Source organism: Mobula hypostoma (assembly GCF_963921235.1).
Source record: "Mobula hypostoma chromosome 5 unlocalized genomic scaffold, sMobHyp1.1 SUPER_5_unloc_2, whole genome shotgun sequence".
Classification (NCBI taxonomy): domain Eukaryota; kingdom Metazoa; phylum Chordata; class Chondrichthyes; order Myliobatiformes; family Myliobatidae; genus Mobula; species Mobula hypostoma.
In genome coordinates this window covers 116,512-404,869 of record NW_026948114.1, presented here as the reverse complement: position 1 = coordinate 404,869, position 288,358 = coordinate 116,512, and the positions used below count along the sequence as shown (strand labels likewise).

The window sequence follows — 288,358 nt, the reverse complement described above, 5'->3', positions numbered from 1 at the left end:
AGTGGCTCTTTACCCTGCTGTAGCTCCTGAGGTTGTTGTTCCCTGTTGTAACTACAGCGGCTGTTTTCCCTGCTGTAGCTACGGAGGCTGTTGTTCCCTGTTGTAACTACAGCGGCTGTTTTCCCTGCTGTAGCTACAGAGGTTGTTGTTCCCTGTTGTAACTACAGTGGCTCTTTACCCTGCTGTAACTACGGAGGCTGTTGTTCCCTGTTGTAACTACAGCGGCTCTTTACCCTGCTGTAGCTACAGAGGTTGTTGTTCCCTGTTGTAACTACAGCAGCTCTTTACCCTGCTGTAGCTACAGAGGTTGTTGTTCCCTGTTGTAACTACAGCGGCTGTTTTCCCTGCTGTAGCTACAGAGGTTGTTGTTCCCTGTTGTAACTACAGTGGCTCTTTACCCTGCTGTAGCTACGGAGGTTGTTGTTCCCTGTTGTAACTACAGTGGCTCTTTACCCTGCTGTAGCTACGGAGGTTGTTGTTCCCTGTTGTAACTACAGTGGCTCTTTACCCTGCTGTAGCTACAGAGGTTGTTGTTCCCTGTTGTAACTACAGCGGCTGTTTTCCCTGCTGTAGCTACGGAGGCTGTTGTTCCCTGTTGTAACTACAGCGGCTGTTTTCCCTGCTGTAGCTACGGAGGTTGTTGTTCCCTGTTGTAAATACAGTGGCTCTTTACCCTGCTGTAACTACGGAGGCTGTTGTTCCCTGTTGTAACTACAGTGGCTCTTTACCCTGCTGTAGCTCCTGAGGTTGTTGTTCCCTGTTGTAACTACAGCGGCTGTTTTCCCTGCTGTAGCTACGGAGGCTGTTGTTCCCTGTTGTAACTACAGCGGCTGTTTTCCCTGCTGTAGCTACAGAGGTTGTTGTTCCCTGTTGTAACTACAGCGGCTGTTTTCCCTGCTGTAGCTACAGAGGTTGTTGTTCCCTGTTGTAACTACAGCGGCTGTTTCCCCTGCTGTAGCTACAGAGGTTGTTGTTCCCTGTTGTAACTACAGTGGCTCTTTCCCCTGCTGTAGCTACAGAGGTTGTTGTTCCCTGTTGTAACTACAGCGGCTCTTTACCCTGCTGTAGCTACAGAGGTTGTTTTTCCCTGTTGTAACTACAGCGGCTGTTTTCGCTGCTGTAACTACAGACATTGTTGTTCCCTGTTGTAACTACAGTGGCTCTTTACCCTGCTGTAACTACAGAGGTTGTTGTTCCCTGTTGTAACTGCAGCGGCTGTTTTCCCTGCTGTAACTACAGACATTGTTGTTCCCTGTTGTAACTACAGCGGCTGTTTTCCCTGCTGTAGCTACGGAGTTTGTTGTTCCCTGTTGTAACTACAGCGGCTGTTTTCCCTGCTGTAGCTACGGCGGTTGTTGTTCTCTGTTGTAACTACAGCGGCTGTTTTCCCTGCTGTAGCTACAGAGGTTGTTGTTCCCTGTTGTAACTACAGCGGCTGTTTTCCCTGCTGTAGCTACAGAGGTTGTTGTTCCCTGTTGTAACTACAGTGGCTCTTTACCCTGCTGTAGCTACAGAGGTTGTTGTTCCCTGTTGTAACTACAGCGGCTGTTTCCCCTGCTGTAGCTACAGAGGTTGTTGTTCCCTGTTGTAACTGCAGCGGCTCTTTATCCTGCTGTAGCTGCAGAGGTTGTTGTTCCCTGTTGTAACTACAGCGGCTGTTTTCCCTGCTGTAACTACGGAGGCTGTTGTTCCCTGTTGTAACTACAGCGGCTGTTTCCCCTGCTGTAGCTACAGAGCTTGTTGTTCCCTGTTGTAACTGCAGCGGCTCTTTATCCTGCTGTAGCTGCAGAGGTTGTTGTTCCCTGTTGTAACTACAGCGGCTGTTTTCCCTGCTGTAACTACGGAGGCTGTTGTTCCCTATTGTAACTACAGCGGCTGTTTCCCCTGCTGTAGCTACAGAGGTTCTTGTTCCCTGTTGTAACTACAGCGGCTGTTTTCCCTGCTGTAGCTACGGAGGTTGTTGTTCCCTGTTGTAACTACAGCGGCTGTTTCCCCTGCTGTAACTACGGAGGTTGTTGTTCCCTGTTGTAACTACAGCGGCTGTTTCCCCTGCTGTAACTACGGAGGTTGTTGTTCCCTGTTGTAACTACAGCGGCTGCTTTCCCTGCTGTAGCTACAGAGGTTCTTGTTCCCTGTTGTAACTACAGTGGCTGTTTTCCCTGTTGTAGCTACGGAGGTTGTTGTTCCCTGTTGTAACTACAGCGGTTGTTTCCCCTGCTGTAGCGACAGAGGTTGTTGTTACCTGTTGTAACTACAGCGGCTGTTTTCCCTGCTGTAGCTACAGAGGTTGTTGTTCCCTGTTGTAACTACAGCGGCTCTTTACCCTGCTGTAACAATGGAGGCTGTTGTTCCCTGTTGTAACTACACCGGCTGTTTCCCCTGCTGTAGCTACAGAGGTTGTTGTTCCCTGTTGTAACTACAGCAGTTCTTTACCCTGCTGTAGCTACAGAGGTTGTTGTTCCCTGTTGTAACTACAGTGGCTGTTTCCCTGCTGTAGCTACAGAGGTTGTTGTTCCCTGTTGTAACTACAGCAGCTGTTTTCCCTGCTGTAGCTACAGAGGTTGTTGTTCCCTGTTGTAACTACAGCGGCTGTTTCCCCTGCTGTAGCTACGGAGGTTGTTGTTCCCTGTTGTAACTACAGCGGCTGTTTTCCCTGCTGTAGCTACGGAGGTTGTTGTTCCCTGTTGTAACTACAGCGGCTGTTTCCCCTGCTGTAACTACGGAGGTTGTTGTTCCCTGTTGTAACTACAGCGGCTGTTTCCCCTGCTGTAACTACGGAGGTTGTTGTTCCCTGTTGTAACTACAGCGGCTGTTTTCCCTGCTGTAGCTACAGAGGTTGTTGTTCCCTGTTGTAACTACAGCGGCTCTTTACCCTGCTGTAGCTACAGAGGTTGTTGTTCCCTGTTGTAACTACAGCAGCTGTTTTCCCTGCTGTAGCTACAGAGGTTGTTGTTCCCTGTTGTAACTACAGCAGCTGTTTTCCCTGCTGTAGCTACAGAGGTTGTTGTTCCCTGTTGTAACTGCAGCGTCTGTTTTCCCTGCTGTAGCTACAGAGGTTGTTGTTCCCTGTGTAACTACAGCGGCTGTTTCCCCTGCTATAACTACGGAGGTTGTTGTTCCCTGTTGTAACTACAGCGGCTGTTTCCCCTGCTGTAACTAAGGAGGTTGTTGTTCCCTGTTGTAACTACAGCGGCTTTTTTCCCTGCTGTTGCTACAGAGTTTGTTGTTCCCTGTTGTAACTACAGCGGCTGTTTTCCCTGCTGTAGCTACAGAGGTTGTTGTTCCCTGTTGTAACTACAGCGGCTCTTTACCCTGCTGTAGCTACAGAGGTTGTTGTTCCCTGTTGTAACTACAGCGGCTCTTTACCCTGCTGTAGCTACAGAGGTTGTTGTTCCCTGTTGTAACAACAGCAGCTCTTTACCCTGCTGTAGCTACAGAGGTTGTTGTTCCCTGTTGTAACTACAGCGGCTGTTTTCCCTGCTGTAGCTACAGAGGTTGTTGTTCCCTGTTGTAACTACAGTGGCTCTTTACCCTGCTGTAGCTACGGAGGTTGTTGTTCCCTGTTGTAACTACAGTGGCTCTTTACCCTGCTGTAGCTACGGAGGTTGTTGTTCCCTGTTGTAACTACAGCGGCTGCTTTCCCTGCTGTAGCTACAGAGGTTGTTGTTCCCTGTTGTAACTACAGTGGCTGTTTTCCCTGTTGTAGCTACAGAGGTTGTTGTTCCCTGTTGTAACTACAGCGGTTGTTTCCCCTGCTGTAGCGACAGAGGTTGTTGTTACCTGTTGTAACTACAGCGGCTGTTTTCCCTGCTGTAGCTACAGAGGTTGTTGTTCCCTGTTGTAACTACAGCGGCTCTTTACCCTGCTGTAACAATGGAGGCTGTTGTTCCCTGTTGTAACTACACCGGCTGTTTCCCCTGCTGTAGCTACAGAGGTTGTTGTTCCCTGTTGTAACTACAGCAGCTCTTTACCCTGCTGTAGCTACAGAGGTTGTTGTTCCCCGTTGTAACTACAGCGGCTGTTTCCCTGCTGTAGCTACGGAGGTTGTTGTTCCCTGTTGTAACTACAGCAGCTGTTTTCCCTGCTGTAGCTACAGAGGTTGTTGTTCCCTGTTGTAACTACAGCGGCTGTTTCCCCTGCTGTAGCTACGGAGGTTGTTGTTCCCTGTTGTAACTACAGCGGCTGTTTTCCCTGCTGTAGCTACGGAGGTTGTTGTTCCCTGTTGTAACTACAGCGGCTGTTTCCCCTGCTGTAACTACGGAGGTTGTTGTTCCCTGTTGTAACTACAGCGGCTGTTTCCCCTGCTGTAACTCCGGAGGTTATTGTTCCCTGTTGTAACTACAGCGGCTCTTTACCCTGCTGTAGCTACAGAGGTTGTTGTTCCCTGTTGTAACTACAGCAGCTGTTTTCCCTGCTGTAGCTACAGAGGTTGTTGTTCCCTGTTGTAACTACAGCAGCTGTTTTCCCTGCTGTAGCTACAGAGGTTGTTGTTCCCTGTTGTAACTGCAGCGGCTGTTTTCCCTGCTGTAGCTACAGAGGTTGTTGTTCCCTGTGTAACTACAGCGGCTGTTTCCCCTGCTATAACTACGGAGGTTGTTGTTCCCTGTTGTAACTACAGCGGCTGTTTCCCCTGCTGTAACTAAGGAGGTTGTTGTTCCCTGTTGTAACTACAGCGGCTTTTTTCCCTGCTGTTGCTACAGAGGTTGTTGTTCCCTGTTGTAACTACAGCGGCTGTTTTCCCTGCTGTAGCTACAGAGGTTGTTGTTCCCTGTTGTAACTACAGCGGCTGTTTTCCCTGCTGTAGCTACAGAGGTTGTTGTTCCCTGTTGTAACTACAGCGGCTCTTTACCCTGCTGTAGCTACAGAGGTTGTTGTTCCCTGTTTTAACTACAGCGGCTCTTTACCCTGCTGTAGCTACAGAGGTTGTTGTTCCCTGTTGTAACAACAGCAGCTCTTTACCCTGCTGTAGCTACAGAGGTTGTTGTTCCCTGTTGTAACTACAGCGGCTGTTTTCCCTGCTGTAGCTGCGGAGGCTGTTGCTCCCTGTTGTAACTACAGCGGCTGTTTTCCCTGCTGTAGCTACGGAGGTTGTTGTTCCCTGTTGTAAATACAGTGGCTCTTTACCCTGCTGTAACTACGGAGGCTGTTGTTCCCTGTTGTAACTACAGTGGCTCTTTACCCTGCTGTAACTACAGAGGTTGTTGTTCCCTGTTGTAACTACAGCGGCTCTTTACCCTGCTGTAGCTACGGAGGTTGTTGTTCCCTGTTGTAACTACAGCGGCTCTTTACCCTGCTGTAACTACGGAGGTTGTTGTTCCCTGTTGTAACTACAGTGGCTCTTTACCCTGCTATAGCTACGGAGGTTGTTGTTCCCTGTTGTAACTACAGCGGCTGTTTTCCCTGCTGTAGCTACAGAGGTTGTTGTTCCCTGTTGTAACTACAGCGGCTCTTTACCCTGCTGTAGCTACAGAGGTTGTTTTTCCCTGTTGTAACTACAGCGGCTGTTTTCGCTGCTGTAACTACAGACATTGTTGTTCCCTGTTGTAACTACAGTGGCTCTTTACCCTGCTGTAACTACAGAGGTTGTTGTTCCCTGTTGTAACTGCAGCGGCTGTTTTCCCTGCTGTAACTACAGACATTGTTGTTCCCTGTTGTAACTACAGCGGCTGTTTTCCCTGCTGTAGCTACGGAGTTTGTTGTTCCCTGTTGTAACTACAGCGGCTGTTTTCCCTGCTGTAGCTACGGCGGTTGTTGTTCTCTGTTGTAACTACAGCGGCTGTTTTCCCTGCTGTAGCTACAGAGGTTGTTGTTCCCTGTTGTAACTACAGCGGCTGTTTTCCCTGCTGTAGCTACAGAGGTTGTTGTTCCCTGTTGTAACTACAGTGGCTCTTTCCCCTGCTGTAGCTACAGAGGTTGTTGTTCCCTGTTGTAACTACAGCGGCTGTTTCCCCTGCTGTAGCTACAGAGGTTGTTGTTCCCTGTTGTAACTGCAGCGGCTCTTTATCCTGCTGTAGCTGCAGAGGTTGTTGTTCCCTGTTGTAACTACAGCGGCTGTTTTCCCTGCTGTAACTACGGAGGCTGTTGTTCCCTGTTGTAACTACAGCGGCTGTTTCCCCTGCTGTAGCTACAGAGCTTGTTGTTCCCTGTTGTAACTGCAGCGGCTCTTTATCCTGCTGTAGCTGCAGAGGTTGTTGTTCCCTGTTGTAACTACAGCGGCTGTTTTCCCTGCTGTAACTACGGAGGCTGTTGTTCCCTATTGTAACTACAGCGGCTGTTTCCCCTGCTGTAGCTACAGAGGTTCTTGTTCCCTGTTGTAACTACAGCGGCTGTTTTCCCTGCTGTAGCTACGGAGGTTGTTGTTCCCTGTTGTAACTACAGCGGCTGTTTCCCCTGCTGTAACTACGGAGGTTGTTGTTCCCTGTTGTAACTACAGCGGCTGTTTCCCCTGCTGTAACTACGGAGGTTGTTGTTCCCTGTTGTAACTACAGCGGCTGCTTTCCCTGCTGTAGCTACAGAGGTTCTTGTTCCCTGTTGTAACTACAGTGGCTGTTTTCCCTGTTGTAGCTACGGAGGTTGTTGTTCCCTGTTGTAACTACAGCGGTTGTTTCCCCTGCTGTAGCGACAGAGGTTGTTGTTACCTGTTGTAACTACAGCGGCTGTTTTCCCTGCTGTAGCTACAGAGGTTGTTGTTCCCTGTTGTAACTACAGCGGCTCTTTACCCTGCTGTAACAATGGAGGCTGTTGTTCCCTGTTGTAACTACACCGGCTGTTTCCCCTGCTGTAGCTACAGAGGTTGTTGTTCCCTGTTGTAACTACAGCAGTTCTTTACCCTGCTGTAGCTACAGAGGTTGTTGTTCCCTGTTGTAACTACAGTGGCTGTTTCCCTGCTGTAGCTACAGAGGTTGTTGTTCCCTGTTGTAACTACAGCAGCTGTTTTCCCTGCTGTAGCTACAGAGGTTGTTGTTCCCTGTTGTAACTACAGCGGCTGTTTCCCCTGCTGTAGCTACGGAGGTTGTTGTTCCCTGTTGTAACTACAGCGGCTGTTTTCCCTGCTGTAGCTACGGAGGTTGTTGTTCCCTGTTGTAACTACAGCGGCTGTTTCCCCTGCTGTAACTACGGAGGTTGTTGTTCCCTGTTGTAACTACAGCGGCTGTTTCCCCTGCTGTAACTACGGAGGTTGTTGTTCCCTGTTGTAACTACAGCGGCTGTTTTCCCTGCTGTAGCTACAGAGGTTGTTGTTCCCTGTTGTAACTACAGCGGCTCTTTACCCTGCTGTAGCTACAGAGGTTGTTGTTCCCTGTTGTAACTACAGCAGCTGTTTTCCCTGCTGTAGCTACAGAGGTTGTTGTTCCCTGTTGTAACTACAGCAGCTGTTTTCCCTGCTGTAGCTACAGAGGTTGTTGTTCCCTGTTGTAACTGCAGCGTCTGTTTTCCCTGCTGTAGCTACAGAGGTTGTTGTTCCCTGTGTAACTACAGCGGCTGTTTCCCCTGCTATAACTACGGAGGTTGTTGTTCCCTGTTGTAACTACAGCGGCTGTTTCCCCTGCTGTAACTAAGGAGGTTGTTGTTCCCTGTTGTAACTACAGCGGCTTTTTTCCCTGCTGTTGCTACAGAGTTTGTTGTTCCCTGTTGTAACTACAGCGGCTGTTTTCCCTGCTGTAGCTACAGAGGTTGTTGTTCCCTGTTGTAACTACAGCGGCTCTTTACCCTGCTGTAGCTACAGAGGTTGTTGTTCCCTGTTGTAACTACAGCGGCTCTTTACCCTGCTGTAGCTACAGAGGTTGTTGTTCCCTGTTGTAACTACAGCAGCTCTTTACCCTGCTGTAGCTACAGAGGTTGTTGTTCCCTGTTGTAACTACAGCGGCTGTTTTCCCTGCTGTAGCTACAGAGGTTGTTGTTCCCTGTTGTAACTACAGTGGCTCTTTACCCTGCTGTAGCTACGGAGGTTGTTGTTCCCTGTTGTAACTACAGTGGCTCTTTACCCTGCTGTAGCTACGGAGGTTGTTGTTCCCTGTTGTAACTACAGCGGCTCTTTACCCTGCTGTAGCTACAGAGGTTGTTGTTCCCTGTTGTAACTACAGTGGCTGTTTTCCCTGTTGTAGCTACAGAGGTTGTTGTTCCCTGTTGTAACTACAGCGGTTGTTTCCCCTGCTGTAGCGACAGAGGTTGTTGTTACCTGTTGTAACTACAGCGGCTGTTTTCCCTGCTGTAGCTACAGAGGTTGTTGTTCCCTGTTGTAACTACAGCGGCTCTTTACCCTGCTGTAACAATGGAGGCTGTTGTTCCCTGTTGTAACTACACCGGCTGTTTCCCCTGCTGTAGCTACAGAGGTTGTTGTTCCCTGTTGTAACTACAGCAGCTCTTTACCCTGCTGTAGCTACAGAGGTTGTTGTTCCCCGTTGTAACTACAGCGGCTGTTTCCCTGCTGTAGCTACGGAGGTTGTTGTTCCCTGTTGTAACTACAGCAGCTGTTTTCCCTGCTGTAGCTACAGAGGTTGTTGTTCCCTGTTGTAACTACAGCGGCTGTTTCCCCTGCTGTAGCTACTGAGGTTGTTGTTCCCTGTTGTAACTACAGCGGCTGTTTTCCCTGCTGTAGCTACGGAGGTTGTTGTTCCCTGTTGTAACTACAGCGGCTGTTTCCCCTGCTGTAACTACGGAGGTTGTTGTTCCCTGTTGTAACTACAGCGGCTGTTTCCCCTGCTGTAACTCCGGAGGTTATTGTTCCCTGTTGTAACTACAGCGGCTCTTTACCCTGCTGTAGCTACAGAGGTTGTTGTTCCCTGTTGTAACTACAGCAGCTGTTTTCCCTGCTGTAGCTACAGAGGTTGTTGTTCCCTGTTGTAACTACAGCAGCTGTTTTCCCTGCTGTAGCTACAGAGGTTGTTGTTCCCTGTTGTAACTGCAGCGGCTGTTTTCCCTGCTGTAGCTACAGAGGTTGTTGTTCCCTGTGTAACTACAGCGGCTGTTTCCCCTGCTATAACTACGGAGGTTGTTGTTCCCTGTTGTAACTACAGCGGCTGTTTCCCCTGCTGTAACTAAGGAGGTTGTTGTTCCCTGTTGTAACTACAGCGGCTTTTTTCCCTGCTGTTGCTACAGAGGTTGTTGTTCCCTGTTGTAACTACAGCGGCTGTTTTCCCTGCTGTAGCTACAGAGGTTGTTGTTCCCTGTTGTAACTACAGCGGCTGTTTTCCCTGCTGTAGCTACAGAGGTTGTTGTTCCCTGTTGTAACTACAGCGGCTCTTTACCCTGCTGTAGCTACAGAGGTTGTTGTTCCCTGTTTTAACTACAGCGGCTCTTTACCCTGCTGTAGCTACAGAGGTTGTTGTTCCCTGTTGTAACAACAGCAGCTCTTTACCCTGCTGTAGCTACAGAGGTTGTTGTTCCCTGTTGTAACTACAGCGGCTGTTTTCCCTGCTGTAGCTGCGGAGGCTGTTGCTCCCTGTTGTAACTACAGCGGCTGTTTTCCCTGCTGTAGCTACGGAGGTTGTTGTTCCCTGTTGTAAATACAGTGGCTCTTTACCCTGCTGTAACTACGGAGGCTGTTGTTCCCTGTTGTAACTACAGTGGCTCTTTACCCTGCTGTAACTACAGAGGTTGTTGTTCCCTGTTGTAACTACAGCGGCTCTTTACCCTGCTGTAGCTACGGAGGTTGTTGTTCCCTGTTGTAACTACAGCGGCTCTTTACCCTGCTGTAACTACGGAGGTTGTTGTTCCCTGTTGTAACTACAGTGGCTCTTTACCCTGCTATAGCTACGGAGGTTGTTGTTCCCTGTTGTAACTACAGCGGCTGTTTTCCCTGCTGTAGCTACAGAGGTTGTTGTTCCCTGTTGTAACTACAGCGGCTCTTTACCCTGCGGTAACAATGGAGGCTGTTGTTCCCTGTTGTAACTACAGCGGCTGTTTCCCCTGCTGTAGCTACAGAGGTTGTTGTTCCCTGTTGTAACTACAGCGGCTGTTTTCCCTGCTGTAGCTACAGAGGTTGTTGTTCCCTGTTGTAACTACAGTGGCTCTTTACCCTGCTGTAGCTACGGAGGTTGTTGTTCCCTGTTGTAACTACAGTGGCTCTTTACCCTGCTGTATCTACGGAGGTTGTTGTTCCCTGTTGTAACTACAGTGGCTCTTTACCCTGCTGTAGCTCCTGAGGTTGTTGTTCCCTGTTGTAACTACAGCGGCTGTTTTCCCTGCTGTAGCTACGGAGGCTGTTGTTCCCTGTTGTAACTACAGCGGCTGTTTTCCCTGCTGTAGCTACAGAGGTTGTTGTTCCCTGTTGTAACTACAGTGGCTCTTTACCCTGCTGTAACTACGGAGGCTGTTGTTCCCTGTTGTAACTACAGTGGCTCTTTACCCTGCTGTAACTACAGAGGTTGTTGTTCCCTGTTGTAACTACAGTGGCTCTTTACCCTGCTGTAGCTACGGAGGTTGTTGTTCCCTGTTGTAACTACAGCGGCTGTTTCCCCTGCTGTAACTACGGAGGTTGTTGTTCCCTGTTGTAACTACAGCGGCTGTTTCCCCTGCTGTAACTACGGAGGTTGTTGTTCCCTGTTGTAACTACAGCGGCTGTTTTCCCTGCTGTAGCTACAGAGGTTGTTGTTCCCTGTTGTAACTACAGCGGCTGTTTTCCTTGCTGTAACTACAGACATTGTTGTTCCCTGTTGTAACTACAGTGGCTCTTTACCCTGCTGTAACTACAGAGGTTGTTGTTCCCTGTTGTAACTGCAGCGGCTGTTTTCCCTGCTGTAACTACAGACATTGTTGTTCCCTGTTGTAACTACAGCGGCTGTTTTCCCTGCTGTAGCTACGGAGGTTGTTGTTCTCTGTTGTAACTACAGCGGCTGTTTTCCCTGCTGTAACTACGGAGGCTTTTGTTCCCTGTTCTAACTACAGTGGCTGTTTCCCCTGCTGTAGCTACAGAGGTTGTTGTTCCCTGTTGTAACTACAGCGGCTCTTTATCCTGCTGCAGCTGCAGAGGTTGTTGTTCCCTGTTGTAACTACAGCGGCTGTTTTCCCTGCTGTAACTACGGAGGCTGTTGTTCCCTGTTGTAACTACAGCGGCTGTTTTCCCTGCTGTAGCTACAGAGGTTGTTGTTCCCTGTTGTAACTACAGCGGCTGTTTTCCCTGCTGTAGCTACAGAGGTTGTTGTTCCCTGTTGTAACTACAGCGGCTGTTTCCCCTGCTGTAGCTACAGAGGTTCTTGTTCCCTGTTGTAACTACAGCGGCTGTTTTCCCTGCTGTAGCTACGGAGGTTGTTGTTCCCTGTTGTAACTGCAGCGGCTGTTTCCCCTGCTGTAACTACGGGGGTTGTTGTTCCCTGTTGTAACTACAGCGGCTGTTTCCCCTGCTGTAACTACGGAGGTTGTTGTTCCCTGTTGTAACTACAGCGGCTGTTTTCCCTGCTGTAGCTACAGAGGTTGTTGTTCCCTGTTGTAACTACAGTGGCTGTTTTCCCTGTTGTAGCTACAGAGGTTGTTGTTCCCTGTTGTAACTACAGCGGTTGTTTCCCCTGCTGTAGCGACAGAGGTTGTTGTTACCTCTTGTAACTACAGCGGCTGTTTTCCCTGCTGTAGCTACAGAGGTTGTTGTTCCCTGTTGTAACTACAGCGGCTCTTTACCCTGCTGTAACAATGGAGGCTGTTGTTCCCTGTTGTAACTACACCGGCTGTTTCCCCTGCTGTAGCTACAGAGGTTGTTGTTCCCTGTTGTAACTACAGCAGCTCTTTACCCTGCTGTAGCTACAGAGGTTGTTGTTCCCTGTTGTAACTACAGCGGCTGTTTTCCCTGCTGTAGCTACAGAGGTTGTTGTTCCCTGTTGTAACTGCAGCGGCTGTTTCCCCTGCTGTAGCTACAGAGGTTGTTGTTCCCTGTTGTAACTACAGCGGCTCTTTATCCTGCTGCAGCTGCAGAGGTTGTTGTTCCCTGTTGTAACTACAGCGGCTGTTTTCCCTGCTGTAACTACGGAGGCTGTTGTTCCCTGTTGTAACTACAGCGGCTGTTTTCCCTGCTGTAGCTACAGAGGTTGTTGTTCCCTGTTGTAACTACAGCGGCTGTTTTCCCTGCTGTAGCTACAGAGGTTGTTGTTCCCTGTTGTAACTACAGCGGCTGTTTCCCCTGCTGTAGCTACAGAGGTTCTTGTTCCCTGTTGTAACTACAGCGGCTGTTTTCCCTGCTGTAGCTACGGAGGTTGTTGTTCCCTGTTGTAACTGCAGCGGCTGTTTCCCCTGCTGTAACTACGGGGGTTGTTGTTCCCTGTTGTAACTACAGCGGCTGTTTTCCCTGCTGTAGCTACAGAGGTTGTTGTTCCCTGTTGTAACTACAGTGGCTGTTTTCCCTGTTGTAGCTACAGAGGTTGTTGTTCCCTGTTGTAACTACAGCGGTTGTTTCCCCTGCTGTAGCGACAGAGGTTGTTGTTACCTCTTGTAACTACAGCGGCTGTTTTCCCTGCTGTAGCTACAGAGGTTGTTGTTCCCTGTTGTAACTACAGCGGCTCTTTACCCTGCTGTAACAATGGAGGCTGTTGTTCCCTGTTGTAACTACACCGGCTGTTTCCCCTGCTGTAGCTACAGAGGTTGTTGTTCCCTGTTGTAACTACAGCAGCTCTTTACCCTGCTGTAGCTACAGAGGTTGTTGTTCCCTGTTGTAACTACAGCGGCTGTTTTCCCTGCTGTAGCTACAGAGGTTGTTGTTCCCTGTTGTAACTGCAGCGGCTGTTTTCCCTGCTGTAGCTACAGAGGTTGTTGTTCCCTGTTGTAACTACAGCGGCTGTTTTCCCTGCTGTAGCTACAGAGGATGTTGTTCCCTGTTGTAACTACAGCGGCTGTTTTCCCTGCTGTAGCTACAGAGGTTGTTGTTCCCTGTTGTAACTACAGCGGCTCTTTACCCTGCTGTAACAATGGAGGCTGTTGTTCCCTGTTGTAACTACACCGGCTGTTTCCCCTGCTGTAGCTACAGAGGTTGTTGTTCCCTGTTGTAACTACAGCAGCTCTTTACCCTGCTGTAGCTACAGAGGTTGTTGTTCCCTGTTGTAACTACAGCGGCTGTTTTCCCTGCTGTAGCTACAGAGGTTGTTGTTCCCTGTTGTAACTACAGCGGCTGTTTTCCCTGCTGTAGCTACAGAGGTTGTTGTTCCCTGTTGTAACTGCAGCGGCTCTTTACCCTGCTGTAGCTACAGAGGTTGTTGTTCCCTGTTGTAACTACAGCGGCTGTTTTCCCTGCTGTAGCGACAGAGGTTGTTGTTCCCTGTTGTAACTACAGCGGCTGTTTCCCCTGCTGTAGCTACAGAGGTTGTTGTTCCCTGTTGTAACTGCAGCGGCTGTTTTCCCTGCTGTAGCTACAGAGGTTGTTGTTCCCTGTTGTAACTACAGCGGCTGTTTCCCCTGCTGTAACTACGGAGGTTGTTGTTCCCTGTTGTAACTACAGCGGCTGCTTTCCCTGCTGTAGCTACAGAGGTTCTTGTTCCCTGTTGTAACTACAGTGGCTGTTTTCCCTGTTGTAGCTACGGAGGTTGTTGTTCCCTGTTGTAACTACAGCGGTTGTTTCCCCTGCTGTAGCGACAGAGGTTGTTGTTACCTGTTGTAACTACAGCGGCTGTTTTCCCTGCTGTAGCTACAGAGGTTGTTGTTCCCTGTTGTAACTACAGCGGCTCTTTACCCTGCTGTAACAATGGAGGCTGTTGTTCCCTGTTGTAACTACACCGGCTGTTTCCCCTGCTGTAGCTACAGAGGTTGTTGTTCCCTGTTGTAACTACAGCAGTTCTTTACCCTGCTGTAGCTACAGAGGTTGTTGTTCCCTGTTGTAACTACAGTGGCTGTTTCCCTGCTGTAGCTACAGAGGTTGTTGTTCCCTGTTGTAACTACAGCAGCTGTTTTCCCTGCTGTAGCTACAGAGGTTGTTGTTCCCTGTTGTAACTACAGCGGCTGTTTCCCCTGCTGTAGCTACGGAGGTTGTTGTTCCCTGTTGTAACTACAGCGGCTGTTTTCCCTGCTGTAGCTACGGAGGTTGTTGTTCCCTGTTGTAACTACAGCGGCTGTTTCCCCTGCTGTAACTACGGAGGTTGTTGTTCCCTGTTGTAACTACAGCGGCTGTTTCCCCTGCTGTAACTACGGAGGTTGTTGTTCCCTGTTGTAACTACAGCGGCTGTTTTCCCTGCTGTAGCTACAGAGGTTGTTGTTCCCTGTTGTAACTACAGCGGCTCTTTACCCTGCTGTAGCTACAGAGGTTGTTGTTCCCTGTTGTAACTACAGCAGCTGTTTTCCCTGCTGTAGCTACAGAGGTTGTTGTTCCCTGTTGTAACTACAGCAGCTGTTTTCCCTGCTGTAGCTACAGAGGTTGTTGTTCCCTGTTGTAACTGCAGCGTCTGTTTTCCCTGCTGTAGCTACAGAGGTTGTTGTTCCCTGTGTAACTACAGCGGCTGTTTCCCCTGCTATAACTACGGAGGTTGTTGTTCCCTGTTGTAACTACAGCGGCTGTTTCCCCTGCTGTAACTAAGGAGGTTGTTGTTCCCTGTTGTAACTACAGCGGCTTTTTTCCCTGCTGTTGCTACAGAGTTTGTTGTTCCCTGTTGTAACTACAGCGGCTGTTTTCCCTGCTGTAGCTACAGAGGTTGTTGTTCCCTGTTGTAACTACAGCGGCTCTTTACCCTGCTGTAGCTACAGAGGTTGTTGTTCCCTGTTGTAACTACAGCGGCTCTTTACCCTGCTGTAGCTACAGAGGTTGTTGTTCCCTGTTGTAACAACAGCAGCTCTTTACCCTGCTGTAGCTACAGAGGTTGTTGTTCCCTGTTGTAACTACAGCGGCTGTTTTCCCTGCTGTAGCTACAGAGGTTGTTGTTCCCTGTTGTAACTACAGTGGCTCTTTACCCTGCTGTAGCTACGGAGGTTGTTGTTCCCTGTTGTAACTACAGTGGCTCTTTACCCTGCTGTAGCTACGGAGGTTGTTGTTCCCTGTTGTAACTACAGCGGCTGCTTTCCCTGCTGTAGCTACAGAGGTTGTTGTTCCCTGTTGTAACTACAGTGGCTGTTTTCCCTGTTGTAGCTACAGAGGTTGTTGTTCCCTGTTGTAACTACAGCGGTTGTTTCCCCTGCTGTAGCGACAGAGGTTGTTGTTACCTGTTGTAACTACAGCGGCTGTTTTCCCTGCTGTAGCTACAGAGGTTGTTGTTCCCTGTTGTAACTACAGCGGCTCTTTACCCTGCTGTAACAATGGAGGCTGTTGTTCCCTGTTGTAACTACACCGGCTGTTTCCCCTGCTGTAGCTACAGAGGTTGTTGTTCCCTGTTGTAACTACAGCAGCTCTTTACCCTGCTGTAGCTACAGAGGTTGTTGTTCCCCGTTGTAACTACAGCGGCTGTTTCCCTGCTGTAGCTACGGAGGTTGTTGTTCCCTGTTGTAACTACAGCAGCTGTTTTCCCTGCTGTAGCTACAGAGGTTGTTGTTCCCTGTTGTAACTACAGCGGCTGTTTCCCCTGCTGTAGCTACTGAGGTTGTTGTTCCCTGTTGTAACTACAGCGGCTGTTTTCCCTGCTGTAGCTACGGAGGTTGTTGTTCCCTGTTGTAACTACAGCGGCTGTTTCCCCTGCTGTAACTACGGAGGTTGTTGTTCCCTGTTGTAACTACAGCGGCTGTTTCCCCTGCTGTAACTCCGGAGGTTATTGTTCCCTGTTGTAACTACAGCGGCTCTTTACCCTGCTGTAGCTACAGAGGTTGTTGTTCCCTGTTGTAACTACAGCAGCTGTTTTCCCTGCTGTAGCTACAGAGGTTGTTGTTCCCTGTTGTAACTACAGCAGCTGTTTTCCCTGCTGTAGCTACAGAGGTTGTTGTTCCCTGTTGTAACTGCAGCGGCTGTTTTCCCTGCTGTAGCTACAGAGGTTGTTGTTCCCTGTTGTAACTACAGCGGCTGTTTCCCCTGCTATAACTACGGAGGTTGTTGTTCCCTGTTGTAACTACAGCGGCTGTTTCCCCTGCTGTAACTAAGGAGGTTGTTGTTCCCTGTTGTAACTACAGCGGCTTTTTTCCCTGCTGTTGCTACAGAGGTTGTTGTTCCCTGTTGTAACTACAGCGGCTGTTTCCCCTGCTGTAGCTACAGAGGTTGTTGTTCCCTGTTGTAACTACAGCGGCTGTTTTCCCTGCTGTAGCTACAGAGGTTGTTGTTCCCTGTTGTAACTACAGTGGCTCTTTACCCTGCTGTAGCTACGGAGGTTGTTGTTCCCTGTTGTAACTACAGTGGCTCTTTACCCTGCTGTAGCTACGGAGGTTGTTGTTCCCTGTTGTAACTACAGTGGCTCTTTACCCTGCTGTAGCTCCTGAGGTTGTTGTTCCCTGTTGTAACTACAGCGGCTGTTTTCCCTGCTGTAGCTACGGAGGCTGTTGTTCCCTGTTGTAACTACAGCGGCTGTTTTCCCTGCTGTAGCTACGGAGGTTGTTGTTCCCTGTTGTAACTACAGTGGCTCTTTACCCTGCTGTAACTACGGAGGCTGTTGTTCCCTGTTGTAACTACAGTGGCTCTTTACCCTGCTGTAACTACAGAGGTTGTTGTTCCCTGTTGTAACTACAGTGGCTCTTTACCCTGCTGTAGCTACGGAGGTTGTTGTTCCCTGTTGTAACTACAGCGGCTGTTTCCCCTGCTGTAACTACGGAGGTTGTTGTTCCCTGTTGTAACTACAGCGGCTGTTTCCCCTGCTGTAACTACGGAGGTTGTTGTTCCCTGTTGTAACTACAGCGGCTGTTTTCCCTGCTGTAGCTACAGAGGTTGTTGTTCCCTGTTGTAACTACAGCGGCTGTTTTCCTTGCTGTAACTACAGACATTGTTGTTCCCTGTTGTAACTACAGTGGCTCTTTACCCTGCTGTAACTACAGAGGTTGTTGTTCCCTGTTGTAACTGCAGCGGCTGTTTTCCCTGCTGTAACTACAGACATTGTTGTTCCCTGTTGTAACTACAGCGGCTGTTTTCCCTGCTGTAGCTACGGAGGTTGTTGTTCTCTGTTGTAACTACAGCGGCTGTTTTCCCTGCTGTAACTACGGAGGCTTTTGTTCCCTGTTCTAACTACAGTGGCTGTTTCCCCTGCTGTAGCTACAGAGGTTGTTGTTCCCTGTTGTAACTACAGCGGCTCTTTATCCTGCTGCAGCTGCAGAGGTTGTTGTTCCCTGTTGTAACTACAGCGGCTGTTTTCCCTGCTGTAACTACGGAGGCTGTTGTTCCCTGTTGTAACTACAGCGGCTGTTTTCCCTGCTGTAGCTACAGAGGTTGTTGTTCCCTGTTGTAACTACAGCGGCTGTTTTCCCTGCTGTAGCTACAGAGGTTGTTGTTCCCTGTTGTAACTACAGCGGCTGTTTCCCCTGCTGTAGCTACAGAGGTTCTTGTTCCCTGTTGTAACTACAGCGGCTGTTTTCCCTGCTGTAGCTACGGAGGTTGTTGTTCCCTGTTGTAACTGCAGCGGCTGTTTCCCCTGCTGTAACTACGGGGGTTGTTGTTCCCTGTTGTAACTACAGCGGCTGTTTCCCCTGCTGTAACTACGGAGGTTGTTGTTCCCTGTTGTAACTACAGCGGCTGTTTTCCCTGCTGTAGCTACAGAGGTTGTTGTTCCCTGTTGTAACTACAGTGGCTGTTTTCCCTGTTGTAGCTACAGAGGTTGTTGTTCCCTGTTGTAACTACAGCGGTTGTTTCCCCTGCTGTAGCGACAGAGGTTGTTGTTACCTCTTGTAACTACAGCGGCTGTTTTCCCTGCTGTAGCTACAGAGGTTGTTGTTCCCTGTTGTAACTACAGCGGCTCTTTACCCTGCTGTAACAATGGAGGCTGTTGTTCCCTGTTGTAACTACACCGGCTGTTTCCCCTGCTGTAGCTACAGAGGTTGTTGTTCCCTGTTGTAACTACAGCAGCTCTTTACCCTGCTGTAGCTACAGAGGTTGTTGTTCCCTGTTGTAACTACAGCGGCTGTTTTCCCTGCTGTAGCTACAGAGGTTGTTGTTCCCTGTTGTAACTGCAGCGGCTGTTTCCCCTGCTGTAGCTACAGAGGTTGTTGTTCCCTGTTGTAACTACAGCGGCTCTTTATCCTGCTGCAGCTGCAGAGGTTGTTGTTCCCTGTTGTAACTACAGCGGCTGTTTTCCCTGCTGTAACTACGGAGGCTGTTGTTCCCTGTTGTAACTACAGCGGCTGTTTTCCCTGCTGTAGCTACAGAGGTTGTTGTTCCCTGTTGTAACTACAGCGGCTGTTTTCCCTGCTGTAGCTACAGAGGTTGTTGTTCCCTGTTGTAACTACAGCGGCTGTTTCCCCTGCTGTAGCTACAGAGGTTGTTGTTCCCTGTTGTAACTACAGCGGCTGTTTTCCCTGCTGTAGCTACGGAGGTTGTTGTTCCCTGTTGTAACTGCAGCGGCTGTTTCCCCTGCTGTAACTACGGGGGTTGTTGTTCCCTGTTGTAACTACAGCGGCTGTTTTCCCTGCTGTAGCTACAGAGGTTGTTGTTCCCTGTTGTAACTACAGTGGCTGTTTTCCCTGTTGTAGCTACAGAGGTTGTTGTTACCTCTTGTAACTACAGCGGCTGTTTTCCCTGCTGTAGCTACAGAGGTTGTTGTTCCCTGTTGTAACTACAGCGGCTCTTTACCCTGCTGTAACAATGGAGGCTGTTGTTCCCTGTTGTAACTACACCGGCTGTTTCCCCTGCTGTAGCTACAGAGGTTGTTGTTCCCTGTTGTAACTACAGCAGCTCTTTACCCTGCTGTAGCTACAGAGGTTGTTGTTCCCTGTTGTAACTACAGCAGCTGTTTTCCCTGCTGTAGCTACAGAGGTTGTTGTTCCCTGTTGTAATTACAGCGGCTGTTTTCCCTGCTGTAGCTACAGAGGTTGTTGTTCCCTGTTGTAACTACAGCGGCTCTTTACCCTGCTGTAACAATGGAGGCTGTTGTTCCCTGTTGTAACTACACCGGCTGTTTCCCCTGCTGTAGCTACAGAGGTTGTTGTTCCCTGTTGTAACTACAGCAGCTCTTTACCCTGCTGTAGCTACAGAGGTTGTTGTTCCCTGTTGTAACTACAGCGGCTGTTTTCCCTGCTGTAGCTACAGAGGTTGTTGTTCCCTGTTGTAACTACAGCGGCTGTTTTCCCTGCTGTAGCTACAGAGGTTGTTGTTCCCTGTTGTAACTGCAGCGGCTCTTTACCCTGCTGTAGCTACAGAGGTTGTTGTTCCCTGTTGTAACTACAGCGGCTGTTTTCCCTGCTGTAGCTACAGAGGTTGTTGTTCCCTGTTGTAACTACAGCGGCTGTTTCCCCTGCTGTAGCTACAGAGGTTGTTGTTCCCTGTTGTAACTGCAGCGGCTGTTTCCCCTGCTGTAGCTACAGAGGTTGTTGTTCCCTGTTGTAACTACAGCGGCTGTTTCCCCTGCTGTAACTACGGAGGTTGTTGTTCCCTGTTGTAACTACAGCGGCTGCTTTCCCTGCTGTAGCTACAGAGGTTCTTGTTCCCTGTTGTAACTACAGTGGCTGTTTTCCCTGTTGTAGCTACGGAGGTTGTTGTTCCCTGTTGTAACTACAGCGGTTGTTTCCCCTGCTGTAGCGACAGAGGTTGTTGTTACCTGTTGTAACTACAGCGGCTGTTTTCCCTGCTGTAGCTACAGAGGTTGTTGTTCCCTGTTGTAACTACAGCGGCTCTTTACCCTGCTGTAACAATGGAGGCTGTTGTTCCCTGTTGTAACTACACCGGCTGTTTCCCCTGCTGTAGCTACAGAGGTTGTTGTTCCCTGTTGTAACTACAGCAGTTCTTTACCCTGCTGTAGCTACAGAGGTTGTTGTTCCCTGTTGTAACTACAGTGGCTGTTTCCCTGCTGTAGCTACAGAGGTTGTTGTTCCCTGTTGTAACTACAGCAGCTGTTTTCCCTGCTGTAGCTACAGAGGTTGTTGTTCCCTGTTGTAACTACAGCGGCTGTTTCCCCTGCTGTAGCTACGGAGGTTGTTGTTCCCTGTTGTAACTACAGCGGCTGTTTTCCCTGCTGTAGCTACGGAGGTTGTTGTTCCCTGTTGTAACTACAGCGGCTGTTTCCCCTGCTGTAACTACGGAGGTTGTTGTTCCCTGTTGTAACTACAGCGGCTGTTTCCCCTGCTGTAACTACGGAGGTTGTTGTTCCCTGTTGTAACTACAGCGGCTGTTTTCCCTGCTGTAGCTACAGAGGTTGTTGTTCCCTGTTGTAACTACAGCGGCTCTTTACCCTGCTGTAGCTACAGAGGTTGTTGTTCCCTGTTGTAACTACAGCAGCTGTTTTCCCTGCTGTAGCTACAGAGGTTGTTGTTCCCTGTTGTAACTACAGCAGCTGTTTTCCCTGCTGTAGCTACAGAGGTTGTTGTTCCCTGTTGTAACTGCAGCGTCTGTTTTCCCTGCTGTAGCTACAGAGGTTGTTGTTCCCTGTGTAACTACAGCGGCTGTTTCCCCTGCTATAACTACGGAGGTTGTTGTTCCCTGTTGTAACTACAGCGGCTGTTTCCCCTGCTGTAACTAAGGAGGTTGTTGTTCCCTGTTGTAACTACAGCGGCTTTTTTCCCTGCTGTTGCTACAGAGTTTGTTGTTCCCTGTTGTAACTACAGCGGCTGTTTTCCCTGCTGTAGCTACAGAGGTTGTTGTTCCCTGTTGTAACTACAGCGGCTCTTTACCCTGCTGTAGCTACAGAGGTTGTTGTTCCCTGTTGTAACTACAGCGGCTCTTTACCCTGCTGTAGCTACAGAGGTTGTTGTTCCCTGTTGTAACAACAGCAGCTCTTTACCCTGCTGTAGCTACAGAGGTTGTTGTTCCCTGTTGTAACTACAGCGGCTGTTTTCCCTGCTGTAGCTACAGAGGTTGTTGTTCCCTGTTGTAACTACAGTGGCTCTTTACCCTGCTGTAGCTACGGAGGTTGTTGTTCCCTGTTGTAACTACAGTGGCTCTTTACCCTGCTGTAGCTACGGAGGTTGTTGTTCCCTGTTGTAACTACAGCGGCTGCTTTCCCTGCTGTAGCTACAGAGGTTGTTGTTCCCTGTTGTAACTACAGTGGCTGTTTTCCCTGTTGTAGCTACAGAGGTTGTTGTTCCCTGTTGTAACTACAGCGGTTGTTTCCCCTGCTGTAGCGACAGAGGTTGTTGTTACCTGTTGTAACTACAGCGGCTGTTTTCCCTGCTGTAGCTACAGAGGTTGTTGTTCCCTGTTGTAACTACAGCGGCTCTTTACCCTGCTGTAACAATGGAGGCTGTTGTTCCCTGTTGTAACTACACCGGCTGTTTCCCCTGCTGTAGCTACAGAGGTTGTTGTTCCCTGTTGTAACTACAGCAGCTCTTTACCCTGCTGTAGCTACAGAGGTTGTTGTTCCCCGTTGTAACTACAGCGGCTGTTTCCCTGCTGTAGCTACGGAGGTTGTTGTTCCCTGTTGTAACTACAGCAGCTGTTTTCCCTGCTGTAGCTACAGAGGTTGTTGTTCCCTGTTGTAACTACAGCGGCTGTTTCCCCTGCTGTAGCTACTGAGGTTGTTGTTCCCTGTTGTAACTACAGCGGCTGTTTTCCCTGCTGTAGCTACGGAGGTTGTTGTTCCCTGTTGTAACTACAGCGGCTGTTTCCCCTGCTGTAACTACGGAGGTTGTTGTTCCCTGTTGTAACTACAGCGGCTGTTTCCCCTGCTGTAACTCCGGAGGTTATTGTTCCCTGTTGTAACTACAGCGGCTCTTTACCCTGCTGTAGCTACAGAGGTTGTTGTTCCCTGTTGTAACTACAGCAGCTGTTTTCCCTGCTGTAGCTACAGAGGTTGTTGTTCCCTGTTGTAACTACAGCAGCTGTTTTCCCTGCTGTAGCTACAGAGGTTGTTGTTCCCTGTTGTAACTGCAGCGGCTGTTTTCCCTGCTGTAGCTACAGAGGTTGTTGTTCCCTGTGTAACTACAGCGGCTGTTTCCCCTGCTATAACTACGGAGGTTGTTGTTCCCTGTTGTAACTACAGCGGCTGTTTCCCCTGCTGTAACTAAGGAGGTTGTTGTTCCCTGTTGTAACTACAGCGGCTTTTTTCCCTGCTGTTGCTACAGAGGTTGTTGTTCCCTGTTGTAACTACAGCGGCTGTTTTCCCTGCTGTAGCTACAGAGGTTGTTGTTCCCTGTTGTAACTACAGCGGCTGTTTTCCCTGCTGTAGCTACAGAGGTTGTTGTTCCCTGTTGTAACTACAGCGGCTCTTTACCCTGCTGTAGCTACAGAGGTTGTTGTTCCCTGTTTTAACTACAGCGGCTCTTTACCCTGCTGTAGCTACAGAGGTTGTTGTTCCCTGTTGTAACAACAGCAGCTCTTTACCCTGCTGTAGCTACAGAGGTTGTTGTTCCCTGTTGTAACTACAGCGGCTGTTTTCCCTGCTGTAGCTGCGGAGGCTGTTGCTCCCTGTTGTAACTACAGCGGCTGTTTTCCCTGCTGTAGCTACGGAGGTTGTTGTTCCCTGTTGTAAATACAGTGGCTCTTTACCCTGCTGTAACTACGGAGGCTGTTGTTCCCTGTTGTAACTACAGTGGCTCTTTACCCTGCTGTAACTACAGAGGTTGTTGTTCCCTGTTGTAACTACAGCGGCTCTTTACCCTGCTGTAGCTACGGAGGTTGTTGTTCCCTGTTGTAACTACAGCGGCTCTTTACCCTGCTGTAACTACGGAGGTTGTTGTTCCCTGTTGTAACTACAGTGGCTCTTTACCCTGCTATAGCTACGGAGGTTGTTGTTCCCTGTTGTAACTACAGCGGCTGTTTTCCCTGCTGTAGCTACAGAGGTTGTTGTTCCCTGTTGTAACTACAGCGGCTCTTTACCCTGCGGTAACAATGGAGGCTGTTGTTCCCTGTTGTAACTACAGCGGCTGTTTCCCCTGCTGTAGCTACAGAGGTTGTTGTTCCCTGTTGTAACTACAGCGGCTGTTTTCCCTGCTGTAGCTACAGAGGTTGTTGTTCCCTGTTGTAACTACAGTGGCTCTTTACCCTGCTGTAGCTACGGAGGTTGTTGTTCCCTGTTGTAACTACAGTGGCTCTTTACCCTGCTGTATCTACGGAGGTTGTTGTTCCCTGTTGTAACTACAGTGGCTCTTTACCCTGCTGTAGCTCCTGAGGTTGTTGTTCCCTGTTGTAACTACAGCGGCTGTTTTCCCTGCTGTAGCTACGGAGGCTGTTGTTCCCTGTTGTAACTACAGCGGCTGTTTTCCCTGCTGTAGCTACAGAGGTTGTTGTTCCCTGTTGTAACTACAGTGGCTCTTTACCCTGCTGTAACTACGGAGGCTGTTGTTCCCTGTTGTAACTACAGTGGCTCTTTACCCTGCTGTAACTACAGAGGTTGTTGTTCCCTGTTGTAACTACAGTGGCTCTTTACCCTGCTGTAGCTACGGAGGTTGTTGTTCCCTGTTGTAACTACAGCGGCTGTTTCCCCTGCTGTAACTACGGAGGTTGTTGTTCCCTGTTGTAACTACAGCGGCTGTTTCCCCTGCTGTAACTACGGAGGTTGTTGTTCCCTGTTGTAACTACAGCGGCTGTTTTCCCTGCTGTAGCTACAGAGGTTGTTGTTCCCTGTTGTAACTACAGCGGCTGTTTTCCTTGCTGTAACTACAGACATTGTTGTTCCCTGTTGTAACTACAGTGGCTCTTTACCCTGCTGTAACTACAGAGGTTGTTGTTCCCTGTTGTAACTGCAGCGGCTGTTTTCCCTGCTGTAACTACAGACATTGTTGTTCCCTGTTGTAACTACAGCGGCTGTTTTCCCTGCTGTAGCTACGGAGGTTGTTGTTCTCTGTTGTAACTACAGCGGCTGTTTTCCCTGCTGTAACTACGGAGGCTTTTGTTCCCTGTTCTAACTACAGTGGCTGTTTCCCCTGCTGTAGCTACAGAGGTTGTTGTTCCCTGTTGTAACTACAGCGGCTCTTTATCCTGCTGCAGCTGCAGAGGTTGTTGTTCCCTGTTGTAACTACAGCGGCTGTTTTCCCTGCTGTAACTACGGAGGCTGTTGTTCCCTGTTGTAACTACAGCGGCTGTTTTCCCTGCTGTAGCTACAGAGGTTGTTGTTCCCTGTTGTAACTACAGCGGCTGTTTTCCCTGCTGTAGCTACAGAGGTTGTTGTTCCCTGTTGTAACTACAGCGGCTGTTTCCCCTGCTGTAGCTACAGAGGTTCTTGTTCCCTGTTGTAACTACAGCGGCTGTTTTCCCTGCTGTAGCTACGGAGGTTGTTGTTCCCTGTTGTAACTGCAGCGGCTGTTTCCCCTGCTGTAACTACGGGGGTTGTTGTTCCCTGTTGTAACTACAGCGGCTGTTTCCCCTGCTGTAACTACGGAGGTTGTTGTTCCCTGTTGTAACTACAGCGGCTGTTTTCCCTGCTGTAGCTACAGAGGTTGTTGTTCCCTGTTGTAACTACAGTGGCTGTTTTCCCTGTTGTAGCTACAGAGGTTGTTGTTCCCTGTTGTAACTACAGCGGTTGTTTCCCCTGCTGTAGCGACAGAGGTTGTTGTTACCTCTTGTAACTACAGCGGCTGTTTTCCCTGCTGTAGCTACAGAGGTTGTTGTTCCCTGTTGTAACTACAGCGGCTCTTTACCCTGCTGTAACAATGGAGGCTGTTGTTCCCTGTTGTAACTACACCGGCTGTTTCCCCTGCTGTAGCTACAGAGGTTGTTGTTCCCTGTTGTAACTACAGCAGCTCTTTACCCTGCTGTAGCTACAGAGGTTGTTGTTCCCTGTTGTAACTACAGCGGCTGTTTTCCCTGCTGTAGCTACAGAGGTTGTTGTTCCCTGTTGTAACTGCAGCGGCTGTTTCCCCTGCTGTAGCTACAGAGGTTGTTGTTCCCTGTTGTAACTACAGCGGCTCTTTATCCTGCTGCAGCTGCAGAGGTTGTTGTTCCCTGTTGTAACTACAGCGGCTGTTTTCCCTGCTGTAACTACGGAGGCTGTTGTTCCCTGTTGTAACTACAGCGGCTGTTTTCCCTGCTGTAGCTACAGAGGTTGTTGTTCCCTGTTGTAACTACAGCGGCTGTTTTCCCTGCTGTAGCTACAGAGGTTGTTGTTCCCTGTTGTAACTACAGCGGCTGTTTCCCCTGCTGTAGCTACAGAGGTTCTTGTTCCCTGTTGTAACTACAGCGGCTGTTTTCCCTGCTGTAGCTACGGAGGTTGTTGTTCCCTGTTGTAACTGCAGCGGCTGTTTCCCCTGCTGTAACTACGGGGGTTGTTGTTCCCTGTTGTAACTACAGCGGCTGTTTTCCCTGCTGTAGCTACAGAGGTTGTTGTTCCCTGTTGTAACTACAGTGGCTGTTTTCCCTGTTGTAGCTACAGAGGTTGTTGTTCCCTGTTGTAACTACAGCGGTTGTTTCCCCTGCTGTAGCGACAGAGGTTGTTGTTACCTCTTGTAACTACAGCGGCTGTTTTCCCTGCTGTAGCTACAGAGGTTGTTGTTCCCTGTTGTAACTACAGCGGCTCTTTACCCTGCTGTAACAATGGAGGCTGTTGTTCCCTGTTGTAACTACACCGGCTGTTTCCCCTGCTGTAGCTACAGAGGTTGTTGTTCCCTGTTGTAACTACAGCAGCTCTTTACCCTGCTGTAGCTACAGAGGTTGTTGTTCCCTGTTGTAACTACAGCGGCTGTTTTCCCTGCTGTAGCTACAGAGGTTGTTGTTCCCTGTTGTAACTGCAGCGGCTGTTTCCCCTGCTGTAGCTACAGAGGTTGTTGTTCCCTGTTGTAACTACAGCGGCTGTTTTCCCTGCTGTAGCTACAGAGGTTGTTGTTCCCTGTTGTAACTACAGCGGCTGTTTTCCCTGCTGTAGCTACAGAGGTTGTTGTTCCCTGTTGTAACTACAGCGGCTCTTTACCCTGCTGTAACAATGGAGGCTGTTGTTCCCTGTTGTAACTACACCGGCTGTTTCCCCTGCTGTAGCTACAGAGGTTGTTGTTCCCTGTTGTAACTACAGCAGCTCTTTACCCTGCTGTAGCTACAGAGGTTGTTGTTCCCTGTTGTAACTACAGCAGCTGTTTTCCCTGCTGTAGCTACAGAGGTTGTTGTTCCCTGTTGTAACTACAGCGGCTGTTTTCCCTGCTGTAGCTACAGAGGTTGTTGTTCCCTGTTGTAACTGCAGCGGCTCTTTACCCTGCTGTAGCTACAGAGGTTGTTGTTCCCTGTTGTAACTACAGCGGCTGTTTTCCCTGCTGTAGCTACAGAGGTTGTTGTTCCCTGTTGTAACTACAGCGGCTGTTTTCCCTGCTGTAGCTACAGAGGTTGTTGTTCCCTGTTGTAACTACAGCGGCTGTTTTCCCTGCTGTAGCTACAGAGGTTGTTGTTCCCTGTTGTAACTGCAGCGGCTGTTTTCCCTGCTGTAACTACGGAGGCTGTTGTTCCCTGTTGTAACTACAGCGGCTGTTTTCCCTGCTGTAGCTACAGAGGTTGTTGTTCCCTGTTGTAACTGCAGCGGCTGTTTTCCCTGCTGTAGCTACAGAAGTTGAGCAGTGCTATAGCTACAGAGGCAGTTGGAGAGATGGATGGGGAGAGAGTGATGCGGATATGGAGTTGGGGAGTGTGGCAGATCAGGATGGAGGCAGATGGGTGGAGGGAGATGCAGAGATGGGAAGAGTGAAAGAGATGGGGAGAGAGAGGAAGATAGAGAGAGTGGGAGATGAGGAGAGGGCAAAATGGGGAGAGAGGCAAATAAGGAGTAGAGAGACAGGGAGAGGAAAATGTGAGGGGTGGGAGGGAGAGAGAGGGAGGCGAAAGGCAGAAAGGAAGAGAAAGAAGGGAAGTGATACAGGGAAGTGATAGAAGGGGAGAAATAGATGAGGTGAGATAGAGCAGGAAAGAGAGAGGTTGATATAGGCAACAATAGGCTGAGTTAGAGAGTGAAGGATAGAAAGAGATGGCGAGGTAGAGAAAGGAAGAGAGATATAGAGAGAGAGAGAGAGAAAGAAAGCAAGATCGCTAGCTTGCTGGCGGTCACCTGTGTTTTGCTCCACCAGTGGATTATTCATAATTATTATTTTGTTTCTATTATTACTGCATTAACCATTTTTCTATCTTTCTGTATTTTATTCTTTATTTAAAAATTAGGCTGATCTTAGAGGTTTAAGGATCAGCACAACATTGTGCGCCAAAATGGGCGGTGAGCACCTGAGCCCAAGGGTTACCAATAACCTTGTGGGCAGATTTTCTAGATCTGTGAGGGAGTATTAGATTAATTTGTCAGGAAAATGGGAACTGGAGTAATAGGGCTGTGGATGGCTGGTTGGTTTACAAACAGGCAGTGTGCAGTTAGACTGCAAGCAAGCAGAAGCTGATGATAGGGTAAAATTACAGTTAATGGGATCAGTTGCAATATAATAGGGTATGAAAATCGAAAGCTGTGATGAATGCAGGACTGAAGGTGCTATGTCTGAAAGCACGCAGTATACAGAATAAGGTAAATGAACTTGGCGCACAGCTACAAATTGGCATGAATGACGTTGTGGGCTTTATTGATTGTGGCTGAAAGAAGATTATACCTGGGAGCTTAATGTACAAGGATACACATTGTGTCAAAAGGACAGGCAGGTATGCAGATGGGATGGGTGGCTCTGATGGTAAAAAAAAATGGGTTGATTTGGAATTGAAAGCTGCGAAACAATTTTATTTAACTTTGTTATTAGGAGCTTCTTTACCTGTACAACTAGCCAAAATTTCTAATCTAAATTTATATCCTATGATTAAGCAGTCATTATGAATTTGGTACCAGTTTCGTAATTTTTTTAATCTCAAAAAATTTAACCTTTTTAGTTTAATTTATCAAAATTATTTATTTAAACCTTCACTAAGTGATACTACCTTTTTTCTTTGGAGGAGTAAAGGAGTCTATTCCTTCATGGATCTATTCCAAGAAGGCCGATTGATGTCTTTTGAGAAATTAGTAACTAAGTACCCTCTCTCGTACTCACATTTCTGGCAATATCTTCAGGTCAGACATTTCTTACAAGAATATTTAAGTAATTTTCCATATATACCAGATTCTGACCTGTTAGACATTATTTTTAAAATGAATCTTTTAGTGAAAGGTTTTATTGGGAAAATTTATAATTTACTATTACAACAGTATGATTATCCTTTACTTAAGATTAAGCAAGATTGGGAAAGAGTGCTTAACATGACCTTGATAACAGAGGATTGGTTGCAAATTTTGAAGTTGGTTAACTCTTCTTCAATTTGTGCCAGTCACTCTTTAATTCAATTTTAAATTGTACATCGTTACTATTTGACAAAGTAGAGACTGTCTAAAATATTTCCTAATGTTGATAGTCAGTGTGATAGAGATAAAACTGAGACAACTATATTGACACATATGTTTTGGTCGTATTCTGTATTGAAACAGTTTTGGAAATCTATTTTTCTCTACAATTTCTAAAGCTTTAAAAATTAATTTACAACCTAATAAATTGACAGTTTTGTTTTGTATAATCCTTCAATATATTCATGGTATTTCTATCAGACCAACGTGTAATTGCATTTGTCACATTATTGGCCAGAAGGGCTATTTTATTGAAATGGAAAGATGCTCCTGCTCCCACTTTGGTACAATAGTTCTCTCAGGTGATGCTATGTCTTAGTTTGGAGAAAATCAGAAGTCGAACTTTTGATCCTTGATTTGACTTTGAGAAAAGGTGAGGTTCTTTTGCCTGCTACTATCATTTAATTTGAGTTAATTAAGGTGGTTCCCTTCTGATTCTTGTTTAAATGGATTTGAGTTGGCGGATTGATGTTTTTCTTTTATGGAAGCTTGTATGGCGTATAGCTCCGGGGTTGTGCTCCCAATGGTTTTCTCTTTTCTTTTTGTTGGTAGGTTTTTTTTGTTTTAGTTTGTAGGGGTTCTTTTTTCTTTCTTTCTTTTTTCCAAAAAGAATAGTTTTAACATTTTATTTTTTCTTATTATTATTGATATATTGTTTAGCTTTGTTAATCAGTTATTTGATAATTTAATTTCTCATTGTACATATTGACATGTTGACTTGATTATTTCAATGTATTTTTGTTGATCTTCAATTATAATTAATAAAAAAGATTTAAAAATGAAAATGAAAAAATTGAAATCAAATCATTAGAAAGAGGTGACATAGAATCAGAAAGTGAAGCATCATTGTTGATGGAGCTAAGAAACTCCAAGGTAAAAAGATCCTGATGAGAGTTATATACAAACCTCCAAACAGCAGTAAAGATTTGGTCTATAAATTGCAATGGGAGATAGAAAATGCATTTCAAAATAGCAATGTTGCAATAGTCATGGGGGGTTTCAATATGCAGGCAGATTGGAAAAGTCAGTTTGGTGCTGGATTTCAAGAGAGGAAAATTCTGAAATGCCTACAGATGGCCTTCTAGAGCAGTTTGTGGTTGAGCCTACTCAAGGATCTGCTATTTTGGATTTGATCCTGTGCAATGAACGGGAATTGATTAGAGAAAAGGAACCCTTAGAGACCAGTGATCATAATATGAAAGAATTCATCCTGCAATTTGAGAAGGAAAAGCTAAAGTCAGATGCATTAATATTATTGTGGGAAAAGTGGATTAGAGGCATGAGAGAGGAGCTGGCCAAAATGGATTGGTAGGGAACACCAGCAGAGATGATGGCAGAATTTCTGAGAGCAATTCGGAGGGTGCAGGATAGATCCATCCCAAAGAAGAAGCATTCTAAAGGCAGGATGACACAACCATGCTGACAGGAGTAGTCAATCCAACATAAAAGCCAAACAGAAGGCTTATAACAGAGCAAAAATTAGTGGGAAGTTAGACCATAAGACTTAGGAGCAGAATTAGGCCATTCAGCCCATCGAGTCTGCCCCGCCATTCCATCATGGCTGATCCCAGATCCCACTTCACCCCATACACCTGCCTTATCGCCTAATCCATTGATGCCCTGACTGATCAGGAAGTGTTCAACTTCCACCTTAAATATACGCACAGACTTGGCTTCTACCACAGTCTGTGGCAGAGCATTCCACAGACTTACTACTCTCTGGCTAAAAAAAATTCCTCCTTACCTCTGTTCTAAAGGGTCGTTCCTCAATTTTGAGGCTGTGCCCTCTATTTCTGGATACCCCACCATAGGAAACATCCTCTCCACATCCGCCCTATCTAGTCCTTTCAACGTTTGTAGATTTCAATGAGATCCGCCAGCATTCTTCTAAATTCCAGTGAGTACAGGCCCAAAGCTGACAAACACTCCTCATATGTTAACCTCTTCATTCCCAGAATTATCCTTGTGAACCTCCTCTGGACTCTCTCCAATGACAGCACATCCTTTCTGAGATATGGGGCCAAAAACTGTTGACAATACTCCAGGTGCGGCCTGACTAGTGTCTTATAGAGGCTCAGCATTATTTCCCTTTTATATTGTATTCCCCTTGAAATAAATGCCAACATTGCATTTGCCTTCTTTATCACAGACTTGTCCTGTAAATTAATCTTCGGGGAGTCTTGCACGAAGACTCCTAAGTTCCTCAGCATCTCTGATGTTTGAATCTTCTCCCCATTTAGATAACAGTCTGCACTATTGGTCCTTTTAGCAAAATGTATTGTCATACTTTTCATAACAAGGTGGATGAATTGAAAGTGCAGATTGTTATTAATGATTATGATATAGTTGGGATCACAGAGACATGGCTCCAGGGTGACCAAGGATGGGAGATCAACGTTCAGGGATATTCAATATTCAGGAGGGATAGACATGAAGGAAGGGGAGGTGGGGTGGCGTTGCTGGTTAAAGAGGAGATTAACGCAATAGAAAGGAAGGACATAAGCCGGGAAGATGTGGAATTGATATGGGTAGAGCTGCATAACACTAAGAGGCAGAAAACGCTGGTGGGAGTTGTGTACAGGCCACCTAACAGTAGTAGTGAGGTCAGAGATGGTATTAAACAGGAAATTAGAAATGTGTGCAATAAAGGAACAGCAGTTATAATGGGTGACTTCAATCTACATGTAGATTGGGTGAACCAAATTGGTAAAGGTGCTGAGGAAGAGGATTTCTTGGAATGTATGCGGGATGGTTTTTTGAACCAACATGTCGAGGAACCAACTAGAGAGCAGGCTATTCTGGACTGGGTTTTGACAAAAGAGGAAGGGTTAATTAGCAATCTTGTTGTGAGAGGCCCCTTGGGTAAGAGTGACCATAATATGGTGGAATTCTTCATTAAGATGGAGAGTGACATAGTTAATTCAGAAACAAAGGTTCTGAACTTAAAGAGGGGTAACTTTGAAGGTATGAGACGTGAAATAGCTAAGATAGACTGGCAAATGACACTTAAAGGATTGACGGTGGATATGCAATGGCAAGCATTTAAAGATCGCATGGATGAACGACAACAATTGTTCATCCCAGTTTGGCAAAAGAATAAATCCAGGAAGGTAGTGCACCCGTGGCTGACAAGAGAAATTAGGGATAGTATCAATTCCAAAGAAGAAGCATACAAATTAGCCAGAAAAAGTGGCTCACCTGAGGACTGGGAGAAATTCAGAGTTCAGCAGAAGAGGACAAAGGGCTTAATTAGGAAGGGGAAAAAAGATTATGAGAGAAAACTGGCAAGGAACATAAAAACTGACTGTAAAAGCTTTTATAGATATGTAAAAAGGAAAAGACTGGTAAAGACAAATGTAGGTCCCCTGCAGACAGAAACAGGTAAATTGATTATGGGGAGCAAGGACATGGCAGACCAATTGAATAATTACTTTGGTTCTGTCTTCACTAAGGAGGACATAAATAATCTTCCAGAAAGAGTAGGGAACAGAGGGTCCAGTGAGATGGAGGAACTGAGCGAAATACATGTTAGTAGGGAAGTGGTGTTAGGTAAATTGAAAGGATTAAAGGCAGATAAATCCCCAGGGCCTGATGGTCTGCATCCCAGAGTGCTTAAGGAAGTAGCCCAAGAAATAGTGGATGCATTAGTGATAACTTTTCAAAACTCGTTAGATTCTGGACTAGTTCCTGAGGATTGGAGGGTGGCTAATGTAACCCCACTTTTTAAAAAAGGAGGGAGAGAAAAATCAGGGAATTATAGACCGGTTAGCCTAACGTCGGTGGTGGGGAAACTGCTGGAGTCAGTTATCAAAGATGTGATAACAGCACATTTGGAAAGCAGTGAAATCATCGGACAAAGTCAGCATGGATTTGTGAAAGGAAAATCATGTCTGACGAATCTCATAGAATTTTTTGAGGATGTAACTAGTAGAGTGGATAGGGGAGAACCAGTGGATGTGGTATATTTGGATTTTCAAAAGGCTTTTGACAAGGTCCCACGCAGGAGATTAGTGTGCAAACTTAAAGCACACGGTATTGGGGGTAAGGTATTGACGTGGATAGAGAATTGGTTAGCAGACAGGAAGCAAAGAGTGGGAATAAACGGGACCTTTTCAGAATGGCAGGCAGTGACTAGTGGGGTACCGCAAGGCTCAGTGCTGAGACCCCAGTTGTTTACAATATATATTAATGACTTGGATGAGGGAATTAAATGCAGCATCTCCAAGTTTGCGGATGACACGAAGCTGGGCGGCAGTGTTAGCTGTGAGGAGGATGCTAAGAGGATGCAGGGTGACTTGGATAGGTTGGGTGAGTGGGCAAATTCATGGCAGATGCAATTTAATGTGGATAAATGTGAAGTTATCCACTTTGGTGGCAAAAATAGGAAAACAGATTATTATCTGAATGGTGGCCGATTAGGAAAAGGGGAGGTGCAACGAAACCTGGGTGTCATTATACACCAGTCATTGAAAGTGGGCATGCAGGTACAGCAGGCGGTGAAAAAGGCGAATGGTATGCTGGCATTTATAGCAAGAGGATTCGAGTACAGGAGCAGGGAGGTACTACTGCAGTTGTACAAGGCCTTGGTGAGACCACACCTGGAGTATTGTGTGCAGTTTTGGTCCCCTAATCTGAGGAAAGACATCCTTGCCATAGAGGGAGTACAAAGAAGGTTCACCAGATTGATTCCTGGGATGGCAGGACTTTCATATGAAGAAAGACTGGATGAACTAGGCTTGTACTCGTTGGAATTTAGAAGATTCAGGGGGGATCTGATTGAAACATATAAAATCCTAAAGGGATTGGACAGGCTAGATGCAGGAAGATTGTTCCCGATGTTGAGGAAGTCCAGAACGAGGGGTCACGGTTTGAGGATAAAGGGGAAGCCTTTTAGGACTGAGATTAGGAAAAACTTCTTCACACAGAGAGTGGTGAATCTGTGGAATTCTCTGCCACAGGAAACAGTTGAGGCCAGTTCATTGGCTATAATTAAGAGGGAGTTAGATATGGCCCTTGTGGCTAGGGGGATCAGAGGGTATGGAGGGAAGGCTGGTGCAGGATTCTGAGTTGGATGATCAGCCATGATCATACTGAATGGCGGTGCAGGCTCGAAGGGCCGAATGGCCTACTCCTGCACCTATTTTCTATGTTTTCTATGTTTTCCCAACACTGTATTCCATCTACAATCGCATTGCTTCCTCAGCACTACCTACCCTTCCACCTATCTTCATATCGTCTGCACACTTTGCCATAAGGTCATCAATTCCATTATCTAAATCATTGACAAACAATGTCAAAAGTACCATTCCCAATACTGACCCCTGAGAAACAGCACTAGTCACTGGCATCCAACCAGAAAAGCCCCCTTTTATTCCCACTCACTGCCTCCTGCCTGTCAGCCATTCCTCTCTCCATGTCAGTATATTTCCTGTAACACCATAAAATGTTATCTTGTTAAATGGCCTCATCAGAATCAGTATCAGAATCAGGTTTATTATCATCGACATGTGACGTGAAATTTATTAACTTAGCAGCAGCAGTTCAATGCAGTACATAATCTAGCAGAGAAAAAAATAATAAATAAAACATAATAATAAATAAACAAGTAAATCAATTACATATATTGGATAGATTATTAAAAAATGTGCAAAAACAGAAATACTGTATATTAAAAAAATGAGGTAGTGTCCAAAGCTTCAATGTCCATTTAGGAATCGGATGGCAGAGGGGAAGAAGCAGTTCCTGAATCACTGAGTGTGTGCCTTCAGGCTTCTGTATCTCCTACCTGATGGTAACAGTGAGAAGAGGGCATGCCCTGGGTGCTGGAGGTCTTTAATAATGGACGCTGCCTTTCTGAGACACCGCTCCCTAAATATGTCCTGGGGGTACCTTGTAGGCTAGTACCCAAGATGGAGCTGACTAGATTTACAACCTTCTGCAGCTTCTTTCAGTCCTGTGTAGTAGCCCCTCCGTACCAGACAGTGATACAGCCTGTCAGAATGCTCTCCACGGTACAACTATAGAAGTTTTTGAGTGTATTTGTTGACATGCAAATTGCTTCAAATTCCTAATAAAGTATAGCTGCTGTCTTGCCTTCTTTATGACTACATCAATATGTTGGGACCAGGTTAGATCCTCAGAGATCTTGACACCCAGGAACTTGAAGCTGCTTACTCTCTCCACTTCTGATCCCTCTATGAGGATTGGTATGTGCTCCTTCGTCTTACTCTTCCTGAAGTCCACAATCAGCTCTTTTGTCTTACTGACATTGAATGCCAGGTTGTTGCTATGGCACCATTCCACTAGTTGGCATATCTCACTCCTGTACACCCCCTCGTCACCACCTGAGAGTCTACCAACAACGGTTGTATCGTCAGCAAATTTGTAGATGGTATCTGAGCTATGCCTAGCCACACAGTCATGTGTATACAGAGAGTAGAGCACTGGGCTAAGCACACACCCCTGAGGTGCGCCAGTGTTGATCGTCAGCGAAGAGGATATGTTATCACCAATCTGCACAGATTGTGGTCTTCCGGTTAGGAAGTCGAGGATCCAATTGCAGAGGGAGGTACAGAGGCCCAGGTTCTGCAGTTTCTCAATCAGGATTGTGGGAATGATGGTATTAAATGCTGAGCTATAGTCGATGATCAGCATCCTGACGTAGGCATTTGTGTTGTCTAGGTGGTCTAAAGCCATGTGAAGAGCCGTGGAGATTGCGTCTGCCGTTGACTTATTGTGACGATAGGCAAATTGCAATGGGTCCAGGTCCTTGCTGAGGCAGGAGTTCAGTCTAGTCATAACCAACCTCTCAAAACATTTCATCACTGTCGATGTGAGCGCTACCGGGCGATAGTCATTAAGGCAGCCCACATTATTCCTCTTTGGCACTGGTATAATTGTTGCCTTTTTGAAGCAGGTGGGAACTTCTGCCCATAGCAGTGAGAGGTTGAAAATGTCCTTGAATACTCCCGCTAGTTGGTTGGCACAGGTTCTCAGAGCCTTACCAGGTACCCCATCGGGACCTTCTGCCTTGCGAGGGTTCACTCTCTTTAAAGACAGTCTAACATCGGCCTCTGAGACAGAGATCACAGGGTCGTCAGGTGCAGCAGGGATCTTCACAGCTGTAGTTGTGTTCTCCCTTTCAAAGCATGCATAGAAGGTGTTGAGTTCATCTGGTAGTGAAGCATCACTGCCATTCATACTACTGGGTTTCACTTTGTAGGAAGTAGTCCTACAGTTCCTGCCAGAGTTGCCGTGCATCTGCTATCGCCTCCAACCTCGGTCGAAATTGTTCCTTCACCCTTGAAATAGCCCTCTGTAAATCATACCTGGTTTTCTGTTACAGGTCTGGGTCGCCAGACTTGAATACCACAGATCTAGCCTTCAGCAGACGACATACCTCCTGGTTCATCCACGGCTTTTAGTTTGGAAATGTACAGTAAGTCTTTGTGAGCACACACTCATCCACACAGGTTTTAATGTTGTCGGTAATAACTGCAGCATACTCATCCAGATTCAAAGATGAATCCCTGAATGCAGTCCAGTCCACCGATTCAAAGCAGTGCTGTAGGCGCTCCTGTGCTTCCTCATGTGTGGCACCTTGTCAAAGGCCTTCTGAAAATCCTAGTAAATGACACCCCCTGCCTCTTCTTTGTCCACCCTGCTTGTTATTTCCTCGAAGAACTCTAACAGATTTGTCAGGCAAGATTTCTCTTTACAGAAACCATGCTGACTTTGAATTATTTTATCATTAGTCTCCAAGTACCCCAAAACCTCATCCTTAATAATAGATTCCCAACACTTTCCCAACCACTGAGGTTAGGTTAACTGGCATATAATTTCCTTCCTCTTGCCTTCCTCCCTTCTTAAAGGGTAGAGTGACATTTGCAACATTCCAGTCCTCCAGGACCATGCCAGAATCAAATGATTCTTGAAAGATCATGACCAATGCATTTGTTATCTCTTCAGCAACCTCTCTCAGGACTCTGGGATGTAGTCCATCTGGTCCAAGTGATTTATCCACCTTAAGACCTTTGAGTTTGCCTAGCACTTTTTCCTTTGTAATAGCAATGGCATCACTCCTGCTCCCCAACACTCATGGACCTCTGGCACACTGCTAGTGTCTGCCACAGTGAAGACTGATGCAAAGTACCCATTAAGTTCATTTGCCATTTCTTTGTCTCCCATTACTACCTCGCAAGCATCATTTTCCAGTGGTTTAGTATCAACTCTCAGCTCCCTTTTAATCTTTATATAACTGAAAAAATGTTTGGTATCCTGCCTTATATTATTGGCTAGTTTGTCCTCATATTTCATCTTTTCTCCTCTTAGCTCTTTTAATTGCCTTTTGTTGGATTTTAAAAGCTTCCCAGTCATCCAGCTTCCCACGCACTTTTGCTACCTTATATGCCCTTTCCTTGGCTTTTATGCAGTCCTTAACTTCCATTGCCAGCCACAGTTGTCTACCCCTACCATTTGAGAACAACGTCTTCTGTGGGACATAGCTATCCTGCGCATTGTGAACTATTCCTAGAAACTTCAGCCACATTTGCACTCCCATCATCCCCACCAGTATCCTCCTCCAATCCACCTGGGCAAGCTCCTCTCTCATGCCTCTGTAATTCCCCTTATTCCATTGTGATACTGATACATGTGACTTATGCTTCTCCCTCTCAAATTGCAGTATGAATTTAATCATATTATGATCACTGCCTCCTGAACGTTCATTTACGTTAAGCTCTCTAATAAGATTTGGGATATTACACGACACCCAATCGAAAATAGCATTTCCCCAAGCAGGTTCAAGCACAAGCCGCTCTAAAAAGCCATCTTGTACGCATTCAACAAATTCCCTCTCTTGCAATCTGACACTAACCTAATTTTCCCATTCTGCTTGCACATGGAAGTCCCCCATTACAATTGTGTCATTACCTCTATTTGATGCCTTTTCCAGCTCCCTTTTCAATCTCAACCCCACATCTTAGATACTATTTTGAGGCCTAAGCTAGAGGACTGGGATGCTTTTAAAACCAACAGAAGGCAACTAAAAAGTTATTAAGAAGGAAACGATGGAATACAATGGTAAGGTAGCCAACAATATTAAAAAGGAAACCAAAAGTTTCTTCATATATATATAAAGTGTAAAAGAGAGGTGAGGGTAGCTATTGGAATGCTGGAAAATGATGCTGCAGAAGTAGTAATGGACAACAAGGAAATGGCAGATGAACTGAAAAAGTATTCAGCATCAGTCTTCACTGTGGAAGACACTAGCAGTATGCCAGAAGTTCAAGAGTGTCAGTGACCAGAAGCGAATGAAGTTGCCATTACTAAGGAAAAGGTGCTCAGGAATCTGAAAGGTCTGAAGGTAGATAAGTCACCTGGACCAGATGGTGTACACCTCAGGATTATGAAAGAGCTGGCTAAAGTGATTCGTAATGATCTTTCAAGAATCAATGGATTATGGCATGGTTCTGGAGGACTTGAAAATTGCAACTGTCTCTCCACTCTTCAAGAACGGAGAGGGACAGAAGAAATAAAGTTAGTCTGACCTCAGTGATTGGGAAGATGTTGGAGCCAATTGTAAAAGAGGTGGTATAAGGGCACTCGGAGGCAAAGTTTCCTTAAGGGAAAATCTTTGAAGAAGTAAGAAGCATGGTAGACAAGGAAGAATTGGTGGATGTTGTGTACTTGGATTTTCAGAAAGTCTTTGATAAAGTGCTACACATGAAGAGACAATGGAATTACAGGAGAGATTCTAGCATGGATAAAGTAGTGGCTGATTAGCAGGAAGCGGAGTGGGAATAAAGGGAGCCTTTTCTGGTTGGCTGCCGGTGACTAGGGGTGTTCCACAGGGGTGTGTGTTGGGAATGCTTCTTTTTACATTATATGTCAATGCTTTGGGTGATGGCATTGAAGGTTTAGTGGCCAGGTTTGTGGATGATACAAAGGTATGTGGAGGGGCAGGTAGTTTTGTGGAAGCAGGGATTCTGCAGAAGGACTTCAACAGATTAGGAGAATGGGCAAAGAAATGGGAAATGGAATACTGTGTCAATAAGTGTATGGTCATGCACTTTGATAGAAGAAATAAAAGTATAGACTATTTTCTAAATGGAGAGAAAATTTAAAAATCTGAGGAGCAAAGGGATTTGGTGTGCAGGATGCCCTAAAGGTTTACTTGCAGGTTGAGTCAATGGTAAGGAAAGTAAATGTGATGTTAGCATTCATTTCAAGAGGACTAGAGCATAAGAGCAAGGATGTAACGTTGAGGCTTCATAAGACACTGGTGAGGCCTCACTTGGAGTACTAGAAGCAGTTTGGGGCCCTTATCTAAGAAAGGATGAACTGACATTGAAGACAGTTCAGAGGAGATTCACAAAAATTATTCCAGGATTGAAAGGCTTATCGTATGAGGAAAGTTTATGGCCTTGACTCACTGGAATTCAGAAGAATGAAGGGAATCTCACTGAAACTTATCAAATGTTGAAAGGCCTCAATAGAGTGGACATGGAGAGGATGTCAGGGGAGTCTAAGACTAGAGGACACATCCTAAGAATAGAGGGACATCCATTTAGAACGGAGATGAGGAGGAATTTCTTTAAGCAGAGGGCTGTGAATCTGTGGAATTGGTTGCCACGGTGATTCTGGAGGCCAAGTCATTGGGTATATTTAAGGCAGAGGCTGGAGGATCCTTGATTAGTCAGGGTATGAAAGAACACGGGCAGAAGGCAGGACATTGCATTAGAGAGGGAAATGGATCAGCCATGATGAAATGGTGGAGCAGACTCAATGGACCAAGTTGTCCAATTCTGCTCCTGTATTATGGTGGTGTTACATTAACTCTAATAATGTTATTTCTTATAAACTTTAACAGTATACAGTGCCTCATTTTTTGTGGATACCTCTTGCCACTGAATCAGTAAGAATCAAGGATAAGGCGTGAGAGAATAGGACCAATCAAGTGTGACAGCGGGAAAGTGTGTATGGATCAGAGGAGATAGCAGAGGTACTTAATGAATACTTTGCTTCAGTATTCACTACGGAAAAGGACCTTGGCGATTGTAGGGATGACTTACAGTGACTGAAAAGCTTGAGCATATAGACATTAGGAAAGAGGATGTGCTGGAGCTTTTGGAAAGAAACAAGTTGGATAAGTCACTGAGACCAGATGAGATATATCCCAGGCAACTGTGGGAGGCAAGGGAAGAGATTGCTGAGCCTCTGGCAATGATTTTTTGCATCATCAATGGGAACAGGAGAGGTTCTGGAGGATTGGAGGGTTGAAGATGTTGTTCGCTTATTCAACAAAGGGAGTAGAGATAGCCCAGGAAATTATAGATCAGTGAATCTTACTTCAGTTGGAAAGTTGATGGAGAAGATCCTGAAAGACAGGATTTATGAACATTTGGAGAGGAATAATATGGTTAGGAATAGCCAGCATGGCTTTGTCAAAGGCAGATCTTGCCTTATGAACCAGATTGAATTTTTTGAGGATGTGACTAAACACATTGATGAAGGTAGAGTAGTAGATGTAGTGTATATAGATTTCAGCCAGGCGTTTGATAAGGTACCCAATACAAGGCTAATTGAGAAAGTAAGGAGGCATGGGATCCAAGGGGACCTTGCTTTGTGGATCCAGAATTGACTTGCCCACAGAAGGCAAAGAGTGGTTGTAGACAGGCCATATTCTGCATGGAGGTTGGTGACCAGTGGTGTGCCTCAGGGATCTGTTCTGAGACCCCTTCTCTTCGTGATTTTTATAAATGACCTGAATGAGGAAGTGGAGGGATGGGTTAGTAAATTTGCTGATGACACAAAGATTGGGGGTGTTGTGGATAGTGTGGAGGGCTGTCAGAGGTTACAGCGGGATATCGATAGGCTGCAAAACTGGGCTGAGAAGTGGCAGATGGAGTTCAATCCAGATCAGTGTGAGGTGGTTCATTTTGGTGGGTCAAATATGATGGCAGAATATAGTATTAATGGTAAGACTTGGCAGTGTGGAGGATCAGATATATCTTGGGGTCTGAATCCATAGGACACTCAAAGCTGCTTCACAGGTTGACTCTGTGGTTAAGAGGGCATACGTGCATTAGCCTTCATCAATCGTGGGATTGAGTTTAAGAGCTGAGAGGTAATGTTACAGCTATATAGGACCCTGGTCAGATCCCACTTGGAGTACTGTGTTCAATTCTGGTCACCTCACTACAGGAAGGATGTGGATACTTTAGAGAGAGTGCAGAGGAGATTTACAAGGATGTTGCCTGGATTGGGGAGCATACCTTATGAAAACAGGTTGAGTGAACTGGGCCTTTTCTCCTTGGAGCGACGGAGGATGACAGGTCACCTGATAGAGGTGTATAAGATGATGTGAGGCATTCATCGTGTGGATAGACAGAGGCTGAACTGGCTAACATGAGGGGGCACAGTTTTAGGGTGCTTTGAAGTAGGTACAGAGGAGATGTCAGGGGTAAGTTTTTTCACACAGAGAGTGATGAGTGCATGGAATGGGCTGCTGGTGACGGTGGTGAAGGTGGATACAATAGGATCTTTTAAGAGACTCTTGGATAGGTACATGGAGCTTAGGAGCTATGGGTAACCTTAGATAATTTCTAAAGTAAGTACATGTTCAGCACAGCATTGTGGGCTGAAGGGCCTGTATTGTACTGTAGATCTTCTATATTTTTCTAATCAAGGAACAAACCTTAAAATATTTTCATTTCAGATACCCACCACTCTCCATGAAATGAACTTGCCTTGCAAATGTCCCCTCCCCCTTTTAAAACTATGCCCTAGAGTATTTGAAATTCCCACCCTGGGGAGAAGCTTCTTATTGCCCACACTTCTCATAATATTATACACAGTAGTGACTAGCAGGCTTCCAAAGTGTCACATCAACCCCTGCAGTAACAGGAGGAAAGGAACAGGATCATTTCATAGTTTCATCGAAGTAAGAGTCAGAGAATGAAAGTCCTCACAAGCTGCCCATAGTTTTCAGCGCCCAATTCATTGAATTCCTGAGAAAGTGATAGAAATGACCTATTCAGAGTGTTGGGTTTGAACAAACCTTTTGACAAGGCTCGAAGCAGCAGACTGGGGAACAGAGCAGGTGCCTGGGATCCTAGGGAGATATGCAGTTTGGATCCACAATTGGCTCATTGGGTCTGTTGTTCCCAATGACTTCCTTGGGCTTCAGTTCACAGGACTTCAACTTCAATTGTCAATCAACCATACACACATATACAGTTAAACAAAAGATTGTTCATCTGGGGCCAAGGTGCAAAACAGCAAATATAGTCACAAAATAATACTAGCACAAATCCCTGTGTGGCATAGCCTGGAGATTAACAGGTTGACATAAAGCTGTGAGGTGCATGCTAATGTAAGAGAGTGTAATGTTACCAACGCTGTTTTAATAAAACAAGCAAGCGTATAAATATGTGAAACAGCACCAATAAAAGATGAAGAGTGGCAGCCCAGGATGAGTGTCTGTGAATTGGGAAGGGGTGAATGGCAACAGGGCATTCAGACCAGCTGTACACACGTGCTGGGAGGCAGCAGAGAGTTAAGAGGTCTAACAGCCTGGAGAAGAACAGTTACCCAGCCTGGCAATATTGCTTCTTGTGCTGCAGTACCTTCTGGTTGATGGCAGGTGGTCAAAGAGATTGTGGGAAGAATGGGAGGGGTCTTTGACCATGCTGGAGATGCTGTGAGATGTTCCGAGGGAGAGACCCCGATGATGTAAATATGAGTGAATAACTGATGGGGTATTGAAAGCAAGACAGAGAGTGGGACACGGGTAGTCAGTGAGCTGAGCAACAAAATGGGAAATATAATCTAGTCATACAAGACACCAGAGATATGTGATGAGGTGAGGAGCAGACAGTAAGGAAGGTATTCAAAGTTCAGAGTAACCTTATTATCAAAGTACGTATAGATCCCATATACTGCCCTGAGATTTAAAGTATGTATAGATCCCATATACTGCCCTGAGATTTAAAGTATGTATAGATCCCATATACTGCCCTGAGATTCAGCGTACATATAGATCTCATATACTGCCCTGAGATTTAAAGTACGTATAGATCCCATATACCAGCAGTCCCCAACCACCGGGCCGCAAAGCATGTGCTACCGGGCCGCAAGGAAACGAGATGATTTGGCGATATGAGTCAGCTGCACCTTTCCTCATTCCCTGTCACGGCCACTGTTGAGCCTTTACGCATGCAAGGTCATTACCCGCGCGTCATCCATTTCAGCGCAGGAAGGAGATCAACTCCTCGAGCTTGCAAATGACGGCGGGCTGGAAAGTATGTTTGACATAATATCTCTGCCGGCATTCTGGATCAAAGTCAAGGCTAAAAATCCTGAGATAGCCATGAAAGCACTGAAAACGTTGCTTCCATTTCCAACATATCTCTGCAATGAATGCAACGAAAACTAAATTGTGGAATAGACTGGACATAAGGAACCCCCTTCGACTATCGCTGTCTCCCATCACCCTTCGATAGGACCATCTTGTTGCAGGAAAACAAGCCCAGGGCTCACACTGATTCAGTGATATTGGTGTGTTGCAATGATTTTATATGTTCATAGGGGGAAAATATGTGCTGCGTGTTTAATATCCAAACGTTACTTGAAATGTTATGATGCTATTGACTTATATAACCATATAGCAATTACAGCACGGAAACAGGCGATCTCGCCCCTTCTAGTCCGTGCCGAACGCTACTCTCACCTTGTCCCACCGACCCACACTCAGTCCACAACACTCCATTTCTTTCCTGTCCATATACCTATCCAATTTTTCTTTAAATGATAATATCGAACCTGCCTCTACCACTTCTACTGGAAGTTCATTCAACACTTACTTCAAGCTCCCCCGTCCTCCCCTGATAATTGACTTATCACTATATTCAATAGTCAATAGACAACAGACAATAGGTGCAGGAGTAGGCCATTCGGCCCTTCGAGCCAGCACTGCCATTCACTGTGATCATGGCTGATCATCCACAATCAGTATCCAGTTCCTGCCTTATCCCCATAACCATAGAAACCATAGAAACTACAGCACAGAAACAGGCCTTTTGGCCCTTCTTGGCTGTGCCGAACCATTTTCTGCCTAGTCCCACTGACCTGCACACGGACCATATCCCTCCATACACTCCCATCCATGTATCGGTCCAGTTTATTCTTAAATGTTAAAAAATAACCCACATTTACCACCTCGTCTGGCAGCTCATTCCATACTCCCACCACTCTCTGTGGAAAGAAGCCCCCCACTAATGTTCCCTTTAAACTTTTCCCCCCTCACCCTTAACCCATGTCCTCTGGTTTTTTTCTCCCCTTTGCCTCAGTGGAAAAAGCCTGCTTGCATTCACTCTATCTATACCCATCATAATTTTATATACCTCTATCAAATCTCCCCTCATTCTTCTATGCTCCAGGGAATAAAGTCCTAACCTATTCAACCTTTCTCTGTAACTGAGTTTCTCAAGTCCCGGCAACATCCTTGTAAACCCTCTCTGCACTCTTTCAATCTTATTTATATCCTTCCTGTAATTTGGTGACCAAAAAATGAACACAATACTCCAGATTCGGCCTCACCAATGCCTTATACAACCTCATCATAACATTCCAGCTCTTATACTCAATACTTTGATTAATAAAGGCCAATGTACCAAAAGCTCTCTTTACGACCCTATCTACCTGTGACGCTACTTTTAGGGAATTTTGTATCTGTATTCCCAGATCCCTCTGTTCCACTGCACTCCTCAGTGCCTTACCATTAACCCTGTATGTTCTACCTTGGTTTGTCCTTCTAACGTGCAATACCTCATACTTGTCTGTATTAAACTCCATCTGCCATTTTTCAGCCCATTTTTCCAGCTGGTCCAAGTCCCTCTGCAGGCTCTGAAAACCTTCCTCACTGTCCACTACACCTCCAATCTTTGTATCATCAGCAAATTTGCTGATCCAATTTACCACATTATCATCCAGATCATTGATATAGATGACAAATAACAATGGACCCAGCACTGATCCCTGTGGCACACCACTAGTCACAGGCCTCCACTCGGAGAAGCAATTCTCTACTACCACTCTTTGGCTTCTTCCATTGAGCCAATGTCTAATCCAATTTACCACCTCTCCATGTATACCTAGCGACTGAATTTTCTTAACTAAGCTCCCATGCGGGACCTTGTCAAAGGCCTTAATGAAGTCCATGTAGACAATATCCACTGCCTTCCCTTCATCCACTTTCCTGGTAACCTCCTCAAAAAACTCCAATAGATTGGTCAAACATGACCTACCACACACAAAGCCATGTTGACTCTCCCTAATAAGTCCCTGTCTATCCAAATGCTTGTAGATTCTGTCTCTTAGTACTCCCTCCAATAACTTACCTACTACTGACGTTAAACTTACTGACCTATAATTTCCCAGATTACTTTTCGATCCTTTTTTAAACAACGGAACAACATGAGCCACTCTCCAGTCCTCAGCGACATTTTAAATATTTCTGCCAGGGCCCCTGCAATTTCAACACTAGTCTCCTTCAAGGTCCGAGGGAACACCCTGTCAGGTCCGGAGGATTTATCCACTTAAATTTTCCTCAAGACAGCAAGGACCTCCTCCTTTTCAATCTGTACAGCTTCCATAATCTCACTACTTGTTTCCCTTAATTCCATAGACTTCATGCCAGTTTCCTTAGTAAGTACAGACGCAAAAAAACCTATTTAAGATCTCCCCCATTTCCTTTGGTTCCACACATAGCCGACCACTCTGATCTTCAAGAGGACCAATTTTATCCCTTACAATCCTTTTGCTCTTAATATACCTGTAAAAGCTCTTTGGATTATCCTTCACTTTGACTGCCAAGGCAACCTCATGTCTTCTTTTAGCCCTCCTGATTTCTTCCTTAAGTATTTTCTTGCACTTCTTATACTCCTCAAGCACCTTATTTACTCCCTGTTTCCTATACATGCCATACAACTCCCTCTTCTTCTTTATCAGAGTTGCAATATCCCTTGAGAACCAAGGTTCCTTATTCCTATTCACTTTGCCTTTAATCCTGACAGGAACATACAAACTCTGCACTCTCAAAATTTCTCCTTTGAAGGCTCCCACCTACCGATCACATCCTTGCCAGAGAACAACCTGTCCCAATCCACGCTTTTTAGATCCTTTCTCATTTCTTCAAAATTGGCCTTCTTCCAGTTAAGAACCTCAACCCTAGGACCAGATCTATCCTTGTCCATGATCAAGTTGAAACTAATGGTGTTATGATCACTGGAACAAAAGTGCTCCCCTACACAGACTTCTGTCACTTGTCCTAACTCGTTTCCTAACAGGAGATCCAATATTGCATCCCCTCTAGTTGGTCCCTCTATATATTGATTTAGAAAACTTTCCTGAACACATTTTACAAAGTCTAAACCATCTAGACCCCTAACAATATGGGAGTCCCAATCAATATATGGAAAATTAAAATCTCCTACCACCACAACTTTATGTTTCCTGCAATCTCTCTGCAGAGTTGCTCTTCCAATTCTCATTGACTATTGGGTGGTCTGTAATACAATCCCACTAATGTGGACATACCTTTGATTCCGCTTTCTTTAAGAGCTCTATGCATCTCTTTTTTGAAAGCATCCAGAGACTTGGCCTCCACAGCCTTCTGGGGCAGAGCATTCCATATATCCACCACTCTCTGGGTGAAAAAGTTTTTCCTCAACTCCGTTCTAAATGGCCTACCCCTAATTCTTAAATTGTGGCATCTGGTTCTGGACTCACCCATCAGCGGGAACATGCTCCCTGTCGCCAGCGTGTCCAATCCCTTAATACTCTTATATGTTTCAATAAGATCCCCTCTCAGCCTTCTAAATTCCAGAGTATACAAGCCCAGTCGCTCTAATCTTTCAATATATGACAGTCCTGCCATCCCGGGAATTAACCTTGTGAATCTACGCTCAATAGCAAGAATGTCCTTCCTCAAATTTGGAGACCAAAACTGCACACAGTACTCCAGGTGTGGTCTCACCAGGGCCCTGTACAGCTGCAGAAGGACCTCTTTGCTCTTATACTCAAATCCCCTTGTTATGAAGGCCAGCATGCCATTAGCTTTCTTCACTGCCTGTTGTACTTGCATGCTTGCTTTCAGTGACTGATAAACAAGGACACCTAGATCTCGTTGTACTTCCCCTTTTCCTAACTTGACTCCATTTAGATAATAATCTGCCTTCCCGTTCTTACCACCAAAGTGGATAACCTCACATTTATCCACATTAAACTGCATCTGCCATGCACCTGCCCACTCACCCAGCCTATCCAAGTCACCCTGCATTCTCATAACATCCTCCTCACATTTCACACTGCCACCCAGCTTTGTGTCATCGGCAAATTTGCTAATATTACTTTTAATTCCCTCATCTAAATCATTAATATATATTGTAAACAGCTGCAGTCCCAGCACTGAACCCTGCGGTACCCCACTGGTCACCGCCTGCCATTCCGAAAGGGACCCGTTAATCGCTACTCTTTGTTTTCTGTCAGCCAGCCAATTTTCAATCCATGTCAGTACTCTGCCCCCAATACCATGTGCCCTAATTTTGCCCCCTAATCTCCTATGTGGGACTTTATCAAAGGCTTTCTGAAAGTCCAGGTACACTACATCCACTGGCCCTCCCTTGTCCATTTTCATAGTTACATCCCCAAAAAATTCCAGAAGATTAGTCAAGCACGATTTCCCCGTCGTAAATCCATGCTGACTGGGACCAATCCTGTTACTACTATCCAGGTGTGTCATAATTTCATCTTTTATAATTGACTCCAGCATCTTTCCCACCACCGACGTCAGGCTAACCGGTCTATAATTCCCTGTTTTCTCTCTTCCTCCCTTCTTGAAGAGAGGGACAACATTAGCCACCCTCCAATCCACAGGAACTGATCCTGAATCTATAGAACATCAGAAAATGATTACCAATGTGTCCACGATTTTTAAAGCCACCTCCTTAAGTACCCTGGGATGCCTAATATAAATTTCCTTCAATTCATCCATTACCCTAGGTCCTTTGGCCACTATTACATCTGGGAGATTGTTTGTGTCTTCCCTCGTGAACACAAATCCAAACTCGTCTGCCATTTCCTTGTTCCCCATAATAAATTCACCTGCTTCTGTCTTCAAGGGCCCAATTCATGCGAGGAAAATATGCGCTGTGTGTTTAATATTAAATTCGTTAGATAAACGCTTTTAGAAAGGAAATTGAGTGTATTAGCCACTTATCACCTATAGTTCAGTTGTGATTAACACCCCCTCCCGAACAGAATCGCCAAAAACGATTTGTAGAGAAAAACCGTACACGCCTGCGCACTGGTGCCCGCGCAAGGCTTCATGGTCATTGTAGTCTTTCAAAGGGTAAATCCAGCATATTTGACTGCTACTCTTGTCCGTTGGCAACCCTACCTCCACCACCCACCACCCCCCCCCCACCCCCGGTCGGCCGGTCCGCAAGAATATTGTCAATATGAACCCGGTCCGCAGTGCGAAAAAGGTTGGGGACCCCTACCGAGATTCAACGTACGTATAGATCCTATATACTACCCTGAGATTCAGTTTTTTGTGGGCATTCACATTAAATACAAAGAAGCACAATAAAATACATGAAAACCACACACAATATGGACAAACAACCAATGTGCAAAAAACAAGCCGTACAAATAAAAAAAATAATAAATAATTAAAACAAAATATTGAGAATATGAGATGAAGAGAGTGCTTGAAAGTGAGTCTATAGGTTGTGAGAACAGGTCAGTGAAGTTCTGGTTCAGGAGTTTGACGGTAGAAGGGTAATAACTGTTCTTACACCTGGTGGTGTGGGACCTGAGGATCCTGCACCTCTTCCCGGGTGGCAGTAGTGAGAAGAGAGCATAGTTTGGATGATGGGGTTGCTCGATGATAGATGCTGCTTGCCTGCACAACTCCCCTTGTAGATGTGCTCAGTTATGCAGAGGGCTTTACCAGTGATGGGCTGGGCTCTATCCACTATTTTTTGTAGGTTTGCAGAAACTGTGGAACCACGGAAGGTGAACACAAATCCTTACAGGCGTAAGACCAATCAGTAAGGTGGTGTGACAGGCAGACACAAAGCTCTTGCTTATTAGCTATGGCACGGAATACAAGAGCAGGGAGATTGTGCAGGAATTAAGAAGGTCACATCTCATGCATCAGAGACATAATCAAACTGGAGAGTGTCCAGAGATTTACAAAGATATTGTCACAACTGGAAAAGTGTAACTGTGGGGACAAATATGAGAAAATCTGCAGATACTGGAAATCCAAACGTACACACAAAATGCTGAAGGAACTCAGTGAGTCATGTTAGGGATTAGGGAGGCTGAGGTTACTTTCCAGGAGGAGATAAAGCAGAGATCTGTAAAAAGGGGTATCTGAAAAAGCAGGCACCATTGCAGGTAGCAGCCAACCATTTAGTGTGGCTATCAAGTGGAGTTTATTGTCACGTGCATCGGGTATTTTAGGTATCCAGCATTTGAAGTTGCTTTTTAATTTTCATTTACTGTAATGTTATGATGATTACAGTACACCTTCCAATCATTCAGGTATAATGAAAAACTTGCCGCTGAATCACAGGCATGCAGCTAGAGACATAAATTATACAAGCCAGTATACAGGAGAGAATGGGGAAACCCTTCAAAACAAGATCTTAGGTAGGGTTCACAGACCTTTTTATCCCATAAAGCAAGAGGGTCCATGCACACTTCTGAGTAATCAGAGACAGGCCCGTGGTGTTCTATGGCTGAGGTAGGGTTAGAGATGGGCCTGTCGGTTTGGTAAGGTGCATTCTAGAGATAGGGTAGATAGCAAATATTAATATCACCAGCAAACAATGAACATGGATTGTAGATTGAATTTAAAATGCAGCCCTGAACAATGGTTTTCCTGGAGCTGAGGACTGGAGTTGATTGCAAACCAGACAATGCTGATTAACATTCATTTTGGGTGTCTGAAGTGAGGGTGAATATGTGATTCAAAGGAAGCATGGTAAGTATATTGTAACTATAGAATTGTCCTGCTGTTATCGTTGATCGTTAACATATACCATGCAATATTGGGTCAGGAGGCCTATTCCCCCAAGGTCTCAATATGATGCCTAATGCTCGTTTTTGTTGAATAAAACACTTCTGTATCCACTAGCTTCAAAGTCTCTCCATTGACTTTCCTCAAGTTACAACAGGTTGAAAAACTGAACAGTCCTGAACATGACTGTGTGAGACTTGAAGAGGGCATGGCCTGGAACGTCATGATGGATGCTGTCAGTGGTGGAGAGAGCAGCAGCCATGATGGACTAGGGTGTGTCCATTATCCTCAGTAGCCAGCTGTGGTCCTGTGTGTTTGGGCATTCACTGCCTCAGAATCAGACACCCAAACCCATCTGAGCCCCACCCACCCTTCGCTGCATTCTCCTCATCCCCCCCACCTTCAAGCCTCTCCCTCCTCCCCAACCCACCCAAGCCTCTCCCTCCTCACTCCCCCACCAGCCTAGAGCCCCTCCTTCCACACTCCCCCACCCTAACCACATCCCCACCCACCCAAGCCCCTTCCTCCTCACTCCCCCACCCTAACCACATCCCCACCCACCCGAACCTTTCCCTCTTCATTCCCCCACCCAACCACTCCCTCCTCCACCCTCAGTATCAGATTCACAACATCTCCATTCCCTCGATGCCCTCCGCACTCCCCTGACGGATCCCCACGGTCCATTTTGCGCCCCCCCCACCCCGCCACTACACCGGCTGAATGAGCCGCAGTGATGGACCCATGGGCAGTAAAAGTTCGCAGTCGGTGGGCATAAGGACACGGCGGCAGCACCACCCGGACTGAAGTCCGATGACCTTGGAGTCTCCTTGGGTGCCTCGGCGCGCGGAACATCAGGAAGGGGTGTGGGCACGGGGAAGCATGGGCAGAGGGGCCGAGTGGGGAAGTATGGGCAGAGGGGCCGAGTGGGGGGTGTCTGGGGACAAACCAGGATGTTGCGGCAGCATTTGCAGCGAGTGCCGCACGCTGCAGATTTACGTGCCTGGCTGCATGTCTGCACCGGTCGCTCGTGAACCCTGACCTTTGCACAACTGCAGCTGGTGAATGCGGTAAGGAACCGTCCACATTTTCCACGGTATTCGCTAGACCTGTTCCCGGTCACCCCGGCAGCTGCCAACTGCATAGGTCAAACTCCGGCGGTTCCCGTATGCTATTGAAACATACGTACTGTATATTGCAAGAAGCTGCTGGAATCCTACACTGGCAAAGGGGCTTTGTAAGATGACCAAGAGCTGGAGACGTCGGGGTCTGGAGCCGGACCTCGATCTGTATCTTAGCTGTTTTATCTGGCGAGGCTAAGCCAACACATTTAGAATAATGAGAGATAATTTTATTGCAAAACAGACATAATGGGGGTAGACTGAGAGGGAGCCTCCCCATCCCCCGAAATATAACCCATTTCAAATGACGTGCAATCTGCAATAAACCCTCATCTGGAGAGAGAGGATCCACAGACGCTGCTCGACCCGCTGAATTTCTGCAGCCGACTGTATGCTGCTCCGGAATGGGCCGCTGCCTCTTCCCGTGTCTCAGTGGTCCGTCTCATACAGATTGGAGGAAGAGTTTCTTCTCAGGGTTGTGGGCCTTCGTAATTTCTTACCCGGTTTTATGGGGGTTCTGTCCCAAAGATTCTGAGCGTGGGTTAGGCAAGGTTGCAGTGAACAGGCTGGGAGAAGGAACGTGTGGGACGGAGCCCATGGCGGATTGCTCCTTACGTTCTCGAGTAGGTCGGGAAAGGGTGATGGAGGAGGAGGGGATTGAGGTTACTTAAGGCATGATTATGGAGGGAGGCTGGGTAAAGAAGGGGGAAGGGGAGAAGTGGAAGACAGGAGGGTGGGGGTAAAGAAGGGGGAAGGGGAGAAGTGGAAGACAGGAGGGTGGGGGTAAAGAAGGGAAGGGAGAAGTGGATGAGAGGAGGGTGGGGGTAAAGAAGGGGTAAGGGGAGAAGTGGATGAGAGGAGAGTGGGGGTAAAGAAGAAGTGGATGAGAGGAGGGTGAGGGTAAAGAAGGGGGAAGGGAGAAGTGGATGAGAGGAGGGTGAGGGTAAAGAAGGGGGAAGGGGAGAAGTGGATGAGAGAGGAGGGTGGGGGTAAAGAAGGGGAAGGGAGAAGTGGATGAGAGGAGGGTGGGGGTAAAGAAGGGGTAAGGGGAGAAGTGGATGACAGGGGAGGGTGGAGGAAGATTACAGGAGAAAGGAAGAGTTGGAGGGAAGGAGATTACAGAGTGCAGGTAGAAGAGAAGGAGGTTATAGAGAAGACGAGGATGGAATGGTGAAGGGGAGACAGTGCTGAGGCCAAGAGTCAGCGTAAGTCCGATCTGGAGGAACGAAGCTTGGCCAAGTTAGGTCAGTGCAGCCGAGTTAGGGAGTGACGGCGAGCTGGGGGGTGGGAATCGGTGGGGTGGAGGGGATTGGGTTTCAGCGGCGCCGGCAAGCAGAGACAGGCGGGCCGCGATTTGGAACACGTGTGTGGAGGAGACAGCGCCCGAAAGAGCGGTTGGAAAATGTGGATGGTCCCTGACGCGGCGGTGGGCGTGGTGGACGGGAGGCTTTAAAATGCAGAGCAGGAAGTGGCTGCGTCAGCGAGCGGCAGAGCGGCGGTGAGGCAGGTTAGTTCCTGCAGGGTGTGGACGGGCTCTCCCCGGGGATACTTGAGGGTGGGTTCCGGAGGTCTCCAGGTATCTGAGAATGTACAGGATGAGGGGCCGTAAGGGTTTTTTGAGACCGCACTAGGGGGAGGCGGATGAGATGCTGCTCTCGGCCTCGTTACCTTCCCCACCAACTCCAATATTTCCTGCCACTTCCAACATTGCTCGTCCGGCTTCCCCTTTCTCTCATGCTGTGTGTTATTCAATCATACCGCCCGGCTTGTATCCATGTGTTTGTAGTTTCCAATCAGGCTATTCGGCCCATTGGTACGCGGCTAGCCCTAGGTGGCGCCCCGCCGGTATCGGGCAGGCTGCTCCTGAGGGTTTGGGCCATTGGTGTGGCGGGACTCCACGGGTTCCTCACCCTACACTCCAGATTCTGGGGTGGGGTGTACCCTGCTCTCACTTTCTCTTCTCCCCCCCCCCCCCCCCCCCCCCGCCGTCCGTACTTCCCTTCCCCGGTAACGGATCGATGTGTTGCAGGAACGGAAGATGTCCATCCAGAAGATCCACGCCCGGGAGATCCTGGACTCCAGGGGAAACCCCACGGTCGAAGTCGATCTGTACACGGCCAAAGGTGAGCTGCCCACCGGGACACGGGGACCGGAGAAGATGCGGGTGGATGAAGGGTTCCAGAGCAGGAGGGGATGGTGGTGGGGTGGGGGCGGTGTGTAAGGGTGGCTGGGACTAGGGTGGTGAGGGGGAACGGTTGCATGGGGGGTGGTGCCACTGACTGGAGCTGGCCATAGTTAAATCTGTTTGGCTGTTCTGACCTCTTTCTCTACTCTTCTTCCCCGGCCCACAGGCCACTTCCGTGCTGCGGTACCTAGTGGAGCATCCACAGGCATCTATGAGGCTCTGGAGCTAAGAGATGGTGACAAGTCCCGGTACCTGGGCAAAGGTAAGGAATTTCCATTAGGCTCAGAGTTGGGAACAGGAGGGTAATGGCCAACATTATTCCCCTCTATTCTCCCCACCCCCATCCTCCCCCCATGAAACGAGTGTGAAACTGAGTAGCTGGGGCTGATCCAGTGGTTGGTGGGGGGGAATGTTGGATCACTGCCACGGCCAGAGTAACAATGCCCCCCTCCCCCTGGGGTCAATTCCCCTGAAACTGGGTCAGCTGAGCCCCAGGGTAGCTGACGGACAGTGGTCTTTCCACTGTGAACAGCAGGTTACTGGCTTGACCTCTCCCCACCCCCTCCTGCAGCCCTGTCTCATTCATTCTGTCTGGAGCTGTGGATTAAGTTGCAATCACTCACTGAGCAGAGAGGCCATCTGTCTGAGCCCCTCTGCTCCGGTTGCTAGGAGATCACTGCACTGTGTGTCAGGCTGAAAGCAGTGCTGGCTGTCGTCTTCCGGACAGCCATCATTCACCTGTCTTTTTGTTCCCACAGGGGTCCTGAAAGCCATACAGCACATCAATGACACTTTAGGCCCAGAGCTCATCAAACAGGTAATGTCCCTACACCCTCACTGCCGTCTGTGTCCTCTGTCCCTGTACATGCCCTCAGATCCTTGACACTCACACTATTAGAAACACCCACTCTATGTAGGCTTTTCAGTATTCTGTAAGTTTCAATGAGATCCTGCTTCAGACTGCAGAGCTGTCTCTCTCACAAACTCCATTCATTCCCGGGATCATCCTTGTGAATGTCCCCTCTGCACTTTGCTTGGCCCCATGCCTGCAGAAGCATAGGGCAAAGATTGCAGGCGTGCCAGCACCCTGGCCTGTGCCCTGTATTGGGCTGCTGCTGAAGGCCTGTGAGGCTGGAGAGGGACTGGAACGACTGAGCAGTCTCCAGCTATGAAGAGGCCACTCTTGGGTTGGAGGAGCAAGAGCTTGTGTTCCTTCGTGGCAGCCTCCAGCCTCAACATTGATTGCTGAGGCTTTTCCCTCCCCTCCTCTTTTTTCCATTTCCAATTCTGACTCCCCTCTCATTTTTTTTTGCCTCCTCACCTCCTTCCTTCCCTTTCTTCCATGGTCCAGTCTCCTCTATTGTCTCATTTCTTTCAGCCTTGTCCACCTTTCACCTCCCAGCATTTTATTTCGCCCGTCCCCCATGCCTGGTCGCACTTGCCACCAGCCATCTTAACCTACTTCCACTCCCCCAACCTTCCTATTCTTATCCCTCATTTCCAGTCTTGGTCGAAAACGTTGACTGTTTATTCCCCTCTCCTATACTGGCCGACCTGCTGAGTTCCTCCAGCATGTGTGTGCAGGCTGCCTTGGGAATTAATGGGCATTCCCTGGCCCGTTGTGTCCTTGACTTAATAAGTTTTTGAAGTGCGCTCCGTCCAGGAGATGGGCCTGTGCTCTTGCTGCATTGTGAAATCCCTCTGGAACGTGGTGGGTCAGATCTAACCATCCACTTTGTCTACAGAATTTGCCGGTGGTGGAACAGGAGAAAATTGATAAGTTCATGCTGAAGCTCGACGGGACCGAGAACAAATGTAAGTGTGGCTCCACCCGCTCTTCCCTATTTTACTTGCTGTGTTAACCCTGCAGACTCAATGGTAATTGTCGCTGTCTTCCCTAGCTAAGTTTGGTGCCAACGCCATTCTGGGAATCTCCTTGGCTGTTTGCAAGGCTGCAGCAAAGGAGAAAGGTGTGCCTCTGTACCGCCACATTGCCGACCTCGCTGGTAACACCGAAGTGATTCTCCCAGTCCCGGTGAGTGCTCTTCACTGTCACCTCCCCACCCTGTACATGTCCAGATCCAGTTGGAGGGGGCTCAATCACAACTCGGGGTGAGGCAGGCTGATGAGAGCAGGATGGGAGGCAGGTTCTCATTGGCCTTGTGTCAGCAGCAAGCTAATGCTGGGCTTCTTACTGGCGTTGGGTTGGCAGACAAGCTGGACTCACTTCACCCTCTTGTCTTGCAGGCTTTCAATGTGATCAATGGTGGCTCCCACGCAGGCAACAAGCTGGCCATGCAGGAGTTCATGATCCTGCCAGTGGGAGCTGCAAACTTCAAGGAGGCCATGCGCATCGGGGCTGAGGTCTACCACAACCTTAAGAACGTCATCAAGGCCAAGTACGGCAAGGATGCCACCAACGTGGGTGACGAGGGGGGCTTTGCTCCTAACATCTTGGAGAATAACGAAGGTAAGAGGTGTTTTGTTGAGAGGTGGGGGTATTCATTGTTCAAAGTCTCTGCTTCAGGTCCATTAGACATGTAAGGTGTGGCCAAAAGATGAGGGGTCCTCACCATCTTTCCCCAAACCACTGAGAAATCCGTCCACCACCACCACCAAGGGGCCCAGAATGAAGTTGTCCAGGGTTGTTTCCCCTGACCTGCTACTTGCACCTTCCCCAGGGGCCTACAGCACCATCAGATGAACCTGGGCTGCTGAAAGGGGTAGAGAGCAGAAATCAGCTACAGACAGACAGGGTTGGACAGTTCCTAGCCATCACTGGCTGATGGATCACAGTTCTCAGGACCACAGATCATTACGCATGGGTGCAGGATTCTGCCATCTGCCCCATTGAGTCTGCACACCCATTCTTCCACCTTCTCCCCATTAACCCTAACCCCTTCCAATCAAGAACCTATCAATTTCTGCCTTAAATGTACCCCCCTCCGCACCTCTGTGAAATGAATTCCACAGGTTCACTGCCCTCTGCCCTTATTTCAGATCTAAAGGGATGTCCCTCAATTCTGAGGCTGTGCCCTCTGGCACTAGATTTCCCCCACTATGGGAAACATCCTTTACCCAGACTTTTCAATATCCAGTAAGTGCAATGGTGTCCCACCAACCATCTTCCTTAACTCCATCGAGTATGGGCCCAAATTCATCAAACGCTCCTGTTAACACTTTCATTCCCGGCTTCATTCTCATGAACCACCTCAGGACTAGCACATCCTCCCTTGGGTGCAGGACCCAGAATTACTCTCAGTATCTCAATGTGGTCTGGCCACCACCCCATAAAACCTCAGCTTTTAAAAAAGATTTTAGTCCTTTGGAAATGAATGCGTCTGGTAGCTGGTGACCCAACATCAGCGCTACAGCGCTCGCTGATTATCGGCTTCTCTTTTGAGATGGAGCAGGTTGATGGCCAGTCGTTGCTGAGCAGGGGCACCAGCTGTTGGTGGGCAGTGTGCCAAGCCTCCGGGGCAGCTGCTGCGAGTCTGTGGGAAGGGTGTGTGAGCTGACCTTTGTTATCAGCACCTCTAGTATGGCCTTTGACCTTCACTTTCAAATGTCAGGGCCCAATTTAGCACTGGAGAGGTAACAAGATCAGGGACAACTTTGTGTCGCTTGGAGAATTTGCCGGCCGGGTCTCCGGGAACAGTCTGGGCATTGCACTGAACTTTGGTCTCTGAATGGTGCCAGGGATTTGCTCTGACTGCCCCCTTCAGATTAGGGTTGGGATTGTGGCTGTGGTGAGGGTTATCAGTGATCTTGTGTTTGGGGTGGGGAGAAGTGTTTGACAGGATGCTGGGGCTAAGGGGGGTTTCTTTGGAGGTGGCAGTGAGGGGATCCACTGGATGCTCGTGTTAAAAGCCACCTGGATCTCCCCAGCTCTGGAGCTGCTGAAGTCAGCCATCGGGAAGGCCGGCTATTCCGACAAGGTGGTCATCGGGATGGACGTGGCAGCATCAGAGTTCTTCCGCAAGGGGCAGTACGACCTGGACTTCAAGTCTCCGGATGACCCCAGCCGTTACATCTCAGGCGACAAGCTGGCAGATCTGTACAAGAGCTTTGTCAGTAACTACCCGGGTAAGTGGGAGGGGGTATGTGACTGTGGGAAAGGGGGTTGGGGAGGCCATGGCTGGGTGGGGGGGGTGATTGGGGCAGAAAGAGTTGTGACTGGGGTGGGGGTTATGGGGTCAATGGCAGGGTCTTTGCCCCGGGGCAGGGTGATGGAGAGGTGAGGGTTTTGTGACTGGGGGAGGGTCTTTGGGTTCTGATCCCTGACTCTTCCAAACCCCACTCCCACTCGCAGTGATGTCCTTCGAGGGCTCTTTTGACCGGGAGGGGTGATGGGGCTGGGACAGAGAAATAGGGCTCTGCTTGCTGACTCTCTCCCTCTCCTTCACTCAGTGGTGTCCATCGAGGATCCCTTTGACCAGGATGACTGGGAGAACTGGAGCAAGTTCACTAAGGGAACAACCATTCAGATCGTTGGGGATGATCTCACTGTCACAAACCCCAAGCGTATCCAGACGGCTGTGGATAAGGGGGCTTGTAACTGCCTCCTGCTGAAAGTGAACCAGATTGGCACGGTTACAGAGTCCATCCAGGCGTGAGTGGTGCGGGGAAGGGCATCGGGGGTCAAGGTTTTGGGTGGCAGCTTCAAAAGTTGTGGTGCGGGGGCTGGGAAGAATGAGTGTGGTGGGATGTGGAGGGGGTCTTGGGATCAGTGTTGGGGAGATGGACAAGAAGGGTAGGGTGGAGTTGAAGAGGTGTTGTGGGGGCATCTGCATGTGTGGATGTGGGGTATCGGAGAGTGTCTGGGGGTTGTGGAGGTGGGGAATCCAAGCACACATTCTGCTTTGAGCTTTTGTGTGGGCTTCCATGAGGAGTGTATTTTTGGAGGAAATGAGCCCTGGGCATGAGTAAGCTAGCAATATTCGATGGGCTGAATTGCCTGCTCCCTCCTGTTATCAATGAAGCCATCACAAGAGTACAGAAACCAACAGCGATGGAAAGGGTAATTTGGGTTATGAGATGCAACTTGAAATGCCACGACCATTTGGAGTAGTGACCTGGAGACATCTGACCTTTCCTTACAGCTGACTGCCGCTGCCTGAGAGATCACGGGTTAAATATAGAAACACATGTCCCTGCTACCAACTCCATCCCTCCATTCTCCTTGGCACAGATGGAGATGTGGCACGGTCCACACTTGGGCACTGCTCCCAGGATATCACCTATCTTTCAATACTTCCTGTAACTGCATTCCCCTGCATCTGACCGTCCCACAACTGAACAAGCCACGCCCCATTTACCCAACCTTCTATTGGTGATCCAACCTCACTCACCTGCCTCCACGTTGATCTTTTACAGCGTACACAGATGTTGCTGGAACTTGGGCTATTAGGGAAAGGATGAGTATAGGACTTGCTGGAGTGTGAGAGAATATTGGGAGATTTGATAGATGTATACAAAACTGAGGGGTATGGATGAGGTAACTGCAAGTAGGCTTTTTCCTCTGAGGTTGGGTGCAACTAACACTGCAGATCATAGGTTAAGGGGGAAAAGTGTAGATTTTAAGGGGAACTTGAGTGGAAACTTCACTCAGGGTGGAGGGAGTGTGGAACAAGCTGCTAGCACAAGTGGTGGATGCGGGTTCGATTAAAGATTTAAGAGAAAATTGGATAGGTACACAAATGGGTATTGAGGACTATTGTCCAGATGCAGGTTGATTGGACCAGGCACAGACTAGATGGGCTGAAGGGCTGGTTTCTGTAGCTGAGTGGTTGGGGTTTGTGCTAATGATGCTCTGCAGTGTCCCAGGGAGCTATGGAATGTGAGAACATGCCTTTCACCTCATCAAGTCTGTCCTGACCACAATCGCCCATTTCACTAATCCATTCTGCCCACTCCTGCAGACTCTACCCCACACGGTGGGCAGTTTACAGCAGTCTTTGGGAGGGACCCAGAGCTCCCCGGGGAGTGGGTAGAATGCTGTCTAACTGGAGTCTGCACATCGGTGGTGGGTTTGAACCAGCGCTCTGGGGTGGCAGCTCTACCCGGTTGGAGTGCCATACCAGTGGGGTAGGTAGGGCAGGGCTCGCTCTCTCGCATTCTAACCAACTGCCTCTGTTCACAGCTGCAAACTGGCTCAGACCAGTGGCTGGGGTGTGATGGTGAGTCACCGCTCTGGCGAGACAGAGGATCCTTTCATCGCTGACCTGGTTGTGGGCTTGTGCACCGGCCAGGTGAGTCAGATCCTGGAGTGGTGGGGGGTGGCTCCGTTTGTCATTCATGCTGACTGATCAGAGGGGGGAGGGCTGTCTGAAGAGTGTCTCTGATAGGTCACTGAAACTTGTTCTCTCCTGCAGATCAAGACTGGGGCCCCCTGTCGGTCTGAGCGTCTGTCCAAGTACAACCAGCTGATGAGGTGAGACTCAGAGGGTGATTTTTGGGTATGGTGGGGGGGGGTGGGGGGTTTAGAGAACAGGCTGGTTCTGTGTTCTGTCATTGTCCCACCCTCACCCTGCCTCCAACCTCTTTGTATACAACCTCGGGAACTATACATGGTAGGTGTTGAGGGGTAGTTTCCTCTATGCCTGTGCAGTTGGCTCACCATTGTGGGTCAACATACCCTTCGGCCTATTATCCATGCTCGCCATGATTCACCCACTCGTCCCAGTGGCCTGTCTTTGGCCATATACCTGTAAACCTTTGATATTGGTGTACCCGAGTCAATGTCCCTGCTTGCCTGGGGTTGGGGAATGCAGCCTTGAGAGTTGAGGCTGCAGAAGAGGTTCACCAGGATGCTGCCTTGATAAGAGGGCATGTGCTATCATGAGGGGCTGAATCAACTCGGATTGTTCTCCTGCAGTGGCGGAGGCTGGGGGTCGATCTGAAGAGGCAATAGAGGCTTTTAAGAGATGTTTGGATAGGTACACGAATGTAAGGATGGAGGGATTAGTAGTTTGCTCTTTAGCTGGTTCAGCACAACTGTGGGCCGAAGGGCCTGTTCTATGTTTACTAACTCTTCCCGTGCTTCCTGCAGGATTGAAGAAGAACTGGGAGCCAAAGCAAAGTTTGCAGGGCGTGACTTCCGACGGCCCTTGAAGAAGTAGTATGACAGATATCAAGGGAGACAGGAGCAACAAGGCAGCTAACGCTCACTGAGACCCGACATGTCGGCCACTGTCAGAATTATGAATTACTGTATTTCCCTTTCCTCTTCACTTCCAACCCATCAGTCGATATGCAATGGTGACCTCTGCACAGGTGTGTGCTGTACACCGTGAAAAATAGTGATGCTTCCTCTGTCTAGTGTTGTACACTGAATAAACAATGATCCTTGCACTGTCGTGCGTTGTACACCATAAATAAACAGTAACGCTTGCTCTGGCCTTGTGTTGTAAATTGTGTAAACAGTCACCCTCCTACACTGACCCTCACATGCCTGCATTGTAAACTGAATAGTGACTCTCACACAGCCATATACTGTAAATAGTGACCCTTGGGTCGTCCACTCAGATTTGGGGCAGTACCTGTTCTGGGGGGGGGGGGGGGGAGATTGGGTGGCTGACCTTGGGCCAGCACTGGCTCAGCTGCTGGATGCTCTCTGGCTAAGACCAGAAGTTGAGAAGAGCAGGGGGCCAGCCAGGGCTCCCAGCCAAGTGCCAACTAGGCCAGCCAAGGCCAGTGATCAAACACAAAGCAGAGCCTGTTTTGCTGCTGTGAAGATGGAATCGTTGTACAAACTGCTGGATACAGGGCTGCTTGTGGAGAAGTAGGAATGGTTCAGGTCACTGAACATTTCTCAGCCCAGCCTCAAGCTTCCAACAATCTGTTTTCACTGAGTTTGAGCGGCTGTGCAACCTGGAAATACAGGGGCAAGTGTGTTGGTGGTGATTTATGGTCTCACCAAAGCAGCAGTCAACAGCAGGTGGCTGAGGAGCCAGTAGGAATTTGCAGTTGCAAGCTGATCTGGAGGGTGACATGGTTGTTGCTGCACACCCCTCACTTAAAGGACAGTGGTCAGTCAGCCCCACCACATTGCTGAGGTGACAAGAATTCTCACTGCCAGAAATATGCAGTGCAATGCAAAAATTTGGGCACCTTGGTCAAAATTTATGTAACTGAATAGTTAACTGAGTAGAAGATGAACTGATCTCCAAAGGTCATAAAGAAAAGATCAAACATTCTTCAATATTTTAAGCAAGATTAGTGTATTATTTTTGTTTTGTACAATTTTAGAGTGGGGGGAGAGAAAAAGGAAAGGAGTACCATGCAAAAGTTTGGGCATCCCAAGAGATTTGAGTTTTCAGATAACTTTTACAAAGGTCTCAGACCTTAAATTTACTTGTTAGAGCTATGGCTTGTTCACAGTCATCATTAGGAAAGGCCAGGTGACAAAAATTTCAAAGCTTTATAAATACCCTGACTCCTCAAACCTTGTCCCAACAATCAGCAGCCATGGGCTCCTCTAGGCAGCTGCCTAGCACTCTGAAAATTAAAAATAAATGATGCCCACAAGGCAGAAGGCTATAAGAAGATAGCAAAGCCTTTTCAGGTAGCTGTGTCCTCAGTTCGTAATGTAATTAAGAAATAGCAGTTAACAGGAATAGTGGAGGTCAAGTTGAGGTCTGGAAGACCAAGAAAACTTTCTAAGAGAACTGCTCGTAGGATTGCTAGAAAGGCAAATCAAAACCCCCATTTGACTGCAGAAGACATTCAGGAAGATTTAGCAGACTCTGGAGTGGTGGTGCACTGTTCTACTGTGCAGCGACACCTGCACAAATATGACCTTCATGGAACAGTCATCAGAAGAAAACCTTTCCTGCATCCTCACCACAAAATTCAGTGTCATAAGTTTGCAAAGGAACACCTAAACAAGCCTGATGTATTTTGGAAACAAATCCTATGGACTGATGAAGTTAAAATAGAACTTTTTGGCCACAATGAGCAAAGGTATGTTTGGAGATAAAAGGGTGCAGAATTTCATGAAAAGAACACTTCAACAACTGTTAAGCACAGGGGTGGATCGATCATGCTTTGGGCTTGTGTTGCAGCCAGTGGCACGGGGAACATTTCACTGATAGAGGGAAGAACGAATTTAATTAAATACCAACAAATTCTGGAAGCAAACATCATACCGTCTATAATAAAAGCTGAAGCTGAAAAGAGGATGGCTTATACAACGGGATAATGATCCTAAACACCCCTCAAAATCCACAATGGACTACCTCAACAGGCTCAAGCTGAAGGTTTTGCCATGGCCCTCACAGTCCCCTGACCTAAACATCATCAAATATCTGGATTGACCTCAAAACAGCAGTGCATGCAAAAGGCCCAAGAATCTCACAGAACTAGAAGCCTTTTGCAAGGAAGAATGGGCAGAAATCCCCCAAACAAGAATTGGAAGACCCTTAGCTGGCCACAGAAAGCATTTACAAGCTGTGATACTTGCCAAAGGGGGTGTTACTAAGTACTGACCATGTAGGGTGCCCAAACTTTTGCTTAGGGCCCTTTCCCTTTTTTGTTATTTTGAAACTGCAAAAGATGGAAATAAAAAAGTAATCTTGCTTAAAATATTAAAGAAATGTGTCATCTTATGCCTTTTGGAAATCAGGTCATCTTTTACTCACTTAGCTATTCACAGTAACAGAAATTTTGATCACGGCTGCCCAAACTTGCATGCCACTGTAAGCAGAACAGCCATGAAAATGGTATCTAGACAGTGACGGAGTCACCAGCAGGGTTGGTAAGGATGTATCTGGTCATGGATTGCTAAGCGTTGGGTCGCTGACAGGAAACTGCTGCACTGGAATCGTAAATCAGTTGGCCACTGCATGAATTCCTCCAGACAGGGCACCAAGCTACTCAGGGCTAAGGATGGCCTGCTGATGAATGGTGGAACAAGCCTCTAGGCTGAATGGTCTTGTTCTTTCTGCTAGAATCAATGTGTACAGAGCCAGAAACAGGCCCTTTGGCTCACCTCACCCATGCTAACCTTGAGGTCTGCCCATGCTAACCCCACCTGCCTCTATTAGGTTCATATCCCTACATCTTCCCTATCCCTGTCAGGACTTCTGTACCATATCCAAAGCTTCCTTATCTTTCTATGGTCTGGCAACCAGAATGCAGACAAAGTGAGGCGAATCAAAGTTTTGTTCTGCTGCAATCTAATCACACTGCCACTGCCAGTGTTATCCACTCATGAAACAGCCTCCACTTACATCACCAAGCTCCACTTAACAAATGCCTAGCACCACCAAGGACAAATCAGTCCTGAGGAGGAATTTCTTTAGCCAGAGTGGTGAATCTGGAATTTGTTGCCATAGGTGGTGGTAGAGGCTGAGTCATTGGATGTATTTAAGACAGAGGTTCATAGGTTCTTGATCAGTCAGGGCATGAAGGTATAAGGGGAGGAAGCAGGAGACTGGGGCTGAGAGGGAAATGGATCAGCCAAGATGAAATGGCAGAGCAGACTTGATGGGCCAAATGGCCTAATTTTGCTCCTATATTTTATGGTTCCTGAAATGAGCTGCACAACCCCACCCCTACCTCAGTTACAGAACACTAAAGCACCTCTTACACCACCGAAGAGACACAGCAAGGTTTGCTTTATTCGTAATGTACATCAAAACACACGGTGAGGCAACGACAAATGCAGTCCAAGGACAGAGCGATTGTGTGAACCACGGTGCTACCATACCACCCATGGACTAACCATCCAGGCACTGTCTTTTCTGTGCTAGGGTCTTGCGGTTGTGGTCTATCCCCGCCCCCAGTGTATGGTATAATATTTATGTAACTTCATGCACTGTCTGTAACTTTGTACCTACAAAGGCACTGCAAGTATGATTTCATCCTACCTGTACCTCGCCGTACTTGTGCATGAGGCAATTATCTCAACTAGGCTTGAGGTCTTCTCCCACAGAGCAGCCTGGGGCCACGTGAAAACCACCAACCCACCTTGGCTGAATGAGAGATGAGCAGTGAGTATTAGCCACAGTCGGTTTCCATAGGGTTCCAGCGGTAATAGATCACATGTAAGCTGACAGAAAGGTACAACTGCATGTTTATTTGCCATGGGATAACAATTTCAGCATTAACTTTATCCAGCATCTCACCAGAATATAATTTACATTCAGACACTGCAGATAAAACAATTTAAAAGGTGAGAGTTACAGCCCAGTGGAGAGAACATTACCTGAGCAACAGGAGGGGTAGAAAGGGTAGAGTAATGGACAGGGTGTGGGGGCAGGCAGAGGGGATAAGGGAGAATGGGGGTGAAGGATTGATGAGGTGGGGCAGGTAGATTGGATGATGGAAAGTTGGGGCAGTTATAGGGATGAGGGAGAGTGGCAGCGGTTGAGGGTAAGGCGAAGGAATGAGCAACCCTCGCGGTGCAGGGGATAGTAAGAGGATGAGGGAGCGTGGGGGGAGGGGGAGATTGGGGTACGAAGGAGTGACGGGGAGGGGAAGGGAATGAGGGAGCACGGTGTGGGGGGGAGAGGAAGGGGAATGAGGCCTGCCCAGGAAACCTTTGCTAGAAAATCACCCATGATTGCAGCCATCACCATGGACAGGAGCTCTTCTGACTGGAGTTGGTATGGCCTGCAGCCTTGGTGCTGGAGTCACGCTGACACTGTTCACAGGGCCAGGACAGGTGCAACCAGTAGCTCTGGGCGCAGGGAGCCAGAGGCCTGGAGGGTTAGCAGTCGGCACATTCAGAGCAGCTATGTCTGCCGGAAAAGAAACATCACCCACAGCCCTGCACAGACTCAGAGAGGCAGTCCATTTCCCCTCACCATGATGGGGCAAAGCAGGACTCGCCCGCATAGGTTCCTGCCAACCACACACATTCATTGAACTGTGCCAGAGACCTGTTCCCCCAACCATATCTACTCCCCCGCCCCACCCAATCAATCTATTTTCTCACCGTCCCCCACTGAACCACCACCTTAAATCTTCCATTCCCACCCCCTCAATTCGAGTTCATCCACCCACCCACTCCCTGTAGGAAGCCCACATCCCCACAAACCAACCACACCTCCTTCCCCCCCCCACCCCCCACCCCCCAGTTGAAAGCATGCTTCTAACAGCAGGGGCAGGGCCTGGCCTGCACGAGGCCTCAGACCTTGCCAGGAAGGTCACTCAGCACGGAAGGGGGAGGAGGGTGCAAGGCGTCAAGGGCCCCCTGATACGCCTGTTCCTTCATCCAACACCTTCATCTTCTTCTTTGCCCTGATTTCGTTCATCGCCTCTTCAATGGATCGCGTGTCTCGCTTGTTGGCTGTGGGCACTGAGAAAGGAGGGCAGCAAAGGTGAGGCAGTACCAACAGCTTTTACCATAAGATATAACAGCAGAATTAGGCCATTTAACCCATCATGGCTGCTCCACCATTCCATCGTGTTTGATTGATTTTCTCAACCCCATTCTCCGTCATCTCCCTGTAACCTTTGACGCCCTTATTAACCAAGAACCTATCATCCTCCTCTTTAAATATACCCAATGACTTGGCCTCTACAGCCTTCTGTAGCAATGAATTCCACAGATTCGCCATCCTTAGGCTAAAAAGATTCCTCCTCATTCTAAAAGGATGTCCTTGTATTCGGAGGATGTGCCCTCTGGTCCTAGACTCCCCAACTATAGGAAACATCCTCTCCAAGTCCACTCTATCTAGGCCTTTTAATTTTCAAATGGTTTAAGTGAGATTCCCCCCATTCTTATAAATTCCAGCGTGTACAGGCCAAGAGCCGACAAATGCTCCTCATATGTTAACCTTTTCATTCCTGGAATCATTCTCATGAACCTCCTTTGGACCCTCTCCAATGCCAGCACATCCTCTGTTGAATGCGAGGTCCAAAACTGCTCAAGATACTTCAAACGTGGTATGACCAATGCCTTATAAAGCCCCAGCATTACAGTCCTCTTGAATTGCCTTCATTACTGCCATCTCAACCTGCAAATTTACCTTTAGCGAATCCTGCACCAGGACACCCAAGTCCCTTAGCACCTCTGATTTCTGAAATGTCTCCCCAAACAGAAAACAGTCTATGATTTTATTCCATCTACCAAAGTGCATGATTGTACACTTTCCTATACTGTATTCCATCTGCCACTTCTTTTCCTGCTTCCCCATCACTACCTGCCCCTCCACCTATGCTCATATTGTCTACTAACTTGCCCACAAAGCGATTCAATTCTGTCATATAATGTTAACATATAATGTGAAAAGTGGTGGGCCCAAAGCTGACCCCTGCGACTTATGCCCACGTGGGTAGGTTCTCTGGAAGCTTTGTGGAGCAGATTGATTGGGAAGTTGCCACAGTAACAGGAAAGAGGTTCACTGCAGGGGGAGCAGGAAGCCAGGCACCAGTGGAAAGTGGGTGGGTAACCTGTACTGTATTAACCTACACCATTCACAGTTGCAGCTAGAAGACTGAAACGACCTTGTTGGATGTCTGTAATGGGGAAGAGGGCTGTGCCAGCGGGGTGGAAAGGTAATCTAGCAGAGCAGTGGGCCGGACTAGCAGGGTGGAGAGGTAAGGAGATTAAGAAGGACTGGCACTGCCTGAGCTCATCTCCCCTTCTCATCACGTCCCAAGGTCATTCGGGAGCGAGCACCCTCTACTGCAGCACAGGGTGAATGCAGTATCAGCATGGTGAATCCAATCAGGTAACCTGCTTCAGTGGCATGGTGAAACAATAAACAAACACAAGAAATTCTGCTAATGCAACACACACAAAAGGCTGGAGGGACTCTGCAGTCAGGCAGCATCAACGGAGATCCTTCATCAGGTCTGATGAAGCAACTTATTCTGCAAACCGGGCGCGAGGGAGAGATTGGACCCACTGAGGTCACTCAGGCGAATGAACTGAGACAGGAGCAGGTTCTGGGCTAAACAGAGCATATCACCTTCTTCAGAGAGATCATTGTCTCCCCCTGTTTCTATTCTGGGGAAATCAAGCCCAGTAACTCTGCTCAGAGGAGGTGAGGCTTGGGGGAGAGAACTGCAGAGAAGTCACCAAACTGTGTGCATAGAGAGGCCGGAGCTGATGGCATGGTGATCTTGGAGGCAGGAAGATGCCGTAGAACAGGCTCTGGGAGTGGAACACGGCCTGAATATCATCATGGTTGTTATACAGAAGACACACAGCATGGAAACAAGCCCTTCGTCCAATCTATTTACAGTGGCATGCAAAAGTTTGGGCACCCCCATCAAAATTTCTGTAAACTGTGAATAGTTAAGTGAGTAGAAGATGAACTGATCTCCAAGAGGCATAAAGTTAAAGATGAAATATTCTTTTCAACATTTTAAGCAAGATTAGTGCATTATTTTTGTTTTGTACAATTTTAGAGTGGGGGGAGAGAAAAAGGTAAGGAGTACCATGCAAAAGTTTGGGCACCCCAAGAGATTTGAGCTCTCAGATAACTTTTATCAAGGTCTCAGACCTTGATTAGCTTGTTAGAGCTATGGCTCGTTCACAATCATCGTTAGGAAAGGTCAGGTGACAAAAATTTCAAAGCTTTATAAATACTCCAACTCTTCAAACCTTGTCCCAATAATCAGCAGCCACGGGCTCCTCTAAGCAGCTGCCTAGCACTCTGAAAATTAAAATAAATGATGCCCACAAATCAGGAGAAGGCTATGAGAAGATAGCACAGCGTTTTCAGATAGTCGTTTCTTCAGTTTGTAATGTAATTAAGAAATGGCAGTTAACAGGAACGGTGGAGGTCAAGTTGAGGTCTGGAAGGCCAAGAAAACTTTCTGAGAGAACTGCTCGTAGGATTACTAGAAAGGCAAATCAAAACCCCCATTTGACTGCAGAAGACCTTTAGGAAGATTTAGCAGAATCTGCAGTGGTGGTGCACTGTTCCACTGTGCAGCAAAAGCTGCACAAATATGACCTTCATGGAAGGGTCATCAGAAGAAAACCCTTCCTGCGTCCTCACCACAAAATTCAGCGTCAGAAGTTTGCAAAGGAACACCTAAAGGGAGGCAGACAAGTGGGTCACAGTTAGGAGGGGGAAGGGGAAGAGTCAGGTAATAGGGAGTACCCCGGTGGCTGTGCCCCTTAACAACAGGTACTCCTGTTTGAGTACTGTTGGGGGGGACAGCTTACCCGGGGGAAGCAACAGTGGCCGTGCCTCCGGCACAGAGTCTGGCCCTGTAGCTCAGAAGGGTAGGGCAAGGAAGAGGAGGGCAGTTGTGATAGGGGACTCAATAGTAAGGGGGTCAGATAGGCGATTCTGTGGACGCAGTCCAGAGACCCGGATGGTAGTTTGCCTCCCTGGTGCCAGGGTCCGGGATATTTCTGATCGTGTCCAAGATATCCTGAAGTGGGAGGGTGAGGAGCCAGAGGTCGTGGTACATATAGGTACCAATGACATAGGTAGGAAAAGGGATGAGGTCCTGAAAGGAGAATATAGGGAGCTAGGAAGGGAGTTGAGAAAAAGGACCGCAAAGGTAGTAATCTCAGGATTACTGCCTGTGCCACGCGACAGTGAGAGTAGGAATGCGATGAGGTGGAGGATAAATGCGTGGCTGAGAGATTGGAGCAGGGGGCAGGGATTCAAGTTTTTGGATCATTGGGACCTCTTTTGGCGCAGGCGTGACCTGTACAAAAAGGACGGGTTACACTTGAATCCTAGGGGGACCAATATCCTGGCAGGGAGATTAGCGGGGGCTACTGCGGTGACTTTAAATTAGAATGGTTGGGGGGTGGGAATCAAATTAAAGAGGCTAGGCGTGAGGAAGTTAGTTCACAACAGGGGGATGGGAACCAGTGCAGAGAGACAGAGGGGTGTAAAGTGAGGGTAGAAGCAAAAAGTACTAAGGAGAAAAGTAAAAGTGGCAGGCCGACAAATCCAGGGCAAGCATTAAAAACGGCAACTTTTCAACATAATTGTATGAGGGCTAAGAGAGTTGTAAAAGAGTGCCTGAAGGCTTTGTGTGTCAATGCGAGGAGCATTCGTAATAAGGTGGATGAATTGAAAGTGCAGATTGTTATTAATGATTATGATATAATTGGAATCACAGAGACATGGCTCCAGGGTGACCAAGGATGGGAGCTCAACGTTCAGGGATATTCAATATTCAGGAGGGATAGACATGAAGGAAGGGGAGGTGGGATGGCGTTGCTGGTTAAAGATGAGATTAACGCAATAGAAAGGAAGGACATAAGCCGGGAAGATGTGGAATCGATATGGGTAGAGCTGCGTAACACTAAGGGGCAGAAGACGCTGGTGGGAGTTGTGTACAGGCCACCTAACAGTAGTAGTGAGGTCGGAGATGGTATTAAACAGGAAATTAGAAATGTGTGCAATAAAGGAACAGCAGTTATAAAGGGTGACTTCAATCTACATGCAGATTGGATGAACCAAATTGGTAAAGGTGCTGAGGAAGAGGATTTCTTGGAATGTATGCGGGATGGTTTTTTGAACCAACATGTCGAGGAACCAACTGGAGAGCAGGCTATTCTGGACTGGGTTTTGAGCAATGAGGAAGGGTTAATTAGCAATCTTGTCGTGAGAGGCCCCTTGTGTAAGAGTGACCATAATATGGTGGAATTCTTCATTAAGATGGAGAGTGACTAGTTAATTCAGAAACAAAGGTTCTGAACTTAAAGAGGGGTAACTTTGAAGGTATGAGACGTGAATTAGCTAAGATAGACTGGCAAATGACACTTAAAGGATTGACGGTGGATATGCAATGGCAAGCATTTAAAGGTTGCATGGATGAACTACAACAATTGTTCATCCCAGTTTGGCAAAAGAATAAATCAAGGAAGGTAGTGCACCCGTGGCTGACAAGAGAAATTAGGGATAGTATCAATTCCAAAGAAGAAGCATACAAATTAGCCAGAGAAAGTGGCTCACCTGAGGACTGGGAGAAATTCAGAGTTCAGCAGAGGAGGACAAAGGGCTTAATTAGGAAGGGGAAAAAAGATTATGAGAGAAAACTGGCGAGGAACATAAAAACTGACTGTAAAAGCTTTTATAGATATGTAAAAAGGAAAAGACTGGTAAAGACAAATGTAGGTCCCCTACAGACAGAAACAGGTGAATTGATTATGGGGAGCTAGGACATGGCAGACCAATTGAATAATTACTTTGGTTCTGTCTTCACTAAGGAGGACATAAATAATCTTCCAGAAATAGTAGGGGACAGAGGGTCCAGTGAGATGGAGGAACTGAGCGAAATACATGTTAGTAGGGAAGTGGTGTTAGGTAAATTGAAGGGATTAAAGGCAGATAAATCCCCAGGGCCAGATGGTTTGCATCCTAGAGTGCTTAAGGAAGTAGCCCAAGAAATAGTGGATGCATTAGTGATAATTTTTCAAAACTCGTTAGATTCTGGACTAGTTCCTGAGGATTGGAGGGTGGCTAATGTAACCTCACTTTTTAAAAAAGGAGGGAGAGAGAAACCGGGGAATTATAGACCGGTTAGCCTAACGTCAGTGGTGGGAAAACTGCTGGAGTCAGTTATCAAAGATGTGATAACAGCACATTTGAAAAGCGGTGAAATGATCGGACAAAGTCAGCATGGATTTGTGAAAGGAAAATCATGTCTGACGAATCTCATAGAATTTTTTGAGGATGTAACTAGTAGAGTGGATAGGGGAGAACCAGTGGATGTGGTATATTTGGATTTTCAGAAGGCTTTTGACAAGGTCCCACACAGGAGATTAGTGTGCAAACTTAAAGCACACGGTATTGGGGGTAAGGTATTGATGTGGATAGAGAATTGGTTAGCAGACAGGAAGCAAAGAGTGGGAATAAACGGGACCTTTTCAGAATGGCAGGCAGTGACTAGTGGGGTACCGCAAGGCTCAGTGCTGGGACCCCAGTTGTTTACAATATATATTAATGACTTGGATGAGGGAATTAAATGCAGCATCTCCAAGTTTGCAGATGACATGAAGCTGGGTGGCAGTGTTAGCTGTGAGGAGGATGCTAAGAGGATGCAGAGTGACTTGGATAGGTTGGGTGAGTGGGCAAATTCATGGCAGATGCAATTTAATGTGGATAAATGTGAAGTTATCCACTTTGGTGGCAAAAATAGGAAAACAGATTATTATCTGAATGGTGGCCGATTAGGAAAAGGGGAGGTGCAACGAGACCTGGGTGTCATTATACACCAGTCATTGAAAGTGGGCATGCAGGTACAGCAGGCGGTGAGAAAGGCTAATGGTACGCTGGCATTTATAGCGAGAGGATTCGAGTACAGGAGCAGGGAGGTACTACTGCAGTTGTACAAGGCCTTGGTGAGACCACACCTGGAGTATTGTGTGCAGTTTTGGTCCCCTAATCTGAGGAAAGACATCCTTGCCATAGAGGGAGTACAAAGAAGGTTCACCAGATTGATTCCTGGGATGGCAGGACTTTCATATGAAGAAAGACTGGATGAACTGGGCTTGTACTCATTGGAATTTAGAAGATTGAGGGGGGATCTGATTGAAACATATGAAATCCTAAAGGGATTGGACAGGCTAGATGCAGGAAGATTGTTCCCGATGTTGGGGAAGTCCAGAACAAGGGGTCACAGTTTGAGGATAAAGGGGAAGCCTTTTAGGACCGAGATTAGGAAAAACTTCTTCACACAGAGAGTGGTGAATCTGTGGAATTCTCTGCCACAGGAAACAGTTGAGGCCAGTTCATTGGCTATATTTAAGAGGGAGTTAGATATGGCCCTTGTGGCTAGGGGGATCAGGGGGTATGGAGGGAAGGCTGGGGCGGGGTTCTGAGTTGGATGATCAGCCATGATCATAATAAATGGCGGTGCAGGCTCGAAGGGCCGAATGGCCTACTCCTGCACCTATTTTCTATGTTTCTATGTTTCTAAACAAGCCTGATGTGTTTTGGAAACAAGTCCTGTGGACTGATGAAGTTAAATTAGAACTTTTTGGCCGCAATGAGCAAAGCTATGTTTGGAGATAAAAGGGTGCAGAATTTCATGAAAAGAACATTTCAACAACTGTTAAGCACGGGGGTGGATCGATCATGCTTTGGGCTTGTGTTGTAACCAGTGGCACGGAGAACATTTCACTGGTAGAGGGAAGAATGAATTCAATGAAATACCAGCAAATTCTGGAACAAACATCACACCATCTATAAAAAAGCCAAGGATGAAAAGAGGACGGCTTCTACAACAGGATAATGATCCTAAACACACCTCAAAATCCACAATGGACTACCTCAAGAGGCGCAAGCTGAAGGTTTTGCCATGGCCCTCACAGTCCCCCGATCTAAACATCATCAAAAATCTGTGGATAGACCTCAAAAGAGCAGTGCATGCTCTGAAGCTGCCTGGAACAAGTGTTTGTCTATGATACAGGCTTGCTCTGTTAACAGCAGGCACCAACTGATCCAGTTTAAAGTTGTCCGCCATCTCCACTACTCTAAACTTAGAATGCACAGGATTTACCCTTCTGTCTCGCCAATGTGTGATAGATGCCAAGGGACGGAAGCCACGTTGTCACACACCTTTTGGTTTTGCCCATTACTGACTGGATTTTGGTCCAAAATATTTGACTGGTACTCAAAGGCCTATAAAGATCCTTCCCCTTGGAAGCTGGTCTCGCTATATCTGGCTGCTCGCAATCTACTATTTGTTTCCCTGCAGCCATACAACAGTCTCTGTTGCTGGGGATGATTGTTGCCAAAAGACTTATCTCGAGGGAATGGAAATCACCTTCTCCTCCTTCCTTTCGGAGATGGATGGCTGATATGATCTCAGTCATACAGATGGAGAAACTTAGGTTCTTGAGAACCAATTCAAATAAAAAATTTTCGGCTATCTGGGATCCATTTCTTGCCTACCTGGACGAGGCCGGTGGCAGATGCACAATTTACCCCCAGCTGATTTCTCACGGCCCTCATTTGAGATTTAATGTTTAGTATTTTTGAGCACTTTGTACAATAGGCACCCCTCTAATGTTATGTCCCTTTTTTTTTTGCTTATTTCATTTTTATACATGTCTGAGCTGGTATGTTTTCGTTGATTTTTTTTTGAAAATTTTGAAAATGAAGTATTAAAAAAAACAGAACTGGAACCCTTTTGCAAGGAAGGATGGGTGAAAATCCCACAAACAAGAATTGAAAGACCCTTAGCTGGCTACAGAAAGTATTTACAAGCTATGATAATTGCCAAAGGGGGTGTTACTAAGTAACGACCATGCAAGGTGCCCAAACTTTTGCTTCGGGCCCTTTTCCTTTTTTGTTATTTTGAAAGTGTAAAAGATGGAAATAAAAAATGATCCTTGCTTAAAATATTAAAGAAATGTGTCATCTTTAATTTATGCCTTTTGGAAATCAGGTCATCTTTTACTGGCTTAGCTATTCACAGTAACAGAAATTTTGACCGGGGTGCCCAAACTTTTGCATGCCACTGTATGCCAGCCCTACACTCATCTTTTACACTCTCCCCTCACTCGCAGCAAGTGCCCCGGATTCTGCCCCTCACCCACACCCTAAGAGGTCATTTTCAGCAGCCAATGAACCACCACTTTGGGACATGGGAGGAAACAGTGGCACCCTGAGGAAAACCCAAAAAGAAGGTAGTGCAAACGGCAGACAGACATCACCAAAGTCAAGACTGACCCAGCTCTCTGAAGTTGTGAGACAGAGGCTCCACCCACTGACTGGACACTGGAAGGCAGCCTCCAATGTGTATGTCACTACCGGGTTCCCTGCACCAATGTCAATCCCGCGTCAGTCTGTGCACCCGCTCACATACCGCAACCATAGGCCTTGTTTGCCTGCAAGGTGTGTGCTCCCTCTTTGGCAGCCACGGTGCCAATCAAATGGCTGTATTTCTGTTTGTAGTTGGAGTGGGGGGAGGATTCCTGCGAGGGTCCATGCTCTGCAGACTGCTCCGCCTCCTTCTGTGCCAATTCCTGCAGCAGGGAAAACTGTGTCATCACAGGCTGGGAAAAAGCTCCAGAGCCCACACTTCACTCACAACCTCTCATCAGGGGCTGGGAACAAGTCCCCAACATCTCCCCTCACTCACACCCTCTCATCACAGGCTGGGAACAAGTCCCCAACACCTACTCTCACTCACAACCTCTCACCACAGGCTGGGAAAAAGTCCCCAACATCTCCCCTCACTAACACCCTCTCATCACAGGCTGGGAACAAGTCCCCAACATCTCCCCTCACTCACACCCTCTCATCACAGGCTGGGAACAAGTCCCCAACATCTCCCCTCACTCACACCCTCTCATCACAGGCTAGGAACAAGTCCCCAGTCCTGACGAAGGGTTCTGGCCTGAAACGTCGACCGATCTTTTCCACAGATGCTGCCTGACCTGCTGAGTTCCTCCAGTGTGTTGTGAGTGTTGCCCCAACATCTCCCCTCACTCACACCCTCTCACCACAGGCTGGGAGCAAGTAAACAACAACCTCCCCTCACTCACACACTCACAGGCTAGGAACAAGTCCCCAACATCTCCTCTCACTCACACCCTCTCATCACAGGCTGGGAGCAAGTCCCCAACATCTCCCCTCACTCTACCCTCTCAGCACAGGCTGGGAACAAGTCCCCAACATCTCCCCTCACTCACACCCTCTCACCACAGGCTGGGAACAAGTCCCCAACATCTCCTCTCACTCACACCTTCTCATCACAGGCTGGGAACAAGTCCCCATCACCTCCCCTCACTCACCCCCTCTCATCACAGGCTGGGAACAAGTCCCCATCACCTCCCTTCACTCACACCTTCTCATCACAGGCTGGGAACAAGTCCCCAACATCTCCCCTCACTCACACCTTCTCATCACAGGCTGGGAACAAGTCCCCAACATCTCCTCTCACTCACACCCTCTCATCACAGGCTGGGAGCAAGTCCCCATCACCTCCCCTCACTCACACCTTCTCATCACAGGCTGGGAACAAGTCCCCAACATCTCCTCTCACTCACACCTTCTCATCACAGGCTGGGAACAAGTCCCCATCACCTCCCCTCACTCACCCCCTCTCATCACAGGCTGGGAACAAGTCCCCATCACCTCCCCTCACTCACACCTTCTCATCACAGGCTGGGAACAAGTCCCCAACATCTCCCCTCACTCACACCCTCTCATCACAGGCTGGGAACAAGTCCCCAACATCTCCCCTCACTCACACCTTCTCATCACAGGCTGGGAACAAGTCCCCATCACCTCCCCTCACTCACCCCCTCTCATCACAGGCTGGGAACAAGTCCCCATCACCTCCCCTCACTCACCCCCTCTCATCACAGGCTGGGAACAAGTCCCCATCACCTCCCCTCACTCACACCTTCTCATCACAGGCTGGGAACAAGTCCCCAACATCTCCCCTCACTCACACCCTCTCATCACAGGCTGGGAACAAGTCCCCAACATCTCCCCTCACTCACACCTTCTCATCACAGGCTGGGAACAAGTCCCCATCACCTCCCCTCACTCACCCCCTCTCATCACAGGCTGGGAACAAGTCCCCATCACCTCCCCTCACTCACCCCCTCTCATCACAGGCTGGGAACAAGTCCCCAACATCTCCTCTCACTCACACCCTCTCATCACAGGCTGGGAACAAGTCCCCAACATCTCCTCTCACTCACACCCTCTCATCACAGGCTGGGAACAAGTCCCCAACATCTCCTCTCACTCACACCCTCTCATCACAGGCTGGGAACAAGTTCCCAACACTAAGCCTCACTCACGCACTCTCATCACGGGTAGGGAACAAACCTCCAACATCTCCCCTCACTCACGACATCTCATCACAGGCTGGGAACAAGTCCCCAACATCTCCCCTCACTCACATCCTCTCATCACAGGCTGCGAACAAATCCCCAACATTATCCCTCTCATTACAGGCTGGGAACAAGTCCACAACACTATGCCTCACTCACACACTCTCATCACGGGTAGGGAACAAATCTCCAACATCTCCCCTCACTCACGACCTCTCATCACTGGCGGTGAACAATTCCCCAACACCTCCCCAAATTCACACCCTCTTATCAGAGACTAGGAATAAGTCCCCAACACCTCCTCTCACTCACACCCTCTCATCACTGGCAGTGAACAATTCCCCAACACCTCCCCTCACTCACACCCTCTCATCATATGCTGGGAACAAGTCCCCAACACCTCCCCTCACTCACACCCTCTCATCATATGCTGGGAACAAGTCCCCATCACCACCCCTCACTCACACCCTCTCATCACCGGCGGTGAACAATTCCCCAACACCTCCTCAAACTCACACCCTCTCATCACAGGCTGGGAACAAGTCCCCAACATCTCCTCTCACTCACACCCTCTCATCACTGGCTGGGAACAAGTCCCCAACATCTCCTCTCACTCACACCCTCTCATCACTGGTGGTGAACAATTCCCCATCACCACCCCTCACTCAAACCCTCTCATCAGAGACTAGGGTCAAGTCCCCAACATCTCCTCTCACCCACACCCTCTCACCACAGGCTAGGAACAAGTCCCCAACATCTCCCGTCGAAAGCAGGTCTGTGTCAGGATGTGGTCGAAGAGTCGGAGAGAGGCGGAGATCACAGAGGGGAAGCAGTGAGAGAGGGTCTCACTGAACTCCTGTCGAAGTCCTGGCAGTCCTGACGAAGGGTTCTGGCCTGAAACGTCGACCGATCTTTTCCACAGATGCTGCCTGACCTGCTGAGTTCCTCCAGTGTGTTGTGAGTGTTGCCCCAACATCTCCCCTCACTCACACCCTCTCACCACAGGCTGGGAACAAGTAAACAACAACCTCCCCTCACTCACACACTCACAGGCTAGGAACAAGTCCCCAACATCTCCTCTCACTCACACCCTCTCATCACAGGCTGGGAGCAAGTCCCCAACATCTCCCCTCACTCATACCCTCTCAGCACAGGCTGGGAACAAGTCCCCAACATCTCCCCTCACTCACACCCTCTCACCACAGGCTGGGAACAAGTCCCCATCACCTCCCCTCACTCACACCTTCTCATCACAGGCTGGGAACAAGTCCCCATCACCTCCCCTCACTCACCCCCTCTCATCACAGGCTGGGAACAAGTCCCCATCACCTCCCCTCACTCACACCTTCTCATCACAGGCTGGGAACAAGTCCCCAACATCTCCTCTCACTCACACCCTCTCATCACAGGCTGGGAGCAAGTCCCCATCACCTCCCCTCACTCACACCTTCTCATCACAGGCTGGGAACAAGTCCCCAACATCTCCTCTCACTCACACCTTCTCATCACAGGCTGGGAACAAGTCCCCAACATCTCCTCTCACTCACACCCTCTCATCACAGGCTGGGAGCAAGTCCCCATCACCTCCCCTCACTCACACCTTCTCATCACAGGCTGGGAACAAGTCCCCAACATCTCCTCTCACTCACACCTTCTCATCACAGGCTGGGAACAAGTCCCCAACATCTCCTCTCACTCACACCTTCTCATCACAGGCTGGGAACAAGTCCCCAACATCTCCCCTCACTCACACCCTCTCATCACAGGCTGGGAACAAGTCCCCAACATCTCCTCTCACTCACACCTTCTCATGAGTGGGAGGAAGTCGGTCACTCACAGCAATAGAAATAGTTCCTACCTCTCTGGTACAGGGGAGGCAGAAGACGGGACCAGCTGCCTGCAGGCCGGGGTTGGGGGACAGTACACTTTAATAGGATGGGGAGGGGTTTTCAGGAAGGCAAGACCCTTGGGTAGCAGAGAGGGGTGAGAGGGGACAATAAGACCATGGATAGGAAAGGTTTAAGACAGGGGTAGGCTAGGGACAGCAAGCCCTTTTGGTAGGAGGGGGTTTAGGACAGGGACAGGAGGGAAAGTAAGAGGAGACCACAAGAAAGGGCATTGGAAGTTGCCTGCATAGTTGATTTCAGCTAAACCACTCAGCTAATAAGGGCAGCAGGTCGCAGGGATGGCATTAACTGTCCTGTAGAGTTGCTCCATCTGAGAGCTATGTGGAGTGTGGGGGCGAGGGCAGTGGGAGTAGGGAGGGTATTGGAGGAGCAGTGTGGGGGTGTGTGGGCAGAGTGGGAGAACTGAGGATGTAAGAGGCAGCGAGGGACAGAGTTGTAGTATGGAGGTGGGTGGGGGGCAGTAATAAACAGAATGGGAAAAGCGAGGGAGTCAGTGGGAGGTGTGAGGGGGGTTGGGGACAGTGATGTGCAGAGTGGAGGTAGGGTTTGGGACGGGTGGAGTAACAGGGCTAGTGGGCAATGATGGCTAGAGTGGGGTGAGAAAGTGGGATGGGAGGCAGTGGGGTCAGATTGGGGGGAAGGAGTGCTCCTGACATTCATTACCTTGCTGCGCTTTCTCTCCTCAGCTCTCTGAGGGTCCCACTCCTCTCCACTCCGGTATGCCTCCAGCTCCTCATCTGAGGGAGCAAATTCCTAGAAAGAGGAAAAGAATCAGATTTGTAAAGCACGGAGGCAGCCTCTTCAGCCCACTCTCCACATGGACAATCTTTCAGCATGGGTATAGTCCCAGTTGTCTGCATTAGGACCACATCCTTTTGCACTTCACCTGTTGAAGTGTCTGTCTAAATTTCTCTTAGTAACTGTATCCGATTCCACCAGCTCCTAATATCAATCACTGTGTAAAAACACACATCACATTCCTTATAAAACTATTGCCCCCCCGCCACCATCTTGTTGTTTCATACCCCTACCTACCCTGGGAGAAAGATTCTGACTCTCTACGCTATCTACGACATTATATATCTGTCTCACGTCACCCTTCACCCTCCTTTGTTCTGGGGATAACAAGCCCAGCCTCTCCAATCTCTCTACAGAACCTCAGTCGTCCAGGGTAACATCATGGTGAATCTCCTCTGCACCCTCTCCTGCTCAGACCCATCCTCCCTGAACAGAACTGTACACAGCACTGAGTGCGAGCTAGAAGTTGCAACATCACACCCCCATCTCTTACACTGAGTACCCTAGACCAGTGAAGACAAAGTGTCACCTCTCCTCTTCACACCGCCCTAATCTGACCTTTCTGAGTTCTCCCAAGGTCTCTCTGTTCATCAACACTCCTCAACATTTGTTAGGCTGTGGAATTGTTACCTTTCATGTATTTTTCTTGGAGTTTATCTTTCCTATGCTTGCTTGTATGTTTATATTAAAACCTATAAATGTATAATTGTTCAGTGATTCTTGCAGTATTTGAAGCATGGCTAAACTTCTAGAAGCTTCTCAGTTTTTCTGTAGCAGGTATGCCCTCACTTGAATCTGGCTATTTCATTGGTTATTGTTACCAGTCACTGGAATTTTTTTATCTTTTTAGTTGGAGTTAGTTAACGTACAAAATGCCAATGACCATGGCACTTTTGTTCTTCTCTCTCTGCTTTGTTGGTGTGAGTGTGGGGAAGGGGAGGGGGAGGGTTGATACTTTTGCTGCCTCTTGTGTGAGGGAGTGGGGGGGGCTTTGGGGTTCTAATGCTTCTGTCACTCATTCTTAGGGTTTTTTCCTGTTTTGGATGTCTGTGAAGAGTAAGAGTTTCAGGGTTATTGATTGAGAAACAGTGCAGACTAGGCGCTTCTGGCCCTTCGAGCTATGCTATCCAGCAATCTCAAGATTTAACCCTGGCCTAATTACAGGAGAATTCACAATGACCAATTAACCTACCAATCGGTATGTCTTTGGAATGTGGGAGGAAACCCATCCCACATAGTCACAGAGGTGAAAGCTTAATAAAACGGTTGTAAGCAACACATTTTAACCCTCATTCTTGACTTTCAAATATCTATATCACAAAAATATCAGGATCCAACACAACCTACCACTATGTCATAGCACTATCTGACTTCCCAGAATGCATCACCTCACAGGTGTCAGGATTAATGAATAAATAAATGAGGGTAGGACAGTCGATCACCCACAGCCATCAGACCAATTGTACCCTCTGCATCCGAACTGTCCCAGACCTCCCCCACCCCCATTCTCCCCCAGCCACCCCAGGCTCTCACCTTCTTGAAGATCATCACATATCTATTGTCATCATCCTCTCCGAATGAGAACGAGGTCAGCCCAGCCACCTCGACCACATCATGCCTGGGCACAGGGGAGCAGAGACACGGTGAGTGACGGGCAGCTCAGCCCTGAAATCGGCAGGGTGGGGGGGGGGCAGAGGTACGAGGTAAAACGGGGGTACTGAGATACACAGGGAGAAAAGGGCACAGGAGAAAGGGGGAGGGCCTGAGGGAGAGGGATGGCAAGGGAGACCCAGGGTGCAAGGGAGACACAGAGAGCAAGAGAGAAGAGGGAGGGTGGAGCTGAGGGAGGTGGAGAGGGAAAGGTGGAGGTGAGGGAAGGAGAAGAAGGTGGGGGTTGATGGAAGGGAATGTGAAGGAGAGGGCAAAGGTGAAGGTGAAGGAGACACGGAGGGAGGGGGAGGGAAAGTTTAGGGGTGAGGGAGGGAAGGTGGAGAGGAGTTGGGCAAATTAGACAGGCAGAACAAGCAAGGGGAGAGAAAGGGGGCTGAGGGAGGGAAGAGAGAGGGAGGAAGGTGGAAGTTGAAGGATGGGGGGAGGTGGAGCTGAGGGAGAGGGCAAAGGAGAGGGAGTTGAGGGGAACAATGGAGGAAGAGAGGGGAATCCGGGAGTGCTAAGGGTGCACTGTCAAATAATTTACAATGTTTAATTGCATCCTCTGTATAGAAAGGCAGCTCACTAAAGCTGGTGAAACATGATCTAATGTGAGAGGAGATTAAATCTGGATTGGGGTGAATTTAGCATGAGTGGAGGTGTAGAGGGTGAGGCAGTGGATTAGCAGTTACCCTGACAGAGGAGGTGTAGGGAACCCACCCCTGACCCAGGCATCCCTGTGCCTCAGGGCCATACTTACAAGATGCTTCTCTCCAGCTTGTTCATTGGGTCAAACTTCTTACTCCTCTGTGCACTGCTTTGGATAAAATCTGAGATCAACTTCTCCATCTGTTGGGGTAGAGCAGACAGATTATCATAATCTGCATCATCCGTATGCTGCTGGCCCAAGCCAGGGAGTTGTGTTGAAGTAAAAGCAAAGGCAAATAATTTCTGTGGCCAGGCTGCACGTATGTCTCTGTCTGGGAGGCTGGAACAAACCAGAGGACACCACATGCTCCCTGTCCAGAGTATGGATGGCACACAGCCATGGTCCACACTGGAGAAGGGGGGCTTCAACCGGAGCAGCCCCTCTGTATTGGAGCCCACAGACCAGGTGAGAGGAGTTGGGTGTAACCTGAACCAACCTCAAATTATGCTCCTCTATTCCACGTCCACACTTAAAGAGTGTGGTTATCCATATCTCTTGCCCTGGCCATGGTGGTGTGGTTCTAGATCAACTGCCCAGCCAGTGTGGTCTGGTTCTAGATCTCCTGGCCAGTATGGAATGGTGGCAGACTGCAGTGGTGTGGTTCCAGATTTTTTAGCCATCCTGGGGAGGTGTTGCTCCTTCGCTCCTGGCCAGTCTGCGTGGTGTCGTCTTGATCACTTGGCCAGCCCGGAATGATGTAGTTCTAGATCTCCTGGCCAAGTCAGACCAAAATGTAACTTCTCATCCATTTCCGAGGCTAGGAAAGCAGCATGGTCACGACCGTTACACTGGCCTTGATGGTCTTGGGACTAACAGACTTCCTTTAGCTGTTCCTTATGTAGTTAGTTTGGATGATAACAGAAAACAGCAACCACTCCAGATGCAGCTGGCACCAGGATGCAAGAGGGCTCCAACACAGAGATAACGGGCTCACCAGGGGATCTAGAAACACCACCCATGAAAAGCAGGTGTTTAAGGACCACACAATCCCAGGCTGGCCAGGGGATCTAGAAGTACACAACCACAAGCTAGCCAGATCTAGCATCAAGCCACCCTGGGCTGCTAAGGTAATTTGGAACCACACCACTTCTATCTGGCCAGGGGATGTAGAACCACATAACCACAGGTTAGCCAGGAGATCTAGATACATGCCAGTCTGGACAGGGTAGCATGCCTAGAACTCCATCAACCCATGCAGGCCAGGTGATCTAGAGCCATACAACAACATGCTACCCAGGAGTTCTAGCGCCACACCACCCCAAGCTAGCTGGGGATCTGGTGCCATACAACCCTGTGCTGGCCAGGAGATCTAGATCCATGGCAGTCCAAGCTGGACAGGAGAATTAGAATCACACCACCCCAGTCTGGCCAGGGGACCTAGAACCACATTACTCCAGACTGGCCAGGAGATCTAGAACCCCAACCAACCCAAGACGGGCAGGTAATCTAGAACCATACAACCACAGGGTAGTCAGGAGGTCTAGAACCACACCATCCCAGCTGACCTGGTAATCTAGAAATGCACCACCCCCAGATGACACGGTAATATAGAACCACACCACTCCAGGGATGAACACATAACAGTAGAGTAATGCTTGTGGCCTTGCTGAGTCTATATTCCCTGAACAAGAGGTCGTTGCTCCTTTTTTGAGGATGCACATCCCCCATGGCAAGTGTTCTGAGCCAGCTGGAGATCTCCAGGAGAGAGGACTGGGATGTGAGAAGTGAAGGGGCATCAGGGACAAAGGCTCCAGCTCTGATATTAACTCACCTGTAGCGGATCATTGTCTGGGTGAGGCATTGCCGCAGGTCAGCTGTAGCACACCTAGGTAGGACATGACAAAGGAGCTATTTCTAGGGAATGTTGTAGAACAGACTGCCCTAAGGGATTCAGATCCATAGTTGTCAGAAACTGGTAACACAGGTCGATAGAATAGAGAAGGTGTCTGGCATGCCTGTCTTCATAGTTTGGGGCAATCAGTGTAAAAGTTATGCTGTGAAAACTTTACGAAGTTTGGTTTAGGCCACACTTGGAGCACTGTGTCCAGTTGTGGTCACTGGTCTTATATGAAAGACATGGCAACACTACAGAGAGAGTGCAAAATGCAGAAGGCTGTTGCCTGGATTTAGCTGATTTCAGTTACACAGAATGGTTAGATAGACTGTTTTTTGCCCCCTTGAGCAGCGGAGGCTGAGGAGAAATGAAACAAAGATATACCAGATGATGAGAGGCATAGAGTAGCAAGCAGGCTCTTTACCCCATAGAAAGGATATCAGAAACAAGGGGACATAGTTTAAGGTGAAAGAAGTGGGATGTAAATGGAATTTGAAGTTATTTTATCTACACACAGAGTGTTGATGACCAGAGGTGTTGGTGGAACCAGATGCATTCTCCACATTTGGGACACTGAGACATTAGGGTACAATCCGAATGCAGCAAGTGGGATTGGTGTGGACGGGCAGATGGTCAGCATGGAGATGGTGGCCTGAAGGGACTGTTTCTGGGCTGTACAACTCGATGAGACAGGAATGAGACCCTTCCCCACCCAAAATGCACCAGGTGACCTGGGCGAGGAATTGGGGTGTATTGGTATTATAATGACAAAACACTGTTCCAGCAGCCATGTGATATAACAGTATAGCGGGAGCCTCCTTTGGTGTCTGACCCCGGGAATGTGTGATGGATGATGTGGAGGGAGCTTCTCTCTGTGTCTGACCCCAGGAGTGTGTGATGGATGGTGTGAAGGGAGCTTCTCTCTGTGTCTGACCCCAGGAGTGTGTGATGGATGATGTGGAGGGAGCTTTGCTCTGTGTCTGACCCTGGGAGTGTGTGATGGGATGGTGTGGAGGGAGCTTCATTCTGTGTCTGACCCCGGGAGTGTGTGATGGGACGGTGTGGAGGGAGCTTCGCTCTGTGTCTGACCCTGGGAGTGTGTGACGGGATGGTGTGGAGGGAGCTTCGCTCTGTGTCCGACCCCGGGAGTGTGTGATGAGACAATGCAGAGGGAGCTTCAGTCTGTGTCTGACCCTAAGAGTGTCTGATGGGACAGAGTAGAGGGAGCTTTACTCTGTTACTGACCCCAGGAGTAAGTGAAGAGACGATGCAGAGGGAGTGTCTCTCCATGCCTGACCCCGGGAGTGTGTAATGGGATGAAAAGAGGGAACTTTTCACAGGGCCACCAAGTCCCTGTAAATCTCACCCGCTTCCTGAATTCTGCTTTCTGTTTCTTGTCCTCCTCTTGCATCTTTTTTAATCTGGCAGCTTGCTCTGGGTAGAAAACAAATGAACAAGGTCATGTTCAACAGCTTGACAGTGATGACAGTAAAGACTGCTTCCACCAGTCACAGCCACAGCGCTGAGATTGTGCAGAGGCTCCCAGCCACCCAGCACCCTGCTGCAGCAGCGATATGTCAGCAATAGCAGAGATTCTGCACAAGGGTTACAACATCTGCACTCACTCTGTGACTGAGCTATACCCACCTGGGACACCCAGACATTCACAGTCCTCACATGGACATAAAACATTATCGGAGAGAAACAGGCCTATCGGCCCACAACGTCTCTGCCATCCGTATTGCCAACTTAAACTGTGCATCTGGCTGCATATGATCTATTGTATGTCCGTCACTCTCTTCCTGCTTATGTGCCTAACAACATCTTAAACATTGCTATCATCTCTGCTTCCCCTGGCAGCCTGCTCCAGGCACCCATAACCCTCTGTGTAAAATTATCTTGCTCCGCACATCTCTTTCAAACTTGCTCCCTCTCAGCTAGTCCCAATTTCCTGCATTCAGCCCATCTCTCTCCAAGCCCCACCCCTCCATGTGTTTCTTCAATCATGCTGTTGTTCCTGTTGAAACCACTTCCTCTGGCAGCTCGTTCCATATATTCACCGCCCCCTGTGTGAAAAAGTTGCCCCCATCAGGTTTCTTTCAAATCCTTCCCTCTCACCCTAATTCTATCCCCTCCCCTGAGGAAAAGGCAGTTACCATCCACTCTCATTACTTTAACCACTTTTATAACATCACCCTTCAATTTTCCTATATTCCAAGCAGTAAAGACCTAGCCTGTGCAACCTCTCCCTACAACTCTGGCAACATCCTCATAAAACTTCTCTGGACCCTTTCTAACTTAACCACATCCTTCCTTTAACAGGGTGACCAAGACAGTACTCAGCACTCCAAGTACAACCTCGCCAACGACTTATACAACTGCAACTCCTACACTCAGTGCCCTGACTGATGAAGACCAGTGTGCTAAACACCTTTTTCACCACCCTGTCTACCGTGGCACCACTTTCAATGAACTATGTGTTCGTGTTCCTAGGTCCCTCTGTTCCATTACACTCCCTAGTACTCTACCATTCATAGTATTTGTGTCACTGCAAACTTACTAATCACCCTGGCTACATTTTTGTACATTTTTATAATACATACAACAAACAGCAGATCCCTGTGTAACACCACCTGGCAAAGAACTCCAGTCAGAGTAATGCTCCTCTGCCAGAACAGATCCCTGAGGCACACCACTGGTCACCAACCTCCACGTAGAATATGACCTGTCTACAACCACTCTTTGCCTTCTGTGGGCAAGCCAGTTCTGGATCCACAAAGCAAGGTCCCCTTGGATCGCATGCCTCCTTACTTTCTCAATAAGCCTTGCATGGGGTACCTTATCGAATGCATTGCTGAAATCCATACACATATCTACTGCTCTATCTTCAGCAACGCATTTAGTCACATCCTCAAAAAATTCAATCAGGCTCATAAGGCACGACCTGCCTTTGACAAAGCCATGCTGACTATTCCTAATCATATTGTGCCTCTCCAAATGTTCATAAATCCTGCCTCTCAATATCTTCTCCATCAACTTACCAACCACTGAAGTAAGACTCACTGGTCTATAATTTCCTGGGCTATCTCTACTCTCTTTCTTGAATAAGGGAACAACACCTGCAATCCTCCAATCCTCCACAACTTCTCCTATCCCCATTGATGATGCAAAGATCATTGCCAGAGGCTCAGTAACCTCCTCCCGCACCTCCCACAGTAGCCTGGGGTATATCTCGTACAGTCTTGGAGACTTATCCAACTTGATGCTTTCCAAAAGCTCCAGATCATACTCTTTCTTAATGCCTATATGCTCAAGCTTTTCAATCTACTGCAGGACATCCCTACAATCTCCAAGATTCTTTTCCAAGCAAAGTACTCATTAAGTACCTCTGCTGTCTCCTCCAGTTCCATACACACTTTTCCACTGTCACACTTGATAGGTCCTATTCTCCCATGTCTTATCCCCTTGCTCTTCACACACTTGTAGAATGCCTTGGGGTTTTCTTTAATCCTGCTCGCCAAGGCCTTCTCAGGGCCCCTTGCGGTTCTCCTAATTTCATTCTTAAACTCCTTCCTGCTAGCCTTATAATCTTCTAGATCTCTATCATTACCTAGATTTTAGAACCTTTCGTAAGCTTTTCTTTTCTTCTTGACTAGATTTCCAACAGCCTTTGTACACCATGGTTCCTGTACCCTACCATCCTTTCCCTGTCTCATTGGAACGTACCTATGCAGAACACCACTCAAATTTCCTTGTGGAATTGCACAGCACTGAAACAGGGTCCTTAATCCACACTGGGTCACGGTACTGGGATTTCCTTGTGGAATCACACAGCATTTAAACAAGCTCTTTAATCCACACCAGGTCACGGTACTGGGATTTCCTTGTGGAATTGCACAGCACTGAAACAGGGTCTTTAATCCACACTGGGTCACAGTACTGGGATTTCCTTGTGGAATTGCACAGCACTGAAACAAGCTCTTTAATCCACATTGGATTATGGTACTGGGATTTCCTTGTGGAATCGCACAGCACTGAAACAAGCTCTTTAATCCAGACTGTTCATGGCAGCCATCCCAGCAATTGGTTCAAAGCCTTCTCTGCCTTGTTCATTCAAGTGCTTGTGGTCTCGTTGATAAGGGTAGTGGTGGAGGGGTGTCACTCTGACTAGAGGTCTGTGACCAGAGGTGCACCACAAAGTTCCCTGCTGGAATCTCTCTAGTTTGTGGTATATATGAAAAGTTTTGTCCTTCATGACCGTCTAATCCAGAAGATTAAAAGACAAGGAATCGAGGGAGATTCACCACTGGATTCACCATTGATTTGGCCACGGGAGACAAAGGGCAGTAGTGGAGAAGTGTTATTCTGACTAGTGTCTGTGACAGGTGGTGTTCCATAGGGACTTGTTGTTTATAGCATATTTTATAAGTGTTGTACAAAAACACAGCCAAGCTGTTAAATTTGTAGATGACACAAATACTATGAATGGCTGGGCACGAGGGAGTGTAATGGAATAGGGGTATAGTGTCACAGAGTCAGTCATGGAGTTGTACGATATACAAACCCCATTTCCAGAAAAGTTGGGATATTTTCCAAAATGCAATAAAAACAAAAATCTGTGATATGTTAATTCACGTGATCCTTTACTTAACTGACAAAAGTACAAAGAAAAGATTTTCAATAGTTTTATTGACCAACTTAATTGTATTTTGTAAACATACACAAATTTAGAATTTGATGGCTGCAACACACTCAACAAAAGTTGGGACAGAGGCATGTTTACCATTGTGTTACATCACCTTTCCTTTTAATAACACTTTTTAATCATCTTGGAACTGAGGATACTAATTGTAGTAGATTTGCAATCGGAAATTTTGTCCATTCTTGCTTGATATAAGACTCAACAGTCAGCAGTCCGTGGTCTCCGTTGTCTGATTCTCCTCTTCATGATGCGCCATACATTTTCAATAGGAGATAGATCTGGACTGGCAGCAGGCCAGTCAAGCCACGCTGTTGTAGCCCGTGCAGAATGTGGTCTGGCATCGTCCTGCTGAAATAAGCATGGACGTCCCGGGAAGAGACGTTGCCTTGATGGCAACATATGTCTCTCTAAAATCCTAATATACGCCTCAGAGTCAATGGTACCTTCACATACATGCAACTCACCCATGCCGTGGGCACTGATGCACCCCCATACCATCACAGATGCTGGCTTTTGCACCTTTCGCTCATAACAATCTGGTCGTTTTCAGCTTTGGCACGGAGAACTCGTGGCCCATTTTTTCCGAAAACTAGCTGAAATGAGGACTCATCTGACCACAGCACACGGTTCCACAATCTTTCGGTCCATCTGAGATGAGCTCGGGCCCAGAGAACTCGCCGGCGTTTCCGCATAGAGTTGATGTATGGCTTCCTCCTTGCGTAATACAGTTTCAGAGTCACAATGGTTTTCCAAAGTACTCCCGAGCCCAGGTGGCTATAATTGTCACAGTAGCATGACGGTTTCTGTGCACTTTTCAATCTTATTTTAACTCTGTCCTAACTTTTGTTGAGCGTGTTGCAGCCATCAAATTCTAAATTTGTGTATATTTACAAAATACAATTAAGTTGGTCAGTAAAACTATTGAAAATCTTTTCTTTGTACTTTCGTCAGTTAAATAAAGGTTCACGTGAATTAACATATCGCAGATTTTTGTTTTTATTGCATTTTGGAAAATATCCCAACTTTTCTGGAAATGGGGTTTGTAGTAACAGGCCCTTCAGCCCACCACATCCCTGCTGACCTAGCCTATCTACACTTATCTCATATGCTTCAATGCCCTGTTTATTCAGTACCTGTCCGGGTGCCTCTTAAATGTTGTCGCTTAAGAACAGTTCCTGCCTTCATCACCTCCTCTGGCAGCTTATTCCAGATAAGAACCACATTTATTCCTAAGATTGTCTTTAAACCTCTCTCCCCTCACCTTCAACCTGTACCCTTTAGGTTTACACACCCCTACCGTGGGGGAACTGACACTGTAACTAGCCACTCTATGCCTCTCATAACCTTACCTCTCAGCCTCCTTCACTCTAGGGAAATCAACCCCAGCCTGTCCAATCCCTCCTGGTAGCTGAATTCCAAGCAAACTGAATCTTTTGTGCACCCTCTCTAACTTACTCACACCCTTCCTATAGTATGGTGCCCAGAAGTGCATGCTCTAGCCCCTGTCTAGCCAAATTCAAGAGGACACCCAAACTTTTGCACACAATGCCTCTGCCACGAAGGCAAGTATACCGTGTACCTCCTCACTACCCAGACTACCTGCACTGTCACTTTGAGGGAACTATGAGCATTGTACCCAAAGACCTCTCTTTGTTCAACAGGTCTGCGGTTCATGTTCTGTGTGTTTTTTGTTTAATTCTTGTTGCATGTTTGCACAAATTGTTTTATTTCCCCCCCCCCTCACACTGGCTGTGTGATGACCTTTGTTATGTGTGTTTTTTCTAAATGAGTTCTATTCTGTTTCTTTGTTTTGTGGCTCCCTGCAACAAGACCAATCTCAAGGTTGCGTACTACAGCAGTACAATATCCACCAGCTGGTTTTACGTATGCCCCCAGCTGGTTATACAAACGTTTGTACATACGCCCCCAGCTGGATATACATATGCCCCCAACTGGTTATACATACGCCCCCAGCTGGATATACATACGCCCCCAACTGGTTATACAAACGTTTGTACATACGCCCCCAGCTGACTGCGGCTGTCCAGTCTGCTATCAGGCAACCGGTGTCACTGCCCGGACAAAGGAAAGCATGTGGGAGAATTACTGCAACTCACCTACATGACTCTGTGCTCACAGGGCTGGGAGGGTGTCTCTGAGCAGCAGCTGCTTCATTGGTAGAATCCCAGTGACAGGCCTTTCTGCCCATTATTCTGTTCTAGCATTTATGTAGAACCAAGCCCCTCTCACCCAGTTTGCTTCACCTGCTCCTCACCGATTTCTGTGTTCCTGGTGGAACACTTAGCATACCTCTATTACAGAGCCTGCGATCCGGGTTTAAATCCCACCGCTGTCTGTAAGGATTTTCTACATTTCCCCTGTGACCACGTGGGTTTCCTCCGAGTGCTCCGGTTTCCTCCCACATTCCAAAGGCATACAGGTTAGTAGGTTAATTGGTCACATGCGTGTAACCAGGTGACATGGGCTCGTTGGGCCAGACAGGTCCGTTACCGTGCTGTATCTCCAAATTAAAAATGAATTCTTCCAAAAAATTAGCAGCTTCCCAAGCAAGCAACCAAGTTGCACACTGCTCACAAAACAACTAGATACTCTTCTTCTAGATATACTTCTTCCGAATTGCAATCGATTGCAGTCTGTAACTTCCCTTTTAAGAACATATTTTTTAGTTAATTAATTGATCAGACATTTTTGTGATCCCCTGGGGGCTTTGGCGAGGATGAGAGTGGAGAGTACAGGTATGGCTGGGGTGGCCATCGCTGGGGCCAGCTGCATCGATTCCTGATGGCGGAACACGAACCCGTGGTTGATGCCATTACTCTGTGCCGATTAAAGCGTTGAGCAAGATTAAAATCATCAAGGACAAGAGTGGAAAATGAACGGGCGTTCAGCACCATCTGCCTGCAGTTGACCAGTCTCCCTCTCTTCTTGCTGCTGCCATCAGGCAGGAGGTACAGGAGTCTTGGGTCTCAGGCCACCAAGTTCAGGAGCAGTTGTTGCCCACAGCTGCTAGGGCTGCGGGCCGGCTTTCACTCACCTCAGCACCGCAGCTGTGGGCTCATTTTTGGGGACTCTACACTTCATGTTCCAGATGTTTGCATTCACTTTTTAAAAACTTGTTTTATTTGCATAATTTGATTGAGGGCAAATGACGAACCATTGTTCAACTCACTACTCCACTGCAGTTACTTGCTTTAGTGCTGAACTGATCCTGAAGCTTTGGCCTATAACCAGCGGCACAGTGATGAACCAGCTCTGTGGCTGCAGCTGGCAGCCACGGGTCTCCTACACAGATTTCACTTGTCTCAGCATTGAACTGGCTCCATGGCTGTGGACTCATTTTCAGAGACTCTGCCGTTCATGTTCTGTGTGCTTTTTGTTTAATTTTTGTTACATGTTTGCACAAATTGTTTTATTCCCCCCCCCCCCAATACTGGCTGTTTGATGACCTTTGTGTGTTTTTTTTAAAATGAGTTCTATTGTGTTTCTTTGTTTTGTGGCTCCCTGCAATAAGACCAATCTCAAGGTTGTGTACAGTACACATATGTTCCTTAAACTTAAAAATTAAAATGATCTAACTTCCCTTGAATTTTTCTCTTATGTTAGGTGCCTCAGGAGATTCCCCAGATGGGAACAGTGGGCAAGAGGATTGGGGTGTGGGGTGTGGGGTTGGGGGGAGGTGGTGGTCATAGAGTCACACAACATATACACGGGCCTTTTGACCAAACGAGTGTATGTAGACCAAGAAGGGACATCAGCAGAGTGTAGCCCAGCAGTGAAGTTTGTTTGCCGTGGAGCAAAGGAGGATAAGGAAGCACCTGGTGAGGGAATAGATCCCCCTATGGCAGAGACGTGGGTTTAGGCCAGGGCTTCCCAATCTTTTTTATCCCATTAAGCAAGGGATCCGTGGAGCCCTGGTTTGGGCCGAGGGTATGCAATCAGTACCACACTGCCTGAGAAGGTGGTGGGAGCAGAGTCCCTCACAAGGCTGAAGGATTATCTGGATTTACACCTGAATCACCAAGGGACAGGCCGAGACTAGAGAGTGCGATCAATATTGAGGGGTAGCATGGATGGATGGCCCGAAGGGCCTTACTGACGGTTCAGGGTAGGCGATGCGGAAGCACCAGCTCAGGACTCAACCAGATCTGATTGGCGCGGTGACACCCAGATTGACCAATTCAGCAATATCCCCGCCCCCTCGGCAAAGTGTTGACATGCAGCTGAAGCAATGGTGAAGCAGGGAGGACCAGACCAGCAGCCTATCCCAACCAATCACAGAGGGCGTAGAGCACGGGGTTCACGCCCAATAGTTCTTCGGATTTCGCGTCAGCGCGCGGGCGCAAAGGCGACGGGGAAACGGTGCGGGTAACGCCCAGGGGAAGCGCGGGGACTCGGTGCCCGTTCGGTACCTCGCGCCTTGCGGCGGGTCTCTTGGTCGCCGACGGTCGGCGGCTTCTCCATCGAGCTCAGTATTGAACCGAGGAGGTCCGCCATCTTGAAGCCGCAGCCGCAGCGGAAATTGCGTCTTTTAAAGGCAGGTCGCCTTAAAGGAGATACCATCTCGAGAGTGTCTGCCGACTTTAATTATAACTTCCCCCCCCCCCCACCCACCCCAGCTGCATGCCCCCAATTGTAGGGGTGGCTGGAACCGGACCCCAGGAGGATGAGGTCCATTGAGTGGGGAGGTCTAGTGAGAGGGTGTCTGTGATGAGCACAAGGATAGAGAGGTTTGCACCGAGGGAGGGAAGGATCTGGGGTGAGGGTTTATGACCGGAGGGTGCTCCAGCTGTGGAAGAAGTCATGGGGCTTGGATGAGGTTAAGAAATGGGAATATGTTAGCGAGCATATTTGGGACCTCACACTTGTTTTCAATCAGAAAGTATGAGCAAGAGTTGGCCACTCAGCCCCTCAGATCTATCCCACCATTCAATATGATCATGGCTGATGGCATAGAGCACTACAGTACAGAAACATACCCCTTGGGCCCATATAGTCTACACCAAACTAGATTAAACCTTATTGATGTATGCTGGCCTTGAAGATTTCCCGTGCCAGTTCCCTGTGTTTCTCAATTCCCTAATTTTATTTTCAAATAAAGATTCACCATCATATGAAAAATATTTTTCTTCTCGGTCTAGAATCCTCTTTATGCGACATGCAGACCTGATCCGAGATATCTCAGTCTCGTGGCCCAGAAACCAGTCTGTCAGTCCAATACGTCTCAGTAGGGGACGCATCAAGTACAGGCGAAATTACATCTCATTCCAGAAAACTTTATGGCGTAGGCCCAGAAAGGCCCTTCTCCTTTCATACAGCAAAGCTGTCACTACAGAAACCACCCTGGATGTTGCCCGGACTTGGGGGCCTCAGATACAAGGAGAGATTGTGAAGTCTGGGACTTAATTCCCTGAAACATGGGAGATTGAGGGGTGACCTGACAGAGGGATACAAGATCCTGACAGACATACTCAGGATGAAAACATATGGTTTTTTTCTAAAGATGCTAAAAACAAGAGGGCACTAGTTTAAGAAATTTAAAAGGACAGCAGACACAGCTTCCTCACACAGAGTGGTGCACATTTGGAACGAGCTGCCAGAAATAGTGGTTTAGGCAACATTTAAAAGCCATCTCGATAAGTGTGGTTCAGAGGGTCAGGGACAAACGCGGGCAGATGGGACTAGTTCACCGGGCAAAACTGTCTGTGTGAATGGTTTGGGCTGAAAGGCCTCCTTCCCTCTTGTGAGTTCACCACGTGATGGCCACCTACTAGTGTGAGTTCGCCGACACTCTTTGGGGAAAGTGCTTCTGTTCACTGCAGCCTTCCTGATCACTGTGCTGTTGGGAATACGAGTCCATTTACCTTCCCTCGTCCGCAACCCCTGCCCTCTCCCAGCCTCTGCAGCTCCCAGGGGCTTCTTTACATCAGGGGTAGACGGTGCTGCAGAGCAGTGGTGTGCACTTTGTAGGCTTGCAGACCTATTATTCTGTTATTCAGGGAGGAAGATTGAAATAATCGACGCAGGTGCAGAGAGTGAGCGAGTGTTCAGCGTCTGTGTCTGTGTGTGGGAGTCTAGCTCACTACTCCCAAGGGAAAGTCCTTGTGTTTCAGTGATCTCTCTCTCCCTCAATCCTGTCAGCAGATGGCGCTGGAGCAAGGTTATAATTATTAGACAGTAGGCCAAAAGATATAGGAGCCAAATTAGGCCATTCAGCCCATCGAGTCTGCTCCGTCATTCCACCATGGCTGATCCTTGATCTCACACAACCAGGGGCGGCGCTAAGGTGGTGCTAGCTGCTGCTATAGCCCCAGTAGAAATTACAATAGCACCACCAAGAAATTAACTGAAATTTCACATGCAAATTGCAGTTGCTTTGCTTTCTCTGTATAGTTTTGAATACAGCTTGTTTCTCCAGTTGATCTAGTGAAACAGCACCCCCAATTACCATAGCACCCACGCAGGAATAAAGTTATAAACTCTGTCAGATCTACTCTACACTTCTGCTTATTCGTTCGTTGTCAATGTCTTGCCGGTGCTGTCCTCAGATCAGTTAAGCTGATCTAAGAATACTTAAGGTGGTAATGTCACTCACGCGAGAGATTGATAATATATATCCAGGCACAGATGCATGGTCTCACGAGACTAACAGATGCCCCCCCCCCCACACACACACACACACACACATTGTGCTTTTACAAGCTAACATGGGCCTGGCACGTGCATTATTTTGGCCGGCGTGAAAAATGGATCGATTTTTAGTGAGAAAACGACCTCATCCAGAGGAATCAGTGGTGTCTCAGCCTGAGCCTGTCGTAATTGAAAGTGACATGCAGAAAGAAGTAACTGGGGATGAGGACGACAGCAGTTCATCGAAGGAATGTGAGGATGAAGTAGAGGAACAAGAAATGGAGTGGGATTCTGGAGTGGATGAAGCTGCTCTCAGTGCGAGTGGGAATACTGTTAGCAATGTCAGCCAGCATTGAAAAAGTACCCTTCACTGCTCGCAACAGTTTGCCAATCAGTTTGACTGGCTGGAATAATCAATCACAAAAGATGTTACGTTCCGCTCGCATGCAGGCATTTCGTGTGTGGAGGACATGGGTTCCATTCTGGGTCTACCTTCACTGCCACAGGTTACCGCAACTGGCGGAAAGCTACAACAGCTTTCGAAACCCACCATGTAAGTGCAGCTCATAAGTTTGCTATGGAGGCATGGGCCGAATTCAGATTGAGAAAACAAGACGATTCAAGATTGGGAAATATGCTTAACAAAGGACATGCAAAGATTGTCCAAGAAAATTGTGAGTATATGAGAGCAGTGGTTGAGTCTCTATGCTATACTGCGTGCCAAGGCATTGCCCAGCGAGGACACCGGGAGAATGATGGATCTGGTAACAGGGGAAACTTTGTTGAATGTCTCAGTGTAATTGGACAGTTTGATAAGACTGTAGATAAAAAAAGAGGACAACCCTGGAAATGCAAAAAACACCCATCACGATATCCAAAATGAAATTATGGGTATTATGGCAGATATGGTCAGACGTCAAATAAGTGCAGAAATCAAGGAGGCTGGATATTTTGCCATCATGGTGGATGAAAGTAAAGATTTGAGTAAAAAGGAGCAAAAATCAGTGGTGGTGCGGTATTTGAATAACAAAACAGTGCTTGAAGAATTCTTGCACTTCACTACAGCAGAAGGGTTGGACGCAGAGTCGCTTCTTAAAAGCATTGAACAGACACTCGCCCAGTGTGTTATTGATAAGAACGTGTGTATAGGTCAGTGTTATGACGGGGCAGCAGTGATGTCCGGGTGCAATAACGGGGTACAAGAGAGGTTCAGGAAAGAGGTCCCGCAGGCATGGTATATACACTGCCATGCTCACAGACTTAACCTTGTTTTAGTGGATGTTGTGAGCAATGTATAAAAAGCGGGCGGGTGAGTTTTTTGAAACTGTGCAGCTGCGTTACAACTTCTTTTCAAACTCTGTTGCCCACTATCTTTTCATGAAGAAACAGAGAGAACTGGAATCAACTGCACAGCCTGTGGAGTTGAAGAAATTGTCAGATACATGCTGGGCATGGCAGTATACAGCTTTGTGGGCTATAAGGAAATCACTCCCTGCCATTCTAGCTACACTACAGGCTATTATGGGTCAACCAAATGCACAGAGGAAAACGGAGGCCAGAGCTGTAAATGGACTGATTGACGAGCAGTTTGCTTTACTTCTCACTCTATTTGAGGATTTATTCTGAGTCATCAAGTTCATGTGGGACCAGCTACAATCTCCCAGTTTGGACCTTTCATCCGCTGTGGACTTGGCTCAGTCTGTTATCCATACACTCTCAGCAAAACGGGGAGAGGAATCACGGGGTGAAATTCAGACAAGAGCTAGGGACCTGTGCGACAAGGCCGGTATACAGAGCAGAACACATGAAAGGAGACAGGCCCAGCCACCCCGCCGTCTACATGATTTTGTTGTTGAGGCCCAAACTGAACACACACCTGTCACATCCTCTGATGACCTTCGCAACCACTATTTCTATCCTGTTATAGACAGACTTCTGACTGAAATGAAAAGACGGTTCTCATTTGAGACTGGGGGTGTTCTGACTGGAGTCTCAGCATTGAGCCCCAAACACAAGTTCTTCCTAGACAAGAATTGTCTTTGGCCAATAGCCCAATACTATGGAGTGACTGAAGTGAACCTGACTGCAGAGCTACATCAGGTTCAGCGTCTGCTGGAAACAAAAGCAAGGACAGACAGTGAATGACACAATGGAATTTCTAGCTCTAATGAGACCCTACTGCGATGCATTTATAGATTTATACAAACTAATCTGCATATCACTGACTCTACCTGTGACATCTACCTCGTGCAAACGGAGTTTCTCTTGCCTCACACACCTCAAAAACTACTTAAGGAATAGAAGCGGCGATGCTCGGAACAGCAATTTGGCCCTGTTGGCCATAAACAGCCGGAGGACCAAAGCACTTGACATCCATAAAATCATTGATACTTTCACCACCAATCACAACAGACGGATTGTGCTTCTCTGAAAACAGCAATGGTGAGTGCAGTTGATTTTTTTTAAAATTTGGACCAAGACTAATGCTAATTATTATTATTATTTTGTGGTGGATACCCCATGGTCCTTATGTTTCCTGCAAATCCTAAAATATTACATTTACTGCTATTAAACCTACTGGTTTTGCTTAGACTTCCAAGCGGTGATTCTGTTGATTTTTGTTTTAAATTCAGTAGCCGAATTATTTGAGGTATTGCATGGTCAGAGTACGATTTGTCCAACTCCTGGTAAAGCCTTGCATCTGTTGTTTGCCTTATTTGACTTTAATAACGGTGTATCTTTTGGCATTGTCTGTCTATGTAATGCGAATAGCAGTGGACATTGTGGGTTAGTGTGTTTTTCAGTTGAAAAGCACGCATTTGATGCTGATAGCGGGATTGGTGCGTGGTTCATGTTGTGCGCTGTGGGTCGGATGCTCTGTTGGTTTATTTGTTTATGCTATGTGTAGCCCGGGTTGTTTCCGATGCTGTTGACACTGTAACAGTTCACTTCTATATTATATCTATCAATTGCTGTTGTTTGTGAATCAACAGAGGCATTTATGGTAGGCACATAATGCTTGAAACTGACTTTTGAATGCCATGCGTCTGACCTTACAAATACATATTACCATACAGTACATCCCTCAGCACCATCACTGAATAATTCAGCCCCACTGTAGCACCAGCAAGAAAAAATCTCTGGCGTCGCCACTGCACGCAACTCCATACACCTGCCTTCTCATCATATCCTTTGATGCGCTGACCGATAGGAACTAATCAACATGGATTGTAGATTATCTGGAGATAATGAGCACTGAGCTGAACTGTACCGATATGTCTTTTGATTTTGTTTTATATTCTGTGTTTTTGCTCGTTTTTTTGTTGCTGTTTGTGTGATTTTATATTTTGCGTGTGGGGGGGGGGGTGATATTTGATGTTTTTTCTTTGAAAGGGTTCCACGGTTTTCTTTCTTTCGTGACTGTCTGTGGGAAAGCGAATCTCAGGGCTGTATACTGCATACATATTTTGATAATAAATGTATTTTCACTCCTTCTCTGGGTAGCCAGCCATTTCAATTCTACTTCCCATAGCCTCCTCTACTGCCTCAACCTGATGGCATGAACATCGATTTCTAGGTAATTGCCCTCCATTCCTGTTTCCCTCCCTCACTTTACCTGCCTATCACCTCTCTCTAATACTACTCCTTCCCTTTGTTCCATGGCCTTCTATCCTCTCCTATCAGACCCCCCCCCTCCAGTCCTTTATCCGATCATGCACTACCTCCCAGCCCTTTACTTCCCCCTCTCCCAGTTTCAACTATCACCTACCACCTTGTAATTCTTCCTCCCCTCCACCCACCTTCTTACTCTGACTTGTCATCTTTCTTTCAGTCCTGATGAAGGGTCTCGGTCCAAATGAATCTCAGGGCTATATATGGTGCCACGTACACACTTTGATACCAAATTTACTTTGAGCTTTGGGGAGGGAGGAGGAAGCCCACGTTACTACAGGGAGTGATGGGCTTGTACTGCCCTCAATTCAGCACCATGGTCCAGATGTCTGGACACTCAGTGGGGGGGGGGGGGAGGTTCGCGATCTCGTTGGCTGCTGCGAGGTGTGGGTGAAGTGGTCATTCACGGAACGGGATGGTTGGGCACTCGAGGCGGCTCCCCCTTGTCCGACATACATCCATGCCCGGCTTTGTCTGGACAAATTGCACATGGTGTCCGGTGGCTCACCAGAGTTTCCCGACAGCGAGCTAAGTCCTTTGGCTTCACTTGCCTCAGCACTGAACCGGCTCCATGTCTGTGGGTTCAAGCTGCAGTTCATGGTCTATGTATTACTGGTTCACCTTTATGCTGGTTGTGCGAATGTTCTTTTTCGCATATTCCATGTTTGTCAGTCTTTGATGTGGATGGTTTTTCGTAGTTCCTTTTGTGTTTCTTTATTTTGAAACTATCTGCAAGAAGGTGAATCTCAAGACTGCATATGGTATACTTTGGACAGGGAGGATTCACTTTAACTGCTTGATTACGTTTTCCAGATTGTAAATTGATCTAACTTTTAAAAGATGAGATGTGGAGTACAGCTCCATCTGCAGGCTATCGCAGGTACTGCTGTTGCCTCACAGTTTTAGATACATCCAACACACTGTCTGGGTGGAGTTTTCACGAGTGTGACTGCGTGGGGATTACCCTGGGTGCTCCGATCTGAAGTTCGCCTAAAATATTGGTGTGAGTTACCCATTGTGACAAAGGCTGCAGGGAAAGGATGGGCATAATCTTGACCCCTCCAACCACTGTTTCAGTGACAGTCGTGATGTCCTCAATAAGTGAAGCAAACACAAGTTCTCTACTGAAGTTTAATTTAGGAAATATTTCAACAATTACATCAGTACAGTCATGGGCAGAGTCAGTGACACACCCAGTTATGGTCCTGTACATGAACAATCTGAAAGCCCATGACTAGTTACAGACAGGATGGGGGAATTCCCACAGCAAGCGTGCACCCAACATAGGCAGAGGGGGATTCCAACTGCTGGGTCTGCAGGAGGAACTGGCCACACCTCCCAATCCCACCATCCCACATGTCCGTGCATCAATGCATCCGCGACGCGAGTCTCCACCCCTTTCAGCCCAACACCCAAGTGCAGGGTGGCTCACCGCTACATGTCAGTGCAATCAAACAATATTTACATCTGCAGGCTTTACCACATACCCTGGCCCAGAGAAGCATTTCCCCACTCCTGTCCTCGGAACCCCTCGTGTTCCAAGACGGGATCATACCAGCCGCCCAGGCCCCAGACAGAGCTCCTGCACAGGATCCCCAGTCTCCGTCCCAAATCCCAGCCTTACACCCCAGTCTCTTTTCCCAGATCCACATTCACTCTTTTCTTGCTTCTGCTCCCCCCTTTCTCTTTCTCTCCTGCCCGCGTCCCCTATCTCTTTCTCTCAGACCACTCCCTCTCTCATTCACTCCTGCCCCTTTTCCTCTCTCTTTCTCTCTGACTCCCCCGTCTCTCTCCCAGCCCCATGATTGAGTAAGGGTTAAATCGAGGGGGTTGCTGGGTGGAACGGCTCAAGGGACTGATTCAGGCACTACAACCCAATAAATAAATAAATAAATAAATAGATACAACCATCACCCACTGGGGATCAGAATATGTGTGAATGGGGTGGGGAGAGACACTGCCCCACCGTCCCATCCACAAACCAATCCAGGCAGGAGTGGAGTCAGTCTGATTAGCCATCATTAGTTGGGGAGAGGAGAACTCCAGGAATATCCCGGACCCCACCGCCACCCTCCAGCCAAGCGAGAGACCCCAATCCTGATCACATCCTGGGGTTTGGGATTTAGGGGATCAGGCACTAGGGTCCAGTCTGGACGCCCCCAACTCACCTCCCTCATCCTCCACCCTGGAACCAGCTCACCGCCCCCAACCTTAGCCAAGCACAGAACATGGACAAATTCCAAGGGACCGGGAGCGGCGAGGAAGCTCCCGTTGTGCTGCCATGAGGGAGCCTCCCCCAGACTGCCGTGAGTGATTCCCCATGAGCCACCATGAGGGAGCTCCTCCTGGGCTGCCGTAAGGAAGCCTCTCCCCAGACTGCCATGAGGGAGCTTCCCAAGACTGCCATGAGGGAGCTTCCCACCTGCAGCAGCACTGGAGACCCTAGAGAAAGGTGATTGACAATGTGAAGGGGGGAATACGGGGGGGGGTGAATTATTGATGGAAGGCATAGATATCGCGGTGACCGCTCCCTCAGACACACAGAGTAGCTCTCTCGGTCTGAGCACCACCACACCAGTTATGTCGTCAACCCAGGGATGGGCACAGCCTCGAGCTCCTGCGACTGCCTCAGCTCCCTCATCCTGCAAACCAACAGACCAAACTGTGAGGATCAGATTGAGAATGTGTGTTGAAATAAAATTCCCTTCTTTTGTCCCATCACAACAATGCCGGGGTCAGACACAGAGTGAAGCTCTCTCTACTGTCCCATCACACACTCCCGGGGTCAGTCAGAGTGAATCTCCCTCCACGCCGTCCCATCACACACTCCCGGGGTCAGACACAGAGTGAAGCTCCCTCCACACCGTCTGATCACACATTCCCAGGGTCAGATACTGTGCGAAGCTCCCTCCTCACCGTCCCATCACACACTCCCGGGGTCAGAAACAGAGTGAAGCTCCCTCCACACCATCCCATCACACACTCCCGGGGTCAGACACAGAGTGAAGCTCCCTCCACACCGTCCCATCGCATACTTCCGGGGTCAGACACTGTGCGAAGTTCCCTCCACACCATCCCGTCACACACTCCCGGGGTCAGAAACAGAGTGAAACTCCCTCCACACTGTCCCATCACACACTCCTGGGGTCAGACACTGTGCGAAGTTCCCTCCACACGGTCCCATCACACACTCCCGGGGTCAGAAACAGAGTGAAACTCCCTCCACACCATCCCATCACACACTCCCGGGGTCAGAAACAGAGTGAAGCTCCCTCCACACTGTCCCATCACACACTCCCGGGGTCAGATACTGTGCGAAGCTCCCTCCTCACCGTCCCATCACACACTCCCGGGGTCAGAAACAGAGTGAAGCTCCCTCCACACCATCCCATCACACACTCCCGGGGTCAGACACAGAGTGAAGCTCCCTCCACACCGTCCCATCGCATACTTCCGGGGTCAGACACTGTGCGAAGTTCCCTCCACACCGTCCCGTCACACATTCCCGGGGTCAGAAACAGAGTGAAACTCCCTCCACACTGTCCCATCACACACTCCCGGGGTCAGACACCGTGCGAAGTTCCCTCCACACGGTCCCATCACACACTCCCGGGGTCAGAAACAGAGTGAAACTCCCTCCACACCATCCCATCACACACTCCCGGGGTCAGAAACAGAGTGAAGCTCCCTCCACACTGTCCCATCACACACTCCCGGGGTCAGATACTGTGCGAAGCTCCCTCCTCACTGTCCCATCACACACTCCCGGGGTCAGAAACAGAGTGAAGCTCCCTCCACACCATCCCATCACACACTCCCAGGGTCAGACACAGAGTGAAGCTCCCTCCACACCGTCCCATCGCACACTTCCGGGGTCAGACACTGTGCGAAGCTCCCTCCACACCATCCCATCACACACACCCGGGGTCAGAAACAGAGTGAAGCTCCCTCCACACCGTCCCATCACACACTCCCGGGGTCAGACACTGTGCGAAGCTCCCTCCACACGGTCCCATCACACACTCCTGGCGACAGACACAGAGTGAAACTCCCTCCACACCGTCCCATCACACACTCCCGGGGTCAGACACAGAGTGAAGCTCCCTCCACACCGTCCCATCACACACTCCCGGGGTCAGACAGAGTGAAGCTCCCTCCACACCGTCCTATCACTCACTCCGGGTTGGACATAGAGCAAAGCTCCCTCCACACTATCCCATCACACACTCCCAGGGTCAGACACAGAGAGAGGCTCCCTCTACACTGTTACATCACTCTGACACTGGAACAGTGCTTTGTCATTTTAATACCAATACACCCCAATTCCTCGCCCGGGTCACCTGGAGCAGTTTGGGTGCAGAAGGCTTTCATTCCTATCTCAAATTATACAGGTTAGTGTGCGTGGGGCCATCTGCCAGTGAGGGTCAGAGTGTGTGTGTGTGTGTGAGAGAGAGAGAGAGACTGTCCCCCAGTGAGGATCAGTGTATGTGGGACTGTCCCCCAGTGAGGGTCGATGTGTGTGTGGGACTGTTCCCCAGGGAGGGTCAGAGTGTATGACCCATCTCCCCTCATTACCTGTGCCGGCATCGTCTCAGGAACCTCATGATCTTGCGGGCAGCCTGGTCCTGCTTCTTGGTGAGAAAGGAAGCCCTAGAATGATAAAAGATTCCTCAGTACCGCCTCTCCCAGCTCTCCCAGAGTACCACCCCTCCCACAGCGAGTTGAGGTCGAGGGGGAGGGAATGCGGACCAAAGGGTGGGGAGTTGTAATCCTAGGAGTGGAGGGCTGTGACGAAGTGGGATTGTGCTGCCTGCAGCCTCCCCCTGACCCCCGGCACCCTAACTCACTTCATCTTCTGCTGTAGGGGTCCAGCACCGCGGTGCGCCTGTTTCAGCCGCTCGTACTCCTTGTAGCTGCGGTACGACTGCTGGATGAGCACGGCTGCCCGTCGGCTCTGCTGAAAGCGCTTCTGCTCATAGTAGCTGCGGAACTTGCTCTGGATCAGGATGGCTGCCTGCGTCATCTTTTTGTAGAGCGCATACTGCGGAGGCAGGGGAGAAGCACCATTAGAGCTCAGTTTCGTCCCTCCCCCATTTTGCAGTGAGAGTCGGTAATACTCATGGGGTGCATGGGTTGTGGTCATCGCCTAATGCATGGACCTGAGATCCTGAGATCTCACAGCACAGGAGGACTGCATGCATCTTCACCCCAGGGCTGCTTCCCAGTGTCTCCAGCACTAATAAAGGTCACCCCTCCCCCCCCACCATCCAGCACAAGTCACCCCTCAACCTCTCACAAGGGACACGTCTCTCCAACAGCCAGACACCTGGGCTTGGGGAATATTGGAGCTGGAGGTGGGTGGGAACTGCTCTTCCCAGTACGGTGTCACAGGAAATAATTGACATATGAGGAGTGCTTGATGGCTCTGAGCCTGGAGTTTAAAAGAATGAGAGGGAGATCTTATTGAAACCTATTGAACATCGAAAGGCCTCGATAGAGTGGACATGGAGAGGTTGTTTCCCATAGTGGGGGATCCCAGGACTAGAGGGCACAACCTCAGAAAAAGGGATAGCCATTCAGAATGGAGATGAGGAGTTTCTTTAGCCAGAGGGAGGTGAATCTGTGGATTTCATTGCCACAGACTGCTGTCAGGGCCAAGTCATTGGGTATATTGGAAGTGATGGTTCTTGATTAGTGAGCGCTTACTGGGAGAAAGCAAGAGAATGGAGTTGAGAGGGATATTAAATCAGCCATGATGGAACGGTGGAGCAGGCTCGATGAGTCAAATGGCCTGAATCTTCTTTGTCTTATGAACTAAGTGTTCTCGACTGCTGGGCTGGGGTTCACTGCAGGTTCCTTGAACCATTCACACAGGGGCTGTGACTTTCAGTGCCAACCAGTAAAGGTGAGCCTCACAGGAGATGGCTCTGTATCAGCAAGGTGGGAGGGAACGTGCTTGCCCAACAAGCAGGATCTAAGGATGTAAGCAGAATCTGACCCACACGAGATGTATGACATCCTGATGGGCTGTGGGAACAAGGGACAAATGGAGTCAGAGGATACACAGCAAGGCAGAAGCAGGCATGCGATGTAAATAGCAACTAGACAAAGATAACCTGCCACACAATGGAAACAGGGACTAGACCGAGTTGGTCTGTCACACGGCAAAAACAGTGACTAGACCAAGTTAACCTGTAACTAGTTTTACCTTCAGAGCTATCCATGTTAGCTAGTGAAATGAAGAGAGCAGAGTTAGTGACACCACAGTCCGAAGCAGGTCTACGTACCCACCCCCACCGCCCACCCCCACGACATGGGTCCACCTCCTGACACCAACAGTGGGCTGAAAGTCCAAGGAAAAGATAGGGAGGCGGGCCAGTCACAGGGAAATATCCAAGGAGAGAGTGATACTGTGGAGGGTTACACTTGTGGGAGGGGTGTAACTGATGGAAGATCACACCATGGGAGGGAGGGGCAGTACTGAGGGATGGTCACACTATGAGAGTGTCACACTCGGAGGGGGGGGCTCTAAGGATGTGTTACACTTAGAGCAGCAGTGGTATGTGAGCTTTCTGGAAAAAGTCAAATTATTTTGGGAATAAACCCAAGAACAATGATGAAGGGGTAGGAGAGAGGTGATTCATCTTTGGCAGTGGACTGCAGCAGTTTTCTTCTCGAAGAAAAGCTGTTTTCCCGAGTTTGTTGAGTCCGTGTTCGGGCCGCGGCAGGAACGGTGGCTGGCAGCTTCCCACAGTTTGGTCCTGCAACTTTTGCTGGGAGCTGGGATGGATTTCTCTTACTCCCCCACCTGAAGTACTCTGCCAGGGATGACGGTGTGAAGTGTTTTGCGGTGAACGCCTGGACTTCCGTGCAGTAAGTCCAATGTGAGGAACATCGGAGCGGCCTGGTGGACAATGCTTTACTGTGCAACAAGGTGGTGAGTGCTGACGTTTCACCACACAACTTCCCTGCCTGTCTGGAGGAGACACCTGTCCTGTCTCTCGTTTCTAAACTGCTCTTCGAAAGACTGAGGAAGTGGTGTAACTGAGTTTATATCAGTGAGGTTTTGATTTCAGACTGTGTGGGGCTTTAACATGCTGGGCTGCAGCTCCAAAATGGCGGGACCTAGTTCTTATGCAGGAGGTGTATCTTGGAGCAAACAAACTCCTGTAGAGCCACCACCTTTTAGACTCATTCATTCATTATGAGTCATGTCGAATGACATGGGTGATCATGGAATCATGACCATGATTGTTTTTGGCAAATTTTTCTGCAAAAGGGGTTTGCCATTGCCTGCTTCTGGGCAGTGTTGTTACAAGGTGGGTGACCCCAGCCATTGCCAATGCTCTTCAGAGATTGTCTGCCTGGCATCAGTGGTCACATAACCAGGTCTTGTGATATGCACCAACTGATCACATGACCAGCCATCACCTGCTCCCATGGCTTCACAGGACCCTATCGGGGAGGGGAGGGCTAAGCAGGTGTTGCACCTTACCCAACGATGACCTGAAGGCTAGTAGAGTGAAGGAGTGTCTTACACCTCCTTTGGTAGCAACATATCTCCACCCCGCTATATACTTTATCTATATACTACTAAAACTCTCATGCTCTGTCTGTCTGTTTGTGACCTCCAAATAGCGCAAATGATGCATTACAGCAGCACTTTTTTTTGGCTAAATCGAATTAAAATGCACTAACTTACAGAATGCAGGCAAAGTTCAAAGTTATATACTGGTATAAAATTGCACATTTGCCATTTGCCAAAAATCAACAGGCTGGCTTTGACCCGAGAGCCCATCGGCCTTCATGGAAACCGGGACGTGACAGTCCGACACATGCGCACGGCCAGCCTCAGCAGCGACACCTACCAGAGCAAAAGGGCAGGGCAGCTCTATTTCCTGGGGTGTCATTCTGCTCATCACCATCAACATGTGCAGAATTGGGACAGATCTAACTGCCACCCATCAATAAGAGATAATTAAATCTTATTGTAATGACGTAGTTCGAGACACCCATAAAACCGTTTGCTGCAGTCAAAGGACAGCGGTAGCTATATCACGTCCATTTAGGACAGCGCCAACCACATCATCAAGAATAATCAGCATCATTTGGTGTTACTGCTTCGTATCTTCTATCCAGCATTAGGGTTAAAAAAAATGGTTAGCCTAATTATGCCGCGTGGAAAGGGAAGGGGGACATTATGGTCAAGAGATGACGCCAAATGTCGTCAGGAAGCAGCAAGGAGAGGGAGAGAATGAGAATCAGATGAAGCCAGGGCCGCACAACTCCAGGATCAAAGAGTCAGGACAAAAAAAATGAGAGAAGAAGAGGCAGAGGAGGAGAGAAATGCACGTCTCCAGGATCAGAGACAAACAATAAACAGCAGACGAGATGAAGAGACGGGGGATTCAGGAAAATTTAACGTTCATTCTGGTCACATTAGACTGCACTACCCTTCTTTCAAAAGGTGCCCCAACGGGTCACCCCGTTGTCTAGTCGACCAATAAATCTAAAATATAGAGTGCAATGTGACATCACTTCAACCTTGAGTACTGAGGAGAAGGTAGCTATTATGGCTGCGTCTGTGGATGGAGATGAAGGTGTTCTTGGGATTGGCAAGCTGCACCATTAGTCCGTTCTGTATCGACAGTCCACCAGAGAGCTGAGTAGGGGGTAGAAGTGGATGGAGTCTTTGTGCCGGTAGAGCCAGCGACAGGCCCCATACAGGAAGTGACCCTCTATATTATGGACCTGCACCTCTGCCCCCACTTGCGTTTTTTGGGTGAGGTGAGATTGCCAATCACCTGTATACTGCTCAAGCCACACGGAGGTTGTTTAGGTCATGATTACCCCCCCACTGTAGAGGTGACATGTCTGGGGGGTGCTGAGGGGCATGGAACGGAACACTACCGAATCCACTGGGCTATGGGCCAGTCGCGCTGCCACATCCTCAGGGACATGTACCCCTGCCGAACAGGAGAGGCCTGATTTGTCATCCAGTGGAGTGCTGTGCTTGGAGCGCTTATCCGCCGGGGAGGGAATTGACGCTGGTGAAAGGAGGTTACTTGTGGTGGGGGGGAAGGGGCTCAACTGAGGGGTGGTCTCTCAGAATGTAGCCTTCCGCAGGTTGTAGGCTCTGGGGCCTGATGGGAACAGGAGTACTCCTGGGTCACTGTCCTCTCTGATTAATAGGGATATCGTGACTCCTCCATATGTTACCCCAGGGGTGAGTAACCATGGCGACTCAGCTGAGGAGACGGGCAAGGCCAAAGTGGCATGAGCCACTCTTTCAGACTGAGGAGGCTGATGGCATGCTCAAACTGGAGGCAGGAAACACCATAAACAGCAGTAGCACTGAACAGGCTACGAGTGCCATTGACTATCCGGGGGAGCAGTGTCTCACTCAGCACTGTTCCTGAGGCTGGTATCAGGCCCATGGCTCAATGCAGCTGCCTCCAGTAGTGGGGTGAGGGTGTGGGAAAAGGACAAAGTGCATGAGAATGTTTCCAGTTCTAGGGTGAGCATGTGGGAATGGGACAGTGAGGATGAGGATGTTTCCGGTAGTGGGGCGTGGGTATTTTAATGGGACAGTCAGAATGAGGATGTTTCCGGTAGTGGGATGAGTGTGTGGGAACGGGACAATGAGGATGAGGATGTTTCCGGTAGTGGGATGTGGGTGTGTTAATGGGACAGTCTGGATGAGGATGTTTCCGGGAGTGGGGTGAGGGTGTGGGAACGGGAGAGTGAGGATGAGGACGTTTCCGGTAGTGGGGTGAGTGTGTGGGAACGGGACAGTGAGGATGAGGATGTTTCCGGTAGTGGGGTGAGGGTGTGTTAATGGGACAGTGAGGATGAGGATGTTTCCAGTTCTGGGGTGAGGTTGTGGGAATGGGAGTGAGGATGCGGATATTTCCGGTAATGGGGTGATTGGGTAAGAACAGCACAGTGAAGATGAATATGTTTCCGGTAGTGGGGTGAGGGTGTGGGAATGGGACAGTGAGGATGAGGATGTTTCCGGTAGTGGAGTGAGGGTGTGGGAATGGGACAGTGAGGATGAGGATGTTTCTGGTAGTGGGGTGAGGGTGTGTTAATGGGACAGTGAGGATGAGGATGTTTCCGGTAGTGGAGTGAGGGTGTGGGAATGGGACAGTGAGGATGAGGATGTTTCCGGTAGTGGGGTGAGGGTGTGTTAATGGGACAGTGAGGATGAGGATGTTTCCAGTTCTGGGGTGAGGTTGTGGGAATGGGAGTGAGGATGCGGATATTTCCGGTAATGGGGTGATTGGGTAAGAACAGCACAGTGAAGATGAATATGTTTCCGGTAGTGGGGTGAGGGTGTGGGAATGGGACAGTGAGGATGAGGATGTTTCCGGTAGTGTGGTGTGGGTATTTTAATGGGACAGTCAGAATGAGGATGTTTCTGGTAGTGGGGTGAGGGTGTGGGAACGGGACAGTGAGGATGAGCATGTTTCCGGTAGTGGGGTGTGGGTAATTTGATGGGACAGTCAGGATGAGGATGTTTCCGGTAGTGGGGTGAGTGTGTGGGAACGCGACAGTCAGGATGAGGATGTTTCCGGTAGTGGGGTGAGGGTGTGGGAATGGGACGGTCAGGATGAGGATGTTTCTGGTAGTGAGGTGTGGGTGTGTTAAAGGGACAGTGAGGGTGAGGATGTTTCCGGTAGTGGGGTGAGGGTGTGGGAACGGGACAGTGAGGATGAGCATGTTTCCGGTAGTGGGGTGATGGTGTGGGAACAGGACGGTCAGGATGAGGATGTTTCTGGTAGTGAGGTGTGGGTGTGTTAAAGGGACAGTGAGGATGAGGATGTTTCCGGTAGTGCGATGAGGGTGTGGGAACGGGACAGTGAGGATGAGGATATTTCCGGTAGTGGGGTGAGGGTGTGGGAATGGGACAGTGATGATGAGGATGTTTCCGGTAGTGGGCTGAGGGTGTGGGAAAGGGACAGTGAGGATGAGGATGTTTCCAGTTCTGGGGTGAGGTTGTGGGAATGGGACAGTGAGGATGAGGATATTTCCGGTAATGGGGTGTGGGTGTCTTAATGGGACAGTCAGGATGAGGATGTTTCCGGTAGTGGTGTGAGGGTGTGGGAACGGGACAGTGAAGAGGAGGATGTTTCCGGTAGTGGAGTGAGTGGGTGGGAACGGGACAGTGAGGGTGAGGATATTTCCGGTAGTGGGGTGAGTGTGTGGGAACGGGACAGTCAGGATGAGGATGTTTCTGGTAGTGGGGTGAGGGTGTGGGAATGGGACAGTCAGGATGAGGATGTTTCCGGTAGTGGGGTGAGGCTGTGGGAATGGGTCAGTGACGATGAGGATGTTTCCGGTAGTGAGGTGTGGGTGTGTTAAAGGGACAGTGAGGATGAGGATATTTCCGGTAGTGGGGTGAGGGTGTGGGAATGGAACAGTGAGGATAAGGATGTTTCCGAAACTGGGGTGAGGGTGTGGGAATGGGACAGTGAGGATGAGGATGTTTCCGGTAGTGGGGTGTGGGAACAGGACAGTGAGGGTGAGGATGTTTCCGGTAGTGGGGTGAGGGTGTGTTAATGGGACAGTGAGGATGAGGATGTTTCCGAAACTGGGGTGAGGGTGTGGGAATGGAACAGTGAGGATAAGGATGTTTCCGAAACTGGGGTGAGGGTGTGGGAATGGGACAGTGAGGATGAGGATGTTTCCGGTAGTGGGGTGAGGGTGTGTTAATGGGACAGTGAGGATGAGGATGTTTCCGGTAGTGGGGTGAGGGTGTGGGAATGGGACAGTGAGGATGAGGATGTTTCTGGTAGAGGGGTGTGGGTGTGGGAACGGGACATGAGGATCAGCATGTTTCCGGTAGTGGGGTGTGGGTGTGTTAATGGGACAGTGAAAATGAGGATGTTTCCGGTAGTGGAGTGAGGGTGTGGGAATGGGACAGTGAGGATGAGGATGTTTCCGGTAGTGGGGTGAGGGTGTGTTAATGGGACAGTGAGGATGAGGATGTTTCCGGTAGTGGGGTGAGGGTGTGGGAAAGGGACAGTGAGGATGAGGATGTTTCTGGTAGAGGGGTGTGGGTGTGGGAACGGGACATGAGGATCAGCATGTTTCCGGTAGTGGGGTGTGGGTGTGTTAATGGGACAGTGAAAATGAGGATGTTTCCGGTAGTGGAGTGAGGGTGTGGGAATGGGACAGTGAGGATGAGGATGTTTCCCGAAGTGGGGTGTGGGTGTGTTAATGGGACAGTGAGGATGAGGATGTTTCCGGTAGTGTGGTGTGGGTATTTTAATGGGACAGTCAGAATGAGGATGTTTCCGGTAGTGGGGTGATGGTGTGGGAACAGGACGGTCAGGATGAGGATGTTTCTGGTAGTGAGGTGTGGGTGTGTTAAAGGGACAGTGAGGGTGAGGATGTTTCCGGTAGTGGGGTGAGGGTGTGGGAACGGGACAGTGAGGATGAGCATGTTTCCGGTAGTGGGGTGATGGTGTGGGAACAGGACGGTCAGGATGAGGATGTTTCTGGTAGTGAGGTGTGGGTGTGTTAAAGGGACAGTGAGGATGAGGATGTTTCCGGTAGTGCGATGAGGGTGTGGGAACGGGACAGTGAGGATGAGGATATTTCCGGTAGTGGGGTGAGGGTGTGGGAATGGGACAGTGATGATGAGGATGTTTCCGGTAGTGGGCTGAGGGTGTGGGAAAGGGACAGTGAGGATGAGGATGTTTCCAGTTCTGGGGTGAGGTTGTGGGAATGGGAGTGAGGATGAGGATATTTCCGGTAATGGGGTGTGGGTGTCTTAATGGGACAGTCAGGATGAGGATGTTTCCGGTAGTGGTGTGAGGGTGTGGGAACGGGACAGTGAAGAGGAGGATGTTTCCGGTAGTGGAGTGAGTGGGTGGGAACGGGACAGTGAGGATGAGGATGTTTCCGGTAGTGGGGTGAGGGTGTGGGAATGGGACACTGAGGATGAGGACGTTTCCGGTAGTGGGGTGAGGGTGTGGGAATGGGACAGTGAGGATGAGGATGTTTCCGGCAGTGGGATGTGGCTGTGGGAATGGGACAGTGAGGATGAGGATGTTTCCAGTTCTGGGGTGTGGTTGTGGGAATGGGAGTGAGGATGAGCATGTTTCCGGTAGTGGGGTGTGGGTATTTTGATGGGACAGTCAGGATGAGAATGTTTCCGGTAGTGGGGTGAGTGTGTGGGAACGGGACAGTCAGGATGAGGATGTTTCTGGTAGTGGGGTGAGGCTGTGGGAATGGGTCAGTGACGATGAGGATGTTTCCGGTAGTGAGGTGTGGGTGTGTTAAAGGGACAGTGAGGATGAGGATATTTCCGGTAGTGGGGTGAGGGTGTGGGAATGGAACAGTGAGGATGAGGATGTTTCCGGTAGTGGGGTGTGGGAACGGGACAGTGAGGGTGAGGATGTTTCCGGTAGTGGGGTGAGGGTGTGTTAATGGGACAGTGAGGATGAGGATGTTTCCGGTAGTGGGGTGAGGGTGTGGGAATGGGACAGTGAGGATGAGGATGTTTCTGGTAGTGGGGTGTGGGTGTGGGAACGGGACAGTGAGGATCAGCATGTTTCCGGTAGTGGGGTGAGGGTGTGTTAATGGGACAGTGAAAATGAGGATGTTTCAGGTAGTGGAGTGAGGGTGTGGGAATGGGACAGTCAGGATGAGGATGTTTCCCGAAGTGGGGTGTGGGTGTGTTAATGGGACAGTGAGGATGAGGATGTTTCCAGTTCTGGGGTGAGGTTGTGGGAATGGGAGTGAGGATGAGGATATTTCCGGTAATGGGGTGATTGGGTAAGAACAGCACAGTGAAGATGAATATGTTTCCGGTAGTGGGGTGAGGGTGTGGCTATGGGACAATGAGGATGAGGATGTTTCCGGTAGTGTGGTGTGGGTATTTTAATGGGACAGTCAGAATGAGGATGTTTCCGGTAGTGGGGTGAGGGTGTGGAAACGGGACAGTGAGGATGAGCATGTTTCCGGTAGTGGGCTGTGGGTATTTTGATGGGACAGTCAGGATGAGAATGTTTCCGGTCGTGGGGTGAGTGTGTGGAAATGGGACAGTGACGATGAGGATGTTTCCGGTAGTGAGGTGTGGGTGTGTTAAAGGGACAGTGAGGATGAGGATGTTTCCGGTAGTGGGATGAGGGTGTGGGAATGGGACAGTCAGGATGAGGATGTTTCCGGTAGTGGGGTGAGGCTGTGGGAATGGGACAGTGACGATGAGGATGTTTCCGGTAGTGAGGTGTGGGTGTGTTAAAGGGACAGTGAGGATGAGGATGTTTCCGGTAGTGGGATGAGGGTGTGGGAACGGGACAGTGAGGATGAGGATATTTCCGGTAGTGGGGTGAGGGTGCGGGAATGGAACAGTAAGGATAAGGATGTTTCCGGTAGTGGGGTGTGGGAACGGGACAGTGAGGATGAGGATGTTTCCGGTAGTGGGGTGAGGGTGTGTTAATGGGACAGTGAGGATGAGGATGTTTCCGGTAGTGGGGTGACGGTGTGGGAACGGGACGATCAGGATGAGCATGTTTCTGGTAGTGGGGTGAGTGTGTTGGAACGGGACAGTGTGGGTGAGGATGTTTCCGGTACTGGGGTGAGGGTGTGGGAATGGGACAGTCAGGATGAGGATGTTTCCGGTAGTAGGGTGAGGGTGTGGGAATGGGACAGTGACGATGAGGATGTTTCCAGTAGTGAGGTGTGGGTGTGTTAAAGGGACAGTGAGGATGAGGATATTTCCGGTAGTGGGGTGAGGGTGTGGGAACGGGACAGTGAGGATGAGGATATTTCCGGTAGTGGGGTGATGGTGTGGGAAGGGAACAGTGAAGATAAGTATGTTTCCGGCAGTGGGATGTGGCTGTGGGAATGGGACAGTGAGGATGAGGATGTTTCCAGTAGTGGGGTGAGGGTGCGGGAATAGGACAGTCAGGATGAGGATGTTTCCGGTAGTGGGATGAGGGTGTGGGAATGGGACAGTGAGGATGAGGATGTTTCCGGAAGTGGGGTGTGGTTGTGTTAATGGGACAGTGAGGATGAGGATGTTTCCGGTAGTGGGGTGAGGGTGTGGGAATGGGACAGTGAGGATGAGGATATTTCTGGTAGTGGGGTGTGGGTGTGGGAACGGGACAGTGAGGATGAGCATGTTTCCGGTAGTGGGGTGAGGGTGTGGGTATTTTAATGGGATAGTCAGGATGAGGATGTTTCCGGTAGTGGGGTGTGGGTGTGGGAATGGGACAGTGAGGATGAGGATGTTTCCGGAAGTGGGGTGTGGGTGTGTTAATGGGACAGTCACGATGAGGATGTTTCCGGTAGTGGGGTGAGGGTGTGGGAACGGGACAGTCAGGATGAGGATGTTTCCAGTCGTGGGGTGAGGGTGTGGAAAGGGGACAGTCAGGATGAGAATGTTTCCGGTAGTGGGGTGAGGGTGTGGGAATGGGACAGTGAGGATGAGGATGTTTCCGGAAGTGGGGTGTGGTTGTGTTAATGGGACAGTCACGATGAGGATGTTTCCGGTAGTGGGGTGAGGGTGTGGGAACGGGACAGTCAGGATGAGGATGTTTCCAGTAGTTGGGTGAGGGTGTGGGAATGGGACAGTGATGATGAGGATGTTTCCGGTAGTGGGCTGAGGGTGTGGGAACGGGACAGTGAGGATGAGGATGTTTCCAGTTCTGGGATGAGGTTGTGGGAATGTGAGTGAGGATGAGGATATTTCCGGTAATGGGGTGTGGGTGTCTTAATGGGACAGTCAGGATGAGGATGTTTCCGGTAGTGGGGAGAGGGTGTGGGAACGGGACAGTCAGGATGAGGATGTTTCCAGTAGTGGGGTGAGGGTGTGGGAATGGGACAGTGATGATGAGGATGTTTCCGGTAGTGGGCTGAGGGTGTGGGAACGGGACAGTGAGGATGAGGATGTTTCCAGTTCTGGGGTGAGGTTGTGGGAATGGGAGTGAGGATGAGGATATTTCCGGTAATGGAGTGATTGGGTAAGAACAGCACAGTGAAGATGAATATGTTTCCGGTAGTAGGGTGAGGGTGTGGGAATGGGACAGTGAGGATGAGGATGTTTCCGGTAGTGGTGTGAGGGTGTGGGAATGCGACAGTGAGGATGAGGATGTTTCCAGTAGTGGGGTGTGGGTGTGTTAAAGGGACAGTGAGGATGAGGATGTTTCCAGTTCTGGGGTGAGGCTGTGGGATTGGGAGTGAGGATGAGGATATTTCCGGTAATGGGGTGATTGGATAAGAACAGCACAGTGAAGATGAATATGTTTCCGGTAGTGGGGTGAGGTTGTGGGAACGGGACAGTGAGGATGAGGATGTTTCCGGTAGTGGGATGTGGGTATTTTAATGGGACAGTCAGGATGAGGATGTTTCCGGTAGTGGGGTGTGGGTGTGTTCATGGGACAGTCTGGATGAGGATGTTTCCGGTAGTGGGATGAGTGGGTGGGAACGGGACAGTGAGGATGAGGATGTTTCCGGTAGCGGGGTGTGGGTGTGTTAATGGGACAGTGAGGATGAGGATGTTTCCAGTTCTGGGGTGAGGTTGTGGGAATGGGAGTGAGGATGAGGATATTTCCGGTCGTGGGGTGAGTGGGTGGGAACGGGACAGCGAGGAGGAGGAAGTGTCTAGTAGTGGGGTGAGTGTGTGGGAAGAGGACAGTGTGGGTGAGGATGTTTCCGGTAGTGGGGTGAGTGTGTGGGAACAGGACAGTGAGGATGAGGATTTTTCCAGTAGTGGGGTGTGGGTGTGTTAATGGGACAGTCTAGATGAGGATGTTTCCAGGAGTGGGGTGAGGGTGTGGGAACGGGACAGTGAGGATGAGGATATTTCCGGTAATGGGGTGATTGGGTAAGAACAGCACAGTGAAGATGAATATGTTTCCAGTAGTGGGGTGAGGGTGTCGGAACGGGACAGCAAGGAGGAGGATGTTTCCGGTAGTGGGGTGAGGTTGTGGGAACGGGACAGTGTGGATGAGGACGTTTCCGGTAGTGGGGTGAGGTTGTGGGAACGGGACAGTGATGATGAGGATGTTTCCGGTAGTGGGATGAGTAGGTGGGAACGGGACAGTCAGGATGAGGATGTTTCCGGTTCTGGGGTGGGGGGTATTAATGGGACAGTGAGGATGAGGGTGTTTCCGATAGTGTGGTGAGGGTGTGGGAACGGGACAAGGTGGGTGACGATGTTTCTGGTAGTGGGGTGGGGTTGTGGGAATGGGACAGTGAAGGTGAGGATGTTTCCAGTGGTGGGGTGAGGGTGTGTGAACGGGACAGTAAGGATGAGGATGTTTCCGGTAGTGGTGTGAGTGGGTGGGAACGGGACAACGAGGAGGAGGAAGTGTCTAGTAGTGGGGTGAGTGAGTGGGAACAGGACAGTCAGGATGAGGATGTTTCCGGTAGTGGGGTGAGAGTGTGGGAATGGGACAGTGAGGATGAGGATGTTTCCGTTAGTGGGGTGAGGGTGTGGGAATGGGAGTGAGGATGAGGATATTTCCGGTAATGGGGTGATTGGGTAAGAACAGCACAGTGAAGATGAATATGTTCCCGGTAGTGGGGTGAGGGTGTGGGAACGGGACAGCGAGGAGGAGGATGTTTCCGGTAGTGGAGTGAGTGGGTGGGAACGGGACAGTGAGGACGAGGATGTTTCCGGTAGTGGGGTGTGGGTGTGGGAACGGGACAGTGAGGATGAGCATGTTTCCGGAAGTGGGGTGTGGTTGTGTTAATGGGACAGTCACGATGAGGATGTTTCCGGTAGTGGGGTGAGGGTGTGGGATCGGGACAGTCAGGATGAGGATGTTTCCAGTCGTGGGGTGAGGGTGTTGGAATGGGACAGTGATGATGAGGATGTTTCCGGTAGTGGGCTGAGGGTGCGGAAACGGGACAGTGAGGATGAGGATGTTTCCGGTAGTGGGGTGTGGGTGTGTTAATGGCACAGTGAGGATGAGGATGTTTCCAGTTCTGGGGTGAGGTTGTGGGAATGGGAGTGAGGATGAGGATATTTCCGGTAATGGGGTGATTGTGTAAGAACAGCACAGTGGAGATGAATATGTTTCCGGTAGTGGGGTCAGGGTGTGGGAATGGGACAGTGAGGATGAGGATGTTTCCGGTAGTAGGGTGAGGGTGTGGGAATGGGACAGTGACGATGAGGATGTTTCGAGTAGTGAGGTGTGGGTGTGTTAAAGGGACAGTGAGGATGAGGATGTTTCTGGTAGTGGGATGAGGGTGTGGGAACGGGACAGTGAGGATGAGGATATTTCCGGTAGTGGGGTGATGGTGTGGGAAGGGAACAGTGAAGATAAGTATGTTTCCGGCAGTGGGATGTGGCTGTGGGAATGGGACAGTGAGGATGAGGATGTTTCCGGTAGTGGGGTGAGGGTGCGGGAATGGGACAGTCAGGATGAGGATGTTTCCGGTAGTGGGATGAGGGTGTGGGAATGGGACAGTGAGGATGAGGATGTTTCCGGAAGTGGGGTGCGGTTGTGTTAATGGGACAGTGAGGATGAGGATGTTTCCGGTAGTGGGATGTGGGTGTGGGAATGGGACAGTGAGGATGAGGATGTTTCCGGTAGTGGGGTGAGGGTGTGCGAATGGGACAGTGAGGATGAGGATGTTTCCGGTAGTGGGGTGAGGGTGTGGGAATGGGACAGTGAGGATGAGGATATTTCTGGTAGTGGGGTGTGGGTGTGGGAACGGGACAGTGAGGATCAGCATGTTTCCTGTAGTGGGGTGAGGGTGTGTTAATGGGACAGTCAGGATGAGGATGTTTCCGGTAGTGGAGTGAGGGTGTGGGAATGGGACAGTGAGGATGAGGATGTTTCCGGAAGTGGGGTGTGGGTGTGTTAATGGGACAGTGAGGATGAGGATGTTTTCAGTTCTGGGGTGAGGTTGTGGGAATGGGAGTGAGGATGAGGATATTTCCGGTAATGGGGTGATTGGGTAAGAACAGCACAGTGAAGATGAATATGTTTCCGGTAGTGGGGTGAGGGTGTGGGAATGGGACAGTGAGGATGAGGATGTTTCCGGTAGTGTGTTGTGGGTATTTTAATGGGACAGTCAGAATGAGGATGTTTCCGGTAGTGGGGTGAGGGTGTGGGAACGGGACAGTGAGGATGAGCATGTTTCCGGTAGTGGGGTGTGGGTATTTTGATGGGACAGTCAGGATGAGGATGTTTCCGGTCGTGGGGTGAGTGTGTGGGAATGGGACAGTAACGATGAGGATGTTTCCGGTAGTGAGGTGTGGGTGTGTTAAAGGGACAGTGAGGATGAGGATGTTTCCGGTAGTGGGGTGAGGCTGTGGGAATGGGACAGTGACGATGAGGATGTTTCCAGTAGTGAGGTGTGGGTGTGTTAAAGAGACAGTGAGGATGAGGATGTTTCCAGTAGTGGGATGAGGGTGTGGGAACGGGACAGTGAGGATGAGGATATTTCCGGTAGTGGGGTGAGGGTGTGGGAATGGAACAGTAAGGATAAGGATGTTTCCGAAAGTGGGGTGAGGGTGTGGGAATGGGACAGTGAGGATGAGGATGTTTCCGGTAGTGGGGTGTGGGAACGGGACAGTGAGGATGAGGATGTTTCCGGTAGTGGGGTGAGTGTGTGTTAATGGGACAGTGAGGATGAGGATGTTTCTGGTAGTGGGGTGAGTGTGTGGGAACGGGACAGTGTGGGTGAGGATGTTTCCGGTACTGGGGTGAGGGTGTGGGAATGGGACAGTCAGGATGAGGATGTTTCCGGTAGTAGGGTGAGGGTGTGGGAATGGGACAGTGACGATGAGGATGTTTCCAGTAGTGGGGTGAGGGTGTGGGAACGGGACAGTGAGGATGAGGATATTTCCGGTAGTGGGGTGATGGTGTGGGAAGGGAACAGTGAAGATAAGTATGTTTCCGGCAGTGGGATGTGGCTGTGGGAATGGGACAGTGAGGATGAGGATGTTTCCGGTAGTGGGGTGAGGGTGTGGGAATGGGACAGTGAGGATGAGGATGTTTCCGGAAGTGGGGTGTGGTTGTGTTAATGGGACAGTCACGATGAGGATGTTTCCGGTAGTGGGGTGAGGGTGTGGGAACGGGACAGTCAGGATGAGGATGTTTCCAGTCGTGGGGTGAGGGTGTGGAAAGGGGACAGTGAGGATGAGAATGTTTCCGGTAGTGGGGTGAGGGTGTGGGAATGGGAGTGAGGATGAGGATATTTCCGGTACTGGTGTGAGGGTGTGGGAATACGACAGTGAGGATGAGGATGTTTCCAGTAGTGGGGTGTGGGTGTGTTAAAGGGACAGTGAGGATGAGGATGTTTCCAGTTCTGGGGTGAGGCTGTGGGATTGGGAGTGAGGATGAGGATATTTCCGGTAATGGGGTGATTGGATAAGAACAGCACAGTGAAGATGAATATGTTTCCGTTAGTGGGGTGAGGATGTGGGAACGGGACAGCAAGGAGGAGGATGTTTCCGGTAGTGGGGTGAGGTTGTGGGAACGGGACAGTGAGGATGAGGACGTTTCCGGTAGTGGGGTGAGGGTGTGGGAATGGGACAGTCTGGATGAGGATGTTTCCGGTAGTGGGGTGTGGGTGTGTTCATGGGACAGTGAGGATGAGGATGTTTCCGGTAGTGGAATGAGTTGGTGGGAACGGGACAGTGAGGATGAGGATGTTTCCGGTAGCGGGGTGTGGGTGTGTTAATGGGACAGTGAGGATGAGGATGTTTCCAGTTCTGGGGTGAGGTTGTGGGAATGGGAGTGAGGATGAGGATATTTCCGGTCGTGGGGTGAGTGGGTGGGAACGGGACAGCGAGGAGGAGGAAGTGTCTAGTAGTGGGGTGAGTGTGTGGGAAGAGGACAGTGTGGGTGAGGATGTTTCCGGTAGTGCGGTGAGGGTGTGGGAACGGGAGAGTGAGGATGAGGTTGTTTCCGGTAGTGGGGTGAGTGTGTGGGAACAGGACAGTGAGGATGAGGATGTTTCCAGTAGTGGGGTGTGGGTGTGTTAATGGGACAGTCTAGATGAGGATGTTTCCAGGAGTGGGGTGAGGGTGTGGGAACGGGACAGTGAGGATGAGGATATTTCCGGTAATGGGGTGATTGGGTAAGAACAGCACAGTGAAGATGAATATGTTTCCAGTAGTGGGGTGAGGGTGTGGGAACGGGACAGCAAGGAGGAGGAATATGTTTCCAGTAGTGGGGTGAGGGTGTGGGAACGGGACAGCAAGGAGGAGGATGTTTCCGGTAGTGGGGTGAGGTTGTGGGAACGGGACAGTGTGGATGAGGACGTTTCCGGTAGTGGGGTGAGGTTGTGGGAACGGGACAGTGAGGATGAGGATGTTTCCGGTAGTGGGGTGAGGGTGTGTTAATGGGACAGTGAGGATGAGGATGTTTCCAGTTCTGGGGTGAGGTTGTGGGAATGGGAGTGAGGATGCGGATATTTCCGGTAATGGGGTGATTGGGTAAGAACAGCACAGTGAAGATGAATATGTTTCCGGTAGTGGGGTGAGGGTGTGGGAATGGGACAGTGAGGATGAGGATGTTTCCGGTAGTGGAGTGAGGGTGTGGGAATGGGACAGTGAGGATGAGGATGTTTCTGGTAGTGGGGTGAGGGTGTGTTAATGGGACAGTGAGGATGAGGATGTTTCCGGTAGTGGAGTGAGGGTGTGGGAATGGGACAGTGAGGATGAGGATGTTTCCGGTAGTGGGGTGAGGGTGTGTTAATGGGACAGTGAGGATGAGGATGTTTCCAGTTCTGGGGTGAGGTTGTGGGAATGGGAGTGAGGATGCGGATATTTCCGGTAATGGGGTGATTGGGTAAGAACAGCACAGTGAAGATGAATATGTTTCCGGTAGTGGGGTGAGGGTGTGGGAATGGGACAGTGAGGATGAGGATGTTTCCGGTAGTGTGGTGTGGGTATTTTAATGGGACAGTCAGAATGAGGATGTTTCTGGTAGTGGGGTGAGGGTGTGGGAACGGGACAGTGAGGATGAGCATGTTTCCGGTAGTGGGGTGTGGGTAATTTGATGGGACAGTCAGGATGAGGATGTTTCCGGTAGTGGGGTGAGTGTGTGGGAACGCGACAGTCAGGATGAGGATGTTTCCGGTAGTGGGGTGAGGGTGTGGGAATGGGACGGTCAGGATGAGGATGTTTCTGGTAGTGAGGTGTGGGTGTGTTAAAGGGACAGTGAGGGTGAGGATGTTTCCGGTAGTGGGGTGAGGGTGTGGGAACGGGACAGTGAGGATGAGCATGTTTCCGGTAGTGGGGTGATGGTGTGGGAACAGGACGGTCAGGATGAGGATGTTTCTGGTAGTGAGGTGTGGGTGTGTTAAAGGGACAGTGAGGATGAGGATGTTTCCGGTAGTGCGATGAGGGTGTGGGAACGGGACAGTGAGGATGAGGATATTTCCGGTAGTGGGGTGAGGGTGTGGGAATGGGACAGTGATGATGAGGATGTTTCCGGTAGTGGGCTGAGGGTGTGGGAAAGGGACAGTGAGGATGAGGATGTTTCCAGTTCTGGGGTGAGGTTGTGGGAATGGGACAGTGAGGATGAGGATATTTCCGGTAATGGGGTGTGGGTGTCTTAATGGGACAGTCAGGATGAGGATGTTTCCGGTAGTGGTGTGAGGGTGTGGGAACGGGACAGTGAAGAGGAGGATGTTTCCGGTAGTGGAGTGAGTGGGTGGGAACGGGACAGTGAGGGTGAGGATATTTCCGGTAGTGGGGTGAGTGTGTGGGAACGGGACAGTCAGGATGAGGATGTTTCTGGTAGTGGGGTGAGGGTGTGGGAATGGGACAGTCAGGATGAGGATGTTTCCGGTAGTGGGGTGAGGCTGTGGGAATGGGTCAGTGACGATGAGGATGTTTCCGGTAGTGAGGTGTGGGTGTGTTAAAGGGACAGTGAGGATGAGGATATTTCCGGTAGTGGGGTGAGGGTGTGGGAATGGAACAGTGAGGATAAGGATGTTTCCGAAACTGGGGTGAGGGTGTGGGAATGGGACAGTGAGGATGAGGATGTTTCCGGTAGTGGGGTGTGGGAACAGGACAGTGAGGGTGAGGATGTTTCCGGTAGTGGGGTGAGGGTGTGTTAATGGGACAGTGAGGATGAGGATGTTTCCGAAACTGGGGTGAGGGTGTGGGAATGGAACAGTGAGGATAAGGATGTTTCCGAAACTGGGGTGAGGGTGTGGGAATGGGACAGTGAGGATGAGGATGTTTCCGGTAGTGGGGTGAGGGTGTGTTAATGGGACAGTGAGGATGAGGATGTTTCCGGTAGTGGGGTGAGGGTGTGGGAATGGGACAGTGAGGATGAGGATGTTTCTGGTAGAGGGGTGTGGGTGTGGGAACGGGACATGAGGATCAGCATGTTTCCGGTAGTGGGGTGTGGGTGTGTTAATGGGACAGTGAAAATGAGGATGTTTCCGGTAGTGGAGTGAGGGTGTGGGAATGGGACAGTGAGGATGAGGATGTTTCCGGTAGTGGGGTGAGGGTGTGTTAATGGGACAGTGAGGATGAGGATGTTTCCGGTAGTGGGGTGAGGGTGTGGGAAAGGGACAGTGAGGATGAGGATGTTTCTGGTAGAGGGGTGTGGGTGTGGGAACGGGACATGAGGATCAGCATGTTTCCGGTAGTGGGGTGTGGGTGTGTTAATGGGACAGTGAAAATGAGGATGTTTCCGGTAGTGGAGTGAGGGTGTGGGAATGGGACAGTGAGGATGAGGATGTTTCCCGAAGTGGGGTGTGGGTGTGTTAATGGGACAGTGAGGATGAGGATGTTTCCGGTAGTGTGGTGTGGGTATTTTAATGGGACAGTCAGAATGAGGATGTTTCCGGTAGTGGGGTGATGGTGTGGGAACAGGACGGTCAGGATGAGGATGTTTCTGGTAGTGAGGTGTGGGTGTGTTAAAGGGACAGTGAGGGTGAGGATGTTTCCGGTAGTGGGGTGAGGGTGTGGGAACGGGACAGTGAGGATGAGCATGTTTCCGGTAGTGGGGTGATGGTGTGGGAACAGGACGGTCAGGATGAGGATGTTTCTGGTAGTGAGGTGTGGGTGTGTTAAAGGGACAGTGAGGATGAGGATGTTTCCGGTAGTGCGATGAGGGTGTGGGAACGGGACAGTGAGGATGAGGATATTTCCGGTAGTGGGGTGAGGGTGTGGGAATGGGACAGTGATGATGAGGATGTTTCCGGTAGTGGGCTGAGGGTGTGGGAAAGGGACAGTGAGGATGAGGATGTTTCCAGTTCTGGGGTGAGGTTGTGGGAATGGGAGTGAGGATGAGGATATTTCCGGTAATGGGGTGTGGGTGTCTTAATGGGACAGTCAGGATGAGGATGTTTCCGGTAGTGGTGTGAGGGTGTGGGAACGGGACAGTGAAGAGGAGGATGTTTCCGGTAGTGGAGTGAGTGGGTGGGAACGGGACAGTGAGGATGAGGATGTTTCCGGTAGTGGGGTGAGGGTGTGGGAATGGGACACTGAGGATGAGGACGTTTCCGGTAGTGGGGTGAGGGTGTGGGAATGGGACAGTGAGGATGAGGATGTTTCCGGCAGTGGGATGTGGCTGTGGGAATGGGACAGTGAGGATGAGGATGTTTCCAGTTCTGGGGTGTGGTTGTGGGAATGGGAGTGAGGATGAGCATGTTTCCGGTAGTGGGGTGTGGGTATTTTGATGGGACAGTCAGGATGAGAATGTTTCCGGTAGTGGGGTGAGTGTGTGGGAACGGGACAGTCAGGATGAGGATGTTTCTGGTAGTGGGGTGAGGCTGTGGGAATGGGTCAGTGACGATGAGGATGTTTCCGGTAGTGAGGTGTGGGTGTGTTAAAGGGACAGTGAGGATGAGGATATTTCCGGTAGTGGGGTGAGGGTGTGGGAATGGAACAGTGAGGATGAGGATGTTTCCGGTAGTGGGGTGTGGGAACGGGACAGTGAGGGTGAGGATGTTTCCGGTAGTGGGGTGAGGGTGTGTTAATGGGACAGTGAGGATGAGGATGTTTCCGGTAGTGGGGTGAGGGTGTGGGAATGGGACAGTGAGGATGAGGATGTTTCTGGTAGTGGGGTGTGGGTGTGGGAACGGGACAGTGAGGATCAGCATGTTTCCGGTAGTGGGGTGAGGGTGTGTTAATGGGACAGTGAAAATGAGGATGTTTCAGGTAGTGGAGTGAGGGTGTGGGAATGGGACAGTCAGGATGAGGATGTTTCCCGAAGTGGGGTGTGGGTGTGTTAATGGGACAGTGAGGATGAGGATGTTTCCAGTTCTGGGGTGAGGTTGTGGGAATGGGAGTGAGGATGAGGATATTTCCGGTAATGGGGTGATTGGGTAAGAACAGCACAGTGAAGATGAATATGTTTCCGGTAGTGGGGTGAGGGTGTGGCTATGGGACAATGAGGATGAGGATGTTTCCGGTAGTGTGGTGTGGGTATTTTAATGGGACAGTCAGAATGAGGATGTTTCCGGTAGTGGGGTGAGGGTGTGGAAACGGGACAGTGAGGATGAGCATGTTTCCGGTAGTGGGCTGTGGGTATTTTGATGGGACAGTCAGGATGAGAATGTTTCCGGTCGTGGGGTGAGTGTGTGGAAATGGGACAGTGACGATGAGGATGTTTCCGGTAGTGAGGTGTGGGTGTGTTAAAGGGACAGTGAGGATGAGGATGTTTCCGGTAGTGGGATGAGGGTGTGGGAATGGGACAGTCAGGATGAGGATGTTTCCGGTAGTGGGGTGAGGCTGTGGGAATGGGACAGTGACGATGAGGATGTTTCCGGTAGTGAGGTGTGGGTGTGTTAAAGGGACAGTGAGGATGAGGATGTTTCCGGTAGTGGGATGAGGGTGTGGGAACGGGACAGTGAGGATGAGGATATTTCCGGTAGTGGGGTGAGGGTGCGGGAATGGAACAGTAAGGATAAGGATGTTTCCGGTAGTGGGGTGTGGGAACGGGACAGTGAGGATGAGGATGTTTCCGGTAGTGGGGTGAGGGTGTGTTAATGGGACAGTGAGGATGAGGATGTTTCCGGTAGTGGGGTGACGGTGTGGGAACGGGACGATCAGGATGAGCATGTTTCTGGTAGTGGGGTGAGTGTGTTGGAACGGGACAGTGTGGGTGAGGATGTTTCCGGTACTGGGGTGAGGGTGTGGGAATGGGACAGTCAGGATGAGGATGTTTCCGGTAGTAGGGTGAGGGTGTGGGAATGGGACAGTGACGATGAGGATGTTTCCAGTAGTGAGGTGTGGGTGTGTTAAAGGGACAGTGAGGATGAGGATATTTCCGGTAGTGGGGTGAGGGTGTGGGAACGGGACAGTGAGGATGAGGATATTTCCGGTAGTGGGGTGATGGTGTGGGAAGGGAACAGTGAAGATAAGTATGTTTCCGGCAGTGGGATGTGGCTGTGGGAATGGGACAGTGAGGATGAGGATGTTTCCAGTAGTGGGGTGAGGGTGCGGGAATAGGACAGTCAGGATGAGGATGTTTCCGGTAGTGGGATGAGGGTGTGGGAATGGGACAGTGAGGATGAGGATGTTTCCGGAAGTGGGGTGTGGTTGTGTTAATGGGACAGTGAGGATGAGGATGTTTCCGGTAGTGGGGTGAGGGTGTGGGAATGGGACAGTGAGGATGAGGATATTTCTGGTAGTGGGGTGTGGGTGTGGGAACGGGACAGTGAGGATGAGCATGTTTCCGGTAGTGGGGTGAGGGTGTGGGTATTTTAATGGGATAGTCAGGATGAGGATGTTTCCGGTAGTGGGGTGTGGGTGTGGGAATGGGACAGTGAGGATGAGGATGTTTCCGGAAGTGGGGTGTGGGTGTGTTAATGGGACAGTCACGATGAGGATGTTTCCGGTAGTGGGGTGAGGGTGTGGGAACGGGACAGTCAGGATGAGGATGTTTCCAGTCGTGGGGTGAGGGTGTGGAAAGGGGACAGTCAGGATGAGAATGTTTCCGGTAGTGGGGTGAGGGTGTGGGAATGGGACAGTGAGGATGAGGATGTTTCCGGAAGTGGGGTGTGGTTGTGTTAATGGGACAGTCACGATGAGGATGTTTCCGGTAGTGGGGTGAGGGTGTGGGAACGGGACAGTCAGGATGAGGATGTTTCCAGTAGTTGGGTGAGGGTGTGGGAATGGGACAGTGATGATGAGGATGTTTCCGGTAGTGGGCTGAGGGTGTGGGAACGGGACAGTGAGGATGAGGATGTTTCCAGTTCTGGGATGAGGTTGTGGGAATGTGAGTGAGGATGAGGATATTTCCGGTAATGGGGTGTGGGTGTCTTAATGGGACAGTCAGGATGAGGATGTTTCCGGTAGTGGGGAGAGGGTGTGGGAACGGGACAGTCAGGATGAGGATGTTTCCAGTAGTGGGGTGAGGGTGTGGGAATGGGACAGTGATGATGAGGATGTTTCCGGTAGTGGGCTGAGGGTGTGGGAACGGGACAGTGAGGATGAGGATGTTTCCAGTTCTGGGGTGAGGTTGTGGGAATGGGAGTGAGGATGAGGATATTTCCGGTAATGGAGTGATTGGGTAAGAACAGCACAGTGAAGATGAATATGTTTCCGGTAGTAGGGTGAGGGTGTGGGAATGGGACAGTGAGGATGAGGATGTTTCCGGTAGTGGTGTGAGGGTGTGGGAATGCGACAGTGAGGATGAGGATGTTTCCAGTAGTGGGGTGTGGGTGTGTTAAAGGGACAGTGAGGATGAGGATGTTTCCAGTTCTGGGGTGAGGCTGTGGGATTGGGAGTGAGGATGAGGATATTTCCGGTAATGGGGTGATTGGATAAGAACAGCACAGTGAAGATGAATATGTTTCCGGTAGTGGGGTGAGGTTGTGGGAACGGGACAGTGAGGATGAGGATGTTTCCGGTAGTGGGATGTGGGTATTTTAATGGGACAGTCAGGATGAGGATGTTTCCGGTAGTGGGGTGTGGGTGTGTTCATGGGACAGTCTGGATGAGGATGTTTCCGGTAGTGGGATGAGTGGGTGGGAACGGGACAGTGAGGATGAGGATGTTTCCGGTAGCGGGGTGTGGGTGTGTTAATGGGACAGTGAGGATGAGGATGTTTCCAGTTCTGGGGTGAGGTTGTGGGAATGGGAGTGAGGATGAGGATATTTCCGGTCGTGGGGTGAGTGGGTGGGAACGGGACAGCGAGGAGGAGGAAGTGTCTAGTAGTGGGGTGAGTGTGTGGGAAGAGGACAGTGTGGGTGAGGATGTTTCCGGTAGTGGGGTGAGTGTGTGGGAACAGGACAGTGAGGATGAGGATTTTTCCAGTAGTGGGGTGTGGGTGTGTTAATGGGACAGTCTAGATGAGGATGTTTCCAGGAGTGGGGTGAGGGTGTGGGAACGGGACAGTGAGGATGAGGATATTTCCGGTAATGGGGTGATTGGGTAAGAACAGCACAGTGAAGATGAATATGTTTCCAGTAGTGGGGTGAGGGTGTCGGAACGGGACAGCAAGGAGGAGGATGTTTCCGGTAGTGGGGTGAGGTTGTGGGAACGGGACAGTGTGGATGAGGACGTTTCCGGTAGTGGGGTGAGGTTGTGGGAACGGGACAGTGATGATGAGGATGTTTCCGGTAGTGGGATGAGTAGGTGGGAACGGGACAGTCAGGATGAGGATGTTTCCGGTTCTGGGGTGGGGGGTATTAATGGGACAGTGAGGATGAGGGTGTTTCCGATAGTGTGGTGAGGGTGTGGGAACGGGACAAGGTGGGTGACGATGTTTCTGGTAGTGGGGTGGGGTTGTGGGAATGGGACAGTGAAGGTGAGGATGTTTCCAGTGGTGGGGTGAGGGTGTGTGAACGGGACAGTAAGGATGAGGATGTTTCCGGTAGTGGTGTGAGTGGGTGGGAACGGGACAACGAGGAGGAGGAAGTGTCTAGTAGTGGGGTGAGTGAGTGGGAACAGGACAGTCAGGATGAGGATGTTTCCGGTAGTGGGGTGAGAGTGTGGGAATGGGACAGTGAGGATGAGGATGTTTCCGTTAGTGGGGTGAGGGTGTGGGAATGGGAGTGAGGATGAGGATATTTCCGGTAATGGGGTGATTGGGTAAGAACAGCACAGTGAAGATGAATATGTTCCCGGTAGTGGGGTGAGGGTGTGGGAACGGGACAGCGAGGAGGAGGATGTTTCCGGTAGTGGAGTGAGTGGGTGGGAACGGGACAGTGAGGACGAGGATGTTTCCGGTAGTGGGGTGTGGGTGTGGGAACGGGACAGTGAGGATGAGCATGTTTCCGGAAGTGGGGTGTGGTTGTGTTAATGGGACAGTCACGATGAGGATGTTTCCGGTAGTGGGGTGAGGGTGTGGGATCGGGACAGTCAGGATGAGGATGTTTCCAGTCGTGGGGTGAGGGTGTTGGAATGGGACAGTGATGATGAGGATGTTTCCGGTAGTGGGCTGAGGGTGTGGAAACGGGACAGTGAGGATGAGGATGTTTCCGGTAGTGGGGTGTGGGTGTGTTAATGGCACAGTGAGGATGAGGATGTTTCCAGTTCTGGGGTGAGGTTGTGGGAATGGGAGTGAGGATGAGGATATTTCCGGTAATGGGGTGATTGTGTAAGAACAGCACAGTGGAGATGAATATGTTTCCGGTAGTGGGGTCAGGGTGTGGGAATGGGACAGTGAGGATGAGGATGTTTCCGGTAGTAGGGTGAGGGTGTGGGAATGGGACAGTGACGATGAGGATGTTTCGAGTAGTGAGGTGTGGGTGTGTTAAAGGGACAGTGAGGATGAGGATGTTTCTGGTAGTGGGATGAGGGTGTGGGAACGGGACAGTGAGGATGAGGATATTTCCGGTAGTGGGGTGATGGTGTGGGAAGGGAACAGTGAAGATAAGTATGTTTCCGGCAGTGGGATGTGGCTGTGGGAATGGGACAGTGAGGATGAGGATGTTTCCGGTAGTGGGGTGAGGGTGCGGGAATGGGACAGTCAGGATGAGGATGTTTCCGGTAGTGGGATGAGGGTGTGGGAATGGGACAGTGAGGATGAGGATGTTTCCGGAAGTGGGGTGCGGTTGTGTTAATGGGACAGTGAGGATGAGGATGTTTCCGGTAGTGGGATGTGGGTGTGGGAATGGGACAGTGAGGATGAGGATGTTTCCGGTAGTGGGGTGAGGGTGTGCGAATGGGACAGTGAGGATGAGGATGTTTCCGGTAGTGGGGTGAGGGTGTGGGAATGGGACAGTGAGGATGAGGATATTTCTGGTAGTGGGGTGTGGGTGTGGGAACGGGACAGTGAGGATCAGCATGTTTCCTGTAGTGGGGTGAGGGTGTGTTAATGGGACAGTCAGGATGAGGATGTTTCCGGTAGTGGAGTGAGGGTGTGGGAATGGGACAGTGAGGATGAGGATGTTTCCGGAAGTGGGGTGTGGGTGTGTTAATGGGACAGTGAGGATGAGGATGTTTTCAGTTCTGGGGTGAGGTTGTGGGAATGGGAGTGAGGATGAGGATATTTCCGGTAATGGGGTGATTGGGTAAGAACAGCACAGTGAAGATGAATATGTTTCCGGTAGTGGGGTGAGGGTGTGGGAATGGGACAGTGAGGATGAGGATGTTTCCGGTAGTGTGTTGTGGGTATTTTAATGGGACAGTCAGAATGAGGATGTTTCCGGTAGTGGGGTGAGGGTGTGGGAACGGGACAGTGAGGATGAGCATGTTTCCGGTAGTGGGGTGTGGGTATTTTGATGGGACAGTCAGGATGAGGATGTTTCCGGTCGTGGGGTGAGTGTGTGGGAATGGGACAGTAACGATGAGGATGTTTCCGGTAGTGAGGTGTGGGTGTGTTAAAGGGACAGTGAGGATGAGGATGTTTCCGGTAGTGGGGTGAGGCTGTGGGAATGGGACAGTGACGATGAGGATGTTTCCAGTAGTGAGGTGTGGGTGTGTTAAAGAGACAGTGAGGATGAGGATGTTTCCAGTAGTGGGATGAGGGTGTGGGAACGGGACAGTGAGGATGAGGATATTTCCGGTAGTGGGGTGAGGGTGTGGGAATGGAACAGTAAGGATAAGGATGTTTCCGAAAGTGGGGTGAGGGTGTGGGAATGGGACAGTGAGGATGAGGATGTTTCCGGTAGTGGGGTGTGGGAACGGGACAGTGAGGATGAGGATGTTTCCGGTAGTGGGGTGAGTGTGTGTTAATGGGACAGTGAGGATGAGGATGTTTCTGGTAGTGGGGTGAGTGTGTGGGAACGGGACAGTGTGGGTGAGGATGTTTCCGGTACTGGGGTGAGGGTGTGGGAATGGGACAGTCAGGATGAGGATGTTTCCGGTAGTAGGGTGAGGGTGTGGGAATGGGACAGTGACGATGAGGATGTTTCCAGTAGTGGGGTGAGGGTGTGGGAACGGGACAGTGAGGATGAGGATATTTCCGGTAGTGGGGTGATGGTGTGGGAAGGGAACAGTGAAGATAAGTATGTTTCCGGCAGTGGGATGTGGCTGTGGGAATGGGACAGTGAGGATGAGGATGTTTCCGGTAGTGGGGTGAGGGTGTGGGAATGGGACAGTGAGGATGAGGATGTTTCCGGAAGTGGGGTGTGGTTGTGTTAATGGGACAGTCACGATGAGGATGTTTCCGGTAGTGGGGTGAGGGTGTGGGAACGGGACAGTCAGGATGAGGATGTTTCCAGTCGTGGGGTGAGGGTGTGGAAAGGGGACAGTGAGGATGAGAATGTTTCCGGTAGTGGGGTGAGGGTGTGGGAATGGGAGTGAGGATGAGGATATTTCCGGTACTGGTGTGAGGGTGTGGGAATACGACAGTGAGGATGAGGATGTTTCCAGTAGTGGGGTGTGGGTGTGTTAAAGGGACAGTGAGGATGAGGATGTTTCCAGTTCTGGGGTGAGGCTGTGGGATTGGGAGTGAGGATGAGGATATTTCCGGTAATGGGGTGATTGGATAAGAACAGCACAGTGAAGATGAATATGTTTCCGTTAGTGGGGTGAGGATGTGGGAACGGGACAGCAAGGAGGAGGATGTTTCCGGTAGTGGGGTGAGGTTGTGGGAACGGGACAGTGAGGATGAGGACGTTTCCGGTAGTGGGGTGAGGGTGTGGGAATGGGACAGTCTGGATGAGGATGTTTCCGGTAGTGGGGTGTGGGTGTGTTCATGGGACAGTGAGGATGAGGATGTTTCCGGTAGTGGAATGAGTTGGTGGGAACGGGACAGTGAGGATGAGGATGTTTCCGGTAGCGGGGTGTGGGTGTGTTAATGGGACAGTGAGGATGAGGATGTTTCCAGTTCTGGGGTGAGGTTGTGGGAATGGGAGTGAGGATGAGGATATTTCCGGTCGTGGGGTGAGTGGGTGGGAACGGGACAGCGAGGAGGAGGAAGTGTCTAGTAGTGGGGTGAGTGTGTGGGAAGAGGACAGTGTGGGTGAGGATGTTTCCGGTAGTGCGGTGAGGGTGTGGGAACGGGAGAGTGAGGATGAGGTTGTTTCCGGTAGTGGGGTGAGTGTGTGGGAACAGGACAGTGAGGATGAGGATGTTTCCAGTAGTGGGGTGTGGGTGTGTTAATGGGACAGTCTAGATGAGGATGTTTCCAGGAGTGGGGTGAGGGTGTGGGAACGGGACAGTGAGGATGAGGATATTTCCGGTAATGGGGTGATTGGGTAAGAACAGCACAGTGAAGATGAATATGTTTCCAGTAGTGGGGTGAGGGTGTGGGAACGGGACAGCAAGGAGGAGGATGTTTCCGGTAGTGGGGTGAGGTTGTGGGAACGGGACAGTGTGGATGAGGACGTTTCCGGTAGTGGGGTGAGGTTGTGGGAACGGGACAGTGATGATGAGGATGTTTCCGGTAGTGGGATGAGTAGGTGGGAACGGGACAGTCAGGATGAGGATGTTTCCGGTTCTGGGGTGGGGGGTATTAATGGGACAGTGAGGATGAGGGTGTTTCCGATAGTGTGGTGAGGGTGTGGGAACGGGACAAGGTGGGTGAGGATGTTTCTGGTAGTGGGATGAGTGGATGGGAACGGGACAGTGAGGATGAGGATGTTTCCGGTAGTGGGGTCAGTGGATGGGAATGAGATAATGTGGATGAGGATGTTTCCAGTCATGGGGCGAGTGGGTGGGAACGGGACAGTGAGGATGAGGAAGTGTCCAGTAGTGGGGTGAAGGTGTGGGAATGGGACAGTGAGGATGAGGATTTTTCCAGTAGTGGGGTGGGGTTGTGGGAATGGGACAGTGAAGGTGAGGATGTTTCCAGTGGTGGGGTGAGGGTGTGTGAACGGGACAGTGAGCATGAGGATGTTTCCGGTAGTGGTGTGAGTGGGTGGGAACGGGACAACGAGGAGGAGGAAGTGTCTAGTAGTGGGGTGAGTGTGTGGGAATGGGACAGTGAGGATGAGGATGTTTCCGGTAGTGGGGTGAGTGGGTGGGAACGGGACAGTCCGGATGAGGATGTTTCCGGTTATGGGGTGAGGGTGCGTTAATGGGACAGTGAGGATGAGGATGTTTCCAGTAGTGGGGTGAGGGTGTGGGAATGGGACAGTGAGGATGAGGATGTTTCCGTTAGTGGGGTGAGGGTGTGGGAATGGGAGTGAGGATGAGGATATTTCCGGTAATGGGGTGATTGGGTAAGAGCAGCACAGTGAAGATGAATATGTTCCCGGTAGTGGGGTGAGGGTGTGGGAACGGGACAGCGAGGAGGAGGATGTTTCCGGTAGTGGAGTGAGTGGGTGGGAACGGGACAGTGAGGACGAGGATGTTTCCGGTAGTGGGGTGTGGGTGTGGGAACGGGACAGTGAGGATGAGCATGTTTCCGGAAGTGGGGTGTGGGTGTGTTAATGGGACAGTCACGATGAGGATGTTTCCGGTAGTGGGGTGAGGGTGTGGGAACGGGACAGTCAGGATGAGGATGTTTCCAGTAGTGGGGTGAGGGTGTTGGAATGGGACAGTGATGATGAGGATGTTTCCGGTAGTGGGCTGAGGGTGTGGAAACGGGACAGTGAGGATGAGGATGTTTCCGGTAGTGGGGTGTGGGTGTGTTAATGGCACAGTGAGGATGAGGATGTTTCCAGTTCTGGGGTGAGGTTGTGGGAATGGGAGTGAGGATGAGGATATTTCCGGTAATGGGGTGATTGTGTAAGAACAGCACAGTGGAGATGAATATGTTTCCGGTAGTGGGGTCAGGGTGTGGGAATGGGACAGTGAGGATGAGGATGTTTCCGGTAGTGGGGTGTGGGTATTTTAATGGGACAGTCAAAATGAGGTTGTTTCCGGTAGTGGGGTGTGGGTATTTTAATGGGATAGTCAGGATGAGGATGTTTCCGGTAGTGGGGTGAGGGTGTGGGAACGGGACAGTGAGGGTGAGGATGTTTCCGGTAGTGGGATGAGTGGGTGGGAACGGGACAGTCCGGATGAGGATGTTTCCGGTTATGGGGTGAGGGTGCGTTAATGGGACAGTGAGGATGAGGATGTTTCCAGTAGTGGGGTGAGGGTGTGGGAACGGGACAGTGAGGATGAGGATGTTTCCGGTAGTGGGGTGTGGGTGTGTTAATGGGACAGTCAGGATGAGGATATTTCCGGTAGTGGGGTGAGGGTGTGGGAACGGGACAGTGAGGATGAGGATATTTCCGGTAGTGGTGTGAGTGGGTGGGAACGGGACAGCGAGGAGGAGGAAGTGTCTGGTAGTGGGGTGAGTGTGTGGGAACGGGACAGTGAGGATGAGGATGTTTCCGGTAGTGGGGTGAGTGTGTGGGAACAGGGCAGTCAGGATGAGGATGTTTCCGGTAGTGGGGTGAGGGTGTGGGAATGGGACAGTGAGGATGAGGATGTTTCCGTTAGTGGGGTGAGGGTGTGGGAACGGGACAGTGAGCATGAGGATGTTTCCGGTAGTGGGGTGTGGGTGTGTTAATGGGACAGTGAGGATGAGGATGTTTCCGGTAGTGGGGTGTGGGTGTGTTAATGGGACAGTGAGGATGAGGATGTTTCCAGTTCTGGGGTGAGGTTGTGGGAATGGGAGTGAGGTTGAGGATATTTCCGGTAATGGGGTGATTGGGTAAGAACAGCACAGTGAAGTTGAATATGTTCCCGGTAGTGGGGTGAGGGTGTGGGAACGGGACAGCGAGGAGGAGGATGTTTCCGGTAGTGGAGTGAGTGGGTGGGAACGGGACAGTGAGGATGAGGATGTTTCCGGTAGTGGGGTGAGGGTGTGTTAATGGGACAGTGAGGATGAGGATGTTTCCGGTCGTGGAGTGAGGGTGTGGGAATGGGACAGTGAGGATAAGGATGTTTCCGGAAGTGGGGTGTGGGTGTGTTAATGGGACAGTCACGATGAGGATGTTTCCGGTAGTGGGGTGAGGGTGTGGGAACGGGACAGTCAGGATGAGGATGTTTCCAGTAGTGGGGTGAGGGTGTTGGAATGGGACAGTGATGATGAGGATGTTTCCGGTAGTGGGCTGAGGGTGTGGGAACGGGACATGAGGATGAGGATGTTTCCGGTAGTGGGGTGTGGGTGTGTTAATGGGACAGTGAGGATGAGGATGTTTCCAGTTCTGGGGTGAGGTTGTGGGAATGGGAGTGAGGATGAGGATATTTCCGGTAATGGGGTGATTGTATAAGAACAGCACTGTGAAGATGAATATGTTTCCGGTAGTGGGGTCAGGGTGTGGGAATGGGACAGTGAGGATGAGGATGTTTCCGGTTGTGGGGTGTGGGTATTTTAATGGGACAGTCAGGATAAGGATGTTTCCGGTAGTGGGATGAGGGTGTGGGAACGGGACAGTGTGGGTGAGGATGTTTCCGGTAGTGGGGTGAGGGTGTGGGAATGGGAGAGTGAGGATGAGGATGTTTCCGGTAGTGGGGTGTGGGTGTGTTAATGGGACAGTGAGGATGAGGATGTTTCCGGTAGTGGGGTGTGGGTGTGTTAATGGGACAGTCAGGATGAGGATGTTTCCAGTCGCGGGGTGAGTGTGTGGGAACGGGACAGTGAGGATGAGGATATTTCCGGTAGTGGGGTGTGGGTGTGGGAACGGGACAGTGAGGATGAGCATGTTTCCGGAAGTGGGGTGTGGGTGTGTTAATGGGACAGTCACGATGAGGATGTTTCCGGTAGTGGGGTGAGGGTGTGGGAACGGGACAGTCAGAATGAGGATGTTTCCAGTAGTGGGGTGAGGGTGTTGGAATGGGACAGTGATGATGAGGATGTTTCCGGTAGTGGGCTGAGGGTGTGGAAACGGGACAGTGAGGGTGAGGATGTTTCCGGTAGTGGGATGAGTGGGTGGGAACGGGACAGTCCGGATGAGGATGTTTCCGGTTATGGGGTGAGGGTGCGTTAATGGGACAGTGAGGATGAGGATGTTTCCGGTAGTGGGGTGTGGGTGTGTTAATGGGACAGTCAGGATGAGGATATTTCCGGTAGTGGGGTGAGGGTGTGGGAACGGGACAGTGAGGATGAGGATATTTCCGGTAGTGGTGTGAGTGGGTGGGAACGGGACAGCGAGGAGGAGGAAGTGTCTGGTAGTGGGGTGAGTGTGTGGGAACGAGACAGTGAGGATGAGGATGTTTCCGGTAGTGGGGTGAGGGTGTGGGAACAGGGCAGTCAGGATGAGGATGTTTCCGGTAGTGGGGTGAGGGTGTGGGAATGGGACAGTGAGGATGAGGATGTTTCCGTTAGTGGGGTGAGGGTGTGGGAACGGGACAGTGAGCATGAGGATGTTTCCGGTAGTGGGGTGTGGGTGTGTTAATGGGACAGTGAGGATGAGGATGTTTCCAGTTCTGGGGTGAGGTTGTGGGAATGGGAGTGAGGATGAGGATATTTCCGGTAATGGGGTGATTGGGTAAGAACAGCACAGTGAAGTTGAATATGTTCCCGGTAGTGGGGTGAGGGTGTGGGAACGGGACAGCGAGGAGGAGGATGTTTCCGGTAGTGGGGTGAGGGTGTGTTAATGGGACAGTGAGGATGAGGATGTTTCCGGTCGTGGAGTGAGGGTGTGGGAATGGGACAGTGAGGATGAGGATGTTTCCGGAAGTGGGGTGTGGGTGTGTTAATGGGACAGTCACGATGAGGATGTTTCCGGTAGTGGGGTGAGGGTGTGGGAACGGGACAGTCAGGATGAGGATGTTTCCAGTAGTGGGGTGAGGGTGTTGGAATGGGACAGTGATGATGAGGATGTTTCCGGTAGTGGGCTGAGGGTGTGGGAATGGGACATGAGGACGAGGATGTTTCCGGTAGTGGGGTGTGGGTGTGTTAATGGGACAGTGAGGATGAGGATGTTTCCAGTTCTGGGGTGAGGTTGTGGGAATGGGAGTGAGGATGAGGATATTTCCGGTAATGGGGTGATTGTATAAGAACAGCACAGTGAAGATGAATATGTTTCCGGTAGTGGGGTCAGGGTGTGGGAATGGGACAGTGAGGATGAGGATGCTTCCGGTCATGGGGTGTGGATGTTTTAATGGGACAGTCAGGATGAGGATGTTTCCGGTAGTGGGGTGAGGGTGTGGGAACGGGACAGTGTGGGTGAGGATGTTTCCGGTAGTGGGGTGAGGGTGTGGGAACGGGACAGTGAGGCTGAGGATGTTTCCGGTAGTGGGATGAGTGGGTGGGAACGGGACAGTCAGGATGAGGATGTTTCCGGTTCTGGGGTGAGGATGCGTTAATGGGACAGTGAGGAGGAAGATGTTTCCGGTAGTGGGGTGAGGGTGTGGGAACGGGACAGTGAGGATGAGGATATTTTCGGTAGTGGGGTGAGTGGGTGGGAACGGGACAGCGAGGAGGAGGAAGTGTGTAGTAGTGGGGTGAGTGTGTGGGAACAGGATAGTGTGGATGAGGATGTTTCCGGTACTGGGGTGAGGGTGTGGGAACAGGACAGTGAGGATGAGGATGTTTCCGGTAGTGGGGTGAGGATGTGGGAATGGGACAGTGAGGATGAGGATGTTTCCGGTAGCAGGGTGAGGGTGTGGGAACGGGACAGTGAGGATGAGGATGTTTCCAGTAACGGGGTGTGGGTGTGTTAATGGGACAGTGAGGATGAGGATGTTTCTAGTTCTGGGGTGAGGTTGTGGGAATTGGAGTGAGGATGAGGATATTTCCGGTAGTGGGGTGAGTGGGTGGGAACGGGACAGCGAGGATGAGGATGTTTCCGGTAGTGGGGTGAGGGTGTGGGAACGGACAGTGAGGATGAGGATGTTTCCAGTAGTGTGGTGGAGGTGTGGGAATGGGACAGTGAAGGTGAGGATGTTTCCAGTAGTGGGGTGAGGGTGTTGGAATGGGATGGTCAGGATGAGGATGTTTCCACTAGTGGGGTGAGAGTGTGGGAATGGGACAGTGAGGATGAGGATGTTTCCGGTAGTGGGGTGTGGGTGTGTTAATGGGACAGTCAGGATGAGGATGTTTCCGGTAGTGGGGTGTGGGTGTGTTAATGGGACAGTGAGGATGAGGATGTTTTCGGTAGTGGGGTGTGGGTGTGGGAATGGGACAGTGTGGGTGAGGATGTTTCCGGTAGTGGGATGAGTGGGTAGGAACGGGACAGTGAGGGTGAGGATATTTCCGGTAGTGGGGTGAGGGTGTGAGAACGGGACAGTGAGGATGAGGATGTTTTCGGTAGTGGGGTGAGGGTGTGGGAACGGGACAGTGAGGATGAGGATGTTTCCAGTAGTGGGGTGGAGGTGTGGGAATGGGACAGTGAAGGTGAGGATGTTTCCAGTAGTGGGGTGAGGGTGTTGGAATGGGAGGGTCAGGATGAGGATGTTTCCACTAGTGGGGTGTGGGTGTGTTAATGGGACAGTGAGGATGAGGATGTTTCCGGTAGTGGGGTGTGGGTGTGTTAATGGGACAGTCAGGATGAGGATGTTTCCAGTCGCGGGGTGTGGGTGTGGGAATGGGACAGTGTGGATGAGGATGTTTCCGGTAGTGGGATGAGTGGGTGGGAACGGGACAGTGAGGATGAGGATATTTCCGGTAGTGGGGTGAGGGTGTGGGAACGGGACAGTCAGAATGAGGATGTTTCCAGTAGTGGGGTGAGGGTGTTGGAATGGGACAGTGATGATGAGGATGTTTCCGGTAGTGGGCTGAGGGTGTGGAAACGGGACAGTGAGGGTGAGGATGTTTCCGGTAGTGGGATGAGTGGGTGGGAACGGGACAGTCCGGATGAGGATGTTTCCGGTTATGGGGTGAGGGTGCGTTAATGGGACAGTGAGGATGAGGATGTTTCCGGTAGTGGGGTGTGGGTGTGTTAATGGGACAGTCAGGATGAGGATATTTCCGGTAGTGGGGTGAGGGTGTGGGAACGGGACAGTGAGGATGAGGATATTTCCGGTAGTGGTGTGAGTGGGTGGGAACGGGACAGCGAGGAGGAGGAAGTGTCTGGTAGTGGGGTGAGTGTGTGGGAACGAGACAGTGAGGATGAGGATGTTTCCGGTAGTGGGGTGAGGGTGTGGGAACAGGGCAGTCAGGATGAGGATGTTTCCGGTAGTGGGGTGAGGGTGTGGGAATGGGACAGTGAGGATGAGGATGTTTCCGTTAGTGGGGTGAGGGTGTGGGAACGGGACAGTGAGCATGAGGATGTTTCCGGTAGTGGGGTGTGGGTGTGTTAATGGGACAGTGAGGATGAGGATGTTTCCAGTTCTGGGGTGAGGTTGTGGGAATGGGAGTGAGGATGAGGATATTTCCGGTAATGGGGTGATTGGGTAAGAACAGCACAGTGAAGTTGAATATGTTCCCGGTAGTGGGGTGAGGGTGTGGGAACGGGACAGCGAGGAGGAGGATGTTTCCGGTAGTGGGGTGAGGGTGTGTTAATGGGACAGTGAGGATGAGGATGTTTCCGGTCGTGGAGTGAGGGTGTGGGAATGGGACAGTGAGGATGAGGATGTTTCCGGAAGTGGGGTGTGGGTGTGTTAATGGGACAGTCACGATGAGGATGTTTCCGGTAGTGGGGTGAGGGTGTGGGAACGGGACAGTCAGGATGAGGATGTTTCCAGTAGTGGGGTGAGGGTGTTGGAATGGGACAGTGATGATGAGGATGTTTCCGGTAGTGGGCTGAGGGTGTGGGAATGGGACATGAGGACGAGGATGTTTCCGGTAGTGGGGTGTGGGTGTGTTAATGGGACAGTGAGGATGAGGATGTTTCCAGTTCTGGGGTGAGGTTGTGGGAATGGGAGTGAGGATGAGGATATTTCCGGTAATGGGGTGATTGTATAAGAACAGCACAGTGAAGATGAATATGTTTCCGGTAGTGGGGTCAGGGTGTGGGAATGGGACAGTGAGGATGAGGATGCTTCCGGTCATGGGGTGTGGATGTTTTAATGGGACAGTCAGGATGAGGATGTTTCCGGTAGTGGGGTGAGGGTGTGGGAACGGGACAGTGTGGGTGAGGATGTTTCCGGTAGTGGGGTGAGGGTGTGGGAACGGGACAGTGAGGCTGAGGATGTTTCCGGTAGTGGGATGAGTGGGTGGGAACGGGACAGTCAGGATGAGGATGTTTCCGGTTCTGGGGTGAGGATGCGTTAATGGGACAGTGAGGAGGAAGATGTTTCCGGTAGTGGGGTGAGGGTGTGGGAACGGGACAGTGAGGATGAGGATATTTTCGGTAGTGGGGTGAGTGGGTGGGAACGGGACAGCGAGGAGGAGGAAGTGTGTAGTAGTGGGGTGAGTGTGTGGGAACAGGATAGTGTGGATGAGGATGTTTCCGGTACTGGGGTGAGGGTGTGGGAACAGGACAGTGAGGATGAGGATGTTTCCGGTAGTGGGGTGAGGATGTGGGAATGGGACAGTGAGGATGAGGATGTTTCCGGTAGCAGGGTGAGGGTGTGGGAACGGGACAGTGAGGATGAGGATGTTTCCAGTAACGGGGTGTGGGTGTGTTAATGGGACAGTGAGGATGAGGATGTTTCTAGTTCTGGGGTGAGGTTGTGGGAATTGGAGTGAGGATGAGGATATTTCCGGTAGTGGGGTGAGTGGGTGGGAACGGGACAGCGAGGATGAGGATGTTTCCGGTAGTGGGGTGAGGGTGTGGGAACGGACAGTGAGGATGAGGATGTTTCCAGTAGTGTGGTGGAGGTGTGGGAATGGGACAGTGAAGGTGAGGATGTTTCCAGTAGTGGGGTGAGGGTGTTGGAATGGGATGGTCAGGATGAGGATGTTTCCACTAGTGGGGTGAGAGTGTGGGAATGGGACAGTGAGGATGAGGATGTTTCCGGTAGTGGGGTGTGGGTGTGTTAATGGGACAGTCAGGATGAGGATGTTTCCGGTAGTGGGGTGTGGGTGTGTTAATGGGACAGTGAGGATGAGGATGTTTTCGGTAGTGGGGTGTGGGTGTGGGAATGGGACAGTGTGGGTGAGGATGTTTCCGGTAGTGGGATGAGTGGGTAGGAACGGGACAGTGAGGGTGAGGATATTTCCGGTAGTGGGGTGAGGGTGTGAGAACGGGACAGTGAGGATGAGGATGTTTTCGGTAGTGGGGTGAGGGTGTGGGAACGGGACAGTGAGGATGAGGATGTTTCCAGTAGTGGGGTGGAGGTGTGGGAATGGGACAGTGAAGGTGAGGATGTTTCCAGTAGTGGGGTGAGGGTGTTGGAATGGGATGGTCAGGATGAGGATGTTTCCACTAGTGGGGTGTGGGTGTGTTAATGGGACAGTGAGGATGAGGATGTTTCCGGTAGTGGGGTGTGGGTGTGTTAATGGGACAGTCAGGATGAGGATGTTTCCAGTCGCGGGGTGTGGGTGTGGGAATGGGACAGTGTGGATGAGGATGTTTCCGGTAGTGGGATGAGTGGGTGGGAACGGGACAGTGAGGATGAGGATATTTCCGGTAGTGGGGTGAGGGTGTGGGAACGGGACAGTGAGGGTGAAGATGTTTCCGGTAGTGGAGCGAGGTTGTGGGAATGGGACAGTGAGAATGAGGATATTTCCGGTAGTGGGGTGAGTGGGTGGGAATGAGATAGTGTTGATGAGGATGTGTCCAGTAGTGGGGTGAGTGGGTGAGAACGGGAACGTGAGGGTGTGGATGACTTGGGATGAAGTGGATGTGGAGGACTCTTGTGAAGTTTGAAGCTGACATGGCAAAGTTCCTCTCTGGCAGTGAGTATGTGGAGGAAATTAGGGAGTTCATATCTGACCTTGGCACAGACAGCATCAAGCCGAGCTTACCTCTGACAAATACTGCCTAAACGGGGTGGAGAGGGGTGTTCCACCTACAGGCATTTCAGCAAGCACTGCTGGAGAACATGATCGATTCAGGGTCCCGTTCTGTCTGCTCTGGGAAGCTTGGAAGTTAGAACGGAGGAGTTTCCCTTCCCTGACACTAGGGTGGGACATGGTCAAAGCTGATGTCAGACTCTTTTGCAAGGGTCGGCCAAAAGCACACGTTCCAGATTGCTTGATCTGTCGACCCAGCTGGCCCCAACCACAGGGGACTCATTCTTTTACCAGGACAAGGAGGAAGCATTATGGAACTCAAAGCTCAAGGGGTCCCAAGGTGAAGTTATGAATCTAGCTGTTAGGAGATCTGGCCCTTCTTTTACTCTCTGGAGAAATGGAGGGGTGTGCGCCAATAACTTGTTGCGCTACTGATAGAGAACAGCTCCCCTGTTACGGATCTGACGAGAATCGTTCCTGAAGTTCACTCATTTTATGCGACCCTGTTCTCGCTGGGCCGAGCGCTGTGGGAGGACCCTGTGGCTATCGCTGGGGGTGCTGACCAGCACCCGCAACCAGGTACGGGGAAGTAAGTCCTCGTGGTTGGATGAGTTGACTGTGGAATACATAAGGGCCTTCTAGGACATACCAGGTGCTGACTACACCAGGGTCCTGGGTAAAAAACTGGCGACAAGTGTCGGATGGTCGAGTTCCTGCTTCCAAAGAAGGGGTTCTTCACCGCACTCACAATCAGGAGAATGTATTTGACAGAATGTATCATGACTACCTCCTCAAGATTCTGTGCATGTTCGGATTCAGACCGCACTTCGTTGTCCGTGTCTGTCTATTGTACAGTACACTGTTATGGAGTGCCTGATAAATGTCAATGGATCCCTGACAGTGCCCGTTCTCTTTTGCTTTGGGAGCAGGTGCATCAGGGCTGCTCGATATTGGGGCAACTATACTCAGTCTGCCTAGACCTAGAGCCTTTCCTCTGCCTTCTTCAGAAGTGGTTGACGAGTCTGGTACGGTGTGAGCCAGAGACGAAAGTAGCCCTTTATGTTAATGCCGAAGATGTCCTTATGATCACCGACCCTGTTGACTACAGAAGATGCGAGACTGGCCACAGATCTTCTCAGCCGCATCCTCTGGCAGGGTCGATTGGGGAAAGTGCTCCGGTCTTTTAGTGGGTCAGTGGGAGGTGGGCTCCTTTCCAAAACAGCTAAGACCATTTGCGTGGAATACCAAGCACCTCCTCCATCTGAGGGTCTACCTAAACTCCACTGTTAAGTCTTAGCCAGAGAACTGGTGGGACTTAACAGATGAAAGGATCTGTCAGGCTGTGATGATGGTCAGGTCTCATACCAGGGCAGGACGTTGGTTACTAACCAGCCGGTCACCACTAGGCTTTGGTATCAGCTGGTCTCTTTAGTTCGACCCACTACATTTGTCCTCCTTATGATCAATGACCCTGAGGAAGCTGGTGAACAACTTCTGGGGCAACAGGAGGCATTGGGTCTCTGCTACGGTTCTGAATCTTCCGCTAGTGGAGGGTGGTCAGTCCCTGGTATGCATACATTGGTGGCTGGCGGCTCTCCGCCTCAGGACCCTGCAGAGATACATGTACACTGAGCACCCTCTGAGGTGGCACGCTCTGAGACACAGAGCATTGCCTTCAGGAGAGATCATGAGCATCAGCGGTGCTGCTATGAGTGAGCTGCAAGGCTTTTACCAGGAGCTATTCAGGGTCTGGGGTATATTCTCCGCCGGTCAGAGGGCTCCTGCGCGTGCTAGAGCGGTGAGAGGGTTCATCTCCCATCAAATCGCCATGGGTAGGGAGTGTTAACCCCAGGTGGTCATCAGACCCAAACACCAAGGTCTCCTTTGGGAGCCGGTCCCGCACAGCATGAGCCGCATTGCAGAGATACCCACTGTGCCATTCCTTGACGGGCTGCTGTTGCACACTGTTCACTTCGTTCCCCTCACCAGTTGTCTGGACACGCTGTGACGGTCTGTATCACCAAAAGGCAGTGAGGGAGGTCCTCAGTGGACAGTGTCGCATAGGACGGTACCGGGCTATAGATTCCTGATCAGGTTCACTGATACCCCGTCCACCTGTCCTTTCGGTGGACGGGGAGAGTCATATCTACATGGAGTGTGAGAGGTTGCAGCCCCTGTTTGAATATCTGAAGGGGCTGCTCCACAAGTTCTGGCTGCACTTCAACTCCCCACTCATAATAATATGGGCACCCAGTAAAGCGGGGGGGGGGGGAAGAGGTCTTTGGGGGATCGACTGGTGCACTTGCTCTTGCGCCTGTTCAAGATGGGCATTTGAGGGTCCAGGTAGTGGGCCGTGGAGGGCTTTGCCTGTCCTTTTTCTGGGGCGACATTTGTACCACGGTGTTCTAGGAGAGGGAGCTAGCGACCACTGTGGCTTCAGTGGGGGATTGCTGGGAATGATGGGGACACCTCTGGGAGATTAGTGCGTTATACATGCTAATAACTCTTTTGTAATTTGAATTCACTATTGTTTGCAAACTCTAATCTTTGTATGTCTTTTGTATTTGAATAAAGTTTTGTATGTTCGTAAAAACAAGGGGTGGTTCTGAGTAAGGGTCACACACTGTGGGTAGGAAGGTGGGGTTCTCTCTCTCCCCGTATAAATATTTTTCCATTAACTAATCAACCTAATCCCGTTGGTGTTGTTAATTGGGAGAGAAGGGGGTGGCAAGAGAAAGAGGGAGGGGAGAGAGAGGGGAGGGGGGAGAGAGGGGAGGGGAGAGGGAGGGGAGGGGAGAGAGAGAGAGAGGGAGTGGGGAGAGGGGAAGAAGGGGAAAGAGGGAGGTGGGGAGGAGCAAGGGGGAAGACAGGACGGGGAGGGAGCAGAGGAGAAGGGGTGAGTAGTGAGGGGGAGAGAAGGGACGGGGAGAGTAAGGAGGTGAGAGAAGGGAGGAGGAGGAAGGGGTGAGTAGGGAGGAGGAGTGATTGAATGAAATGCCAGATTTGTGAGGAAAGATAGATGCTATAAACATGATCCACGGTGCTGGATGCGATGGTTATTTATTCACACTATACCTGCTTGTACTTCCTGTAGCATCGCTGAATGACTGCAGCCGCTACCTCCTGTTGTTCCTTCAGGCGGCGCCCCTGTCATACACAGAGAAAGTCACAGCCACCCAGAGTTGCCCCTATCCGCCCCAGTACCGGACAGTCACCCCTCCCCATCCCCCATGGTTCCTCTTCTCACATCCTCCCCTCCCCTCACCCTCCCACTCCCTCATCCTTACAGTCACCATCACCACTCCCCATCCCAGCCCATGAACTCTCTCCCTGCCCTCCCCTCTCCTCCTTATCCTAACACCCTCCCATCCACAGCTCCTCACCTCCACCAGATCCCCTAACCTTGCCTTCCTCACCCCTTCTCCGCCTCTCTCCCCCTCTTCACCCTCCCCTCCTGTCCTGGCCCCCTGGCCCTGCATTCCCCACCCACCTCCCCTCCTCACCCCCTTCCCTCCCCATCCTCTTACTACCCCTCCACACCATCCTCTCCACACCCTTCTCACAAGCTCAGCCTTTCCCTTGCCCCTTCCCCACCCCCCTTGCTCTGCCGTGTCCTGATGCTGTTCTGTTACACAGGGGAGCTTTCCTCAGAGGGACCTCAGCTTACAGCTGGTGGCCAGATCTGTACCGTTGCCACTGTGTGAGGGGTAGCAGGGAAGAGAGGGGGGAAAGAAACTGACCCTACTGCCTCATAGCCGCCCTTCACCTTGTACTTGCGGAAGGCAGTCTGGATGATGCGAGCAGCTTCATACAGCTCCCGCTGTTCGTGATCAGACAATGTCAGCAGAGCGAATTCACTCTCCATCTTGCCATTGGTGGAGGCATTGAGGAAATCTGACCAGCCAGTGTTGGCTGCCACGTCCACTCTCTCGAAGGTGATGTCGCTGAGCGGTGAGTTCACAGGACTGAGGCAGGCGTGAGATGGTGGTGTCAGCGGTTGGTTACAGGCTGATCTGTGAGGGGTAAACATTAACGAGAGCATTAGATTAGAATGAAGTTCGCTCCACACTATCCCATCACACACTCCCCGAGTTAGACACAGAGTGAAGCTCCCTCCACACCGTCCCATCACACACTCCCGGGTCAGACACAGAGTGAAGCTCCCTCCATACCATCCCATCAATCTCCAGGTAGAAGACTGCAAGTCCAAGCTAGCAAGCGAGCTGTGGGCAGGACTGACACCACTGTTGTGTGATCTGCCTGCTGTCCAGAAGGAGGAGTATACATGTGGCTGCAATCGAGCAGCACCAGACTAGGCCTCATGCAGTTGTTCCTGAGAAGGGAACTGTTCATTGTGAGCTATGCTATGTGTGTTCTGGAAATACTCCCTGGCACAGAAAGGAAGCCAGTCAGTGCAGTGGCAGGAACACATCCCATGTCAGAATGGTGGGTGACTTGGTTGGGGTTCTCTGCCAGGCTGCTGAAGGTACTCAGGGTCTGATGCAAATTCTCTCTTTCCCCCTTTGAGTACTTGCCCACAAGACTGGTGAGACCTCAGCCCCAGATTCAAATCTTTGGTCACCTGGTGCAGAGGGGGTGAATCACTCAGGGGAACCTGCTATTCCTGGCCATTCCCAGGTCCAAGCAGGAACTCCCAGCCCCCCTCTGAGGACACGTTTGTGCCTGAATGTCACGGACACTGGTTCTCCAGTGGATTTTCAGGAATAGTGGGCACCACACCATCCTAGGCGAGGATGGAAAGGTTTCAATTTACCAATTATATCAATATTCTAATCGAAAATTATGTAAATGAACGTCATTCTTTGTCAGACAGAGAGTTTCTCATCCCAGCTACCTCAAGGGCATGTCCCAAAGCCACAACCTTCTGTCAGGTTCAAGGTCATGGGTACCACTGATCCTCCTCCTCCCCCTCCCCCATCCCTGACCACTGGGGGAGCGCCCTCAGGTCAGATTCACTGCCACACACGGCATTGCAGTCAGATCACAGACACAGAGAACATACAGAACATGGAGTGTACGAGACAGTGAAGGAGAGAACCTCGGCAGTGCACAGGAGTGAAGGAGGGGCTTGATGTATGTTATGTTTTGTAACTCCAAAATATAAAAACTAATTGAAAGGGAAGCAAGGCAGCCTGGAGATAACTCATGTATGTTTGATTTAACTTTATGTACGTCACGGTGGTGTGATGAAGTAAGCCATTCACATACTTCGTACGTAAATGGCTTACAAATTACTTAAACAACAAGGCATGCTTCACCAAGCAATATTTACAATATTACTCAAATATTGAGTACAATGATCCAATGGTGCAGGGAAACAACTCTCCACCAGCAGGGGGCAGCTAATCCCTGCTTCTAAAGCAGAGTCAAAAGGGTCTCCTGCAACATGGTCTGTGGAGAGAATCTGGGATAAAGAGGAGGAATGGGGAGCAAAGGGGGGAATCTGGGAGCAAGGGGGAGGATAGGAAGGAAGTGGGTATTAGGGATTAAGATATTGGGGAGTGAGAGGGAATCTGGAATCGAGAAAGGAATAGGGAAGGGGGGAGTGGAAAACTGAGATTGGGAGGAAACACAGACCGAATAAGCTGAATGGCCTACCCTCTGTTTGTTGGGTGTAGGAGGGATTAGTGTTCAGATTTGGACCTGTACCTGGGTGAAGGGGTGGTGGGAAGTGAGGGGGAGGGAAATACCAGGCTGATGCCTGATTCACTGTGGGTCAGGTACAGAAGGGATTTAGATTAATTTTCCAGCAGGTTCAACAGAAGGCCTGTTCCTGTGCTGTTCTACATTCAACCAGCTCCCGACAGTCAGTAGCAAGGGAGGTGCCAGCAGAGACTGATGTGTACAGAGGCAGATAGTTGGGAGGAGGAGAGGGTCAAGCCCTACTGCCGGTGTGGTTCAGCAGGTCTGTGCCCCATGGTGGAACCCCTCCTCTGTGTCTGCCCCCAGACACTTTGGACATTCCACATGCCCTGAGGCTGTTCAAGCCTGGTGTGAGGTGAAAGGAGTAGGACAGGATGTCAGTGACTCTGCAGCAGAACTCAGCGCTGCTCATTACATAGTGAAATATTGCAGGACCCACTCTCAGGGTAACTGCTGCTCACAAAGACTGCATCCCCAGCCGGCCGGCATAAATCTGTCCTCCAGTCCACTGGGTCAGGGCTCTCTGTGCCCCCAGCCGGCCGGCATAAATCTGTCCATCTGTCCTCCAGTCCACTGGGTCAGGGCTCTCTCTGCCCCCAGTCTGACGGCATAAATCTGTCCTCCTGTCCACTGGGTTAGGGCTCTCTGTGCCCCCAGTCCGAAGGCATAAACTGTCCATCTGTCCTCCAGTCCACTGGGTCAGGGCTCTCTGTGCCCCCAGTCCAACAGCATAAATCTGTCCACCTGTCCTCCAGTCCACTGGGTCAGGGCTCTCTGTGCCCCCAGTCCAACAGCATAAATCTGTCCACCTGTCCTCCAGTCCACTGGGTCAGGGCTCTCTGTGCCCCCAGTCCGACGGCATAAATCTGTCCAGTCCACTGGGTCAGGGGTCTCTGTGCCCCCAGTCCGATGGCATAAATCTGTCCTCCAGTCCACTGGGTCAGGGCTCTCTGTGCTCCCAGTCCGATGGCATAAATCTGTCCTCCTGTCCACTGGGTCAGGGGTCTCTGTGCCCCCAGTCTGATGGCATAAATCTGTCCTCCTATCCACTGGGACAGGTCTCACTGTGCCCCCAGCCTGTGTGAACTTGTGCTCTATGCCCACGTATATCTGTGCTGCACTGGCATTTGCTGGATCATTGAAGTAGTCGCCTCGTGCGTCAGCAGGGAACCCGACACCAAATGACAGGCCCTGGAGGTGGCAAGGATGCAGCCCATGACTATCCAGGGAGGGGGAGGGGGAGGGCATTCGCTCTGTTCAGCCTCAACTTTACCCCAAACAAACCAGCACATACTCCCCACCTTATCATTACCATCATCCGTAGGTCACACACAGATCCGTCCCCACGAATATCGTACTTCAGTGTTATATTGTGACAGACTCATCTACACCAGTACATAACCCCAGCGTTATACAGTGACAGATTCATACCCATGGTACTATACCCCAGTGTTATACAGTGACAGATCCATTCCCAGTGGTACCGAACCCCAGCGTTATACAGTGACAGACCCATTCCCAGTGGTACCGAACCCCAGCGTTATACAGTGACAGATCCATTCCCAATGGTACTGTACCCTGGTGTTATACAGTGACAGATTCATACCCATGGTACTATACCCCAGTGTTATACAGTGACAGACCCATTCCCAATGGTACTGTACCCCAGTGTTATACAGTGACAGATCCATTCCCAATGGTACTGTACCCCAGTGTTATACAGTGGCAAACCCATCCCCACTGGCACTGTACCCCAGTGTACACTGGTACTGTACCCATATTGCGCAGTGACAGAACTGCCCTGACCAGTACTGTACTTCAATGTTAGATGATGTTGGGGGTACATGTGCCGAGTCTAGACCCACCTGTGCTGCGAGAAGTTGGGCAGCTGGTCCACGTTCTCCAGGTAGGTGGCAAGCCATGTCATGGTGTTGCTGATACTCGAGCTGTCCTGGCGTTCTTTGAGAGGAGCCTCGACTGAGTTAAAGTCTTCCTGTTTAATTCGTTCTGGAGTGGCCTCGATGATCTGCTCAGCCAGGGCCATCATGTCCACCTGTGAGGGCAGCAGGAGCATCATTGGTCAGGCCTGCTCAGTACAGGTGGTGCAACTGTATAACAACTGTATCACTTGGCGTGGGAATAACAACTGTACCTCCTGAGAAGGGAATTGGGGACCCAGAGTGGGACATGTGGACCCGACTCTAATGTGGACGTAGACTCTAATGATCCCAGGTTGGAAATCGGGACTCGGGGATCCCGGTGTAGGATTGGATTCTGAGCCGAGCAAGTGGCAGAGTATGTACGAGGGTGCGTGGGGAGGACGGGGTCTGGTTCGTACCTGTAACACGTCGACAGGCGGCAGGAACTCCTCATTTTCCTCATTCTCGTTAAACCGCAGGAGGCCGGTCTCAATGGAATCCCGACCAATCGTCACTGAGAACTGCCCGTTGTCATGCGTCAGCCCGTAGTCAATGAAGTAGCAGGACTGGGGAGTGGGGCTGGGAGTCCCTCGTTGCCGAGACTCCTGCTGTGAGGGGAGGGGCCACAGTGTGTCCCCCTTCCCCCCAGGGCTGGCCGGCCCCACCATCTGCTGAGACTCACAGACCTCCATGGCAATGTCCGGGTCCCCATGGGCACCAAGCTCAGGGCTGTAGGTAGCGCTCTCCCCACTCACCGATGCGCTGGAGTACGCTGAGCTCACAGAGTTGGCTCCCAAGCCCTCAGGCAGCGAGGAGGGAGAGGAGGGGCTGGTGGCCACGCTCAGACCTGTGGGAGAGAAGGGTGAGTGCAGATCCAAACCAACACAGGACCGCACAACTCTGCACAGCAACATGGAAACACGCTGGAGGTCAATGCCCCAACCTGGGCATAGGAAAACGCTACAGGGACCCAGTCTGGTGGGAGCCTACTGTCTAACTGAGCTCAGGACAGGATATGTTTAGCAGACTACTGTACTGATGAGAAGGAGATTGCGGAGACTGCAGAGGAGGCTCACAAGAAGGATTCAGGGGTGAGGAGCCTGTGCCTATATTCACAGGAGATTAGAAGAATGAAAGAGGATCTCATTGAAACCTTTCAAATGTTGAAAGGCTGAAATAGATTGGACGTGGCAAGGATGTGGATGTCTAAGAACAGAAGACAAAGACTCAAAATAGATTCCATTCAGAATGGAAATAAGGAGGAATTTCTTTAGCCAGAAAGTGGTGAATCTGTGAAATTTGTTGCCGTGGGTGGCTGTGGAGGCCAAGTCTTTGAGTATATTTAAGGCAGAGGTTGATAGATTATTGATCAGTCGGGGTATGAAGGGCTACAGGGAGAAGGCAGGAGAGTGGGGCTGAGAGGGAATTGGATCAGCAGTGATGAGATAGCAGAGCAGACTCGATGGGCCAAATGGCCTAATTCTGCTCTGATATCTGATATGTTTCCATTAGCGGGAGAGTGTAGGACCAGAGTGAATAGCCTCAGAATTCAGATTCAGGTTTATTTATTCATCACGTGTACATTGAAACATACAGTGAACTGGGTTGTTTGAGTGAACAACCAGCATATCCAAGGATGTGCTGCAGGCAGACTGCAAGTGTGGCCCACAATCTGCACCCAGACAGCACATCCACAACGCTCGGCAGAGCCACACAGAACACAACGACAGCAAAACAAGCCCTGTTCTTCACAATCAATGCACATAACAGTCCTCTGTCCCCAGCACCATTCGTAGCTTTACAACACAGATGAGGAGGAATTCCTTTAGCCAGAAGGTGGTGAATCTGTGGAATTCATTGCCACAGACGGCTGTGTAAGCCAAGTCACTGGCTTACACAAAGTGGAGGTTGATAGATTCTTGATGGACAGGGGGGTTATAGTTATATGGAGAAGCGAGGAAAGTGGGGTTCAAGAGTCAAGTCACCTATGATAGTATGGTGGAGCAGGCTCCATGAGCTGAATGGCCTAATTCTGCCTCTACATCTCACGGCTTGGTGCTATCTACAAACAACTGATAAATGGATCTGAGTGGGTCAGGCAGGATCCCTAGGGCTGAATGGACAGTGGCTGTTTCAGGCCATGACCCATCGTCAGGACTTTCCAGCTTCCTCCACAGTGGCTGCCTGGCCCTAGGGGTCACCCAAGTGAATCAATGTGTTGGCACCGATAGGAGCTCAGTCCCACCCATCCTCCTGTATGTAACAACCCAGGATCAATCTCTGCGGGGCTGGAATGTGGCAAACAGAGGGACCAAATATTCGCAGGACACAGGTCTCCAGAGGAGACAGATAGCACTGAGACACCAGGTAACATGGCCCATGGATATCACAAAGAGAGAGCCAACACAACTCCAGGTCAAATGTCCCACAGACAGAGACAACACAACTCCAGGTCAAATATCCCACAGACCAGAGACAACACAACTCCAGGTCGAATGCCCCACAGACAGAGACAACACAACTCCAGGTTGAATCGCCTATGGACATCACACAGAGATAACACAATTCCAGGGTGAATGTCACACAGACAGAGACAACACAACTCCAGGTCAAATGTCCCACAGACGGAGACAACACAACTCCAGGTCGAATGTCCCACAGATGGAGACAACACAACTCCAGGTCAAATGTCCCACAGACAGAGACAACAGAACTCCATGTTGAATCGCCTATGGACATCACACAGACAGAGATAACACAATTCCAGGGTGAATGTCACACAGACAGAGACAACACAATTCCAGGTGAAATGTCCCACAGACGGAGACATCACAACTCCAGGTCGAATGTCCCACAGATGGAGACAACACAACTCCAGGTCAAATGTCCCACAGACAGAGACAACAGAACTCCATGTTGAATCGCCTATGGACATCACACAGACAGAGATAACATAATTCCAGGGTGAATGTCACACAGACAGAGACAACACAACTCCAGGTCAAATGTCCCACAGAGACAACACAACTCCAGGTGAAATGTCCCACAGATGGAGACAACACAACTCCAGGTCGAATGTCCCACAGATGGAGACAACACAACTCCAGGTCAAATGTCCCACAGACAGAGACAACAGAACTCCATGTTGAATCACCTATGGACATCACACAGACAGAGACAACACAACTCCAGGTCAAATGTCCCACAGACAGAGACAATACAACTCCAGGTGAAATGTCCCACAGACGGAGACAACACAACTCCAGGTCGAATGCCCCACAGACAGAGACAACACAACTCCAGGTCAAATGTCCCACAGACAGAGACAACAGAACTCCATGTTGAATCGCCTATGGACATCACACAGACAGAGATAACATAATTCCAGGGTGAATGTCACACAGACAGAGACAACACAACTCCAGGTCAAATGTCCCACAGAGACAACACAACTCCAGGTGAAATGTCCCACAGATGGAGACAACACAACTCCAGGTCGAATGTCCCACAGATGGAGACAACACAACTCCAGGTCAAATGTCCCACAGACAGAGACAACACAACTCCAGGTCGAATGCCCCACAGACAGAGACAACACAACTCCAGGTCAAATGTCCCACAGACAGAGACAACAGAACTCCATGTTGAATCGCCTATGGACATCACACAGACAGAGATAACATAATTCCAGGGTGAATGTCACACAGACAGAGACAACACAACTCCAGGTCAAATGTCCCACAGAGACAACACAACTCCAGGTGAAATGTCCCACAGATGGAGACAACACAACTCCAGGTCGAATGTCCCACAGATGGAGACAACACAACTGCAGGTCAAATGTCCCACAGACAGAGACAACAGAACTCCATGTTGAATCACCTATGGACATCACACAGACAGAGACAACACAACTCCAGGTCAAATGTCCCACAGACAGAGACAACACAACTCCAGGTGAAATGTCCCACAGACGGAGACAACACAACTCCAGGTCGAATGTTCCACAGATGGAGACAACACAACTCCAGGTCAAATGTCCCACAGACAGAGACAACAGAACTCCATGTTGAATCGCCTATGGACATCACACAGACAGAGATAACACAATTCCAGGGTGAATGTCACACAGACAGAGGCAACACAACTCCAGGTCAAATGTCCCACAGACAGAGACAACACAACTCCAGGTCGAATGCCCCACAGACAGAGACAACACAACTCCAGGTCAAATGTCCCACAGACAGAGACAACACAACTCCAGGTTGAATCGCCTATGGACATCACATAGACAGAGATAACACAATTCCAGGGTGAATGTCCCACAGAGACAACACAATTCCAGGGTGAATGTCCCACAGACAGAGACAACGCAACTCCAGGTCGAGTGTCCCACAGACAGAGACAACACAACTCCAGGTCGAATGTCCCACAGAGACAACACAACTCCAGGTCGAATGTCCCACAGACAGAAACAACACAATTCCAGGGTGAATGTCACACAGACAGAGACAACATAATTCCAGGGTGAATGTCCCACAGAGACAACACAACTCCAGGTCGAATGTCCCACAGAGACAACATAATTCCAGGATGAATGTCACACAGAGACAACACAATTCCAGGGTGAATGTCACACAGAGACAACACAAATCCAGGTCAACCGGCCTATGGACATCACACAGACAGGGACAACACATCTCCATGGCAAATGTCCCACAGACAGAGACAACACAACTCCAGGGCAAATGGCCTATGGACATCACACAGACAGAGACAACACAACACCAGATCGAATGTCCAACAGATGGCACAACACAACTCCAGGTCGAATGTCTCACAGTCAGAGACAAGAGAACTCCAGGTCGAACGGCCTATGGACATCACACAGTGAGAGCCGGGTTGAACGTCGTAGAACAGAGGGGGAGATGTAGGAAGAGGAAAGGAGTGAACGGTGGGGAGTAGTGGTTGAGGAGAGGATGGCGAGGAAAAGAGGAGGGCAGGGTAGGGAAGTGAGGGAAGGGAGGGGAAGGGTGAGGAGGGGGTGGAAAAAATGGGACGGAGGGGTAGGGAGTTGGGATGGTGAGGGAGCGGGCGGACAGGAGAGTGGGAGAGTTGGGGCTGTTTGGACAGTGAGGGAGAGGGAAGTGTGTCCGGCTACCTGTGTCTGGGCTGGCCAATGAGGACAGTGGACCCCTGGGTGTGTCCGGAGCGTCGCTTGTAGACAACGGCCACTGCCCGTCAGTTGTGTCTCCCTCGGGCACGCGCGTCGTCAGCGAGCTGCTCTCACCCTGACCCTGCAGCTCCTCCAAGCGAGTTGCAAGCCGGACGTGGCCGCGGGCCCGAGCCACGTGCAAGGGCAACCGCCCCAGGGAGTCGGGGATGAGGAGAGCTCGCTGGTTCCACCCATATAGGGTGACAGCTGCATCAACATGTCCCAGGGCACAAGCCCACATCTGGAGAGAGAAGAGCAGTGGGTGACTGAGGGCAGCAGTCATGGTCATACCCCAGCCCGAATACACACCCTCCCCCTACCTGCTCGTTCTCCCCCACCTCTCTCTACATCGTCACCCCGTATCCTAGCCACCACAGATTCCATGTCCTCTCTCCTTCCTCCGCACGACCTCTCCTTCCCAATGTAACTCCCTCCTTACTTCACGTCCTCTCTCCTCCCTCCCTGCCCTTCTCTCTTCCTCAGCATCATTTGCCCACTCACGTCCATCAGATGTCAAATCATTGCCTCTGACCCCTGCATCTTACCCCCTCAAGCTCCTACCATTCTCCCAGGTCCCTCAATCCACTTTCATTCTCCTCCATTCCTCTGGGTACCTCTTCATCTTCCCCACCTTCCTCTCTATGTCCCTCTGCCAATAACGGAGTGTGCACTGTAGAAAGGACATGTCATTATAAAAGAGAACAGATGTGCAAAGGAACAAGTCCTTCAACCCACCACGTCTGTGCTGAACACTGTGCTGAATTGTGTATCTGTCCAACAGCTGCTTAAAGTTCACTATTGTACCACCACCCCTAGCATTCACCACTTTCTGTAAAATAAACTTGCACATCTCTTCTAAACCATTCCCCTCTCACCTGAAGTACAAGTGTTTGACATTTCTACTCTGGGATAAGGGTTCTGACTGCCCACCCTATCTGTGCCACTAGGTCTCCACTCAGCGTCTGACACTCAGGTAAAAGACCCAGATTTGGGGATTTGTGACTCACCAGAGGAGTGCAGGAGAAATGATCGACGTTCAGGGGATCGACCTCCTGCTCCAGGTCCAAACTGTCGGCACTCAGAGACCTGCACAGTTATACAACAACGACAGGATGTTTCTCTTAAACAGCGTGAACATTACACCATATTCTATGCTATATAATGCTCTGACATTACCGGGTAATGTTCAGTGTGTAATGGCTGCCATTACAGGGTACTGTGTGGTATTGTAATGGGCTGACATTACAGGGTACTGTGTGGTATGTAACGGGCTGACATTACCAGGTACTGTGCGGTGTGTAACAGGCTGATGTTACAGGGTACTATGCGGTAACAGGCTGACGTTACAGGGTACTATGTGGTGTGTAACAGGCTGACGTTACAGGGTACTGTATGGTGTGTCACAGACTAATGTTACAGGGTACTATGTGGTAACAGGCTGACGTTACAGGGTACTGTTGGGTGTGTAATGGTCTGACGATACAGGGTACTATGTGGTGTGTAACAGGCTGACGTTACAGGGTACTGTGTGGTGTATAACAGGCAGACATTACAGGGTACTGTGTGGTGTATAACGGGCTGACGTTACAGGGTACTGTGTGGTAACAGGCTGACATTACAGGGTATCGAGTGGTGTATAATGGGCTGACGTCACAGGGTACTATGTGGTGTGTTACAGGTTGATGTTACAGGGTACTGTGTGGTGTGTTACAGGCTGACATTACAGGGTACTGTGTGGTGTGTTACAGGCTGACGTTACAGGGTACTGTGTGGTAACAGGCTGACATTACAAGGTACTGTGTGCTGTGTAACGGACTGACATTACAGGGTACTGTCAGGTGTGTAATGGGCTGACGTTACAAGGTATTGAGCGGTGTGTAACAGGTTAATGTTACAGGGTATTGTGGGGTGTATAGTGGGCTGACGTTACAGCATACTGTATGGTATATAATGGGTTGACATTACAGGATACTGTGTGGTAACAGGCTGATGTTACAGGTTACTATGCGGTAATGGGCTGATGTTACAGGGTACTCTGTGGTGCATAATGGGCTGATATTACAGGGTACTGTGCAGTAACATGCTGACATTACAGGGTATTGTGGGATGTGTAAAGGGCTGATGTTACAGGGTAATGTGTGGTATGTAACGGACTGACATTACAGGGTACTGTCAGGTGTGTAATGGGCTGACATTATAAGGTATTGTGTGGTGTATAACAGGCTGATGTTACAGGGTATTGTGGGTGTATAATGGGCTGATATTACAGCGTACTGTGTGGTATATAATGGGCTGACATTACAGGATACTGTGTGGTAACAGGCTGATGTTACAGGGTACTGTGATGTGTTACAGGCTGACGTTACAGGGTACTGTGCAGTAACAGGCTAACGTTACCAGGTACTGTATGGTGTATAACGGGGTGACACTACAGGCTACTATGTGGTATGTAATGGGCTGACATTACAGGGTACTGTGCAGTAACAGGCTGATGTTACAGGATACTGTGTAGTGTATAACAGTCTGACGTTACAGGGTACTGTGTGGTGTATAGCGGACTGATATTACAGTGTACTGTGTAGAATGTAATGGGCTGATGTACAGGGTACTGTATGGTGTATAATGGACTGACGTTACATGGTACTATATGGTAACGGTCTGATGTTACAGGGTACTGTGTGGTGTATAACGGGTTGACATTATAGGGTATTGTGTGGTACGTTACAGGTTGACGTTACAGTGTACTGTGGGGTAATGGGCTGACATTACATGGAATTGCATGGTGTGTAACGGGCTGACATTACAGGATACTGTGTGGTGTGCAACGGGCTGATCTTACAGGGTACTTTGTGGTGTGTTACAGGGTACTGTGTGGTGTATAACAGGCTGATGTTACGGGGCTCTGTTTGGTGTGTTACAGGCTGCCATTACAGGGTACTGTGCGGTAACAGGCTGACATTACAGGGTATTGTGGGGTGTAAAGGGCTGACGTTACAGGGTACTGTGTGGTATGTAATGGGCTGAGATTACCATAAGACCATAAGACAAAGGAGCAGAAGTCAGCCACTCAGCCCATCGAGTCTGCTCCGCCATTTTATCACGAGCTGATCCATTCTCCCATTTTGTCCCACTCCCCCGCCTTCTCACCATAACCTTTGATGCCCTGGCTACTCAGATACCTATCAATCTCTGCCTTAAATACACCCAATGACTTGGCCTCCACTGCCGCCCGTGGCAACAAGTTCCACAGATTCACCACACTCTGGCTAAAAAAATTTCTTCACATCTCTGTTCTGAATGGGCGCCCTTCAATCCATAAGTCATGCCCTCTCGTACTAGACTCCCCCATCATGGGAAACAACTTTGCCACATCTACTCTGTCCATGCCTTTCAACATTCGAAATGTTTCTATGAGGCCCCCCTCATTCTTCTAAACTGCAAAGAATACAGTCTAAGAGCGGACAAACGTTCCTCATATGTTAACCCTCTCATTCCCGGAATCATCCTAGTGAATCTTCTCTGAACCCTCTCCAACGTCAGCACATCCTTTCTTCGATAAGGAGCCCAAATCTGCCCGCAGTACTCCAAGTGAGGTCTTACCAGTGCCTTATAGAACCTCAACATCACATCCCTGCTCCTATACTCTATTCCTCTAGAAATGAATGCCAACATTGCATTCGCCTTCTTCACAACTGACTCAACCTGGAGGTTAATTTTAAGGGTATCCTGCACGAGGACTCCCAAGTCCTGTTGCATCTCAGAACTTTGAATTCTCTCCCCATTTAAATAATAGTCTGCCTGTTTATTTCTTCTGCCAAAGTGCATAACCATACACTTCCTAACATTGTATTTCATTTGCCACTTCTTTGCCCATTCTCCCAATCTATCCAAGTCTCTCTGCAGACTCGCAGTTTCCTCAGCACTACTGGCCCCTCCACCTATCTTTGTATCATTATCAAACTTAGCCACAAAGCCATCTATTCCATAATCCAAATCGTTGATGTACAACGTAAAAAGAAGCGGCCTCAACACTGACCCCCGTGGAACACCACTGGTAACCGGCAGCCAACCAGAATAGGATCCCTTTATTCCCACTCTCTGTTTCCTGCCAATCAGCCAAAGCTCTATCCACGTATGTAACTTTCCCGTAATTCCATGGGCTCTTCTCTTGTTAAGCGGGCTCATGTGTGGCACCTTGTCAAAGGCCTTCCGCAAATTACAAGGTACTGTGTGGTAACAGGCTAATGTTACAGGGTTCTGTGTGGTGTGTAACAGACTGACGTTACAGGGTACTGTCGGGTGTGTAATGGGCTGACATTACAAGGTACTGTGCGGTGTGTAACAGACTGATGTTACAGGGTACTGTGTAGTGTGTTACAAGCTGATGTTACAGGGTACTGTGTGGTGTGTTACAGGCTGACGTTACAGGGTACTGTGTGGTGTATAAGGGGCTGATGTTACAGGGTACTGTGTGGTGTATGACAAGCTGATGTTACAGGGTACTGTGCAGTAACAGGCTGACATTACATGGTACTGTGTGGCATGTAACAGGCTGACATTACATGGTATTCTGTGGTGTGTAACGGGCTGACATTACAGGTTACTTTGTGGTGTGTTACAGGCTGACATTACAACGTACTGTGTGGTGTGTAACAGGCTGACATTACATGGTATTCTGTGGTGTGTAACGGGCTGACATTACAGGTTACTTTGTGGTGTGTTACAGGCTGACATTACATGGTACTGTGTGGTGTGTTACAGGCTGACATTACAGCGTACTGTGTGGTGTGTAATGGCTGACGTTACAGGGTACTGTGTGGTAACAGACTGACATTGCAGGGTATTGTGTGGTGTATAATGGGCTGACGTTACAGGGTACTCTGTGGTGTGTTACAGGCTGACGTTACAGGATACTGCATGGTGTATCACAGGCTGATGTTACAGGATACTGTGTGGTGTGTTACAGGCTGATGTTACAGGGTACTGTGCAGTAACAGACTGACATTACAGGGAATTTTGTGGTGTGTAATGGGCTGACGTTACAGGGTACTGTGTGATGTATAACAGGCTGATGTTACAGGATACTGTGCAGTAACATGCTGACATTACAGGATATTGTGGGGTGTGTAATGGGCTGACGTTACCGGGTACTGTGCAGTAACAGGCTGATGTTAGAAGGTACTGTGCGGTGTGCAACAGGCTGATGTTACAGGGTACTGCATGGTGTATAACAGACTGACACTACAGGGTACTGTGTGGTGTGTTACAGGCTGACGTTACTGGGTATTGTGTGGTAACAGGCTGACGTTACAGGCTACTGTGCAGTAACAGGCTGACATTACAGGGTACTGTGCAGTAACAGGCTGATGTTACAGGGTACTGTGTAGTGTATTACAGGCTGACATTACAGGGTACTTTTGTGTGTAACAGGCTGACGTTACAGGGTACTGTGTTGTGTGTGACAGGCTGACATCACAGGGTACTGTGCGGTGTGTAACAGGATGACGTTACCAAGGAGGGTATTGTTCTTGCCTCCATTTGATGAGGGTCTCTATGAGTCGGGAGTAGCCCTGAGCGGCTGCGAGGTGCAGCAGTGTCATCCCCCGGAAAGTGACACTGTGAACCAGGCGCTCAGAAGTCAGCCAGCACGACCGGGACATCATGGTGAGGCACAGAGCGATGATCCGTTCCTCGAAGGAGTCTGATGAGGCCTGGACAAGAGAGAGAGCAGTCATGGCACACACATGGCCGTTCGTTCCACGTTCACCGATGCCTCAGCAGCACGGAATATGCACGGAGACTCGTTCCGTGGTCACACTGCGATCATTTACAGTAAGTCATGACATGAGGGGCCGAATGGCCTCAGTGACTGGGGTTAGATATGGAGTATGATGAACCAGCAGATGCAGTAGAAAAGCAGTAACCAGCTCATTCCCATCTAACCTCACTGCCCCACCATTTCCCCTCCCCACTACACTCTGGCTGAGAACTCCACGCACAGTCTGTTTGTACCACGCGCTGGTGAGGCCACACTTCAAGTACAGTGTTCAATTCTGCTCGCCTTGCACAAGAAAGACGCCGTTAAGCTGGAAAGAATGCAGAGACAGATTTGCGAGGATGTTATTTGCCAGCACTCGAGGGACTGAGTGATGGAGAGAGGTTTGGACTTTCTTGATTGGAGTGCAGGAGAATGAGGGATGACCTTATAAAGGTATCTGAGAATCACGAGGGGCACACGTAAAGTGAATGTGCTCAGTCTTTTACCCCAAGGTTAGGAAATCACCAACTAGAGGACCAAAATTTTGGGGGGGGGGGGGGAGAGATTTAATAGGAACCCCTTGAGGGGCAACATTTTCACCAGAGGGTGGTCTATACACAAAACTAGCTGCCAGAAGAGGTGATTGCAAATATTAACAACATTTAAAAGACAGATACATGGATAAGAGCTTTAGAAGGACATGGGACAAAGACTGGTACATGGGACAAGTTCAAACAGACATCTTGGTCAGCACGAACAGTTGGACTGAAGGGCCTGGTTCTATACTGTGTAACGGAAGCCTTGCGGGAAGGCTGCCTGTGCACGGTAAGCTCCCAATAAGGGAAAATGCTTATCAACGAGGTAACACTGGTTGGAGGGTGAACAATGTCCAGGATAGCAGAAGGTCAGTGACGTGAGAAGTGGTGACCGGCGACCGGTGATGTGAGCAGACAGCTATGCATTTCATCTACGCCATTCTTGGAGTTCAGCGAGGGAGGCAGGAGCGAGGGGGCTGCGTGTAGGAACAAGCTAGTAATGGATGGGAACATGCCAGGAACAGCAGTAGGCTGGCAGTGAGTCACTAACACGCAGCAGGGTGGCAGGATGAGTGGGGAAGGGCGACGAGGTGATGGGAGACAGGATAGAGGAGGGGCGAGAAGGGGACAAACAGGGAAGGGGTAGTGAGGGGTGGGGAGGAGTGGGGACGGGGTGTGGAGAAGGGAGAGTTGGGAGAGGTACGGGGGAGATGTGCAGGGGAGGGGGGAGAGGCAGGAGGAGGGGCAGAGGTGGGGGGGAGGGGGAGGCAGGGGGAAGTGAGCAGTGGAGAGGGAGGGGAGGGTTAAGGAGGGGACATGTGGGGACTGTTGGAGAGAGGATGGGAGAGCTGGGGAAAAGAGATGTGAGGAGGGGAGGGGAGAGTTGGAGATGAGAGGCGAATGAAGGGGAATGGAAGGGAAGTGAAGGGAGGAGAAGGAGGGGAAAGGAGGGGAAAGGAGGGGAAAGGAGGGGAAAGGAGGGGAAAGGAGGGGAGGGGAAAGGAGGGGAAAGGAGGGGAGGGGATTGTTGGGGGAGTAGGGGCGTGTTGGGGAGGGGAGGGGAGTGTTGGGGAGGGGAGGGGAGTGTTGGGAAAAGGAGGGAAGTGTGGGGGAATTAGGGTGGGCAGGGAAATGGTGAGGAGGGGCGAGGAGAGGAGAGCGGGGAGGGGAAGTATGGGAACAGTGGAGATGGGATGGGAAGGGGACAGTTGGGGAGGTGTTGGACAGGGGGGGAGGGGAAGTTGGGGCAGGGAGGGGAGAGGAAAGTTGGGGGTGGGAAGGGGAGATGAAAGTTGGGGGCGGGGAGGTTATCTGAGTCTTGGGACAGTTCTGAAGTTTCCACTAGCCTCAGACAGAAAGCCGCTGCCTCACAGACATACTTTCCACTGACAGCTGACCTGTCCTGGCTCAGTATGGGCTGGAGCGGAACAGGCTCTTTAATCCTGCTCCACAAACTCTGGCTTTAATCCACTTGCTTCAAAAGCAGCTGGCCAGAAATATCCCAGCTAATCTATAACTGCCGGAGCTCTCTGCTCATGGTTAAAATTAGCCAGAATGTGGGTCTCTGTGCTGCAGAGACTCTCCCCTCCCCAAATGCAAAAATAGAATGATAGGAGGGATTTGGCATCAGTAACCCTCACTCGTCCACGCTCCACACACTTCCAGGTTACTTTAAACTTGTCTCTGCATTGAATTCCAGCCCTCCTACACCCCCACCCCCTGACACTTGCCCCTCGCACTTTGTCACTCACCCAGTGCCAAATAACTGCCTCTACCCTCTGCTGCTGAAACTTCCAGCCCAACCTTCCCCAATCCAGTCCAACACATGCATTTACCCATCTTCTTGTGTTCTACACGTTACCCTCACACACTCATCACCCCATCCTCCTGTATCCTACACCCTGTCCACCGATATACTACATTCCATCCTAACACACCGATCACCCCAACGGTCTAGATGCTAGAGGCCACTCTCACGTACCCATCACCCATCTGCCTGTACCCTAGAGGGGGTGAGGACAGGACGGAGTCAGGAATCATGGTGAGGGGAGTGAGAGGGGTTGTGACAGTGAGGGGTGTCTTCAGACAGGAAAGGTGGTGGGAGGGGTTTTCACTGGGCTCTAATACAAATGCAGACCAGGAAGGGTCAGAGAAACCACCTCCTGAACTTGCAACCCAGTCGTCAGCTGGTAATCTGAGGAGGACAAAGAGGTGGGAAATCACTGGCTGACGTCTACAGCCACCCTCTCCAACGGAAACAGGAGAGCGCAGAGCGGAATCCGATCACTAAATGGGTTACGGCATTAATTCCAGGTAACAGTAATCCCATCACACCCCTGATTAACGTCATGGGTAATCCAGAGAGAGGCACCTCACCAAATGGATAAATCCACAACAGCAGGAAGCGTAAATATGTCCCCATTACCAAGTCCACAGGGCACAGCCCCTGGCAACACTGAGCGGACTCCCTCCCACACTGCTGAACTTGCCGGTAGGGTGGCTGTAAGAAGTACCAGATCATCTGTCACAGCAGAAGGGACTCACAATGAGGAAGTTTGTCAAAGTTTTAGATAACATGCTAAATCTTTCACAAACTTCTAAGAAAGTAAATTCACTGCTGTGCTTTCTTTGTAATGACACTTACATGCTGGACCCAGGTCAGATCATCTGAATTGATAACACCAAGGAATTTAAAGTTGCTGACCCTTTGATGCCCTGAAGAGGACTGGCTCATGGACCTCTCGTTTCCTCCTCCTGCACTCAATAATCCACTCTTTGGTCTTTGGGTAAAGCCCTCCCAACCATTGATCACATCTACAAGGAGCCATGTCACAAGGAAGCAGGACCCCCACCACCCAGGTCATGCTCTCTCCTTCCTGCTGCCATCAGGATGAGGTGCACGAGTCTCAGGCCTCACACCACCAGCTTCAGGAACGGTCTCCTAACTTCACTCAGCCCAACACTGAACAGTTCCCACAACATACCGACCCATATCCAGAACTCTTCATCTCACGTTTTCATTAATTATTGCTTATGTATGGATGGATACATGCATTTGTTTAGTTTTACTTTGAACTTTGAAAGGAGGAACACACATAAGTTGCAGGAGGAACTCAGCAGGTCAGGCAGCATCTACGGAGGAGAATGAACAGTCCAGCATCATTCATGTTTATTCCGTTCCACAGATGCTTCAACCCATAAAAGTGTGAGGTGATTCATTTTGGAAGGTTGAATTTGAAGACAAATTACAGGGTTAATGGCAGGATCCTTAGCAGCGTGGAGGGACAGAGGGATTGGGGTCCACATCCATTGATCTCTCAAAGTTACCACACAAGTTAAGAGGCGTGTGGTGTGTTGGCCTTCATTAATTGGGTATTGAGTTCAAGAGCCACGAGGTAATGTTGTAGTTATTATTAAATCCTGGTTAGGCCACATTTGGAATATTGTGTTCAGTTCCGGTCGCCTCATTATAGGAAAGATGTGGAAGCTCTAGAGAAGGTGCATCCAAGATGGTGCCTGGATTAGAAGCATGTCTTATGACAAAAGGCTGAGCAAGCTAGGGCTTTCCTCATCGGAGAGAAGCAGGTTGAGAGTCAGCCAAAGACTTTTTCCCAGTGTGGAAATGTCCAATACAAGGGGGCATAATTTTAAGGTAATTGGAGGGTTATCAGAGGTAGTTTTTTTTTAAAAACACAAAGTGGTGGGTGTGTGAAACGCACTGCCAGTGGTGGTGATGGTGGCATAGGATGATACATTAGGGTCATTTAAGAGACAGATAGGCTCATAGATGATAGAAATATAGAGGGCTTTGTGGGAGGGAAGGGTTAGATTGATCTTAGAGTAGGTTAAAATGTCGACACAACATTGTGGGCCAAAGGGCCTGTACTGTTCTACAGTACACTCTATGCATTCTGACTGCTGAGTTCTTCCAGCACTGTGTCGGTGTTGCTCCGGATTTCCAGCAACTGTGGAATCTCCTGTGTTAATGAGGGAAAGAGCAGGCACTGGCAGCATTGAATGTGGAGCGATGGGAACACAGACAGCGAGCAGGAGCCAGGCATTCGGACACTGAGCCACATTCACCCTGAAGAAAGGCAACAGGAACGTCCCCCCTGCCCACACGGTACCTGAATCTGCATCCTGCCTCCTGTGCGCACACTCTGACAGTGACCCGAAGCTGCCATCTCAGCCATTCGCTTCTCCATCTGCTCCAGACGCTCGAGGATCGACATGCGGAACTGGTTATCTGAGGGACACCATCGGTACTCAGATCAGCACATCATTCAACAAACACTAAAAGGCCCACAATACGGCCCTGTGGTACAAAACTAGAGTACAGTGCCTATACAGACAGGTCTGCACTAAGTAACATGTACGGTGCTGGTATGGATAAGTTTGTCTCTATATAACAGCAGGGTATAGTACCAGAGGGGACAGGTCTGTCACTGTATAACACTGGGGTACAGTACCAGTGGGGGTGGGTCTGGCACTGTATAACACTGGGGTGGCGTTCCAGTGGGACGGGTCTGTCACTGTACAACACTGGGGTACAGTACCAGAGGGGACGGGTCTGTCACTGCATAACACTGGGGTACAGTACCAGTGGGACCAGTCTGTCACTGTATATCACTGGGGTAGAGTACCAGTGGGGACAGGTCTGTCACTATGTATCAGTGGGGTACAGTACCAGTGGGGATGGGTCCATCACTGTATAACACTGGGGTACAGTACCCGTGGGGACTGGTCTGACACTATAACACTGGGGTAGAGTACCAGTGGGACCAGTCTGTCACTATGTATCACTGGGGTACAGTACTGGTAGAGAGAGTTCTGTCGCTGCATAACAGTGGGCTACAGTACTGGTAGGGGCCATTCTGTCACTGTATAACACTGGAGTACAGTACAGGTGGTGATGGGTCTGTCAGTGTATGATGCTGGGGTATGGTACTAGTGGGGATGGGTCTGTCACTGTATAACACTTGGGTATAGTACTGATGGGGTTGGGGCTGTCACTGTATAACACTGGGATACAGTACTGGTGTGATGGGGTGACAGTGTATAATGGTGGAGTAAAGCACCAGTGAGGGTGAGTCTGTCACTGTGTAACACCAGGGTACAGCACCACTGTGGACAGGTCCTTCACTGATCACACTGGGTCTGTTACTGTGTATGATTGGGGTACATATCTGTTACTTATAATGCTGGGTACAGCACTAGTTGGGATGGGTCTTTCACTGTGTAACACCGGGGTACAATACCAGAGGGGACAGGTCTGCCTCTGTATAACACTTGGGTACAGTGGCAGTGGTCAGGTCTGTCTTTGTACAATATTGGGGTACAGTAACAGTGGGGACAGGTCTATCACAGTATAACACTGGGGCACAGTACTGGTGTGGATGGGTTTGTCACTGGAGTACAGTCCTGGTGGGGATGAGTCTGTCACTGTGGAGTACTGATAGGGACAGGTCCATCACCGTATAATGCCGGGTGTAGTTCCAGAGGGGATAGGTCTGTCTCAGTATAACACTGAGGTACAGTGCCGGTGGGGACTAGTATGTCACTGGGATATGGTACTAGCAGGGACAGGTCCATCACTGTATTATACTGAGTGCAGTACCAGAGAGGACAAGTCTGCTCAGTTTAACACTGGGGCACAGTACTGGTGGGGATGGGTCTGTCACGATAACACTGGGGTACCATACTGGTAGGGATGGGTATCACTGTATATAACACTGGGTACAGTACCAGTGAGGTCTGGTCTGTCACTGTATAACACGGGGGTACAGTGCTGGAGAGGTCTGGTCTGTCACTGTATATAACACTGGGTACAGTACCAGTGAGGTCTGGTCTGTCACTGTATATAACACTGGGTACAGTACCAGTGAGGTCTGGTCTGTCACTGTATAACACTGGGGTACAGTGCTGGTGAGGTCTGGTCTGTCACTGTATACAACACTGGGTACAGTACCAGTGAGGTCTGGTCTGTCACTGTATAAGACGGGGGTACAGTGCTGGTGAGGTCTGGTCTGTCACCGTATAACACAGGGGTACAGTCCTGGTGAGGTCTGGTCTGTCACTGTATACAACACTGGGTACAGTACCAGTGAGGTCTGGTCTGTCACTATATAACACGGGGGTACAGTGCTGGTGAGGTCTGGTCTGTCACCGTATAACATAGGGGTACAGTGCTGGTGAGGTCTGGTCTGTCACCGTATAACACAGGGGTACGGTCCTGGTGAGGTCTGGTCTGTCACTGTATACAACATTGGGTACAGTACCAGTGAGGTCTGGTCTGTCACTGTATAACACGGGGGTACAGTGCTGGTGAGGTCTGGTCTGTCACTGTATAACACGGGGGTACAGTGCTGGTGAGGTCTGGTCTGTCACTGTATAACACGGGGGTACAGTGCTGGTGAGGTCTGGTCTGTCACCGTATAACACAGGGGTACGGTCCTGGTGAGGTCTGGTCTGTCACTGTATACAACATTGGGTACAGTACCAGTGAGGTCTGGTCTGTCACTGTATAACACAGGGGTACAGTGCTGGTGAGGTCTGGTCTGTCACTGTATAACACGGGGGTACAGTGCTGGTGAGGTCTGGTCTGTCACTGTATAACACAGGGGTACAGTCCTGGTGAGGTCTGGTCTGTCACTGTATACAACACTGGGTACAGTACCAGTGAGGTCTGGTCTGTCACTGTATAACACAGGGGTAACAGTGCTGGTGAGGTCTGGTCTGTCACTGTATATAACACTGGGTACAGGACCAGTGAGGTCTGGTCTGTCACTGTATATAACACTGGGTACAGTACCAGTGAGGTCTGGTCTGTCACTGTATAACACAGGGGTACAGTGCTGGTGAGGTCTGGTCTGTCACTGTATAACACGGGGGTACAGTGCTGGTGAGGTCTGGTCTGTCACTGTATATAACACTGGGTACAGTACCAGTGAGGTCTGGTCTGTCACTGTATATAACACAGGGGTACAGTGCTGGTGAGGTCTGGTCTGTCACTGTATACAACACTGGGTACAGTACCAGTGAGGTCTGGTCTGTCACTGTATATAACACGGGGGTACAGTGCTGGCGAGGTCTGGTCAGTCACTGTATACCACACTGAGTACAGTACCAGTGAGGTCTGGTCTGTCACTGTATAACACTGGGGTGCAGTACTGGTAGGGACGGGTCTGTCACTGTATAACACTGGGGTGCAGTACTGGTGAGGTCTGGTCTGTCACTGTATAACACTGGGGTGCAGTACTGGTGGGGACGGGTCTGTCATTTTGTAACACCAGGGTACCGTACCAATGTGTACGGGTCTGTCACTGTATAACACTGGGGTAGAGTACCAGTGGGGGCGCATCTGTTACTGTATAATGCTGGATGCAGCACTAGCTGGGATGGGTTTTTCTCTGTATAACACCAGGCTACAAAACCAGAGGGGACATGTCTGCCTCTGTATTACACTTGTATACAGTGGCAGTGGGACGGGTCTGTCTCTGTACAACACTGGGGTACAGTGCTAGTGGGGATGGATCTGTCACTTTGTAACACCAGGGTACAGTACCAGTGGGGACAGGACTGCCTCTGTATAACACTTGGGTATAGTGGCAGTGGGGATTGGTCTGTCTTTGTATAACACTGGGGTACAGTACCGGTTGGGATGTGTATGTCACCGTATAACACCAGGGTACAGTACTGGTGGGGACAGGTTTGTCACTGTATAACACTGAGGTACAGTACTAGTGAGGATGAGTTTGTCATTGTGTAACACTGGGTGCAGTACCATGGAGAGGTGTCTGTCACTGTATAACACAGGGGCACAGTACCTGTGGGGACGGGTCTGTCATTGTATAACCACTGGGATATAGTAATGGTGGGGGGCAGGTCTATCACTGTATAACATTGATGTACAGCAGTGGTGGGGATGGGTCTGTCACTGTATGACATTGGAGTACCATACCAGTGGGGACTGCTCCGTCAGTACCAGTACCAGAGGGGACAGGTTCATCTCTCAATAACATTGGGATATGGTACCAGTGTGTGGGCACGTGGCCAAGTGGTTAAGGCATTGGACTAGCTACCTGAAGGTCGTGAGTTCGAGCCCCAGCCGAGGGCACGTGTTGTGTCCTTCAGCAAGGCACTTAATCACACATTGCTCTGTGACGACACTGGTGCCAAGCTGTATGGGTCCCAATGCCCTTCCCTTGGACAACATTGGTATCGTGGAGAGGGGAGACTTGCAGCATGGGCAACTGCTGGTCTTCCATACAACCTTGCCCAGGCCTACGCCCTGGAGAGTGAAGACTTTCCAGGGGCAGATCCATGGTCTTGCAAGACTAACGGATGCCTTTATGGTACCAATGGGGATGGGTCAGTCACTGTATAACTCTGGGGTACATTACTGGTGGGGATGGGTCTGTCACTGCATAACATTGGGGTACAGTACCGGTGGGGACTAGTTTGTCACTGGGTGCTATAGCAGTAGGGACAGATCTGTCACTGTATAATACTGGGGCACAGTAGCAGTGGGGATGGTATTTCACTGTACAGAACCAGGGTACAGTACCAGTCGGGATGGCTCTGGCACTGTGCAACACCGCAGTAGTAGAGTTGGTGGTGAGGAAGGCAAATGCAGTGTTAGCATTCATTTCAAGAGGTCTCAAATACAAGAGCAGGGATGTGATGCTGAGGCTTTACAGGGCACTGGTGAGGCCACACTTTGAATATTGTGAACAGTTTTGGGTCCTCATATAAGAAAAGATGGAGAGGGTTCAGAGGAGGTTCACAAGGATGATTCCGAGAATGAAAAGGTTATTATACGAGGGACGTTTGATGGCTCTGGGTCTGTACTTGCTGGAATTTAGAAGGATGAGGGGAAATCTCATTGAAACCTTTTGAATGCTGAAAGGCCTAGACAGAGTAGCTGTGGAAATGATGTTTCCCATGGTGGGGGAGTCTAGAACAAGAGGGCACAGCCTCAGAATAGAGGAGCATCCATCTAAAACAGAGATGCGGAGAAATTTCTTTAACCAGAGTGCGGTGAATTTGTGGAAATTATTACCACAGGCAGCTGTGGAGGCTAAGTTGTTGGGCGTACTTAAGGCAGAGCTTGATAGGTTCTTGATTGGGCACAGCATCAAAGGTTATGGGGAGAAGGCTGGGGAGTGGGACTGGGGGCCTGGGGGGGAGGATCAGCCATGATGAAGTGGTGGAGTAGACCTGATGGGCCAAATGGCCTAATTCTGCTCCTATGTCTTATGGAACCATACAGGTTCAGTACCAGAGGGGACAGGACCATCTCGGTATAACACTGGGGTACAGTACCAGTGGGGATGGGTCTGTCACTGTATAACACTGGGGTACAGTACCAGTGGGGATGGATCTGTCACTGTATAACACCAGGGTACAGTACCGGTGGGGATGGGTCTGTCACTGTATAACACTGGGGTACAGTACCAGTGGGGATGGGTCTGTCACTGTATAACACCAGGGTACAGTACCAGTGGGGATGGGTTTGTCACTGTATAACACCAGGGTACAGTACCAGTGGGGACAGGGTTGTCACTGTACAACACTGGGGTACAGTACCAGTGGGGCGGGTTTGTCGCTGTACAACACTAGGGTGCAGTACCAGTGGGAATGGGTCTGCCATTCTATAACACTGGGGTACAGTACCAGTGGGGACAGGCTTGCCACTGTATAACACTGGGGTACAGTATCAGTGGGGATGGGGGTTGTCACTGTATAACACTGGGGTACAGTACCAGTGGGGATGGGTCTGTCACTGTATAACACCAGGGTACAGTACCAGTGGGGATGGGTTTGTCACTGTATAACACCAGGGTACAGTACCAGTGGGGATGGGTTTGTCACTGTATAACACCAGGGTACAGTACCAGTGGGGACAGGGTTGTCACTGTACAACACTAGGGTGCAGTACCAGTGGGGATGGGGGTTGTCACTGTATAACACTGGGGTACAGTACCAGTGGGGATGGGTCTGTCACTGTATAACACTAGGGTACAGTACCAGTGGGGACAGGGTTGTCACTGTACAACACTAGGGTGCAGTACCAGTGGGAATGGGTCTGCCACTGTATAACACTGGGGTACAGTATCAGTGGGGACAGGCTTGCCACTGTATAACACTGGGGTACAGTACCAGTGGGGCGGGTTTGTCACTGTACAACACTAGGGTGCAGTACCAGTGGGAATGGGTCTGCCATTCTATAACACTGGGGTACAGTACCAGTGCAGACATGTCCTTTACCAGGTAACACTGGGGTACTGTAGCAGTGGGGATGCAATTTGAACTAATTGTTAATGAGACCATTACTCTGATGTTCTGATGTCTGCGATTCACTGAACGTTGATTTTGGAACAGTACCCACAGGTCAGGCCATTTGGCCAAGATCATTCAGATAATAATAGCTGCATTCATCCTAAAACTAATCTCATCTGTCTGCACAACATGTCTATCCCTCATTCCCAGTACATTCATGCATTTGTCTAACAGCCTCCTTAACCTTTGTCATATCTGCCTTCTCCACCACCCTTCAGCAGCACCTTCCAGGCACCCACCACGCTGTGCCCAACACACCTTTGAACTTATCCCCTCTCAGTTTAGGTGCATGCTTCTGGGATTAGGTGTTTTAAATTTGGGGAAACAAATTCTGTCCTTACATCTTAAAATTTAATAAGCTCTGTCAGTTCTCCGTTCCAGAAAAAATAGCGCAAGTTTGTGCAGCTTCCTGTTCTATCTAGCTCATGATCTCTAATCCATGCAGCATTCTGGTAAGCCTCTTCTGCACCCTGTAAAACCTCCACATTCTTTCTGTAATGGGGCAACCAGAAGTGAATGTGATTCTCCAGATACCACTTCACTAGAATTTTATGTAACAACAACTTCCCAAGCTTTGAACTTAATTCCTTAATTAATAAAGGCAAGCATGCTGTATGACTTCCTTACATATTGACTTCTGTGGCAACTTCAGGGAGCTGTGGACTTTAACCCCAAGATCCCTTGGTGCATCAACACTTAACATTAACTGTGTACCATCCCTTTACATTTGACCCCCCGAAAGTGCAACACTCCATCTTTGCCCAGGTTAAACTCCATCTGCCATTTTCCCATTCATATCTGCAATTGTATCCTTCACCAATTGTCATAAAGTCTGTAACCTTACATCGACATTTTCATCTAGGCCATTTATATTCATCACAAACAGGAGAGGCCCCAATAGGGATCCCTGCAGAACACCAGACAGTATCAGTCCCATCACCCACTACCCTCTATCTTCCATGGACAAGCCATTTCTGAATTCAAACGGCCAAGTCACTGTGAATCCCATGCATCTTAATCTTCTGGATGAACCTCCCAGGGGGACCTGATCAAAATTCATTCCACAAACGATCTGCTCCCTTCTGATCTCCATGTTGGGTCTGTCAGGGCCTCTGCCTCTCCTTATGAGGTACCAGTTACTATAAAACATACCAATGGCCTTCAGGGTGCATGACCCTCGAGTCGCCACCGACACCCACTGCAGCCTGCTCACCCCCTATCAATGGTCACACCACTCTGTCCCGCCCGGATGGCAGCCCTGGACACCACAGCTCACCACTCTACCTGGCTGGCAATCACCGGCAACGCTTTCAGACCCCAGCTCACGCCACTGCCATCAGCTGTTTGATCAGACTGACACCACACTGTCCACTGTCCCCCTGGCTCCTGTCCCAGTGGCTTTCTGTCCACTCAGAGTGTTTGTCCCTGCTGGAGAACAGGGCAGACCAGATTTCTGAGCAGCAGTAAGGCAGCCCTGGCATTGTCCATCAGAGGCAGACTGTCAGTGACAGATTCCATTCCAATAAGCACAGCGGGGTGGCTGTGTCCATGCTCCAGCAACAGCTAGAGTGTATACAGTCTGTAGGACACATCCTGCCCCTGTTGACCACACACACACACCAGTGAAGTTATCAGTGCACTGTGCAGTCCATACTGTGGGAACACTTGCTGCATTCCCCACTCCTGCCCACTTACAGCCACCCTGTCTAAACACCTACAGCCCAGCACTGCCATATGCCTTGTGTCATGTTTACCCGTGTACCTGCTCCTTCCCCACCACAGACACACACACCTCAACTCCCACCACAGGTGGGATGCAGTAACTGGCAAAGGTCATGCTCCCCAGCAATACCCCATGTCCTGTGACACGTTTACCCCATGTAACCTCTACCTGACAAACCACAAACCAACACATCATGAACCTACACACACATGCACTGCGGACCCACTTACCCAGGCACTGCGGACTAACATACCCACATACCCACGCACTGCGGACTCACATACCCACGCACTGCGGACCCACATACCCACATACTCACGCACTGCAGACCCACATACTCACGCACTGCGGACCCACATACCCACGCACTGCGGACTCACATACCCACGCACTGCGGACCCACATACCCACGCACTGCGGACCCACATACCCACGCACTGCGGACCCACATACCCACGCACTGCGGACTCACATACCCACGCACTGCGGACCCACATACCCACGCACTGCGGACCCACATACCCACTCAGAGGACCCACATACCCACGCACTGCGGACCCACATACCCACGCACTGTGGACTCACATACCCACGCACTGCGGACCCACATACCCACTCAGAGGACCCATATACCCATGCACTGCGGACTCACATACTCACGCACTGCGGACCCACATACCCACGCACTGCGGACTCACATACCCACGCACTGCGGACCCACATACCCACGCACTGCGGACCCACATACCCACTCAGAGGACCCACATACCCACGCACTGCGGACTCACATACCCACGCACTGCGGACCCACATACCCACATACTCACGCACTGCAGACCCACATACTCACGCACTGCGGACCCACATACCCACGCACTGCGGACCCACATACCCACGCACTGCGGACCCACATACCCACGCACTGCGGACTCACATACCCACGCACTGCGGACCCACATACCCACGCACTGCGGACCCACATACCCACTCAGAGGACCCACATACCCACGCACTGCGGACCCACATACCCACGCACTGTGGACTCACATACCCACGCACTGCGGACCCACATACCCACTCAGAGGACCCACATACCCACGCACTGCGGACCCACATACCCACGCACTGCGGACCCACATACCCACGCACTGCGGACCCACATACCCACGCACTGCGGACCCACATACCCACTCAGAGGACCTACATACCCACGCACTGCGGACCCACATACCCACGCACTGCGGACCCACATACCCACTCAGAGGACCTACATACCCACGCACTGCGGACCCACATACCCATATACCCACGCACTGTGGACCCACATACCCACATACTCACGCACTGCGGACTCACATACCCATATACCCACGCACTGTGGACCCACATACCCACGCACTGCGGACCCACATACCCACGCACTGCGGACTCACATACCCACGCACTGCGGACTCACATACCCATATACCCACGCACTGCGGACTCACATACTCACGCACTGCGGACTCATACTCATATACCCGCGCACTGCGGACTCACATACCCACGCACTGCGGACCCACATACCCACTCAGAGGACCCACATACCCACGCACTGCGGACCCACATACCCACATACTCACGCACTGCGGACTCACATACCCATATACCCACGCACTGCGGACCCACATACCCACATACTCACGCACTGCGGACTCACATACCCACTCAGAGGACCCACATACCCACTCAGAGGACCCACATACCCACGCACTGCGGACCCGCATACCTACTCAGAGGACCCACATACCCACGCACTGCGGACTCACATACCCACTCAGAGGACCCACATACCCACGCACTGCGGACCCACATACCCACGCACTGTGGACTCACATACCCACGCACTGCGCACCCACATACCCACGCACTGCGGACTCACATACTCACGCACTGCGGACCCACATACCCACGTACTGCGGACCCACATACCCACGCACTGCGGACTCACATACCCACGCACTGCGGACCCACATACCCACGCACTGCGGACCCACATACCCACGCACTGCGGACCCACATACCCACTCAGAGGACCTACATACCCACGCACTGCGGACCCACATACCCATATACCCACGCACTGCGGACCCACATACCCACTCAGAGGACCCACATACCCACGCACTGCGGACCCACATACCCACATACTCACGCACTGCGGACTCACATACCCACATACCCACGCACTGCGGACCCACATACCCACGCACTGCGGACCCACATACCCACATACTCACGCACTGCGGACTCACATACCCATATACCCACGCACTGCGGACCCATATACCCGCGCACTGCGGACTCACATACTCACGCACTGCGGACTCATACTCATATACCCGCGCACTGCAGACTCACATACCCACGCACTGCGGACCCACATACCCACTCAGAGGACCCACATACCCACTCAGAGGACCCACATACCTACATACTCACGCACTGCGGACTCACATACCCATATACCCACGCACTGTGGACCCACATACCCACATACTCACGCACTGCGGACTCACATACCCATATACCCACGCACTGCGGACCCATATACCCGCGCACTGCGGACTCACATACTCATATACCCGCACACTGCGGACTCACGTACCCACATACCCACGCACTGCAGACCCAGGCACCATGGACCCACTCACCACTGACCCACATTGCGAACCCACTCACCACAGGTGGGATGCTGAATGCCTCGTGTTGGTAACAGTGCCTATTCCTCAATACCTCAGAGGTACCAGTCTGTTTTCGTTTATCCAGCCACAAGAAATCACCCAACACTCAACTGGGTGCTGAGCAGCTGCAGCCATGACCGCCATGCTCCCTGCGCATCCCACAGAGTGGGTACGCTTACCCTCCACTGAGGCAGCACCCTGCGTGACGTACCTTCCTCCCCATGATCCATCTCCCATGGACTAGGACACAGAGCGCTCAACTCCAGTAACTTCTCCCTCACTCCCCAGAGATGCTCCACATCCCCAGGTGTTTCCCTCTTACAGAGCAGTCAGGGGCGAGCTCACGTTGACAGGACGTCAGCCTGGGTCCGCCAGGGCATCTTTCTATAATGGGCTGGGGAGGGGGAGGGGGAGTGGGATACTGCATTTACCAGAGGACGGATGGCAGGCAGGACGGAGAGAGCCTCGCCAGGCACTGCCAGAGTTGGTCAGGCCACCAGTAAACAGCAACTGAGGGTGGCCCAAGCTTGCTGTCCCTGTAAATGTCACACGTGTAGTCGAACCAGCTGCCTCATCCACCTTGTCAGCCTAGCCAATCCACTTCAGGCCAAGTCCCCGACCTCCAAAGTTCTTTTCCGTGGAAGGCAGCGAATGGTGTCTGGTGTCCAGCACAGAGTGCAGCTCTTAACTCCTGCATTATGACATATCTAAATGACTCCCCACCCCCCCACCCAGACCAAAATAACCTGGGGCTGGCCAGGAGCCCGCAGCTGTGTCAAGTGGCCCTTGCTCGACCCCCTCCTCCCCACACACACGCCAGACAGTCTGCAGCCCAGCCTCCACCCTCTCTGCCACAGCCTATCAGTCAATCACTTAATAAGCTCAGTCAGGGGCCGGCCCCACAGCTGCTGGCAGACACAGGCTAATCAAATCCCTCAACCGCCAGCTGCCAGAGCCGTTCAGGGCACTGGCCCGCACTGACAAAGAGCGGCCAGCACGGACCCGTCACTGACAAACAACACATCACACTGCCGAGTGTCCCACACTTGCACAGAGTAGCCAGCATGGGCCCAGCACTGGCAGAGGGTGCTTCACACCCCACTGGCAGATATCACCTCGCACTGGCGGAGCACCCCCCCACACACACACACACACCGGCCGGCTGGCGGAGAGCACTCTGTGGTGACAGAGTGCCCTGTACCGGCCATACTTTCAGACAGGACCTCACACTGGCCAAGCACTGGCAGAGGGCAGTCTGCACTGGCAGGAAGTTCTCCATATTGCCCCATACTAGCCAGGCACAGGCAGAGAGGGCTCTGTGGCGCCAAAGTGCCTGTATTGCCCACACTGACAGAGAGCACCCGGCACTAGTCTGGCAGTGACAAACAGCACCCCACACTGGCAGAGGGTGCCCTACATAGGCTGACAGCTCCCCAAACTGTCCAAGAAAGGACAGCACTGTGGGAGAAGCAGTACCGAGGGTGGCAGATCCGGCAGTGGGAGTTGAACTCCATCTGCTACAACGTCTGCCCCAAGCATAACACGCTGAGCTCTACGAGTTCCATGGTCAGGGATATGTATAAGATGCCAGCAAACGTCACAGGTACATATGCTGCTGACATCCCAGACAGTGGAAATGTAATCCCAGGATCCTAATCATGAAGGAGAGAGAACAGGACTGTTCGGAAGTGCTTTATAAAGTGTGGGTTAGACCACAGAAGGAGCCCTGTGTGAATTTTGGTCACCAGAGTACAGGGGCAATTCCCCAGGATGGTCCTGGGATAGGGTGGTTCATTTATGGAAAGAGAGGTCAGATGGGGTGGGGTGGAGTGGAGGAGACTGACAGAAGACCTGACTGAGGTGCACGTGCTATGTGGAGGCATAGATAAGCACGATAGAAGGAAGCTTTTGCCAAAAGGAAAGGCATCTAAAACCAGAGAGACGCAAACACGAGGAATTCTGCAGATGCTGGAAATTCAAGCAACACACATCAAAGTTGCTGGTGAACGCAACAGGCCAGGCAGCATCTCTAGGAAGAGGTACAGTCGACGTTTCAGGCCGAGACCCTTCGTCAGGACTAACTGAAAGAAGAGCTAGTAAGAGATTTGAAAGTGGGAGGGGGAGGGGGAGATCCAAAATGATAGGAGAAGACAGGAGGTGGGGGGGATGGAGCCAAGAGCTGGACAGGTGATTGTAAAAGGGATACGAGAGGATCATGGGACAGGAGGCCCAGGGAGAAGGAAAAGGGGGAGGGAGAAAAACTCGGGAGGATGGGCAAGGGGTATAGTCAGAGGGACAGAGGGAGAAAAAGAGAGAGAGAAAATAAATAAATAAATAAATAACAGATGGGGTACGAAGGGGAGGTGGGGCATTAATGGAAGTTAGAGAAGTCAATGTTCATGCTATCAGGTTGGAGGCTACCCCGATGGAATATAAGGTGTTGTTCCTCCAACCTGAGTGTGGCTTCATCTTGACAGTAGAGGAGGCTGTGCATAGGCATATGAGAATGGGAATGGGACTTGGAATTAAAATGTGTGGCCATTGGGAGATCCTGCTTTCTCTGGCGGACAGAGAGAAACCAGAGAGAGTTCACTCAAAGATGTAAAAGATTTTAAAGGAATTTGAAGAATTGTTTCCCCAAGAGGGACTCACTACCTGAGGGCTGGTGGGGTAGAGACTCACGCAAGAATCAGAATCACCAAGACAGTGGATTAGTCAGTAGAGACAGGCAGATGAGTAACGCCACACACAAAGGGTGGAATAGGTTGAATTCTCATCATGTGACCATGTGTGGGGGCAAACCCAGCCATTCCCATCCAACCCTAGAATCGCTCCAGCCTAGAATTACTTCAAGATAGAATTCCTCACCTCAGGGGTCAGGGGCTGTGGGGAAACAGGGATTTCTGAGTACTATGGGAACCATAGATTTGGGGAGTGTGCAGGGAACATCACAGAGGTTGGTTTGCTGAGCGTACTGTACTGCACAGCAGACCGGAGCACTGAGAGACCCACTCCTGGTGTGTTCAGAAAGAATGACTAAAGTTAGTGCCAACCCTCACCCCCTTGGGCAGCTCCGGGTACTCCATAACCAGAGTTACTTCCCTTGTGCTGCAGTCCAGTTCCTCAGGATCCTGCCCAAGGTGCAGCAAAAAGGGACCACTCCAATGCAAGAGCTGGTCAGGCCTCGGAAGGTGAAGGCCTTCACAAGTAGCACATGCTGAAGACCAACAGGTGGTGCTGCGGAACAGCCTAGGGAGAGGATCCAGCGAACGAAAGGGGAATCAAGCGGATCCGGTGGGGAGGAGAGTGATTCCCTAGCCTCCGTCAGGGCAATGACGACGAGTAAAGGTCTTCTGCAGACACCTGGTGGGTGGGAGGGGGGAGGGACAAGGGAAGCAGGAACTTACATTCAATTATCCCATTCCTCCAACTGCCTGCCCTAGATGAGCTGAGCCCTTCTTCTATGAGCCCAGGGACGATACATTGTCCCCTGCCCCACCCAGCCAGGGCTGGGAGTGGGGGCTGCAGCAGTGTAGACCCCCAGATAGAAATATAGGGATGGTATAAGTACTCACGGAACAGGTACACACGATACAGGCACACCAGGCTGCACTGTATACAGGATACAGGTACACACGATACAGGTACACACCAGGCAGCACTGTACACACGATACAGGTACACACGATACACATACACACAAGGCCACACTGTAAACACAATACAGGCACCCACCAAGTAGCACTGTATACAGGATACAGGTACACACGATACAGGTAAGCCCCAGGCAGCACTGTACACATCCTACAGCTAAACACGGTACGATACACCCCAGGCAGTATTGCTCACACCATTAAGGTAAAACCCAGGCAGCAGCATACACACCACCTAACTGCCAGCACCTGTCCATTTACCCAACGCCTCTGCACAGGTCAGGAGTATGACAGAACATGCTCCACATGCCTGAATGACTGCAGTCTGAACAACACTCAACAACACACAGGCCTGACAGCCCCTCACACATCAACACTAACACACACAGGCTTGGCAACCCCTCACACATCACCACTGACACACACAGGCTTGGCAGCCCCTCACACGTCACCACTGACACACACAGGCTTGGCAACCCCTCACCCATCACCACTGAAACACACACGGTTGGTAGCCCCTCACACACCTCACCACTGCCACACACAGGCTTGGCAACCCCTCACACACCTCACCACTGACACACACAGGCTTGGCAGCCCTTCACCCATCACCACTGACACACACAGGCTTAGCAACCCCTCACACATCACCACTGACACACACAGGCTTGGCAACCCCTCACACACCTCACCACTGACACACAGTGGCCTGGCAACCCCTCACCTACCTCACCACTTACACACACAGGCTTGGCCACCCCTCACCCATCACCACTGACACACACAGGCTTGGCAACACCTCGCCCATCACCACTGACACACACAGGCTTGGCAGCCCCTCACACATCACCACTGACATACACAGGCTTGGCAACCCCTCACCCATCACCACTGACATACACAGGCTTGGCAACCCCTCACCCATCACCACTGACATGCACAGGCTTGGCAACCCCTCACACATCACCACTGACACACACAGGCTTGGCAACCCCTCACCCATCACCACTGACACACACAGGCCTGGCAACCCCTCACCCATGACCACTGACACACATAGGTTTGGCAACCCCTCACCCATCTCCACTGACACATACAGGCTTGGCAGCCCCTCACCCATCACCACTGACACACACAGGCTTGGCAGCCCGTCACAGATCACCACTGACATACACAGGCTTGGCAGCCCCTTACACATCACCACTGACACACACAGGCTTGGCAACACCTCACACACCTCACCACTGACGTACACAGGCTTGGCAGCCCCTCACCCATCACCACTGACACACACAGGCTTGGCAACACCTCACACACCTCACCACTGACGTACACAGGCTTGGCAACCCCTCACACTCCTCAGCACTGATACACACAGGCTTGGCAGCCCCTAACATACATCACGACTGACATACACAGGCTTGGCAACCCCACACACATCACCACTGACACACACAGGCTTGGCAGCCCCTCACCCATCACCACTGACACACACAGGCTTGGCAGCCCCTCACACACCTCACCACTGACACACACAGGCTTGGCAACCCCTCACACATCACCACTGACACACACAGGCTTGGCAACCCCTCACCCATCACCACTGACACACACAGGCTTGGCAGCCCCTCACCCATCACCACTGACACACACAGGCTTGGCAGCCCCTCACACACCTCACCACTGACACACACAGGCTTGGCAGCCCCTCACCCATCATCACAGACACACACAGGCTTGGTAACCCCTCACCCATCACCACTGACACACACAGGGTTGGCAACACCTCACCCATCATCACAGACACACACAGGCTTGGTAACCCCTCACACACATCACCACTGCCACACACAGGCTTGGCAGCCCCTCACACACCTCACCAATGACACACACAGGCTTGGCAGCCTCTCACCCATCACAACTGACACACACAGGCTTGGCAACCCCTCACACATCACCACTGACACACACAGGCTTGGCAGCACTTCACACACCTCACCATTGACACACACAGGCTTGGCAACCCCTCACCCATCACCACTGACACACACAGGCTTGGCAGCCCCTCACACACATCACCAATGACACACTACAGGCTTGGCAGCCCCTCACCAATCGCCACTGACACACACACAGGCTTGGCAACCCCTCACCCATCACCACTGACACGCACAGGCTTGGCAGCCCCTCACACATCACCACTGACATTCACAGGCTTGGCAACCCCTCACTCATTGCCACTGACACGCACAGGCTTGGCAGCCCCTCACCCATCACCACTGACACACACAGGGTTGGCAGCCCCTCACCCATCACCACTGACACACACAGGGTTGGCAACACCTCACCCATCATCACAGACACACACAGGCTTGGTAACCCCTCACACACATCACCACTGCCACACACAGGGTTGGCAACCCCTCACCCATCACCACTGACACACACAGGCCTGGCAGCACTTCACACACCTCACCACTGACACACACAGGCTTGGCAGCCCCTCACCCATCACCACTGACACACACAGGCCTGGCTACCCCTCACATACGTCACCACTGACACACACAGGCTGGTAGCCCCTCACACACCTCACCACTGACACACAGAGGCTTGGCAACCCCTCACACACCTCACCACTGACAGACACAGGCTTGGCAGCCCCTCATACACAACACGTCTGACACACACAGGCTTGGCAACCCCTCACACACCTCACCACTGACATACACAGGCTTGGCAACCCCTCAGCCATCACCACTAACACACACAGGCTTGGCAGCCCCTCACACACGTCACCAGTGACACACACAGGCCTAGCAACCCCTCACACACCTCACCACTGACACACACAGGCTTGGCAGCCCCTCACCCATCACCACTGACGTACACAGGCTTGGCAACCCCTCACACTCCTCAGCACTGATACACAAGAGGCTTGGCAGCCCCTAACATACATCACGACTGACATACACAGGCTTGGCAACCCCACACACATCACCACTGATACACACAGGCTTGGCAGCCACTCACCCATCACCACTGACTCACGCAGGCTTGGCAGCCCCTCACACACCTCACCACTGTCACACACAGGGTTGGCAGCCCCTCACACATCACCACTGACACACACAGGCTTGGCAACCCCTCACTCATCACCACTGACACACACAGGCTTGGCAGCCCCTCACCCATCACCACTGACACACACAGGCTTGGCAGCCCCTCACCCATCACCACTGACATTCACAGGCTTGGCAACCCCTCACCCATCACCACTGACACACACAAGCTTGGCAACACGTCACCCATCACCACTGACATACACAGGCTTGGCAACCCACCACCCAACACTACTAACACACATAGGCTTGGCAGCCCCTCACACACCTCACCACTGACACACAGAGGCTTGGCAGCCCCTCACTCATCACCACTGACACACACAGGCTTGGCAGCCCCTCACACATCACCACTGACACACACAGGCCAGGCAGCCCCTCACCCATCACCACTGACACACACAGGCTTGGCAACCCCTCACTCATCACCACTGACACACACAGGCTTGGCAGCCCCTCACCCATCACCACTGACATTCACAGGCTTGGCAGCCCCTCACCCATCACCACTGACATTCACAGGCTTGGCAGCCCCTCACACACCTCACCACTGACACACACACAGGCTTGGCAGCCCCTCACCCATCACCACTGACACACACAGGCCTGGCAACCCCTCACCCATGACCACTGACACACATAGGTTTGGCAACCCCTCACCCATCTCCACTGACACATACAGGCTTGGCAGCCCCTCACCCATCACCACTGACACACACAGGCTTGGCAGCCCCTCACACATCACCACTGACTCACACAGGCTTGGCAACCCCTCACACATCACCACTGACACACAGAGGCTTGGCAGCCCCTCACACACCTCACCACTGACACACACACAGGCTTGGCAGCCCCTCACCCATCACCACTGACACACACAGGCCTGGCAACCCCTCACCCATGACCACTGACACACATAGGTTTGGCAACCCCTCACCCATCTCCACTGACACATACAGGCTTGGCAGCCCCTCACACATCACCACTGACACACACAGGCTTGGCAACCCCTCACCCATCTCCACTGACACACACAGCTTGGCAGCCCCTCACAGATCACCACTGACATACACAGGCTTGGCAACCCCTCACCAATCACCACTGACACACAGAGGCTTGGCAGCCCCTCACACACCTCACCACTGACACACACACAGGCTTGGCAGCCCCTCACCCATCACCACTGACACACACAGGCCTGGCAACCCCTCACCCATGACCACTGACACACATAGGTTTGGCAACCCCTCACCCATCTCCACTGACACATACAGGCTTGGCAGCCCCTCACCCATCACCACTGACACACACAGGCTTGGCAGCCCGTCACACATCACCACTGACACTCACAGGCTTGGCAACCCCTCACAGATCACCACTGACACACACAGGCTTGGCAGCCCCTCACAGATCACCACTGACATACACAGGCTTGGCACCCCCTCACCCATCACCACTGACATACACAGGCTTGGCAGCCCCTCACCCATCACCACTGACACACACAGGCTTGGCAGCCCCTCACCCATCACCACTGACACACACAGGCCTGGCAACCCCTCACCCATGACCACTGACACACATAGGTTTGGCAACCCCTCACCCATCTCCACTGACACATACAGGCTTGGCAGCCCCTCACCCATCACCACTGACACACACAGGCTTGGCAGCCCCTCACCCATCACCACTGACACTCACAGGCTTGGCAACCCCTCACCCATCACCACTGACACACACAGCTTGGCAGCCCCTCACAGATCACCACTGACATACACAGGCTTGGCAACCCCTCACCAATCACCACTGACACACAGAGGCTTGGCAGCCCCTCACCCATCACCACTGACACACACAGGCCTGGCAACCCCTCACCCATGACCACTGACACACATAGGTTTGGCAACCCCTCACCCATCTCCACTGACACATACAGGCTTGGCAGCCCCTCACCCATCACCACTGACACACACAGGCTTGGCAGCCCGTCACAGATCACCACTGACATACACAGGCTTGGCACCCCCTCACCCATCACCACTGACATACACAGGCTTGGCACCCCCTCACCCATCACCACTGACATACACAGGCTTGGCAGCCCCTCACCCATCACCACTGACATACACAGGCTTGGCAGCCCCTCACCCATCACCACTGACATACATAGTAAGAAGAGTGTTGCAGCTACAGAACACACTGCAACAATGCACCAAGACTTCTCAGATAGCAACTTCCAAATTCAACACCTCTGCCGGTTAGAAGGACAAGAGCAGAACCTGCTCCGAGAACCGTTGCCCCATTACAGGAAACAAGCAGAGGCTTTGGAGAGGGCACAGAAGAGTTTCATTATGATGCTGCCTAGATTAGAGAGTAGAAGCTCCAAGGGGAGTTTGAACAAACTTGGGTTGTTTTCTCTGGAGCGGAGACCTGATAGAGCTTTATGAAATTATGAGAGGCATAGATAGAGTAGTTAGCGAGTATCTATTTGCCAGAGTTGAGATGTCTCATACCAAAGGGAATGCATTTAAGGTGAGATGGGGAGTTCAAAGGAGAAATGTGGGACTTTTCTTTTTTACACAGAGAGTGGTGGGTGCCTGGAATATACTGTGAGGTGTGATGGAGGAGGCAGATACAACAGAGCTGTCTAAGGTGCTCTTAGATAGGCACAAGTATATGCAGGAAATGGAAGGATATGGACATTGTGTAGCAAGAAAGTGTTTTTAATTGGGCATTTGATTACTAATTGGGTGGCAGGGTGGGGAAACAGGAAGTCTCTACCAAAGGAGGTGTCAGATGCTCCTCCCCTCCGCTAGCCTGCAGGTCACCCTTGGGCAAGGTGTAGCACCTGCTTAGCCCCCTGATCAGGGTCACGTAAAGCCATGGGAGCAGGTGGTGGATGGTCATACGAGCAGCTGGTGCAGATCACAAGTCCTGGTTATACAACCACTGACACCAGGCAGACAATCTCTAAAGAGTATTGATAACGGCTTGGGTCACCCGTCTTGTAAAAATACTGCCCAGAAGAAGGCAATGGCAAACCACTTCTGTAGAAAAATTTGCCAGGAACACTCATGGTCTTAGACCACAATTGCCTACATCATACAACATGGCACATAATGATGATGATGATTACCAATTTATAATTCAGCACAACACTGTGGGCTGAAGGGCCTGTTCCTGTTGTTCTATGTTCCAACATAATTAAGGACCCCTCCCACCCTGGCCAGTCTCTCTTCTCCCCACTCCCATCAGGCAGAAGTTACAAAAAAATCACCTATCACCAGGCTCACTCTGCTGATGTAAGACTCCCGAATAAACACCTTGCACAAGAGAGATAAACCCTTGATCTCCCAGTCTGCCTTGCCCACACTACATTTACTATGTAACACCACGGTCTGAATTGCTCTGTCCCATCTGTAATACCTCTGTATATGGGATGTGCTGTCTGGGGGCTTTCAGACGAACGATTCAGTGACCAGAATAAAATAATGTCTCACTGCCTAATGGATAAAACACATCCAGCCCACTCCCGCCCCAATATTGAGCAGCTCAGAGAGCAGCCAACTCCCCTCCCTGACTGCACCAGCAAGGTCCCCACACCTACCGTCCAGAGACAACCAGTCGAGCTGGGAGCTGGGCAGGGCCAGGCTGTTGCGTGCTCTGTATTCAAACATCACCGTGTTGGAGACGAGGGGGGGTTTCTCCCGAGTCACGTGTAGCTTTACCACACCAGCCTCATGGGCTGCAACAGAACAAACAGCAGTCAGTGCCCGCCGGGCACAAGACAAGGAAGGCAGAGGGTAGGATGCAGGGTTGCAGAAGGGTAGGGAAATGACACAGTGAAGATAGTCAAATGTCCTCAGCAGCCATTCCTGCTGGAACAGAGGGAAGTGGGTTAGGGAGGGGATAGAGGGAAGTGGGTTAGGGAGGGGATAGAGGGAAGTGGGTTAGGGAGGGGATAGAGGGAAGAAGGTGCAGAGGTGGAGGCAGGGGAGGGGGTAGGAAGAGAGAGCTCACTGTACATTCCGAAAGTCAGGAGCCTATTGGGTCCAGATGGTACGGACACTGGAACCTCTGACCTGTGGATGGCGCCAGGTTGCATTTGGAGTGAGGGGTCATAACCTGGGGATACGTCACAACCTTGGGTGAGGAATTTATGATCCAAGGGAGAACGGGATTATGACTCATGTGAGCGAGCATAACCTGGGGATGTGGGAATCATGATCCGAAGCGTGGGGGGTGATGACCTGGAAAGATGGGTCACATACCTGCAGACGGGGTTTGTGAACTGGGTTGAGGGGTCATGTACCTAGGGACGCCAGGTCGTGATGGAGGTGAGGTGGTCACAAACCTGGGCAGTAGCAGCGAAGGACCCCAGACTGGATGAGTGCAGCTGGTACAGTGATGTGATCGAAAACGCAGGAGTATCCGTCAGCGCCGTCTCCCCACTGCCCCGTGATCAACACCTTCACTCCGCCCTGGCATGAGGGAGGGAGCATCAGAGCCTGCATTGACCCCACCCCTCCCAAACACACACCACCCCCAACAACTTCCCCATAACCCCACAAACCGCCTCGCCTGCATACACCCACCCCCCATCAGCATGTGCCTCGCTCACCTAGTGCTAGAGGGGAGAAGCATCAGACACAGCACTGACCACCCGACCCTGACAGGAGGGAGGCCTGGCACATCACTCAAATACCCATTCTCCGACCCTCCTCATCTTCGCCCATCCTGGACAGGAGGATGAGGTGTCAGACCTTCAACCGCCCCAACGCTGCACACAACCCTCCTCACCAACAACCCCAGCACCCCATCCTGACTTGGAGGGATGGCACACACACTCGCCCGACACTCCCAACATCACTCGCCCGACACTCCCAACATCACTCGCCCTGGGTAGATGTGAAGGAGTATCACCCAAACACCACCCCAACCCATTCCATCCCCAACACCTTACCCTCACAAGCTCCGCATACATCCCCACAGCAGTATTGCTCTACCCCACAGTGACAAAACAAGACACTTTTGCCCAAAAAAAATCGGGGAGGACTTACAGCCCATCAAGCGTGGGCCTACCCTCCTCCCTGCCCAGCACACCACTCCTTCTCGACTCCATGTGGCTCCCTATTAACAACAGGACATCAGTCCGATTGTTCTGGGTCAGATCATGTACCAAGTGTCCGAGTTTGGGATGTGAACATCAGACAATGGAAACGGAAGAAATGTGAAGTGGGGAGAGAGAGGGGTGGAGAGAAGGAGGGTTGGTGGGAGAGAGGGGGAGAGGGGGGTGGGGGGGTGGTGGTGAGGGGGGTGGGGGTGGGGGGTGAAGTATGAGGGGGAGGGGGGTGAGAGAGGGGGAGGGGGGTGAGAGAGGGGGGTGGGGTGTGAGGGGGTGAGAGAGGGGGAGTGAGAGAGGGGGTGAGGGGGGTGGGGGTGAGAGAGAGGGTGAGGGGGTGGGAGGTGAGAGGGTGAGGGGGTGGGGGAGGGGGTGAGGTGTGAGGGGGAGGGGAGAGGGGGAGAGGGGGATGATGGGGAAGATGGGGGAGAAGGGGAGAGTGTGTGTGTGTGTGTGTGTGTGTGTGTACGTGCGTATGTGTACGTCTGTGTGTGTGTGTGTGTGTGTGTGTGTGTGTGTGTGTATACCTATGTGTGTACATGTACATATACATATATACAGAGCAGTGAGGAAAAGACGGGATAAATTGAGCTCAAAGTTTATGACCTGGGATCTCAGCTTCAATCCCTGCAATGCATTAGTGAAGGGAAGTATTTCAGAAGGTAGTCACACCGAGAAGATTATCTACTTCATATTCGGTCTGTGGCAGGAACAAGAAGATGTGACTGAGTGAGGCAGGTGTGGGAGCCAAGAGATAGTGCTGGAGAAACTTCCTCAAAAAGCCTGAGATTGCTGCTCCTGTAAGGACGAAGTGGAGGCTGTAGAAGAAATGAGCTACCATGCCACGGACACCATGGTTCAGGGAGCCATTCAAAAGCAAGGACAGAAGAGAAATGCAGATGCATTTGGGGATAGTATCTTCAGGGAAAATAAGACACAATTCTCTGTCACGAGGATGGAGAATCCTCTCTGTTGTCTGCCTGGTGGCTGGGTTTGAGACACCTCATCTGACCCGCAGAAGAATTTGAAGTGGGACAGGAAAAATCCAGTTGTCATGGTCCACATGAATACCACCATGGTCCTGGAGTATCGTTGTTTCATTTTTACTGTGTACTGTATCAGCAGTTATGGTTGAAATGACAATAAAAGCAACTTGACTTGACTAACAACACAGGAAGAACTAGGAAAGAGGTCCTGCTGAGGAAATTTCAGCAGCCAAGGACTAAATTAAATTGCACAGCCAAAAAGGTAATAACCGCTGGACTGTTACATTGGTCACGGGCAAACTGACACAGGCAATTAAGATCAGAGAAATAAAGGTGTGGCTCAAAGATTGGTGTGGCAGAAGTGGGTTTGAATTTGTAAGACATTGGCACCAGTATTGGGGAAGAGAGCTGCACTGATGGTACCGGCAAATCACATAACTAAGGTTGTGGGTAGAGCTTAAAGCTAAATAGTGGGGAGGTGGGTGCTGGGTTCAACAGTTTGGAAAAGCGAAGGTAAGGTAAAAGTGAAGATAAGTAAAAGAGTGCAAGAGAAGATATGAAAGTCTCCAGAATAAAGTATAGACAGGAAGTTTAGAAAGAAATGATTTAACTTAACATCGAAAAGGGTGATGAATACAGGATTGTCGGTGTTATATGTGAATGTACACAGCATATGAAAAAGGTAGATGATCTTGCAGAGCCATTAGAGCTATGGTGCATGCCAGTTTGATTCCAATATTTAAGAGAAGTCTGGATAGGTACATGGATAGAAGCGGTATGGATGGCTATGTCTGGGTGCAGGTCAATGGGGCTAGGCTGTTTAAATGGTTCAGCACAGACTAGATGGTCCAAAGGGTCTGTTTCTGTGCTGTACTTTTCTATGACTATGACTAGAGATTGGCAGGTACAGTGTTGTGGATATCACTGAGTTGTGGCTGAAAGAAAATCATACTTGGGAGCTTAACACCCAAGGACACACGTTATATCGTAAGTACAGGCAGGTAGACAAAGGGGAGGGTGGCTCTGTTGGTGAAAAGTGAAATCAAATTCTTTGAAAGAAGTGACACAGGACTAGAAGATGTGGAATTCCTGTGGGTAGAGTTTCCAAACTTCAAAGGTAAAAAGATTCTAATGGAAATTATATACTGGGCTCCGAACAGTAACTAGGTTGTGGGATACAAATTACAATAGGGGATAGAAAAGTCATGTAAAAAGGACAATGTTACAATTGTCATGTGAGATTTCAATATGCAGGGAGATTGGGAAAATCAGGTTGGTGCTGGATCCCAAGAGAGGGAATTTGTAGAATGCCTAAGGATGGCTTTTTACTGCAGCTTCTGGTTGAGCCTACTAAGAATAAGATAATTCTGGATTTAATAAGGGAGCTCAAGGTAAAGGAACATTAGGAGCAATGATCATAATATGATAGAATTCACTTTGCAGTTTGAAAAGGAGAAGCTAAAATCAAATAAATCAGTATTGCAGTGGAGTAAAGGGAATTACAGAGACACGAGAGAGGAGCTGGCTAAAGTTAATCAGAAGGGGACACTAGCAGGGACGATGGTAGAGCAGTAATGGCTCGAGTTTCTGGGAGTCATTCAGGGAACACGGGATCGATTAGTCAAAAAAATGAAGTATTTTAAAGGGTGGATGAAGCAACTGTGGTTGACAAGAGAAGTCAAAGACAGCATAAAAGTAAAAGAGAGGCCACATAATATAGCAAAAATTAGTGGGAAGCTGGAGAATTGGGAAACTTTTAAAAACCAACAGAAGACAATTAAAAACAGTGAAGGAAAAGATGTCATATGAAGGTCAGATAGCCAATAGTGGGCACATGGCCAAGTGGTTAAGGCATTGGACTAGCGACCTAAAGGTCATGAGTTCGAGCCCCAGCCGAGGGCACGTGTTGTGTCCTTCAGCAAGGCACTTAATCACACATTGCTCTGTGACGACACTGGTGCCAAGCTGTATGGGTCCTAATGCCCTTCCCTTGGACAACATTGGTATCGTGGAGAGGGCAGACTTGCAGCATGGGCAACAGCTGGTCTTCCATACAACCTTGCCCAGGCCTGCGCCCTGGAGAGTGAAGACTTTCCAGGCGCAGATCCATGGTCTCGCAAGACTAACGGAGCCAATAATATCAAAGAAGATACCAGAAGATTTTTCAGATAAATAAAGAGCAAAAATAAAGAGGCAGAAGTAGATACAAGACCACTGGAAAATGATGCTAAAGAGGTAATACCAGAGGACAAAGAAATTGCAGACTAATTCAGTAAGTATTTTGCATTTGTCTTCACTATGGTTACACCAGCAGTATGCCAGAAATACTCGAGTGCCAGGGGGCAGAAGTGAATTTAGTCACTATTGCTAAGGAGAAGGTGCTTGGGAAGCTGCCAAGTTTGAAGGTAGGTAAGTCACGTGAACTAGATGGACTATACCTCAGGGTTCTGAAAGAGGTAGCTTAGGAGATCGTGGAGGCATTGGTAATGATCTCTCAAGAATCACTAGCTTCTGGAATGGATCCAGAGGACTGGAAAATTGCAAATGTCAAATGTCACTCCACTTTTTAAGAAGAGAGAATGGCAAAAGACAGGAAATTATGGGTCTGTTTGTCTGACCTCAGTGGTTGGGAAGATGTTGGTGTCCATTATTAACGATGAGGTTTCAGGGTACTTGAAGGCACATGATAAAGTAGGCCAAGGTCAGCATTGTTTCCTTGTAGGGAAATCTTACCTGGCAAATTGTTGGAATTATTTGAGGAAATAGCAAGCAGACTAGTCAAAGGGGAGTCAGTGGATGATGTTTACTTGGATTTTCAGAAGGCCTTTGACAAGGTGCTGCCAATGAGGGTCTTAACAAGATTAGAAGATTGGTTGACTGATGGGAAGCAAGGAACAGGAATAAAGAGGTCCTTTTCTGGTTGGCTGCCGGCAACTAGTAGTGTTCCACATGGGTCATTGTTGGGACCGCTACTTTTCATGCTAGATGTCAATGATTTGGATGATGGAATTTTTGTCTTTGTGGCTAAGTGTGTGGACAAAACAAAGATAGGTGAGGAAGAGGTTGTGTTGCGGAAGCAGGGTCTTGGACAGACGCAGAGAATGGGCAAAGAACTGGCAGATGGAATACAATTAGGGAAATACTGGTCATGCACTTGCATAAAAGGAATAAAGGCATAGACAGGGAGCAAATTCAGAAATCGAAGGTGCATAGAGGGAGAAGGGGGGAGGAGTTAGTGCTGGGACTGAACAGTATCATTCCACAGGGAAATGGGCATCTTACCTCAGGATAGGACCACTCCGGGGAGAAGTCCGTGATGCTGACAGAGGGTCCCTCTGGGGCGGTACTGGGAGAGAGGCTGGGCAGGTCTGATGGAGCTGCAGGAACCTCGGGGAAGACTGCGGCTCTGTCTGTTCCCACGGGTTGCTGGGGTGAGCTGTATCCTGACCGTGAGGCCAATGTCTCGGGGAAAGTTGGAGAGATGGTGTGGTCCGATGACTCGGCTGAGGGGTACGCCGTTCCTCCCTCACCTCCACCCTCTGCCATGAAGTCCGGGATCAGGTCAGGGAATTGGCTGTCAAAGGAGATGTCAAAGTGGTCGATGTCCAGCTCGAGGCTGGCAGGGGGGTGCTGGGTGGGGGGCATCTCACTCTGTATAATGGAGTACAGGTCGCTGCTATTCCCACTGGGCAGCGCCCCATAATCTGGCTCCACCTTCCCCACCCCTTTCTGCAGACCTGTCCCCTGGGACGTGTCCATCGGGGTCTCAGCCTCAGGACCCACCACCTGCAGAGCCCCAACCCCCAGCTTGTCCCTCTCGCCTCTGTTGTCAGTGGCCTCCTGTGAGAACTGGCAGAGGGGCTCAGTCCCCAGGATCACCGGGGCTGAAGGATCGGACCCGCTGCCGTGGGCCCCTGCGTCTCCGTGGAAGAATGAGCTGCATGGTGAAGGGAGAGGGGCTCCCATGGGGGAGGGCTGGGGGAAGGTGCCGGCATAGGGTTTGGGGGAGCCCCTGTCGCTGTAATCCAGCACAGCGGCCAGGGCAGGCGACTCCACGCACACTGTGGCTGCAGTTGGTTCCCGTCTCACTGTCATCAGGCCTGGTGTCTGTGGGAAGACAGAAGTGGAGGAGACGGGAGGCATCCCACAGTCGGGGAGTCGGGACTCTCTTTCTGGTCCCACACTCTCCAGGTCCGCCTCCCTCTCCAGGGAGTCTCCCAGGCCGAGCACAGGGTAGGCTGGGGCAATGCTGCCCCCCTCCCTGGCGCTTCCTCCACCCCCGTACGTCTGACCTTGCTTGGGGCTGTTGAGGAAGGAATCGGGGTCGAAAGTGGCGCTGGTCTCGGAGGTGTCCATGCTGGTCTCGGACAGTACCAGTCCACTCCCAGTGCTATGTGCCAGGGCCAAGGTCAGGTCTCGACTGCCCAGACCAGTGGCCTGGCCGCTGACCGCCAGCTGCTGACTGCCGAGGGCTAGCCCCGGGCCGGCCAAGGACACTGGCTTGTCACCGACGCCCGTCATCAGGATGAGGGCATTGCGGGGAATGCTGCAGGTCACTGTGGCAATGCTGAGATTTGACACATTGGTGACACAGGCAATGGTGGTGAGCTCCCGGTTGCCATAACTGCCGTTACTCCGCCCTCCCGGGGTGCGATCGGTGGGATCCACATTGTCCGACGTGCCCAAGGGTGAGGCCTCTCTGCCCCCCTTAACCCGAGGCACAGACTTGGGCAGTTTCACCAGCTTCTTGTCCTGATTGACCACATTGCCGCTGCTGTTGGCCGCTGAGAGGTTTTGCACTTCCGTTAAGGCAGAACAGGGAGCCAGACCGAGGTCCACCTTGGGCGAGATGATCCGGTGCTTGGTACTGTTACACTTGTGAGGTATGTTTCCTCGGCTCCCTGCACAACACAGACAGCCAGGAACATCAGCGCAGCCATATCCCTGGAGAATGCAGCCCCAACCCCAGAGGGGAATCCACAACTCCAGCCAATGGACAGGGGGATCATATCATTCAACATCGAGCCAATGCTGGCTGAGAACAATTCATTCCCTCCCACCCCCACCCCATATGGAAGACTGGTCATAAAGGTCAGAGCACATGGTATCGAAGAACCTTTCAAAAAATAAACTGGGTGCAACACTGACTGGTAAGTGATGGTGGAGGGGTGCTGTTCAAATTGGAAGCCTGTGACCAGTGGTGCACCACATCGTGACCCAATCACATTTCTGAGTCCCATAACCAATCTCCCCATGTTCCCATCAATTCCCGCCCACCATCATTTCTGGCCCCCACCCATACACCAGGGGGGCAGTTTACAGGCAATGTGTCGGACATGTGAATGACTCAGATGTCCAAACAGCAGAGAGATTAGCGAATTGGTAAGTGACATGAAATCTGGTGGTGCTGTTGACCGTGAGGAGCGATCTCGAGCCAGGAAGCAAGGGTGGCAATAAGGACATAATGCAATGAATGCTGAGTAATGGGGAGGCCTTCACATACAGAGTCCAACAGTCCCTGTAAGTCAGTGAAGGCAAACTGGTTGCCTGCTTTCACTAGCCAGGGAGTAGAACATATCAGCAGGAACGTTAAAGACCATTGCCTGCTTCAGAGGTGAACAACTGTGCGCCTGTGACTATGCTGGAGAGGGTGCAGAGGATGTTCCCTGGATGTAGTGTTTCAGTTAGAGTGATAGCACCACAGCACAAAAAACAGGCTATTTGGCCTATCTAGTCTGTGCCAAATTGTTATCATATCCAGTCCCATCAACCTGCACCTTGAACATAGCCCTCCGTATCCCTCCCATCCATGTACCTATCCCAACTTTTCTTAAATGTTGAAACTGAACCCACATCCACCACTTCCACTGGCAGCTTGTTCCACACTTGCAGCACCCTCTGACTGAAGATTCCACTCAGGAGCCCCTTAAATATTTCACCTTTCACCCTTAACCTATGAGCTCTAGATCTAGTCTCAAATCAACCTCAATGGAACAAGCCGGCTTGCATTAACCCTATCTATTCACATGTCCGTTACGTGCCGTGTCATATGACATGGACGATCGTGGTCTTTCAATGACCATGATTGTTCTTGCCAAATTTTCCTACAGAAGTGGTTTGCCATTGCCCTCTTCTGGGCAGTGTCTTTATATGACAGGTGACCCCAGCCATTATCAATACACTTCAGATATTGTCTGCCTGGCATCAGTGGTCACATAACCAGGACTTGTGATGTGATCAGCAGCTCATATGACTATCCTCCTTCTGTCCTCATGGCTTCATGTGACCCTGATCAGGGGTCTGAGCAGGTGCTACACCTTGCCCAAGGGTGACCTGCAGGCTAGCGGAGGGAAGGAGTGCATACACCTCCTTTGGTAGCAACGTATCTTCACCCTGCCACTCATAAAGCCCTATCTATACCTCTCATAATTTTGTATATCTTTCTCAAACCCCCCTCATTCTCTAGGTAAATAAGTCCTAACCTATTCAACCTTGCCTTTTAACTCAAGTCCTCAAGACCCGGTAACGTCCTTGTAAATTTTCTCTTTACTTTTTCAGTCCTATTTACATCTTTTCTGTATGTAGGTGACCAGAACTGCACACAATACTCTAAACCAGGCTTCACCAACATCTTATTCAACTCCAACATAACATCCCAACTCCTGTACTGAATACTTTGATTCATGAAAACAATATACCAAAAACTCTCTTTACAACCCTATCTACCTGTGACACCATTTTTAAGGAATTATGGACCCGTATTACCAAGCCCCTCTGTTCTGCTGCACTCCTCAGTGCCCGACTGTTCATTGTGTATGCAGAGAAGCTGGAGCAGAGGGACCTGTTGGAAGTGTACACCAACATGGGAGACATGGGTAGGACTCATCCTCACGGCAGAGGGGTCTAAACCAAAAGGGTATGGATTTGTGAGGCTTAAATACCTGAGGAGAGGTGGGATCTCAGCACACAGCCGGAGGTGGTGTTGGGAGCAGAGACTCTAACTACATCAAGGCACTTGAATAGCTAACATATAGGGGTTATGGGCCAAGAGCTGGGAAATTGAGTTGTTATAGCTGGGTGCTGGTGGTCAGTATGGAGGCAGTGGATCAAAGGGCCTGTTTCCTGTATCCATTCCCCGCCCCTCCACCCACACATTTCCATCATCTAACTCCACCTCCACCCTCACATTCAGGGGTGGCAGGGCAACTTTTAGTGCCAATTACCCACCAACCTTGTGCGTCAGGATGTGGCAAAAAACCAGGGCACTCTCCCCTCCCCCCGGGGAAAAGCACGTGGGTACGTGCAAACTCCACATGGAGGTCGGGACTGAACTCACTGAGCCAGTGAATATATGCTAGTCCTTGGGGGAAACCACTGTGGGGCAGCAGTCAGCTCGATGCTGAAAAACCAACGGCCACGAATGGGTGGGGTCATGTACTTACCGAGGCCACTGTTGAAGAGGCACATGTGAGTGCGGGGCGGGGGCTGACTCTCCAGAACCTGATGGACCAGCTGTTCGACTGAGAAATCCACGGACCCATTGCCATTGCTACATGTCCACTTGATGCAGTGGACTTCAACGGAGAGACAAACAGTGAGTGAGACAGTCTCGTGTTTAGTCAGTGACAGACAATCTCTGCCCCTTGTGGGACAGGGGCAGGCTGCAGCCCCAGCCCCAGCCCCAGCCTCAGCCTCAGGCTCCCTGAGCTAATCCCATTGCTCTGGCTTGGCCCCGCACATTTTGAATGGACCCTCCAACTGAGGGTCATCAAGGAGTCCGTTCCCCCACGTTTCTCACAAACGTTACCTGCAACACTTCCGCCAGCCATGGTGGTTTTAGCTTGATCATTCCTGTCTAACCCCTTCACGGGCCCCTCTTCCCACCCGGCTCCCCATTTCATCCATCCCTGAGAAAGCCCTAGATCTGCCCCCAAACCCCCGACTTCCCTCACCAAGCGTGGGTCACCAAACTGGACTCAAACCTCCAGCTGCACCCCAACGAGAGGGAACATCTGGAATGCTGCAGATGTCCGGTGCCACCCTCGTATGGTGGGGGTGGGGGTGGGGGTGGGGTGAGTTATACTGAGTGACAGGCCCTGCTCCCCCCATCATAGTACCACCCTCATTGAAAAGCGATTGTCCTGAGGGCATCGCCGTCAACTACCAGGCAAGGCTAGGCTCTGGTAAGCTTGTCTGCGCTCCAAGCGAGGCTGATATTGCCCAGAGACCACCTCCTAATCACCCAGTCAAGGTGCAAGCTGCCCTTAAACAAGCACCCTGCAACCCCTCTCCATATCCAGCAGGGAGAATTGGACAGCAGTGTGGGCGGATGGCAATCATGCGACTGACAGGAAGTGGCAGAGAATGACAGAGATCAAGATGAGTGACAGGGATCAACGGGGAGAGGTGGAGGGGGCAGGGGTCAACGAGGAGTGAAGAGAATTGATGGGGAGGTGGAGATGAGGGGGATCGACAGGGAGTGCCAGCGATTGAAGAGAATCGACGGGGAGAGGTGGAGGGGGCAGGGGGCAATGGGGAGTGAAGAGAATTGATGGGGAGTGAAGAGAATTGATGGGGAGAGGTGAAGATGAGAGGGATCGACAGGGAGTGACAGGGATCGAATCAAATCAATGGGGAGAGGTAGAGATGATAGGGATCGACAAGGAGAGTTGGAGATGACAGGGATCGACAGGAATGTGCAGAAACTGGATAGGGTTCAAAGGAGGTTCACAAAAATGATTCCAGAATTGAAAGGCTTGTCATACGAAGAGTCTTTGATGGCTCTGGGCCTCTATTCACTCGAATTCAGGAGAATGAGTACTGACCTCATTGAAACCTATCAAATGGTGAAAGGCCTTGATAGAGAGGATGTTTCCTATGGTGGGAGCGTCTTAAGACCAGAGGACACAGCGTCAGAATAGAGGGGTGCCTTTTTGGAATGGAGATGCGAAGGATTTTCTTTAGGCAGAGTGTGAACCTGTGGAATTCGTTGCCACAGACGGCTGTGGAGGCCAAGTCTGCATGTATATTTAAGGCAGAGGATGATGGATTCTTGATTAGTCAGGGCATGAAGGGATACAGGGTGAAGGCAGATTTGGGCTGAGAGGAAAATGTCGGAGCAGACACAAAGGACCAAGTGGCCTTATGGTCTCACGTAGGTTTGGAGTGACGGGGTGGGGGGTTGTATGGCAGGCTACACCAGGATCGATGGGCGTCTCCGCGAGAGCCTGTACAAATCGCAGATGAACTTGAGCTAACAGTGTGTAACAGTGACAGTCAGTGACAGGGACTGATGGGGGAGTAGTGACAGGGGTGTGACAGGGGTATGACAGGGTACACTGGGATCGACTGGAGTCCCCGCGAGAGTCTGTACAACTCGCAAATGAACTTGAGCTGACAGTCTGTAATGGTGACAGTCAGTGACAGGGACTGATGGTGGGGTGGTGACAGGGTACACCGGGATCGACGGGGTCTCCGAAAGCGCCGGTACAACTCACACATGGGCTTGAGCTGACAGATGAGCTCCTCTTTGGACCACCTGAGCCACTCCTTGCGGTCGCTGCTGCTGGGGCTGAGCATGGGCCCACAGATCTTGCCACAGTCCTCAGTGACTGGCACGTTCAGGTAGTGAACCAGTACGATGTCGGGGTTCTGCCGGAGACCAGAGTTAGGGAGTCACGGGGGAGGACGCCTACACCCATACACATCTCGTACCCCAACACCAAACTCAAAATCCCACACTGAACCCACCACTCCCATATCCCCAAAGCAAACCACTGAACCCACACCTATGCTGTCCCCATACTCTCTCAGTGAACCCACCCCCACATCAAACCCATGCACCTGCACAGGGTACCCGAAACACCATGCACCCGTCCCCTGGGTATGTGGGACCAGTGTGTCTGCCACCCTGGGTACACGGGACACCACATCATGCCCCTGTGCGACCCCCCCCCCGGGTACACAGTGCCCTGTGCACCTGCCCCATGAGCACAGAACACTATGCAGCTGTTCTCCCCTTCCCCCCGTTACACGGAACCCCATGTGCCTGCCCCACGGGTATACTGTACCCTGTGAGCCCCCCACCATGGAACATGGGACCCAATGCGCCTGTCCCCCACCCCTTGGGTTCACAGGCCATGGAGTGAACAGAGCTTTTTGTTCCTACCTGGAGAAGCCAGTAACACCTACGGTGGAATGTTGGAATGATGGAAGAATGCACGTAACAGCCATACAGACACTGTGGAGAGAACAGCAAGGGGTCAGACACACCGTCTCAAGCACACTTGTCCAGCACCTTCTGGTGTTGAGCACAGAAACCAGGATCAAGGGTCCTCTCTCAACTCCCAGCCCTGCCTCTGCTCAGTCCAGAGATCCAAGGACAGCAGCTCCTATCACCACTACCACCTCCCCTCCCCCCACAATGTGGCCTTTCCTATCCAGAAATTGGTCAATCTCCTCTCACGAATGCTCCATGACATGTCCTCTACAGAGTCAAAAGACATCTCTCCACACCTCAGTCCTACACGGCTCATCCTGGATGCAGAGAAAGTGACTGGTCAGGGAAGCAGTGAATTTATTGAAGCCAGCCAGGATCTGGAAGTTTCAGTCAGATATTTCTTGTTCTCCTGAACCTCAGATGAATACAAATGGTCTTGCCCGAAACAAGGGCTGCTCCCTCGATGCTGCCTAACTCCATCATGGATGGTCCCAAGCCGAGCTTAGAATGGAGAGGCAGCTATGGACAGCGGCAAGCAACCCCATCCAATAAAAGCCCAGAGCTACAGAAAAGCCAAAGGAAGCTCAAAAGACCTCATTCCCAGGAGAGGAAGGAACCAGTAGGAGAATCAGGTTTAATATCACTGGCATATTTTGTGAAATTTGTTGTTATGTGGCAGCAGTATATTGCAATACATTATAATAAAGCCTATGAACTGCAGTAAATATACACACATATACACACACACACACACAAAAGGGATGATTGATAAGTTCGTGGCCTAAGGTAGAAGGAGTCAATTGTAGAAAACCTAGCACATTTATTTTTCAACATAGTCTGTGGAGCATACCGATCCCTTCTTTGTACAAATGGTCCACAGCAGGGGTGATTGATAAGTGCGTGGCCTAAGGTAGAAGGAGATGAGTTATACGGCTCTCGTTACATGCACGTGCAGTTCAACTCTTTGAGTGAAAATCCAGAAAGCTTGAAGTTAATAACTCATCGCCTTCTACCTTGCCACGAACTTGTCAATCACCCATGCTGTGGACCACTTCTGGAGGTCCAAGATGCCGACTTCTACAAAGAAGAGATCCATATGCTCCACAACGGCTGGACTAAGTGTGTAAGTAAATGTTGGAAAAATAAATGTGCTAGGCTTTCTAAAATTGACTCCTTCTACCTGAGGCCACAAGTAAGTAAGTGTGCGTGTGTGTGTGTGTGTGTGTGTGTGTGTGTGTGTGTGTGTGTGTACATACACACATAGGCATGCAAAAGTTTGGGCACCCCGGTCAATATTTCTGTTACTGTGAATAGCTAAGCAAGTAAAAGATGACCTGATTTCCAAAGGCATAATGTTAAAGATGACACATTTCTTTAATATTTTAAGCAAGAAAACTTCTTTATTTCCATCTTTTACAGTTTCAAAGCAACAAAAAAGGAAAAGGGCCCTAAGCAAAAGTTTGGGCACCCTGCATGGTCAATACTTAGTAACACCTCCTTGGTAAGTATCACAGCTTGTAAATGCTTTTTGTAGCCAGCTAGGAGTCTTTCAATTCTTGTTTGGGGGATTTTCGCCCATTCTTCCTTGCAAAAGGCTTCTAGTTCTGTGAGATTCTTGGGCCGTCTTGTATGCACTGCCCTTTTGGGGTCTATCCACAGATTCTCGATGATGTTTAGGTCAGGGGACTGTGAGGGCTACCACAAGAGGCGCAAGCTGAAGGTTTTACCATGGCCATGGCCATGGTGTGGAGACAGTCTCTTCAGATGTTCCAGACTTTCCTCAACTCCATCTGTAACCCCAGCAATCCTTGTAAACACCCCCATCCCAGCATGTCTCTCACAAGGCCGAGTGGGTAACCTCTTGGTTTTCTTTAGATGGTGCCATGTCCAGTTCCCAGGGCACAGCAGTGCAAGAACCTTCACCAGATGATCGACAGTTCACAGTCCATCATACTGCCTCAGGGACATGGAGGAATGGACAACATCTAGCCACACGTATTTCAGGTCAGCCATGATCTTATTGAATGGTGGAGCGGGCTCAATGAGCCAGAGGACCAGATACTCCTGCTCCTATTTCTTATGTTCTTATAACAAGCCTTGGGACGTTTACCTCATCGGACGTGCTGCAGAGAAGCACCACAACTGTCTGAGATTCACTTGCTGAGAATGTGCTGGTGGATGGCATCGTCTGACCCTTTTCAGGGCAGATGTGGCTGACCACAGACACCGAATGCCCCAGCAACATTCACATCCTGAACGAAGGCACAGTAGTGCTCACAGCTCGTGACCCAGGTTCGATCCCAAACTCCAGACCTGTCTGTGTGGAGTTTGCAAGTGTGGGTTTGTTCCAGGATTCAGGTATTCTACCACATTGCAACAATATGTAGGATCAATGGGTTAGCTTGTCACTCTTGTGCATAAGGAGAGTCGAACTGGGGTTTAGCCAGTTAGTTAGTTACACTGGTGCGCAGGGGGAGTCAAATTCTGGTCTAATGGGTTAGTTAGTTACTGTAGCGTATATCAGGAGACAAATTGGGGTTTAATAGGTTAGTAGTTACACTGGTGTGTAGAGGGAGTCAAATTGGGGTCTAACAGGTTAGTTAGTTACAATATTGTATAGAGGGAGTCAAATTGTGGTCTGACATGTTAGTTAGTTCCTCTGGTATGAAGGGGGAGATGGTATCAGGCATTAACAGGCAGAGGAGAGAGAAGAGGTTATGGGAAATATATGAGGAAACAGTATGGATGAGATTACACTGAGCCACCAAAGACACAACAGACCAAATAGCCTCCTTCTACAATCTAAGGGAGTGTGTGAGTTAATGAAGACAACCCCTGCACTGACAACAACACACTCCCATCCCCTGGACCACAGCAGTTTCATCCCCACACACTCAAGCCCCTAGAACCCTCCATCATATCGACACACTCCCATCCCCTGGAACCCTCCATCATTTCAACACACTCCCATCCCCTGGAACCCTCCACCATATCGACAAACACCCATCCCCTGGAACCTTCCATCATCTCGACACACTCCCATCCCCTGGAACCCTCCATCATCTCGACACACTCCCATTCCCTGGAACCCTCCACCATATCGACACACACCCATCCCCCGGAACCTTCCATCATCTCCACATGCGCCCATCCTCTGGAACCCAATGCTGAACACACTCCCATTCCCTGGACATCCTGGAACCATCTATCATCTAAACTTACTCCCATCACCTGGACCATCACTGATGATTCCACACACTTCCATCCACTGGACACATCACTGAGATCTCCACCCACTCCTATCCCCTGGGCCCCTCCATCATATCCACACAACTCCATCTCTGGATCCTAGCATTAATCTCCACACAACCCCAATCCATGAACATTCTTACTTACTGGGCCACAGGGTGTGCTGATCTCCATACCCTGTGATCCCCTGGACCTCTCCATCATTTTGACACCCACCCAACCCCTGAACCCCAGCACTGACATCTCCAGACACTCCCATACCCTGGACATCCTGGAACTCTCCATCATCTGCACACACTTTCATCCCTTGAAACCCTCCATCATCTCAACACACTCCCATCCCCTGGAACCCTCCATCATCTCCTCACACTCTCATCACCCGGAAATCTCCAACATCTCCACACACTCCCATCCCCTGCACTGCCCTCTGCATATACCCAACACCTGGATATCCTCATCTTCTGGACCCGAGCGCTGATGTCTCCACACATTCCATCACTGGACTGCAGCGGTGACACCACCACATGCTCCCATCCTCTTGACCCTCCATCTACTCCACACACTCCCATCCTCTGGACCCCAGTACTGACATCTCCACACACTCCCATACCATGGACCACTCTATCATCTCCACTCCTGGACCTCAGCACAGATCTCCACACACTCCCAACCCCAGGACATCCTCATCTACTAGGCACCAGTGCCGCTGACATGCCCACACAACTCTACTCCCTGAACTGCAGAACTGACGTCTCCACATCCCCCCACAAACCCCTGACCCCTCCCAATATCCCCACGTTCCCTCAAACCCCTGAACCCTTCCAACATCTCCACACACCTCCATTCCCTGCACTCCAGCACTGATCTCCACACATCCCCAACCCTTGAATATCCTCAGCCTCTGGACCCCAGTGCTGACATCTCCACACAAGCCCATCCCTTGATCCCAACTGCTCATATCTTCACACAGTCCCATCCCATGGACCCATCGTTGATGTCTCCACACACTCCCATCCTCTGGACCCCAGTACTGACATCTCCACACACTCCCATACCATGGACCACTCTATCATCTCCACTCCTGGACCTCAGCACAGATCTCCACACACTCCCAACCCCAGGACATCCTCATCTACTAGGCACCAGTGCCGCTGACATGCCCACACAACTCTACTCCCTGAACTGCAGAACTGACATCTCCACATCCCCCCACAAACCCCTGACCCCTCCCAATATCCCCACGTTCCCTCAAACCCCTGAACCCTTCCAACATCTCCACACACCTCCATTCCCTGCACTCCAGCACTGATCTCCACACATCCCCAACCCTTGAATATCCTCATCCTCTGGACCCCAGTGCTGACGTCTCCACACAAGCCCATCCCTTGATCCCAAATGCTCATATCTTCACACAGTCCCATCCCATGGACCCATCGTTGATGTCTCCACACACTCCCATCCACTGGACACCTGTGCTGATGTTTACATAGAACTTCATCCCTGGACCCCTCTATCATCTCCACACACACTCCTACCTCCTGGACCCCTCCATAATCTCGACACACTCTCAACCCCAGGACATCCTCACCTACTAAGCCCCAGCACCGCTGACATGACCACACAACTCTACTCCCTGAACTGCAGCACTGACATCTCCACACCCCACCAAACCCCTGAACCACACCATTCCTACGTCCTGGACCCCTCTATCAGTTCTACACAAGACTACTTACTGCTCCATCATCTCCCCACATTCTTTTCCTTGGACCCCAGCACTGATCTTGAAACACCCCAACCCCTGGACACTACCACTGGTGTCCACACACACCCACCCCCGAGACATCCTCATCTACTTGACTTCAGTACTGATGTCTCCACTCAATCCCATCCCTTGGACCCCTCTGTCATCTCCAAACACCTCCATCCCCTAGACCCCTGTGTCATCTCCACACACCCCCAAACCCTGGACCCCTCTGTCATCTCCACACACCTCCATCCCCTGGACCCCTCTGTCATCTCAACACACCCCCAACCCCTGGACCCCAGAACTGAAATCTACACACCCCCAACCCGTGGACCCCAGCACCGATCTCCACACACCCCCAACCCCTGGACCCCAGCACTGATCTCCACACGTCTCCAACCCCTGGACCCCAGCACTGATCTCCACACACCCCCAACCCCTGGAGCCCAGCACTGATCTCCACACACCCCCAACCCCTGGACCCCTGTCATCTCCACACACCCACAACCCCTGGACCACTGTCATCTCCACACACCACCAACCCCTGGAGCCCTGCACTGATCTCCACACACCCCCAACCCCTGGACCCCTGTCATCTCCACACACCCCCAAGCCCTGGACCTCTGTCATCTCCACACACCACCAACCCCTGGAGCCCTGCACTGATTCTCCACATACCCCCAACCCCTGGACCACTGTCATCTCCACATACCTCCAACCCCTGGACCCATCTGTCATCTCCACACACCCCCAACCCCTGAACCCCTATGTCATCTCCACACACCTCCATCCCCTGGACCCCTCTGTCATCTCCACACACCTCCATCCCCTGAACCCCTCTGTCATCTCCACACACCTCCATCCCCTGGACCCAAGCACTGATCTCCACACTTCCCAACCCTGGAGCCCAGCACTTATATCCACACGTCTCCAACCCCTGGACCCCAGCACCATTCTCTACACTCCCCCAACCATTGGATCTCTCTGTCATCTCCACACACCTCCTTCCCCTGGATCCCTCTGCCATCTCCACACACCTCCATCCCCTGGACCCCTCTGTCATCTCCACACAGCCCCAACCCCTAGAACCCAGCACTGAAATCTACACACCCCCAACCCCTGGAGCCCAGCACTGATCTCCACATGCATCCAACCCCTGGAGCCCTGCACCTATCTCCACACGTCTCCAAACCCTGGACCTCAGCACCAATCTCCACACACCCCCAACCCTTGTACCCCAGCACTGATCTCCACACACCCCCAACCCCTGGAGCCCTGCACTGATCTCCACACACCCCCAACCACCGGACCCCAGCACCGATCTCCACACACCTCAACCCCTGGACCGCATTGTCATCTCCACACACCCCCAACCACTGGATCCCTCTGTCATCTCCACACACCTCCATCCCCTGGACCCCTCTGTCATCTCCACACACCCCCAATCCCTGGAGCCCAGCACCGATCTCCACACACCCCCAACCCCTGGACCTCCGTCATCTCCACACACCCCCAACCCCTGGAGCCCTGCAATGGTCTCCACACACCCCCAACCCCTGGACCCCTGTCATCTCCACACACCCCCAACCCCTGGACCCCTGTCATCTCCACACACCCCCAACCCCTAGAACCCAGCACTGAAATCTACACACCCCCAACCCCTGGAGCCCAGCACCGATCTCCACACACCCCCAACCCCTGGACCTCCGTCATCTCCACACACCCCCAACCCCTGGATCCCTGCAATGGTCTCCACACACCCCCAACCCCTGGACCCCTGTCATCTCCACACACCCCCAACCCCTAGAACCCAGCACTAATCTCCACACCTATCCAACCCCTGGAGCCCTGCACTTATCTCCACTCGTCTCCAACCCCTGGACCCCAGAACCGATCTCCACACACCCCCAACCCCTGGACTCCTGTCATCTCCACACACCCCCAACCCCTGGAGCCCTGCACTGATCTCCACACACCCCCAACCACTGGACCCCAGCACCGATCTCCACACACCCGAACCCCTGGACCCCAGTACTGATCTCCACATACCTCCAACCCCTGGACCCATGTCATCTCCACACAACCCCAACCCCTGGACCCCTCTGTCATCTCCACACACCACCATCCCCTGGACCACTCTGTCATCTCCACACTTCCCAACCCCTGTAGCCCAGCACTTATATCCACACGTCTCCAACCCCTGGACCCCAGCACCATTCTCTACACTCCCCCAACCACTGGATCTCTCTGTCATCTCCACACACCTCCATCCCCTGGATCCCTCTGCCATCTCCACACACCTCCATCCCCTGGACCCCTCTGTCATCTCCACACAGCCCCAACCCCTAGAACCCAGCACTGAAATCTACACACCCCAACCCCTGGAGCCCAGCACTGATCTCCACATGCATCCAACCCCTGGAGCCCTGCACCGATCTCCACACGTCTCCAAACCCTGGACCTCAGCACCAATCTCCACACACCCCCAACCCTTGCACCCCAGCACTGATCTCCACACACCCCCAACCCCTGGAGCCCTGCACTGATCCCCACACACCCCCAACCCCCGGACCCCAGCACCGATCTCCACACACCTCAACCCCTGGACCGCATTGTCATCTCCACACACCCCCAACCCCTGGATCCCTCTGTCATCTCCACACACCTCCATCCCCTGGACCCCTCTGTCATCTCCACACAGCCCCAACCCCTAGAACCCAGCACTGAAATCTACACACCCCCAACCCATGGAGCCCAGCACTGATCTCCACACGTATCCAACCCCTGGAGCCCTGCACTTATCTCCACACGTCTCCAACCCCTGGACCCCAGCACCGATCTCCACACACCCCCAACCCCTGGAGCCCTGCACTGATCTCCACACACCCCCAACCACTGGACCCCAGCACCGATCTCCACACACCCGAACCCCTGGACCCCAGTAATGATCTCCACATACCTCCAACCCCTGGACCCATGTCATCTCCACACACCCCCAACCCCTGGACCCCTCTGTCATCTCCAAACACCTCCATCCCCTGGACCCCTCTGTCATCTCCACACACCCCCAATCCCTGGAGCCCAGCACCGATCTCCACACACCCCCAACCCCTGGACCTCCGTCATCTCCACACACCCCCAACCACTGGAGCCCTGCAATGGTCTCCACACACCCCCAACCCCTGGACCCCTGTCATCTCCACACACCCCCAACCCCTAGAACCCAGCACTGAAATCTACACACCCCCAACCCCTGGACCCCAGCACCGATCTCCACACACCCCCAACCCCTGGAGCCCTGCACTGATCTCCACACACCCCCAACCACTAGACCCCAGCACCGATCTCCACACACCCGAACCCCTGGACCCCAGTAATGATCTCCACATACCTCCAACCCCTGGACCCATGTCATCTCCACACACCCCCAACCCCTGGACCCATCTGTCATCTCCAAACACCTCCATCCCCTGGACCCCTCTGTCATCTCCACACACCCCCAATCCCTGAAGCCCAGCACCGATCTCCACACACACCCAACCCCTGGACCTCCGTCATCTCCACACACCCCCAACCCCTGGAGCCCTGCAATGGTCTCCACACACCCCCAACCCCTGGACCCCTGTCATCTCCACACACCCCCAACCCCGAGAACCCAGCACTGAAATCTACACACCCCCAACCCCTGGAGCCCAGCACTGATCTCCACACGTATCCAACCCCTGGAGCCCTGCACTTATCTCCACTCGTCTCCAACCCCTGGACCCCAGCACCGATCTCCACACACCCCCAACCCCTGGACTCCTGTCATCTCCATACACCCCCAACCCCAGGAGCCCTGCACTGATCTCCACACACCCCCAACCACTGGACCCCAGCACCGATCTCCACACACCCGAACCCCTGGACCCCAGTACTGATCTCCACATATCTCCAACCCCTGGACCCATGTCATCTCCACACAACCCCAACCCCTGGACCCCTCTGTCATCTCCACACACCTCCATCCCCTGGACCCCTCTGTCATCTCCACACACCCTCAATCCCTGGAGCCCAGCACCGATCTCCACACACCCCCAACCCCTGGGCCTCCGTCACCTCCACACACACCCCCAACCTCTGGAGCCCTGCAATGGTCTCCACACACCCCCAACCCCTGGACCCCTGTCATCTCCACACACCCCCAACCCCTGGACCCCTGTCATCTCCACAGACCCCCAACCCTGGACCCCTGTCATCTCCACACACCTCCAACCCCTGGAGCCCTGCACTGATCTCCACACACCCCCAACCCCTGGACCCCAGCATCGATCTCCACACATCCCCAACCCCTGCAGCCCAGCACTGATCTCCACACGTATCCAACCCCTGGAGCCCTGCACTTATCTCCACACGTCTCCAACCCCTGGACCCCAGCACCGATCTCCACACACCCCGAACCCCTGGACCCCTGTCATCTCCACACACCCCGAATCCCTGGAGCACAGCACTGATCTCCACACACCCTCAACCCCTAGACCCCAGCACCGATCTACACACACCCCCAACCCCTGGAGCCCAGCACTGATCTCCACACACCCCAACTCCTGGAGCCCAGCACTGACCTCCACACATATCCAAACCCTGGATCCCAGCACCGATCTCCACACACCCCCAACCCCTGTGCCCCTCTATCATCTCCACACACCCCCAACCCCTGGACCCCTCTGTCATCTCCACACACCTCCATCCCCTGGACCCCTCTATCATCTCCACACACCTCCATCCCCTGCACCCCAGCACTTATCTCCACACGTCTCCAACCCCTGGACCCCAGCACTGATCTCGACACACCCCCAACCCCTGGAGCCCAGCACTGATCTCCACATGTATCCAACCCCTGGAGCCCTGCACTTATCTCCACACGTCTCCAACCCCTGGACCCCAGCACCGATCTCCACACACCCCGAACCCCTGGACCCCTGTCATCTCCACACACCCCAAATCCCTGGAGCACAGCACTGATCTCCACACACCCTCAATCCCTAGACCCCAGCACCGATCTACACACACCCCCAACCCCTGGAGCCCAGCACTGATCTCCACACACCCCAACTCCTGGAGCCCAGCACTGACCTCCACACATATCCAAACCCTGGATCCCAGCACCGATCTCCACATACCCCCAACCCCTGTGCCCCTCTATCATCTCCACAAATCTCCAGCCCCTGGACCCCTCTATCATCTCCACACACCTCCATCCCCTGCACCCCAGCACTTATCTCCACACGTCTCCAACCCCTGGACCCCAGCACTGATCTCGACACACCCCCAACCCCTGGAGCACAGCACTGATCTCCACATGTATCCAACCCCTGGAGCCCTGCACTTATCTCCACACGTTTCCAACCCCTGGACCTCTGTCATCTCCACAGACCCCCAACCCCTGGACCCCTGTCATCTCCACACACCCCCAACCCCTGGACCCCAGCTCCGATCTCCACACACCCCTAACCCTTGGACCCCTCTGTCATCTCCACACACCTCCATCCCCTGGACCCCTCTGTCATCTCCACACACCCCCAACCCCTAGACCCCAGCACCGATCTCCACACATCCCCAACCCCTGGACCCCTGTCATCTCCACACACCCCCAACCCCTCGAGCCCAGCACTGATCTCCACACACCCCCAACCCCTGGACCCCAGCACCGATCTCCACACATATCCAACCCCTGGATCCCAGCACCAATCTCCACACACCCGCAATCCCTGGACCCCTTTGTCATCTCCACACACCCCCAACCCCTGGACCCCTCTGTCATCTCCACAAACCTAAATCTCCTGGACCCCTCTGTCATCTCCACACACCTCCATCCCCTGGACCCCAGCACAGATCTCCACACTTACTCAACCCCTGGAGCCCAGCACTTATATCCGCACATCTCCAACCCCTGGACCCCAGCACCATTCTCTACACTCCTTCAACCCCTGGATCTCTCTGTCATCTCCACACACCTCCATCCCCTAGACCCCTCTCCCATCTCCACACAACCCCAACCCCTCGAGCCCAGCACTGATCTCCACACACCCCCAACACCTGGAGCCCAGCACTGATCTCCACACATATCCAACCCCTGGATCCCAGCACCGTTCTCCACACACCCGCAATCCCTGGACCCCTTTGTCATCTCCACACACCCCCAACCCCTGGACCCCTCTGTCATCTCCACAAACCTCCATCCCCTGGACCCCTCTGTCATCTCCACACACCTCCATCGCCTGGACCCCAGCACAGATCTCCACACGTATCCAACCCCTGGACCCCAGCTCCAATCTCCACACACCCCCAACCCCTGGACCTCCTTCATATCCACACACCCACAACCCCTGGAGCCCTGCAATGGTCTCCACACACCCCTAACCCGTGGACCCCTGTCATCTCCACAGACCCCCAGCACTGATCTCCACACGTCTCCAAACCCTGGACCCCAGCACCGATCTCCACACACCCCCAACCCCTGAACCCCAGTACTGATCTCCATATACCTCCAACCACTGGACCCATCTGTCATCTCCACACACCCCCAACCCCTGGACCCCTCCGTCATCTCCACACACCTCCATCCCCTGGACCCCTCTGTCATCTCCACACACCCCCAACCCCTAGACCCCAGCACCGATCCCCACACATCCCCAATCCCTGGACCCCTGTCATCTCCACACACCCCCAACCCCTGGAGCCCTGCAATGGTCTCCACACACCCCCAACCCCTGGACCTCCGTCATCTCCACACACCCCCAACTCCTGGATCCCTGCAATGGTCTCCACACACCCCCAACCCCTGGACCCCTGTCATCTCCACACACCCACAACCCCTAGAACCCAGCACTGAAATCTACACACCCCCAACCCCTGGAGCCCAGCACTGATCTCCACACGTATCCAACCCCTGGAGCCCTGCACTTATCTCCACTCGTCTCCAACCCCTGGACCCCAGCACCGATCTCCACACACCCCCAACCCCTGGATTCCTGTCATCTCCATACACCCCCAACCCCTGGAGCCCTGCACTGATCTCCACACACCCCCAACCCCTGGACCCCAGCATCGATCTCCACACATCCCCAACCCCTGCAGCCCAGCACTGATCTCCACACGTATCCAACCCCTGGAGCCCTGCACTTATCTCCACACGTCTCCAACCCCTGGACCCCAGCACCGATCTCCACACACCCCGAACCCCTGGACCCCTGTCATCTCCACACACCCCGAATCCCTGGAGCACAGCACTGATCTCCACACACCCTCAACCCCTAGACCCCAGCACCGATCTACACACACCCCCAACCCCTGGAGCCCAGCACTGATCTCCACACACCCCCAACCACTGGACCCCAGCACCGATCTCCACACACCCGAACCCCTGGACCCCAGTAATGATCTCCACATACCTCCAACCCCTGGACCCATGTCATCTCCACACACCCCCAACCCCTGGACCCCTCTGTCATCTCCAAACACCTCCATCCCCTGGACCCCTCTGTCATCTCCACACACCCCCAATCCCTGGAGCCCAGCACCGATCTCCACACACCCCCAACCCCTGGACCTCCGTCATCTCCACACACCCCCAACCACTGGAGCCCTGCAATGGTCTCCACACACCCCCAACCCCTGGACCCCTGTCATCTCCACACACCCCCAACCCCTAGAACCCAGCACTGAAATCTACACACCCCCAACCCCTGGACCCCAGCACCGATCTCCACACACCCCCAACCCCTGGAGCCCTGCACTGATCTCCACACACCCCCAACCACTAGACCCCAGCACCGATCTCCACACACCCGAACCCCTGGACCCCAGTAATGATCTCCACATACCTCCAACCCCTGGACCCATGTCATCTCCACACACCCCCAACCCCTGGACCCATCTGTCATCTCCAAACACCTCCATCCCCTGGACCCCTCTGTCATCTCCACACACCCCCAATCCCTGAAGCCCAGCACCGATCTCCACACACACCCAACCCCTGGACCTCCGTCATCTCCACACACCCCCAACCCCTGGAGCCCTGCAATGGTCTCCACACACCCCCAACCCCTGGACCCCTGTCATCTCCACACACCCCCAACCCCGAGAACCCAGCACTGAAATCTACACACCCCCAACCCCTGGAGCCCAGCACTGATCTCCACACGTATCCAACCCCTGGAGCCCTGCACTTATCTCCACTCGTCTCCAACCCCTGGACCCCAGCACCGATCTCCACACACCCCCAACCCCTGGACTCCTGTCATCTCCATACACCCCCAACCCCTGGAGCCCTGCACTGATCTCCACACACCCCCAACCACTGGACCCCAGCACCGATCTCCACACACCCGAACCCCTGGACCCCAGTACTGATCTCCACATATCTCCAACCCCTGGACCCATGTCATCTCCACACAACCCCAACCCCTGGACCCCTCTGTCATCTCCACACACCTCCATCCCCTGGACCCCTCTGTCATCTCCACACACCCCCAATCCCTGGAGCCCAGCACCGATCTCCACACACCCCCAACCCCTGGGCCTCCGTCACCTCCACACACACCCCCAACCTCTGGAGCCCTGCAATGGTCTCCACACACCCCCAACCCCTGGACCCCTGTCATCTCCACACACCCCCAACCCCTGGACCCCTGTCATCTCCACAGACCCCCAACCCTGGACCCCTGTCATCTCCACACACCTCCAACCCCTGGAGCCCTGCACTGATCTCCACACACCCCCAACCCCTGGACCCCAGCATCGATCTCCACACATCCCCAACCCCTGCAGCCCAGCACTGATCTCCACACGTATCCAACCCCTGGAGCCCTGCACTTATCTCCACACGTCTCCAACCCCTGGACCCCAGCACCGATCTCCACACACCCCGAACCCCTGGACCCCTGTCATCTCCACACACCCCGAATCCCTGGAGCACAGCACTGATCTCCACACACCCTCAACCCCTAGACCCCAGCACCGATCTACACACACCCCCAACCCCTGGAGCCCAGCACTGATCTCCACACACCCCAACTCCTGGAGCCCAGCACTGACCTCCACACATATCCAAACCCTGGATCCCAGCACCGATCTCCACACACCCCCAACCCCTGTGCCCCTCTATCATCTCCACACACCCCCAACCCCTGGACCCCTCTGTCATCTCCACACACCTCCATCCCCTGGACCCCTCTATCATCTCCACACACCTCCATCCCCTGCACCCCAGCACTTATCTCCACACGTCTCCAACCCCTGGACCCCAGCACTGATCTCGACACACCCCCAACCCCTGGAGCCCAGCACTGATCTCCACATGTATCCAACCCCTGGAGCCCTGCACTTATCTCCACACGTCTCCAACCCCTGGACCCCAGCACCGATCTCCACACACCCCGAACCCCTGGACCCCTGTCATCTCCACACACCCCAAATCCCTGGAGCACAGCACTGATCTCCACACACCCTCAATCCCTAGACCCCAGCACCGATCTACACACACCCCCAACCCCTGGAGCCCAGCACTGATCTCCACACACCCCAACTCCTGGAGCCCAGCACTGACCTCCACACATATCCAAACCCTGGATCCCAGCACCGATCTCCACATACCCCCAACCCCTGTGCCCCTCTATCATCTCCACAAATCTCCAGCCCCTGGACCCCTCTATCATCTCCACACACCTCCATCCCCTGCACCCCAGCACTTATCTCCACACGTCTCCAACCCCTGGACCCCAGCACTGATCTCGACACACCCCCAACCCCTGGAGCACAGCACTGATCTCCACATGTATCCAACCCCTGGAGCCCTGCACTTATCTCCACACGTTTCCAACCCCTGGACCTCTGTCATCTCCACAGACCCCCAACCCCTGGACCCCTGTCATCTCCACACACCCCCAACCCCTGGACCCCAGCTCCGATCTCCACACACCCCTAACCCTTGGACCCCTCTGTCATCTCCACACACCTCCATCCCCTGGACCCCTCTGTCATCTCCACACACCCCCAACCCCTAGACCCCAGCACCGATCTCCACACATCCCCAACCCCTGGACCCCTGTCATCTCCACACACCCCCAACCCCTCGAGCCCAGCACTGATCTCCACACACCCCCAACCCCTGGACCCCAGCACCGATCTCCACACATATCCAACCCCTGGATCCCAGCACCAATCTCCACACACCCGCAATCCCTGGACCCCTTTGTCATCTCCACACACCCCCAACCCCTGGACCCCTCTGTCATCTCCACAAACCTAAATCTCCTGGACCCCTCTGTCATCTCCACACACCTCCATCCCCTGGACCCCAGCACAGATCTCCACACTTACTCAACCCCTGGAGCCCAGCACTTATATCCGCACATCTCCAACCCCTGGACCCCAGCACCATTCTCTACACTCCTTCAACCCCTGGATCTCTCTGTCATCTCCACACACCTCCATCCCCTAGACCCCTCTCCCATCTCCACACAACCCCAACCCCTCGAGCCCAGCACTGATCTCCACACACCCCCAACACCTGGAGCCCAGCACTGATCTCCACACATATCCAACCCCTGGATCCCAGCACCGTTCTCCACACACCCGCAATCCCTGGACCCCTTTGTCATCTCCACACACCCCCAACCCCTGGACCCCTCTGTCATCTCCACAAACCTCCATCCCCTGGACCCCTCTGTCATCTCCACACACCTCCATCGCCTGGACCCCAGCACAGATCTCCACACGTATCCAACCCCTGGACCCCAGCTCCAATCTCCACACACCCCCAACCCCTGGACCTCCTTCATATCCACACACCCACAACCCCTGGAGCCCTGCAATGGTCTCCACACACCCCTAACCCGTGGACCCCTGTCATCTCCACAGACCCCCAGCACTGATCTCCACACGTCTCCAAACCCTGGACCCCAGCACCGATCTCCACACACCCCCAACCCCTGAACCCCAGTACTGATCTCCATATACCTCCAACCACTGGACCCATCTGTCATCTCCACACACCCCCAACCCCTGGACCCCTCCGTCATCTCCACACACCTCCATCCCCTGGACCCCTCTGTCATCTCCACACACCCCCAACCCCTAGACCCCAGCACCGATCCCCACACATCCCCAATCCCTGGACCCCTGTCATCTCCACACACCCCCAACCCCTGGAGCCCTGCAATGGTCTCCACACACCCCCAACCCCTGGACCTCCGTCATCTCCACACACCCCCAACTCCTGGATCCCTGCAATGGTCTCCACACACCCCCAACCCCTGGACCCCTGTCATCTCCACACACCCACAACCCCTAGAACCCAGCACTGAAATCTACACACCCCCAACCCCTGGAGCCCAGCACTGATCTCCACACGTATCCAACCCCTGGAGCCCTGCACTTATCTCCACTCGTCTCCAACCCCTGGACCCCAGCACCGATCTCCACACACCCCCAACCCCTGGATTCCTGTCATCTCCATACACCCCCAACCCCTGGAGCCCTGCACTGATCTCCACACACCCCCAACCCCATGGCCCCCAGCAACGATCTCCACACAACCCCAACCCCTGCAGCCCAGCACTGATCTCCACACGTATCCAACCCCTGGAGCCCTGCACTTATCTCCACACGTCTCCAACCCCTGGACCCCAGCACCGATCTCCACACACCCCGAACCCCTGGACCCCTGTCATCTCCACACACCCCGAATCCCTGGAGCACAGCACTGATCTCCACACACCCTCAACCCCTAGACCCCAGCACCGATCTACACACACCCCCAACCCCTGGAGCCCAGCACTGATCTCCACACACCCCAACTCCTGGAGCCCAGCACTGACCTCCACACATATCCAAACCCTGGATCCCAGCACCGATCTCCACACACCCCCAACCCCTGTGCCCCTCTATCATCTCCACACACCCCCAACCCCTGGACCCCTCTGTCATCTCCACACACCTCCATCCCCTGGACCCTCTATCATCTCCACACACCTCCATCCCCTGCACCCCAGCACTTATCTCCACACGTCTCCAACCCCTGGACCCCAGCACTGATCTCGACACACCCCCAACCCCTGGAGCCCAGCACTGATCTCCACATGTATCCAACCCCTGGAGCCCTGCACTTATCTCCACACGTCTCCAACCCCTGGACCTCTCTCATCTCCACAGACCCCCAACCCCTGGACCCCTGTCATCTCCACACACCCCCAACCCCTGGACCCCAGCTCCGATCTCCACACACCCCTAACCCTTGGACCCCTCTGTCATCTCCACACACCTCCATCCCCTGGACCCCTCTGTCATCTCCACACACCCCCAACCCCTAGACCCCAGCACCGATCTCCACACATCCCCAACCCCCGGACCCCTGTCATCTCCACACACCCCCAACCCCTCGAGCCCAGCACTGATCTCCACACACCCCCAACCCCTGGACCCCAGCACCGATCTCCACACAGCCCCAACCCCTGGAGCCCAGCACTGATCTCCACACATATCCAACCCCTGGATCCCAGCACCGATCTCCACACACCCGCAATCCCTGGACCCCTTTGTCATCTCCACACACCCCCAACCCCTGGACCCCTCTGTCATCTCCACAAACCTAAATCTCCTGGACCCCTCTGTCATCTCCACACACCTCCATCCCCTGGACCCCAGCACAGATCTCCACACTTACCCAACCCCTGGAGCCCAGCACTTATATCCACACATCTCCAACCCCTGGACCCCAGCACCATTCTCTACACTCCTTCAACCCCTGGATCTCTCTGTCATCTCCACACACCTCCATCCCCTAGACCCCTCTCTCATCTCCACACACCCCCAACCCCTTGAGCCCAGCACTGATCTCCACACACCCCCAACACCTGGAGCCCAGCACTGATCTCCACACATATCCAACTCATGGATCCCAGCACCGTTCTCCACACACCCGCAATCCCTGGACCCCTCTGTCATCTCCACAAACCTCCATCCCCTGGACCCCTCTGTCATCTCCACACACCTCCATCGCCTGGACCCCAGCACAGATCTCCACACGTATCCAACCCCTGGACCCCAGCTCCAATCTCCACACACCCCCAACCCCTGGACCTCCTTCATATCCACACACCCCCAACCCCTGGAGCCCTGCAATGGTCTCCACACACCCCTAACCCGTGGACCCCTGTCATCTCCACAGACTCCCAGCACTGATCTCCACACGTCTCCAAACCCTGGACCCCAGCACCGATCTCCACACACCCCCAACCCCTGAACCCCAGTACTGATCTCCACATACCTCCAACCACTGGACCCATCTGTCATCTCCACACACCCCCAACCCCTGGACCCCTCCGTCATCTCCACACACCTCCATCCCCTGGACCCCTCTGTCATCTCCACACACCCCCAACCCCTAGACCCCAGCACCGATCCCCACACATCCCCAATCCCTGGACCCCTGTCATCTCCACACACCCCCAACCCCTGGAGCCCTGCAATGGTCTCCACACACCCCCAACCCCTGGACCTCCGTCATCTCCACACACCCCCAACCCCTGGAGCCCAGCACCGATCTCCACACACCCCCAACCCCTGGACCTCCGTCATCTCCACACACCCCCAACTCCTGGATCCCTGCAATGGTCTCCACACACCCCCAACCCCTGGACCCCTGTCATCTCCACACACCCCCAACCTCTGGAGCCCAGCACTGATCTCCACACGTATCCAACCCCTGGAGCCCTGCACTTATCTCCACTCGTCTCCAGCCCCTGGACCCCAGCACCGATCTCCACACACCCCCAACCCCCTGGATTCCTGTCATCTCCACACACCCCCAACCACTGGACCCCAGCACCGATCTCCACACACCCGAACCCCTGGACCCCAGTACTGATCTCCACATACCTCCAACCACTGGACCCATGTCATCTCCACACACCCCCAATCCCTGGAGCACAGCACCGATCTCCACACACCCCCAACCCCTGGACCTCCGTCATCTCCACACACCCCCAACTCCTGGATCCCTGCAATGGTCTCCACACACCCCCAACCCCTGGACCCCTGTCATCTCCACACACCCCCAACCTCTGGAGCCCAGCACTGATCTCCACACGTATCCAACCCCTGGAGCCCTGCACTTATCTCCACTCGTCTCCAGCCCCTGGACCCCAGCACCGATCTCCACACACCCCCAACCCCTGGATTCCTGTCATCTCCACACACCCCCAACCACTGGATCCCAGCACCGATCTCCACACACCCGAATCCCTGGACCCCAGTACTGATCTCCACATACCTCCAACCACTGGACCCATGTCATCTCCACACACCCCCAATCCCTGGAGCACAGCACTGATCTCCACACACCCCCAACCCCTGGGCCTCCGTCATCTCCACACACCCCCAACCTCTGGAGCCCTGCAATGGTCTCCACACACCCCCAACCCCTGGACCCCTGTCATCTCCACACACCCCCAACCCCTGGACCCCTATCATCTCCACACACCCCCAACCCCTGGACCCCTGTCATCTCCACAGACCCCCAACCCTGGACCCCTGTCATCTCCACAAACCTCCAACCCCTGGAGCCCTGCACTGATCTCCACACACCCCCAACCCCTGGACCCCAGCACCGATCTCCACACACCCCGAACCCCTGGACCCCTGTCATCTCCACACACCCCGAATCCCTGGAGCACAGCACTGATCTCCACACACCCTCAACCCCTAGACCCCAGCACCGATCTACACACACCCCCAACCCCTGGAGCCCAGCACTGATCTCCACACACCCCAACTCCTGGAGCCCAGCACTGACCTCCACACATATCCAAACCCTGGATCCCAGCACCGATCTCCACACACCCCCAACCCCTATGCCCCTCTATCATCTCCACACACCTCCATCCCCTGGACCCCTCTATCATCTCCACACACCTCCATCCCCTGCACCCCAGCACTTATCTCCACACGTCTCCAACCCCTGGACCCCAGCACTGATCTCGACACACCCCCAACCCCTGGAGCCCAGCACTGATCTCCACACGTATCCAACCCCTGGAGCCCTGCACTTATCTCCACACGTCTCCAACCCCTGGACCCCTGTCATCTCCACAGACCCCCAACCCCTGGACCCCTGTCATCTCCACACACCCCCAACCCCTGGACCCCAGCTCCGATCTCCACACACCCCTAACCCTTGGACCCCTCTGTCATCTCCACACACCTCCATCCCCTGGACCCCTCTGTCATCTCCACACACCCCCAACCCCTAGACCCCAGCACCGATCTCCACACACCCCCAACCCCTCGAGCCCAGCACTGATCTCCACACACCCCCAACCCCTGGACCCCAGCACCGATCTCCACACAGCCCCAACCCCTGGAGCCCAGCACTGATCTCCACACATATCCAACCCCTGGATCCCAGCACCGATCTCCACACACCCGCAATCCCTGGACCCCTTTGTCATCTCCACACACCCCCAACCCCTGGACCCCTCTGTCATCTCCACAAACCTAAATCCCCTGGACCCCTCTGTCATCTCCACACACCTCCATCCCCTGGACCCCAGCACAGATCTCCACACTTACCCAACCCCTGGAGCCCAGCACTTATATCCACACATCTCCAACCCCTGGACCCCAGCACCATTCTCTACACTCCTTCAACCCCTGGATCTCTCTGTCATCTCCACACACCTCCATCCCCTGGACCCTTCTCCCATCTCCACACACCCCCAACCCCTGGAGCCCTGCACTGATCTCCACACACCCCCAACCCCTGGACCCCAGCATCGATCTCCACACACCCCCAACCCCTGGAGCCCAGCACTGATCTCCACACACCCCAACCCCTGGAGCCCAGCACCGATCTCCACACAGCCTCAACCCCTGGAGCCCAGCACTGATCTCCACACATATCCAACCCCTGGATCCCAGCACCGTTCTCCACACACCCGCAATCCCTGGACCCCTTTGTCATCTACACACACCCCCAACCCCTGGACCCCTCTGTCATCTCCACAAACCTCCATCCCCTGGACCCCTCTGTCATCTCCACACACCTCCATCCCCTGGACCCACACCCCTGGACCCCTCTGTCATCTCCACACACCTCCATCGCCTGGAACCCAGCACAGATCTCCACATGTATCCAACCCCTGGACCCCAGCTCCAATCTCCACACACCCCCAACCCCTGGACCCCCTTCATATCCACAAACCCCCAACCCCTAGACCCCAGCACTGATCTCCACACACCCCAAATCCCTGGACCCCCGTCATATCCACACACCCCCAAACCCTGGAGCCCAGCACTGATCTCCACACACCCCAACCCCTGGAGCCCAGCACTGATCTCCACACACCCTCAACCCCTGGACCACCGTCATATCCACACACCCCCAACCCCTGGAGACCAGCACTGATCTCCTCACACCCCCAACCCCTGGACCCCAGCACCGATCTCCACACACCCCCAACCTCTGGAGACCAGCACTGGTCTCCACACACCCCAACCCGTGGAGCCAGCACTGACCTCTACACATATCCAACCCCTGGATCCCAGCACCGATCTCCACACACCCCCAACCCCTGGACCCCTCTATCATCTCCACACACCCCCAACCCCTGGACCTCTCTGTCATCGCCACACACCTCCATCCCCTGGACCCCTCTGTCATCTCCACACAGCCCCAATCCCTAGAACCCAGCACTGAAATCTACACACCCCCAACCCCTGGAGCCCAGCACTGATCTCCACACACCCCCAACCCCTGGGCCCCTCTGTCATCTCCACACACGTCCATCCCCTGGATACTTCTGCCATCTCCACACACCTCCATCCCCTGGACCTCTCTGTCATCTCCACACACCCCCAACCCCTAGAACCCAGCACTGAAATCTACACACCCTCAACCCCTGGAGCCCAGCACTGATCTCCTCACACCCCCAACCCCTGGAGCCCAGCACCGATCTCCACACACCCCCAACCCCTGGAGCCCAGCACTGATCTCCACACACCCCAACCCCAGGAGCCCAGCACTGACCTCCACACATATCCAACCCCTGGATCCCAGCACCGTTCTCCACACACCCCCAACCCCTGGACCCCTCTGTCATCTCCACACACCTCCATCCACTGGACCCCAGCACTGATCTCCACACATCCCCAACCCCTGGAGCCCTGCACTTATCTCCACACGTCTCAAACCCCTGGATCCCAGCACCGATCTCCACACACCCCCAACCCCTGGACCCCCATCATCTCCACACACCCCCAACCCCTGGACCCCTGTCATCTCCACACACCCCCAACACCTGGACCCCTGTCATCTCCCCAGACCCCCAACTCCTGGACCCCTGTCATCTCCACAAACCCCCAACCCCTGGACCCCTCTGTCATCTCCACACACCCCCAACCCCTAGACCCCAGCACCGATCCCCACACATCCCCAATCCCTGGACCCCTGTCATCTCCACACACCCCCAACCCCTGGAGCCCAGCACTGATCTCCACACACCCCAAATCCCTGGACCCCAGCACCGATCTCCACACACCCCCAAACCCTGGACCCCTTTGTCATCTACACACACCCCCAACCCCTGGACCCCTCTGTCATCTCCACACACCTCCATCCCCTGGACCCCAGCACTAATCTCCACACACCACAACCCCTGGAGCCCAGCATCGATCTCCACACCCCCCCCCCAAACCCTGGACCCCTTTGTCATCTACACACACCCCCAACCCCTGGACCCCTCTGTCATCTCCACACACCTCCATCCCCTGGACCCCTCTGTCATCTCCACACACCTCCATCCCCTGGACCCCAGCACAGATCTCCACATGTATCCAACCCCTGGAGCCGTGCACTTATCTCCACACGTCTCCAACCCCTGGACACCAGCACCGATCTCCACACACCCCCAACCCCTGGAGCCCTGCAATGGTCTCCACACACCCCCAACCCCTGGACCCCTGTCATCTCCACACACCCCCAACCCCTGGACCCCTGTCATCTCCACAGACCCCCCAACTCCTGGAGCCCTGCACTTATCTCCACACGTCTCCAACCCCTGGACTCCAGCACCGATCTCCACACACCCCCAACCCCTGGACCACCGTCATATCCACACACCCCCAACCCCTGGAGCCCAGCACTGATCTCCTCACACCCCCAACCCCTGGACCCCAGCACCGATCTCCACACACCCCCAACCTCTGGAGCCCAGCACTGATCTCCACACACCCCAACCCCTGGACCCCAGCACTGATCTCCACACACCCCAACCCGTGGAGCCACGCACTGACCTCTACACATATCCAACCCCTGGATCCCAGCACCGATCTCCACACACCCCCAACCCCTGGACCCCTCTATCATCTCCACACACCCCCAACCCCTGGACCTCTCTGTCATCGCCTCACACCTCCATCCCCTGGACCCCTCTGTCATCTCCACACAGCCCCAACCCCTAGAACCCAGCACTGAAATCTACACATCCCCAACCCCTGGAGCCCAGCACTGATCTCCACACACCCCCAACCCCTAGAACCCAGCACTGAAACCTACACACCCTCAACCCCTGGAGCCCAGCACTGATCTCCTCACACCCCCAACCCCTGGACCCCAGCACCGATCTCCACACACCCCCAACCCCTGGAGCCCAGCACTGATCTCCACACACCCCAACCCCTGGAGCCCAGCACTGACCTCCACACATATCCAACCCCTGGATCCCAGCACCGATCTCCACACACCCCCAACCCCTGGACCCCTCTGTCATTTCCACACACCCCCAACCCCTGGACCCCTCTGTCATCTCCACACACCTCCATCCACTGGACCCCAGCACTGATCTCCACACGTATCCAACCCCTGGAGCCCTGCACTTATCTCCACACGTCTCAAACCCCTGGATCCCAGCACCGATCTACACACATCCCCAACCCCTGGACCCCCGTCATCTCCACACACCCCCAACCCCTGGAGCCCTGCACTGATCTCCACACACCCCCAACCCCTGGACCCCAGCACTGAAATCTACACATCCCCAACCCCTGGAGCCCAGCACTGATCTCCACACGTATCCAACCCCTGGAGCCCTGCACTTTTCTCCACCCGTCTCCAACCCCTGGTCCCCAGCACTGATCTCCACACACCCCCAACCCCTGGACTGCAGTCATCTCCACATACCCCCAACCCCAAGAGTCCTACACTGATCTCCACACACCCCCAACCCCTGGACCCCAGCACCGATCTCCACACACCCCAACCCCTGGACCCCAGCACTGATCTCCACACACCCCCAACCCCTGGAGCCCAGTACTGATCTCCACATACCTCCAACCCCTGGACCCATCTGTCATCTCCACACACCCCCAACCCCTGGACCCCTCTGTCATCTCCACACACCTCCATACCCTGGACCCCTGTCATCTCCACACACACCGAACCCCTGGAGCCCAGTATTGATCTCCTCACACCCCCAACCCCTGGACCCCAGCACCGATCTCCACACACCCCCAACTCCTGGAGTCCAGCACTGATCTCCACACATATCCAACCCCTGGATCCCAGCACCGATCTCCACACACCCCCAACCCCTGGACCCCTTTGTCAACTCCACACACCCCCAACCCCAGACCCCTCTGTCATCTCCACACACCTCCTTCCCCTGGACCCCAGCACTGATCTCCACACTTATCCAACCCCTGAAGCCCTGCACTTATCTCCACACGTCTCCAACCCCTGGACTCCAGCACCGATCTCCACACACCCCCCAACCCCTGGACCCCCGTCATCTCCACACACCCCCAACCCCTGGAGCCCAGCACTGATCTCCACACACCCCCAACCCCTGGAGCCCAGCATTGATCTCCACACACCCCAATCCCTGGACCCCTGCACCAATCTCCACACGTCTCCAACCCCTGGACCCCTCTGTCATCTCCACACACCTCCATCCCCTGGACCCCTCTGTCATCTCCACACACCTCAATCCCCTGGACCCCTCTGTCATCTCCACACACCCCCAACCCCTGGACCCCTCTGTCATCTCCACACACCTCCATCCCCTGGACCCCTCTGTCATCTCCACACACCTCAATCCCCTGGACCCCTCTGTCATCTCCACACACCCCCAAACCCTGGAACCCTGCACTGATCTCCACACACACCCAATCCCTGGACCCCTGTCATCTCCACACACCCCCCAACCCCTGGACCCCTGCACCAATCTCCACATCTCCAACCCCTGGTTTCAGTGCACCACCATCTGCCAGACTCCAGCACTGACATCTGCACGCACCTCCATCCCCTGCACCTTCAGCTTCATGTGATCCTCTCTCGTTGTTTTGCCGTCTTTCCTCTTCTTCCAGCAGTACCCATCTTTCCGATACTTCACCTTCTTCCTGTTGTAGAGGATGATCGAGCCGTTCAGTGGCCTGTGCAGGAGCAAGGTAACAATCCATTAACGACATGGCTTCACCTACAGGCCAGGACAGGCATGTCTCCCACCTAAAGCAGATCTGTGGCTCCCTCCTGGGGAGATATGGCAGGGAGAAATTATGCTGCAAACTGTAACTTCTGTGCCTTATCATGTCCCTTGCTTGCCACAAAACGCTGCAGAACCACCTTCTTGGCCGTTGATCTCACTCTGAACAGGTGGGTCAGTAATGGGTAGGTTGCAGAGGGTCAATGGCGCTTCATGTTGCAAATAGCAGGTCATAGCTGCCTTTGGAGAGGAGAAGGACAGGTGGATAACACTGCAGAAATGGGTTGAGTTCTGAGTTATTGAGATGGGTGGCCCACCATAAACACAAGTGATTCTGCAGATGCTGGAGACCCAGAGCAACACACACAGAATGCTGGAGGAACTCAGGTAGCATCTATGAAGAGGAATAAACAGAAAAGTTTCAAGCTGAGACCCTTCATCAGATATATCTCCATAGATGTTGCCTGACCTGTTCAGTTCCTCCAACATTGAGACAGATCGGGACGGGACAGTGGAGTGCAGGTGCCAGGACAAACTTTGGACTTTGCTGTGGAGTTCCCATCCCAACCTCTGGCTGCCTGAGCTGTGAATCCTCCATCCCACCTCGATCCACCTGCCTGCATCTTCCTACATGGGGAGGACAGTACAGAACAACAGGCCCTTCAGGCCATCACCCCTGTGCTACACTGAAACTGAGTGCGCTTGAAGAACAGCTGGGCAAATAGGATCAGCGTAGACGGGCTGAAAGGTTGGCAGAGATGTGATGGGCTGAAGGGCCTGTTTCTGTGCTGTACAACTCTTGCTGCACATGGCAAACTTCCAGACTTAATATCCAACTCACAATGTAGGGTCTCTGTCCAAAACATCAACAGTTTATTCCCATCCACAGATGCTGCCTGACCAGCACATTTTCTGCATTGCTCTAGATTTCCAGCATCTGCAGTACCTCTTGTGTCTATCAATATCCAACTACCCAAATTTCCATAACTCAGCTCTCGGCATCAGAGGTAATGCGCAGCTCAATGAAACTCTGGTTAGACTACACTGGAATACAGTTCTAGTCACCTCATTATAGGAAGAATGTGGAAGCCTTAGAGAGGGTGTAGAAAATACTTACCAAGATGCTGCCTCAATTAGGTTGAGTGAGCTAGGGCTTTTCTCTTTGGAGCAAAGGAGGATGAGAGGAGACTTGACAGAGATGTACAAGATGATAAGAAGCACAGACAGAATGGATGGGAAGTCTCCCCCCTTCCGTTCTGAGTCACAGGGCCAGACTTAGTGCTAGAGAGCCAGTTGCTGTGACTTTTCCAACCCCAAATAGTTGTACACTTATTACTGAGGGGAACAGCCTCAGGCCAGTTATCAGACTCAAACACAATCCCTGTGTGTGCGGTGGAGAAAGTACCTCCCAGCAGATCCTCTCCCAGCCATACTGCACATGCTCACCTGGTGCGGGGAGAGCCTGACAACCACTCCTCATGCTTCTCGAAGCTGGTCAGGTACGACACAATCTCCTGAAAGCACAAAGCACAAAGCACAGCCCAGTGATCAACTTGACATACACAGTCGATTCCCAGAGAGAGGGAGCTGCCCCGTCAGGGCCAGAGCCAGCCCACCTCCCCGCAAGCATACGACGGCAGCAACTCTCAAAGCACAATACAGCTGGTACACAGCCACTCCAGTTGGGGAAGATGGGGGTCCAACCAACTTGGTCCACTCCATGGGGGCTCCGCTCCACCGGGGGAGGTGGGACCCAGTCTGAATTGGGGAAGCGATCAGTCCGCATTGGGGTGGGGGAGGGAGCAGGCCGTTCCACTATGGGACAGCCCAGTCCAAACTGGGGGAGCCTGGATAGCTCAGGGATAGATCTCATCAACCTCCCAACCCACCCACCTACACCTCCTCCTCACTCACCACTTCCAACCCCTGCCACTGTTCCACTGGCCAAAGTTTTGTTCTAAACTTGTGCCCCATTTAAAACTCTTCCACGTGATGTAACAAACAACGATGGAAGTAGCAACAGTGTGTAGTCCCTGGCTGACCCTTGAGCAACAAGCCATCTGCTGGGTCTGCAGAAGGAGAAAGAAAGTTCGACCTTTTGGAACAACTTGAAACATCGAAAAACCCTCCCAAGCCCCAAAGATGTTGCTTGACCTGCTGAGTTCCTCCAGCAGATTGTGCATTGCTCCATACAGTTCTGGTCACTCTACTACAGGAAGGACCTCCAGGCTTTGGAGAGGGTGAAGAAGAAATTTACCAGGATGTCGCCTGGATTAGAGGGACGTGCTATCATGAGAGGCCAAACAAACTCTGGAGCAACAGAGGCTGAGGGGTTTTTAAGATTATGAGAGGCATCGATTGAGTAGACAGGGTATCTGTTACCCAGAGTGAAAATGTCTACTACCAGAGGGCATGCACTGAAGGTGAGAGGGGGTAGGTTCAAAGGGAATGTGAGGGAGGGGTAAGATTTTTTACTAACAGCGTGGTGGATGCTTGGATTGTGCTGCCTGGTGTGGTAGTAGAGGCAAATACGCTAGAGGCTTTTAAGAGACATTTAGATAGGCACCTGAATGTGAGAAAGATGGAGGGAAATGGACATTTTGTAGGTAGGAGGGATTAGCTTCTAGTGTTTTTGATTTGCTTTTAAGCTGATCCGGAACAACATTATGGGCCAAAGGTCCTTTTCCTGTGTTGTACTCTTCTATGTTCTAATTCCAGCATCTGTAGTCTCCTGTGCCTCCAAGGGCAGTTCTCAAATCTTGCTAACTCCATCTCCATCATTATCTCTTCTTCCCTCTCCCATTGGACAGAAGATACAAAAGCTTGAAAGCACATACCACCAGGCACAAGGACAGATTCCATCCTGCTGTTTGGAACAGACATCGTGTATAGCAGATGGCCTCACAATCTACCTTGTTATGATCTTGCACTTTTCCTGTCCCCTACACAGACTCTGTCTTAAACGTCCCACTACCTCAGCCAAGCAACCAGCATAACCAAACATCCCAACCACCCTGGACATTCTCCCTTCTTCCCTCTCCCATCAAGGAAAGTTTCTGCTCTGCTGTTATTAGACTATTAAACTGTCCCCTGGATGATAAGATGAACTCTTGACCTCATCCAGTTGTCACGGACTTGCACCTTATTGTCTGCCTGCACTACACTTTCTCAGTAACTGAAACATTTTATTCTGTGTTCTATTACTGTTTTACCTCAATGCACTGTGCAATAATTTGATCTGTATGAACAGTATATAAGAAAGCTTTTAATTGTATCTCGTTAAATGTATTAAACCAATATCAAGATCATTCACACGCAGTCCCCGAAGCCTTCAATTTTGATGTACTCAGTACTAACAGCTTCAGTTCACATGTTGGGAATAGGACGTGAACATTCATCACGCAGCGGGGTGAAAGCATGAATTTGGCTGCCGGGTCCTCACTGGAGCACAGAACTTGGGAAAACCTCCTGATTTACAAAGCACTGGAGAATTATTTCAACAAGATTTAATTGTGTATCTGTGACAGACAGGGAGCCTTTGTTTGAAAAGGAGGCTCCAGGTTGGAGCTCCGGTTTCTGTAGGTAGGTACATTAAACTTCAACGTTCTTTTGTTTCCTTTGCTCCAAGTGACATTGATCCAATTCAGATTAAAATACAAGTTTATTTAAAACCTCCATCCATTCAGTTAGCAGTGACCCCGTGGACCGCGGCAGTAAATAGGCATTGGATAGGTGGTCACAGCACTGAAAGGGCTGAGGCTGGGAGCCTGACATACATTGACAGCTCCAGCCGTGACTAGGCCCAGAGCTGTGACAGAGTACTGGGGGAGAACAACAAGGCTGCCATGCCAAGCAGCACCAGACAGACATAGCCTGTCCCAGTGAGGTCCCAGTGCAAGGCATCTCGGATTAAACCAGACTAGACATAGCCCAAGTGAAGTGACACAGGGTGGCAGCAGAAGGTGTACAGGTTGGTGCAGCTGTAGAGAGAGCAGAGAGGGACCTGGGTGAGATGGATCGTTAACAGACTGACCCCAGTGAGACAGCAGAGAGGAGGGACCTGTGTGGGGCGGGGGGGGGGTGGTGGAGTGGTGGGAGAGAGAGGACCGGGGGAGAGGACAGGGGAGGTGGGGTGTTGGGGAAGGGTGACGTGAGAGGGTGTAGAAATGTGGAGGGTTGAAGGAGGTGGGGGACGGGGGGGGCCAAAGGGGCACGGGGAGGCGAGGGATGGGGGTGATGGGGGGGGGAGTGTCTAGTCCACGTGGGACTGCCACCTTTCTGGACACCACCCTGTTCTGATACTTGCCTCATTGGTGTTCCACCGCTGTCTCTCCTTGGGCAGGGCTGCACACTTGGGTAAACTGTCGACAAGTTTGTGGGGCAGGAAAACTTTGAGGTGGTTGTTGTTTTCTGAAAGGGAAGGAACGTACAGTCAGTTTGACAAGGATTGGGCTTACAAGACAGCCCTGAACCACCGTGGTGACAGGGAACAGGACCCCACAGGTTATGGGAACATGCTCCCTGACTGTACCCAGTCTCAGAGCAGCAGGCAGGACAGGCTATTCTGTCTCTCTAGTCTGATACCCCATTCAATAAGATTACAGCCAATCGGCACCTCAGCTCAGTCTCAATGTTTTCACCCAACCTGTGCCTGAGGCAGGCACACTCCCTGACCAACCGCAGGACAATCTTCAAATGCTACTGGTGTAATGAAATTCATTGAGTACTGGGTACCCACTGAATCCTTCCCTCCCTCTGTTCCGCCCACCCCCCACCCTCACTCTCTTCAGTATCTTGCTCTCCCTCCCCCTCTATCACCCTACATCCCTCTATGTCTCCCTCTCCTTCTCTCTCCCCCTACCACCAGTCCTAGAAGCCCGCCCCTCCACCATCACCACTGCATTCCCACGCTGTGTAACGCAGACAGAGGTGCCTGCGCCTACAGCTGGGGGGGACTGACCCACCAAGAGCCACAGTACATCTCTACTGCCGTGCTGCCCCTCCACATGGCAGCTTGTTCCTCCACAGCCTCCCAGTAACCCCATCTCCCATCCTGCACACCTCTTACCCCACTGACAGGCAGCTGCGGAGAGGGGCAGAGAGGGGAGGTTGATGGTGAAGAGAAGGATGTGGAGGAAATGAGCTGAGATGGGAGGGATGGAGGATAGGATGAGTTGGGGGGTGGGTGCAATAGTTGGTCAGCTGGGAGAGGAAGTGGGGAGGTGGGAGAAAGAGAGAGTGGGGGTCTTTGTGGAGCACAAGAGGAGGTTTAGTAAGGGTGGGAAGGACAGGGTTACTGCAGTAGGAGGGACTCCAGCAGGGACCACATATCGGGTTCCCCAGGTCAACACAAGCAGCGTCTCCCAGGCAACTGTGTCAACACCAAGCTACCAAGTTTGGAAACACCGCAAGCTTCCTAGCGTGTCCCAGGACGAATGAGGGTTGGTGGCGGGGTGGGGGAGAAGCAGCTCCTTTTCTCCGCTCAGTCTGACAGTCTGGGTTGCTCAGGGGATCGACTGGTGGGCTTGCTCAAGGGCCTGGCCAAGATGGCCATTCACAGGGTCAGGTGGAAGGCAGCTGAGCTCTCTGCCCCTCTTCCACAGTTATGCCCATCCCCAGGCGTCCATGGAAAGGGAGCATGCGGTCACTCTGGGTCCAGTGGTGGATTCCTAGGCACAGTGGACTCATCAGGGAATTAAATGTTTTATCAATAATGGTAATCGTAATTTAATCTGATGTCACTGACAGTTTTGTGAATTCCCAATTATTCAATGTGTACTGTGAGAGAATAAATATTTTGTAAATTTGTTATAAAAAAGGTGGAGGCTCACACTGAGGGAGGGGTGCGACTGAGGTATGGTCACAATGTGGGAGGGGGTGATACTGAGGTAGACTCACATTCTGGGGCGGGTTGGTACTGAGGTAGGGTCACACTGTTGGGGGGTTGGTACTGAGGTAGGGTCACACTGTTGGGGGGTTGGTACTGAGGTAGGGTCACACTGTGGGTAGCGGGGGTTTGTACTGTGTGTGAGCTTTCAGAAAAAAGTCAATTTATTTTGGGAATAAACCCTGAAGAACAATGATGAAGGGGTAGGAGAGAGGTGATTCATCTTTGGCAGTGGACTGCAGCAGTTTTCTTCTCGAAGAAAAGCTGTTTTCCCGAGTTTGTTGAGTCCGTGTTCAGGCTGCGGCAGGAACGGTGGCTGGCAGCTTCCCACAGTTCGGTCCTGCAACTTTTACTGGAAGCTGTGATGGATTTCTCCCACTGTTAACATCGGCAAACCCTCCCCCACCTGGAGTACTCAGCCCGGGATGACTGCGTGAAGGGCACTTTCACCTGGACAGAGGAATTTTGGAGTGGCCCAGCTGCACAATGGCAGGGTCAGCGCTGAAGTTTAATCGCACAGACTGTCCTGCCTGTCTGGAGGAGACTCCTATCCTTTCTCTCTTCTCAGAACTGCTCTTTGAAAGTCTGCTAAGTGCTGTGACTGTGTTAATTCAGTGACGTTTTGATTTCAGACTGTGGGGCTTTAACATGGTGGGCTGCAGCTCCAAAATGGTGGGACCTAGTTCATACACAGGAGCCATAGCTTGTGGTGGGAAGAATCCTGTAGAGCCACCTCCTTTCAAGACTGATAATTCTAAAAAAAAAAGCGCTTTTTTTTGAGAAGAAGCTCGTCACTACGGGTGTATCTGTGGGTGGAGACTGGTAAAATGAACTAAAGGTCCCATTTCTACCTACGGTCTGTTAGAGAGGTGTCTCTGGCATGATGGGGGGGGCATTTAAAAGTGGAAGGGGACTTCGTGCCGGTAGAGACAGCGACAGACCCCATACAGAAAGTGACCCTCTCTATAAAGTGCAGTTTCACCTCCCATGAAGTAGACCTCCTTCCTCAGCTGCGTTCTCAGGGAGAGGTGAAGTTGCTGGTCACCCACATACTCCTCAAGCCAGACAGAGGTCATCTGAGACAAATGCTTACCCTCCACCCTGAGGTATTTACGGAGCAGCAACGGCCAGGGGATGCGGGGAGAACTTTCACAGAAGGCATGGAAAGGAGCATTACGAGATCTGCTAAGCAACGGGCCAGCCGCAGTGCCACGCCTGCGAGGAGTTTTGGCATATTCGTAAGAAGGCCAGTAACTCCATCATGGCAGCAAAGGGGGGCACCTCAAGGCCTTTCCCCATTACCCTTTACCGCCTGCACCCGTGGTCCTTGCTGATCCTGCAGCAGAGGGTGGCAGGGACAAACACGCCACGGATAGCAAGTAGGGGTGGGTTGAGGTAAAGGACAGGAAAAGGAAAAGGGGAAGAACAAACATTTCCAGGCCTCTCTGCCACAGGAGAAGGAGCCAGGGATTTTCCAGAGATCTAGACAGGAAGGTGCAGATATCTCTGTGGCTCAGCAAGGGCCTGGAGAAGCCATGAGGAAGGATTTGGTGCTGAGGACCGAAACTTCCTCCAAAATGGAGGTCACAGTCTCCCCCACCCCCCACATTGGCAGAAGGTAAAGGCAGTATGTGCCCCTGAATCTGAAGATAGGGAACTGACTAAGGGGGAAGATTTACCCATGAAAAAGGCTGAATGCTAGGGGGCACGTCTCCCTGGAGCAAAGGATGGTCCCAGTACTCAGAGGATATCGGTGGAAAGGGACTCACTCTCTGCTGTGGCTGACTCACCGGAGCTTGCAACCTCTAGTTTGATGGGTACCCCTACCAAACAGGGGCTTGCACAAGGGGCTGATTTGTCATCGCGTGGAGTAGTGTGCTTGGACCACACATCCACCGGGAAGGGGACTGATGCTGGTGAACAGCACTTGCTTGTGGCAAGGGGGTAGTCCATGGGGTTGGTCTCTTGGACTGTAGAGTCCACAGAAGCAAATTACCCTTCTGGAGGTCATCGGTCCCCGGTGTCTGATGGGATCCGGAGAACTGCATCACCGTCCTCCCCGAAGGAGCAGAGTGCCTGGGTCGTGATAGGTGAGGAAATCGAGAGTGCTGCATGTATTACTCGAGGATGGGTGATCAAGGCCACCCAGGTGTGGAGGTAGGCAAGCCAAGGAGGGTCAAGCCCTTCTTTCAGACCAAGGAGGCTAATGGGATAAGGCATGGTAGAGATCACTAGTGGCAAGTAGGTGGCCAGCCTTCCCCTCCCCCGGAACAGGCCGTGGGTACTATTGACGATCCAGGGATAGTGTGTCTGCCCCTAGGACTGCTCATGAGCTTGGTACCAGGTCCATGGTGAGGCTGCTCGACTATGCTGACTCCAGTAGTGGGGTGTGCATGTGGGTGCAGGACAGTCAGGATGAGGATGTTTCCGGCAGTGGGGTGAGGGTGTAGAAATGGGATAGTCAGGATGAGTATATTTTCGGTGGTGGGCTTTGGGAAAGTGAGGATGAGGATGTTTCAGGTGTGGAGGTAGCAAGTGGGAACGGGACAGTGAGGATGATTTGGGATGAAGTGACGGGGACTAGGAGGATGCTTCTAATGCCAAGATGGCAGAGGAGCTCATCCCGGCAGTGAGTCTTGGACTGTTAAGGCATCCGTTAGTCTTGCGAGACCATGGATCTGCGCCTGGAAAGTCTTCACTCTCCAGGGCACAGGCCTGGGCAAGGTTGTATGGAAGACAAGCAGTTGCCCATGTTGCAAGTCGCCCCTCTCCGCGACACTGATGTTGTCCAAGGAAAGGACAAGGGCCGATACAGCTTGGCACCAGTGTCGTCGCAGAGCAGTGCACTGTGTGGTTAAGTGCCTTGCTCAAGGACACAACACGCTGCCTCGGCTGGGGCTCAAACTCACAACCTTCAGGTCGGTAGTCCAATGCCTTAACCACTTGGCCACGTGCCCACACCTTGGACTGTTACTGTGCAGGAATTGAATTGAAACGTGCTTATTGAAATGAAATTCGGGAGTCCTTATCTGACTGTCGATACAGACAACATAAACCCCAACTAGCTGCTGAGCGGCAGATCAACCCCCCTGGAATTATGCAATCCGTCTACAGCATCCTCCAAAAGTTTTGGAAGTGGTTTGGGGGAGCTACTTTGTTTCAGGAGCCCCTGAAAGCTGTGTTAAGGGTGCAGAGACATTGGGAAAGGAAGCCTGCTCCGACTGGCCAGAGCATTGGTACCAATGACATAGGTAGGAAAAGGGAAGAGGTCCTGAAAAAAAGATTCCAGGGAGTTAAGGAAGGAAGTTGAGAAGGAGGACCGCAAAGGTAGTAATCCCGGGATTACTGCCTGTGCCACGCGACAGTGAGAGTAGGAATAGAATGAGGTGGAGGATAAATGTGTGGCTGAGGGATTGGAGCAGGGGGCAGGGATTCAGATTTCTGGATCATTGGGACCTCTTTTGGGGCAGGTGTGACCTATACAAAAAGGACGGGTTGCACTTGAATCCCGGGGGACCAATACCCTGGCGGGGAGGTTTGATAAGGCTACAGGGGAGAGTTTAAACTAGAATTGTTCGGGGGTGGGAACCAAACTGAAAAGACTGGGGAAGAGGTGGTTGGCTCACACATAGAGAAAGCTTGGAAACAGCATGTGAGGGAGGATAGGCAGGTGATAGAGAAAGGACGCGCTCAGATGGACGGTTAGATGCGCATCTATTTTAATGCAAGGAGCGTTGTGAACAAAGTGGATGAGCTCAGAGCGTGGATCAGTACTTGGAGATATAATGTGGTAGCCATTACAGAGACTTGGATGGCTCAGGGACAGGAATGGTTACTTCAAGTGCTGGGTTTTAGACACTTCAGAAAGGGCAAGGAGGGAGGCAAAAGAGGTGGGGATGTGGCAGTGTTGATCAGAGATAGTGTCACGGCTGCAGGAAAGGTGGACGTCATGGAGGGATTGTCTACAGAGTCTCTGTGGGTGGAGGTTAGGAACAGGAAGTGGTCAATAACTTTACTAGGTGTTTTTTATAGGCTGCCCAATAGTAACAGGGATATCGAGGAGCAGATAGGGAAACAGATCGTGGAAAGGTGCAATAATAACAGAGTTGTCGTGATGGGAGATTTTAATTTCCCAAATATCGATTGGCATCTCCCTAGAGCAAGGGGTTTAGATGGGGTGGAGTTTGTTGGGTTTGTTCGGGAAGGTTTCTTGACAGAATATGAAGATAAGCCTACAAGAGGTGAGACAGTACTTGATTTGGTATTGGGAAATGAACCTGGTCAGGTGTCAGATCTCACAGTGGGAGAGCATTTTGGAGACAGTGATCAGAATTCTATCTCCTTTACAATAGCATTGGAGAGAGATAGGAACAGACAAGTTGGAAAAGCGTTTAATTGGAGTAAGGGGAATTATGAGGCTATCAGTCAGGAAATTGGTTGCTTAAATTGGGAACAGATGATCTCAGGGAAAAGAACATCTTCATCAAAAAGAAATGTGGCAAATGTTCAGGGGATACTTGTGTGGAGTTCTGCATAGGTACGTTCCAATGAGACAGGGAAGTTATGGTAGGGTACAGAAACGGTGGTATACAAAGGCTGTAACAAATCTAGTCAGGAAGAAAAGCTTACAACAGGTTCAGAGAGTTAGATAATGTTAGGAATCTAGAAGATTATAAGGCTACAGGAAGGAGCTTAAAAAAGAAATTAGGAGAGCCAGAAGGGGCCATCAGAAGGCCTTGGTAGGCAGAATGAAGGAAAACCCCAAGGCATTCTACAAGTATGTGAAGAACAACAGGATAAGACGTGAAAGAATAGGACCTATCAAGTGTGATAGTGGGAAAGTGTTTATGGAACCGGAAGAAATAGCAGGGGTACTTGATGAACACTTTACTTCAGTATTCACTATGGAAAAGGATCTTGGTGATTGTAGTGATGACTTGCAGCAGACTGAAAAGCTTGAGCATGTAGATATTAAGAAAGAGGATGTGCTGGTGCTTTTGGAAAGCATCAAATTGGATAAGTCGCTGGGACCGGATGACATGTACCCCAGGCTACTGTGGGAGGCGAGAGAGGAGATTGCTGAGCCTCTGGCAATGATCTTTGAATCATTAATGGGGACGGGAGAGGTTCCGGAGGATTGGAGGGTTGCAAATGTTGTTCCTTTATTCAAGAAAGGGAGTAGAGATAGCCCAGGAAATTATAGACCAGTGAGTCTTACTTCAGTGGTTGGTAAGTTGATGGAGAAGATCCTGAGAGGCAGGATTTATGAACATTTGAAGAGGTATAATATGATTAGGAATAGTCAGCATGGCTTTGTCAAGGGCAGGTCATGCCTAACGAGCCAGATAGAATTTTTTGATGAAGGAAGAGCAGTAGATGTAGTATATATGGATTTCAGCAAGGCATTTGATAAGGTACCTCATGCCAGGCTTATTGAGAAAGTAAGGAGGCATGGGATCCAAGGGGACATTGCTTTGTGGATCCAGAACTGGCAAAGAGTGGTTGTAGACAGGTCATAAAGTAAAGTATTCATTAACTACCCCAGCTATTTCTTCCGGTTCCATAAACACTTTCCCACTGTCACACTTGATAGGTCCTATTCTTTCACGTCTTATCCTTTTACTCTTCACATACTTGTAGAATGCCTTGGAGTTTTTCTTCATCCTGCCCGCCAAGGCCTTCTCATGGCCCCTTCTGGCTCTCCTAATTTCTTTTTTAAGCTCCTTCCTGTTAGCCTTATAATCTTCTAGATCCCTAACATTACCTAACTCTCTGAACCTTTTGTAAGCTTTACTTTTCTTCATGACTAGATTTATTACAGCTTATGTCATATTCTGCATGGAGGTTGGTGAACAGTGGTGTGCCTCAGGGATCTGTTCCGGGACCCCTACTCTTCGCGATTTTTATAAATGACCTGGATGAGTAAGTGGATGGATGGGTTAATAAGTTTGCGCTGATGACACGAAGGTTGGAGATGTTGTGGATAGTGTGGAGGGCTGTCATAGGTTACAGCGGGACATTGTTAGGATGCAAAACTGGGCTGAGAAGTGGCTTATGGAGTTCAACCCAGATAAGTGTGAAGTGGTTCATTTTGGTAGGTCAAATATGATGGCAGAATATAGTATTAACGGTAACACTCTTGGCAGTGTGAAGGATCAGAGGGATCTTAGGGTCCGAGTCCATCAGACACTCAAAGCAGCTGCGCAGGTTGATGCTGTAGTTAAGAAGGCATATGGTGTATTGGCCTTCATTAATTGTGGAATTGAATATAGGAGCCGAGAGGTAATGTTGCAGCTATACAGGACCCTGGTCAGACCCCACTTGGAGTACTGTGCTCAGTTCTGGTCGCCTCACTACAGGAAGGATATGGAAGCCATAGAAAGGGTGCAGAGGAGATTTACAAGGACGTTGGCTGGATTGGGGAGCATGCCTTATGAAAACAGGTTGAGTGAACTCAGCCTTTTCTCCTTGGAGCAACAAAGGACGAGAGGTGACCTGATAGAGGTGTATAAGATGATGAGATCTTGCATTGATCGTGTGGATAGTCAGAGGCTTTTTCCCAGGGCTGAAATGGTTGTCACAAGAGGACACAGGTTTAAGGTGCTGGGGAGTAGGTACAGAGGTGATGTCAGGGGAAAGTTTTTTAGTCAGAGAGTAGTGAGTGCATGGAATGGGCTGCCAGCAACAGTGGTGGAGGCGGATACGATAGGGTCTTTTAAGAGACTCCTGGATACGTACATGTAGCTTAGAAAAATAGAGGGCTATGGGGAAGTCTGGTAGTTTCTAAGGTAGGAACATGTTCGGCACAACTTTGTGGGCCAAAGGGCCTGTATTGTGCTGTAGGTTTTCTATGTTTCTAAGATGTAGCACTATCATAAAGGTGATAGTAGTGAATATTACTGCCAGTGGTTGTAGGGAGTCTTACTACAGGTTCCATCATCTCTCGGTCATCAGGGAGTGGAGATATTCAGCAAGCTTCCTGCAGGAAACCCACCCCGTTCTGGGAGATGAATCCACCTGGCTCCTGGGGGGATGTGGGAGGGTCTACATGAGTCACCTCAGCTCCAATTGAAGTGGGGAGGTGACTCAGTTGGAAATATTGAAAGTAAACGAGCTTGAGCCAGACTGTTTGCAACATCTTGCCAGGCGCTTGGATGGTGTACTGCCACTCTTTGCTAAAATGAATGCCCCCAAGCCCGGCCCAATGCAGGCTTGTTTCATGAGACAGATGCACTGTTGGCTTCATTGACAGAGGCTAGTGCGTTGTCCTCAGGGGTAGTTTCAACTGAACCCTCGAGGAGCGGGATCACTCTGGTCTTCAGGGCAGTGGAACATCAGTGCAACTGTTGAGGGAGCTGGTTAGGTCTCTCGATTTGGTTGATGTTTAGTGGAACCTCCGTCCTGACTCCTGCGCCTTCTCCAGGATGACAGGAGGAGAAGGAGATTCGCGACAAAACTAATGTACATTTTTCGGGCGCAGATCTCCCGTGTGTCATCAACCTCCATGGGGCCAGTGCCACTCGTGGACCACTGCCTGGTGTGAGTAGAGCTTAACTGTCTGCTACCTGGGCAGTGCCTGCATAATGGCATTTTAACAACTGGTTGCCAGAGGATGGCCGATTGCAGGTCATGTTCCGCCTGTTCTGGGAAACGTGGCAGGGAGAGCAGAGTGACTGAGGCGTGGTGGGACGTGGGTGAACCTTTTGCAAGGAATACGCTCCAGGGGCAACCAAGAAGCTGCAGTCCAAGATGGAGTGGCTCGAGAAAGACCCATTCAATCTGGAGTCTCAGCTGAACCCAACCAAGGGGGACGTGCTCCTTTGGCAGAGGTACCAGGAGATGAAGGAAGCACGGAGGAACCTGCAACACGAGGTGTCCCAAGGTGTGTTTGTGAGGTCACAGATCCAGCTATTACAAGATCTGCACAATGCCTCACCTTTCTTTTACTCTCTGGAGAAAGGGAAGGGTGTGCACAGGCAACTTGTGGAGCTACTAATAGAGATGGCTCCTCCATCAGGAATCCCACAAGAACCACTCACAAAGTTTGCTCATTTTATGTGACCTTGTTCTCGCTGGACCAGTTAAGTGAGGAGGCACAGGGAGTGTTGTGGAAGGACCTGCCAAAGGTTAATCCTGAGACCCTGCACTGACCAGCGCCCTCAACCAGCTACGGGGAGGCAGGTTGATCAGGGTTGGACGACTTGACTGTGGAATTCTTTTGGGCCTTCTGGAACATACTGGGTGCTGACCACACAAGGGTCCTGAGCGAAAGCCTGGCGAGAGACAAGATGCCCCTCTCTTGGCATAGGACGGTCATGGTCCTGCTACCAAAGAGGGGCAGATCTTCGCCATCTGAGGAACTGGCACCCAGTGTCTCTCCTGTGCACCACATACAAGATCTTTGCCTGGGCAATGGCTACTCGCCTGGGTTCCATGCTGTCCCAAATGATCCACCCAGACCAGTCCTGCACGGTCCCGGGCCAGTCCATTCAAAACAATATCCACCTCCTCTAAGACCTGATCCATCTATCCCCTGAGGCTGGGCTGTTAGTCGCCTTTCTCTCTCTCAATCAGGAGAAGGCATTTGGCAGGATGGATCATAACTAACTTCTCGGTATTCTGTGTATGCTCAGACTCGGACCCATTTTGGCACCCATGTCCATTTGATGTACACTACTAACGGGGGTTAATGGATCTTTTTGCTTCGGGAGGGGAGGGTTACATCAGACCTGCCCAGCGTCGGAGCAAATGTATTCTGTCTGCACAGAGCCTTTCCCGTGCCTTCGCCAGAAGTGGTTGGCAGGTCTGGTTCTGCACGAGCCGCAGATGAAGGCAGTCCTTTCGGCTTCTGCTGATGATATCCTCCTTGTGATCCACCCTGAGGATGTGAAACTGCCAGCCACATCCTCTGCCAGAGTCAACTGGGGAAAGTGCTCTGGTCTTTCAGTGGGTCAGTGGGGGTTGGACTCCCTGTCAGAGGAGCTAAGACCACTTGTGTAGAGCACCACCCACCGCCTCTATCTGGGAGTCTACCTAAACTCCATTACAGAGATGTGGCTGGCAAACTGGCGGGACTTAGAGACAAAGGTCTCTGCCAGGCTGGGACGCTGGTCAGGTCTACTCCACGCAATCTTGTACCGGGTCAGGACGTTGATTATTAACCACTGGAAGCCTCCATGCTTTGCTAGTCCCACCCACTGCATTTGTCGTCAGGACCCAGAGGAAGCTGGTGGACTTCTGAGGCACCAGGAAGCATTGGGTCTCTGCTGCAGTCCTGAATATTCCGATCGCTAAGGGATGTCAGTCACTGGTGTGCGTACGTACCCAGGTGATGGCTCTACACCTCAGGACCCTGCAGAACTGCATTAACACTGAGCACCCTCTAAAGTAGCTCACGCTGGCGACACACTTTCTTCGCCACGGGCACTGCCTTCAGGAGGGCACACAGCTCATAGCGGCAAGCATCAGCTACACCACTATGCGGGATTTGCCAGGTTTTTACCAGGAGCTATTTCAGGTCTAGCCTTTGGACCTTCTCTGGTCAGAATGCTCCTCGGGCTGCAGGGGAGGTTGTTCCCCATCCCTTCACAGTGGGCGTGCGGGTGAATCGAGGCTGCGGTATGCCTCTAGCTGCAGCAAATCCTGCTCAGCTGGAGATGCCCATGAGACCCGAACCCTGAGATCCTACACAGTGCCACACATGAGCCACCACTGTGCCATTCTGCATCGCACTGAGATGGTTCCTATACGGGCTGTTCTTGCACAATTTTCACTCCATTGCCCTCACCTGCCATTCAAATACATCTTACCATCAGGCGGTGAAAGGGAGCCACAGTGAAAGTCTCTCTATGCGGGGTTTTGACTCTGTACATTGGGGGCCTGGGGTGGAGGGTGTTGCACAGGGCAATAGGGTCACTCAGAGGATATCCTGGCAGGATTGATCCTGAGCCTGGCCAAGGTGGCCATTCACAGGTCTGGGCAGTGGGCTGTCACGGGCTCTGCCTGAGCCAACCGTCTACCCCTCTTCCAGGGCTACATTTGTGCCAGGTTGTCCTCGAAGAGGGAGTATACAAACAGTATGGGTACAGTAGGGGATTTTCATGAATGGTGCCACCCCCAGGGAATTGATTATTTAATATACATTAATAATCCTATTTTAATCTGAATTTGTTCACTGTCTTGTTAATATATGATGTTTATATTTCACGGACTTTTGTGTGAATAAACATTCGTAGTTTTTGAGGGAAAAAGCGGAGGTATGAGGGAGGGTCATTCTGTGAGAGAGGCAGTACATTAGAAGGGGAGGGTTGCACTGTAGGAAGGGCTGAATTGACAGAGGGTCACACTGTGGGAGTTTGATACTGAGGAAGGGTCACACGGTGGGAGATTGGTACTGAGGTAGGGTTACACTTTGGGAGGGACAGTACTGAGGGAGGATCACACTGAGGGAGGGACTGTACCAGGGTGGTCATAAGAGGCAAATACATTAGGGATATTAAGAAACGCTTAAGATAGACACAGAAATGAAAGAAAAATGGGGGACAATGTAGGAGGGAAGGGTTGCATTCATCTTCGAGTAGGTTAAAATTCATTGTCGGCTGAAGGGCCTTAACTGTCTTATACTGTTTGATGTTCTATGTATAGACTGGTTGCTCTGTCACCTAAACTAACCCTTCCCTCCTACATAGTCCCACATTTTTCTTTCGTTCCTCTGTCTATCTGAGTTTCTTAATGTCCCTAATGTATCTGCCTCTTATCACCACCCTGGTTCAGCAGCTGGACACTTTATCTTGGTGCTGACTTGCTGAACTCAGTCCTTCATCCCAGCTTTGTCCCTCATCCCTCGTCTCTTCAGGAACAGGAACAATACACAAGCCCTCTTGACCCTATTTAACCTATCTAAGTGCTTCACCACACTTTGAAACAGAGAAATCTACAGCACATTACAGACCCTTCGGCTCACAATATTGTGACAGCCTTGTAATCTACTCTAGAAGCTGCCTAGAATTTCCCTAACGCACAGCCTGCTCTCTTTCTAAGCTCCAGGTACCTATCTAAGAGTCTATTAAAAGACCCTTAGACTTTTGGGGAGTAACTTTTCCTCATCTCAGCAGTCAATGCATCACTGTAAGCCTCAGAATAAAGGGACGTCCCTTTAGAACAGAGATGGGGAGGAATTTCTTTAGCCAGAGGGTGGTGAATCTGTGGAATTCACTGCCACGGATGGGTGTGGAGGCCCACTCACTGGATACAATCAAATTGAAGGCTGATAGGTTCTTGATTCTGCAGGTGCTGGAAATCCAGAGCAACACACACAAAATGCAGGAGGAGCTTAGCAGGTCAAGCAGCATCTATAGAGGGGAATAAATAGTCGACACTGGAAAGGAAGAGGGCAGAAACCAAAATACGGAGGTGGGAGGAAGGGAAAAAATAGTAGCTGGCAGGTGAAAGGTGGGACTAGGTAAGTGGGGAGGTGGGTGAAGTAGGGGGATGAAGTGAGAAGCTGGCAGGTGATTGATGAGTAAGCAAGGAGGGAGGTGGGTGGGTGAAGTAGGGGGATGAAGTGAGAAGCTGGCAGGTGATGGGTGGAAGAGGTGAAGGGCTGAAGAAGAAAGGATCTGATGGAAGAGAGTGGACTATGGGAGAAAGGGAATGAGGGGCACTAAAGGGAGGTGTTGGGCAGGTAAAGAGAAGGGGTGAGAGGACTGCCAAAATGGGAAATGGACAAAAAGAGAAGGAGGAGGGAGAAATTACCAGAAGGTGGAGAAATCAATATTCATGCTGTCAGGTTGGAGGCTACCAGGCGGAACGAGGCGTTGTTCCTCTTAGTTAGTAAAGGTGTCAAAGGTTACAGGGAAAGGCAGGAGAATGGGGTTGAGAGGGAAGAATAAATCAGTCATGATTGATCGCAAAACAGACTCAATGGGCTGAATAATCCAATTCTGTTCCTGCATCTTATGCACCTTGGCTCTAGATTTCCCCACAATCCCTCAGGCCACTGGAAGAGGTGTCAAGAGTAATGCCATAGGCAGACACAGCCTTAACTGAGCCATGGTGAGTAACACACAAAATGCTGGAGGAACTCAGCAGGTCAGGCAGCATATTTCTCTCCGTAGATGCTGCTTGACCTGCTGAGTTCCTCCAGTGTTTTGCGTGTGTTACTCTGGATTTCCAGCATCTGCCAAATGTCTAGTGTTTATGAGGAGTGGTTAGGTTGAGAATACCAGTAGAAACTACCATACAGCCTCCAGCTACATCAATACTCCCGGAGACATTCCACACAGAAGCGCCAGTGGCAGAACTTGCAGCTCCATCTATCTGCTGCAGGGCCAGCAGGGTAGCTGTCTGTTCCAACGCTCACAGCCTCCCAAACTGATAATGATTAGTCTCGAGTGTACACCCTCGACTCTATGCTGCAACTGATTCAATCGCATCACTGTTGGCCACAAGAACCACTGAGACCATAAAGCATCTAAAACATAAGAAGGTTCAGTAAACCAACTGGAGTTCTGAAAGCAACAGTTGTCCTGGCCCAATCATGTGGATCTAACTGCCCAGCAAACTCATCAGCATTTCTGCTTCCTCGGTTGCACTAAGGAAATTTAACATGTCCCCAATTATCCTTACCAAGTTTTGCAAATGCACCATAAAATCCAGGTACATCATGGCTTGGTACGACAACTGCTCCACCCGTGTCTGCAAGAACACAGCTCAGCACGTCAAACAAACCAGCCGCCCATCCAACAACTCTGCCTACACTTGTCGCTGCCTTGGAAAATCAGTCAGCATTATCAAAGACACCACCCACCCCAGACGTTCTCTCTTCTCCCCCTCCTGTCAGAGAGAAGGTTGAAAGCAGGTACCACCACGCTCAGGAATAGCTTCCATCCTGCTTTTATCAGTTTCTTAACCCTTCACCTCACAATCTGTCATGGAACACCCTCCTCTAATTTGGCTGTTCATGAGAGTCCATCTCTGTTGTGCATTTAATATTTCAGAAATATTTGAGTAATATTGTAAATGTATTGTTTGATTCAGGGGTGTGTGCTTAGCCCATTGCTCTACTCTCTATGACTGTGTGGCTAGGCATAGCTCAAATACCATCTATAAATTTGCTGACGATACAACCATTGTTAATAGAATCTCAGGTGGTGACGAGAGGACGTACAGGAGCGAGATATGCCAACTAGTGGAGTGGTGCTGCAGCAACAACCTGGCACTCAATATCAGTAAGATGAAAGAGCTGATTGTGGACTTCAGGAAGGGTAAGACGAAGGAGCACATACCAATCTTCACAGAGGGATCAGAAGTGGAGAGAGTGAGCAGTTTCAAGTTCTTGGGTGTCAAGATCTCGGAGGATCTAAGCTGGTACCAACATATCGATGTAGTTATAAAGAAGGCAAGACAGCTGATGTACTTCATTAGGAGTTTGAAGAGATTTGGCATGTCAACAAATACACTCAAAAACTTCTACAGTTGTACCATGGAGAGCATTCTGACAGGCTGCATCACTTGTATCACTGTCTGGTATGGAGGGACTACTGCACAGGACCGAAAGTAGCTGCAGAAGGTTGTAAATCTAGTCAGATCCATCTTGGGCGCTAGCCTACAAAATACCCAGGACATCTTCAAGGAGCGGTGTCACAGAAAGGCAGCATTTAATTTTAAGGACCTCCAGCACCCAGGGCATGCCCTTTTCTCACTGTTACCATCAGGTAGGAGATACAGAAGCCTGAAGGCACACACTCAGTGATTCAGGAACAGCTTCTTCCCCTCTGCCATCCGATTCCCGAATGGACTTTGAAGCTTTGGACACTACCTCACTTTTTTAAAAATATACAGTATTTCTGTTTTCGTATGCTTTTTAAAAATCTATTCAATATACATAATTGATTTACTTGTTTATTTATTATTATGTTTATTTCCCCTCCCTGCTAGATTATGTATTGTATTGAACTGCTGCTGCTAAGTTAACAAATTTCACGTCACGTGCCGGTGATAATAAACCTGATAATTACAGGTTTATGTAAAGGTATGTGAATGACATACGTTATTATGCCACCATGTCATAAGTGCACGCCTCATCAAAGTAAGAACCTACATGAGTTATCCCTGGCTCAGTGTTTTTCATTCAGTTAGTTACAAAGCATAGTAGTGGTGACAAGGACGTTTTAAATAAATCCATGATGACTACTTATTTGTTGAAGTGCAGCAAAAATTAAGTTTAAAAACAGCACTTTTTTTAATGAGGGGAGAGAAAGATGGTCAAGGTAAAAAAAAAAGGCAGAAAATGGACTAAATTCATGGGTTTGTAAACAGTGAGCACCGGGTAATAATAATCATAAATTTTAAAAAAGCAGAAATGGCTTGCTACATGGAAAAGATAGATGCATCCAATTGCACAAGGGATAACCAGTATAATGAACAGTATTTTGAAGCAAATTAAATAGCCAATGAGAAATAAGTACAACCATACAGTTTGGTTAGAAGTTTAACTGCCCCAATCAAACCAGTTGAAATTAGCTTTATTGATATCATTAAAGTAATACAGGAACATGTAGAACCAAACCCATTGTTGATTGTAGAACTCTTTAGGTTTCATAAGCAGAATCAAAAAGAAAGGGAGCCCATTACATAGCTGAATTTAAGAAGCTGTCTGAGCATTGTCTGTTCAGTGATGGGCTTAACGATGCACAGAGATCATTTAGTTTGTGGAATCTTACAAGAAAGCATTTAAAAATAGCTCCTAAGTGAATCCCAACTTAAATTTAAAAGAGCAGTTGAAATGACTGTATCAATGGCCAGCAGCCAGAGACACAAATGAGCTGTAGTCAGGAATGAAAATAAACGTCAACAAAATTGCAATGTCTAAACAGAAATCCGCCTGGCTGAACAAATTACGTTATCATTGTGGCAGGGGCTCAGATACATCAGACTAATGCAGGTTTACAGGCAAAATTTGCAGAAAATGAAACAAAGTAGGACACATACAAACAGCATGTCAGACAGACAAAAATATATCGACTGCACATGGAAGAGAAAAAGATAAAGTCAAGTTTCAGTTTCAAAAAGAGCACTAATCTGCATGCAGTTAATGAAAAATCTGATAATGATGAGAGTGACAAAGGACTGCATAGCCTTAAGATTTACAATATAAAAACAAACAAGAGACAAGCAATATGGCTTACACCGGAAGGGTATGGCAAATTAATTAAAATGAAATTGGACACTGGTTTGCTGCTTCAGTCATTCCACAAACTGAGTTTGAACAGTATTTCAAAGATACTGAACTAAAGCCTGCAGATATCCGCTAAGTTATACTAGAGAAAAGACAACTCCTGTGGGAATGGCATTTGTAACATCAAAATACAACAACCAACAAGCCACATTGGTAAGAACACAAGGGCTGGCATTGTCAGGTTGTGATTGGCTGAGGTAACTACAACTTGACTGGAGACCCATCCATCATTTGCATGCCTCATTCCCCGCAAGAATCGACTGAAAGTGAATTCAGAAAGGTACTGGATGATGCCACAGCAGTGTGTAAGAATGGCATTGGAAAACTCAAACATATCAAGGGTAAAAAGGTGTTAAATGAAAATGCCACATACAAGTTTTACAAAACCCATCCAGTTCCTTATACCAACCATGTTAAAGTAGCCAGTGAGCTAGATCACATGGAGGCTGAAGGAATTCTTACCAAGGTTAAGTGGAGCTTACGGGCAATGCCAGTAGTCCCAGTAGCCAAGGATGTCAGGATCTGTAGTGATTTTAAGGTCACCATCAACCCAGTACTGAAAGTAGATCAATACACTCTGGCCAGGATAGAGGAATTTTTTGCAAACCTTCCTGGGGAGAAACCATTCAGCAAAGTAGGCTTAGCTGAGGCCTACCTACAGATGGAGATGGAAGAAGAGTTCAAAGTGTTTCTCACCATAAACACTCACAAAGGGCTTTATCGCTATAATAGGTATATTTTTGGAGTAGCATCTGCACCTGCACTCTGGCAGAAAGCTATAGACCAGGCGCTGCAAAGCTGCCCAGGCCTCAGTGTTACCTGGATGACATCGTTGCTAGCAGTGAAGCTGACTAGGAATATCTCCAAAATCTCAAGTGTTAAACAGATTAGAAGATTAGATTACAGGCTCAAAGCACAACACAAGTATGAATTCTTTAAACCAAGCATCACTTACACAAGTGCGCTGAGAAAATTCAAGCAGTGGTGGATGCCCTACAGCTTTGCTCCTTTTTAGGATTTGTTGATTACTATAACTAGTTCCTGCCAAACCTGGCTACTGAGCTCCACCCCTTGAACTCATGACTACAGTGCAGCAAGATATGGCAATAGACAAATCAGTGTGAGATGGCTGTCCACTAGCCAAAGGAAATGATTATGTCTAACACCGTACTGACACATTATGATCCACATCATACAGTGAAACTTGCCAGTGACGCCTTGCTGTTTGGTATGAGTGATGGAAGTGAATACTCCGTAGCCTTTGCACCCATTCCCTTACTGCTGCAGAGAAAACTTACTTATAGATTGACAGAGAGGCCTTGAGTCTGGTTTTAGATGTAAAACATTTCAAACAGTGCTTGTATGGGAGAGAGTTTACCCTCATTCCTGATCATCAACCACAAGTGTCCATTTTCAACCCGCAGAAGAGTGTTCCACTAACAACAGCAGCAGGAATGCAGAAATGGGCCCTGTTTCAAAAGAACATGCTGGAATCTTGAAAATGTTGATGAATTGTCCCGTTTATCCTTGGAAGAAGAAATATCTGAAATATTTCCAGAAGAGGGCAATCCTCTTGACATATTCTCCCTAATGCAAATCGAAATTCTCCCTATTACGCCAGAGATGATCCAAAGAGAAACAAGAAAAGACCCCACACTGTCTCGGGTCTACAAAATGGCTGGAATGTGTAGCAGAAGTTCCAGTTTCCCACATGTTTATCAGTGCCAGGATGAACTTGCCCTTGACAGAGGTTGCCTTGTGTGGGATTGAGAGACGTACAATCAGGATCCAAGCTGACAGCTAAAGTGTTGGAGAAGCTACATGCCAGTACTCATCTAGGAATCATCAAGATGAAAAGCATTGGCTTGAAGCTTTGTCTGATGGCCTGGGAGAGATCAGCAGATTGAGCAGCTTGTCATGCACAGTTCAGGATGCCAACACATCCAGATGCCAAAGGCAGCACCTCTCCACCTCTGGGAAATGGCCTGCATTGCCCTGGCAGAAGGTGTGTGTGGATTTTGGTGGACCACTCATAGGCAAAAATTTCTTGGTGGATGCAGCTACAAAGAGGCCAAAAGTGTTTCCAATAGCGTCCACTACAGCCTTGCAGAATGTTGATGTGCTGAGAAGCCTCTTCTCAAGGACCGATGTTCCAGAACACTTAGTCAGTGACATTGCAACAGATTGTTGTGGAACAGTTTCAATCATTCCTGAAAATGAATGAAAAAAGACACATTTTACCTGCACCATACCACCCAGCAACAAATGACTTGGCAGAAAGGTTTGTCCAGTCTAAAGAACATAGTGTGAGCGATGCCAGTGGAACACACTACACTGACACCAATTCAGAAGCTCCTCCTTGCAACACAGTCCACAACCAACAACTCACCAGTTACGCAGTTCCAGGGTCAACCCTTGTGCTCATGCTTGGATCTCCTCAAACCCAGTCACAGAAGCAGTATGAAGGACAAACAGCTGAGACAAATTGAGGGCTTCTCAAACAAGGAGCTTCGATGTTTTACTCCTGGTCAAGCAGTCCTGGAGAGGGACTACAGAGGTGATCAAAAGTGGGTACTTGGAAAGATTAAGGACAGAACTGGACCACTCTCCTGCACAGTGGAGATTGCATCTGGTATCATTTGGAGATGATACATCAAACAGTTCGGAGCAGAGTCATTTGCGAGAGGTATCCAGAGCTGTCAGAACCACTTCCTGCAGTCCCAGAGTCAACTCCTACAACCACCACGGAGGCGGCCCCAGAACCTGAGATTGTTTCACAGTCACAAGTCTCAGCTGTCAAGCGGAGAGACCCCTTGTCAGGAAAGATATTATCCCACAACAGTAAGAGATTCTCCACAGCAATTAAATCTTTAGGCCTGAATGGGACAATTTAAAACTTTCTATGTTGTGAATGTCTGTATATAATAGTTGTATTATATAATATACTGTTTCACATAGATATATAGATACATACACAGTATACTATAGAATACAACTACAATGTAGGGGAGTATAGTACATTTAATATTTCTATCATATTTGAGCAATATTGTAAACATAATGCTTTTATTAAGCATTCTTTGATGCTTACATAATTCATTCTGGGTTCAGGCGGCACGGTAGCATAGCACAATGCTTTATAATACCAGCAACACGGGTTCAATTCCTATCACTGTCTGCGAGGAGCTTGTATGTTCTCCCCATGATCGCATGGGTTTCCTTCGAGTGCTCTGGTTTCCTCCCACACTCCAAAGATGTACTGGTTGGTAGGTTGTCCTGAGATTAGACTAGGGTTAAATCGGGAGTTGCCGGAAGGTGTGGCCTGAAGGGCAGGAAGAGCCTGTTCTGTGCTGTACCTCAATAAAAAAAGTCTAAACATGGAACTGTATGTGAATGGCGTATGTCACAAGTGCACGCCTCACTGAAGTAAGAACGTACATGGGTATGTCATTCCACGTGCACGCCTCACTGAAGTAAGAACGTACATGGGTATGTCATTCCACGTGCACGCCTCACTGAAGTAAGAACGTACATGGGTATGTCATTCCACGTGCACGCCTCACTGAAGTAAGAACGTACATGGGTATGTCATTCCACGTGCACGCCTCACTGAAGTAAGAACGTACATGGGTATGTCATTCCACGTGCACGCCTCACTGAAGTAAGAACGTACATGGGTATGTCATTCCACGTGCACGCCTCACTGAAGTAAGAACGTACATGGGTATGTCATTCCACGTGCACGCCTCATTGAAGTAAGAACGTACTTCTTTCGAGGTCTTCTTTCAATTAGTTTTATGTTCTGGAGTTACAAAACGTGACGGTCTCCACACTGTGTTTGCTGTAACAAACATCTGTCAGTGAAAACCAGGCTCAAAGGAGCCATATCACTGAGGAAGCTTGAGAGACCGCAGATGTTGGACTGTGGAGTAACAGTTCTGGTTAGGATCCTTCACTGAGTTGCTGCAGCTGGATCTAAAAGATCAACTGTCCAACTGCCTCCATGGCTCTGCCTGACACAGAAAGCTGCATTGCAGCCCAGACTCTTCTCAATCTTTCCTGCAACGACGATGCAGCTGCAGACTTCCTGCATGACAGCGGCTGATCTTTGCAACTACTGGGGGCTGCCCACGCTACGGTGACTCCGGAAATAGGTTGTCAAGCTGCCAAATGCAGAGGACGCTGACACCAGTGTATTCTCAGAGGCTGAAACACCACCAGCATTCACTGAAGCCACAGAATGACAAATCTTACACCGTACCTATCCACTGCCACCAGTCATACAACGTCTGCTGCTTCTGCGGGCTAGAAGAGACCATGTATCAAATATGCATGGAGCGTGTGAGGCTGCAGCTGCTATTCAGATATCTGAGGGGGTTGCTGTCACCTGTGGCTACATTTTAGCCCAGTCCTCTTCATCTTTGGTCATCCAGTAGAGAGGGAGGAGGATGTCCTAGTCAATCTGCTCCTAAGTCTGCCTGTCTTCATGGAGATGGGCTGCACAGGGTTCTGCCCAGGCTGACTACCTGGCAATATTTGGAGGCATCTTCGTGCCCAGAACAATGTCCACTGATAATATAGAGGTGTTTTGAGACATGCCATCCTTGCTGAGGAATGTGATAGTTAAGTCTGTGTTAGTCATAATTTGTCTGGTTTTGTTGGTAATATGATTATACTATAGTCCCATAGTAGTTTGAATTTACAATAAATGTTATTTTTCTTACAAACATACAACTCACAGTGGCATCCCAGATAACGGGACCACTGATCAGACTCGGAAGATGGACACCCATGACAAAATTCTGCATCATGATCTGTGGCTAACTTAAGAAAGGGATGCCCGAAGATCAGCACCTGACACCCGACTCAACCCCTGGGTTCAGCAAACAACAAGAAGCTCAGGGCACTGGGGGGAGACCCACCCACCTCAGCAAAGCCCTCCACATCCACTGGAAGGACTAGAAATGTAACCATCCAGTGCTTCCTGATGAAAGGGATTTGCACCACCACTCTTGCAGGAAACACAGATGGCCTGGGCACTGGTTTTCCCCTGTGGCAGACAGGAGGACAACCTTCTGTAATGATGGGAACCAGAGTTCCTTTTCCTGAAGCAAGTTACATATCAGGTGGCTCCAAGAACCTCCAAGCAAAGGAGATTAGGTTGTAAACTTGAGCCAGAAATATTTTTCTGACGTGTTTCAAACTCACGTTCCAGAAGCCTTGTTTCAGAGTCAGAATCAGTAGCACACGTTGTGAAATTTGTTAACTTAGCAACAGCAGTACATTGCAATACATAGTATAGAAAGAAAAAATGAATAAGTAAATGAATGACAGTTAGATCAAAAATAATCCAAAACAGAAATAGTATATTAAAAAAGTGAGGCAGTGTTCATGGGTTGAATGTCCATTTAGGAATCAGATGGCAGAGGGGAAGAAGCTGTTCCTGAATCACTGAGTGTGTGCCTTTGGGCTTCTGTGTCTCCTTCCTGATGGTAACAATGAGAAGAAGGCATGTCCTGGTACTTAATAATGGATGTCACCTTTCTGTGGCTCCGCTCCTTGAAGATGTCATGGAAACTAAAGAGGCTAGTACCCAAGATGGAGCTGACTAATTTTACAACTTTCTGCAGCTTCTTTCGGTCCTGCGCACCCACCCCCCCGCCACCATACCGATGATGTGGCCTGTCAGAATGCTCTCCAGAGTACTTCTATTGAAGGTTTGAGTGTTTTAGGTTACAAACCAAACCTCAGACATTGGTTGCTAGGTTGAGGTGATACTGAGGTTATGGATGGGGTGCTGTGAGATGCTTTTTAAAGACAGCCATATCCCAGCCACTTCCAGAAGAGCCTGGCTTCATTCTCTACTCAACTATGCAGATCTGCTGCTAGCTGGAGACCAACTGAAGACTGAACCAAGCAACAGATGGCATTTGAGAAAACAACAACCAGGAATGGATGGGCCAGATCATTTGCAGCCCAACACCTTTGGGAAATGCTGAAGAGATCAAATGTAGACCCAACCCATCCACTCTGGAAAAGTCCAACAACAGTACCCAATTAACCAACATTACCCAGTCACACCCAAACACAGAAACACACCAGGTTTACAACACCTTGTGACACAGTGCATAATCACTAATAGTCAAATTCCAGCTGGTGACTGCTCTGCCTGAGTTCAAATGCCCCTCCCAGCTTCACTACAACACAGCACTACTCGCAAATCAGATGCAAAGTAACACAGACATCACCAGCTCTATGTGACCAGAGTCACAGAGTTCATCCAGGGCAGAACTCACACAGGAAGGCATTGGGCTGGGTTGGAGAACACAAGCGCAAATAGTACACCAATCCCTGAGAGTGACAACACAGATAGACGATGTGCTGAAGCAGTCATTTTCATGTTGTCTTAATGATGCAGCGTACTGAATACAACAGTGACAGACCCGTCTCGTCCAGTGATATGCCGTGACAGACTAGTCTGATCCAGTGTTACACAGTGGTAGACCGGTGTCATCCAGTGTTACACAGTGACAGACTAGTCTGATCCAGTGTTACACAGTGGTAGACCGGTCTCATCCAGTGTTACACAGTGGTAGACCAGTCTCATCCAGTGTTGCACGGTGGTAGACCAGTCTGATCCAGTGTTACACAGTGGTAGCCCAGTCTCATCCAGTGTTACACAGTGGTAGCCCAGTCTCATCCAGTGTTGCACAGTGGTAGACCAATCTGATCCAGTGTTATACAGTGGTAGACCAGTCTCATCCAGCATTATACAGTGGTAGACCAGTCTCATCCAGTGTTACACAGTGGTAGACCAATCTGATCCAGTGTTATACAGTGGTAGACCAGTCTCATCCAGCGTTATACAGTGGTAGACCAGTCTCATCCAGTGTTACACAGTGGTAGACCAATCTGATCCAGTGTTATACAGTGGTAGACCGGTCTCATCCAGTGTTATACAGTAGTAGCCCTGCCTCGTCCAGCGCTTATACAGTGACAGGCCCATCTAATCCAGTGTTGTCGTTCAGCAGACCTGTCCCATACAGTGAAGTGCAGTGACTGACCAGTCTCATCCAGTGTTGTACAGTGACAGACCTGTCTAATCGGGTGTTATACAGTGACAGACCCATCCCCATGCGTAGTGTACCTCAGTGACACCTGTCCCCACATACCATACCCGTGACACTCCCACCCCCACCGGTACTGTACCCCAGGGACAGATCCATCCTCACCAGTATCGTACCCCAGGGACAAACCCATCCCCATCAATACTGTACCCCAGGGACAGACCCACCCCACTGGTACCATACCCCAGGGACAGACCCGTCCCCACCCGTACCATACCCCAGGGACAGACCCATCCCCACCGGTACCGTGCCCCAGAGACAGACCCATCCCCACCCGTACTGTAACCCAGTGACAGACCCATCCCCACCAGTACGGCACCCGTGACAGACCCACCTCCACCAGTACTGTTTAGTGAGAAACTTGTCCCCAATAGTACTGTACCCTAGAGACAGAACCGTCCCCACCGGTATCGTGCCCCAGGGACAGAGCCATCCTCACCAGCACCATTCAGCAACAGACCCATCCCCACCAGTACTGTACCCCAGGGGCAGACACGTCCCCACCAGTACTGTACCTGTGACAGACCAATCCCTACTGGTACCGTACCCCAGCAACAGATCCGTCCTCACCAGTACTGTACCCCAGCAACAAACCCATCCCAACCAATACCGTAGTGACATTCCTATCGCCACCAGTAACATACTCCTGTTATACAGTGACAGAACTGTCCCCACCAGTAATATACCTGGTATACAGCGACAGAACTGTCCCCACCAGTAATATACCCCTGTTATACTGTGATAGAACTGTCCCTACCAGTACTTTACTCCAGTGTTATACCGTGACAGAGCCATTCCCACCAGTACTGTACCCTGCTGTACATGTGGCTCTCAGACTGTGAATGATGACACTGTCCTGACTTACTGGACGGTGCTTGTGGTGTTCATCGATTGAGCTCTGCTCTGACACGCTGGCCCTTGCTGCCACACTCTCATGCCAAGGAGCTAAGGCAGCAGCATCACCTGCAGGGAAGCACTGCTCGACAAGGCATCATCCTGACAAGCTCTCATTACACAGCTACTTTACAACCTTGAGAAGACTGATCAGAGTACTTCTCATGGGCTCACGCAGTGCCACAGGCCTCATATAGACCCACTCCCTGCAGTCAGAGTGGGTACCAGTGCAGTGTCCCTGTGCCATGGGGGAGGGGTTGGAGAGCACCAAGCGCTCTCTCCCCATACAGCACACGAAGGACTGCGGACTCCACCGTATGGACAGGTCAGAGGTCAAGCCTCCACGATCCGACACCATCAGGAGAAGCCCGCACCTGCACAGTGCCACTGTACGATCCAGAGCGATTCAGTTCATGCTGGGTGCCAAGCTGCCTCTGTTATACATGCAAACACGGCTGACAGAGTGACACACAAACAAACAACAGCTCCACCCTGCCCGGCTCCCACAGGGACACATCACCACAGGCTCAGCAGCACATCCTGCCTCCTGCACTCCTAGAAATCCACAACACTGCCTAAATACCCTCTTCACAGACAGAAGAACTTGGGGGATCGCTCAAGACTGGGGATCCAGGCAAGGATAGGGATAGTGTGCGAAGGAAGGGGAGAGATGGACAGGACAGAGGTACGGGCTATAATGGAAAATACGTACTGGGATCAGGGAACAACAGTTAATGTGTCCATTCTGACATAGGCTTGGAACTGAAACACCAACTCACTCACTCTCTCTCTCCCCCTCCCCATTTCCCTCTCTCTCATACACACATGCTGCCTGGTCTGCTGAGTACATCCAGTATCTCTTCCTCAGCTTCCAGGTTTCAGGGGCACACGTGAAGCACTTTTTCTGGCAAATTGCACAACACACAAAAATTCTGTCACACCCCCATCCTTCTACATTGACGTTCTCTCAGTACCACCCCTCCCACAGTGTGACTGTCCCTCAGTACCACCCCTCCCACAGTGTGACCCTCCCTCAGTACCTCTCCCAGTGTGACCCTCCCTCAGTACTGCCCCTCCCAGTGTGACCTTCCCTCAGTACCACCCCTCCCAGTGTGACCCTTCCTCAGTACCACCTCTCCCAGTGTGACTGTCCCTCAGTACCACCCCTCCCAGTGTGACCTTCCCTCAGTACCACCCCTCCCAGTGTGACTGTCCCTCAGTACCACCCCTCCCACAGTGTGACTGTCCCTCAGTACCACCTCTCCCAGTGTGACTGTCCCTCAGTACCACCCCTCCCACAGTGTGACCCTCCCTCAGTACTGCCCCTCCCAGTGTGACCTTCCCTCAGTACCACCCCTCCCAGTGTGACCCTTCCTCAGTACCACCCCTCCCACAGTGTGACTGTCCCTCAGTACCACCCCTCCCACAGTGTGACCCTCCCTCAGTACCTCTCCCAGTGTGACCCTCCCTCAGTACTGCCCCTCCCAGTGTGACCTTCCCTCAGTACCACCTCTCCCAGTGTGACTGTCCCTCAGTACCACCCCTCCCACAGTGTGACCCTCCCTCAGTACCTCTCCCAGTGTGACCCTCCCTCAGTACTGCCCCTCCCAGTGTGACCTTCCCTCAGTACCACCCCTCCCAGTGTGACCCTCCCTCAGTACCACCTCTCCCAGTGTGACCCTTCCTCAGTACCACCTCTCCCACTGTGACCCTCCTTCAGTACCACCTCTCCCAATGTGACCCTTCCTCAGTACCAACCCTCCCAGTGTGACCTTCCCTCAGTACCACCTCTCCCAGTGTGACCGTCCCTCAGTACCACCTCTCCAACAGTGTGACGCTCCCCCTATACTGCCCCTCTTCCAGAGGTGGGACCACTGACAGAGACTGGTACTTTGCACTGGCACAGTCCATCACACCCAGACCCACTAGTTGGATTGCTGATGTCAGCACCTACCGGTAAATGAGTAAACAACCAGAGTCCAACTGGAAAGCTCCATGACATGACATGACATGACATGGGATTGGGGTGGAGGGGTGGGGAGGAGTGGATGTTGGGAAGGAAATTGGAGCTTAGGGTACAGTCAGACATCAAGGGTGGGGGGGGGGAGCCACAATTGTCAGCTGAGTGGAAAAACTGGATGGTGTTCATCAACATGGGGCAGGCTTGGCATTGGGGAGTGTGCCACACCGAAGAACTAAGTGCACCCGGGGGGGATGTCAGACATGGGCAAGTGTCTGGGTGGGGCAAGGACATGGTGACCACTGCAGCAGGGGAGTTGATGAATATCACAACAAACCACAATGATGGCATCCGTCTGTCTCGAAGGACAATGGAGTGGGTGCTACGTGCACCTGGGCGGAAGGTATGGAAATCCTGGGATGCCCAGTGATCAAGATCGCCCTCTCGACCTGACCGGTGTAGTCCAAAGGAAAGCTTATGAACCAATACGTTTGAAACCAGCTTGGCTGCAGGAGCTGCCGGAAAGCGGTTCAGTGACGACCAGCCGCCCTAGGGGCTCCACTCCGGATTTGCTGTCTGGGTTTACTCCCATAGCCTTCATCTCTCCCAAGGCTGTCCACATGGTAGCAGAACTATTTACCCAAGGCTGGGTATTTGGTTCTACGAGCACCTGGGTGTGTCCACACCCTAGTGGGCCTGCATGCTACATGGGCAAGGGCCAGACCTCCTCCCTGTCCTCTGTAGTTCAGCCCGAGTCCGAAAGGAGTTCAGTTTCCGTGTGTCACTGGCAAAGAGGCACTACATGAGGCTTGCTGTTGGACAGGCTATGTACTGGCAGGGAGAGACTTGCACATTCAGCTCTCCTTTTCGTGAGACTGCTAGCCAGCAGTAGACAGCGACAAGCACTACCCACTACACTGCCACAGCACGCAGCACAACAACCATTTGACACAGCGCCCCAGAGCACAATAACAGGCCCTTCAGCCCATTGAGTTTATGCTACCGGACAGTTCAACCAATCCTTACTGATCCTGTTGAATTTCCACTCTGAGCAGTGTGTTTCCATTGGTTGTAATAATTAACACCACCCCCATACTGTATCACATCTGCACGGGACAACCCCAGACTGTATCACAATATCTGCACAGGACAATTTACAATGGCATTTACCCATCTATACCCCTTCAAGATATGGGAATAAGCCGACATGATCACGGGAAAACAAGTAAGCTCCACACAGACCACACCAGAGGTGAGGATTGAAACTGGGTGTTTCACGCTGAGGTAGCAGCATCAGCAGGACACTAGAGGCTGGTGATCATCAAGGGACAGATTGAGGAGAATGCTGCACTGGAAATAGGAGAGGCAAGCTACCAGGAGTGCTGGAACGGGCAAACAACAACATCAGGAGGGTTCTGTGGAAAGGTGTTGGATGTGTGCAGGGAGGTGAGAAAGCAAAGGCAGTGCCCGGGGGGGAGAGAAGTAGCAGTGAAGATGAGTTAGTTAGGAGGATGAGGGAAGGGGTGAGATAGATGAGAAGGGTAGAAGCAGGAGAGGAACAGGACTGTGGGAAGGTGAGGGACAATAGGGCAAGGAGAGTAGGAGTTGAGAGGAGGAGCAGAGTGAGGCTGAGGGGCAGTGAGGAAGGAAGGGTGATGGGGAAGGTGAGGGTGAGGACGGTGAGAGGTGAGAATGTTGAGATTTGCGGGTGAGAAGCATGAGGGATGAGGGGCAATGGGCAGGTGGAATGAGGGTGAGGAGGATGAGAGGTGAGAGAGAAGGTGAGAGTTGAGGGTCAGAGGCGTGAAGAAAGACAAGCGAAGAGAAAGTTGGAATGAGGATGGGGTGGGGGGAGAAGGTGAGGAGGGTAGGAGGTGAGAGTTTAGGATGAGGAGGGTGGGGGCAGAGGGCGGGACCAGGGACCGCGGAGGGGGGCGGGTCTCTCCGCTGCCCCCAGGATGTCAGGAATTGCAGCATGGCCCCCGCGCTCCTGATAACCGAACTCAGGTAGACGCTGTCCTCCCGATACGCGATACCCGATCCCGGTGCTCGGGGACTCCCCGGTAACCTGGACCAACTCTCCCCCTCCCAGGCCCCGTGCCGCGTACCCACCTTCCGGCTTCATGACGGCCGCCATTTTACTTCCGACTCCCATTGGCGCTGAGCCACGCCCGTCGCTGCACCCATTGGCCGCGCCCAACACTGGCTGTACCCTCATTGGTAGGATAAGCGATCGATCAAAGCAAGCTGACCGTGCTATTGATCAATACGTGACCCAATCAAAGACAGCGGACTCTGTGTTTGCATTGTCATTGAACAAAGGTTCTCTCAATCATACATTCCGCCCATTTAGGGCACAGTAGGCGGGACCATTGGGAGACCATCAGTCTGCTGTCAGCCCGGGTCCCGGGAACGAGAGAGAAGTTTCTCAGCTGAGATACAGTCTGTGTCGGGCGCGGTCACGCACGATGGGCCAAACGGCTGCTATCCCACTGTAGGGTGCGGTGGGGAAGAGACGGTCACCCACCTATGCAGACAAAGGTCAATGTCCTCGTTCACTACCCAGCTGCTGCGCGACATCGGACTCTGATCAACAGGTTGTTGCCGGGGATACACAACGAAACCCAGGTCCAGAGTTGCGATTGGGTCAGCAGCACGGTAAAGGTCTGCACCAACCCTGTTGGGTCACCCAGCGAAGCGAGATGTCTGTAAGGGAACGCTGCCGACTGCCATAGTCGGAGATGCAGGAGGATGTGGTGGTGGGGGGCGCCCAACGCAAGAGATTCTGTGAGGAAGGACCACAGTCTGGGCTTGTTCCACCACTGGACACTGAGTGGGCGAGATTGGAACAACGGAAGGTTGTTTCACTCCCGGGACACACGAGCGGCAATGGTGTCGCGTAAAAGCACTGAACGTATGAACAAGACGACACCAAGGATGAGTCCGAAAGGGTATCTGTTCAAGACGTCGACTGTTTATTAATTTCCATAGATACTTCTTGATCTGCTGAGCTCCTCTAGCATTTGCATGTATTTTGTATGTTCTAAGGAGTTTTGCGCTGTTTCCTAAATACTGTATATTATGAATATTTTGTATACGTTTATTACTATCACGTGTACCGAGATACAGTGAAATCTTGTCTTGCACACTTTACACAGAATAGGTGTATTCTCAGTGTATTGAAATAGAATAAAGTAAAACAATAACACCGCGGAATAAAGTGTAAAAACTACCAAAAAAACTCTAAAGTGCAAGATCATAATGAGGTAGATTGTGAGGCCAAGAGTCCGTGGTACTGCACAAGAGGTCCATTCAGTAGTCTGGTGACAGTGGGACAGGAGCTGTCCTTCAGTCCGGTTCTGTGCTTTCACGCTTTGTATCTTCTGCCCAATGTAAATAGGGAGAAAAAAAGAATGTCTGGGGTGGGAAGTCTTCTTGATTATTTAGGACAAAGAATGGATGGTTCCCAAGTTGTGACAACACAACTATTGTTGACAAGATTTTCAGACTGTGACAAGGTGGTGTAGAATATGAGTGAATTGAGTGGTGTCACAGCAACATCAGTAAGACCAAAGTACTGATTGTGGACTTCGGAAAGGGTAAGATCAGGGAACATATAACAATCCTCATACAAGGATCAGAAGCGGAAAGGGTGAGATCTATCCTGTGCCCAACATGTCCATGCAGCTACAAAGAAGGCAAGACAGCAGCTATATTTCATGAGGAGTTTAAAGAGATTCGGTATGTCATCAAAGACACTCCCAAATTTCTACAAACGTACCATGGAGAGCATTCTAACTGACTGCATCACTGCCTGGTATTGGTTGGGGGTGGGGTCGACTGCACAGGAACAAAGTAAAGCTGCAGAGAGTTGTAAACTTAGTCAGCTCCATCATGGGCACTGGCCTCCCCTCTTCGAAAACATCTGCAAGGAATGATGACACAAAAAGACAGCGTCCATCACTAAGGGACCGAATCACCAAGACCATGCCGTCTTCACATTGCTGTGGGGTGCGGGAGTACGTACTGAGGGACAGTGTGGGGTACGGGATTACGTCCGGAGGGACAGTGTGGGGTACGGGATTACGTCCGGAGGGACAGTGTGCAGTGCGGGAGTACGTACTGAGGGACAGTGTGGGGTACGGGATTACGTCCGGAGGGACAGTGTGCAGTGCGGGAGTACGTACTGAGGGACAGTGTGCAGTGCGGGATTACGTCCGGAGGGACAGTGTGCAGTGCGGGAGTACGTACTGAGGGACAGTGTGGGGTGTGGGAGTACGTACTGAGAGAGACTATGGGGTGTGAGAGTATGTACTGAGGGACACTGTGGGTACGGGAGTACTTACTGAGGGACACTGTGGGGTGTGGGAGTACATACTGAGGAACACTATGGGGTACAGGAGTACGTACTGAGGGACAATGTGGGGTGTGGGAGTACGTAATGAGGGACACTGTGGGGAATGGGTATACGTACTGAGGGACAGTGTGAGGTGTGGGAGTACGTACTGAGGGACACTGTGGGTACGAGAGTACGTACTGAGGGTCAGTGTGGGGTGCAGGAGTACGTACTGAGGGACACTGTGGGTATGGGAGTACGTACTGAGGGACACTGTGGGTACGGGAGTACCTACTGAGGGAGACTATGGGGTGCGGGAGTACATACTGAGGGACAGTGTAGGGTGCGGGAGTACGTAATGAGGGAGACTATGGGGTGTGAGAGTACGTACTGAGGGACACTGTGGGTACGGGAGTACTTACTGAGGGACACTGTGGGGTACGGGACTACGTACAGAGGGACAGTGTGGGGTGTGGGAGTACATACTGAGGAACACTATGGGGTACAGGAGTACGTACTGAGGGACAGTGTGGGGTGTGGGAGTACGTACTGAGGGAGACTATGGGTACGAGAGTACGTACTGAGGGACACTGTGCGTACGGGAGTACATACTGAAGGACAGTGTGGTGTGTGGGAGTACGTACTGAGGGACAGTGTGGGGTACGAGAGTACGTACTGATGGACAGTGTGGGGTGCAGGAGTACGTACTGAGGGACACTGTGGGTATGAGAGTACGTACTGAGGGACAGTGTGGGGTGCAGGAGTACGTACTGAGGGTCACTGTGGGTACAGGAGTACGTACTCAGGGATAGTGTGGGGTGCGGGAGTACGTACTGAGGGACAGTGTGGGGTGCAGGAGTACGTACTTAGGGACACGTTGGGGTGCGGGAGTACGCACTGTGGGACACTGTGGTTACGAAAGTACGTACTGAGGGACAGTGTGGTGTGTGGGAGTACGTACTGAGGGACAGTGTGGGCATGAGAGTACGTACTGAGGGACAGTGTGGGCTGTGGGAGTACGTACTGAGGGAGACTATGGGGTGTGGCAGTACGTACTGAGGGACACGGTGGGTACGGGAGTACCTACTGAGGGAGATTATGGGGTGTGGGAGTACATACTGAGGGACAGTGTGGGGTGCGGGAGTACGTACTGAGGGACAGTGTGGGGTGTGGGAGTACGTACTGAGGGAGACTATGGAGAGCGGGAGTACGTACTAAAGGAGACTATGGGCTGTGAGAGTACGGACTAAGGGACAGTGTGGGGTACGGGAGTACGTACTGAGGGACAGTCTGGGGTGCAGGAGTACGTACTGAGGGTCACTGTGGGAACGGGAGTACGTACTGAGGGACAGTGTGGGGTGTGGGAGTACGTACTGAGGGACAGTGTGGGGTGCAGGAGTACATACTGTGTAACAGTGTGGGGTGTGGGAGTACGTACTGAGGGACACTGTGGGTACGGGAGTACCTACTGAGGGAGACTATGGGGTGCGGGAGTACATACTGAGGGGCAGTGTAGGGTGTGGGAGTACGTACTGAGGGAGACTATGGGGTGTGGGAGTAGATACTGAGGGACACTGTGGGTACGAGGGTACTTACTGAGGGACAGTGTGGTTTGTGGGAGTACGTACTGAGGGACAGTCTGGGGTGCAGGAGTACGTACTGAGGGAGACTATGGGGTGTGGGAGTACATACTGAGGGACAGTGTGGGGTGCGGGAGTACGTACTGAGGGACAGTGTGGGGTGCAGGAGTACGTACTGAGAAACAGTGTGGGGTGTGGGAGTACGTACTGAGGGACACTGTGGGTACGGGAGCACCTACTGAGGGAGACTATGGGGTGCGGGAGTACATACTGAGGGACAGTGTAGGGTGCGGGAGTACGTACTGAGGGACAGTGTAGGGTGTGGGAGTACATACTGAGGGAGACTATGGGGTGTGGGAGTAGATACTGAGGGACACTGTGGGTACGAGGGTACTTACTGAGGGACAGTGTGGTTTGTGGGAGTACGTACGGAGGGACAGTATGGGGTACGGGAGTACGTACTGAGGGACAGTATGGGGTGCGGGAGTACGTACTGAGGGACACTATGGGGTCCGGGAGAACATACTGAGGGAAACTGTGGGTACGGGAGTATGTACTGAGGGACAGTGTGGGGTGCGGGAGTACGTACTGAGGGACACTGGGTACGGGAGCACTTACTGAGGGACAGTGTGGTGTGTGGGAGTACGTACTGAGGGACAGTGTGGGGTAAAGGAGTACGTACTGAGGGACAGTCTGGGGTGCAGGAGTATGTACTGAGGGTCACTGTGGGTACGGGAGTACGTACTGAGGGAAATAGTGGGGTGCAGGAGTACGTACTGATGGACAGTGTGGGGTGTGGGAGTACGTAATGAGGGAGACTATGGGCTGTGGGAGTACGTACTGAGGGACACTGGGTACGGGAGTACCTACTGAGGGAGACTATGGGGTGTGGGAGTACGTACTGAAGGACACTGTGGGGTGTGGGAGTACGTACTGAGGGACAGTGTGGGGTAAGGGAGTACGTACTGAGGGACAGTGTGAGGTGCGGGAGTACGTACTGAGGGACAGTGTGGGGTGTGGGAGTACGTACTGAGGGACACAGTGAGGTGTCGGAGTACGTACTGAGGGAGACTATGGGTTGTGGGAGTACGTAATGAGGGAGATTATGGGGTGTGGGACTACGTACTGAGGGACACTCTGGGGTACGGGAGTACGTACTGAGGGATAGTGTGGTGTGTGGGAGTACTTACTGAGGGACAGTGTGGGGTACGGGAGTACCTACTCAGGGACAGTGAGGGGTGCAGGAATACGTACTGAGGAACACTGTGGGTACGAGAGTACGTACTGAGGGACAGTGTGGGGTGTGGGAGTACGTACTGAGGGACACTGTGGGTACGGGAGTACCTACTGAGGGAGACTATGGGGTGCGGGAGAACATACTGAGGGACAGTGTGGGGTGCGGGAGGACGTACTGAGGGACAGTGTGGGGTGTGGGAGTACGTACTGAGGGTCACTGTGGGTACGAGAGTACGAACTGAGGGACAGTGTGGGGTGTGGGAGTACGTACTGAGGGACACTGTGGGTACGAGAGTACGTACTGAGGGACACTGTGGGGTGTGGGAGTACGTACTGAGGGACAGTGTGGGGTGCGGGAGTACGTACTGAGGGACAGTGTAGGGTGTGGGAGTACATACTGAGGGAGACTATGGGGTGTGGGAGTAGATACTGAGGGACACTGTGGGTACGAGGGTACTTACTGAGGGACAGTGTGGTTTGTGGGAGTACGTACGGAGGGACAGTATGGGGTACGGGAGTACGTACTGAGGGACAGTGTGGGGTGCAGGAGTACGTACTGAGGGTCACTGTGGGTATGGGAGTACGTACTGAGGGACAGTATGGGGTGCGGGAGTACGTACTGAGGGACACTATGGGGTCCGGGAGTACATACTGAGGGAAACTGTGGGTACGGGAGTATGTACTGAGGGACAGTGTGGGGTGCGGGAGTACGTACTGAGGGACACTGGGTACGGGAGCACTTACTGAGGGACAGTGTGGTGTGTGGGAGTACGTACTGAGGGACAGTGTGGGGTACAGGAGTACGTACTGAGGGACAGTCTGGGGTGCAGGAGTATGTACTGAGGGTCACTGTGGGTACGGGAGTACGTACTGAGGGAAATAGTGGGGTGCGGGAGTACGTACTGATGGACAGTGTGGGGTGTGGGAGTACGTAATGAGGGAGACTATGGGCTGTGGGAGTACGTACTGAGGGACACTGGGTACGGGAGTACTTACTGAGGGACAGTGTGGGGTAAGGGAGTACGTACTGAGGGACAGTGTGAGGTGCGGGAGTACGTACAGAGGGACAGTGTGGGGTGTGGGAGTATGTACTGAGGGACACAGTGAGGTGTCGGAGTACGTACTGAGGGAGACTATGGGTTGTGGGAGTACGTAATGAGGGAGATTATGGGGTGTGGGACTACTTACTGAGGGACACTCCGGGGTACGGGAGTACGTACTGAGGGATAGTGTGGTGTGTGGGAGTACTTACTGAGGGACAGTGTGGGGTACGGGAGTACCTACTCAGGGACAGTGAGGGGTGCAGGAATACGTACTGAGGAACACTGTGGGTACGAGAGTACGTACTGAGGGACAGTGTGGGGTGTGGGAGTACGTACTGAGGGACACTGTGGGTACGGGAGTACCTACTGAGGGAGACTATGGGGTGCGGGAGAACATACTGAGGGACAGTGTGGGGTGCGGGAGGACGTACTGAGGGACAGTGTGGGGTGTGGGAGTACGTACTGAGGGTCACTGTGGGTACGAGAGTACGAACTGAGGGACAGTGTGGGGTGTGGGAGTACGTACTGAGGGACACTGTGGGGTGTGGGAGTACGTACTGAGGGACAGTGTGGGGTGCGGGAGTACGTACTGAGGGACAGTTGGGGTGTGGGAGTACGTACTGAGGGAGACTATGGGGTGCGGGAGTACATACTGAGGGAAACTGTGGGTACGGGAGTACGTACTGAGGGACAGTGTGGGGTGCGGTAGCACGTAGTGAGGGACAGTATGGGGTGTGGGAGTACGTACTGAGGGAGACTATGGAGAGTGGGAGTACGTACTGAGGGACACTGTGGGTACGAGAGTACGTACTGAGGGACAGTGTGGGGTGTGAGAGTACGTACTGAGGGACAGTGTGGGGTGCAGGAGTACGTACTGAGGGACACTGTGGGTACGAGAGTACGTACTGAGGGACAGTGTGGGGTGTGGGAGTACGTACTGAGGGACACTGTGGGTACGGGAGTACCTACTGAGGGAGACTATGGGGTGCGGGAGTATATACTGAGGGACAGTGTGGGGTGCGGGAGTACGTACTAAGGAACAGTGTGCTGTGTGGGAGTACGTACTGAGGGAGACTATGGGGTGTGGGAGTACTTACTGAGCGACAGTGTGGTGTGTGGGAGTATGTACTCAGGGAAACTGTAGGTTACGGGAGTACGTACTGAGGGACAGTGTGGGGTGCAGGAGTACGTACTGAGGGACAGTGTGGGGTGCAGGAGTACGTACTGAGGGACACTGTGGGTACGAGAGTACGTACTGAGGGACAGTGTGGGGTGTGGGAGTACGTACTGAGGGACACTGTGGGTACGGGAGTACCAACTGAGGTAGACTATGGGGTGCGGGAGTACATACTGAGGGACAGTGCAGGGTGCGGGAGTACGTACTGAGGGACAGTGTAGGGTGTGGGAGTACGTACTGAGGGAGACTATGGGCTGTGGGAGTACGTACTGAGGGACACTGGGTACGGGAGTACTTACTGAGGGACAGTGTGGGGTGTGGGAGTACGTACTGAGGGACAGTGTGCGGTCTGGGAGTACGTAATGAGGGAGACTATGGGCTGTGGGAGTACGTACTGAGGGACACTGGGTACGGGAGTACCTACTGAGGGAGACTATGGGGTGTGGGAGTACGTACTGAGGGACACTGTGGGGTGTGGGAGTACGTACTGAGGGACAGTGTGGGGTAAGGGAGTACGTACTGAGGGACAGTGTGAGGTGCGGGAGTACGTACTGAGGGACAGTGTGGGGTGTGGGAGTACGTACTGAGGGACACAGTGAGGTGTCGGAGTACGTACTGAGGGAGACTATGGGTTGTGGGAGTACGTAATGAGGGAGATTATGGGGTGTGGGACTACGTACTGAGGGACACTCTGGGGTACGGGAGTACGTACTGAGGGATAGTGTGGTGTGTGGGAGTACTTACTGAGGGACAGTGTGGGGTACGGGAGTACCTACTCAGGGACAGTGAGGGGTGCAGGAATACGTACTGAGGAACACTGTGGGTACGAGAGTACGTACTGAGGGACACTGTGGGGTGTGGGAGTACATACTGAGGGACACTGTGGGTACGGGAGTACCTACTGAGGGAGACTATGGGGTGCGGGAGAACATACTGAGGGACAGTGTGGGGTGCGGGAGGACGTACTGAGGGACAGTGTGGGGTGTGGGAGTACGTACTGAGGGTCACTGTGGGTACGAGAGTACGAACTGAGGGACAGTGTGGGGTGTGGGAGTACGTACTGAGGGACACTGTGGGTACGAGAGTACGTACTGAGGGACACTGTGGGGTGTGGGAGTACGTACTGAGGGACAGTGTGGGGTGCGGGAGTACGTACTGAGGGACAGTGTAGGGTGTGGGAGTACATACTGAGGGAGACTATGGGGTGTGGGAGTAGATACTGAGGGACACTGTGGGTACGAGGGTACTTACTGAGGGACAGTGTGGTTTGTGGGAGTACGTACGGAGGGACAGTATGGGGTACGGGAGTACGTACTGAGGGACAGTGTGGGGTGCGGGAGTACGTACTGAGGGACACTATGGGGTCCGGGAGTACATACTGAGGGAAACTGTGGGTACGGGAGTATGTACTGAGGGACAGTGTGGGGTGCGGGAGTACGTACTGAGGGACACTGGGTACGGGAGCACTTACTGAGGGACAGTGTGGTGTGTGGGAGTACGTACTGAGGGACAGTGTGGGGTACAGGAGTACGTACTGAGGGACAGTCTGGGCTGCAGGAGTATGTACTGAGGGTCACTGTGGGTACGGGAGTACGTACTGAGGGAAATAGTGGGGTGCGGGAGTACGTACTGATGGACAGTGTGGGGTGTGGGAGTACGTAATGAGGGAGACTATGGGCTGTGGGAGTACGTACTGAGGGACACTGGGTACGGGAGTACTTACTGAGGGACAGTGTGGGGTGTGGGAGTACGTACTGAGGGACAGTGTGCGGTCTGGGAGTACGTAATGAGGGAGACTATGGGCTGTGGGAGTACGTACTGAGGGACACTGGGTACGGGAGTACCTACTGAGGGAGACTATGGGGTGTGGGAGTACGTACTGAGGGACACTGTGGGGTGTAGGAGTACGTAGTGAGGGACAGTGTGGGGTAAGGGAGTACGTACTGAGGGACAGTGTGAGGTGCGGGAGTACGTACTGAGGGACAGTGTGGGGTGTGGGAGTATGTACTGAGGGACACAGTGAGGTGTCGGAGTACGTACTGAGGGAGACTATGGGTTGTGGGAGTACGTAATGAGGGAGATTATGGGGTGTGGGACTACTTACTGAGGGACACTCTGGGGTACGGGAGTACGTACTGAGGGATAGTGTGGTGTGTGGGAGTACTTACTGAGGGACAGTGTGGGGTACGGGAGTACCTACTCAGGGACAGTGAGGGGTGCAGGAATACGTACTGAGGAACACTGTGGGTACGAGAGTACGTACTGAGGGACAGTGTGGGGTGTGGGAGTACCTACTGAGGGACACGGTGGGGTGCGGGAGTACGTACTGAGGGACAGTGTGGGGTGCAGGAGTACGTACTGAGGGACACTGTGGGTACGAGAGTACGTACTGAGGGACAGTGTGGGGTGTGGGAGTACGTACTGAGGGACACTGTGGGTACGGGAGTACCTACTGAGGGAGACTATGGGGTGCGGGAGTACATACTGAGGGACAGTGTGGGGTGCGGGAGTACGTACTAAGGAACAGTGTGCTGTGTGGGAGTACGTACTCAGGGAGACTATGGGGTGTGGGAGTACTTACTGAGCGACAGTGTGGTGTGTGGGAGTATGTACTCAGGGACACTGTAGGGTACGGGAGTACGTACTGAGGGACAGTGTGGGGTGCAGGAGTACGTACTGAGGGACAGTGTGGGGTGCAGGAGTACGTATTGAGGGACACTGTGGGTACGAGAGTACGTACTGAGGGACAGTGTGGGGTGTGGGAGTACGTACTGAGGGACACTGTGGGTACGGGAGTACCAACTGAGGTAGACTATGGGGTGCGGGAGTACATACTGAGGGACAGTGTAGGGTGCGGGAGTACGTACTGAGGTACAGTGTAGGGTGTGGGAGTACGTACTGAGGGAGACTATGGGGTGTGGGAGCACATACTAAGGGACACTGTGGGTACGACGGTACTTACTGAGGGACAGTGTGGTGTGTGGGAGTACCTACTGAGGGACAGTGTCGGTTAAGGGAGTACGTACTGAGGGACAGTGTGGGGTGCAGGAGTACGTACTGAGGGACAGTGTGGGGTGTGGGAATACGTAATGAGGGAGACTATGGGGTGTGGGAGTACGTACTGAGGGACACTGGGTACGGGAGTACTTACTGAGCGACAGTGTGGTGTGTGGGAGTACGTACTGAGGGACAGTGTGGGGTACAGGAGTACGTGTGAGGGACAGTGTGGGGTGCAGGAGTACGTACTGAGGGTCACTGTGGGCACGGGAGTACGTACTGAGGGACAGTGTGGGGTACGAGAGTACGTACTGAGGGACAGTGTGGGGTGTGGGATTACGTACTGAGGGAGACTATGGGGTGTGGGAGTACGTACTGAGGGACACGGTGGGTACGGGAGTACGTACTGAGGGACAGTGTGGGGTGCGGGAGTACGTACTGAGGGACAGTGTGAGCTGCGGGAGTACGTACTGAGGGACAGTGTGGGATGTGGGAGTACGTACTGAGGGACAGTGTGAGGTGCGGGAGTACGTACTGAGGGACAGTGTGGGGTGTGGGAGTACGTACTGAGGGACACAGTGAGGTGTGGGAGTACGTACTGAGGGAGACTATGGGGTGTGGGAGTACGTAATGAGGGAGATAATGGGGTGTGGGACTACGTACTGAGGGACACTGTCGGGTATGGGAGTACGAACTGAGGGACAGTGTGGTGTGTGGGAGTACTTACTGAGGGACAGTGTGGGTTACGGGAGTACGTACTCAGGGACAGTGTGGGGTGTGGGAGTACGTACTGAGGGACACTGTGGGTACGGGAGTACCTACTTAGGGAGACTATGGGGTGCGGGAGAACATACTGAGGGACAGTGTGGGGTGCGGGAGTACGTACTCAGGGACAGTGTGGGGTGTGGGAGTACGTAATGAGGGAGACTATGGGGTGAGGGAGTACGTACTGAGGGACACTGTGGGTACGGGAGTACCTACTGAGGGAGACTATGGGGTGCGGGAGAACATACTGAGGGACAGTGTGTGGTGCGGGAGTACGTACTGAGGGACCCTGTGAGGTGTGGGAGTACGCACTGAGGGACAGTGTCGGGTGTGGGAGTACGTACTGAGGGACAGTGTGGTGTGTGGGAGTACGCATTATGGGACAGTGTGGGGTGTGGGAGTACGTACTGAGGGACAGTGTGGGGTGCAGGAGTACGTACTGAGGGACACTGTGGGTACGGGAGTACCTACTTAGGGAGACTATGGGGTGCGGGAGAACATACTGAGGGACAGTGTGGGGTGCGGGAGTACGTACTCAGGGACAGTGTGGGGTGTGGGAGTACGTAATGAGGGAGATTATGGGGTGAGGGAGTACGTACTGAGGGACACTGTGGGTACGGGAGTACCTACTGAGGGAGACTATGGGGTGCGGGAGAACATACTGAGGGACAGTGTGGGGTGCGGGAGTACGTACTGAGGGACCCTGTGAGGTGTGGGAGTACGCACTGAGGGACAGTGTCGGGTGTGGGAGTACGTACTGAGGGACAGTGTGGTGTGTGGGAGTACGCACTATGGGACAGTGTGGGGTGTGGGAGTACGTACTGAGGGACAGTGTGGGGTGCAGGAGTACGTACTGAGGGTCACTGTGGGTACGGGAGTACGTACTTAGGGACAGTGTGGGGAGTGGGAGTACGTACTGAGGGACAGTGTGGGGTGCGGGAGTACGTACTGAGGGACACTGTGGGGTGCGGGAGTATGCACTGTGGGACACTGTGGGTACGAGAGTACGTACTGAGGGACAGTGTGGTGTGTGGGAGTACGTACTGAGGGACACTGTGGGTACGAGAGTACGTACTGAGGGACAGTGTGGGGTGTGGGAGTACGTACTGAGGGAGACTATGGGGTGTGGGAGTACGTACTGAGGGACACTGTGGGTACGGGAGTACCTACTGAGGGAGAATATGGGGTGCGGGAGTACGTACTGTGGGACAGTGTGGGGTGTGGGAGTACGTACTGAGGGACAGTGTTGGGTGCGGGAGTACGTACTGAGGGACAGTGTGGGGTGCGGCAGTACGTACTGAGGGACAGTGTGAGGTGCGGGAGTACGTACTGAGGGACAGTGTGGGGTGTGGGAGTACGTACTGAGGGACACAGTGAGGTGTGGGAGTACGTACTGAGGGAGACTATAGGGTGTGGGAGTACGTAATGAGGGAGATTATGGGGTGTGGGACTACGTACTGAGGGACACTGTGGGGTACGGGAGTACGTACTGAGTGACAGTGTGGTGTGTGGGAGTACTTACTGAGGGACAGTGTGGGGTACGGGAGCACGTAATTAGGGACAGTGTGGGGTGCGGGAGTACGTACTGAGGGACAGTGTGGGGTGTGGGAGTATGTAATGATGGAGACTATGGGGTGTGGGAGTACGTACTGAGGGACACTGTGGGTACGAGAGTACGTTCTGAGGGACAGTGTGAGGTGTGGGAGTACGTACTGAGGGAGACTATGGGGTGTGGGAGTACCTACTGACGGACAGTGTGGGGTGCAGGAGTACATACTGAGGGTCACTGTGGGTACGGGAGTACGTACTGAGGGACAGTGTGGGGTGCGGGAGTACGTAATGAGGGAGACTATGGGGTGTGGGAGTACGTACTGAGGGACACTGGGTACGGGAGTACTTACTGAGGGACAGTGCGGTGTGTGGGAGTACGTACTAAGGGTCACTGTGGGTACAGGAGTACGTACTGAGGGACAGTGTGGGGTGCGGGAGAACGTTCTGAGGGACAGTGTGAGGTGCGGGAGTACGCACAGTGGGACACTGTGGGTACGAGAGTACATACTGAGGGACAGTGTGGTGTGTGGGAGTATGTAATGAGGGACACTGTGGGTACGAGAGTACGATCTGAGGGACAGTGTGGGGTGTGGGAGTACGTACTGAGGGAGACTATGGGGTGCGGGAGTACATACTGAGGGACAGTGTGGGGTGCGGGAGTACGTACTGAGGGACAGTGTGGGGTGCGGGAGTACATACTGAGGGACACTATGGGGTGTGGGAGTTCGTACTGAGGGAGACTATGGGGTGTGGGAGTACGTACTGAGGGACACCGTGGGGTGCGGGAGTACGCACTGTGGGACACTATTGGTACGAGAGTACGTGCTGAGGGACAGTGTGGGTACGAGAGTACGTACTGAGGGACAGTGTGGGGTGCGGGCGTACGTACTGAGGGACAATGTGGGGTGCGGGAGTACGTACTGAGGGACAGTGTGGGGTGCGGGCGTACGTACTGAGGGACAATGTGGGGTGTGGGAGTACGTACTGAGGGAGACTACGGGATGTGCGAGTGCACACTGCGGGAGGCAATGGGGTGTGGGAGTACGTACTGAGGGCCTGGTGGGAGTACATACTGAGGGACAGTGTGGGGTGTGGGACTACGTACTGAGGGACAGTGTGTTGTGTGGGAGTACGCACTATGGGACAGTGTGGGGTGTGGGAGTACGTACTGAGGGACAGTGTGGGGTGCAGGAGTACGTACTGAGGGTCACTGTGGGTACGCGAGTACGTACTTAGGGACAGTGTGGGGTGCGGGAGTACGTACTGAGGGACAGTGTGGGGTGCGGGAGTATGCACTGTGGGACACTGTGGGTACGAGAGTACGTACTGAGGGACAGTGTGGTGTGTGGGAGTACGTATTGAGGGACACTGTGGGTACGAGATTACCAACTGAGGGAGACTATGGGGTGCGGGAGTACGTACTGAGGGACAGTGTGGGTTGTGGGAGTACGTACTGAGGGAGACTATGGGGTGCAGGAGTACGTACTGAGGGACAGTGTGGGGTGCGGGAGTACGTGCTGAGGGACAGTGTGGGGTGTGGGAGTACGTACTGAGGGACACAGTGAGGTGTGGGAGTACGTACTGAGGGAGACTATGGGGTGTGGGAGTACGTAATGAGGGAGATAATGGGGTGTGGGACTACGTACTGAGGGACACTGTGGGGTATGGGAGTACGAACTGAGGGACAGTGTGGTGTGTGGGAGTACTTACTGAGGGACAGTGTGGGTTACGGGAGTACGTACTCAGGGACAGTGTGGGGTGTGGGAGTACGTACTGAGGGACAATGTGGGTACGGGAGTACCTACTTAGGGAGACTATGGGGTGCGGGAGAACATACTGAGGGACAGTGTGGGGTGCGGGAGTATGTACTCAGGGACAGTGTGGGGTGTGGGAGTACGTAATGAGGGAGACTATGGGGTGAGGGAGTACGTACTGAGGGACACTGTGGGTACGGGAGTACCTACTGAGGGAGACTATGGGGTGCGGGAGAACATACTGAGGGACAGTGTGGGGTGCGGGAGTACGTACTGAGGGACCCTGTGAGGTGTGGGAGTACGCACTGAGGGACAGTGTCGGGTGTGGGAGTACGTACTGAGGGACAGTGTGGTGTGTGGGAGTACGCACTATGGGACAGTGTGGGGTGTGGGAGTACGTACTGAGGGACAGTGTGGGGTGCAGGAGTACGTACTGAGGGTCACTGTGGGTACGGGAGTACGTACTTAGGGACAGTGTGGGGAGTGGGAGTACGTACTGAGGGACAGTGTGGGGTGCGGGAGTACGTACTGAGGGACACTGTGGGGTGCGGGAGTATGCACTGTGTGACACTGTGGGTACGAGAGTACGTACTGAGGGACAGTGTGGTGTGTGGGAGTACGTACTGAGGGACACTGTGGGTACGAGAGTACGTACTGAGGGACAGTGTGGGGTGTGGGAGTACGTACTGAGGGAGACTATGGGGTGTGGGAGTACGTACTGAGGGACACTGTGGGTAAGGGAGTACCTACTGAGGGAGAATATGGGGTGCGGGAGTACGTACTGTGGGACAGTGTGGGGTGTGGGAGTACGTACTGAGGGACAGTGTTGGGTGCGGGAGTACGTACTGAGGGACAGTGTGGGGTGCGGGAGTACGTACTGAGGGACAGTGTGAGGTGCAGGAGTCAGTACTGAGGGACACTGTGGGTACGAGAGTACGTACTGAGGGACAGTGTGGGGTGTGGGAGTACGTACTGAGGGAGACTATGGGGTGTGAGAGTACGGACTAAGGGAGAGTGTGGTGTGTGGGAGTACGTACTGAGGGAGACTATGGGGTGTGGGAGTACTTACTGAGCGACAGTGTGGTGTGTGGGAGTACGTACTGAGGGACAGTGTGGGGTACGGGAGTACGTACTGAGGGACAGTGTAGGGTGCAGGAGTACGTACTGAGGGACAGTGTGGGGTGCAGGAGTACGTACTGAGGGACAGTGTGGGGTGCGGGAGTACGTACTGAGGGACAGTGTGGGGTGTGGGAGTACGTACTGAGGGACACTGTGGGTACGGGAGTAGTTACTGAGGGAGACTATGGGGTGCGGGAGTACATACTGAGGGACAGTGTGGGGTGCGGGAGTACGTACTAAGGAACAGTGTGCTGTGTGGGAGTACGTACTGAGGCAGACTATGAGGTGTGGGAGTACTTACTGAGCGACAGTGTGGTGTGTGGGAGTACGTGCTGAGGGACACTGTAGGGTACGGGAGTACGTACTGAGGGACAGTGTCGGGTGTGGGAGTACGTACTGAGGGCCTGTGTGGGAGTACATACTGAGGGACAGTGTGGGGTGTGGGAGTACGTACTCAGGGACAGTGTGTTGTGTGGGAGTACGCACTATGGGACAGTGAGGGTGTGGGAGTACGTACTGAGGGACACTGTGGGTACGAGAGTACGTTCTGAGGGACAGTGTGAGGTGTGGGAGTACGTACTGAGGGACAGTGTGGGTACGAGAGTACGTTCTGAGGGACAGTGTGGGTACGAGAGTACGTTCTGAGGGACAGTGAGGGTGTGGGAGTACGTACTGAGGGACACTGTGGGTACGAGAGTACGTTCTGAGGGACAGTGTGAGGTGTGGGAGTACGTACTGAGGGACAGTGTGGGTACGAGAGTACGTTCTGAGGGACAGTGTGGGTACGAGAGTACGTTCTGAGGGACAGTGAGGGTGTGGGAGTACGTACTGAGGGACACTGTGGGTACGAGAGTACGTTCTGAGGGACAGTGTGAGGTGTGGGAGTACGTACTGAGGGAGACTATGGGGTGTGGGAGTACCTACTGACGGACAGTGTGGGGTGCAGGAGTACATACTGAGGGTCACTGTGGGTACGGGAGTACGTACTGAGGGACAGTGTGGGGTGTGGGAGTACGTACTGAGGGACAGTGTGGGGTGCAGGAGTACGTACTGAGGGACACTGTGGGTATGGGAGTACGTACTGAGGGACACTGTGGGTACGGGAGTACCTACTGAGGGAGACTATGGGGTGCGGGAGTACATACAGAGGGACAGTGTAGGGTGCGGGAGTACGTAATGAGGGAGACTATGGGGTGTGGGAGTACGTACTGAGGGACACTGGGTACGGGAGTACTTACTGAGGGACAGTGCGGTGTGTGGGAGTACGTACTAAGGGTCACTGTGGGTACAGGAGTACGTACTGAGGGACAGTGTGGGGTGCGGGAGTACGTTCTGAGGGACAGTGTGAGGTGCGGGAGTACGCACAGTGGGACACTGTGGGTACGAGAGTACATACTGAGGGACAGTGTGGTGTGTGGGAGTATGTAATGAGGGACACTGTGGGTACGAGAGTACGATCTGAGGGACAGTGTGGGGTGTGGGAGTACGTACTGAGGGAGACTATGGGGTGCGGGAGTACATACTGAGGGACAGTGTGGGGTGCGGGAGTACGTACTGAGGGACAGTGTGGGGTGCGGGAGTACATACTGAGGGACACTATGGGGTGTGGGAGTTCGTACTGAGGGAGACTATGGGGTGTGGGAGTACGTACTGAGGGACACCGTGGGGTGCGGGAGTACGCACTGTGGGACACTATTGGTACGAGAGTACGTGCTGAGGGACAGTGTGGGTACGAGAGTACGTACTGAGGGACAGTGTGGGGTGCGGGCGTACGTACTGAGGGACAATGTGGGGTGCGGGAGTACGTACTGAGGGACAGTGTGGGGTGCGGGCGTACGTACTGAGGGACAATGTGGGGTGTGGGAGTACGTACTGAGGGAGACTACGGGATGTGCGAGTGCACACTGTGGGAGGCAATGGGGTGTGGGAGTACGTACTGAGGGCCTGGTGGGAGTACATACTGAGGGACAGTGTGGGGTGTGGGACTACGTACTGAGGGACAGTGTGTTGTGTGGGAGTACGCACTATGGGACAGTGTGGGGTGTGGGAGTACGTACTGAGGGACAGTGTGGGGTGCAGGAGTACGTACTGAGGGTCACTGTGGGTACGCGAGTACGTACTTAGGGACAGTGTGGGGTGCGGGAGTACGTACTGAGGGACAGTGTGGGGTGCGGGAGTATGCACTGTGGGACACTGTGGGTACGAGAGTACGTACTGAGGGACAGTGTGGTGTGTGGGAGTACGTATTGAGGGACACTGTGGGTACGAGATTACCAACTGAGGGAGACTATGGGGTGCGGGAGTACGTACTGAGGGACAGTGTGGGTTGTGGGAGTACGTACTGAGGGAGACTATGGGGTGCAGGAGTACGTACTGAGGGACAGTGTGGGGTGCGGGAGTACGTGCTGAGGGACAGTGTGGGGTGTGGGAGTACGTACTGAGGGACACAGTGAGGTGTGGGAGTACGTACTGAGGGAGACTATGGGGTGTGGGAGTACGTAATGAGGGAGATAATGGGGTGTGGGACTACGTACTGAGGGACACTGTGGGGTATGGGAGTACGAACTGAGGGACAGTGTGGTGTGTGGGAGTACTTACTGAGGGACAGTGTGGGTTACGGGAGTACGTACTCAGGGACAGTGTGGGGTGTGGGAGTACGTACTGAGGGACAATGTGGGTACGGGAGTACCTACTTAGGGAGACTATGGGGTGCGGGAGAACATACTGAGGGACAGTGTGGGGTGCGGGAGTATGTACTCAGGGACAGTGTGGGGTGTGGGAGTACGTAATGAGGGAGACTATGGGGTGAGGGAGTACGTACTGAGGGACACTGTGGGTACGGGAGTACCTACTGAGGGAGACTATGGGGTGCGGGAGAACATACTGAGGGACAGTGTGGGGTGCGGGAGTACGTACTGAGGGACCCTGTGAGGTGTGGGAGTACGCACTGAGGGACAGTGTCGGGTGTGGGAGTACGTACTGAGGGACAGTGTGGTGTGTGGGAGTACGCACTATGGGACAGTGTGGGGTGTGGGAGTACGTACTGAGGGACAGTGTGGGGTGCAGGAGTACGTACTGAGGGTCACTGTGGGTACGGGAGTACGTACTTAGGGACAGTGTTGGGAGTGGGAGTACGTACTGAGGGACAGTGTGGGGTGCGGGAGTACGTACTGAGGGACACTGTGGGGTGCGGGAGTATGCACTGTGGGACACTGTGGGTACGAGAGTACGTACTGAGGGACAGTGTGGTGTGTGGGAGTACGTACTGAGGGACACTGTGGGTACGAGAGTACGTACTGAGGGACAGTGTGGGGTGTGGGAGTACGTACTGAGGGAGACTATGGGGTGTGGGAGTACGTACTGAGGGACACTGTGGGTAAGGGAGTACCTACTGAGGGAGAATATGGGGTGCGGGAGTACGTACTGTGGGACAGTGTGGGGTGTGGGAGTACGTACTGAGGGACAGTGTTGGGTGCGGGAGTACGTACTGAGGGACAGTGTGGGGTGCGGGAGTACGTACTGAGGGACAGTGTGAGGTGCAGGAGTCAGTACTGAGGGACACTGTGGGTACGAGAGTACGTACTGAGGGACAGTGTGGGGTGTGGGAGTACGTACTGAGGGAGACTATGGGGTGTGAGAGTACGGACTAAGGGAGAGTGTGGTGTGTGGGAGTACGTACTGAGGGAGACTATGGGGTGTGGGAGTACTTACTGAGCGACAGTATGGTGTGTGGGAGTACGTACTGAGGGACAGTGTGGGGTACGGGAGTACGTACTGAGGGACAGTGTAGGGTGCAGGAGTACGTACTGAGGGACAGTGTGGGGTGCAGGAGTACGTACTGAGGGACAGTGTGGGGTGCGGGAGTACGTACTGAGGGACAGTGTGGGGTGTGGGAGTACGTACTGAGGGACACTGTGGGTACGGGAGTAGTTACTGAGGGAGACTATGGGGTGCGGGAGTACATACTGAGGGACAGTGTGGGGTGCGGGAGTACGTACTAAGGAACAGTGTGCTGTGTGGGAGTACGTACTGAGGCAGACTATGAGGTGTGGGAGTACTTACTGAGCGACAGTGTGGTGTGTGGGAGTACGTGCTGAGGGACACTGTAGGGTACGGGAGTACGTACTGAGGGACAGTGTCGGGTGTGGGAGTACGTACTGAGGGACAGTGTGGGATGTGGGAGTACGTACTGAGGGACAGTGTGAGGTGCGGGAGTACGTACTGAGGGACAGTGTGGGGTGTGGGAGTACGTACTGAGGGACACAGTGAGGTGTGGGAGTACGTACTGAGGGAGACTATGGGGTGTGGGAGTACGTAATGAGGGAGATAATGGGGTGTGGGACTACGTACTGAGGGACACTGTCGGGTATGGGAGTACGAACTGAGGGACAGTGTGGTGTGTGGGAGTACTTACTGAGGGACAGTGTGGGTTACGGGAGTACGTACTCAGGGACAGTGTGGGGTGTGGGAGTACGTACTGAGGGACACTGTGGGTACGGGAGTACCTACTTAGGGAGACTATGGGGTGCGGGAGAACATACTGAGGGACAGTGTGGGGTGCGGGAGTACGTACTGAGGGACAGTGTGGGGTGTGGGAGTACGTAATGAGGGAGACTATGGGGTGAGGGAGTACGTACTGAGGGACACTGTGGGTACGGGAGTACCTACTGAGGGAGACTATGGGGTGCGGGAGAACATACTGAGGGACAGTGTGTGGTGCGGGAGTACGTACTGAGGGACCCTGTGAGGTGTGGGAGTACGCACTGAGGGACAGTGTCGGGTGTGGGAGTACGTACTGAGGGACAGTGTGGTGTGTGGGAGTACGCATTATGGGACAGTGTGGGGTGTGGGAGTACGTACTGAGGGACAGTGTGGGGTGCAGGAGTACGTACTGAGGGACACTGTGGGTACGGGAGTACCTACTTAGGGAGACTATGGGGTGCGGGAGAACATACTGAGGGACAGTGTGGGGTGCGGGAGTACGTACTCAGGGACAGTGTGGGGTGTGGGAGTACGTAATGAGGGAGATTATGGGGTGAGGGAGTACGTACTGAGGGACACTGTGGGTACGGGAGTACCTACTGAGGGAGACTATGGGGTGCGGGAGAACATACTGAGGGACAGTGTGGGGTGCGGGAGTACGTACTGAGGGACCCTGTGAGGTGTGGGAGTACGCACTGAGGGACAGTGTCGGGTGTGGGAGTACGTACTGAGGGACAGTGTGGTGTGTGGGAGTACGCACTATGGGACAGTGTGGGGTGTGGGAGTACGTACTGAGGGACAGTGTGGGGTGCAGGAGTACGTACTGAGGGTCACTGTGGGTACGGGAGTACGTACTTAGGGACAGTGTGGGGAGTGGGAGTACGTACTGAGGGACAGTGTGGGGTGCGGGAGTACGTACTGAGGGACACTGTGGGGTGCGGGAGTATGCACTGTGGGACACTGTGGGTACGAGAGTACGTACTGAGGGACAGTGTGGTGTGTGGGAGTACGTACTGAGGGACACTGTGGGTACGAGAGTACGTACTGAGGGACAGTGTGGGGTGTGGGAGTACGTACTGAGGGAGACTATGGGGTGTGGGAGTACGTACTGAGGGACACTGTGGGTACGGGAGTACCTACTGAGGGAGAATATGGGGTGCGGGAGTACGTACTGTGGGACAGTGTGGGGTGTGGGAGTACGTACTGAGGGACAGTGTTGGGTGCGGGAGTACGTACTGAGGGACAGTGTGGGGTGCGGCAGTACGTACTGAGGGACAGTGTGAGGTGCGGGAGTACGTACTGAGGGACAGTGTGGGGTGTGGGAGTACGTACTGAGGGACACAGTGAGGTGTGGGAGTACGTACTGAGGGAGACTATAGGGTGTGGGAGTACGTAATGAGGGAGATTATGGGGTGTGGGACTACGTACTGAGGGACACTGTGGGGTACGGGAGTACGTACTGAGTGACAGTGTGGTGTGTGGGAGTACTTACTGAGGGACAGTGTGGGGTACGGGAGCACGTAATTAGGGACAGTGTGGGGTGCGGGAGTACGTACTGAGGGACAGTGTGGGGTGTGGGAGTATGTAATGATGGAGACTATGGGGTGTGGGAGTACGTACTGAGGGACACTGTGGGTACGAGAGTACGTTCTGAGGGACAGTGTGAGGTGTGGGAGTACGTACTGAGGGAGACTATGGGGTGTGGGAGTACCTACTGACGGACAGTGTGGGGTGCAGGAGTACATACTGAGGGTCACTGTGGGTACGGGAGTACGTACTGAGGGACAGTGTGGGGTGTGGGAGTACGTACTGAGGGACAGTGTGGGGTGCAGGAGTACGTACTGAGGGACACTGTGGGTATGGGAGTACGTACTGAGGGACACTGTGGGTACGGGAGTACCTACTGAGGGAGACTATGGGGTGCGGGAGTACATACAGAGGGACAGTGTAGGGTGCGGGAGTACGTAATGAGGGAGACTATGGGGTGTGGGAGTACGTACTGAGGGACACTGGGTACGGGAGTACTTACTGAGGGACAGTGCGGTGTGTGGGAGTACGTACTAAGGGTCACTGTGGGTACAGGAGTACGTACTGAGGGACAGTGTGGGGTGCGGGAGAACGTTCTGAGGGACAGTGTGAGGTGCGGGAGTACGCACAGTGGGACACTGTGGGTACGAGAGTACATACTGAGGGACAGTGTGGTGTGTGGGAGTATGTAATGAGGGACACTGTGGGTACGAGAGTACGATCTGAGGGACAGTGTGGGGTGTGGGAGTACGTACTGAGGGAGACTATGGGGTGCGGGAGTACATACTGAGGGACAGTGTGGGGTGCGGGAGTACGTACTGAGGGACAGTGTGGGGTGCGGGAGTACATACTGAGGGACACTATGGGGTGTGGGAGTTCGTACTGAGGGAGACTATGGGGTGTGGGAGTACGTACTGAGGGACACCGTGGGGTGCGGGAGTACGCACTGTGGGACACTATTGGTACGAGAGTACGTGCTGAGGGACAGTGTGGGTACGAGAGTACGTACTGAGGGACAGTGTGGGGTGCGGGCGTACGTACTGAGGGACAATGTGGGGTGCGGGAGTACGTACTGAGGGACAGTGTGGGGTGCGGGCGTACGTACTGAGGGACAATGTGGGGTGTGGGAGTACGTACTGAGGGAGACTACGGGATGTGCGAGTGCACACTGCGGGAGGCAATGGGGTGTGGGAGTACGTACTGAGGGCCTGGTGGGAGTACATACTGAGGGACAGTGTGGGGTGTGGGACTACGTACTGAGGGACAGTGTGTTGTGTGGGAGTACGCACTATGGGACAGTGTGGGGTGTGGGAGTACGTACTGAGGGACAGTGTGGGGTGCAGGAGTACGTACTGAGGGTCACTGTGGGTACGCGAGTACGTACTTAGGGACAGTGTGGGGTGCGGGAGTACGTACTGAGGGACAGTGTGGGGTGCGGGAGTATGCACTGTGGGACACTGTGGGTACGAGAGTACGTACTGAGGGACAGTGTGGTGTGTGGGAGTACGTATTGAGGGACACTGTGGGTACGAGATTACCAACTGAGGGAGACTATGGGGTGCGGGAGTACGTACTGAGGGACAGTGTGGGTTGTGGGAGTACGTACTGAGGGAGACTATGGGGTGCAGGAGTACGTACTGAGGGACAGTGTGGGGTGCGGGAGTACGTGCTGAGGGACAGTGTGGGGTGTGGGAGTACGTACTGAGGGACACAGTGAGGTGTGGGAGTACGTACTGAGGGAGACTATGGGGTGTGGGAGTACGTAATGAGGGAGATAATGGGGTGTGGGACTACGTACTGAGGGACACTGTGGGGTATGGGAGTACGAACTGAGGGACAGTGTGGTGTGTGGGAGTACTTACTGAGGGACAGTGTGGGTTACGGGAGTACGTACTCAGGGACAGTGTGGGGTGTGGGAGTACGTACTGAGGGACAATGTGGGTACGGGAGTACCTACTTAGGGAGACTATGGGGTGCGGGAGAACATACTGAGGGACAGTGTGGGGTGCGGGAGTATGTACTCAGGGACAGTGTGGGGTGTGGGAGTACGTAATGAGGGAGACTATGGGGTGAGGGAGTACGTACTGAGGGACACTGTGGGTACGGGAGTACCTACTGAGGGAGACTATGGGGTGCGGGAGAACATACTGAGGGACAGTGTGGGGTGCGGGAGTACGTACTGAGGGACCCTGTGAGGTGTGGGAGTACGCACTGAGGGACAGTGTCGGGTGTGGGAGTACGTACTGAGGGACAGTGTGGTGTGTGGGAGTACGCACTATGGGACAGTGTGGGGTGTGGGAGTACGTACTGAGGGACAGTGTGGGGTGCAGGAGTACGTACTGAGGGTCACTGTGGGTACGGGAGTACGTACTTAGGGACAGTGTGGGGAGTGGGAGTACGTACTGAGGGACAGTGTGGGGTGCGGGAGTACGTACTGAGGGACACTGTGGGGTGCGGGAGTATGCACTGTGTGACACTGTGGGTACGAGAGTACGTACTGAGGGACAGTGTGGTGTGTGGGAGTACGTACTGAGGGACACTGTGGGTACGAGAGTACGTACTGAGGGACAGTGTGGGGTGTGGGAGTACGTACTGAGGGAGACTATGGGGTGTGGGAGTACGTACTGAGGGACACTGTGGGTAAGGGAGTACCTACTGAGGGAGAATATGGGGTGCGGGAGTACGTACTGTGGGACAGTGTGGGGTGTGGGAGTAAGTACTGAGGGACAGTGTTGGGTGCGGGAGTACGTACTGAGGGACAGTGTGGGGTGCGGGAGTACGTACTGAGGGACAGTGTGAGGTGCAGGAGTCAGTACTGAGGGACACTGTGGGTACGAGAGTACGTACTGAGGGACAGTGTGGGGTGTGGGAGTACGTACTGAGGGAGACTATGGGGTGTGAGAGTACGGACTAAGGGAGAGTGTGGTGTGTGGGAGTACGTACTGAGGGAGACTATGGGGTGTGGGAGTACTTACTGAGCGACAGTGTGGTGTGTGGGAGTACGTACTGAGGGACAGTGTGGGGTACGGGAGTACGTACTGAGGGACAGTGTAGGGTGCAGGAGTACGTACTGAGGGACAGTGTGGGGTGCAGGAGTACGTACTGAGGGACAGTGTGGGGTGCGGGAGTACGTACTGAGGGACAGTGTGGGGTGTGGGAGTACGTACTGAGGGACACTGTGGGTACGGGAGTAGTTACTGAGGGAGACTATGGGGTGCGGGAGTACATACTGAGGGACAGTGTGGGGTGCGGGAGTACGTACTAAGGAACAGTGTGCTGTGTGGGAGTACGTACTGAGGCAGACTATGAGGTGTGGGAGTACTTACTGAGCGACAGTGTGGTGTGTGGGAGTACGTGCTGAGGGACACTGTAGGGTACGGGAGTACGTACTGAGGGACAGTGTCGGGTGTGGGAGTACGTACTGAGGGCCTGTGTGGGAGTACATACTGAGGGACAGTGTGGGGTGTGGGAGTACGTACTCAGGGACAGTGTGTTGTGTGGGAGTACGCACTATGGGACAGTGAGGGTGTGGGAGTACGTACTGAGGGACACTGTGGGTACGAGAGTACGTTCTGAGGGACAGTGTGAGGTGTGGGAGTACGTACTGAGGGACAGTGTGGGTACGAGAGTACGTTCTGAGGGACAGTGTGGGTACGAGAGTACGTTCTGAGGGACAGTGAGGGTGTGGGAGTACGTACTGAGGGACACTGTGGGTACGAGAGTACGTTCTGAGGGACAGTGTGAGGTGTGGGAGTACGTACTGAGGGACAGTGTGGGTACGAGAGTACGTTCTGAGGGACAGTGTGGGTACGAGAGTACGTTCTGAGGGACAGTGAGGGTGTGGGAGTACGTACTGAGGGACACTGTGGGTACGAGAGTACGTTCTGAGGGACAGTGTGAGGTGTGGGAGTACGTACTGAGGGAGACTATGGGGTGTGGGAGTACCTACTGACGGACAGTGTGGGGTGCAGGAGTACATACTGAGGGTCACTGTGGGTACGGGAGTACGTACTGAGGGACAGTGTGGGGTGTGGGAGTACGTACTGAGGGACAGTGTGGGGTGCAGGAGTACGTACTGAGGGACACTGTGGGTATGGGAGTACGTACTGAGGGACACTGTGGGTACGGGAGTACCTACTGAGGGAGACTATGGGGTGCGGGAGTACATACAGAGGGACAGTGTAGGGTGCGGGAGTACGTAATGAGGGAGACTATGGGGTGTGGGAGTACGTACTGAGGGACACTGGGTACGGGAGTACTTACTGAGGGACAGTGCGGTGTGTGGGAGTACGTACTAAGGGTCACTGTGGGTACAGGAGTACGTACTGAGGGACAGTGTGGGGTGCGGGAGTACGTTCTGAGGGACAGTGTGAGGTGCGGGAGTACGCACAGTGGGACACTGTGGGTACGAGAGTACATACTGAGGGACAGTGTGGTGTGTGGGAGTATGTAATGAGGGACACTGTGGGTACGAGAGTACGATCTGAGGGACAGTGTGGGGTGTGGGAGTACGTACTGAGGGAGACTATGGGGTGCGGGAGTACATACTGAGGGACAGTGTGGGGTGCGGGAGTACGTACTGAGGGACAGTGTGGGGTGCGGGAGTACATACTGAGGGACACTATGGGGTGTGGGAGTTCGTACTGAGGGAGACTATGGGGTGTGGGAGTACGTACTGAGGGACACCGTGGGGTGCGGGAGTACGCACTGTGGGACACTATTGGTACGAGAGTACGTGCTGAGGGACAGTGTGGGTACGAGAGTACGTACTGAGGGACAGTGTGGGGTGCGGGCGTACGTACTGAGGGACAATGTGGGGTGCGGGAGTACGTACTGAGGGACAGTGTGGGGTGCGGGCGTACGTACTGAGGGACAATGTGGGGTGTGGGAGTACGTACTGAGGGAGACTACGGGATGTGCGAGTGCACACTGTGGGAGGCAATGGGGTGTGGGAGTACGTACTGAGGGCCTGGTGGGAGTACATACTGAGGGACAGTGTGGGGTGTGGGACTACGTACTGAGGGACAGTGTGTTGTGTGGGAGTACGCACTATGGGACAGTGTGGGGTGTGGGAGTACGTACTGAGGGACAGTGTGGGGTGCAGGAGTACGTACTGAGGGTCACTGTGGGTACGCGAGTACGTACTTAGGGACAGTGTGGGGTGCGGGAGTACGTACTGAGGGACAGTGTGGGGTGCGGGAGTATGCACTGTGGGACACTGTGGGTACGAGAGTACGTACTGAGGGACAGTGTGGTGTGTGGGAGTACGTATTGAGGGACACTGTGGGTACGAGATTACCAACTGAGGGAGACTATGGGGTGCGGGAGTACGTACTGAGGGACAGTGTGGGTTGTGGGAGTACGTACTGAGGGAGACTATGGGGTGCAGGAGTACGTACTGAGGGACAGTGTGGGGTGCGGGAGTACGTGCTGAGGGACAGTGTGGGGTGTGGGAGTACGTACTGAGGGACACAGTGAGGTGTGGGAGTACGTACTGAGGGAGACTATGGGGTGTGGGAGTACGTAATGAGGGAGATAATGGGGTGTGGGACTACGTACTGAGGGACACTGTGGGGTATGGGAGTACGAACTGAGGGACAGTGTGGTGTGTGGGAGTACTTACTGAGGGACAGTGTGGGTTACGGGAGTACGTACTCAGGGACAGTGTGGGGTGTGGGAGTACGTACTGAGGGACAATGTGGGTACGGGAGTACCTACTTAGGGAGACTATGGGGTGCGGGAGAACATACTGAGGGACAGTGTGGGGTGCGGGAGTATGTACTCAGGGACAGTGTGGGGTGTGGGAGTACGTAATGAGGGAGACTATGGGGTGAGGGAGTACGTACTGAGGGACACTGTGGGTACGGGAGTACCTACTGAGGGAGACTATGGGGTGCGGGAGAACATACTGAGGGACAGTGTGGGGTGCGGGAGTACGTACTGAGGGACCCTGTGAGGTGTGGGAGTACGCACTGAGGGACAGTGTCGGGTGTGGGAGTACGTACTGAGGGACAGTGTGGTGTGTGGGAGTACGCACTATGGGACAGTGTGGGGTGTGGGAGTACGTACTGAGGGACAGTGTGGGGTGCAGGAGTACGTACTGAGGGTCACTGTGGGTACGGGAGTACGTACTTAGGGACAGTGTTGGGAGTGGGAGTACGTACTGAGGGACAGTGTGGGGTGCGGGAGTACGTACTGAGGGACACTGTGGGGTGCGGGAGTATGCACTGTGGGACACTGTGGGTACGAGAGTACGTACTGAGGGACAGTGTGGTGTGTGGGAGTACGTACTGAGGGACACTGTGGGTACGAGAGTACGTACTGAGGGACAGTGTGGGGTGTGGGAGTACGTACTGAGGGAGACTATGGGGTGTGGGAGTACGTACTGAGGGACACTGTGGGTACGGGAGTACCTACTGAGGGAGAATATGGGGTGCGGGAGTACGTACTGTGGGACAGTGTGGGGTGTGGGAGTACGTACTGAGGGACAGTGTTGGGTGCGGGAGTACGTACTGAGGGACAGTGTGGGGTGCGGGAGTACGTACTGAGGGACAGTGTGAGGTGCAGGAGTCAGTACTGAGGGACACTGTGGGTACGAGAGTACGTACTGAGGGACAGTGTGGGGTGTGGGAGTACGTACTGAGGGAGACTATGGGGTGTGAGAGTACGGACTAAGGGAGAGTGTGGTGTGTGGGAGTACGTACTGAGGGAGACTATGGGGTGTGGGAGTACTTACTGAGCGACAGTATGGTGTGTGGGAGTACGTACTGAGGGACACTGTGGGTACGGGAGTAGTTACTGAGGGAGACTATGGGGTGCGGGAGTACATACTGAGGGACAGTGTGGGGTGCGGGAGTACGTACTAAGGAACAGTGTGCTGTGTGGGAGTACGTACTGAGGCAGACTATGAGGTGTGGGAGTACTTACTGAGCGACAGTGTGGTGTGTGGGAGTACGTGCTGAGGGACACTGTAGGGTACGGGAGTACGTACTGAGGGACAGTGTCGGGTGTGGGAGTACGTACTGAGGGCCTGTGTGGGAGTACATACTGAGGGACAGTGTGGGGTGTGGGAGTACGTACTCAGGGACAGTGTGTTGTGTGGGAGTACGCACTATGGGACAGTGAGGGTGTGGGAGTACGTACTGAGGGACAGTGTGGGGTGCAGGAGTACGTACTGAGGGTCACTGTGGGTACGCGAGTACGTACTTAGGGACAGTGTGGGGTGTGGGAGTATGTACTGAGGGACAGTGTGGGGTGCGGGAGTACGTACTGAGGGACACTGTGGGGTGCGGGAGTATGCACTGTGGGACACTGTAGGTACGAGAGTACGTACTGAGGGACAGTGTGGTGTGTGGGAGTACGTATTGAGGGACACTGTGGGTACGAGAGTACCTACTGAGGGAGACTATGGGGTGCGGGAGTACGTACTGAGGGACAGTGTGGGTTGTGGGAGTACGTACTGAGGGAGACTATGGGGTGCAGGAGTACGTACTGAGGGACAGTGTGGGGTGCGGGAGTACGTACTAAGGGACAGTGTGAGGTGCGGGAGTACGTACTGAGGGACAGTGTGGGGTGTGGGAGTACGTACTGAGGGACACAGTGAGGTGTGGGAGTACGTACTGAGGGAGACTATGGGGTGTGGGAGTACGTAATGAGGGAGATAATGGGGTGTGGGACTACGTACTGAGGGACACTGTGGGGTATGGGAGTACGAACTGAGGGACAGTGTGGTGTGTGGGAGTACTTACTGAGGGACAGTGTGGGTTACGGGAGTACGTACTCAGGGACAGTGTGGGGTGTGGGAGTACGTACTGAGGGACACTGTGGGTACGGGAGTACCTACTTAGGGAGACTATGGGGTGCGGGAGAACATACTGAGGGACAGTGTGGGGTGTGGGAGTATGTACTCAGGGACACTGTAGGGTACGGGAGTACGTACTGAGGGACAGTGTGGGGTGCAGGAGTACGTACTGAGGGACAGTGTGGGGTGCAGGAGTACGTATTGAGGGACACTGTGGGTACGAGAGTACGTACTGAGGGACAGTGTGGGGTGTGGGAGTACGTACTGAGGGACACTGTGGGTACGGGAGTACCAACTGAGGTAGACTATGGGGTGCGGGAGTACATACTGAGGGACAGTGTAGGGTGCGGGAGTACGTACTGAGGTACAGTGTAGGGTGTGGGAGTACGTACTGAGGGAGACTATGGGGTGTGGGAGCACATACTAAGGGACACTGTGGGTACGACGGTACTTACTGAGGGACAGTGTGGTGTGTGGGAGTACCTACTGAGGGACAGTGTCGGTTAAGGGAGTACGTACTGAGGGACAGTGTGGGGTGCAGGAGTACGTACTGAGGGACAGTGTGGGGTGTGGGAATACGTAATGAGGGAGACTATGGGGTGTGGGAGTACGTACTGAGGGACACTGGGTACGGGAGTACTTACTGAGCGACAGTGTGGTGTGTGGGAGTACGTACTGAGGGACAGTGTGGGGTACAGGAGTACGTGTGAGGGACAGTGTGGGGTGCAGGAGTACGTACTGAGGGTCACTGTGGGCACGGGAGTACGTACTGAGGGACAGTGTGGGGTACGAGAGTACGTACTGAGGGACAGTGTGGGGTGTGGGATTACGTATTGAGGGAGACTATGGGGTGTGGGAGTACGTACTGAGGGACACGGTGGGTACGGGAGTACCTACTGAGGGACACGGTGGGGTGCGGGAGTACGTACTGAGGGACAGTGTGGGGTGCGGGAGTACGTACTGAGGGACAGTGTGAGCTGCGGGAGTACGTACTGAGGGACAGTGTGGGATGTGGGAGTACATACTGAGGGACACAGTGAGGTGTGGGAGTACGTACTGTGGGAGACTATGGGGTGTGGGAGTACATAATGAGGGAGATTATGGGGTGTGGGACTACGTACTGAGGGACACTGTGGGGTACGGGAGTACGTACTGAGGGATAGTGTGGTGTGTGGGAGTACTTACTGAGGGACAGGGTGGGGTACGGGAGTCCGTACTCAGGGACAGTGAGGGGTGCAGGAGTCAGTACTGAGGGACACTGTGGGTACGAGAGTACGTACTGAGGGACAGTGTGGGGTGTGGGAGTACGTACTGAGGGAGACTATGGGGTGTGAGAGTACGGACTAAGGGAGAGTGTGGTGTGTGGGAGTACGTACTGAGGGAGACTATGGGGTGTGGGAGTACTTACTGAGCGACAGTGTGGTGTGTGGGAGTACGTACTGAGGGACAGTGTGGGGTACGGGAGTACGTACTGAGGGACAGTGTAGGGTGCAGGAGTACTTACTGAGGGACAGTGTGGGGTGCGGGAGTACGTACTGAGGGACAGTGTGGGGTGTGGGAGTACGTACTGAGGGACACTGTGGGTACGGGAGTAGTTACTGAGGGAGACTATGGGGTGCGGGAGTACATACTGAGGGACAGTGTGGGGTGCGGGAGTACGTACTAAGGAACAGTGTGCTGTGTGGGAGTACGTACTGAGGCAGACTATGAGGTGTGGGAGTACTTACTGAGCGACAGTGTGGTGTGTGGGAGTACGTGCTGAGGGACACTGTAGGGTACGGGAGTACGTACTGAGGGACAGTGTCGGGTGTGGGAGTACGTACTGAGGGCCTGTGTGGGAGTACATACTGAGGGACAGTGTGGGGTGTGGGAGTACGTACTGAGGGACAGTGTGTTGTGTGGGAGTACGCACTATGGGACAGTGAGGGTGTGGGAGTACGTACTGAGGGACAGTGTGGGTTGCAGGAGTACGTACTGAGGGTCACTGTGGGTACGCGAGTACGTACTTAGGGACAGTGTGGGGTGTGGGAGTATGTACTGAGGGACAGTGTGGGGTGCGGGAGTACGTACTGAGGGACACTGTGGGGTGCGGGAGTATGCACTGTGGGACACTGTGGGTACGAGAGTACGTACTGAGGGACAGTGTGGTGTGTGGGAGTACGTATTGAGGGACACTGTGGGTACGAGAGTACCTACTGAGGGAGACTATGGGGTGCGGGAGTACGTACTGAGGGACAGTGTGGGTTGTGGGAGTACGTACTGAGGGAGACTATGGGGTGCAGGAGTACGTACTGAGGGACAGTGTGGGGTGCGGGAGTACGTACTGAGGGACAGTGTGAGGTGCGGGAGTACGTACTGAGGGACACTGTGGGGTATGGGAGTACGAACTGAGCCACAGTGTGGTGTGTTGGAGTACTTACTGAGGGACAGTGTGGGTTACGGGAGTACGTACTCAGGGACAGTGTCGGGTGTGGGAGTACGTACTGAGGGAAACTGTGGGTACGGGAGTACCTACTTAGGGAGACTATGGGGTGCGGGAGAACATACTGAGGGACAGTGTGGGGTGCGGGAGTACGTACTCAGGGACAGTGTGGGGTGTGGGAGTACGTAATGAGGGAGACTATGGGGTGAGGGAGTACGTACTGAGGGACACTGTGGGTACGGGAGTACCTACTGAGGGAGACTATGGGGTGCGGGAGAACATACTGAGGGACAGTGTGGGGTGCGGGAGTACGTACTGAGGGACCCTGTGAGGTGTGGGAGTACGCACTGAGGGACAGTGTCGGGTGTGGGAGTACGTACTGAGGGACAGTGTGGTGTGTGGGAGTACGCACTATGGGACAGTGTGGGGTGTGGGAGTACGTACTGAGGGACAGTGTGGGGTGCAGGAGTACGTACTGAGGGTCACTGTGGGTACGGGAGTACGTACTTAGGGACAGTGTGGGGAGTGGGAGTACGTACTGAGGGACAGTGTGGGGTGCGGGAGTACGTACTGAGGGACACTGTGGGGTGCGGGAGTATGCACTGTGGGACACTGTGGGTACGAGAGTACGTACTGAGGGACAGTGTGGTGTGTGGGAGTACGAACTGAGGGACACGGTGGGTACGAGAGTACGTACTGAGGGACAGTGTGGGGTGTGGGAGTACGTACTGAGGGAGACTATGGGGTGTGGGAGTACGTACTGAGGGACACTGTGGGTACGGGAGTACCTACTGAGGGAGAATATGGGGTGCGGGAGTACGTACTGTGGGACAGTGTGGGGTGTGGAAGTACGTACTGAGGGACAGTGTTGGGTGCGGGAGTACGTACTGAGGGACAGTGTGAGGTGCGGGAGTACGTACTGAGGGACAGTGTGGGGTGTGGGAGTACGTACTGAGGGACACAGTGAGGTGTGGGAGTACGTACTGAGGGAGACTATAGGGTGTGGGAGTACGTAATGAGGGAGATTATGGGGTGTGGGACTACGTACTGAGAGACACTGTGGGGTACGGGAGTACGTACTGAGTGACAGTGTGGTGTGTGGGAGTACTTACTGAGGGACAGTGTGGGGTACGGGAGCACGTAATTAGGGACAGTGTGGGGTGCGGGAGTACGTACTGAGGGACAGTGTGGGGTGTGGGAGTATGTAATGATGGAGACTATGGGGTGTGGGAGTACGTACTGAGGGACACCGTGGGTACGAGAGTACGTTCTGAGGGACAGTGTGAGGTGTGGGAGTACGTACTGAGGGAGACTATGGGGTGTGGGAGTACCTACTGACGGACAGTGTGGGGTGCAGGAGTACATACTGAGGGTCACTGTGGGTACGGGAGTACGTACTGAGGGACAGTGTGGGGTGTGGGAGTACGTACTGAGGGACAGTGTGGGGTGCAGGAGTACGTACTGAGGGACACTGTGGGTATGGGAGTACGTACTGAGGGACACTGTGGGTACGGGAGTACCTACTGAGGGAGACTATGGGGTGCGGGAGTACATACAGAGGGACAGTGTAGGGTGCGGGAGTACGTAACGAGGGAGACTATGGGGTGTGGGAGTACGTACTGAGGGACACTGGGTACGGGAGTACTTACTGAGGGACAGTGCGGTGTGTGGGAGTACGTACTAAGGGTCACTGTGGGTACAGGAGTA

At 51.5% G+C, this 288,358-nt stretch overlaps 3 protein-coding genes across 3 annotated transcripts; 1 reads left to right on the top strand and 2 right to left on the bottom strand.

The window, feature by feature from the left end:
- The first annotated feature begins 51,882 nt into the window (after positions 1 to 51,882).
- LOC134341117 (alpha-enolase-like) lies at positions 51,883 to 60,013 on the top strand. The gene is made up of 12 exons (XM_063038887.1): positions 51,883 to 51,942; positions 52,465 to 52,558; positions 52,787 to 52,882; positions 53,379 to 53,437; positions 54,366 to 54,435; positions 54,522 to 54,655; positions 54,868 to 55,090; positions 56,509 to 56,706; positions 57,031 to 57,232; positions 58,763 to 58,871; positions 58,995 to 59,053; positions 59,672 to 60,013. The coding sequence occupies exons 2-12, from the start codon at positions 52,474 to 52,476 to the stop codon at positions 59,739 to 59,741; spliced, it is 1,305 nt and encodes a 434-aa protein (XP_062894957.1). The 5' UTR covers positions 51,883 to 51,942; positions 52,465 to 52,473; the 3' UTR covers positions 59,742 to 60,013.
- Positions 60,014 to 64,689: 4,676 nt separating this feature from the next.
- Positions 64,690 to 91,488, bottom strand: spag7 (sperm associated antigen 7). Its single transcript, XM_063038885.1, has 7 exons — positions 91,380 to 91,488; positions 83,614 to 83,681; positions 80,465 to 80,553; positions 79,588 to 79,672; positions 77,920 to 78,009; positions 73,366 to 73,525; positions 64,690 to 64,924 (listed from the first exon to the last, which is right to left on the bottom strand). The coding sequence occupies exons 1-7, from the start codon at positions 91,462 to 91,464 to the stop codon at positions 64,809 to 64,811; spliced, it is 693 nt and encodes a 230-aa protein (XP_062894955.1). The 5' UTR covers positions 91,465 to 91,488; the 3' UTR covers positions 64,690 to 64,808.
- A 6,906-nt stretch (positions 91,489 to 98,394) lies between these two features.
- LOC134341118 (calmodulin-binding transcription activator 2-like) lies at positions 98,395 to 255,023 on the bottom strand. Its single transcript, XM_063038888.1, has 21 exons — positions 254,974 to 255,023; positions 226,062 to 226,165; positions 223,202 to 223,269; positions 221,570 to 221,705; positions 196,193 to 196,264; positions 195,522 to 195,675; positions 193,467 to 193,598; positions 189,307 to 190,925; positions 184,271 to 184,397; positions 183,524 to 183,661; positions 162,482 to 162,600; positions 157,593 to 157,771; positions 153,068 to 153,146; positions 152,007 to 152,301; positions 147,265 to 147,692; positions 146,792 to 146,979; positions 143,029 to 143,275; positions 142,338 to 142,409; positions 102,117 to 102,310; positions 101,845 to 101,919; positions 98,395 to 99,911 (listed from the first exon to the last, which is right to left on the bottom strand). Exons 1-21 carry the CDS (start codon positions 255,014 to 255,016, stop codon positions 99,848 to 99,850), a joined length of 4,533 nt encoding a protein of 1,510 aa, XP_062894958.1. The 5' UTR covers positions 255,017 to 255,023; the 3' UTR covers positions 98,395 to 99,847.
- Positions 255,024 to 288,358: the final 33,335 nt, after the last annotated feature.

Excerpts from the sequence above, each read along its gene's own strand:
- LOC134341118 (XM_063038888.1), bottom strand. The coding sequence starts at position 255,016 with ATGGGAGTCGGAAGTAAAATGGCGGCCGTCATGAAGCCGGAAG. Across the intron at positions 221,706-223,201 it reads TCAGGCTCTCCCCGCACCAG|GCCACTGAACGGCTCGATCA; the intron begins GTGAGCATGTGC and ends GCTCCTGCACAG. Across the intron at positions 146,980-147,264 it reads CGCCTGTCGACGTGTTACAG|GTGGACATGATGGCCCTGGC; the intron begins GTACGAACCAGA and ends CTGCCCTCACAG.
- LOC134341117 (XM_063038887.1), top strand. The coding sequence starts at position 52,474 with ATGTCCATCCAGAAGATCCACGCCCGGGAGATCCTGGACTCCAGGGGA. Across the intron at positions 53,438-54,365 it reads GCCCAGAGCTCATCAAACAG|AATTTGCCGGTGGTGGAACA; the intron begins GTAATGTCCCTA and ends CTTTGTCTACAG. Across the intron at positions 57,233-58,762 it reads GTTACAGAGTCCATCCAGGC|CTGCAAACTGGCTCAGACCA; the intron begins GTGAGTGGTGCG and ends CTCTGTTCACAG.
- spag7 (XM_063038885.1), bottom strand. The coding sequence starts at position 91,464 with ATGGCGGACCTCCTCGGTTCAATACTGAGCTCGATGGAGAAGCCGCCG. Across the intron at positions 83,682-91,379 it reads GACCCGCCGCAAGGCGCGAG|AGCAAGCTGCCAGATTAAAA; the intron begins GTACCGAACGGG and ends TTTTCTACCCAG. Across the intron at positions 79,673-80,464 it reads AAGCTGGAGAGAAGCATCTT|GCATGATGTGGTCGAGGTGG; the intron begins GTAAGTATGGCC and ends CCCTGTGCCCAG.